The sequence below is a fragment of the Pempheris klunzingeri genome, chromosome 13, assembly GCF_042242105.1.
Source record: "Pempheris klunzingeri isolate RE-2024b chromosome 13, fPemKlu1.hap1, whole genome shotgun sequence".
Taxonomy (NCBI): Eukaryota; Metazoa; Chordata; class Actinopteri; order Acropomatiformes; family Pempheridae; genus Pempheris; species Pempheris klunzingeri.
This window is the reverse complement of record NC_092024.1, coordinates 3530266-3818623: the sequence shown is the minus strand read 5'-3', so window position 1 is coordinate 3818623 and position 288358 is coordinate 3530266. Positions and strand designations below refer to the sequence as shown.

At 42.4% G+C, this 288358-nt stretch overlaps 13 protein-coding genes across 19 annotated transcripts in view; 3 read left to right on the top strand and 10 right to left on the bottom strand.

The window, feature by feature from the left end:
• Window positions 1–2175, bottom strand: part of rab3gap2 (RAB3 GTPase activating protein subunit 2 (non-catalytic)) — a 15903-nt gene extending 13728 nt beyond the window's left edge. For all 3 annotated transcript variants that reach the window (XM_070841753.1, XM_070841755.1, XM_070841754.1), the window contains exons 1-4: window positions 1795–2175; window positions 520–605; window positions 119–236; window positions 1–18 (exon numbers count right to left, since the gene is read on the bottom strand). The exon at window positions 1–18 is cut by the window's left edge and continues 64 nt beyond it. In XM_070841753.1, coding sequence (XP_070697854.1) covers window positions 1–18; window positions 119–236; window positions 520–605; window positions 1795–1903 — 331 coding nt within the window. In that variant the 5' untranslated portion in view covers window positions 1904–2175. The remainder of the gene's footprint in view (window positions 19–118; window positions 237–519; window positions 606–1794) is intronic.
• A 4978-nt stretch (window positions 2176–7153) lies between these two features.
• Window positions 7154–18481, bottom strand: kcnk5a (potassium channel, subfamily K, member 5a). The gene is made up of 6 exons (XM_070842943.1): window positions 18112–18481; window positions 11209–11320; window positions 10868–11034; window positions 10584–10752; window positions 8642–10323; window positions 7154–8577 (listed from the first exon to the last, which is right to left on the bottom strand). The coding sequence occupies exons 1-5, from the start codon at window positions 18295–18297 to the stop codon at window positions 9371–9373; spliced, it is 1587 nt and encodes a 528-aa protein (XP_070699044.1). The 5' UTR covers window positions 18298–18481; the 3' UTR covers window positions 7154–8577; window positions 8642–9370.
• Window positions 18482–35169: 16688 nt separating this feature from the next.
• Window positions 35170–38579, bottom strand: kcnk17 (potassium channel, subfamily K, member 17). The gene is made up of 5 exons (XM_070842717.1): window positions 38364–38579; window positions 37059–37173; window positions 35790–35956; window positions 35504–35672; window positions 35170–35420 (listed from the first exon to the last, which is right to left on the bottom strand). Exons 1-5 carry the CDS (start codon window positions 38577–38579, stop codon window positions 35170–35172), a joined length of 918 nt encoding a protein of 305 aa, XP_070698818.1.
• Window positions 38580–41850: 3271 nt separating this feature from the next.
• Window positions 41851–43917, bottom strand: LOC139212222 (potassium channel, subfamily K, member 16-like). The gene is made up of 5 exons (XM_070842716.1): window positions 43559–43917; window positions 42933–43047; window positions 42690–42856; window positions 42319–42487; window positions 41851–42135 (listed from the first exon to the last, which is right to left on the bottom strand). The coding sequence occupies exons 1-5, from the start codon at window positions 43769–43771 to the stop codon at window positions 41927–41929; spliced, it is 873 nt and encodes a 290-aa protein (XP_070698817.1). The 5' UTR covers window positions 43772–43917; the 3' UTR covers window positions 41851–41926.
• A 2897-nt stretch (window positions 43918–46814) lies between these two features.
• kif6 (kinesin family member 6) lies at window positions 46815–96585 on the bottom strand. The gene is made up of 23 exons (XM_070842812.1): window positions 96526–96585; window positions 94946–95055; window positions 92992–93066; window positions 88628–88775; window positions 88278–88387; window positions 86415–86544; window positions 82785–82991; window positions 82250–82393; window positions 81742–81828; window positions 77364–77467; window positions 75633–75738; window positions 73241–73388; window positions 67493–67687; window positions 60417–60519; window positions 59857–59912; window positions 52922–52972; window positions 52032–52119; window positions 51751–51886; window positions 50339–50427; window positions 48998–49087; window positions 48813–48917; window positions 47753–47868; window positions 46815–46844 (listed from the first exon to the last, which is right to left on the bottom strand). The coding sequence occupies exons 1-23, from the start codon at window positions 96583–96585 to the stop codon at window positions 46831–46833; spliced, it is 2472 nt and encodes an 823-aa protein (XP_070698913.1). The 3' UTR covers window positions 46815–46830.
• A 16672-nt stretch (window positions 96586–113257) lies between these two features.
• Window positions 113258–205052, top strand: daam2 (dishevelled associated activator of morphogenesis 2). 2 transcript variants are annotated; one of them, XM_070842200.1, is made up of 26 exons: window positions 113258–113384; window positions 146702–146987; window positions 155330–155419; window positions 163795–163869; window positions 167191–167285; window positions 176579–176912; window positions 177625–177735; window positions 177874–177977; window positions 178724–178790; window positions 178928–179045; window positions 179255–179393; window positions 182074–182132; window positions 182318–182502; window positions 182613–182915; window positions 183136–183243; window positions 184797–184826; window positions 186765–186871; window positions 188012–188096; window positions 188474–188580; window positions 189725–189813; window positions 192000–192168; window positions 193074–193181; window positions 193449–193509; window positions 193910–194041; window positions 200339–200509; window positions 200609–205052. In XM_070842200.1, the coding sequence occupies exons 2-26, from the start codon at window positions 146820–146822 to the stop codon at window positions 200819–200821; spliced, it is 3228 nt and encodes a 1075-aa protein (XP_070698301.1). In that variant the 5' UTR covers window positions 113258–113384; window positions 146702–146819; the 3' UTR covers window positions 200822–205052. The 2 variants fall into 2 exon arrangements, with proteins under 2 accessions (XP_070698301.1, XP_070698302.1); XM_070842201.1 differs by lacking the exon at window positions 184797–184826.
• Window positions 205053–206401: 1349 nt separating this feature from the next.
• Window positions 206402–209113, bottom strand: LOC139212464 (interferon-inducible GTPase 5-like). Its single transcript, XM_070843011.1, has 3 exons — window positions 208958–209113; window positions 207951–208517; window positions 206402–207430 (listed from the first exon to the last, which is right to left on the bottom strand). Exons 2-3 carry the CDS (start codon window positions 208498–208500, stop codon window positions 206796–206798), a joined length of 1185 nt encoding a protein of 394 aa, XP_070699112.1. The 5' UTR covers window positions 208501–208517; window positions 208958–209113; the 3' UTR covers window positions 206402–206795.
• A 4662-nt stretch (window positions 209114–213775) lies between these two features.
• On the bottom strand, window positions 213776–218278 carry LOC139211900 (cilia- and flagella-associated protein 100-like). The gene is made up of 14 exons (XM_070842321.1): window positions 218260–218278; window positions 218007–218098; window positions 217789–217921; window positions 217604–217668; window positions 216662–216825; window positions 216494–216574; window positions 216190–216341; window positions 216076–216112; window positions 215925–215967; window positions 215697–215842; window positions 215381–215510; window positions 214956–215158; window positions 214230–214323; window positions 213776–213941 (listed from the first exon to the last, which is right to left on the bottom strand). The coding sequence occupies exons 1-14, from the start codon at window positions 218276–218278 to the stop codon at window positions 213816–213818; spliced, it is 1485 nt and encodes a 494-aa protein (XP_070698422.1). The 3' UTR covers window positions 213776–213815.
• A 714-nt stretch (window positions 218279–218992) lies between these two features.
• Window positions 218993–229440, bottom strand: mocs1 (molybdenum cofactor synthesis 1). 4 transcript variants are annotated; one of them, XM_070842723.1, is made up of 11 exons: window positions 229231–229440; window positions 227888–227999; window positions 226549–226716; window positions 225242–225406; window positions 224195–224256; window positions 222855–222966; window positions 222405–222517; window positions 221862–221972; window positions 221571–221691; window positions 221409–221456; window positions 218993–221200 (listed from the first exon to the last, which is right to left on the bottom strand). In XM_070842723.1, exons 1-11 carry the CDS (start codon window positions 229435–229437, stop codon window positions 220029–220031), a joined length of 2391 nt encoding a protein of 796 aa, XP_070698824.1. In that variant the 5' UTR covers window positions 229438–229440; the 3' UTR covers window positions 218993–220028. The 4 variants fall into 4 exon arrangements, with proteins under 4 accessions (XP_070698824.1, XP_070698825.1, XP_070698827.1 ...); XM_070842724.1 differs by having other exon boundaries at window positions 218993–221197; XM_070842726.1 differs by having other exon boundaries at window positions 221105–221197; window positions 221394–221456.
• A 20573-nt stretch (window positions 229441–250013) lies between these two features.
• On the bottom strand, window positions 250014–251333 carry kcnf1b (potassium voltage-gated channel, subfamily F, member 1b). Its single transcript, XM_070842978.1, has one exon. The coding sequence runs from the start codon at window positions 251331–251333 to the stop codon at window positions 250014–250016; it is 1320 nt and encodes a 439-aa protein (XP_070699079.1).
• A 2137-nt stretch (window positions 251334–253470) lies between these two features.
• atp6v1c2 (ATPase H+ transporting V1 subunit C2) lies at window positions 253471–260184 on the bottom strand. The gene is made up of 12 exons (XM_070842936.1): window positions 260038–260184; window positions 259450–259517; window positions 258882–258967; window positions 258189–258283; window positions 257641–257732; window positions 256400–256495; window positions 256185–256253; window positions 255217–255309; window positions 255034–255121; window positions 254844–254941; window positions 254633–254762; window positions 253471–253560 (listed from the first exon to the last, which is right to left on the bottom strand). The coding sequence occupies exons 1-12, from the start codon at window positions 260164–260166 to the stop codon at window positions 253471–253473; spliced, it is 1134 nt and encodes a 377-aa protein (XP_070699037.1). The 5' UTR covers window positions 260167–260184.
• Window positions 260185–261151: 967 nt separating this feature from the next.
• Window positions 261152–273157, top strand: nol10 (nucleolar protein 10). The gene is made up of 21 exons (XM_070842092.1): window positions 261152–261291; window positions 261563–261608; window positions 261718–261816; window positions 261913–261990; window positions 262076–262113; window positions 263263–263399; window positions 263529–263594; window positions 263693–263753; window positions 264443–264528; window positions 264777–264855; window positions 265312–265461; window positions 265709–265775; window positions 266444–266496; window positions 269373–269499; window positions 270408–270487; window positions 270659–270757; window positions 270966–271058; window positions 271254–271430; window positions 271755–272068; window positions 272341–272443; window positions 272583–273157. The coding sequence occupies exons 1-21, from the start codon at window positions 261226–261228 to the stop codon at window positions 272742–272744; spliced, it is 2181 nt and encodes a 726-aa protein (XP_070698193.1). The 5' UTR covers window positions 261152–261225; the 3' UTR covers window positions 272745–273157.
• Window positions 273158–282544: 9387 nt separating this feature from the next.
• On the top strand, window positions 282545–287895 carry odc1 (ornithine decarboxylase 1). Its single transcript, XM_070842580.1, has 11 exons — window positions 282545–282657; window positions 283490–283637; window positions 283855–283992; window positions 284317–284490; window positions 284606–284778; window positions 284891–285107; window positions 285195–285278; window positions 285468–285624; window positions 285746–285861; window positions 285972–286186; window positions 286339–287895. The coding sequence occupies exons 3-11, from the start codon at window positions 283891–283893 to the stop codon at window positions 286475–286477; spliced, it is 1377 nt and encodes a 458-aa protein (XP_070698681.1). The 5' UTR covers window positions 282545–282657; window positions 283490–283637; window positions 283855–283890; the 3' UTR covers window positions 286478–287895.
• The last annotated feature ends 463 nt before the right edge of the window (window positions 287896–288358 follow it).

The following is a 288358-nucleotide window of genomic DNA, read 5'->3' as shown; positions in this document are numbered from 1 at the left end:
CATCTGAACGCCACTTAGCTGTAAAAATCAACATCAACATTAACAGCAATGTTTGTATAACTCTTCTGTGTACTCAGAGATGAGTGTGTGTGTGTGTGTGTGTGTTTGAATATCTGACCTGAGAGAAACACAGCCTTGTGTTCACGGGCCACTACCAGCAGGTCAGAGCAGGGTGACAGGGACACTATACAGTCCTGCAGCCAGGGTCCACTCTGACCTGTGGCCTCCTCCTCCACCTGTGGGACAAAGGGGAGATGTTGTTGTTTTGTTTTTTCCAAATGTATTTAGGGAATTTTCTCAAAATTACCCCAAATTTTAAATGTCCCCCTAAACTCGTGTTTAGTGTCACTTATTTTCCCTTCAAAACCATAATACGTCAATAATAATATGGCAAGTCAAAAACTCTACTATCTTTTGTTAGCAACTGAAGCAATGCTGCAACATCAGAGTCGCCTGTTGCTAAATATTGTTGGGAAAAAGGTAATGTGAGTATAGAGACTGAAAAACAAAAAGACAGACCGTTGTGGCAGAAGTGGCCTCTTCTTTGTTGTCACCACTATCCCATGCCGACTCCCAGTCAGAGGTGTCCCAAGACAGCTCATTCTCTGTTAGGGAAAAGGGAAACATGGATATCCACTTAGAACTGGTTAGAATTTGTGAAATCATGCTGACAGATCAGGCTGTGCAGAATCTGGAACTTCCTAAGTGAAATCCTCCTTTGCCCAAGTCCTGGTTTCCTGAAGATCACATCATTGTATGAAGTCAATAAGTCTGTTATAGGGGTGTGGAACTGCAGGTCACAGCAGGTGTGAGGATGGATGTCTTAAAGCCATCTGCTAAAATATTCACTAGATGCATACACGCTAATATTACCCTGCCCAACCATTAAAAAATGGCATGAGAGAGGCTCAGGGGGGAAGGACTGACGAAGGTTGTGCTACAGGGAAATAATCTAAAAATATTCGAGTGGGTGGGAGACAAAGTGACAGAGCAAGTAGCAAAATCCAGGATGAGATCTTGTTGCCATGGACATTTACAATGCATTATGCATTGGTGCAGTGTGTGTGTGTGGGGGTCGGCGTCACTCTGCTACAACACTGAGGTGACAACACACTTTGTATGTCCGAACACATCGTTGTGACATGAAGACATGAGGCAACGGAGTGTGTCCTCTCCGGGTGGATGTGTGCATGTCGGTTCCCCTTTGCTGAGCCGCCTGCAGTGATGTGTTCAGGTGCCTCATGTGGGATGACTCATAGCTAAAAGGGCAGGCACATTTCTCATCCTCTCCTCTCGGTCCCCTGCTGGTGTTGCAGAGCACAGATGAAGCTCAGTCCCAAAGCCTTACCATGAAATGACTTGCCCTCATTGCACCAGTCAGGCCAACAGAAACAGATGATTCATTATTCCATCAATAACACATATAACATAGAAGATTTCTGTGCATCTCAGGCGCACAGAGTAAAGATCCTGCTATGCATCATGGGAAGGTTCGCTGATGTCGCTCAAGATAATTCAATTTCTCCAACAACTAAAAATTCAGGAGTGGCTAATTCCCCACAAACCGCCCCCCCCCCCTCAGTCTAACAACATTTCCCCACCTTGCCATAACACGTAGCTACAGGTGTAGTCACTAAGATATATGGTAATGTCTCTGTGTAACTTTGTGCTATGACTAGCAGGTTAGCTCAGGACTGCTGTCACTTCAGTTGATAGTCGCACTGAGCGCTGGAAGTTAGCATGCTACAGGCTCTGCTGCTGCCCAGTCTGTGTAGCTGCGGTAACTCAACCTACCTGTTTGATTCGTCTCCTCCACTCGCTCGCTTTTCTGCCTCTGGAATAAGTAGTCCCTGACCGTTTTGAGCTCTTGGAGCCGACAAAACTCCAACAAGCTGCAGGACATCTCTCCCCCGTCCCGTCAGGACCCAAGCAGACAGGGAGTCAGCCACTTACGTTAGCCTGTTTGCTAATAGTCCAGTGGTGGAAGATCAACGTAGCTTAGCAGTTTGAGTCCGTCTGCAAGTCCCGCTGTCGCAGAAATTAATGACAGCCTGTTCAGATATACACGACTTCTTACTCGTGTTCAACCGCCCCCTAAAGAAATATTCATACGAAGCTAGTGCTGTTATTTTTCCTCACATTTGCAGTTGCCACCCTCGTCCTGCTGTGTTGATGACACACCGTTAGCATAATAACATTAGTGGACTTCCGGGTTAGAGCTGAGTCTCAATTTTCAAAATAAAAGCATAGACAGATGTTTTTTTTTTTTTTTTCCAATGAGAACTCAAATCGTGCTGCAGAATAACACAGTTTTAAAGTCTGTATGTAATTAAAAATCTAAGTCTTACTATGTGATCTATTGGTATTTGAAAACGTGTAGTTGTAAAGTTTTTCCACCAGAGGGCGGTAGATGAACATTTATCAGGTGGTCTACTGGATCTTGTGCTTCTTCCTCCCAGATCTCTCCCACGTGTATTTTCTGTGGTTCACTGTACTCAGAGCACGGTGGTATATCTGTCCATTGTAGTCTTTCAGAGTCAAGCCAAGTCTAACTCAAGAAACAAGTCGCATTGATACAACTACTCTGGATTCTCCTTGGTCAATATTTGGAGAAAATGTGATCAAACTTTGTGATTAAATCTTAACTGTACACATTGTCTGTGTTGCTATATGGCTACTGTACGGCTACACAGCATGCATGCATTATGTCAGTGCAGGTTCATGAGGTATGCTGAAATCAGCTGAGCTACTGATTACACAATTACAGCATATATGCCAGCACTGCTTAGACAGAGGGTTACACAACCAACCTGGTATTCCACATGGAATCTTCTCATTGTTTCGTTTGTGTAATGCTGTGACTGGTTTGTGCTTTGCTTTTGGTTTTTCTTTTACTTTTACATTTACTTTTCATTCTTCTTAAATGTGACTGTGAAACATCAGGTAAAAAAAATTGCAGCTCTGGAGAAAATGCACGTGCCTTTTAATTCTAGGAAGCAGACAGTGTTTAAAGGAAGATTTTTTTTTTTTTTAAATGATTGTGCACACTTGCCTACTTACTGACGAACTGGTTACATTAAACAGGCAATAGCCTATTTACATCATCTTGGTGCTCTACATAAGTGATGTATTACTGTTCTTTATGAAGTAAAGTCCACTGTGAAAGGCCAAAACACTATGGACTTTTTTTGGACTCTCTCGACCCCACACAGAGTTTCATACTGGAAGAGTCTTGAGGGGTGAGAGGTCAAGGTTACTACTTTCTGTCCTCTGTGAACAGACTGTAACGCCTGTGGTCAACAGGAGCAGCTGTTAGTGGCATTGTTCAGCACTGCTCAGTGCCCCATCCTTTCCTACGCTCTTTAAAAAGCAGTGGGCAATTTGCCAGTGTACTTCCCGCATCTTCACTAACAGTCCCACCGTACTCTCACATTCAAAACACAGACACAGACACAGACACAGACACACACACACACACACACACACACACAAACTCACAGCACAGTGCATGCACACATAAACATATGAATACAAGCTCACCTCTGGGGGGTGCCCAAAAGTTTCCGGTCCGGAAAGCCGGACACAGAAACTCAGGAAACAATTGGGTGTCAGAAAGGTCCTTGGGCCCGTCTCACTCACATTTTCCCGTCCTGTGCCATTGCTTATTGAGCTGTTGTTGTGTCGGCTGTTTTACAGTTGACAGAAACAACTCTCCATCTGGTTCCCCCTCTTCCTTTGTTGACAAGGAAGTGAGCTGGCATCATTCTGTCCCAGGGTAGACGTATTGCGGATACACAAAGAGAGGTGGCATTGATTTATTCAGACACACTGAGCATAAGACGTTGGGCTTAAGACGTTTTAGAATTGCCTTATGCTGCTTGTTTCTTGATAGCTATCTAAAGAAACAATTGAGCGTTGTGCACATGTGGTACCATTGAGATTTATATGTTATCATAAATCGAATTCATTCATTTTATTGGCATATAAGTCTCAATGACGACCTGTGTGTTCTGACTTTCAGCGTGTGTGCCAGCCAGACCTGAACGCTGCCTTGCTGTAATCTCTTCACAAGCCCACTCTACATCTGGGAAACACAAACTTTGAAGGAAGCAGTGCAGTGTGAAAGACGGAGGCCTGGCTGCTTTCAGGACTGCTTACATAATCTGACTATTCAAATGAATAGAACACAGACCCACAGCCACGCAGTCGGGAAAGTCCACAGCTCACTGGGAGTACAATATTAGTAATATTTGCGTCTATTAATTCATATGAGGAAGAGATTAGATGTTTGGGGGCGATCATGTTCGAATCATATAAAGGAACATGTCAAAGCCAAATGTCAAAGCAGGTTTGACTATTTTCATATAATATGGCAGGATAATGTGTTAGTTTTGGCCCAAGGTGTCTGGCTGTGTTGTGCCATTCAACATGTCTGTGTAAAATTACAGCAGCGCATCGCACCAAGGTTTCATTTTCTGCTTTTTTCATCTAGTGGAAATCATCGTCCGTTAGCATTCCTACATGTAGATATTGTTGATGCATCCTACTGTGTTATATTAATACCAGACCTCCTTACTATAATATCTATATTATAAAATATTCATGTCTGTATATATGGAGACAGAGAGAGAGAGAGAGAGAGAGAGAGACAGATGTCTGTGTATATGTATTAGCATATCCAGAATGTTTGAAATGTATTACAGCTCTATTTAAGCTAATGAATAGCTTTAAGACAGTTAAGACAGCAACATATGTCTTAACTGTAACTATGGATGGTTAACAGTGCTGCATACTAGAAAACTAAATTGAGGTTGAAAGGGAACTATATATATATATATATATATATATATATATATATAAAACCTAAGCTCTAAGACAGTTAAGACTATAATATGCGACAAAGGTCAGTCATGTGGTAACTCTTTTATTACAAATGAAATTTGTTCCCTGATCTCTGCAGCTGAAGTTTCTGGGTGTTCAATAACAATATATAGTCAGTTAATGTTTCTGCTAAATGATACTGAAATGTGTCCATTGCGGTTTCACGTGCTGACAGACTGAGACAGTAACATCATATAAGTATTTCAGAGGGTGATCAAAAGATCACATGCGTTGCTAAATGCATGAAAAATGATAATGTTGACAGCTAAATTATACTGTGGTGTGAGGTTTTGATGCAAGTTTCTTCAGGGTCTCTCAGTACAGTAGAAGTCAACAAACTGAAAGGAGGCATGTTGTCTGAGAAGACTAGACGTCTCCTGATCTCTTAACCTCATATCATCCCGCTCATAAAAGCCCCCGACCACGCAAAATCATCACTGCTGAACGCTGTGGTAACATGTGCAAACTGCAGACTGAAGACACGAGACTCTCTGGTCCTCCTTCACCTGTGGTTGCTGCAAAATGAGCATGAGGGCATTTACAACCATGGAAGAAGTATAGATACTGCGGATCCCCTTCTGAGCAGACAAACAAACAACACTGGCTCTGAATCATCCCTTTGAGTTCTGTCAGGCGGAGGGACTGTGACTAGTCACAGACTATATGCCAATTTTCAATACCCTGTGGCAGCTCCTAAATTGCACTTATGTTGTTTAAGACATTCATACAGTGATGAGACTTACTTGCCCCCCTTGTCCATATTGCACCTTATATTAGTCATGCTACTAATCCTTGCAGGATGAGCATAATATAACATTTTTCTTACACTGCTGGCACTATAGTGATTTATTTCATTTGACCGGCTTTCTGTGGCTTCAAAGTGAGTCTAGATGTTATTTGAAACACATTTTGCACTTCCAAAGGAATATCATATTGCCTATGGTCAAATGAAATGCTTACAAATGAAGTACTACGAAGTAAAGTCGCAATAAGGAATGGAATACTTTGCTGCCCGCAGCTTTTGAATTCTGTTATCCTGATAGAAGCCCTGAAAATCTACTTTCTCAGTCGTAGTTTTAACTGAAAAGTTGTTTCGTTGTCTTTGTTTCTTCTCACTGGTTAGAAGTGGGTTCTGCAAAGTGTCTGATGTCTCACACTCTCATGTACCCGTCATCAGCATTTCACAGCATTCAAATAAGAATCTGATGACAGTTGGTGGTTTATTTCTGTTGCTGGGCTTCCGTCAGTCAAATCTGATCAAACTAAAGGCCATACTATCTTGATGAGTTAGAGGTTCTGAGTGTTGAAACTTCCCCTTGATTGCTGCTTATTTAGCTGTGAATATTTAAACCTGCAATAACTGAGTTCTTGGCTACTTCCAACAATTAAACAACAGTAGCTTCAGAATACATAGTTATCTATCCGTACATACTGGATGACACTTTGGAGTGAGGAACTAGAAGACATAGCACGGGGTTGATTTATGTCGTGCAAGGAATCCCACAGTAACAGGAGACATTCTGGTTTTCCACCAGGCTCAGCACATTTGCTCACAGCGAGTGCTCTCTTCAGTTTGGTTCAGTAACCCTCATCAGTTGAGTTAAGGGCAAAGTGTTTTTATTTTAACATCACCCCTTCAATTGATGGCAGAAATGCTGCGAAATATGTTCCCATCGCTGCTTCACGTGCCGTCAGAAAGAGGCAATAACATCATATAGATATTTCAGAGTTATCACAATATCATGTGTTGCTAAATGCACATAAGATGTTAATGCTGACTCCAAGGTGAATTCTTCCCTTATAGTGGAACCAGGGAAAGTTATTCTGGTGAATCCACTCAGGCAGTGGCAGTTCATTTTCAGCCTGTGCCAACAACATCTGACTGTTATGCACACGCTAATCTCATGTCTTTTTGGCAGATCAGGATATGTCAACAGCATGGCTCCATTGGCTCCACGCTTAGTAAAAATTCACCCACATTCCAGTCATTAACTGATACTTTAACATTAACTTTCAAAACAGACACAGATAACGGACAGGAATTCACCCTGCTTGTGTAGAATATTGTTTTTATGGTTTGGTTTGCAGACTGGCTTCACTTGTCCGACAGCGTGGCCTTGAAGTGTGTGCGCATAATGAGCAATGGCAGGTGTGATGATGATAAGAAGTTAATACATCAGGCACATTTTGGCATGTGTAAAATCAGAATGTTGATTTAATTCCCTGTGATAAAAAAAAAAAAAAAAGCACTCAAGTTTTATTAAATGTTTATTTACATGAAATGTACAGTTTTGTCTGGAAATCATATACAAACATTTACAAACACAAATAATTTAATCATAAAAAAAACACTATAAACAACTATGCTGGAGTTTTATACAATGGAGCAACATTAAGAGGAAAACCTTGGACAATGGGCTAAACCAGCCTAACCTGTTCTTAGTTGATCTAGAAACATGCTTGAAATTCAGTCCAGACAAGTACCATGGCTGCATAACAATACATGCACAACAATACAATGCAAACTAGCACATCAAGAACAACCACTGAAAACTAAAGAAAGGGGAACGTTTACAGACAACTGGGGTGTTCCTGTGACAAAATCCGAGGCAAGGAGAGTGGAAAAAATAAAAGCACCCAGTGTGAAAGCTTTCATGTTTTCAATTCATCATTAGAAGTACATTCATTGGATGGCACATGTACTGTGTAATCTCCTGTTTTGCAGTGAATTTAAGGCAATTTCACATTTTAGCAGTCATCTGTAAGGCAGAGTTAGGATGGGGTGTTCCACTTGTTCACAAAAAATAAAAAGAACTACAAATACTCGTCTGTGTTACATTATATTGTCCAACTGGCGTGAATGAGGGGACTGGTTCTAAATTCAAAGTAGCCTTGTGTGCCACTCCAAATACTGCCATATTAGTATTTAAAGTAACACTGTTTCCAAGTTTGTGTGCAAGTTAGCGCGTGCAAAAGGCAGTGTGTGATCGGGATAACCAAGGACCCTTTCAAAAAGGGAGACAGTGAAAAGCAATGGACATTATCTTGTGGTCGCTCAGTTTACGGTTCTGTGTTCTCATGAAACAAGGGGGAATACTATTACAGTAATCATGAGCACCAATACTGCTGACTTCTTTGCTGACTATGTCACATGAATAAAATACGTCAAGAGGGTATTGATCTGTTCCCAGTTAACCTTGGTTGCCTGCCATAAGCGGCACTTCAGTCATTCATGGCAGTGCGAGCCCCCGAAGGCAAACATGAACAGCAAGGCCATGGTCTGAGCAAGCCGTGTTTGTGACTACTGATTTGCTTTGAGCCAATATTTACATGGCAAATATAACGAAGTGAAAGGGTGCTAAATAGACAAAAAGTGAGAAAATTGTTGCTGTAAAAGTTTGGCTGCATTATGCACTGCCATGGTGGAGGACCCAGGAGCCGCAGACACAACATTTGACATGATGTTAGCAGCAAAACAAAATACAACACGATGTGTTCACTAAACGGGGAGGGTCATTTGTGACACAGAAGTTTTTGCAGCGGTCAAAAAAAAAAAAAAAAAAATGCTAGGAACAGAAGTGTTAAAAAAAAAAAAAAAAAAATACGAGGCAAATCTTTGTTTAGGAGTATCTCTCTTGCAGGATGTTCAGATATTTTGCCACAAATGTTTCTCTGTTTGTAAGATGAATGATTTTCCTCTCTAAGTTTACTGGCAGTTGGTTGTAGACTAACAGATGTTGCCTTTAGGATCATTGATGACATCTAGTGCAGTCACAGTTCTATTGCTTACAGTCAAAAGAAACAGCAAGTTATCAAGGAATCCTCAAAAGAAACAAATGAAATACCAAAGAAAAAAAAAACAAAAGACCCTTAACCCCCCTTCTTACAGGACAAATGTTTGGCTCAGGTTTTAAGATGACAGTCTACACTAAAATGGACTTTGAACTGTTCTCATCTGGTGGAATTGTGCAATGAGAGACATATAAACCCATGTAGCCATTGAATAGAAGCTACCATGTCCTTCATGTTAATAAATACTATAAAAACACCAATATGGTGAATATACATAGAAGAAACTATGGGGAATTAAGACATATTTCCCGACATAATTTCTTAGGAGCCTATGAGTAGAAAATATAAAACACTCATGGAAATTAGTTATTGGTTTTGGACATTACAACACATGTGGCTTATAGTTTTTCAAACTGTATAAAAAGACATAAATAGAGCAGATGGTAAATACTCATGGGGTTGCATGTCACACTGTGGTCCACATTATTCAAGATGTAGGACATATTTGTTCAAGAGTTTATAGGAAGCTCAACTTCAATGGCAGTTTTCATCTCTCAGATAAGAACAGAACATTCACCTGAAATGTGATCTTGGCTTTGCATTCATTATCAGCCCCTCCAAAAGTGCATTGGGACTTCTGATATTCTTTCAAATCATTCATATTAAAATACATACACTTCAATACCGAAACAGAAGATCAAGATTCAGTATTTTCCTCCTTTGCATATTCCTCTACAAGTTTCTCATAGGAGTGGCTGTGCTCTGAACAGTCACTAGTGAACACAGATCCTTCAGATTCAGAACTCTGCTCCTCCTTAGAGTTTGTTTCAATATTTTCATCACATGTAGTAATGGACAGTTTTGCTTTAGAATCATCATCATCATCATCCTCATCTTCCTCCTCCTCTAGGTTATTGCTAAGGAAGTTCTCCTCGTCTATAAAAGTAATGTTCGCATTTTGGAACGTGAGGGGATGGTACTCTTTGGAGTCCCACGTCCTTCGACCACCTGCTCCACAATCTCCCGCCCCTCCATTCTCTAGATCTACATCCTTGTCAAGCTGGTTCTCGTACATTTGGTCCTGGTCAAGTTCTAGATCACCCTCTACATGGTCCTCCGTTAGCAGCAATCCATTATCCGAGCCCAGGAGGTAGTTCTTGGACTTTGAGAACACCACAGTGACACGGTCGCTGAAACTATAGCGTCTCTTTTGGCGCGGTGACCGGTCCAGGCTGAGGATGGTGTGACCATTAAACATGGGAGCATCATTGCAACTCTTGGAACGGCCGATGTCTTTGGGCTTATTGATGGCGAGGGCACTGGCGCTGGCGCTTCTGCCATCTTTCTTGGTTCCAATCTGCTTTATCAAGTCATTGTAGCCTTCCTGCTTCTTGGACAGGAAGCTGAAGATGTTGACATCATTAGGAGTGGGAGGCAAACGAAGGGCCGCCTTGTGAGACTCTTTGTAGTGCCGTAGCTCATCAAGAGACAGCTTGCGCAGTTTGCGCCGTTTCTTCAGTGCCTTGTGGGCCTCAATCACCATCCTCACTTTCCAGTTGAAGAACAAAGACAGCCAGGCCAACCCCAGATAAATCCACACTTCCACAAAGTAGCGGTAGAGAGTTGGGTATTCCTTATTTGGCTCCACACCTGCAAGGACAAACAGAATAGTCAAAGGTCATTTGACATCATAGTTGTGACTTGGTTTAATTTGATTGGTTCAATCCAAAGAATTGTCTAATAGACAGAGCATAATGCCCCTGTTATCTGAGTACAACTTGGATGTGATTAAACAGTGGATTTAACCATCTTTGTGTGATCGCGGTGATCGAGGGATGTCTTTTTAATGATTGTCACTACTGGTTTTGTGGCTCAAGTTAATTAACTAAAATACTTATTTTTCTGCTTACCTGCTACCAAGTCCCCAAATCCAATTGTGGTCAACGTGACAAATGAGAAGTACAAGCCTTCAACATACGACCAGCCCTCTTGGGACATAAATACAAAAGGTGGAAGGAGTAAATGGACCAGCACACCCCAGAGGAGGAAAATGGCTGTGCAGGTAAATTGAGCCTTTCTCTGAAAAAGAAAAAAACAGAAAGGAAGAAAATCGCTTCAGGTCAAGGTTTTGTGACACCACAGAGAGATGCGAGTACTTTCCCCAGAAGTGGGAAATAAGCTCATATCAACTTACCAGTGAAAATCCTTTCTTGGTTAGATACTGGCCCAGGTGCTTGGCTCTGCCACCGAAGAACTTTCCCAGCTCACTGATCCAGGTAAGACACAGCGGCACACCAAACAGCCCATAGAAGATGCAAAACACACGGCCTGCTGAAGTTTTGGGGGCAATGTTCCCATATCCTGAAAACAAAGCGGTTAGAGTCAGGTTGTTTCTTTTCATTTCCTCGGTGTTGTCCGTTAATCTGATTTATGCACATTGTGGCAAAACATCCAACAGTTGAGCTTTTGCCTACAATCCCCTTTGTAGTAAAGTTTGGTAAAAAAAAAAAAAAAAAGGAAATCACACATACTTACCAATAGTAGTGATAACTGTGGCAGCAAAGATTACAGCATTTGGCCAGTTCCAGTTGTTGAAGGTCTTGCTGCCGGTTATGGTGACCCCCTGGCCTGCAGCATCAGACACCACCTGAGGACAAAGAATATATTTAAGACCACAAATGTCTACAAGCTTTAATTCACCTTTAAGAGAAATAAATGGATGCAAAACAAATGGCTGCTCTCAACCGGAAGTTATACAAGAGTCAGACCTGACTAAGCTAAAAGGAAGACAGGAAGTTTGTCGAGTTGAAGCTGCAGTTATTCTACCACATCCTTCCTGTGATGTGTTGATGGTATCTCCAGTGGTACTGATGAGCTGAAAACGACACTCTGGCACCCTGGAGAATTGCCGTTAACCTGAGGGCTTTAAAGTCCCAACCACTGCTTACATTGGTAGGGAAACAGGAAGGCGAGCACAGCATCCCTAAACAGCTATTTCATGATCACGTGATGATGGATGGATTAAAACAAAAACACCAGGTGATTCTTCAGTGGTTGCTTTTTCTTTTTGAAGAAATTGTTCTTGTATAAATCGAAAACATGGGATACATCAGCTCACTCTAACAAGAGGTTTCAGTGTTAACATCCAAAAGGAGCCAGAAAATGCTTAATCCATCATTCTCTTGAACAGCCACAACGCACACTGAATTGCCCCATTTGGGAACACAAGGCCTTGTGTGGTGGGACAATGACACCCCCCCCCCCCCCCCCCCCCCCCACAAAAAAAGTTCTTTCTCCAAATGTGCTTGAAGGGGGAATGTGCAGGGGTTAGCAAAATTCATATAAGCCCTTAAGTATTGGAAGTTGCTTGTTTTTTTTAATAATAACAGGTCTGTGACAGTTCTGCTCTGTAATTACCAGCACAAGGGGAGGCCATTCTTTTGTCTGTTGAAACAACACGGTTCCACCATTGGGCTTTGGGGCGACAGCAGTGATGACCAAGTTTATGTTCAAACCATGACTAGAAATTAAAGAGGAAAAACCTCAGTGGTGCAGAAAACTGCTTACGCACTTTCACATTTGACAGTCCTGACAGTCCACAGCAGCTGTATCTGCTGGTTACATGGATATGCATGGGGTAACCTTGTTATTGGCCATGTTCAGGTTAAAATCTCTTTTGGCTTGAGCTGCTTACAGGAACCTTTGATACTCCACTATTGCATATGACTGTTGACCTGTTGAACCACTTAGCACTACAGTTGTGTTGATTTAACAATCTCCAAAAAGAAAGAAAGAGATCGTTGGGTTCCATCTGCTCAACTACCGTGTAGAGTTGGCTAAATCTAATACTCAAAGAAAATAGTAATCTATGCAATGTTATTAGTAAAATGTTCCAGTAGTATAATTTTTTGCACAAATAGTGAAAACACCAAGGAAGCACGAAGCAACACCGCAGCAAACTGTATCAAACCAAAAGCAGATTACTTTGGTAACTTGATAAAGAACACGTGTGTTCACTCCTCAAATCTGCCCACAGAAAGAGGGAAGAGGGCATCACATGGACTGACTGTTTCCAGCACTGTGGCTTGAGCTAATGGAAAGTGATAAGGCGTTTACAATAACACAGCTGCACAAGTTTACAAAATGAAAGTAGATCTCAAATTCAAATGACAGACTGCTTCTGGAAAACCCCCCAAACGATCACTGATTCATTCATTCCTTTTTTGCGGCCAATATGAAATCTTACCCCGCAAGCAGGGAGTGTAACAGTTTGGCGGGTTTCAGGTTTGTTGAAAAAAAAGTGACAATGTTATGTTTGTGCGTCATGTCTGTGGTCTGTGTGTGTGTTCAGCTGTGCACCGTATGCTAACCTAATGGGGCCGATTTGAACATGTTCACAGTCTGTCTGCCAGATAAAAGTGCTGAAGTTTGAAACATGCAAAATGCTGATTCATAGGAATACAATGAGGGCAGAGTGCAAGCAAAATCATGGGAGTGAGCATCGTGCAGTCAATGTCACTCAAATAGCGGTTAAGGAACATAACCTTTAAAACTAAGCTTTAAATGTCCTGTATTGCTACCATGAACAGGTTAGGAAGGAGAACTAGTTTTTGCCTGGGTCCACAAAGCACTAACCAGTGAAAAGATGCTCATACGTGACTGAACAGGCTTGCACAATGCACAAGGTCCTTAAAAAGGTTAAGAGGTCAGCCACTGGTCAACTCATGGTTGCTTCAAGTCACAGATGACCCTGAGAACAAGGCAAAAAGCAGAAGCACTGGGGGTGAAAAGACACTTTGTGTCACAATGAGCCCAAACCAGCATAAGAGGAAGCCGTTAAACTGGCTTCCCTGCAAGTCTAACCAGTGGGGACCTGGATATCAGACCAAGGCTACCAACATGCTTATACTCTTGCTAAATCTATGCAAATCTAGGAAAAATAGATTTGACGAAATAATGTGATAAATAGCAGCTAATTAGACCCCAACTACCATGACTTTAGAAGACGTTTCTCTAAAACTGCTTTTCTTCGGTGGGTGTCAAACGTTCTGGAAAACAAAAAAGGAAAAACAAACTAATCCAAAAACGGAACTTTGCCAAGTAGCACAACTGGTGCGCGGCCAATGGAATAAGGAAGGAAAACACCTGAAACAGTTGTTTTGAATAAAATGAAACGGCAGACACAAAGACTGTCTCGACTGGGTGAACTTAATACCGACTCAGTCTAGGTTGGTATACTGGCAATACTGAATTAGCAGAGCATTGATAGAGCAGCAAGATATCCTTGATTTTACAAGTTAACACATTCAGTTGTGGTCGACTCATCGCTGCCCAGAATGGCCCCTTGAAAGATCCAAACATGTCAATGAAACTCCCAGGCTACGCTGAGCTACCTCTCCAAACAGTTCCTGCAAACATGACCAGAGCTGAAACAATTAGTCGATGAATTGAGAAAAACAGACAAAGTATCACTTTAAGCTGTGACCGATGAAGAAAAATAACAGAATGCTAGGGGGGCTTTTAAAATGGTGGCTATACTGAAACATAAAGTTATAAAACAATCTTTGCCATTTTAAGTTAGTCACCCACAATCTAAGTAATGCAAGTAGTCAAAAAAAGGGCACTATGAAACGCATCATGTTGGACTTAAATTCACAATGTGGTGCCATAAACTGCAGAACACAGCAGCATGACATAACAGTCTGCCACTGCTACACTGATAACCCAAGAACAATAAAAACCACAATGACAAACTCCAACTGTTATCAGGACAGCTGGCGGCCCAGCATACCACTTCAGCTCCTAGGTATTTTTCCACTTCCATTCTAGGAGCACTACAGCTGCTTGTGGGCAGGATTGACTGACTTACAAACAATGAAGTCCTTCAAGCTCTTCTGGGTCATTATGTATCGATTTCTGATACTGTGGGTGTCAAACAATGCAGCGAGGGATGTACAGTGTGATGCAATGGAGTGTTTTAAAAAAAAAAAAAAAAAAGTGGGTGATTTATTCCAGTGCACAAAACAATCAGACCTTCACAAAAACCATTAAGAGGACGCTGATGCTGATCACAAAGTACAGACAACAAGCGTCTATTTTACAACTTTCTCTAGCGTTGGTAAAAAACACCATAAAAGTCCCAGTGAAAGGATTCTTCCATCTGTTAAGCAGAGCATATTACACCATTAACACATTTGTGAGTGGTTGTTTTCAACTAGACTGTTAACACGACATGAGACTCACTTCATTAACGTCACATGTGGTATTTTTTTTTTCCTTTTTTCTCTGTTCACGTTGTTGAGCTGATGAACATTTAAGTAAATTACACTTTATTAAATCTTGGTTTGAGCTTATTGCAGGATCATTGCTTAACTGGGTTAACCTCCAACAGTGTAAATTGGTTGCCATTGGTATGCCAGACTTAATCTCACATTGTGCTGACAAGGTGCAGTACGTGCTGCCACCAGGGTCCGAGGTAAAATCAAATTAGCCACAAGGCAATAAAGACATTTCTGTTGCTTAAACATAAACTCATTACACTGAGATACATTGATACCTTCCATGACTTCAGCTCAATACAGGAGGAAAGACTTGGCTATTTTAAAGCCAGCAGCAGTCAGACAGCACCCTAGGCACATGACATAGCAAGTTATCCCGGAAAAACAGAGCGCTACTTCATTTACTTGTGCCTTCTCATTGTTACCAGGGGCCATGTTTCACTTCACACATGCACTCGCAGTGTAATGAGAAGTGTTTGCAAACTTCTGATTGGGCAACCCAAGCGTGATCTTTAAGTCATGTGCGATAGGACCATCTGAAAAAAGCCAAATCAAATTAGCCAATGCTCCACCAGCTACAACTCATTTTCAAATATCGTAACAATTGCTGCTTTGTTCCTTTATCAGAAATCTAGAACACAGAGCCATTGAGCTCCCTTTATAGAATTTGACCTGAATATTTCCTGAACCACCATATTCACTGGCTAGGCTAACTATTCTATTATCATTCGTTCCGCTATGAATTTATTGAGTTTTACAGCTCAGACGGATGCCGATGAATCGATACGGGAAACTGCTCACATTTAATGTTATTTGATGTTTTACATTTCAATATTAAATTACTTTGGCTTAATATTGGAGCTTACAATGAGTAGCTGAGAGTAATAATCAGCAACCAGGCAATTGAATATCTTTGGGCTGTGGATGGTGGCTCAAGACAAGAAAAAAAAAAAAACATTGAAGCCATCCGGTGGACGTTAAAGAAACTTTTATCGACAAAACAATGAGAAAAAATAATTAATCAATAGTCAAAATAGTTACAGCCCTACTTTATTAGGATTAAATGACCATTTACATGCTAATACCTCCCTACAAAAACAATGGCATGTTTTGTGTGGGGCGTGAAAGGGTCTTCCTCTTGGCTCAACCCCGACTGTTCAGAAACTAAACCTACAGCTTCATCTTTGCAAACGCTCTTCCAGAAGAACGCACACAATTTGAGATACCTGCTTTTACTAATAAGTATGGACAACTGCTAAACTAAAAGTTTGGGGGCTGCAATGCTGCAAACGTCAAAGACGGAAAAGCCTTTTCTCAAAAACTCTGAGGGAGCTGCGAAAGCACACAGTATAGTGGAGAGGAGTCTGCGCCGGGCTGTAAACTTTATAACCCCCCTGCTGCTGACAGTGCTTCTGGGCAGCACTGAAACACACTGCTCACACTTCATGCCCTGACCTGGACACTGTGTGTGTTGCACTCTTATTTACAGTAGAGATAATGCGCAGCCACCTCCCCCCGCCCCCCCCCGCCCCTGCGCTCCCTGAACTTTTATAACAGCTTCTCAAGGGCCAACATTGATGGGCCATAAAATCCAATCTGTAAACTGTGACCACTTCAAGGCTCCTATAGTTAATAGTAAACTCCTTGTTAATAAAACAGAAAAGACAAACTTTTACAAGAGCGTCGCCTTCTCAAGTTAAACCTGCTTATATATTTAAATTGTTAACAAGCCGAGCAAAGTTTCCACAATGGAAACCTAATAGAATCTCTGCTCCGAACACAAATAAAGTTGATAAAGACAGATCTTAGTGCTTCTGTGCAGCAGGTGTCTTGGAAAACAGCAACAGAGGAGAAATAGTACAGCACGACTGACTGCAACTGTGGAAAGGGTTAAGAAGTTAGACATGTGATTTTGATATGGTATTATGAAAGTGCCTTTAGACCCCCCCCCCAGATGGCATTATGTGGTCTTTGTCCCTCAGAGAGCACACAGGAGCGGGAATGTTTTAGCTTCAGATGAGCGGCCAAAATCGCAGCTCTTTCAGCCAAAGGGAAATTTCCAAAAGCGGTCATATTCCAGACTACACTGTGAAGCAGATTTGGCTACTGTGGGGATTTGGCCGTTACAGAGATGCCACGAATGGGGGGAGGTTCATGAGCATATCCCTTTCAGTCCCCCCCAAACAAAAAAAAGGGGAGGCAGAAGGAAGCTGAAGGGGGTGGGGGGATAATAAATCTCCCTAATACTGATGTGGGCCCACAGAGGGGCACATGTAGAGACATGTTTCTGGTCATGCTTGCATGTGGAAAAACACAAACAAAGAAACAGAAGAGAAACAAACAACTGTCAGTCATGAGTGCAGAAAAGGATTCCTTTAAAAAAAAAAAAAAAAAAGGCATGCTGGACTCAGGGCTGCAGTCGCATGAGTCGGCTCTTCTTTACTCTTCCCTGGTGAAGGAAGGATTTACCCCTTTAGATCAGTTTGTCACATTCAAACATCTCATCAAGAATCAAGGTCGCAAAGCCTCCACATTTCAAGGCAGAACAAACATGCCTTGGGGCAAACACCTGTGAAATCACAGGAGTGTTGACTGACTGTGCTCACGGTAAACCACAGGGGTCAATGCCACCAGCGTCGCTCCTGGTTAAGGAATTGCCATTTTGAGGACCATTGGCAATGGAACACCATGTACTGCAGATTTCAAGGGCCGAGATTACAGATAGGCCCTCCACCCCCAGTATCATGGACGGTGCAGCCACAGACGGTCTACTCAGATTAACTGCACTAGGTAATAAAATCATTAGCATCACCATTAGGCCATGGACACAAGCATTTTAATGCTGATGGAAGGACAAGGCTCATAAACTCATAAAAGTGTGTGTGTGTGTGTGTGTGTGTGTGTGTGTGCCCACAGAGATGAACCATCTCATTCCTCAGGACTTTCGTTAGTGTTTGGTGAAAGCTCACATACCAGCTGAGGCTCATTCAGCCCTCATGTGTCAGCGCTCTCAAGTCAGAGAAAAGTGCAGCAGCACAACATTGGAACACAGATTGGCTGAGTAACTTTGAAATCATCTTCATGGTGATTGAAATAAACGTGCAGCAGTTAATTCCAAAATCAAAAGGGAGAGTGTTCAGTTTAAAAAAAAAGACCATACCTCTAATATTCTGTCCAAATCATCTTTCGTCAGACAGGGATAGTCCTCAAGTATCTTATCCTTCTGAGCACTATACTGCTTTGCAGCCTGCTTCCAATTGGGCTCCTCCAGGACTTGGAAAATTGCTGCCCCAATGGACAGGTAAAAAATAATGGCAGAAGTCAACAAGGGGCCTTTATCTACCATACTTATGTACAAGGACAGAGCTTGGAGAGCGCGGGACAGGGGAGACACAGAGAGGAGGGGTGGATGACAACAATGCCCGAAGTTATGCAGGACTCATTCTCAGCAAAGACCTTAGGTTCACAAAATGCTTCTTCTTCCGCGCGAGGGCTGTGAAAAAAACGGGTGCAGCGTGCCTCCGCAGACCACATCGGGCTCCAGACATTACAGGATAGACGCAGCGGGGAAACGGAGCAGAGCGCGCGGTGCCGCGGTGGTAACGTCTCCACGTGCGCAGCCGGAGACGCGGTGGCTGCAGAAGTAGTGAACCCAGGGCAGGGGTGTGCACACCCCAGAGAGGATCCGCCCACAGACACGGCCAGGGGGGGTGGTGGAGGTTGTTCCTTTTTTCTTTTTTTTTGACTACAGGTGCAGCTGCAGAGACTCTGTGGCACTCTGAAGTAAGTTTACCTCAAACTTATAAATGGAGCCACACTAAAGAAATAAAAGTGCTGTCTGTGGAAACTAATGCCATTTAGTGTTGGACTTTTTTTTTTAGGTATTTGTGTTTTACTTTATTCTCATTTTCTTCTACTCACCAACATTTCAGTGGGAAATATTGTACTTTTTACTCCGCTGTGTTTATTAGATCATTGTCATTTCTTTCCAGGTTCAGATTTTTAATGCAAAATGTAAATCAGCCATTAAATCATGCTGCGTATTGTGGATTAAGTATCTGAAGTACTTGAAATGAGCTCCACCTTTAACAACAGTAATACATCACTCATTATAACTGGGCATATGTATGATATTTCTCTGCACAGTGACACTTTCACTTTAGATACTTTAAGTACATTTTAATTTTCGAGTTCAGGACTTTGACTTGTTCACACTGTGGTATTTCTACTTTTACCGAAGTAGAACAGACTATAGCCTTCAGCAAACTTTATATAATTTGATCAAGTTGATATATTGTTCACCTTTTTGCAATGTACTTACAGGAATTTTCTATAAAAAAAATCTACATGAACAAAACAACATATTTAACATAATGTTGTTTAGGCTTAACGTCACACTTTTAGCACACTGACAGCCTCCAGAATAGGACTTAATCAGCAAAGGGCATACATCAACAGACAGAGGTTTACATCTGAGACAAGAGAAGAGAACACAAAATTATACAAAGTAAACTAGAATTGAATCTATCTACTTTTTTTTATTGTCTGTGACCATCTTTGATGCTGTTATTCCTTTTGTCCAGTTTCTTTTTGGGTCGATCACTTTTTGACTTTTTTTTCTCAGGAGCTTTGGCCACTGACACTTCAGAAGATGCGGTTTGTGGCAAGTTCCATATTGGGTCGATTGCAGATTTCAGATTTTTGTGACACGAACTGCCAGTGATTGCATTGATTTCCAGCCCTCAGTATTCCAGCCAGCTTAACGTTTTTCTTGATGTTCTTTATTGCTATCAACTGGAGGGGCTTGAAAAATGATGAGATAAAACACTGACTTAAGCAGTGCAACTGTATCTGAAAACATACAGTATATTCATATGAATTCATCTGCCTGCAGTCATGATGAGAGGCGCCGTGAGCTGTTATGCACCGCAGAGACTAAAACACTGTTATATATACTCTAAATATATTAGTGGCTTCTCATGAAATGCCACACACCTAAGAACCTGTTTGACGTGTTGGGAACCAGGTGTGGCCTAAATATCTTTTCCAGATGTTTGATGAGATAGTGTGTAGTGTGTCAGTTTGCAGAAATCTTGCATAAGAAGAAGTGGAGTTAAAAGACCGTGATTAGACATAGAAGGACGTGCACCTAAACATCTGGCTAAGATTGAAATGAACCTACTTGCGTCAACGTCCGGAATTTAACTGCTCAAATGTTAACTCAAGTGATGCGATCTGTTTTCTTTGTCGATACCGTGAGGAGCAAAGATCAAACAAAGGAACAAATATATTGATTAGTGTTTAGTAGAGGCAAAGATCCTTAGACAGACAGAGATTTTTCTTTATCACGTGCGTCATTTGAATGACAGTGCTGGACACTCTGTGAAATGTGTCTTAGTTTGCATCAGAAAGAGAAAATGAAAATATTGATCTGCGCTCCAAAAATCACTGTTGTCATCTGACCTCAATGTACTTGTGGTCTAGCAGTGGAAACTGGTGGCTATGTGAGAATTCGTGGCATGCAAAACAACAAGACGTTGCATCATGATAACTAGTGTACTACTCAGCCCAAGGCTGTTTTTCTCAGTGTGTGTGTGTGTGTGTGTGTGTGTGTTTTGTTTTCTGGTCCAGTGAGTAAAAGTTAAGTATAAACTCAAGAGGCTAATTTTTAGACAATTGCACTCCCACATAAACTGTAGTGCTTTACTTCCTCTAGTAAAAGAAGTGAAACTGATTTTAAGCTTTTACAGTATGTCAAGGGAAACTTCATAAGCATGGGTATGCCTTTTTTTTTTTTCACACAGCAGTATTAAATCAAAGGGAAATGTTCCAAATGTATGTGGCCCTGTATAGAGGATAGAATTATATTTGACGGGTGAAACTAAGCTGACAGTAGAGTTACAGCAAGTGTTAACCTGTTCTTTTAACAAACCAGTGGAATGAACGATGTTGAAACATTGTGAAGAGTTGATTTTGTTGGATACCCCTCGACAATGACTCCTTTATCATGTCACAAAACACCTGAGATATTTTATTATTTTGAGGAGTCAGAGGTAGACTAGATTAACGTGCCAGTTACACAGAAGATCTTCCTTCGTTAAAGTATTATTAGTTTAGACTCAGAACAGTAATTGTGAGTGTTCATGACAAGATCCTCCTCTCATGTCTGCAGACTCTGACCGCTCCATCTCAAAAGTGATACTGTCAGTCATAATCTGGTATGAAATATAAGCTCATCACAAAGACTGAGGCTGGAACTCACTGACAACTGGCATTTTTAATGACACGATGATGCCTGCTCCTCCCCCTGCCCCTTCAGACCCATTTACAGTAGGTTTGCAGGCTTCATTGAAAAAGCATTGTTTTATTTTTTGCCTATTTACTTTGATGTTTTATGAAATTCATTTCAACGTTAGCCACGTGGAAAAAAGATCAAATTACATCAGATAACAATTTTACAGGTTTATTAAACAATTGTTTAATAGAATAGTGTGACCTGTTGGGGAATATGCTTATTCTATTTCTTGTGGAGAGCCGGATTAGAAAGTTGACACCACCGTCATGTCTGTATGCTAAATACACTACTCACAAAAAGTTAGGGATATTCGTCTTTCAGGTGAAATATATGGAAAATGTAAAAAGTTAATGCTACAGTGATATTATATCATGAAAGTAGGGCATTTAAGTAGAAGCATGCAATGGTGATTTCTTCATCTCAAACAATTTATTGAAAGAAAATCTAACAACAGTGGTGGGTATACCACAACAAAAAATCTTCAGTGCCTCAATAAATTGGGATGTGGCCAAAGGACGTCCACTCCTCTCCTTTCTGTGACTCTTCCAGTCTCTGTATCACTGTTCCAACCTCCTGATGACACTCTGTGACCCTCTAAGCTCAGTGAACACCTCCGTCTGAGGACTTCCTGTTTGAAGCCTCCAGTGTTGAGGTGCTGCTGATCAACTGTTAGGTGTCGTCTTGGTCTCATGATGCCAGAATGTGAACAGCACGATGAGGAGGACTGTTTAAATACCAATTCTGACTGAAGCAGGAAATGTATTGGTGGATTCATGGATCAAACCTGTTGTGAATGTTGCTGTTAAGCTTCTTGTTAGAGAACAGCAACTTGTGCAAAAAGTACTGAGACACTGAACAGTTGGACAAGTTTAGAGAAGGTCACATTAAGTTCACCTGGAAAGGTTAGAATGCATTTTAGGTTCATCCTGAGATTTCACCTGAAAGCAGAATATCCCTAACTTTTTGTGAGTAGTGTATGTAGATGGATGCACAAGCGCTTATTGTTGCTGCGTGAAAGACTGCTCCTGCTCCGATTGGCTGTTTTCATTCATGACATTGGGAGCACTTAGAGGAGCCGAAGGAAGCTGATTTCTTTCACAGATGTCTTGTGCATTCCCGTCAGGATATAGTGACAGTTTCAGCAGATATAACAAAAGGATATTTTTTAAAAATGTCACCTACTGCTGCTTTAAACGATAATTCATGCAATAGAGGGTTGTAAGCTTGTAAGCGTTTTTTTAATAAAGTCAGATATACATGTTTTGTATGTTTTACTCTTGTGGGATAAAAACGTACAAAATACACAAATAAACAAAAAATGAAACAGCTGGTGGTATCTCATCGTCATGACAATGCCTGGCCATCTGTAGCCTATATCTGTTGTAATAATACACGATCCTACATGATCACTATGCAGGCTGCAGACTCTATTTACACTGGTGAACTGTAACTGTAGTAAAGGTTAACATCTCTCATAAACACTGAATCTCCTCAGAAATCATTCTTGACCACCGTCTATCTTAAACAGATCATGGGTTAATGTTCTCATAGAGTTTTGCCAAATGCACTTTTTAAATCAGCTGACTCAGCTGTGTGCTGGGTTCAGGAGCACGTGAGACCAGGTTGGGCAGGTGTGTTTACAGTCGGGACAGAGATGAGAGATGAGACAGCTCAGCATGTTAAACAATACACACATCTTTACATAACACTCATTCCTCCTTTGGAGCATCAACACCCAAAGGAAAACTTGACCTTCCACCTTCTGTAAAGGGTAAATTCACAACATGTCAGTTTTAACTAAATGCAGCCTGGACAAAAACTTAAAACAATTCTGTAACTTTTCAAAGTCATTCATATTTTGGAGGATTTTACATTCTGCTTTTCAAACAGGAGATCAGAAACAACAACCAGCAGCACTCACATGATGTTATGGAGTCTTTGCCATGTGAATCAGATGTGCATCCTGTGGCTGTGTTCACGAGTACACAAAGAGTTTTATGTTTTCACACAGACAGACAGAACACAGCTCACTGATTTCTACGTCCACACCGTTCGTCCATAAGTGGAACGAGATGTATCTTTAATAACTGTCCAGTCGGTCCCTTTGGCCTGTCAGCATGCGCAGTCTGAGACCAAACATCCGCAGATGGTCGGAGATACCGCTTACTGTGCTGTAGAGCTGGTTTGGGCCGTCATGGTGGTCTGGTGAATGACCCTTTGGGATACAAGGGGACTTCCGGAGTTTCGGGGCAGGCCAGATAAGACAACCGGACGAGCCACATCAGATAACACAGCATCACTGTGGACGCATTAACGCATGTTTCATTTGGTGACCGAAAGTCTCGAGAGAGGACAGAATCTTTTCAGAGATCTTGAAAATCGCAAGTAGGGACATTTGAAGAGCTGCGTATCAATGTCACCTAGAAAACTGATTAATCGCCTCTTTCATATCATTTGGTTAGATTACACGTGAATGTTGATGTGAAGGTGTTTTAGTGAATAGAGAAACTAAATCAGTCTTTGTTGACATCAGCGGAGAGATGGTCATCTTTGTCAAATGGACTATTTGTCAATCACGTCACTCTTTCGTTCAACATGACCACAAGCATCCGCCCTCCTCAGTGTGTGTTTAGGAAAGGCGGCTGAGGTAGCGGCACACTGCAGCTGGGGCTCCTGACCGATCGCATTATGATGAAGAATAATCAAATAAAACAGAAGCCCCCCGATGCTGCTGGGTTTTCTCTCAATCGTAAATGTTTACAGTATGTGTTTCCTGTTTGTTTCGCAATATTGTATGCCATCTCTTTGTAATGGATTATTTTTAGCGTGTGTAGGTGTGTTCCGTGATTTGACCATGTGAAATGTCTGAAGAACCGCTTCCTAGTTCCATTGTTTAAAGTTTTGTGTTGCGGCCTTTTTTCCAAGCTTCTCTGTGGGAAGGAAACCTGCACAATCAGCCGGCTAATTTGCCCCTGGTTGGTATGCGCTTCTTTGAGCGTGCATCTTTACATCGTGTGTTCCAGAACACATAAAAATCTAGATGACCAGACCAGACAGATTCACATTCGTGATAAGCGCTTTAAGTGCCCCGTGCTCTCTGTCAAAAACACATTTACTATGTTTATTTGAGCACACCGGTTCAACAAGAAAGTCAACTCTTAATGAATAACAGTAACACTTTGTTTTGTGTGCACAGTCTGGCTTCAAAGTACATTATGCACTGAAAAAGAAGACAGCGGAAACCGAGTTGTTTGAATAGTTCATTCAGAGTCACATTCATTACGTCAAGGTCTTCAAACAGCTACTAATTTAGCAGAGAATGTGAATTATTTATACTTTATTTAGTCTTTTTTTACTGGTTTTTAAAATATATATAATCCAGTAGATAACTAACAGTTACTGTGTAACTGAAAGCACGCGTTATCACTGAATAGGTGTATTCTATAAACTGCTACAGGGCAGGTCAGGATATAGCAAGTGCACTGATCAAATGCAAATTACAGCTAGCCTTCAGGCAAGGTGCACTACTGATTTCTTTATGAGTTGCTCAGAGTGCAGAACCTGTTAGTTCACCATGCAAATCCTAAATCCTGTAAAAGATCCTTTGCTGAATGCAAGAGTTTTTATTTAAACCTACTAATAGATTACGCTAGCGGACTTTTGCAAGCTAACTTTTGAGGCTGCAGTTCGTTGCAACCAACCGTTTGATGTTGCAGGAATAGGAAAAACCATTTGAGTACTTTGCACAGATTTTTATCTTTGTGTGTAACGAGCAAACTGTCTCTACCTTTTTGCCGCCTGGCTCCGCTTTTGTACCATGAAACACTATCCCACTGCCATGTAGTGAGAGCTTTTAGCATGACAAAGAGGAGGATTTGGGTTCAGTTTCAGCTGGTAGTGTGGATGGACAGTAATGAGACAAACAGACAAAAGAGAAATGCATTGTGGCTGAATCATGTGGCCTCACAGAGAGATGTTTTACATGGGGCTTTGTTTTTCCAAGACCTGCTTTCTGGTAATGCACTGAAAACAATGGCATGATCAGCATGAAAGTACTATGTGGTTGCATAGGAGGAGAGAGGAGCGGAGCCGGGAGCATGAGGCCTATAGATATTCATGTTCTCCTAGTCTAAATGCTTTGTAAGAGACCTTAAAGGAGCAGTAACCTGTCATGTGACGTGCTAATCAGCCTGTAGAAACTTTGAACGTGTATTTCGTAGCTCTGTGGGGAGGTTTGCAAGAAAATCTGGGTTATCTAGGTCTGGTCTTGTAGACTACAAATCTAATGGATGGCCTGTGTTACAAAGTGGGGGAGTGGAAATTGAACGACACAATGATTTACCAGGCATAGAGAGCATAACCTTGGGATGCCATGAAGTTGCGTCATGGGGAGCAATTTCCTCGACTTTTCTCGTAACAAAGTGAAGCAATGAAGGAAGAATTGATAACTGATTAAGAAATGAGGAAAGTCCAGTTTTAGTTCATTTTGATAACTTCCTGGCTTTGAAATTCTCGGTGCCTATCTGTATAGTATGGACGCCATGATGAAACCTACTAATATTCATTTTCTTTTTCACCTCGATTTTTTTTTTTCCCAAAGGAGAACACAGGATTTGCAGAGCAGGGATGGGAGCTGTAGCAGACAAATTAAAAAACCATTTCATTCGCTTAATGTGGTTAAAGCAGGAATGTCACTAACTCGGTCTGCATTAACCTAAGAATTAGAATCAGTGAGCCATCGGAAGGCAGCAGGACAGACATGCTGATTGATGTGCAGCATCTGATCCAGAGCACAGCGCCATGTTCTACACGGCCGTCCGCTGAGCTTACTTTGTAAAAACACATGCAAATGACATCAGGCTGCTTGAAAACAGACACACCTCTACAGACAGCAGACAGGTCCGCTGTGACTGCCTTCTTCGGCCTTTTTCCTGCAGGAGAGATCAAGATGGCTGGAGTTTATTATCCTGTACGGCACAGCCTCCTTTCCCGAAGGAGAAGGAGAAGAACATTCACCATGTTTTATTCATGACATCACATCACATAGCCAATGCCGCTGTGTCACATTTTAAGACGTGATGTAACCATCCGCGACATGCGACATGCAACACGCGGCTGTTTGAGGGTGATGAGACCAGTGACGTGATTGGCGGAGAAAACAATAATTATTCAACACACCCTCCACCCTCACAACCCTTCACTCAGCCCTTTCACACGCAGACACGAACCAAAACAGCAGGTGCACTCGGAGACGCTCCCACAGTGCACTGCTTCAAGTTTGCAGTAAACACAGGGCCCCACAACTTTCACTTATTCGTCATTCTTCTGTGTTCGAGGAAATTTGGTGAATTTAGATTTTTCAATGAAACTGATGGATTGAATGTACATGTATGGGTTGATAAAATTCTCCTGCTTAAATAATACCATTTACAACCTAATGGGATTATCTGGAAAAAAAAACACAGGAACCTTTTTGTGTATCTCATGAACAGCTAGTGGTTTGGAAATATGTGGTTTTTGCTTTGTAGAGCGCAATAAGTTGGGAATGTGGGACGTCTATGAATCATCAGAATTTTGTTTCATCACTGACACTTTACCGGGTAAAATCGTCGCACGGCTCTGATTTCTGCAGCTATCAGATGTTACACTGTGCTTTGTTAGCTTTCTTGATCCATTAGATAAATGCCACTCTCAGAATTGGGACATGGTGGAAGATACAACAAATGTGTGGGAAAGAGGAGCTGATGTCAGACACGGTCCATATACATATACACCATATACCTTTTTATATATTTATATTCCCCCCCCCACACACACACATGCATTGTGACAATGTGCAAGAGTCATTGATGGTTAATACATTTCTGTTGAAATAAGTTATAAGACTGAAAGAGACACAAGACCGTTAGCTTCTGTCTAATGTAGGAGTGGCTTTCGTAAGAAGTGCTGATGATGAGCAGTTCACGAGTTCATGAGGTTAAAAAGCGTGACAACAAAACCTGGTCTCCCCTATAGCACATGTTAAAGGTCCCGTGAATCCAGATTCACGCCCTTGAATTCTGGTCAGTTGAAGGACAAGTGGTGCGATTACACAAAACAAATGAAAAGGTCAGCGTATGAAGCATTTACCAGAACAGCAGCAGGCTATGTGGTGGAAAAATCAAGTCATTTCACGAAAAGCGCCCTCTAGGATAATCTGATAAGGATAAGGTGCTGGACTTCAAACATCAATATTGACCCATTTAAGAAAAATTCTGATTATCACAAGGTCTCCTGTGACAAGTTTCATCAAGTTCCTTCATACCCATTTTGTGCATTACTGGATTCAGTGCCTACAGTTTGGAGCGTTCCCTCCAAATGGCTGGCTGGGGAAGGCTAAAACAAGCAAGCAGATCTGCTGAGTAAACGCCACGGGCCTCTTCTCATGTACAGGCCTGCCTGAGCTGCAGAGAGAGTAAGCCAGATAGGAAATGCTGTGGAATGAGCAGGGGCATGCCATTGGTTGCTGGTATAATCTCTAACTCTCCAACATGGTTCACAGCATCAGTGACTCAGAACAAGTGTTCCTGAAACAAAGATTAGTTTTTCCGATGAACGAGAAGCACGGAAATCCCGGAACAAACTGGGAAAATCAAAACACACTTCATGTCATATCGGAGTTCAAAGTTTACCTTTCATTATCAGCAAACTTTATTACTGGGCTCCGCATCGTGTGTATCACTTAAGAGCAAGATTATTTACTCTGCAAATAAATATGACCCTGTCAACTAAACCCCGTCTGCAACTGTGTGAAGGGGTTTATATTCTTCTCTCTATAATGCTAAAAACCCATTTTCCATGCATTAACAATGCCTGTTTTAGAATTCTTGAAAAGATGATTTAATCCAGCAGTGACTGTGGGCGTAATCACAACAACAAGCATTTAATCACAAGCTCATATGATATCAGTCACAAGTTTACAGGCTTAAGAACAATTACTGTCATTCAGCATATAGCCATCTTTGCAAACCTTTGATCTTTACTCGGTAATAGGCGCCATGGAAGCCAGCAGCCGGAGGAACACACCCTCTGAATACATTCTCCATCTCATCTTTCTATCTTAAGCACGTTAGTCACACTTCATCATTTGATGGGTAGACTGGTTTTTAAAAAGAAGACGTATCTGGGAGATGAAAGAGCTGTGTGACGTTAGCTTCAGTGAGGGCGAGATGTCAGTGGATCTTCTGTAAACTATTAGCTGCTCTCTTGTTCGCTCGGTTACTTTAACATTTACCAGCAGGCTCAATAAAAGAGTCTGCAAATGTGTAAAACAATAAAGTCTCACTAATAAAACCTTTTAATCAATCATACGGGTTTTTGATTGTTTCTGGTAACCAGGGTGGGGGGATATAACCTCATTCTTCTTCTGTCAGCTGGTGTGAAGTGGCTCTGTGATGCAGGCGCCTGTACAGGGACTTTGCACTACCACAAGGTCACTGCTTCCTTGTCCTATTCTGCCCTTCAAACGTATCCTTATTTAATAATCCCAGTGCAACACTCTGCCTGTACTGCACCGTGTGTTTTGCACTCTGGTGAGTTGCAGCATTGGCTCAGTGTGGCACACGGTTGAGGTACATCTTTTTGAAAACCGAACCCCCTCCTCTTGTGATTTTCGGTTTCAGGGGATGTTACGTAAACACAAATCTCTACTTTTAACAGAACAACATGTTTAGACTCATCAGCTGCGTGGACGGCCCGACAAGAATACGCCCACTTGTGTGCCACTCGGTTAACAGAAAGCTGCAGAAAGACACTTCAGATTATTCCAATTTCAGCCTGAAAATGGGATTGAACTCTTTATGAAATGCAATATTTCTATGTTTTTGTGCGCTTGTGTCTCATGGTGGTTATATCATGGTCTGCGCTTCAGGTTATCACTAACCTGTAATCTGCTGTGCACTCTATAGTGAGTCAAACACAGACATGCAAATATGCTCATGTTTCATCTAGACAAACTCAGACAGACAACCGAAGCACAAAGGCTCAGACAGGTGTCCTTCCAGGTGACACTGAATCTTTATAGCTGTCTGGCTTGTCAGGGAGTGTGTAAGCAGGCCACTGTTTCCGCCCAGTTAACCTAAAAAATGTTAAAATGTGTGCTTGTTGTTGCCCAGTAGGTCGAGTCAGGGTCATTTTTTATGCTCCGCAATCTACAAATTATGCCTGTTGTGCCACAACATGTTTCTGCTCTGTAATCTTCTGTTAAAGGGTGGAGAGGTAGAGCAGTTCTGTTCAGTCACTGAGGTTTAGTAAACACTGATTACATTGCAGTGCAAGGACACCCAGACTAATATAGATTTATTTCTCTCTCAAGGTGCAAACGAATCATAGCATGGAACAGAGGCCCTTTGTGACTCAACGCAGTCTCTCCGTCCATTACTTCCGCCATTTATTGATGAATCGAAAGTGAGAAACACACCTGTCACAAAGTTATTCAGTTTATTCCCGATATAAGACAAAAAGAAAAGATATTCCCCACAGTTAGTGCTGGAATCACCAACTGTTTGGCATTTTTGCTTGAAAAACTTGCATGAGGCGTGTTCCTTACAGCAGAGTTAGTGATGTACTGCTGCTGAATGTACTTTAGCCACCTAAAAAAGTCAGTTTACGTTTAAGCTATGCATATTTCCACCTCTTTATGTTGCCATGAGAGCGCTCTTCGCGATGGGGAACTGAAGCCTGATCTTTCTCTCTCTCTTCACTCACTTCAAAGCCAGCACAGATTCCATTGACAACAACGGTAATTCTACCTCGCAGAGCACAGGAGTTGCTTTTCTACCGCTGCCTCGATAAATTAGTTAGTTTGCATTATTGTGAGACTTTGGTGTTTCAAATGGTTTGTCGGGATCCTGACTGACGTGCTAGTTTGTTGACAGAGGCAGCGACAGTACAGACAGTCCTGTGTACGCGAAAAATAAAATGACCGTTTTTGTCAATGGCGTCTGGTGGGTTTGAGGAGAGTAGAGGTCGATGCAGTTGTCTGATGGCAATGTAGAAAATATACACTAACTAATGGATCAAGCAACTCCACTTCAAATAATCGGAACTATCCCTTTAAACGACTACTTGATTACCGAAATAGTTGTTGATTAATTCAAGTACTCGATTCATTGTTTCAGCTCTAGTCCGATACTTTGATTTATACCAAATTTCGAATATATCCTTGTCTGACGTAAAGAGGGGTGGTGATGCTCACGTGTCGATGACCTTCCCCAGACAAACACTCAGTACACAAACACATGTGTTTTTACAGTGTTTATTCTGCCTCCTCACAACCTCTAGACATTCACCTATGGGTCGTGCCTGCAGTGCCTTGACAGAAGATGGCGGAGAGGTGTGGAACTAGTGTGGTGGAGTAAGTTGGGATGATGCAAGTGAAAGAAATGCTGGACGATTTGACTTTTCCCCCCTAGTTTGCCTTGTTGAAAAGCCATCTGTTCCGTTTGGCCGTCAGATTATCTGCCCTCCCTGGCTACATCTTTGCGTTCCACTTTGTGACAGCGCTTCCTCACCGTCAGCTCAGCACACGCCTATCTGCCCGCTCACCTGATCACGGTATTTGTTGGGATTTGTGTGAAGCGCAGTTGACTTGTAATGGAAGGTAAACAAGGACGGTTCAAAAAGGCAAGTCAGTCAGGTTCAAAAGGGGACACAAGCACGGGAGTCAAGCTGTGAGGCAGGGATGGGGGAGGCTAAGGAGGGGGCTGGTTTAGAGCCTTAACTGTGTCACAGCTGGGTTAGGGAGGAGAAAATAATGCACACAGGACTTTAGAGGCAGGATGAGTATGTTGTCCTCCCATTGGCTCAGAACGGGGAGTTCAGGTCCAATGAGTGGGATGGAGAGGGACACGCATAAGGCAAACATATCAGTTGACTAATACTAGAGCCAAAAGTGAAAGTCAGAAAAATTGATTCAAATAATAAAAGAGAGCAGAGCAAAGAACACATACAGTGAGGTTATAGATGAGTTTTGCCCTCAAGATAATTGAACATCATTCTATCTGGCCGTGCCTTTAGTAATAAGACCAGTAACTTCTCTCTATATCAATGTTAGTTTTATACCCCCAACATAAAGCATTATTGCTTTACAGCAGTAATATTTTTAATTGCTGTCCCAGTTTACGTTAATCCTCTGCAGCTATCTCCGTATTTCTCTTATTGCTGTTTTCCCAGTGTGGTCAGAGCAGATGCTTTTGCTTGTCAATGATTAATAACACAGATGTTGTGATGAAAGTGAGCTGCTGCTGACCAGGAGTTAATATGGGTCAGACCGAATATTTCAATTAGGAGCATGTCTCTTCAACGTTCGCTCATCTCCTCGTCATTCCTTCCCAACGTCAAAGCCAGCAGGTAAGACGGAGAATATTTGAAAACTAATTCACAACTGTCAAAAGCACCTTTTTTTTTTTTTTAGGTTTGTTTCATCAACAAAAAATGCCACATACAGATTCAATGCTACTCCCATATGACAGTAGTTTATCATTACATGAGGCCTTGATGTCACCGGTTGCACTTTCAAGTCTGCACAGTGTTTTAGCTGTATGTTTCCTGTTTAAACAAGGTTTGCCAAAAGTCTTACCAGAAAAAAAAAAAAAAGAAAAAAAAATGCTGGAATTTGATCTGTGTCCTTAAAACACAACATGCCTCAATGTTGTGTTTGTGAGCTCGGGAAGGACAGATACAGTGTAGTGCAGTACAGGCACAAGACCTTTATAGCACATCCACATGATAAATAGGTCAACTGAAATGCATTTCACCTGTGACCTGTCTGCTGTCCCTTCGTGCACATGAGATAAGGCACAGACACAGGCCTTTGTGTGTGTGTGTGTGTATACGTGTGTGTGTGTGTGTGTGCGTGTGTGCATTTAGGAATTTGTGTTGTTTCCAGAGCGCCTGCCGAGCTAAAATTAAAACCATGAATTTTTCTGCATGTTTTGGGTGAATGCGTGTGTGTGTGAGTGTGTGTGTGTGTGTGAGTGTGTGTGCTTGTACACATTTGGACAACTGTACGTCGTCTGCAAAAGAAACGATGTAACACGCTCTGTTGCAGCTGCACAGTGTGCATGCACACAGTTACATGGAACCCACACAAGCAGACACACCTACATATTTTCCTAGATTTTGCAGAGTGCGTTACATGTGATGTGTTATGTAAGTAGAAAACCACATGTTGATGACACTTACATATAATGTAAATCGATGCTTTGCGTTTTTTTGCTGGTTCTTCCTTTGTGCCACGTAAAGAGCATCTGTTACGGATGAACCGGATGAAAAGAAAAGACTCGCAGTTTGAAATTAGAAAGTAACCTGCCAAAGACTAAGAATACAGCTTTTTTTCTTCAACAAATCCGATGAAAGACCAAAACCAATATTGCTTCAGTCTTTCTCTCTGTGACTTTTTAACCTGTCTGTAGCACATATCCTCAAGCCTGTATATTACTAGTGAACACATAAATCTGTGAAAACAGGCCCCGAACATACAGTTTCATTTTCCAAAAGTTGTCAGTAATTTCCTGAAACATCTGGGCACTGTAGGCTTTATCAAATGTTACTCAAATAGGAGGAAACTGTGCATTTTGGAAGGACTATTTTCATCTGTGGATTAATACACATTGCATGCGCTGGTGAGAACTTGCAGTGCAGGATGATGTACAGTTTGTACGGCTGACACACACAATAAACTACAGTGTGTGTGTGTGTGTTCGCAGCTTATCGTACGGCTCATCAGTGTTCACTGTTGGTTTTCACCATTTCATGGGATTTGTTCACCACAAGAAGAATATAGAACATTGTAGATTTTATGTTTTAAGGTTAAAACCGTGTAGTCAAGGTTAGGAAAAGATCGTGATCAGGGTTAACTAATGTCAGACTTCCACTGTGTCATTTACAGCAGCTCAGCATAAATGGTGATTTATAATATCTGCAGTTTGTACTATGTCTGCAATGGTGCTTGGAGACAGTGTTCCAAGAGGAAATCCAATAAAGGCAGATGAAGATAGATGATGGTGGCACATGATGAGGAGGAGGACTGTGGCGATTGGGCCGTAATCTAAATCACGCTCGGTCACCTCAGTGTCTGGGCTTTGTCTCAGCGTGGACAGTATGCAGGCTAAACAACTAGTCGATTAAACAGAGCAAGTGAGAGGCACCAGTCCTCTCACACATACTGAGTCCTCATTGAACCGTGGCCAAACAGGTATGTGGCGTTTTGTTTTACAACGGTCACAGTTCTGTCACTCTCACTCCATTTCCCCTCCGTACCTCCCACCATCCAGAGAAAAAGCAGAGGAAAAAAAGGCAAAAAATCCCTTCGCTGCCTTGAGTTTTGTGCCTTCCTTTGCATATCTCCCTTTTATGCACCAACTTCACCTTCTTGCAGTTCTATCCATCTGCAGCACTCTCTCATTTTCCATTCTCTTGGCCCTTGCTGCTCGCCGCCTGTCTTTGTCATTCACTCCTCCTCACTGTTGCCTGACTTGCTCTGTGATAAATGAGCCTCAAGAGGCATTTTTGCCTTTGAGTGCTACTATGTGCTGCATTGTTCTATTTTTGTGCGAGGCATAGCGAGAGGAAGTACGCAACAACAACAAAGAAATACGTAATGAAGTCACGATCGTACACATTTATTTGATGTTGCAAAAAGGACAAGAAATTACATTTGATGGAAATAACTTTGGGGTTTGTTTGGCTGGGACGTGATATTCTAAGTTCTCTGAAGAGTAGGCACATGTTGAGTGTGAGCATGTGATCAATAGAATTAATTTCTATGATTACAACACCACACAAAACAATGCATAGCGCAGCATGTATGTGTCTGATTTGAACATTCATTTCTCCGGTGTTGGTACAGTAGTGGTATAGCAACACCACCTAGTGGATACAAAGCTGATCTCAGCACAGGTACGTGGCACAGATGTGCTGCTGTGAGCCTTCCCAAGTGCTCTACATAGGACAAAAAAAAAAAAAAAAAGAAATAAAAAAGGTAAAAATTAAGAGTATATTGGTCTAAATATACTGGAGACACTCAAGATTGTGACATTTAAAAAAAAAAGAAGTTATATATTATATTAAAAGCAAGCAGGGAAATATTTACTGTATTCTGATGAATTCTCTGGTGTCTTTTTAAAATTTCAGTCAAGTGTATTTCAATAGATCATTTAGCTAACACTAAAAAAGTCATCGATAAATAAACTTGGATTAGAGTTCTTCAAAAACTTCAAATATGTTAATGAAGAAATCACTGATTCTCGTGTTTTGAATGCACATTCATGGTCAGCCAGAGAGTCTGTAAAGGCCTTAGTGCCTTTGATGACGGCAATAGAACAACTCGTGTTATGCAAAACGGATTATTTACATGGATTTTTTTTACCGACTCTGGTTTTGATTGTAGACACCTACAGTCTTTCACAATTACCCGGCGCGTGGGCCATTGTCACCCTCAGACAGTCAGCAGCAAAACGCCATTGAGATGGCAAATGACTCGGCTTTGTGGTCGGATGGGTGCGAAACAGCACCGACCCATAGACGGATACACGGGGCAAAGTGAGAGTTGACCCAGTATTCTTCCCAAGACTTTAATCTCAAAGGACTGCTTTGTGACTTCCTAACAGACTGAGCAGCACGTGGATGTTGCATGCTGTCAAACAAACAAACCTGACTCAACAAAAATGAGTCAATATTTGAGTGGCAGTTAAGGGGAAAGGGGTTTAACCTGACAAACCACCGCACATCTTAAGTCATCGTCATGTATTCTCAACATTTTCACTTATAACACACACACAGACCTCCTGCCGTAGCTTAGCCATATGTCCCCAAATCCTGATCTACTGTATTCTACAACTATTTCAGCTCACTGAAATCTTTGCTGTATTTTTTTTTTTTAGATTACTGCGTTATTGGAGGTGTCTTGATCTCATCCTCCTCCTCCACCTGCGTCTCTGGGTTGCCACCCTCTGCGCTGCCGCACTCTTCCTCCTGCTTCTGTCCGGCCCACCGCTGTTTGAAGTGGGTGTTGAGACGCTCCAGGATGTCCATGCTGTGGTTGATGAGCAGGGCGAGCCAGGCCAGGCCGAAGAAGATCCATGAGGCCATGAGGACGCTGTACCACTCTGGGTATACTTTGTCTGGATTACTGTCTGTAAAGCAAGTAACGCAAAGAAAAGTATGATGGGTTGATGGGAAATTAAATCGAAATAAAAGATGGGTTCCTGTGCTGTACCTGCCACAAAATCTCCAAAGCCGATGGTGCTGAGGGTGATGAAGCAGTAGTAGATGGCCTGGGAGTAGGTCCAGCCCTCGTGCTGCTGGAACACGAGCATGGGCACAACGAAGAAGAGAACTGTTCCTGACAGATAGGACACCAGGTGGACAAAAAAGCGGGTACACCTCTGCAAGATGGAGACGTGAACCGTGGATGTAAATAAATCATTTTCCCGCTTGAATGTCAAGACGAGACAAAGATTTCTGAGAGTGCTCTTAGACGAGGTGATTAAAGAAGTCCTCACCCTGCGCCTGGTCTTCCCCTGGACGAAGTCAGAGATGTTCCTCTCTATAACGAGCATGTACTTGCCCACCCTGTTGAGCACCACCATGTTGAGCGGGATACCAAATAGAGCAAAGAAAACACAGAAGATCTGGCCAGCAGTGGAGCTGGGACTCATGTTCCCATAACCTGCAAAACTGTAAGCTGTTAGTATCTCATCTCAGTGTGGTGGAAGAGCTGATTCTCATTTAATTGATTATTTAAAGGGCCAGTGTGTAGGATTTAGCGGCATCAGGTGGTAAGATTACAGTTTATAAATCAACTGAATGCCCCTCTCTTTCCAAAACAGTAGGAGAACCTGCTGGTAGGTACTTCCAAAGTGATGTCCTGGTGCATGACATCATCGTGTCTGACCGCATCAAGTAGCCATAATATGTGTAATAAGTGATGATTCCGTAGCCAGCACCGCTTATTTCTCTGTTTTCATTCATGAATGAGCTACTGTAGAAACATGGCAGTTCAACACAGTGGCTGCAGTGGAAGATAACCAGCTATGTACTACACTAGCCCTTCATAGCTATGGAGCTATGAGAGGTCCAGTAAATCCCCCTGAATCCTTCACACTGGTCCTTAAATGTATAAAGTGTTTCATTTATTTAGGTACACATTTACCTAAAAGAACTGACTGAATTCATGAACAGAATAAATGCAACTTAATTATAGAAGTAAATGAATTAATGATGAATGATTGCCTGTCTGTCATCCAGACAACTTTTGAGGTCTAAAATTGGTCAGTAGTCTATCCTGCTTATCCTGAAGGGATGGAGACAATCCCAGCTGACTTTGGGCAAGAGGTGGGGTACACCCTGGCCTGGTTAGGGTTAGAGTCAATCACAGAGACACATAGAGACAGACAACCATTCATTATAGGCAATTTAGAGACACCAATTAACCTGCATGTCTTTGGACTGTGGGAGAAAACCCACACAAGCACGGGGAGAACATACAAACTCCACACAGAAAGACCTCAGGGTCAAACCACACACCAATTTGAACTTGGAACCCTCTTGCCGTGAGGCAACAGTGCTAACCACTAATATTCAAATGCAATACTTCAATGCAAATCCTGTGTCAGATATTCCAAAATGAAATTAAAACTTATGTCATATGGGTCATAATGGTTGTTGACTGGGTTCAAAGCCTGATACCATCAGATCATTGGTGTTTAGGTTGCAAGAGAACGACATGGACATGATTAAAATCTCTTGGGTTTCATCCCATGATGTTTAACCTATAGTTGTGACAACAGTGGCAGCAAATACAGCTGAGCTGGTGAATTTCCAGAAGCCGTCGGTGGTGTAGTTGCCTTTCAAACTTAGGCCGACCTTGGATGCATCTTGAACAACCTGCAACACAGATAAACATTGCTCAAACTCAGTCGAAACACTGCCGTGCTCCATGGACGTATTGATCTGACGTATCTAACGTATTGAAAACTCATTTGGACACGGTGAGGCCTATTAGGTCAACAGCCCTCTCAGCACTGTGTCAGTCAGAGCAGATGTGTTGACACAGTCTGTTGCATAATCGCCTCTAGTCCAGCACCAGTGTGGGAAATTACTCCAAAGAAATACATAACTGTCTGAGACCTGTGGCTTGATTATCTACGTTTCTCAGTTATGATGCAATGCTTCATAGGCCCAAACACGTGCGCTACTGTGGTGCAGAAAACAGGCAGGAAATCAACGCCTCGATGTTTTCTGTTTGAACACAATGCAAATATGCAAAGAGATTTCAAGTCAAACTCTTGCTGGCAGAAATATCTATAAGCAGCTGTTATCTTACTCCGCAAACAGTGCGCAACACACCGTGCTTTTCTTCAGAATTATTTTCAAGGTCTAAAATAATCTTATCCAGGGAGAAGGAGAAGATTACAAAAGTTTTCTGCTGCGTAAATCAGGTCAGGGTGAGACACGTAGGCAGAGTCGAATGTGCAGTCCTGAAAGGCTGAAAGGATGGAGAGGCTGCAGAGGCTGGAGAAGCTGGAGAGACTGGAGAGGCTGAAGAAGCTGCAGAGGCTGGAGAAGCTGGTATTTGCATGAACAAAGTTGCCCCTTTGTCAGATAAACACGGGCCATGATTTCACATAAGACTCTTTGTTTTCTGATCATAATCTGTATATTTTTCTCTTTTCGTTATGGATCTAAAAGTCATTGCAAATGGCCATCCATTGCTTGGAACTGTTGGCAGATGAGGTCGTTGTATTGTTGTGTTGTTCTTGTTTCAAGGCCCAGTAATGGTGCCACTACTGTTGAACTTTCATCTTGGTTACTTGAGTGATTTATTGGCAGTGAAGATAAAAACATACCAAGCACGTAACTGTTAAGTATGAGCCTGACAAACGCAAAAGGAGGAGGTCTTTGGTCCAGATGTAAAGCCACAGGTTGACACATTGACATGTACAACACAACTATACAGATATAGGCACTGGTTTATAATCTAAGATATTAGATACTCTACTGCTGTGTTTATTCTCCATGTCCCCTCCTCACTCCGGCATTAACTGGCATGATGTCCCCCCGTTTCTTTGCCTCACCTGAGCCACTTCCTCCAGGCCGTCTTGGTTCAGGCAGGTGTACGTCGTAAGAAGCCTCTTTTTGTTCACTACTAAACGGCTTATGTCCTTTTCTCCAAGATCGCCCTCCAGCTTCCAGAAAACCACCCCGCCAATCAGCACGTAGACCACGTAAACCAAGCCCAGCATGAGGATGGAGGGCACCCACGCCAGGTTCAGCATTTCTTTTATTCCCATTTTGGCTCCCTGGTAGAAGGTTTGGGATCCAGCAAAGCTCAGAGTGTTAACCTCTGCAGGCGGGGAGAGCAGGGAGTGAGGGTTTACCTGCTTGGCTTCTCGTCTTTCCATGCATTGCAGGCAAATGAACCTCCACCTGCGCTACTATTCCAATAACTCCAATGACCTGCCATGCAAATCTGGCGGAACAAAATGAGAAGGGACGCTAGCAGAGTCAGCTGCACATGATGACTGTGGGTCACATTCAGGAGGTTCTGGCTGTCGTCTTTAAGATGATGGAGTTCAGTCTAGTTATTAGTATTTTATTAGGATAAGTATTTGACAAGGATCCTCATCAGATACCAACATACCAACAGATGAAAGCGTGACAACAGATAAGACGCTTACAGACAAACAAAATAGATTCTATTCAAATCTGAAAAGTATAACTTTCTTTCAATAATTCTACTATACATATTCTTATTCATACCCACTTATGTATGATGCTACACACTAAATTACTGAATATACATGCAATTTTACATTGTATTCCTGTACATATTGAGAATCCTAAACATAGAAAATACCTAAAACATGGTTACAGGATTAGGGCTATCAGGTGTTGCATCACTTGTTTTTTCAAAGCTCGCTTCATTTCGTGCTTCAGCATTCTGAGCTGGAAGTGAGTTCCATGCAGGCAGGACTCGATATAATATTGTGCATTGACTCAATAGTGTTCTAGCTGTAGGAACCGTGTGGGGGTGTGTGGGTGGGTGGGTCTGTGAGTTGGTTATAGAAACAATTAGGATTTTTTTAATAACAAGATGATTTACATGCCTTGTCCACAACAGCTTACAATCTAAAATAATAACAGGCTACAACAGTCACAGCATTCAGCTGGAGTCTAGAGCTCAAAGAACACTTGTACCAAATACAATACTTAGTCTGTAGATGTGTGAAGGGCTACTGATCCAAATGAGTTGAGTGAGAGATGCAGTGATTTCAGTAACTGTAGGTGAATGCATGTATGTTGTTGTATCGTCAACATACATGCAGGCTTTCTAAGAGCAAGTGGAAGATGTGTAGTCAAATAAAAACAGGAAAAAGTGGAATGATTTTAGCTTCTCTCCAGATTTGGGGACAAACATTATTCTCAGGTCTCAAATTAAAGATTTGGCTTCTTGTCTTTCATTATTTGGTCTTTTATACACATACATGAGAGCTGATATGTTAGCTAACCCCAATAAAAAGAGCATTGAAATAATTGGCAATCTCTTTGGGTTTAATAATAACAGACCTATGATGGAGTTAAGTTACTCTCTCTCTCCCCATGATATTTAATGTGCTCCAGAGCTTTTACCCATCATGCTTTACATTATCCATCTTAGTGTCGTAAAACATTTACTTCTTCATTCTGTCCAGTTTAGTCTCTTTGTTCCTTGTCCAGTCTTATTTGCCAATATTGTTAACATCAGCATTCAGCAGCCATGACCACTGGGAACAGCTCCCACTTTGGGGCAAAGCTCTCCGGCGTCAGTGTAAATGGGACCGATGCACATGATGAGATTATTCCTGTGCTGTTAGAAACCCTCTGGTATAGTAGTTTATATGACCTGAACCACAATACAAGCATTTGTAATAGTGAGAATGTTCTTTTTCAGCTGACAGCTCGATGAAAGAAAGTGTATGTTCACGTAAATCAACCTCTCTATTCTCATCACATACTCTATCAAGCATTTGACACAGAATTTGGTGGCCTGTAACGCAGCAAAGGCTTTAAACGAGGCAGACGAAGCTGCGTTGCAGCAGGTTACAGAAGGTTGGTGTATTCTCTAAAGGTTCTGCAGGGTGCCTAGGACTGGAACTACTGCCCTCCACTAGCCCCCAACACAAGGAGCCTCTACATTATATCTCAGACTGTTTCCACTATGTTTGCATTTCATTCTTCAGGAAATCAGATCTCATACTGACTGGAGTGAGACAGGAAGTGATAGTTGTTGATCTGCCAACAGTTCTGGCCAGTTTGAGTGAACACATTAAAAAAGCGAGACAGGCAAAAACCACCCTCTTGTTTTCCAGCTGCCGCTCTGGGATCAGCCCTCGGTGCCCTCAGGTCACCTCACATCACCGGCCTGATTAATGGGTTTGTTTAAGATAGTCCTCCGTGCTCAATTCAGCAGAATTTATCATCAGTACACAAACACAGATGTGGACTCACGTGATCACACACACACACACACACACACACACACACACACACGCACATAAAACATACACATATACACGTTTCCGTTTCACACTCACAATAACACAACTGGATAGCATACAATGAAGTGTTGTCTGAGGATGTAAAAACATTACAGGAGTCCTACCTGAGGCAACATTTAGCAAAACACACTGAGATTTGAGACGTATTGAGACTCTGGGCCCGTATTTATCAAAAAGTGGACTGGAAGATTAACCTAGAAATCCTTCACTCTCACTCACAGACTTAAACACAAGAGAAGAATAAAAGCAGTTTCTCAAATGTCTTAAAAAGGCAGAGTGGAGCACACACACATTCAAAATGTCACCGATCACTAAATGGTCTGTTTACTGCGGTGCAACACTTCGATAGGATGCTACACCGCTCGTCTTATTATCTTTGATAGCAAACAAGAATCTTGGTGGTATCGTGTCAGTTTGCACTCACTATCACAGCATCTTCATGGTCTGCTCTTGTCATTGTGGTTCTACGTTCTCCTCACTCTATGTTCTCTCTCATGTACTTCCACAATGCTGCTCCTGCTCCACTTTGATTTTCTTTTCACTTCCAGTTCAGTCAATATTATATTATTTACTCCCTGTTCATCTGTTACAAAAATTGGATTTCACATGTTAATTGGTAGTGGAAAGATTTTACATTTAAAAAAAAAACAACCTCAAATCACGTTTTTTCTGAATAGTAAAATGGAATGTAGGTCACATCCTCGTCTCTAATTGGCTATTCCTACCCAGGGCATGCATGTGATTAGCCACGTGATCACTTGTGAGTGAGTGAGCTCTCACAGAGAATTCTTAAGTGGTTTGAGAAACACGGGCCCCGATCGACTGTACTGATTCTTTGGCTAAACTGAGGTAGAACTGTCAAACAAAAACCTGTAATGTTTTTTCAACCGACTGTACAATATGTCAAACCAGTTCCTCACAAGGTGAAACATGATTATGAAGTAAAGCATTTAACGGAGGGACGAATGTCTTATAAAACAGCTCTTGCTGACAGATAAATAATTGCTACATCTGTTTTCTCACTGTATCAGAATATGTACAGAACACAATCACACTAAATCTACACATGTGGATGCTGTAGTCCCATTTACAGTCCACAGTCAGATCTTTGACATGTCCTCTAGTTTACTGGATGGCACGTCCTCTTCCTCCTCTTGCTTCTTGAAGCCCGGATGAGTCAGGACGATCACATGCTCCATTATTCTGGCTCCCATGTTGAGGATGAGAGCGAGCCAAGCCAAGGCAAAGATGATCCAAATACCTGCGAGGCTACGGTACAGAGAGATGTAGTCCTTGCCTGGGTCGGTCCCTACGAGAGTTCACATCAACTTGTTAGAATTTTCTTTGCTTTCTTCCTTAATCCATTAGCTATTGACATTTACAACACGGTAAAAGCAGCAATTGTCTCAAAGCATTAAAAGGCATTTTTATCTAACAGAGGTGAACATTGTGGTCTTTCCACCACATTAGTGCTTGTTTGCTCTCTACTCACCCACCACATAATCTCCAAAACCAATGGTACTGAGGGTAATGAAGGAGAAATAGAAGCCCTCGCCAAATGTCCAGCCTTCCACGTAACTGAACAGCAGAGGAGGAATGACCAAAAACAGCAGGCTGCCTGTGATGAAGAACAAGCTCACTGCCAGAGCCTCCACTGCTTGCTAGGAATTGAAACAACAGCAAAACTAGATTAAGAAAGGTTCCTAAGCATCGGTTTGACATGGCAAAGTGGCAAAGTGCCTTTTTTCTTGGCATATCTCACAGGTTTTATCACTACATTAATGCTCTAGAAACCATATGTCAGATGTTTTGGCAGCAAATACTAATCAGAACTCATCACGTCTGTGGTTATAGCGGCAGTACCTTGTGCGGAACAACTGAGACCATTCCCCTCTCCAGCCGACCCAGGTGGATGGTCAGGCACTTCCCCAGCTGTTTGAGGAAGGCCAGGTTCAGTGGGATCCCACAGAGTGCGTAAAACACACAAAACACCTGACCAGACACAGTGCTCGGGGACAGGTTGCCATAGCCTGCACACAAGGTGATGATTTGTCAGCGTATCATCTAATCACACGGTCGACGCGCTGAATATGTGAAGATGCTTACCTATGGTTGTGACTACTGTGCCTGCAAAAAAGAAGGAGCTAGAGAAATCCCAGTTACTAGGGTTTGTTGAGTTGCCTGAGGGATTCACCCCCTTTTCCCAGGCATCCAAAATCACCTGTAAACACACACAAAGGTGTATTAATATCTCATAATGAAGTCACAAAGGAAACGGATCTATTAGCCTCATTAATGCTGACCATATTCTCCACTAATGGCTTTGGTACATATTTTGGATCATGACACACTTACTGATTTCTCAGGTCAGGTTACTGTAATACCATTTATTGCTGTGTGTCCGACCTCACCATAAAATTGATCTTCCATTTTCTGTCACTCAGAAATCGATCAGCCCTTTTCATCATTATATTTACTCAGTGATTGGGCAGACAGAGTTGTATACAATACGGGCCTTTTGTCAACCATCTCCGCTTTGATGAAGACAGGCCATGAACTGCAGCATTGCTACCAGTGTGACAAGAAGCTGACAATTTTGGTCCAATTTCACAAAATCCAAATTATTTGTGCATTACAAACTACGATCATTCTACTGTTACACTTCATCGACTCTCCCTTGCACTTATGAAACATGAAGTCCTTAAAGACCAGTGACGAAGGTGAAGGAGAACCTGAACAAACTTCTCCAAGGCTGGTCCGTCCAGGCAGGTGTAATTCGCCAAGAAGTTCAGCTTCTCCAGTTGGAAGTGGTTTCGATTGTTGCTCTCAGCCTCTCGCTCCAGGATCTGGAAGATGGTGGCCCCAACCAGCAGGTAAGTGAAGTGGGCCAGAGTCAAAAGTGCTGTCCAGTTCACTTTGACACGGACCAACTGAAACCTCGCCATCAACCTCGTCCAGCACCAGAATGGACACAAGCGCTGATCCTCAAACTCAGAAAAGAGGCTCACCTCAGAAAGGTCTAACTATCAAGGTGCTGATGAAATGTGCAGATGTCATGAGTAGTTCCCCAGAGGCAGCTTCCATTACTGCAGATTGGGGCATTCCTCTCCAAAAGAGGGAACAGTAAATCAAGTCAGACAAAAAAAAAAGTATGTAAAGTAAATGACAGACAGCAGCTAGAGTGCTCTTCAAGTCCGTTTGAAATCACCACAGAGAAAGGTTGATGTTTGGTAAAGCTCTATCTCGGGGTGACAGCTCTAACTGGATAATACCTCAAGTATCTCCACTCTCCCTCTGATTGGTCAGAGCACAAAAGTTGTTGGGTGTTGATTTATGGGTTGCTGGGGTAACGATGAAACCCCTCCCCTCCATTAGCGCGACATCTGGACACGCACATACACTTTTAACTGTTTCCACTAATAAGGAAGCGGCGACAGCATCTCGTCAGCAGAACAAAAGTTAATGTTTTACCTGACTGCTGTTGGAGCCTTTCACTAGGATTCTGCATTGTGGGGACTAATTTAACAGGAAAATGGATTTCTGAGTTGACATACTTTGCAGAAATCGCTCAGGGAATAATTAAAATTGGTGTCACAACTTGAGTGACGTCAAGGGAGAAGAATTTTAAGCATGGAGACAAAAATCTAGTCTAAAAAGCTCTTTTCAAAGTCTGCTGGTGCAATCATAAAACATTTTCCCTACATTCAGGAGCCAGGCGTGTTTATGGTCAGATGGCGAGGAGGGAGATGACATTTTGGAGAGGTGTAGAGAGCGCTTCTTGATTGTGGGCCATAAACCAAAGAGATGAAACAAGTCTCATGAGAGAGCCTAATGGAGTTCTGTGACTGCAGCGTTTTTTAATGCTGGCATGTTAAAAATGTAAGGGTGTAAGAAAAGCATTAGCTGCAGAGGAGATGCCAACATCTACAGCTACAATGATCAGAGAACCGCTCCGTCCTGCTCTGGTAGGTTGGCGTCTCAAACTTACTGCTTGCCTGCCTGGAAAAATCCAAACACCCATTTGGGCAAAACAGTGTAGCCAGACATGGCAGAGTGATATGCAGCTATCACAGAAACAAAACTGTCCTCTAATAATATATTTATAATCGTTATAATTATAATACTGATTATGACAAAAGATCTATACATTTGAATGGGTGTCTCAGTCAGGTAAAGACAATTTGTAGGTTGCTAAACGAATGCAAAATGAACCACAATCAAACTGGATTCCATTTAACAACAGTCTGATATACTGTATATGCTATTTTGTCTGAGGTGCAAATGTTCATGTCATTTTTCTGTATTTTGGTGCCAGTTTTGTCAATTAAAAAGGCACAAAGAAGAAATAACAGACACCATGACTTGATGAAAGAAGGCTCTTCCTCCAAGACAACTCTGCCTGGATGCAAATTGTGCAGCTGCTTGTCATCCATCAAACAAATCAACGCAAAGCCATGCAAACAGGTGGTTTCCATGGACACAGGCTGTCTTCTCTTCGGGTAGGTGTGTAGCAATGGCTGCGAGATGACTGATGAGAAGATTTGGATTACTGGCGGACACTGACGGATACAGTGAATGTCAAGAGCGCTGGGACAGTCAGTTAATTTGTATTCAGGTTGTGAGACGCGAGCACATTTAGTACAGAGCAGTATGCGATTCATACTGGTGGTCATACAGGTAACTGTGCACACATGAAGTTAGAAAGACAGAAGTACATTTTCACTCTGCTTGTTGTAGGTCGCTCCAAAACTAAAGTGTGAATTGCCCAACATCTTTAAATGATCATTCACTTCAGTGCTATAATGCAATAATTCATATTGCGTTCAAAGAAATGTTTGTAACCATATTTGAATTTCAAATACTGTATCTTAAGGAAGCCTTGTACAGACTGCAGGCCTGCAGGGTGTTTCTCTCCCTGCTGCCCAGTGCATGCTGGGATAGGCTCCACCGCCCTGTGTCCCTGAAAAACACTGAGCATAGATGAATTTTATAAGGAATAGATGATCATGAGCAGGATCTTTTTTTTTTCAAAGCCAATGATGCAACCAAATGCCTTAGTTGTCTTTTTACCCTTCATGCCTGAAGATTGTGAAGGGAAGTTCATTTTCCAGTTGGATTCAATAGGAAAATCAGCCATAGAAACCCTCCTTCCTATAGCTCTTCCTTTATAAGGTAGGAGCTATAGGAAGGAGATTTAGTCAGTGATAAAAGAGAACACCACCTGTGACCTGCTATTTCATAGATCAGGATGTTGAATGGGTGTAAATCACATGGTAACACCTTCCCTCAGAATACAGGACACACAGACTGACTACACTTGTCAGTACACGGGCAAAGTAACTACAAAGAACTGTGTAGTACTACAGGGAATCACTACGGCATCGTGCAATGCTTTGGTCCTTGACATTTTGTCATTATGCAGCTTTATTTCTGATTTAAGTTCTTTTTTACAGAATGTTAGAAATAATCAAGTAAACTACTGTACAAATATTACATACTTACAATATTTGACACAAAATGTGGTGCACTGAGAGGAAAATGAAAGCAGTCATATGAAATGCATTTGTCATTGTGCATGCGGAAACATCCTATGACCATTTAAAAAGTCATGAATCATTACTTGTTTAAACACACACTGGAGCCAACTGGTTTCCTATTCCCGCTCCTTCCTCTGATATCTTGAGACAACATTTGTTCAGATCAAATGGCCGCTGCAGGCTGTGATTTATACTGCTGCCCATTATATCACTGGCAGAATCTCCAACAAGTGTGTGTATGCATGTAAGGATGCAGGATGAGTGGCTTGTGTTTGGCAGAGGGTGTTTTATGAGACATCTAATGTGTTTTGGACCCAGCTGAGGTCCTTTATTCTTCATTATTATCTGCATTGTCAGTCCATCTGTACACATTCTACGTCTAATACACGTTTTTAGGCTCATTCTGTCACCTGATAGTTGTGGAGGCTGGACAGGCACACAGAAAACTTCATCGAGACTTCATGTTATTACTGTGGTGGGCCTGAAATACATAAAAAAAAAAAAACACAAGGCAGGTTAGACATCCAGCTGAAAGTATATCAAGAAAATGTCCAAAATTTACTTTGAGATTAACATTCACTGAAATGAAACACCAGTGAAACACTCCCTAAACTACGACCTCAGCTACAGCAACCTCCTAGTGGTGCTGTGTGTTTCTGCCAGGTTCCTTACACTTCCCAGCATGCACTAGTGGCTTAAAGGACGCTTTGATAGGAGGGATGGCACCGTACAGGGGTTACCAAACAACCAAAGAGAGGGGCTATCCTCTCAAAGCACAGTTGCTATCCAGCTTAGTAGAGCCGAGGCAAAGAGGCATGAAATGAGCCGTCCTTGCCTAAAGTGGGAAAGAAAGAAAGAAAGAAAGAAAGAAAGAAAGGAAGGAAGAAAGAAAAGATAGATTTTGGATGGCATAATCCTGTTTTGCTGTCTAGTGTCTACTCATCTGGCCATCGTTCTGTCTGTTCACATGACCTCAGCTGTTCTGGATATCTAGTAGCAAACCACATGCCAGCCAAGTCCACTTTACTGTCTGCCAATGTAAGCAGCTACACAAGCGTCAAAGCAAAGGAGAAAAACTGTGTGTAGCAGAGAGCAGAGCGATGGAAGAGCAGAAGATGAGAAGTGATGCTGCTGATGGGGGTGTGGGTGCTTTGTGAAAAACAATGAGTGAATTATGGAACCTCAAGTGTTATGTCTTACCGGTAGCAATAATATAAATCATGTAGAACGTGATGAATACAAATGAAACACAACCCTAAAAAGCTCAAAACAGGACATTTACAGTCATGGAAGCTTTGCTGTGAGGTGAAGTGCTGTGAGGCATCACACCACCAGAGGGCAGTGTTGAATGTGAAGTGCAAATTGTGTAGATGTTATTTCTTGCTTTACCTGTCCTGCTAAGGAGGCTTTGCCTGGCTCTGACAAAGGCCTGGATGTCAGCATCAGCCTGTTGGTCTCCGGTCAGGGGAATAGAGGAGGAAGAGAGCTTGGCGGTGGAAAGAGCCCTGAAATGTACATCCGTTTACTGAAGTGTGCTAATATCAGCTTATATTCTTCTGTAATTGGTCTGTAACACAGATAAGGACTTTACAACGTCTGGCTTATAGCAAATCATTTGTTGTGTGTGTGTGTGTAAAATGTATTAACTGCTCTTGGTCCAAAAGCTGAAAGAGCACGAGCTAAAGCCTTTAACAGGTAACAGCTCCTCATATCGTGAGGCCTCTGTATGGAACAATAGTATCTCTGTGCTACAAGTGGTAGCTGAGGACAGACAAAAGCATATATGTTATGCATATGTTTTATTATAGGTGTTTTATTGTGGCTGTAAAAAGGTAGTTTCAGCAGCAGCGTTGAAGTGAGACCTCAGGTCTTTGATTTGTTAATACAGTTTGGAGACATTACTTCACAAAGAAATAAAACTTAATAGCCATGTTCATGAGCGGAGAGAAAACAGTGCACAGCTATAAAATCTACAGGTCCGGTCTGTATGTATAGACTTAAGAGCCACTGCAAACATCTGGGATTTGCTACTGTATCGTTTGCATTTGTGCAAACACTTGAAAAATTGTAAACCTACTAGTGAATATACACAGTTCTAAAATTATTCCAAAATCAAATCAGCTGTGTCACTTATCAAGATGAAAATAAAGCAGCGAAAGATGAAAATAAAGCTTCCAGCTCTATCTGGTACAATAAGTGTATTGTGTAACTGCAATATTGTGAAGAAAGAAATGACACAGATAAAAATGTTTTCAGAGGCCTCATCTAATGATAAGAGACACTAATGATTTAGTCTTAATCACGGGGTTTTCCTCAGCACGTTGACTGTGCTGAATGTTGGACACAGAAAGGCGTCGAGGCCAAAACGTGATGAATGTGGATGCTTTCTTTTCATGAAAAATGAAATCTACCAGTTCATTTCCAACATGCCATGCCAAGCCTCCCTCACCTCCACTCAGATGAGGGAGTGAAGTCAGTCCCCGTCCCATCCAGGGACTTATCACGGCATGCTGGAACAGCTGTCACAGGTGGCACACTTTTGGGGAAGAAGCTTCTGAAATTGACAGAAATGTACTAATCAGTGTAATCCAGTTATTCCAGTAACGCACAATGATTAAGTGAAGCTAGGCTGACCTGAGATCTTGAACAGAAGCGGCAGAACAGTCTGGATTTGGGTCTGGGTCTGCTGGAGAGTCCCCCACAGTACTGCTCAGGCCAGGTGCATGTTCAACACATTAGGAGAACATTTTACAGTTTGTTACACCCACAGATTATCTGTATATTGTCCATAAATGTAATACAGCATAATGTCCACTCAGTATCATCACATATACAGTATGTGGTTGTTTTAACCACAAGAGGGAGCAATAAAGTGACTGCACTCATTTTTTCTATTGTATCACATTTTTCAGTTCCTACATATATCCTGATATCACAGTTCATTAAATTAATGCAACCTGGATGCAGATAGGAGGCAAAGAAATTGATGAATTAATAAAAAATTCATTCAAGTTAGTCAAAAAGTGACATCTGTCTATTATGAGATGGCGAGCTTCCCAGCTACTGTGGTTAGCAGTAGGGACAGTGTTTGTCTGCTGTCGGTTTACAGGTCTGATGGTGTTGACTCAAACTCCACAGAAAAGGATTAAACAGTCTCCTGCATGAGCAATCCACTGTCAGAGCAATCCAACAGTTCACGTGGATGTCAGGATGTCTCCTGACTGCCCACAACTGGATACAAAAACATTTTCTCACCAACATTACTGTTTACTGCAGGGAGCAGAAAATACTGACATTCAAATTTCAACTTAAACTTTCAACAATAAAACATTTCAGCAATAACTTCTAAAGCTCGCTTTATGAGGACACTGTATTTTTTAAGACTTTTCAAGACTGCAGATTCCCCTGACGCAGTCTGAGTAGTGAAGATGGCCAATATCTGCGCATTACCTGGACAAATATTGTAGTCATTGTGTCTGTGAATGTGACACAGCATCTGCGTCATCATAGCCCTTGTCATGGTAGACTTGCGGCAGACATGGGATGTCAAATACCATCTGTATCGCTGCAAAATGGCTAATTATGGTGTTCCCCCTCTAATGGTTGGTGAAACAAACAAATACAACGTCATTACCGTTCAACATTTGTTCAGTATTTGTTCTGTGGAAACAAGCACTGAGGAGCTGCAGGTTGTTGGCCATTAATCAAGTGGTATTCAGGCCCAGATGGTGAGAGGGTAAAAATAACATGAATGAATTGAGTGGAAATGAGCCAGTGACGGGAAGGTCTTTTCTCCTTGTGACTTGGCTGGCTTCTGTATGTAAGGATGATCTGTATGATTCAGTGTAGACTTAAAATGAATGCTTAAGGACATGACCACTACATCTAAAATGAATCAACTACACTTTGACTTGTACGTAGTGTAATGTAAATGTGGATGTACATTTACTTCTGCTTATACCAAATGCGTCTCACCAAAGTCCTGGAGTGCTGGGTGAAGGTGGCTGCAAGGTTTCACTCTGCGACCCCGTGTGACTTCTGGCTGTAGTCTCTGACTCACATGCCTGGTAACAATGATTAAGAAATGATTGAAAAACGTCTGGAACACGTCTCAGCAGAAACACAACCTGATGCTGATGATGCTGACGACATACACATGATGTGGCCATATGTAAGGAACAGCTGGAGGGAGGGGCAGACCTCAGGTGTTTTGCGTCCTCTAGCTCCATCATACCTCTGAACTCCAAGTCAATTACATGTGTATCATTTTCCAAATACAGAACAAGAAATGGTCGGACAAAGCTGTAGTATACAAGTATATTGGCAAGGAAAGCAGCCTGCTTCCTGTGAGGCCTGTCTGTCCAACTTCCTCTTCTTTCCATTTGTCATTCAGTAATAAATTCCCAAACCTTGCTCAGATGTGAGTGAGATATTGTTCCATTGATAAGATCAAAACCAAAGAGAAGAAGGCCAGCGATGTCTGCTGGACAGATGTTCTGCTTAACATCTTCTTTGCAGTTGGTTTCCGAAATGTGCGCAACAGCCTTCAAGGCCGAGCAAAAGTGTGTGAGTGTGAGAGCAGAGACTTAGATCTCACAGCATCTTTCTCTCCATTGTCTTTCACTAAAGTGGAGGGACACACGTTTTTTGCTTTAACTTGTCATTATGAAGGAAATGTTGAGTGTAATGGCTATAGATTAATGACACCTTCAGTGTTTAGACTGATCACCATGAGCCTCACTTTCACTGTGCAAATCTGTCTGCCGCTGGGTACAGTCTGCTGGGAAAATGAAGGCTCGATGTTGTGGCACACTTCCTACTTCCTCTTTAAGTTTTTACACACAAACACAAAATTATTAGGACTGAAATAAACACTGAGTCACTTCTCATCCCCTACTGTTTGCAGAAACCTTATGAACATGCTGTTCTTGTTAAGACTCCAACTGCTGAGTCTGTGTATCAATGCTGTTGCTATTTTGCCTCCAAGCTGCTCTCAAGGCCCTTGTTTGGGTCACATGGAATTCTGTAAAAATGTGTATCTGTGTATTTCCCTCCTACACATCCACCCACTAGGGCCCATTCAGCATGATGCAGAACAGAGGCTGCAAGGATCACACTGGTGCCATAAAAGCCTCCGAAGTCAGACACACATGCTTATGCACGCACACACACACACACACACACACAAATATGTCCACAGAGGCCAATATTCAGAAAACACGCAAAAGAAGCATCCATAAATATAGAGAGGAAAGTGAACAGACAAGCTCTCCTGTCTGTTGTCACAAACATGTCTTTGACACACTAGCCTTGCCATTATGTCATGCTCACAGAAGCTTTATGTGGTGTTGTCACATGGATTGGTAGAGAAGAGTAAGGTCAGTCACCTGCTCACTAGAAGCCTCCTGGCTCCACCATTTATGGAAGTCCTTCTGGAGCTTGATCTTTGCCCTCTCCAACAACAGCTGCAGGTGCTCAATCTCTGTCCTCAATGCTTTTAGACGGCCAATGGTGCTCTTGTAACTGACGGGAGATATTAGCATCACCAAATTCATCTTTTGTCCACATTACACAACATCTGCTGTGTCTAATCAATCTCAGCAGGGTCTTGAGAGAAACTATGAAAACATTTGGTACGGTAATACATTAAAATGCACTTTACACTCACGCCTTTTTTTCTTGCTCAATGCCTTTGCAGAGGTTTTCTTCCACCGGATCAACCTCCTCCTCGGCCTCTGTGTGATTCCCCATTATGCCTATGGACAGAATGGGACAGGCAGAAGGCATGACAAATGTTTTTAAAGACAGATAACATGTGGACATAGTGAGGATAAAATTACAAATGCAGTCCTAATGGTTCTTGTTTTTGTCTTGTCTAAAAGCTAGTCAGCATGTTTTGTGTACATGTGAGCGCATTTCCTTTAAAGCAAGTGTTTTCAATATTGGCCCCGGATAATAAAAGCCAGGCTGCTGAGAATTGTTCTCTGATGCTGGACTCAAAATAACAAGAAAAGCTCTTGCTGTCTGAACTGGAAGGAGATGTTTGTGTCTTTTACAACCAGATTTTCTCATCAAAGCATTTATGTCACTGATCAAAACAGTCAGGAAAGAGTAAATGAAGGAGTGGTAGAGCTGTGACGCCCAGCCTTTGGTCACTAAGCTTTCAGTCAGCGAGGCCTAGCGAGGGCTTTGAAGTGGGCACTGCCGCACATCCAGCACAAGAGCACCCACAATGTATACTACCCCATTCTGAAAGGGGTTCAATATCAAAAAAGATGGTAAACAGAACTTCCATTTGTGACAGCTTTGTTCCTCCTTTCAGTTAATGTTTGAGGAGCCAACTGTCTAAATTTGAGTGCAAACCAGGATTGTCAGTTATTCTATGGCTAACAAAATGCACAACAACAAATGTTGCATATGATTATCATCTAGTTGCTTCCAGTGTCCATGCATTGTTTAGCTGCTGGTGTGGGCAGATGGAGTTGGATGTTATATTGCTCTTGTATAGACGCAAAGGTATAAACGCTATGTGAATATCACATTGTCAGTGGATCTTACCATGAGCTGCCCTCTGTCTCCTCTGCATCTCTAACTGCTTCTTCAACTCATCTGAGAAAGACAGAAGGAAGAAAAAACACTTTACCTCCTTTTCTACAATCAAGTTCACCTTTTTAAAATTAAGATACACATCTTCTGTTAGAGATTTAATACTCCACCACTGCCCTGAATCCACATGAAACTATCCAATCCCTTTTTTAATAATTAGACTCAACCAACTCCTCGACTGTATTCTCCTGCGTAGACACTGTGATCTTCTAAAATCCTTGAAAATGATTCTTACAAAGTATTATTCTGAAGAGATATACATCATACAGAATAGACTGTTCCTGAAGGTGCTGCACAAGAATTCAGTGGGGATGCAACGAATCATGCTGGTTTAATGCCATAACATAAGCCTCAGCAAAGTGAGTTCAATCAAAGAACAATTACCTTTTTTTTTTTTCCTGTTCATCTACCTTTCATGTGTGACCAAAGATGTAAGAGCAGGAAGTTAGTCAAGTCAAATTTGACTTATATAGCCCAAAATCCCAATCACAATTTACCTCAGGGGGCTTTACAACCTGCACAACATACAACACTCTCTGTCCTTAGACCCCCTTTGGATGAGGACACAGTTCCCAAAAAACCCTTTCAATGATAACAAACATTTCTGTAGCTACATGCAGAATATAAAATAAACTGTAAATTGATATTTCCATCTAAGTATATAACAACACAGCTGGATGGTCCAAGTTTGTTCAGAATCTACTACTTGCTCTAATCATTGTCATATTATTATAATGTTCAGGAATAAAAAATCAACTCGTCATTACTTTCTGGCCAAATGCGTAATGGCGACACTGGCTGACACACAGTATACACCGATACACTGCACTCAAAATGATTCAGCCCCCATTGCAAATTAGGTGTATTGGCAATATTTGAAAACCTTTAGCTGTGTTCAATGAACAATTCAAACAAGAGCAATTGAAATCGCTCAACACGACTAATGCCACAGGTGGTTTCTCCAAATTCAACACAAAATGCCACTTTTAATGACTACTGCAGTCTTAGCTTTATAATTGGTGCACCAGGTCTATTTCTCTGAGTCCAGTACACATCCAGTACAGAGCTACTGCAGCGAAAGCAGCCTTAGTCATCTTGGTTTGGAGATGTTTGAAGTAAGCCGCTTCCCTGTCACCAGCAATGACATGTTTTGCAGTGCTGTTGAGTGTTGGAGAGATGAAAGGCTGCACTGACTGACCTTGGTCAAGATGTCTGTGTCTACTCTACACTAAAGGAGTATTCCACTGGAACACACTGGATCATACAATTTCAAAAATGCATCTCATTAGTGTCTTTCAAATGCCCTCATCATTCAAAGCCTTGTGTTTGTAACACAGGCTTTCTGTTAAAAATGTCCGGTCTCCAGGCCAAAGCTGAGATAACCCTGATCATCAGGGTTATTTTTTCAAACTTCAGAAATCTCCCTCCAGAGCCACAGAAGGCATCACACAACTGCACTGACAGTGGACTTCACGTGTGAAATTGGTGGAGTGTACCTTTACTGTAGCAACTTGTAGCCATAGATGAGGTCTCAGTACAAAGATCGTTACACTAAATACGTCTATTTTCTGTGAATTGCCAATTTGAGTCCAAATAATTGATACGTTTTGCACTTGGGAACTTGTGATTGAGTTTCTTGCAGAAGATCATCTTAAATCAAGACAGAACATGTCACACTTCCACAGTCCTCTGAAAGAACCCTTGTGACTCCAGTGAAGCCACGAAGAAACACGGGGAGGCAGTAATACTGGATGAACATATGGGTAAGTCATTTGTGTTTGCTCCTCTGTTTTCACTGTCTCTCTTCCCCTAATTGAAAAAGTTAATTGCCCTATTGAAGATATTGAATTTATGATGAAATGCTTCAGTGGAAAAGGACAACTGTAAAGTAAATGGACTAAAACATATTGTATATGCCATATTCATGCCTGTTTCTATCTACATTGAATGACCACACTCAGGGATACATTTACTACAAGACAACAAAAGGAGATCGTTTCACAAAGAGATCATAGTGATGGTGAGTCAAGTGAATAGGCAGGGAAATTATGGGGCAGACTAAAAGATAAAAGATACATTGAATGGCAGTATCTTCTGTGATGAGTTTCCATTACAATCCCTCAGGTCTTATACACATGTAGACAGTCCCATGCTGTAGCTCTTTCTGTAATATGACCGTGTTGCCAATCTAAAAGCTGTGGGCCAAACGCCAAAAATGAGAAATCCAGATGACGTATCGTTTTGCCAAAAAAAAAAAAAAGTACCTTTTCATGTAACACCTCTCATGGTGCCATGAAAGAGCTGGATTAAAACGCTCTCTTAGTCAAAGAGAAGATGATGACACTGAAAGCTTTTTAGACAAACATTTGTCCTGCTGAAGTGACGCTGAGTAAAGAGTGTCCTCTAGATGTCCTGGGATAAATGAAGTATAACATCATTATCACAGAGTTCAGGCTGAGTTTTACATCAAATCTCAGTATTCTGCTGATATATGCTTTAAAACTGTTGCAACATACAGACCAGCTCCTCTTTCAAACTCTTTACAAACACCTTTTTAATGGAGACCACTATTAGGGGTTTCAGCAGACAGTGGAGATGTGAATGGATGATGTGAAATGTTACAAATGACACACAGGGAGATGCTCATGATGACGCTGTTTTTCCTAATGCCTGTGGAGTATGGGCGTCAGTAGCTAGGGTAGCCGACGATGTAAATGAACTCAGATGCCCTGTGGCTTTACATTGCGGTCAGCTGGGCAGCCCGAGTCTTCCAACAGACACAACTTTCTCCAACATGACCCACAACTCATGGCTGTATGGTCACCTTCTTTCACAGTAACACAAATGGATTGAGAAATATTTATGCTGTGAGTGCGCCATGTTGACAGGGTGAAGAAGTGCAGGGAGCACGTAACGGCAACATGAAGAGCGCATGGGGCCAACACAACCCGTGTGGCTTACATCAGTCATGGCATGTACTGAACCCCGAGGCCAAGCAGTTACATATGATGGCTATCTATATTTGTCAGGGTTGTGGTATAACAGTTGGATGTGCTTTATGCCTGAGTGACGCTCTCCTAATCCAAGATTACAATGCAGATGCACAGTACGTGTGCAATATGTACAGTATTGTGCAATATTCTCGTCAAGCAATATGGAGTGTGGTGTTAGAATATCTGAATAATATAAATATACACTGTTGCCCATAAAGTTGGAATAAAATGTTTTTTTACCTCTTCTCATGAAATGATTGTGACAATGTGATTTATTCTTGATAAATAAAGTGGATATCTTCTCAACTTTATTGATCAAACTCTTCCAAACATATCACAGTGAAACTTAACAATTAACCTTTGCAAACTGTGTATTCAGGCTTTAACAAAATTGGGGGTATTGAACAATTATTCCAACTTTATGGGCAACAGTGTAGATATGTATATATATATATATATGTCAGTGATGACTGAGGAGTCAGACATTACAGACTACTCTGTCAAAACTGACAGCAATTTCAACAGTATTTCTGAACTTCAATGACAAGAAAAATTCCATAGAAGATTAATTTGTATACGTGTCAAGTAATACTGGTGTGCGGTGTGCTGCAATACTTCATTTCACTTGAGTGCTCCTATAACCCTTCCAGGACAAGACTGTGGGCTCAACCCCACAACCTCTTCCAAACCACGCAGGGTTTCCCCCCACATCGTCAGCAGACGTACCGTCGTGTTAAAGGAACGGTTTCAAGCTACAAGCCTCAATAAATATTTGGTGATTTTTGTGGCCTGGAGGTTAAATGTGATATTCTGCACAAATACCGCAGCAAGCTCAAGATCCAAGGATCAGACATACTATCCAGCTTCTCAGTAACTCGGTGGGTGTTCATTCAAATGTATCTGATAGAAATTGAGTGATAAAATATCTCCACAAGAGTTGCATATATAAAAGGAAATATATAAGGTTGTTAATACTAAACTGAGAGTTGAGCGTAGCATTCTGTGTTGAACACAGTGTTGTCTAAGGTCAAAACCTAAACCAAGAACATTACATAAACCACTCTAATAAAGCAGCTGATAACATTATAATTTCAAGTAAATCATAGCAACAGTCATGTAAAATCTAGTGGCCGCATGCAACGTAGACATCAAGTTACATTCTTTCTGCAACATGCCTTCGTCAGTGCTTTGGAACAATTTTGGTGATGACATGCACTTAAGACTCTGACAGACTGTCCTTGCGATATATCCTCGGCCTTTGTGTTACTTCAGCAAAGGTGAGCAGAGGATGAAAGTGGGATACAAAAGCAGTTACCAGATGCTCCATCTAGGACTGTACTGCATAAATCCCCCCCACATCTGGCAGAGAAATCAAGAGATGCTGCTCATTTCCAGCTGCCCTACACTTTTCATAATGTAGAAGATGTGCATCGCTGATCCCTCTGAATAAATATATATCCTTGCACTTTTTGGACCCAAGGGCTTGGAACGTATGCTTCTCTGGTGGGATTAGATTCCAGAGCCATATGCTGTGGCCAAGAACAATACTGTAAACCAGGGAAATGTTTAGACACTGATGTCTCCACGGGCTACCACCTCTCCCTTTCTCCCCTGCTACTGACCCTCACACCGAGTACATCCATCAGGGAAAGCAGCACAGCGCTTTTGTCTATATTATGCTAAATGTTTCCATGTTCTACATTAGCCATGAGACACAGGTATTGTAAAATTTCCAAGCAGGGCTTCCAAGATGGCAAGGAAACACATAGCTAAATATTATGGTACTACTTTCCATCCAGAAGAGGCAACCACGTTCCACTAAAAACACTGTCTCTCATCTAGGAAGAATGCAGCTCCATGCACCTAACAATGTAATAATATCTGACTGCATCAAGATTTGAGATGAAGAATAAGACGAAGAAACGTTAAAAAACTATATTCATTTGGTAAATTAAAGTTCTCGATACTAAACCAACGCAGTGCTTATGTCTGCAGGACACATTTGAAGAGTAAATATTCTGCATGATGTCATAGCTGATTTCTGCGTGATGTGTGACATGTCTGACACATGGCTGTGTCAGCATCTCAGGGACTGAAAGCTGAAAAAAAAAAAAAAAAAGACATTCCAAGGGTGATAAGTGTATGCTGGCATGTATGAGGGTAATAGCCGAATGCTACCAAACCACCAAGTGTGATCTGAGGCAGCAATGATGCCAGGCACTGGGGTGAGGCAAACCTATCCATTTCAAAGGCATGTGAAGTGAGCCACAAACACACACAGTCCAGGGAAATTCATAAATGTAGCTTGCAATAGTAAATGCAAACCAGATCAAGCCCTAATAACACATTTTTAACTGCTTTCGGTTTACTGGAAAATTCAACCAAAGTGCAGTGAAATCATTTTAATGTCCTGCTACTGGTGACAGGACTTGAAAGCAACTCATTATGATACATTAGTGAATCAAGTTACTTGTATTGTGACTTCAAACCAGTATGTATTCATTTCTAACTGTGATGATGCATTTTATTTAACGCTTAATGCTGGGACTAGCTAAAATGCTCACAGTGGATCCTCAGCTGACTTAGGAACTTTTACCTTTAGTGAGGTGCAAACAACCTTCCTACTGTTTTTGATAATCGCTGCCGTTGGTCCCAAACACTCTTTCAACTCAGCATGCTTGAAATCTATTTGAGGAACGCAGCAGGACAGCAGGAGGTTGAGTGGACTGATTATACTGAGCTCTCAGATAGATGAGTACAACATCAAACTGACTGACAGTAACTCTCTCCAGGGGACAATGTCTGTGCAGGTTCTCTTTTTGCGTTTGTGTTTGAGTTTATATTGTTTTCTTCTTGGTTTAGATTTATTCTGCTGTGGCACGTTATTTCTTTTTTGTAGCTTATTAAAGCTTCTTCCACACTCCACTGTGTCCATACACCTTTTTACTTATTATCTGTTTGTCAGATTGTCTTAGTTTGTCCTCTTTCCTGATCAGTTGTAGTAATTCTACGCTGAGGAAGGCAGCTGCATATTTCTAACTGATAATCAGTTGTACACACAGGCTGTAAAGTGCCCATCTTAAACAGGTAATTTATCATTGGTTTGGGAAAACACTAACGTTTATGTACATCCATTATCATTAATGCACTTTATTTTGGAGCCTAATGTAACATTCAAACATTTTCCCATTTTAATAATGTAATGTAGTAACATGTACTCAACATTTCAACTGACTTTACTTTTGTTTTTTATATTTCAATCATTTCACTTACGTAACATTACTTTTAGCTCAGTAGTCCCTCCATCCCTGCTGATGGACTATCCATGGTGTCAAAGTGTTGACACACAGTAGTACACAACAGAGAAACTGCGGACAAAAGCCAAGTGAAGTCTTTGCGAGGTAAACTTCACAACCACTCAGTTTTGACTGAAACTAGGGTTCATGCAAGGGCTCATTTTGGCATCATAAGGCTACCTGTCAGGGACAGTGCCCAGAAGAGCATATGGGTGTGCTTATAGACTGATCATAAAACAGCCTGAGCCAGGCTAGTAAAAAGCACAGGTTGGAGGCCTAGGTGGGTGGAAATCTGAACGCGTCTTGGACCTGGAAAAGTTCAGGAATGTGCAGAAGAACAGTTCTACACTCCAGGGTAACGGATCCCCGACAGTGATGTGTTCATTAACGTTTTCCAGGCAGGTAGGCAGGTAGGCAGGCTGGTGTCTTTTGGGACTCAGAGAACAACAAAAATTATCAGCACTCTTGCACCACAGCCTTTGGCTGAGAACACCATACTGAAGATGACAACAATGAAATCCAGCATTTAATTTAATTTAATTTAGTTTTCACAGCTCTTATATGTATTATGATTTCTTACAGCTATGGGACAACTTACTGATTCTGTTTCTGCCTTCATTCAGTTGCTCCCCAAGTCTTCTGGCCTGAGTTGACCTATTCAAAAAAATGTAGGTGTTCAGGGCAATGCAGCAAAAAAAAGACATTTAATAATTAAAAATAAAAAAATAAGCATGCCAAATGCAAGACAATCTTTTTCATTTAGCGTGAAACATGTATTACATTCCATATTTCTGTCAGTATGACACTCAAAAAACGTAAACAACCGCTGATCAAATAAAGGTTGTCAAAGGTTTTTGCAAACCAACACATTTTTAAAATCTAGCAGCCTCTGCAGTTGCTATTAATCCTCACGTAATTAAAACATGTCGTACTGTAAATTCTTCTCAGTGGCCAAGGCACAGCACTTTCATGCTTGACTGACAGGTCTCACAGAAATAGAGTGTTTTTGAAAAACGCTTAGCGAGTCATTCCCATTGAGGTTCCACACACAAACATATAGTATGTTTGTGTGTGTTTTATCCTTGGCTTTAAGACAACCTGTCGCGTGTTCCCTGTGTGAGTTATGAGGATGTGAATTTTTCAAAACATGTCATTAACCTCTGTTTGAGCAGATTCTTATTGTCTTCAATGGCCAGATGGTCCTCGTGGTCCCTGATGAAGATCTCAAAAGCCTCTTGCTTCCCCTTTGACAGCAGTGGACCTGAGAGAAAAAGACCCAACACTAAGTCATAAGCTTTATTCTAATAAGAGCTACTGTTCATATCACCACATCGATACTAAGCAAAGGTATTGCTAAATTAAACATCCCATACAAATAACCACCCTAATAAGACTGCATGTTTGTCATACTACTGAAATGAAACTACTAACTATGAGAAGTTGTGTCAGATCCTGCGGTGCAGATTTGAACAGTGAGACCTGAGCTATGCAAGTTCCCACATTCACAGGTTCTCAGCTCCAATCTGGCAGCCAGATGCTAGCTAGAGAGCCCCACTGATATAGCTGACCTCCCAAATATTACCAGTCACAAAACTGAAGGACTATTAGCCTTCCATTTACTGCTGTGAAGACAACATAAACACAAATATAAACAGGGATTCTTAACATGTCATTATTACTTGGCAGATGCTCGCCGAACTCTGGCAACTTGCCACATGTAAGGAAACATCATTTTGGACATAACATCCTGCTGATTTTTTTTTATGGGCTTGTGACATTATATGGTGAGCATTTTTCTTAAAACGCTTTACATCTGCTTCAAGTACTAAGAAATAAACCAAAGCACAACAATTCACGCTGACGCAGTGCTTTGTTTTTGTTTACCTGTACCATTCTAATTAAATTGAAAATGAAGACCTACCATTAAAAAGGGAAGAGAAAAAGAAGACATTGTTGCCTTCTGGAAGGCAATAGTGGACTGATCTGCTACGGAGAGGTGGTGTCAATACTTTGCAGGTTGTAACATATTTAAAAGGACATTTCATACTATGAAATACAATGCTAAATACATTTTTAAAAAATGACTTTTTCAGAGCATATACTTGCTGTGGCATGCCACAGCAGTGAGAGTACAATTGCTTGTTTCCATTCTAGCGAGCCAGCATGCAAAACACCAGGGCCTTAGAAGTGGATCAGCAACAGTAAATGGAGGGTGGTCGTTATTAATGTAACTCATTATCATTAATTACACAGGCTTTTCCTTCAATGTCAAATTGCTTGCTGTTAAAAAGAAGACAAAAGGAGACATTGATGTTGACAAGTAATTATTCAGAATTGCTCCATATAGCATAATCAGTCTGTGTTGTCGCTATCATCACTTTTCACATACTCATAAAACACGCCTGCAAGTTGCCTTGTGCATTCTCGTCATTAAGAGAAGCAACCACATGGTTCCTGTATCAACTTGACACGTCAAATTTCCAGCAAAACAAGTTCTGTGCTTCCAACAAACCAACATGCTTTTTCTTGAATGCAAGACTGTACTGGATTATGTATGACCTGATTTTATGATAGGATACAAACCACCATTATTTTGCAAGATTTCTGTGGAAAACCCAAAGCTTCACAATGATTTCCAATAAATTCCAGCCTTGTTAAAACGTGTGGATTTTTGTGACAAAGCTGTTCTAACAAAAGACATACGCAGGACAGTAACTCATGTGAGATTAATTGCAGGACAGTTAGGAATTTTGTTTCTTTATTTTTGGAAAGTCTTGATTGAAACCAGCAGGCATCTCACAGGCATACAGTATGTTGCAAGAGCCAACCTCAACAAATCAGTTTCAGGGGTTTCTTGAGGGAAACGCACTGCATTCGACTCGTGTAAAAAGCAACATTCCAGGAATATCTCAGAGTGATATGACATCATATTATGTTGTACTAACATAATTTGTGGGGTAATGAGATCGCATGGTTCGTAGGCCAACTTTCCTAATTCTTCTTTTCCGCGCTTCAAGTGCTGACAAACCACAGAGGTTTTACACAGGAGGAATGTGTCGTGACTATTGTTGCTGTTTCAACAAATTTTCAAACTGAAATACCAGGAAAGTATGACCGTACTTTTCCATCAATTTATGAGAAGAAAAATGTCTGACACCAAATGTTAACTGTTTGCAGAAAAAGTTAGAACTTGTCTGCTTGATAGAAAAATAATAATATTTCAAGTAGATTGTATGTTCCCACTGTGGCCTCCTGCGGGGACAGTAGTATTTGACTTACTGAGGTGTCCTTATTGTGTTAGGCTTCTGGTTGGATCACAGAACCATGTGGAGGGCCTGGTGGAATCATCAGTGTCTCATTACATGCTAGCAGGATTTGCAGTGAGATCTAACGCTCCCTGTAAATCTCCTTTGAATTTCTGTGAGCTTAATACAAGACATCACCAGCCTGAATTACAACAGGAATTTGTTTTTACACTATGAAAGCAATCTTAAGAATGTAAAAAGGAGACACTGTACATCTGCGCCTGTGAAAGAAGACAATAAATCAACCTCAGTGAAGCTCACAGCCGCAACTCAGACTCAGAATAGTCCCATTTGAAATTTACAGTGCACAAAGTAGGAATAGAAATCCAGTTCTACGAGGAACTCAAAACGTCGTCATGTGCGCCTCCACAGGGATAGTGGCCTTCCTCTAAAGAAAGAAAAATACTCTCTGATGTTCTGTGCTGGCAAATCTAAGAGCCCAGTACCGAAGGATGTATTACGGAAAAAGTAGAGTCGATTATACGCCATTCAATCAGCATGAATGGTTTCCATGGAAAGGTCATCATCATTACATTTACAGTTAATCTTCAAGGGACAGCAATTACCCTCATTGTAACCATAGAGGCTGCTGGCTACAGCACCAGAACCCTCAGATTAAACCTAAATTAAAACATATATAAACATTCAGTGACCCATCGAACACGGGGAAAGGATAAGTGAAGTGCATTTGTTTTGAATTAGGACAGAGTAAAGAATAATGATCTAATGTGCATATCGTTTGGTTATGAGTCTCCAAGTGGGTCATGGAAAATAGGCACTCCAGATGTGAAACATATGATACATAACGCAGAGCACTGTATAAAACAACTGTGTCAATTGTGCGTTCCTAATATTTTGCACATTCTGTGTATTTAAGAGGAATTCAATATGTAACTGAAAGTAATAGGCCTCTTGCAAAACCTTTGACACTACAGTGTTAACTGGCGCTTTAAAAAAAATCCCCAACACCACGTGTGTGCCAGGATTGGAAGTGGAGACGTGTCTTCTCTGATACTCATGGAACTGCTCAATGTGTTCTTAAAAGCTTTTGCTTCCCAAAGTGCAAGATCTTTCTGGACAACATCTAGCTTTTCCCCACTGGTTAACAGCTGATGGAGTTGGAAGTGTGTTCTGCTCACAGTGTTGGTTGCAAACAGACCAGAAAGAGACAGAAATTTCTCCTTAAGTGTGAGAAAAGGTCGAACATTCCAGAGTGGACATGTAACTGCGAGCAAGGGATTGCAGGATCTGGGAATTAGGAGCAACCTTTTTTCACAGCAAAACGGACAATCCCATAGAAGAAGTACCTAATTTAGTCATTGCATAGTCTGCCATACCAATGATATAATCAGCTAACAGCATCCGCGTTCGTGACTTAGCAACAAAATCCAGGCCAGTCAAATTTGGGGTATTTTCCCATGTAGCCTTCTCATCTGTACAAGCAGCCCCAACACAAACAATTTCAATGTAATTGCTTTACATTTTTTTGTAGGTGGGAAAGAGAAATAGTTAAACACTTAAAGTAGCCATGGCAAATGTGAGCACCCTTGAGTGATTTACTCAGTTTGCGGTCAGTGAGTCAGGATAGGATTTAGCACTAGCTACACGAGAGAGATCCACTTCAGTACAAGCCTGTATATAGACCAACAGGAAGGAAGGAGCTCTTAATTACTGTAGATAGTAATGTGGACACAATTTATGAGTTACAGAAATGTAAACTGATGACACTCCAGACTATGGCAATGCCACTGAGAATGATACTTTTTCATCTAATAAATTTCAGTATCTTGAACTTTAATAATAATAATATTAATAATAATAATATTAATAATAAGGGTTGTGTTTAGTTTCTTTTACCCTCTTTGGACAAAGTTGTTGAAAACATTTATGAATGCATTATCTATGCATGATGTGGTGATACAACTCAAAACATTACACCATGTCCACTGGGCCAAGTCTCACCAAGTCTCACTCATAGTTAAAATCTGACACCACAAGCTAGCACCTGCTACAGTAACCCATGATCTGAAGGATTGACCCACACTGGATGTATGCCATACAATACTGGCAGGGAGATAAAATAAATGAATCAACAAACACCCTTGTTTTCTTCTCATATGTTCCTGTATACACCCACTTGAAAACTATCTTGTCCAGTGAGTGCTGGGGGCCAGCCCGGTGAAGATACCCCAGTATCGCTCAAACTAGTACGTGACAATTCCTGAAACTTGAGAAAAAGCAAGATTTCAAATTGGCATTACAGCCATTGGTTTGATAGAAGAAAGAAGAAAAACCCTGAGATTTATAACATGATATCTATTGGAATCATATGCGTTGCAGCTCTTCACTGGAGGTAACTGCAAGGTAAAAATGAGGCTGAGTTGGTGGTCATTCATATAAATGCCTGAGGGCAACACAAACAGGGTCTGTGAATCATGACGTAGACTTAGCAGTTATCATCCCCATGTTAAGATCATCTAAGGGCCTATTTTCCACAAAGTCAACATTTTTTTACTTGTGTGTCATTAAAGTAATAACTTATCACTCAATACGAGGGAAAACAGCCATGAAAATATCATTTGAAGGCGGTATTGCAGACGTTTTGGGTGCCGTGGCCAAAAGTAACTCAAGTATTATGGTCAGAGCCGAGAAGATTCCTCACAAAGACTTGTGTTTGTGAGTCTGAGAGAAATGACCCATGTGATCTCTCATTTAATTATGAAACAGCTTAGATGTAATATTTCAATATTTATATGTAGTATGGCTTTGTGGAGTGCATTCAGGAAATCAACCCAGACACACTGTAGGTCATGTAGGTTTTGATGTTTCTGGTCATAAGGGCCACCAGATACTCAGTGTACGGTAAATATAACTTTTCTCTCAAGATCATATACTGGCATCTATAAGAGCACACTGACAGCATTATCAAGCAGTCGTCATCACTGTCCAATTGTGTGGCGTGTCGTGCTGTGCAGCCACAGGTCAACCAAATGGAAGTGGAATCCACAGAAGTCATCCTGTCCCGTGAAAGCAGGGAGGAAAAACAGAGGACTTGTGGGGCCAGGTGAAAACAAATACTCTGGTGAGATGATCATGCTTGCTCCATATTAGATCACATATCACTCTGAGAGACTAATACATACGGCACATCATTTATCAGTGGTTCTGGAAACCACAGCTTTACAGCCATCCATCACAGTGCTCCTCATTGTCCCATCGATGAATGACTGATTCGCTCACTAATTCTGATTGGACCAAGTTCAAACATGTGTTTGTTTTTTAATGGGATCACTCTCTCAGAGACCCTGTTTGCAATTATCCCTTTGCTGGCCTTATTACCGCACTGGGCACCATTACACAAAAATGTCGAAGCTGTGGTTAGCACAGACAGGAGCGCAGGCCCGGTTTGATGAGTTGCTGGCTCAAACCCCTGTGCCCGATGGCTATGACCAAGCTCGTTATAAGGGCTCAGGTTCATCATCACACTTAAGGCTCCACTTAACCAAAATTAAACAGGAAAAGCCAAATAAATGCTGCTGCTGGCTGGGCAGCATATCTCAAAGCTTGACTGCTGAACTTTCAGCAATCTCCATATTCCTGTTACATTTAAACCAAGTTCATTTTGAAAAAGTTACAAGTAGACTAACGTGGTAACAATTTGAACAAGAATGTGGTAACAATTTGAACAATGCCTCTTCATTTGGATACACAGCCTCTAAATGGACATTTTCTCAAATGTATAGATCCAGGTTTGTTAACAAGGTCATGTCTAACCAGTGTCTCTCGTGTTTATATTGCAGCATTCTTGGCCCTTGGGCTCTACTTCATGTTCCACTAAGTATTAAAGGTTTTTAAACACATCAGCTTTTCATCAGCACCAAATTACAGGTTTAATACACTGTACTGTCTAATGTTGCTTTGCTGTAACGATAACACTGGGCCACATGAGTGACCTCTGAAAGGAAACTCCTAAATATATGTAATCCCACTGATGACATTGCAGGGAGCTCTGGGAGATCAGACTCTTTGCCATGCTGTAAAAAATCCAGAAATCAGGGATTTGTCATGCCCCACAGGGAACTTCAACGGACCCTAAAAATCAGCATGACCACAGAGAACTGCCCACATTCCAATTGAGAAAGATCACCTGTCTGTGCTCTTAGCACCTAATGCATCACAAAGTCATTGCTTCTTTCGGGTCGAAAGATTGATGGAGTCAACATCTGTGAAAATGTTGTTTAATGTATACAGTATTTCATTAGTCCCCATGGGAATCATTTGACTCAGTCTTACTTTTTAGTGGCAGTGAGCAGCCACAGGCTTGGTTTACCCAAATTACAAACAACGAACAAAACATGAGATTAAGCTCATTATCTAACCATGGAGATTGTTTCGGTTTTATGTGCTAAGTTTTGTGATGTCTGTCTTTGAGAATTCTGCGACCGCACATATACAATAAAGGTGGATGCAATGTTGTTTGTAGAGCTTTCAGCAAGGAAAAAAATACATCCAAAAAAAAAAATTCAACAGCAACATCTGTTGCCAAAGATCATGTTCCTGTTCCTTTGGATAGTCCACATTGCAGTGGACAGGCTTCATTACATCTACTTTCTAATGAAAGCTCCAATTATTTTGGGGTGGAGGCAACTAAAACCATGACTTTCTACGTGGCTAAAACCATTAGTTGTAAGTTTAAAGAAACACTGTATATTTTCTGTAATTTATTGGCCCAAACCTTTAATGTTGTGCCCTCTTTAAATGCATTTCAATTACTAAGCCAAAAGTGCTACCAGGAAAGGTCTTGAGTAACAGAACCACAAAGATGGGAATGGAAGCTGCAGGCTTTAAAAAGTACTTTAAAATTCAAATAGTTTGTAAAAACTGATTCATAAAGACAAGCAATAAAAAGAATCAAGATTTTTAAAGTACCTCTTTTCATGTACTGTATAGCTCGCCCTCCGTGGTCTGCAGAGGGAGTGTCCGTGCTTCCATCCAACAGTTGTGTTGTGGACAACTTCAGGGCACTCTGGGAGGCCAGACTCTGGCCACTGGTGATGTTAGCAAGCTGACTAGAAGCATCATAGGCCCTTTTTTTCTCCTTCTTCAACATCTTTATTAGGATACATGTAGACACAGAGTTAAGGATTCTATTTGGCTTTGACTGAGACAAATTACTGGAAGGAAAACAGTTCTTTCACCTAATTGCACATACATATCAAGGCAGCAGGCATCATGGTGGGCTTTCTTATTAATGGCAGGGTATTGACATGTGCTCAGCGTTGGACCTTATGGGCTCAGGATGATAACATGGTCTGGAGTGAGTCAGTGGAGAGAAGAGGAGCCGGGGAGGCTGAAGAGACTCATGATTCCACAAAATCCTCTCCCACGGGCAGGTTGTACCTATGTTGTTTGTCTTCTACTGTAGATGTTTCTGTAAGGCTACATGAAAGGCAAGACTGCATAGATCCTGTTCACACTTTTGTTGCCATGACATGTTTCCTTTCTCCATATGCAATGTGTCTGTGCAGTACAACACTTTTCTATAATCGTTTCCTCAGTTTCATGCACTTTACTCTGCTTCCAACTCTACAGTGCTATATATTCGATCAACTGCCTCAAATTGCTTTCATCTGGCTTCACATATTCTTTAATAATAACACATGCAGCAGAATATGAAGTATATAGGTTATAGTAGAGAGATTCGTTCAGAACTTTCAAATTTGATTATGAAACTGACATCTTTTACTGTATAACACACTGCTGTTTCCACCGCAGAGAACAGAGAGGACTGTGCTAGCATGGGCAATTTTTTGTAATCAGACCTGCTGACAGATGAAAAAAGTGCAATTGTATGAACTAGAAATACACGAGAAACCGTATGAGAAAAACACGACATAAGACCTTTAACAGAAAGTTGCCAAGATTGCTTTTAAGATGTCAACAGAGGTCAAGAAATCAAATCGCAGGTTAGCAGGTAACGGGGCAAAAGCTTAGTTTAAGTTATTCCCTTTGAAGCTCGTGAAAAGTCCTGTCTAACCTTTAGTTTTGATGTTCATATACATTACCTGCATGAATAAAACATTACAGTCTCATAAGATATTCATTCACCCCCTGACTTGTGTGCCTGTTTTTCCACTATAAACGTGTGTTTGATGGCCTAATCACAACCCATAATTTGGAGGCAACACATTAGTTTGCTCTTCAAGCATGTTCCTATCATGAGATTAGCAGACATCTAGTTGTGGGCAGACAGAAACTGTGGTGGTCAGCAGATAATTTAGGATGGTCAAAAAAAAAAAAAGCCTGAATGTCATTATTTTGGATGATGAATGGACGTAGTTTTGAAGGAGAACGAGATGTTAATTTATATTCCTGTCAGCCAATACAAAGGGGATGTCAGTGGGAACAATAACACGAAGGAACCACATCTCCAATTACAGTTTCCAATGAAACCAACCATGCAGTCCTCTCAAAACTGCCAACATCTAAAACCGACTCAATTCCAAATGACCTATAGAAGCCAACTTTTACAGAGAAATATGGCTGTTTTGTGGGTCCTATGTCATTGTCTCATACAAGTCATTACCTCAGACTGTTGTTCACCAGGTTTTTCCATTATTGAGATCTCTGGCATCTGATATCTTCATTTATGCTGAACACTACCATACTCCTCTAGTATATGGAAATTTATCTTAGGGGTTGCACGTTAGATCTGTGGGGTGGCTCACATGCCAGGCACTCTGACAACTGCGGTCAAACTCATGATTCGCATTCAATCTCTCCTTCTCATCTTTCTTGTCACTCTCTATTATAGTGTCCTATAAAGCAGGCATCACAGGAAATAAAGAAAATGCTTTTCAGTGGTGCCACAAATTGCTCCAATTTCAATGTTCCATACAATATAAGGAATGAAAAAATAAGGAATATAGTTTGTCCTCCCCTTAAGATGCTAGATTACAGTCACAATATTAGAAGGTTTGAGCATAAGGGATGCCTCAAAAGCTATTATTCACTATTTAGGTGAAAGTAGAAATAGCAAATCCACTTGCTGTTGAGTTAGTGTCCTCTCGTAAAATCCTTGCATCTTCAAAGATGCAATACAGCATCAGCAACAGGATCGTTACAGAAAACATGAAATGTTACTAGAATAGGTGACAGAATGTAATAACGCACAAACTAAAGTGATGAGTGAGGGATGAGAGGTCAATGAAGCTAAAAAAAAACTTTGTATGTCCAATATTATTACCAAAATTGGTTTGGATTTAACACAGATCAGAGTTTCCGGTCAGTTACTCGGACAATGTGCGATGCAGATCTGAAAAACACCAGATTAAAGCCAACTGTCCAAAAGACACCAAAGACATGCCAATGCTAATGTCAAACCGTGCCAACAGAGGAGTTAATGGTGAGTGTATTCTGTATATTCACTAATGTTTGGACAATTGAGCCCTACCATACTTTAAAACATTCAAATAAAAGACCACGTAATTCTAATCAGTTTAATCCAAGACAAGGGAAACATTTAGGGGTGAACGTTTGGGGAACAATTTAGATAATCTCATTCAATCAGCACTCATTTGCATATATGCAGTTTGCAGCTGTTGGCAAACCTAAACTGCAGGCTCCATCAGTGTTGGAAAACTTGAAATTCTGCACATTGCTTAAAGGGTTCAAAGTTCTCACAGAACTCGAGGTGGATGGACAATAAGGCCCTTAGATTTGCATATTCATGACAGCTATGGGAACACTGATGATAATTACATATCCAGCATGTTGAGTCTCTGTCTCAGCAGACCCAGAGGTGAATACACTGTATAATGGTAATACAACTTCCAAACGTTGAGGTTTAAAAGAGATTAAAGGCATTAACGTGCTGAAATGTCCAATCTCAAAAGTGACTAAATCTACTTATATATCAGGAAGCTCTGAAACACAACCAAAAGCAAGGTTCCTGCTATTCCTGTTTTCTCCCAACCAACAAAGCAGAACATATCAGCCTACTGGTGGCACTGAATGAAAGGTCAATGGAGTGTATTGTCTGTACAAACAAATGTCTGTGTCAAAATAAACTCACAATATGAAATCTTGGAAACATACATAAACATGAACATCTTGAGCCCAGCACATAAACTATTACTGATGTGAGACCAAGAGCTAGAGGAGGCTGTAGAGTCTTTAAGCAATACATTTTATGGTATTAATTTGATTTAATGGAATATTGAGGACTAAGAAATCATACTGAACAATGGCCAGACTTGTTAATGGAATCCAGGAAACACTTGCCAATGCAGTAACTACACTGTGAGATAACCTCTGTGTTTTATCACTGCTGGCTTAGTATTAGCCAAGACTTTCTTGGATACATTCAGCAGCACATGTGAGCCAACAGAAAATAAAACTGGCTAATCTGCTAAATGCAAATGGTACATCTCACCTTTTCCGTCTGATAATGTTATCATTTCATGTCTCTGAATCGCTTCCATTATTGGCTCTATTTGGGCTACTCTATGTTCAACATACTGATCTGAATAGTGACTTGCTGTTTACAGAGTAATATGTCACCATTGTGACCTGAAGAAAAAGAAAATGCTCTTTTTCAAGCCACTTTCAAGTCTCATACTTTACTGCCATGACCAGTACTTTAGTATCCAGTGGGCTACCTGGGAGATAGTGGAGGTATGTTGTGTTTAAAAAGTGGTCTGCAGGGGTGAACTGGAAGTGATTTGGAGCATCTGTAATAATGACTAGAATTTTATTTGGGCAAATGTAGTCATATCTAGAAGACCAGGGATATGTTCCCCTATTGTAGCTCCACTACATCATTTTCTGTGGATTGCTAGCACAGGCTTACAAAAAAATATTGCAAGTACAGCTTCAAAACACAGTAACAAAATTTGGAGATTCTAGAAATTCTAATTGCTGCCTGGCACTATGTGGCATTACAAATGCAAGTGAAAAAGTCACTCTTTAAAGTCAGCACTAATTCTAGTACTCCTTGTTGCTCTATCATCATGTTAGTGGTGGATGTGACACAACTCTAGCATAGTCAACCAGACATTACCAGGTGGCCCACTCCCGTGCAGAGTCAACCATTCGTGGGAACACACAGGGCAGTGGGTAGGGATACACCCTTTTGTTTTACAGGGAACTCTCCCATAATTAACCCTGTAAGGAGCCAGCGTCAGTCTGGGAACACTAAACCTGAAGCACAGGAACCAATGGCTCACAGTAACTATTTTAGCAGAGTAGGGGGTATGACAGTTACACAGACATGGAAAGCTTAATGATTAGCTAGTGGATACAAGCTTAATTTGTAGAAACGGTCTGGATCTAGATAGTTATTAGGGCTCTAGCTGGAAATGATGTCACTTCTGCACGGTCAAGGTCATGGTCAGCCCAAACTATAGTGTTACATGCTGCAGACAGACCACCCCAACTGAGGGATTGACAGTTTAGGCTACTGCAACTTTATATACAAAGTTGACAATGAAAGAACATAAAGGCAATGTGGTCAGTAGAGCGTGTGCATAACTGGCTGAAATATGTGCCTTCAAACACGCACAGTACCAATTTTGGCAATTATATTTACATCATGTGAAAACCAGTGTATGACATTTTGAGAGGGAAAATGTACAAAGAGGAGAGGATTTCACATTACACATACTCAGTCCAAGAAATACTACGGTGAAATATCTGCATGATAATATTCTATTTATTTTGGAGAGCTGAGGTTTTTGTGGCTAAACAATCAAGCAGACATCTCAATTTTCCGACTAATGTTCTGTGATCTAATGACGAGCCGCAGCAAGAGTGGCTGAGGGAACAATAATCCCATAAAGCCATTAGAAATATCATATTCAAACACAAATACCATAATTATGATTAATAGTAATTATGATTAACTGCAGTCATTAGATAAAGATCTATCTGAACATACACATTAAAACAACATTTCATGTGTATTTTGGTGATGAATGCTAGACTACTTACATTTCATAATTGATGTGTTTGTAGAAGCACTGTAATCCAACCATGAAATAACACTGGCAGATTTACTTTAAGATAAATACCTGTCTGTTAATGAAGATTTTACTATCAACAGTAGGTTGATTAAACTGTGAGGCTGGATGCAGGTACAAATGTAAAGCGGAGTTGTAATCTACCCGTCTCAATTTATTTTTGCAGATTTTTCTCCATTTTCTATCAATGTGGAATGCAAATTCCTTAAATGGACTGGTACAGACAAAGACTGTGCTTCCATTGTGATAGATGCTGTTTCAAGCTGCCTCTTTAAACCCTTACCCTTCGCTTCCGCTGTACAACGTCCAGGCGCCTCAACCAGCCAATCACAGGTGAAATAAAAAGGACAAGAATCCTTGGCGTCACACTGCAGCAGTTGGAGATTCAACTATCTTATATGCGCAATGATGAAATTAGTATGTCTACGTATGTTTAATGGAATGTAATATACCATCTAGTTTAGGAGAATAGTAACTCTCTCCTCCTGCAACTATTTTTAGCCTGATGTGCAATAACAGACTTTTGTTAGAAGTTATGAACATACAAACAAAGTGTTATTCATGTAAATGATCTCATCATATCCAATTTCAAAAAAATCAATGTCCTAATAGTTTAATCTGAACTAAACTAAGCTGGCCGCACCATGTCAAAGGATACTGATCTCATTATCACGTTGTGTCAGCATTTCTTTTAATTTGGTCACTTCTGCTGGACTGTGGTGGCCGTCTTGAATTACGTCTTCCCTCCACATCGGAGACTCTTGTCCATTACTGTTTCCTCCACTTTGCTTGTCCATGATCATTTTCTGTACAGAAAACAGAAAAGAAAGATTGCTGACTTTTAATGTAAGCAAAGTAAGTAAGTAGAATGGCGTCTTTATCAGTTTATCAGAATTACATCATTTGTTACCTTAAAAGTGATGTAAATGTTCCACAACTCTTCACAATGACAATGACAGTATGTCGGTGGGTTTTCATGTCATCTACAATCATTCTTTTTTAGCTCAATAAACTTCTACAAGAAAAGGCAGCCTGATTTCTACAACTGGGTTTGCTGTCGACAAAAACATTTTCAGTAGAAACAACCATCTAATGCCATGAGTGTAAACAAGCTGGATAATACATTGTGGTATCATCCTGGAAAGTGGTGCTCTTCAGAATTCTGTGATATTCCCTATACAATAATTAAATTCCCCTCTTTTCCCTGTCTGCAATATAACTCTAAAATTTCTCCAGATACTCCAGGTTTAAGGACAGGTGGGAAACATGTTAAAGGATTAGAGTTTTTCCACATGGTAGTAGAAAGGAAAGGTACAGAGGAAGAAGAAGAAGAAGAAGTTTTAGAAGTAGTTGTAGTAGTTTTAGCAGCAGTAGCATCAGTAGTCGTAGTAGTTGTTTGGGCTGATGTTCCCCAGTTTAGAATAACATTCTAATTTCATGCAACCCCTTCAGTGTGACAACAGAGCTGCTGAAGAGCTGCTGCTCTTCAATGCTGAAGAGATAAAATCTATAGATATGCTCTCTGGTGTTTGGACATCATCCCAGAACAAGGACAAGCAGAGAGCTGAGCGTGGAAGAACTAGCTATTACTGAGAAAATAGAAAAAAGAAATTAAATTCAAACCAGATCCAAATTCCTACAGAATCACTGGAGTGTGGCTGAGGTGATGCTTAGAGGAATGTAAACTGAAGAGGAGATAGAGTTTGCGGATCATAACAAACTGAAGGAGAGATAAACAGACATTCAAGTGGGATCTGGAACTGGTTCTGGTGGTTGCTCCAGCTCCAACCAAACGAGAAGGCAGGAACAGAGTGAGCGCCAAAATGTTTTCCCAAAGCTCATCTAGCAGCAGTGGGCCATAGGCTGCTGTTTGAGAAATGTTGAATAAAACTGAAAAAAAATTAAACCAATCTGACTTTCCCCAAAACAGAAAGTTACTACCAGCTTTTTTAAGTTTAAGAATTTTCTAGCAACATTTTCCACAGCAGTCTATGTGACAGACTGTCGGTGCATTGGGCAAAGAGCTGCAACCAAAATGATGTCCAGACTCCACTGTAGTAAAAGACACACATGAAACACAAATTATTTTGAACCAGAAACAGAGACAAGCAGCAAACTCTCACATTTGAAAATCTGGAGGTGGAAAACATTATGCGTGTGGGCTTGATAATTGACTTAAATGATAAACTGATTTTATTGCTGGTGGATTACTAGTGGTTAATTTTCAGTTGATTGATTAACTACTAACCACTGATTTATCTTAGCAGGTGTGCTACACTCACAAATACAAGACAGAGTTGAGACCATTGTGTTGTATGTAGATATGTCTTGGCTGCGTTTTTGAGCTGTGGTGCACATTCTTAAGAGGATCAGGTTTGAACACATGCATTAACGACCGCATGTCACATTACACCCCATCTATAATTAGATGGCAAGTAACTGCAAAACACCAAGCGTCTAGACTTAAGTCAGGCCGTGGGAAAGTCAACAGCACTGGACCAAACTGGGCATCATTGGATATTACAATATTTTCACTTTCTAGTCATCTAGCCTTTAGAATCAGTTAATTGCCACCTTATTCTGTGAAAATAAGATGATAAAAGTCTACCTATTCAATTGTGAGACAGTTACCAGGTACAGAAGTATTAACCACATTAAAATAGGAGAAGCAATTTAATTTAATCTAAAAGTAAGGTCTTTCCCAGAAGAGGACAGTAGAGGGAGCTATTTAGAGGAGGTGATGGGTCAGTTGGTCACGTCTGTGCTGAGGGATGGAGAGAAATGAGCTCTGACACCTCACTGATCAAATATTGCTTCCAGCCATTCACTGTTACAGTGAGGAATAAACTCAACCACTATCTATGAGAAGTCGAACTTTAATGAATTTCATTAGCATGGTGATGGCACAGGGACCTTGTCATAGAAAGGAGAGGGAAAAAAAAGGCATAAGTAATAATGGACTGACAGAGAGAGCAGACACAGATCGAGGATTATGCAGGGCGACATGTATGCATATACTGTACATGGAGAGACTACTGACAATATATTACCTTCAGCAGGGAGAAACAGTGGTGAATTTTTCTCATGTCTGGGCCCAATGACAGTGTCACATCTGGATCAGGGTCATCCAGGAAGGCCTTCACTAACTCTTCCAGCCTAAACACACAGAGACGTACACGCAGAGAGACTAACATGCCAGAGCTTAAACCAATGCAACATTCCATGTTGGTATCCCTCTCCATCACACTCAGCAAGGGCTCAACAGGCACTCAAACAGTTAAGATCTATATTAGAGGAGTGCTTCTAATGTTTAAAATGTGGGTCTGGTCAAAGAAAACTATTTACTTAAACGTGTCTTCCAGCTCCACTGGGACAGCCTGTTGATAAACTATCACTGAATGCTAGTCCAAACATTGGTTCTGCAAGCCACTGGAAAAGACCAGGAGGCACCCATCCAGACGGATCCAATGTGGACCCGACTGTCTTTATTTTCTGCTCTAACGTGTAAGCGTAGAAACACGCTAAGTTTATATGACAAAGGACTTAAAACAAACGTAGCGGTCCTGTTTCAGGGCCCTGCGAGACATCAGTGATTTTGTGATACAAAGTTTGATTCTGGAGAATGCCTTTCAATGCCACGTATAATATTTGGAAGAGAAAACACATCGTCCTTCAAACGCCACAATTGGATCATTTTTCCAAGGTGTGAGGTTGTGTTGGTCCTTGTGTAAATTTAGCAAACAAATGCAATTTTGTTCTTCTTAGTACAACATTATTCAGAAAAACAAAACTTAATTGACTTGTGTGGACATGGATTGATAGTGAATCTGACACAGCGCTGAAGGCAGCACAACAGTCTTCTGGAAAGACAAAAATCTGCATGCTTGAGGATATATGTGCAATTGGAAATGTGACAACAAATAGGCAAGGATATGTGCAATCACCCAGCACTGGGATGAGTCACGGCATTAAAAAGAGAGGAAACAGCAACAAAAAAGTCAGCATGTCCTGCGACTGTGGTCACAACAGACATCATTATAGATTCCCTGTATGAGTCTGACCACAAACAGGGGGGAAATCAAGGATAATCACCCGGGTAGAGAGGAAATAATAAAAAGGCGAACTGAGGGGGCCAAGGCCCAGTAAATACATCAGCACTCAACCGGTGACGTGCCAAGTCCTCGATGGAACCTCTGGGTTGAACTCTGGCCCTGACTGGCTGTGTCCCTCTGCCATTTGAGTATAAGAGCAGAAATAAAGCAGTCCTGGCTCAAACAGAGTCCTGAGGAACTCCATTAGATCTGGTTCAGCCACAGTGAATGAATGAGTGAATTCAACTCAGCACCGATGCGCATACATCAGCGCAAGTTATGCAGGCGCTTTAGGCAAAATCCCTTGTAAATCATGAAACATATTTGTTCAAGAATCTCCAGGTTGTTAGGATTACGAATACAAATAAGAGTCTGAAAAAAGACCATCTGCTCTCATCCCTGTGTCTGAGGAACACTGTAAACATCCTAGAGGGCTGACAGGGCCAGCTCACCACTGTACACGTCTGCACTGTCCTGGGATGACTGGATCACCAAGGTCACATCATTACTTACACATGCACACATACACATTGTACAAGCTCCAGTGGAACATTCTGATCAGGACTTAGGACTCTGAGTGATTTTTTTTTTGCTCCACTCATTTGTTATTTGTAAATCTCAGAATATAACATCTTATGTTGAGGGACTGGATAGAAATGACGAGGAGTCAGGGAACAGGAGGTGACATACTTTTGGATCTCCACCACAGTGAGCTGGTCATCTCTCTGTTCTCCTGTCACCATGGCCAGCTCTTCCTTCAGAGACAGGATCTCCCTCTTCAAACGTGCTATTAGCTAAAGAATACACAGAAAAAGCAGGATTAGAGGTCTGCTGTGTGTGCACATTATGTAAAAAAGCACACTTGATGAGACAGTCCCTTTGAAAATGATCTTGCGGCTTATCTTACTGATGCATTCTGAGGAAAAAATTAAGTGATTCCAGATCACTGCAGTGAGAAAATACAGGAAGCAAAACATAAGTTACCATTAAACAGCTACAGTGATTAAGAAAAAGAACACATAAACCCTCGGCTGCTGTCTGTCCACGCATGTTTGGTTAAAGCCTTACACACTGAGCCAATGGGCTGGTTGGCTGTTTGAGTCTGGTTACTGTATATATAAAAAAGCAAAATGTCTCTCCAAGTCCAGACACAGCTTCTTAAATAAGTACTTGAAAAGCAATCTTTGCAAAAAGAACAAAAACAAAAAAACAGTAGGAGCAAGCGTGTCTGTTAATGTCAAAAATGATGATCAGCGGAGAGACAATGTGACAGGACAAGGATGTGGCTTTATAAGCAGTCTAAAGCAACACTCCGATGATTAATACTGACAACAGGAGTAAGAGGTTAGAGGTGCGCCCACTCGACATGCGCCCTTATTTTGATGCTGAGCACTTACTAGCAGTGTGCCATAACTGAACTTAAGGTGCTATGACTTAATGTGAAAGGGACCAAATATATAACAGAAAATTCAGAGGAACTGATCAGCCTAATAAAACCGACAGCCTCATTTCTCTGCAGCTAGTTGTCTGAGATGTTAACAGGGCATTCATTCATTTGCCAAATCTCTTGAAGAAAGAGAGTCAGTCCAAGAAGAGAATTTGACCTTTTTCTACATTACATCTAAACAGAGACGTGCATTTACATGTTAATGGTAGGGAAAATAGGCCAACACTGAAATCAGTAGATGGTGCAGTCACTGAAAGAGAACCACACCAATTATAATAAATGTAATAAAAATTATGCACAAATCACACCACACACTGAGCCACCTAAAAAAAAACAAGTGGCAATTGTTCTTTAACTCACATGGGCTACTTCTTTCTTCAGTATAAATCCCACTTAACTATCACCACTGAATCTGACCACACCGCAAAATACTAAAGCAGACTGGATGACTGGAACAGTCTCAGCGGCAAAGCACAAATACAAAAGAAAGGGGCGACTGTGTGCCAGAGTCACACAGTGACACTCCCGGCACAAAGTTGCTTGGGAGTGCTAAGTTCTGTGAAATCTGGATCAAGGTCAAAGGTCAGACTGAGTCATCCAGTTTAGCAAAGAAGTGCCACTTTTAGCAAACACATCTTCTAACTGGAAAGTCAAACCCACTCGTGCAGTCAGATATGATCAACTCAAGATGCTCTTGAGAAAAAACAGACCTGCTGTGTGGTTTAGCGTAGGTGCCACTTAGCTAAACAAGAATTTCATCCCTAATCCAGCCCGTCTCATATTTTTTAACATTGAACATCATAGCTGATGGTCCCTCACTAGAGCCGCTCCCTGTATCTCTTTCTTGGAAGCCAAGGTCTGATGTAATTCTCCCAGCTGCATTCTGAAAAGCTGACCGCCAGTTGTTGGTCAGTGGAATCATGCATTCTATTTCAGAGCACCAAGCCCACACTGGTACCACAGCACCACAGCAGGCTTCCATACACTCTGAAAAAAAACTGACTCAGGCCATGTGAGTGATGATGCTAGCATATCCTATGGAAACCCATGTCAGTGACACAATGCATAATGCAGATTGCTTTGCTGATGGAAACAGCAAAACTACATACATGTCCGTGCTGTTTTTTATGTACATGTTAGACACCTAAGGTTGAAACAGTCCTAACATTAAACTACACATCCTGTTCTTGAATGAATACTATCCATCCTGAGTAGAAAACCTCCTACAGTAAACTGTAAGCACTGTAGTGTATGTAGTATGCCACTCACAAACATGCTGCTACTATGGGGTCTCTTTTAATGGAGGAAGAGAAGTCATAGTTTCCCACTGCACCTAAACATGGGCAAGGTGTTTTATCCCACCACAACAAAATGATAACATATGGGCTTTTCCATGCATGGCACCATTCAGGCATTTTAGACTGAGGCTGGGAGCACTTCGCTGCAGCACACCACTACGCTTACAGAATCCCCTCTGTCCTAATGAATGCCAGCCACTTAGATGGGAAAAGATGAGGGACCAAGGGAGAGCAGCCACCCGCAGGAATTTTCACACCCACTTCCTGAACATGTCTCTCTGGTGGGCTATAAGCAGGCCTCTGTTTGACTCACAGGTATGCGCTAATCAGAGCTGCCTTCTAAAGCAAGATGTCATGTGTACCTTTGAGTGATTGGAGAGCCCAGGTCCAGGAGGGTCATCCAGCTTCCTATTACTCTTCTCTTAACAGCATGGTAAGATCGACTGTTTGGACCCTATAAGAATCCCAGAAAGAAGCTGAGTTCAGCTCAACTCAGCCTAAGCACTCCCGCACAAAACGCTCAACTATCTCTTACACACTTGAAATAAATGCTTCAGGGAGGTGGTTGAAGCATCTTGGAGGATCCAATAACTATTGACAATTACCTCTGACTCCAGACCTGGATCAGCCTGGTCTAAATGAAGGAATAAGACTCTCAGAGGAGCCAATAGAGCCAGCCTTATATGGTGTGGTCACTGTGGCTGACTTCATTATGATCACAGGTCACTTTCAACACCTCATTATTTCCCTGTCCACGAGAGAGTTGTTAAATGTTTTGTCTGGTCTGCCTGGTTTCCTGCTGTTCAGGCTTTGAAGAAGTGCTTTTAGTAGCCTGTAGGCTACAGTGTAGGACCACTAAGGCACTGTGTGGTCTGAACGATGTAACAAACACTGACTGCAAAAGCAAACTCCAGGTTTCAAATCAATTACCACAGAAGGCATGTCCAATAGACGGTGTGCCTTTAGACGAGGCAAAAAATGGGAGTCTGAGTGTCACCTCGAACCACGATAAATGACATCATTCTAATCTGCAAACTGCACTGCTGTCTTAACTTTTTTCCCTCCTCAGCAAACCAGGAAGAGAGATAGAGGGAGAGACAGAGAGACGGGAGCAATGAACAAAATGAGAAACACACTAAAAAGCCATAAACTGAGACAAGACATTTGCCCATGAGTTTGGGTTTGCCTTGAGCTGTAACTGTGCCGGACCCAATTGGGAGCAGCCAGACACTGTCACAATTACTGGCCCAGCCGCAGACTCTCTTAAAAATACCTCTGCAGGGTTTGTAAGTGGCCAGCCAAGTCTCAGTAGCAGTAATACAGTAGCAGTTGATCCTAAGGCAGGTCATGGTGGGAGGGGAGGAAGCGGATATAGCTATGATGACTTACCACTGTATTTCCCTTGAGGGGCCTTTACAATAACTACCGGGTCTGCTTCCTGGCACACAACAATAGGTGAAGAGGTGACAAGTATTGTAAAAGGAGAAAGTCAAGGAGGTAAACCATTGTAAAGGGCTAACCTGGCTAAAGTGCTATTTTGCTATTTTCTATTACTAATTATATACTATATAGCAGAATGTAGCAAAAGATATGGATATGGGAGAAGGTCTATGTAAAAATAGTTGAGTGGCCTCTAACCACATACTGTATGTTGCAACAATCCAAGGACTTATTCTCACCAAACCTTTCTCTGCTCTACATGTCCTACCCTGGCCTCTTCTCTAACTTACTAAAATAAGAATGTATTAATAGTGTATAGATGCTAATTATAATGAAAGTGAACAGACTATCCACTCATTTTAAAAAAGATACACTTTGTCTACAACATCTGTGCAGGAATTACTCTGTGGCTCTGTGCATGCAATGTGTATGTTTCCTTGCATGAATGCGTGTAAAAACACATAAATACACAGCAGTTTCCAGCTGGTTGCTTCCTCAAGACGCTGAAGGTATTTGGATAAAATACGCCATAACAGAGAGAGGATGCAAACAGGACCTGTGAGCCACCCAAATAACGCACGCAGACAGGCGTTCACGTGTTGAAGGTAAAAAAAAAACTGCTTTTCTAAGAGTGATTGACATTGGAAAATAATCTGGTATTGGAAAACTAAAGAGGACACTTAAGCACATGGTGTTAGTTACATTCAGAAGCTGGATTCTCACTGCAACTCATTCACTGATCAATTTAAGGTCTGGAAGCTGTGAGGAGGGTCTGGCCATAATGAAACAGCACATTAAGTCATGCTTCTGTGGTGTGACTGGGTGGCTGAGCTATGGTCTCTGTAGTGACTGGTGATGTTCTGTGAGTGCCCGGCTGTCTCACCAGGGCAGGATCCAGTTCTTCATTCAATATTGCCTCATTCTTGATGAGAGCCACGCGCTGAGCAAAGCGGCAAGTAGAGATGGACTCCTGAGAAAAAAGGTTTGAAAATGTGTTTTAATGTATGTTTTGTGCCTGGGGAAAGACTATTACTTCTTAATTTCGCATTCATTTGGTACATTCACTTGAGTGACTGCATGCAAGGACTAAGATGACAAGAAGTTCACAATCTATACTTTCTTCACGATTGACGATTCATTAATTTCTATGAAGCAGAGTATACTGTGCAACAGTCCAAGTAAATTTTAATCTGTGGGTTAAATACCCACAGAATCCAGATGAGGATTCAGGAGAGAAAATCTATATTCACTCCTGGCAGAGGCAGCTAGCAAGGCCAAAGAGCCTATAATAGTATTTAGTATATAACAGTCATTCCAAGACTTTCTCCTCGTTTTTTGACAATCTAACAAATTATTCGGCCTGAACATGGCAATATGCAGACCATCCTTACATCAAGGTTCCTCTTGTCCACTGCTATAGTGGCAATCATGGTAGTCATGCAGTTGCCCCCAAGGCTGTCCCTCAGCACAGAGGTCAACATGGAGTTTCTGTAAGGAATATGGGAGCGGTTCTTCTCTGACAAAGCTATGATCACCTGAAGAAGAGAGCAGTGAAAGGTCTCATATGTTAATGAAGACAGAGATGGAGGAAGCAAATGAAATGCCTGATTGTAACATTATGTCTGACAGAACACGTAGTTAACTCTCTCCAACATTGTGGGTCATTACTGTTCGTACGGTGGCTGCAGCATGGCCATTAATCAAAGCGAAATGTCTGACGTAAAATGAATTGATGAACATCCAGGAGATTGAACAAATGAAGAAGCCAGAGTCAGCAGAATACACTATTCTCATAGGGGAAAGCATTCAACTTGCTGTGTAAATCACACACAATAAAGTGCTTGCTGTGCAAAAATGTATTTCATTATTTACATCAAACATATTGCAAATTATTTGAAATGGAAAATGTGTTTAAGAGGCAACTACCTGCTCCAAGAAGTGGAGGGAGAGGTTGATGTACTTGGCCTCTGTGAGCAGTTGGCCATTCAGGCCAGTCTTGCTAACTCTATCCGATCCAGCCAGGTCCACCAGGTGGAGTTTGGAGCGCCGCAGTGTGGCCGAGCCTGGCTCACGCCTGCACAAGTGCACAGTAAAGACACAGTGGGAACGTGTGGACGCCTGGTTCATTGGAGTCTGGAAAGAAGAAAGGAGAGCGGTGAGAAAACATTTCTGTAATGCTGTAATATTCTTAAGGCTGTGTGAGAGTATTCTGAAACCTCTAAAATTGGTACACATGGTGAATACCAAAAAAAGAAAAGAAAAACAGAACTTTTTTTCTTCATCTGCGGTGCTTTCCATATTCAAACAACAAAAAACATGTTTCCTTTGATTCTTATTTTTCAGTCTCCCGCTGGTATGAGGATCAAAGAAACACACTGTGTAACTGATGAGCAGTAAACACATGGTGGCGGCTTTACAAAAGCTGAAGTTGATTTTCAGATGGTCACTGGAACAGCAGAAGTCAGGTTGAGTGCAGGAGGAGACAGAAATAGAGTTATGAGTCACTCTGCACAAACAAGCTTTATTAAGCAGAGAAGGATGGTTTAATCACGGGGTCCTCAAAGAGAGAATAAACAGAGGAAATGGACATTCGCTGACATAGCGCTGATCATTCTTCTTTTTGAATTGGTTTGTTTGTGCCATGGCATGTAGACAGCTGGGAAACATGGTGGTTACAAGTAAAAGCTTTTGAACCATGGTGGTTTTAAGTAACAGCTTTTAATTAGAATGAAGGGGTTATCCTGATGATTTAGTGCATCTTGACTTGAATTAGCTTCTGATTAAGGCTGGCATTATTTTCCTTCTTAGGAATGGTCATTGATGTAAGACATGAACATGACTTACAGCATGACCCTCTGCTCGAAAACATTGTCACAGACATTCCAGGTTATTCATTGTAAAAAGGTGCTGTGACCCTGACTTGTTGTTGCCGTAAATGTGCCAACACCTGCCTGTTAGGGTCATGACAGCTTGTGACAGATCTTTCACTCTCTTAACCCACCGCTATCATCTCTTTCCTCAGTCCAAATTCCCTTCACTCTGCACACGCCAATGTTTGCTCCTCAGGGTATCCTTTAAAGTAATATGAAGCAGCCCTCAGATGTTGACATATTTAATAGGATTGAGTAAAGGGTCAAAGGTAAGGACAGAGTGTCCATGGTGAAGAATCACTGACAGCTACTTTCCACATCAACCAACACCAATCAAATACTGGTCAAAACTTGATCTGTGGCCTTTGTGTGACATTCCAGACAGCCAGGCTGACAGCCACAGCTAACAACACAGGAAAGGGTGTAAATATTTTTGACAGCTATCACATTAATCTGCACAAGCGTGTATACATTCAAATACATCCTATCTTGTACTATGCTTCAGATACATACATAAATGTGAACACTTCACATTCAGGAGGCACTGTATACAAAGTCATACAGAGAATACAGAGGATTTGCTGGTTATGAATTAAAAGTAAAAATGGTATATTGCCAATGATGGAAAATCACACTATTGTAATACATGCTCCAAGTAAATACACGTAGTTGCCAGTTTATTAGGCACACCTAGCTAAAACTAATGCAGTCTCATACAATGCTTTATTTAACATCCTCTAAAGACATCATAAAGTTTCAACAAAAACTAAACATTAGAACTTCCAGAAAGGACTGTTGTATGAGACTGCATTAGTTTTTAGCTGCTAACTAAATGAGACATATATAATAAGTGCCTGTTAATGCATGCCCAATAGTGGACATTTATACCAGCGATCATGGATTACAGTTAAAAGTATTCTGAAACACTGGCAGCCGGCACAGATAAGAAATGACTGGGGGTTCTTCTCTGAGAGTTGTGTCCTTGCAACGGCCTTTATCAAGACTGAGCACCAGTTGAGTTAAAAGTTCTGACATGCGAGTGCAATTTTGGTATCACCAGGCATTATAGAGAGGTTTCTTTAGCAGTCCAAAAGAGTGCATAGAGTACAGAATGTGTATTTAAATGGTTACAGACTGTGTTTTCATGCCAAGAGGAAACATTGTCCATACAGAGGCATTAAAATATGTCTTAGTTGTGAAAAAACAGCAGGACAATGCAACCTCATTGGAGCCACTTCCTTTATTCTCCTGTGTTGTCAATTGACCACATGTTGATCTTACATGCACTACATGCTGACCACACACAGCGCTGCAGAGGGTCAGCATAAGGGGACAATCTGGTACAACAAACCCTCAAAAAGATGCAGAGACTGCTGATTCAAGAGGTTAAGAGTAACATCCCACTCACCCCCACAGGTTCAGGAGGGAGTTTAGGATGTAGAAGGGGGAGAATATCGAAGCCATGAATCCCCACATGTGAAGAGAAGTGAAACAGGGACGCCAAAAAATACCAGATGGGAGGAAAGGTTTACTTAAGGGTTGAAGAAAGGTCGAGGACTTGAAAAGGTGTATTTTATTTCCCCAGCAATAAAAGTGTGGAGGGGATCGCCAAATCTCTAAGCAAATGAGCTCATTGTCTGCTGAGTGTGGTATGAATGAGCGTGGCATCTTTTAGCCACATGGCTCCGAGCAAGAGAAGAAAGAAAGTGTTACTGTTAACTTTATTGGAAGCCTATGTGGCGCAAGGACTTCTGGGCCGATTTTGGCACTTACAAATTGCCTATGTTGACGGTGCTTTGTTTGTTTGGGGCTCAAGAGAAACCTTCTTGTGAAGACGTTCCAGAGAGGACGAGTTTACAAAAGTCTCTATGTGGGTGGACTGCACCGGGGACTCCCCACTGAACTGTGCAATGCCTCAATAGCCTCTTCAACACACTTATGCAACATCCAAGAATGTGTTTTGAATTAAATATACTCCCAGGTTTTACAGCAATGGACACTGAGGGTGAGTCCTCGAGGTAAACAAATGCATTATTGTTTTTGCAATGGGTTATGTTCAATGGAATATATCTGTTACTTGGTAGACATTTTCTCATACATTACAAAAGTTATGGGACAGGCTACAAGCTACTCAAGTCATTTCAGCGTTCTAATGAAATTCCATCTTTTCCATTGGTTTTGTTTCATGGAGGAATCCCAGCCACATCAAAAACTGGCTTTGAAATACTCGTCAAATACGTAAGGCAAGGCTCTGATTGAAACCTTATTATCCTGTTCACTTTTACTGTCTGTTATTTACTTGCAAACTAGCAGCACGAGTAAACAAGGTGAGATCAGCCCTTTGCTCCCAACCTCAGGTTGCAAAGCAAAAGCTGACCCACCATGTCTCATCAGCGTGGGGAGTCTGGGTGTCTGAGTGTAGAAAAGAACCACCGCAACATAAACAGAAATTACAGAGAGAATGCTTGGTTTACTGGGAAAAATGCGGTAAAAAGAGACCACAGGGGACCAAAATAATATTTTAGAAGGGTCTTAAGGTAGCCTTTAGGGTGAATATTGCATTTGTGGACATATAAATGCATGTTTGCATGCTGTCTTCAATCCTTACTAAGGACACTGCATGTATGGGCTGTAAATTAAGAAGTAGCTAATCCCTGCAGAATGCATATGTTTCCCTCTTTCTTACTTCTGCTATCATACGGTTGGTGTCACCAAGGAAGAGCAGATTCAGAGCCTCCTCCTCATTTGCTGCCTGCTGCAATGACAGGTTCCTGAGATGGATGTTCTGGTCTGGATCCTCCATGATCATTACTTTTCTAGAAAAGGAAAACACAGTTAAAGGAAATTCCAGCATAATAAATTAACTTGAAATTATGAATAAAAAATGACAAAGTGGGAAAAATCCATTCACAACCAAAATAATCCAACACTGAAGCAATTATGAAAAAGTAATTATGTCGGTTATGTCATCCATTTCCCTCCTATCACCTTGGCCTCGCTCAGCTCTAAATCCAAACAGACCACATCTGCAAGTCAGTGTGGGCTGCGACCCAGTTTGACATGTGCTTTATCTATCCGGGGGTTCATAACTTGATAACAGACAGGGCTTGCTTTTAAAAACAAACAGGTGATTGGTTCTTGCCCACATCAAGCAGTCTGAAACACAGTGTGCTTGGACAGATGGGACTGAAATGACTCCTGTGATCCTACCATATCATTTCCATCACACCACCAGGGTCGTGACAGTACGGCAATTGGACTGAGATGTCAAACAGGGTGGAAAGACTGGGGAACACATGTAGATAATTATGCTAACATATGTAGGTAATTGAGGTGGTTTGATAAAAACAGTATTAATCTTAATGTGATTAAAGGCAGCGCCTTGGCAGGGTTATTTTCCAAAGCAGCCCCACCAACCCAAATAGGATGTGATTTTGTATTTTTGCACAAACATAGAAAATGAAACAGATATTGAACATATTTACAGGATACTTTTGGATATTTAAAGGGTGGAACACAGGACTCATCATGGAAATAATGCACAGATGGAGAAAAGAGGTATAACTCGAAAAAAAAGGGAAAGAATGTCAGAAAGGAGAGGAAGGGTAGGCAGAGAAAGACGTGGGCAGACCAACAGTTAAAGAGAGAAATTTGTCAGTGCCGTAGCTTCTCCTTGAATCAGCAAGTGTGGCCACAGCATGGTTAACAACGGGCACTGTCTATTTCCAGAAGACTGTGATTTGTGGGTATCGAAACCTTGAGCTGGATCCTTTGCGAAAGGAGAGAAGAAACTTAAATGGAACTGTTACAAGAAAATATACGACAAACACCAAAATGATGTACCAGGATGATGTCGCGCCTGGAAGCCCAAAGTCTACTTTGAGATGAATAAGTATTGCGTATGAGAAGAAAAAAGGCAAAAACAGAAAAAGATCATCCACAGACAAACCTCCAGACGGATGGAATTTATAATTACACAGAATGATGGATAGAAACAAAGAAAAAAAGAAACGGGGTGAAACAGGATGAACAGTGTTTCAGAGACAGGGCAAGGGTGATATGGGAGGAACAAGGGACAACACAGAATGAGTGAGAGGGAAAGAGGTAGATGGACCCAAAAAGAGTTTCCTCAGACCAGCTGCAGCAGCGACTGGCTATGAAAAACTATTTCTCCACATGAATTTCTTGCTCTCCACTCCAGTGGCAGCGTCTGCCACCAGGTTGACCACATTCATTGCTGTCCCACAGTCTCATTATGTCAGCTGGCAGTTTGTATTGAGGTGGTGAATATCAGAGTCTCCATATTTTACCACACGCTGACTCCAGGCCAGGCTGTTCAGGAATAAGGCTCGGCTGAACCCACAAGTGTCTGGGAGAATAATGCAACCAAGGATGATTGGGCTTTAAAACGAATGTATATAGCACTTACGAGTGCTTGTGTTTAAGGCAAAATATAAACTAGATGACTACATGCTGACATGTTCTTATGTAGCTGGTTGTCTGTAGCATAGGTGTAGTAAAAGTGACAGCGAATAAAAGGAACACTGACGGCAGGTCTTCCAGTCGAGATGCTTCGTGTCGTGAATCCAGAAGGTCATATCCCGTCTCATTGTAGATCTCCAGGTAGGAGATGTGTGTCGTATAAACCATACTGCTGTCCTGTGGAGCAAAACATCTGGCATGTGAAATTGGACTGGATGCATAATGATGGAATTGTAGTTGTTTCTGCTTGTTGGCAAAAGCAAATGTTCAAATATAGGGGCTATGCACCAGGGAAATTAGTGATGGTGGACTAGCAGTAGAAAAACATTTTAATTGTTTTTTGTATGTATTAATGTGTGTGGCCTGTATGTGTCAGTGAAATTGATACAACAAACTCATTGAAAAGGCAGTGCTGACCTGGCTGAAGCATTCAAACAGGTAGGAAAGGGTGCGGGGAATAATACCACGATCACTGTAGCGCTCTGCCCCTCCTGTGATGGTGAAAGTCTTCCCACTGCCCGTCTGGCCATAGGCAAATATGGTGCCATTATAGCCAGCCAGTACACTGTGCAGACACACACACACACACACACACACGTTAGGTATATATTTATAAAACCTTTCAAAGAAGAAGCACTAACCTGAGATCAGGGAAAACAATATCTACTGCATCTTATCGGTAAAGGAGACCTCACGCTGTTAAATATCTATTTGTGGTGTCAAACTTATTCCAAGCTTTGTTTTGTAATGACTTGCAGTTACTTCTCACACTTGCAAGAATGCATCAAACATTATGAGGGATTTGTTATAGTTCTTTGAATGGGCAAATACATAAAGTTAGCCAACTAGCAGCAGCATTAGCTTCCATTTCAGTAACATTACTAATTCTCCTCCACATGTTAGTAGTCCTCATTGGCCAATTGGCCATATGTGGCAGAACAAGCACTTTTACAAGTACAATAGATGTTCTTGGAACAGTGTTTGGGCCATGGAAGATGATCTTATTGGACGGTACAGTAAGCTCATGAGAACATAAGACCAGATGAGAGTAAATGTCAAACAGTTGACAGCTAAATATATGCAACCAAACAACAAAATGGGCCTAGAAATAATTGATTGTTAACAGTGGAAAGTAAAGCTATTTTTCCTTTAAGAGAAACAGCCTCACTGTCATGAACATGATAATAATAATAAGGATAATAAATTAGATTTATATAGCACCTTTCAAGAAACCCAAGGACACAGAATGCATCTGTTTGTCTATAAATGTAACCATATTCTGGCTCATTTGCATCATGTGCCTCCTATGACATCACTGCTGTAATTTGCAAGAGTGCAAGGGACTGTCAAGTATATCCCTAAGCAGACACCAGAAGTCTGTGAAGTGAGTGAATTGAAACTGACACTTATAATCCACAGGAAAAGATGGCAGTGAGCAGAGAACTGCTCTGGCGACAGACATCTGCCGGTGAGGGAGGAATGTCTCAAACTATGAGTGAAGGAAGAGGCCCAAACCCACTCAACTAGGCAGGGCCTGATAAATTTTGGTTTGGCACTGAACTGTCCTTGCGCACGTGCAAAGAGCCATGGAAACCAGTGGTATCTAGTTCTGTTTGAAAGAAATGAACTTCCAATGTGATGGTACTCGTATGAGGTAGGATAAATTATCATAAAGAAATCCTGTTCTTTGGTCTAGGAAATAAACCAGGACGAACCAGTGAACTGACAGAGGGGCCTCTGACACATGAGCTCGAATCAAAGGTGAGGATAAACGCGGTGCTCTCTGACTTGCCAACTGCAAGGAAAAGGATATCTTGATGCTATATTTTTGATGATGAATTATAAACAATCTTAAGCCTCTCACTTATTCTAATGGAATTGCAAACCCAGTATTTGAGCAGTGTGCGGGTTTCCCTCCCTGTGTGCTGTACAATCCCACACCCTGCACGAGAAGGGTAAGGGAAAAAGCTGCATGTCAGCTTATATAAAACACTACGTCCACTCATTAGAATGTTGGTTGGTTGGTCTGACTTGGACGGCCATTGGGCATCCATTTAATCTAGCGTGAGTCACGGCAGTGATTGGCAGTGGGGAGAAAAGACACAGGCTCAGTGTTTGGTTTAATGTCAGTGCTAATGATGCGGCCTGGGCCCTGCCACTGAGGCTTGGGCGTTTCCCAGTGCTTGTTCCTGTTTACACCTCAACTTTCCTGGAGATTGGCAACTCATCATCCAGAAGATCCCTGTTCTTCCTGCTCTGTTCAAGAGAAGCAGCACATCCAAACTTTTGAGGTAGCAGGGTTAAAGACAAAACAGAACGGACCCAATTTTCTCTTTGAACTTGGGCTGCAGGTTTCACAACCTTGTGAAATGGAATTATGTTGCAGATAGAGGGTTTGCCTTGCCAGCTCGACATCATTACATTGGCTCTTCCTCTTCTGGAGCTGTTAATACCGGTTTGTTTTTAAACTACTGTGTTGGGGTTGAAATGACTGGTTTCAGTTACACCACAGCAGAGACAGAGACTAGTGTGCAAGTAAACGAGTTAGAACTTTTGGCTAAACTTGAAGTGTGCCAAGTATGACAGAGTGCCAAATGAAACAGCAACCTGACAGCTGAGAGGATAGGCGTCTACGTGCATGAAGCGGTGACATTGAAACTGCTGCAATTCAAAGTGACTCCTGACCAAACCTGAATAAATGTTTCCTGACTACAGGGGCTTTAGGAAAAACACTCTGTCAGTCCACATTTGATTTCTGCGACCAGACTTGCTTCTGTAACTGGGACCCTGTCAAAATCAACATACGGTAAGCTTCAAAGTTATCAGCACACCGACAGGGGTTTACATATTGTAGCTACATGTCAGTCTCAGCTAAAGCGCCTTTCTTAATCTCTTTCAGTAACCTTTGTAGTGTGGTTATGAGGCCTAGATCTTGGCCTATCCCTGTGATTGTGTTCAAAGGCAACATCTGCCAATAGGAAATGTGGGCTGAACGGGCAGAAAATATGAATTCCATTCACTCTTGTCTTTAGTCACCATGTTGAGACTGGATTTAAAGGTTGAAACTGTGTGAAATTCAGAAAAGGCGGCAAGGAGCAGTGACAGTGGGCTAAGAAATGTCTGATCGCAGAGACAGATCGGTCATGGCTAGACAGGATGACTAGTGTCCTCTAGGTTGGAGACATCATAGTCATATCAAAGACCGTAAGACGCCAAGCTCGAATTGATATAGCAAGACATAACCTAGTTATAACAGAAATTATCAATCTGATGTTAACCATCTGCCACTAGAAAGGGTGAAGTGTTAAAAGGTTGGCAGGGGGAGGCAACTTTATACCCAAGTCAGTGAACCTGTGTGAGTCAGGTCAAAGTAAACACATCCAGGCCCTTAGTCAGCCAATTCAGACGTCTCACAATGCTGTTTATGTGGTTTCTAATAGCAAAGATAAATGCAAAGCACTTGTGGGATTCCACAAATAGCCCCTGTTGTGACTAAGAAGACTGGGGTGGAATGTTGAGGAGATGGCAGGACAACAGAGATTGGTGGGGAGAAAGAGAGGAAGAGCCCTGTTCACATAACAACCAACATTTGATCACAGGAAATTCCAAGTAAATTCCCTCCTCTCTTGGCTTTTCTCTCTTATGGAGGTCAGTCCTAATTCAGACTAAGCCTAGGCATGGGGTGAAGCTCGAACAGACACTGTAAAAGTTTCCCATTGTTGAAATGGAGTGACAATTGTGTGTAGAAGTAACTTAGAGGTACATAAGCAAGAAACTGAACTTTGATTTTGAGACACAATTCTGCTTATCTGCTATATGAAAGTAAATGCAAAACATGTTGTATTGTGCTTATTTATGATGGCGTAATGTCTATAGTAACTACTTTTGTATTAAAACCAGGTGAGATTCATCTCTATAAATCTGGTGGGTGGAGTTGTATATTATAACTTTGACCTAACACACCTGGACCCCTAAAAACTTCACTGTAAACTCCTGATAGGCGCAATGTTTCCAAGTGAAACTATAAAAAGGGAAATCTGACATTTTTATCAGTCATACTCGATCAATCGTCAGCCAAATATTAACTTTATCATTTCAAAAGTGGCTAAAATTGACTGTGGTGTAGTCTAATATATTGATAATGGACGAGAACACAGTCCCACGCTTGTACTTAACAAATCAAACAGGTCTGATATTTTGGGCATAGCAATTTTCAATGTATATTCATATTCATTGACTGAATAGTAGTCATGAATCACTCGTACTGTTGATCTCGAGGGCCAGATCTTTTTACTAGGGAATGACAAGTTAACCGACTCGAGCTTGAATCAATCAGTCAATCTATAATCAATCAATATACTTTATTAATCCCCAAGGGGAAATTCCTTAAAAATGGGTGAGCAACTACAGTATAGCTCTGTGTTGTAGCTTGAAAGCGTTCTCACACTCATGATGGCACAGTGTGCCATCTTGCCTGCCAGCTCAGTCCACTTAGTGGTTGAAGTATGTAAAGCATGCCAAAAATCACTGACACCCTCCATTTCCATCTTAAAGAAAGCTGAGATTTACTGACTTCCTGTCAACAAGGCTGGCTAAAGCCTGTGTGGCCCGACCACACCACGCAGGGATGAGCATCGCTGGGCAAAGGTGGTCAGTGATAACTTCTGAAATTTGTGAATGGTATGATTAAAGGTTGTTAATAAAGGGTTTTAAAGAAATTACATACACTTTCAACATTACTTACTGTCAAATATCCATTTGTAGAGTCAATAAGATTTTACCTGTCTGCAACTGGTTTGACAATGTTTTCAAAGATCTCTTCTTGTTTGACTGCTTGATCAAAGACCTTTTGGAACCTGAACAAGAGTGAGAAGAACAAAGACAGGCCCGAGCATCAATTTATTATCTAATATACTACCATAACATTCAAGATTCAAGATTCAAAGCGTTTATTGTCAAGTGTACAGTGCAGAAACGGGTTTCCCTGTACAATGAAAATCTTACTTTGCCATCCACACTGAAAGAGTAAAAAAAGAAGAGGATAGAATAAAGTATAAAAACATATAAATATAAACTACTATTGCTAAATAAACTGCTATTCAGTAACAATGTGTGTTGCTAATTTCTCTCAAACATCCAAGGCTCCACACAGTCACCCACGGCAGTACTGAATAAGCACAAAGAGGAGTCTAATTGCCCCAGTGGATGAGGAGGAGTTTAGTCATTCTGTTTTCTAAAACAGTCTCAAGCCATCATGTTTTATCCCACAGAAAGATGAGAGTGATGTGAGAGGAATCCGCCCAGGAAGATTGTTAAATGTGGAAATTTTATTTCTATAAGGGCACAAGGGAACTCCACAGGCTATTTTAAGGTTCTGTGGTTTTCAAAGGCTCTCAGTGTCCACTGCTGTCTGACTCCCTAACTGTGAATTTAGGGCTTGGAAGCGTGGCATGGGCCCTGCCCGAAGGGTATATAAGGCTGCAGCGTTCACCACCAGCGTTAAACAGATGTTCTGGCTCTGCAATGACGGAGCTGGTGGATGAATTATTCATGGGAATAGAATTCTTACGCAACCTTAAGTGTGTAAATTCTGGTGGGCAACACACCTTCCTCTTTGTTGCATGTTATCTCTACTCATTCTAGGCCTCTTACAGATTTTAGCTTAAATGTAATTGAAATTAAGAGCCTGAGTGGTCATCTGCAAGATTCTTGCTTTTCCCAATTTTAGCATGAGCAACAAGAGGTCCACATTGTTCAGATGCTCACCTTAATACACTGATATCATAAAGACACTACATGTAGAGTGAATGTAGTTAGATTTCTTATTAAGCCTATTTTCATCTCTTACTACTTACCACTACTGCTGCAACTAACAATTACTTTTATTATCAATTAATCTGCCAATTATTTTCTTTGTTTTGTCCAAACACAAAGATATTTAATTCACATTATATGAAAACAAGTTACTTTATCATGTAGTAAATAGTATCAGATTGCATCTGCACTAGATTTGCATTGCCTGGAATAATTCTGCTTATTTTCTGACCACTTTTTATGTATCAGGTACCTGCTCTCATATGAGAAAGTTTGTATAAAGAAAAATATGTCGAATACCATATACAGTGTCTTCCTTCCATTCCCCTTCACCCCTTTTGGTTTTGTTATAGTGTGCTGCCTTATTAATATTCTTATCTTATTCTTATCTATTGCACATTTTGTATAATGGTGAAAACGATCGATAACAAGTCTTAATAACAAAAAAATACAATTGTGCAACAAAAAACAAGAGAAAAGCAGCAAATCCTCGCATTTAAGGAGTTGGAACCACATCTTTTTTTTGGCATTTCTGCTTGAAAAGTAAGCCAAACTATTATTCAGTTTTCAAAATAGTTGCCAATTAATATTCTGTCAGTCAACTAATCAATGAATCATTTCAGCTCTAAATCCAACTGCTGCTCCCTAAATATAAGACAAAACAGATGGGAGATTGGTCTCACGAAAGGTATTCTAAGGTATTTTGAATGGCAAGTATAAGAACTTTCACGGGCAATAAATTCTATCACTATTTTACAGTGTCAATGATAGAGAGAGGTATAGACAAAAGGATGTAAATTACTATTTTGGACTTCAAAGATTCCATTAGTTGGTTTACTTAGCCCGAATTGGTTGGCTGATTTGGGAAATGAAACAAATGGAAAGTTGTATAGATACAAAGGGATCTACCTGATACTCTACCTGAATTTGTAGCACTCCCTCTTGTTGTTAACAAAGCCGTCAGCCACGTCCCTGGGCACCACAAACTCCAGAGAGGCACCTGTCTGCTCCTCATTGTCCACAGAGTACACCTGGGGGAGCCAGAGACAGCAGCAGAGCCAGTCATACAGTGGATCCAGTGGATCCAGTGGATACATACTGTTTAACATCACAGGACAAGGCAGGGGGCCAATATACCACAAGAGAATATCATTTATTTTATTTACTTGAGGTGTTTCAGAGTCGCTGCATAGGCATTCATCTACTATTTCAAAAGGTTAGTCTACTATTTGTTCAATGATTTATATGCCGTTATGGTATGCGATAGTATACGTGCAACCCAACTTAAATATAAAGAGGACTTGTCGACACCATTTGTTGTGAAATACAAGTTTGGCCACTCGTGGTTTGGCAATCCTGAGCCCAAAATGAAAAGGTAGAGTGCATGAAGTATATACCCTGTGGAAAGCAATAGAACTGAATAGGGAATCATGATCAGCGGACAGTGAAGAAAAGCTCTACAAATTCACCTCCGCTCACCAAAGCCTCAGGGGAGACAAGAAGAACTGTACAACATTAAACCAATGTTTGAGCTCTGGCAGTGGAGGGCATTTAAAGCGAGGCTGGCGGGGTCATTTTAAACACCCCCACCCTCTGCTTTTGAGCTTCCACATGTGTTCTGGCATATGTTTCCAATGGACTCTGATGCAATTACAAGTCCCCAGGGTTTCAGGAATAAAAGATAAGACCTAAATGATTGGACTGGTTTTCACCATCACCCTGCCTGCAGTATCGCCTCCTCGTGACCCGTTGTCTTTGCATGGCCATGTGCACAACCTCAGACAGCTCAGAGGTGGGGGGGGGGGTAGCTGGGTATTGTGCTCAGACAATAAACTAGGCTTTAAAGAGAAGAAAGAGCTGCCAGGGGTGTTTCTCGTGGAAAAGTTTGCGTTTTTTGTTACATGTGTGTCCAATAAAAGGAATCCTTATCTGATGGTAAGTGAACACTAGTGCATGTGTGTATTCACTGTAAAAAAAAAACATTGTTAAGTTGGCTGATATTCTTTTGTAAGCTTGCCAGTGTTTGACACCAGATCTTATGGGGGGTAGGGTTATGAATTTTCATTCTTTGTGCACAAAAAGGAGTCACATGTACACATAATGAACATTAGCACGAAGTAGTAGTTGCTCGCATCTTCAGCACAAAACTTCTGAGGACTAAATATAGTATGGCCACTTTGCTCGTTATGTGCACTAAGAGGCCATCTTGACATGCTAAAGCAAGAAAAGCACTATTGTACTTAATAAATTAATTCATGTACAATGAATACACTCCACTCAGGTGTGCATGTTCCTGTGCCCAGGTACTGTGCTGTAAATCCATAGTCAGTTATGGAAAAGGTTAATATGACAAGTGTTTGTTCGTGATGGGAATATAGACCAACATGCGTCATATCTAGAGGCCTCAACGTCACCATTAGCTAACATCCTGTCTAGCATGCATTAAATAGCCATTGAGCTGTGTTTATCTGGCTTTGAATAAGTTTTAGCAGTCAACTTACCGCCGTAGTTTTCTTAGTGGGTCTAATGCGACCAAATATCTGTATCGTCTGTTTCACCATTTTTTCCCGCTACCAAAGAAAACACACAACATTAGCTGATTAGCTCACTGGCTAATGCTACCGCTAATGCTGTGCTCTGTAGTTTGTTGTAGCTGGTTGCTAGGCGACGGTGGTCACATCCGCTGACAAAGATCGTCTATGTTTCTAAGGATGACTCATCAGGGTGAAACAACGCCTCCATTTTTCTAACTCTCTCTTTCATTTCCCCAAATGCCTGATAGTATGAGTCAGACCCAGTGTGTGTGTGTGTGTGTGTGTGTGAATGACATTAGTTGTTCACACACTGTCAGAAGTAAAAACTGAAACAGGGGTTCACAGCTGTTCTACTTTCCTCTGATGTTTATTAAGCAGGTGTTTTGTATATGGAGACAAAAGGTGACCTCAGGTTCAGTGACTCATTCAGTGGGCATATTGACAGAGGTGTGTTCAGTACTGTGGGCACTCCCCGTGCATGAGGCCAATGGCAATTACTCACGATGCAAATAGGTGCAACCACACCTGACAGTTCATAATATGTTTGAAAAAAGGAAATGGCATGTGGTGATCATGTAGACTAACTGCCTCCTCTTCAGGTACTATAGATGTTGCGTATAAATCTCTAAAAATGGAAACAACCAAAAGTAGCAGAGAATCATAGCATTTAACCAACTTTTTTTTTGATCCACCACAAGCCAACATTCAGGGTTTTGAAAATGAAAGATTAGAAAAACCAGTGTGTTAAAATGAGAAATGAGACAGACCAGACAGAGCGTTTGTGTGTAAGTGTGTGTGTGTGAATATGTGTTTTCCACATGTTGCAGGGCTAAGGGGCAGGGAAATTCAGTATACATTCAGTGGAATGCAGGGAAAGAGTCCTTTAAGCCTGTCATGTGTGTATTTCTGGAGGTGGTACTGTGTGTCCTGTACGTATCAAGAGCTGCATGCTGAAACCCTAATGAGGACTATGAATATCTCTAGTTTTAGTTTCTTCTAGGTTTACTTTAAACACCTTCCTGTTCTCCTCAGGATGAATTGTAATCATATTGGTGATCCCTTCTCTTCACATATAACACCTACATCAGGTTAAAAATTACAGCTCAGTCATCTTTGGTTTGTAACTAATCCTGTGAGCCCCAGCTATTTTTTTAAGTTAAGTTTATTTACACTGTACATTACATTATACCTTATTATACATTAGACCTGTTCCCTCTATCCTCAGGCCTCAGCCACTATTTGGTTATATTCATGGTATGTTATTTCAGAGAAAATGTGTATATTGAGATATGTATTGTATATCATGGCATATTGAGATATCATTTATAAGCCATATCGCCCAGCCTTTGTTCTCATCCATGTACAAGGTTCATCCGGTAACTGCCCAGTTTTTGTTGATACAGTTTTACCTGATCTCCATCAGCTGGTAGAGTTTGGACAGTGACACGGTACATGTTTAATTATCCATTGTGTCTGAGCACCCGTGGGAACTCTCACCTAAAAACTGAGCTTCACTCTTTAAAAAAAAAAGGAACCGAGTTGATTTTTTAACAAAACATTATCAATACTGTAAACATGAAGCTTCTTTATTCTTTTGTTTATTATCAAGAAATCCCCCCAAAAAAGACCACAACCAACACTGTATTGATTTATACCATTATTTTACCTACACAATATATCCAGAGATCCAACAGGACAGAGGCAGAACATGTCACAGAAACTCCTAAGGAACATTAAATTCACTTATCAGCTGATTTGCATGGAAAACCATATGTCTTGTATTTGGGTGGGTGGGAGTGGGTTGGTGGCTTTGACCCTGTCTCCTATTTCAGTGTATGTATGTCATGCTGTGTCTGGTATTTCACCTGAATGCTGTATGTTCTCCCAAATATAACTCCCCAGGAGGCTGGCCCCCAGGCTGCACACCAGACAGCGTACCGGGAAGGTTATGTGGTTTCATGGTGGCATTTGGGAGGATGTATCATGTTTGTTCCAGTGCATTCCTTGGTGCCACAGAACTTGCTTCTTGTGTGGTTGCTTGTTTTTAATAGAGTGGTGTGTGTGTAGACTTGTGTGTGTGATGTCGCTGATGTTGTGCAGTTTGGTTTAAATGTGTAGATAATCATATACCAAGTTTGTTATTGAGAATATGTGACATTATACAAGAGCGTGGCTGCTTCTACAATATTTCTCTCAGACTGTGTGTGTTATAGATTCTGAGTTGGAGGAAAGAAGACCACGAAGCAAAAATGTTATTCAAATGTAGGCCAAAGTAAAAACTAGCCAAGTTAAAAATTCTACATAATCATGAATGTACATATCTCAAATGAACAAATATTCTCCAAATGAAAATCCCCTATTTGTCCCCTAAAACCTGCTTATCTATGTTCCCAAAGCAAACAATTTTAGAACTTAGAAAATTAGGTTAAACGTATTAGGACAACGTAAACAGTTAGTCCACTCACACAGGGAAGAGCATTCATGAGAGGTTCGTGTGAGGATAACCAATTGGACAGGATGTGTTTCACATGGGCTCCAAATGGTCTAACATGCAGCCCCGCATTCCTTCAGGTCAGACCGTGTGTGTTCGGGATATTTTGTGTTATGCAGTGGGCAGGGGCTCTGTGAGAAGAAAGTGCAGCCTTTCAGTGGACATGTTGCTGACATGTTGGTGTGCACCTGTGGCTCAGTGCTGTGTGCTACCATGTCCTCCCAGCAATGGCTGGCTTTTACAGGGTTTTGACATGGCTATCAGGTGGTGTAACACACCCTCTGGCAGCTGTGTTGGAGGTCTGTAGCTTGTGGACAAATTAATAAACTATCACAACAGGCCTCAGTACATTTTTGGTACCAACCATGTTGAAAATTCATCAGATGTGCATACCAGGTTGCACAAAAGCTATTTCTAGATGCATGTTAAGACAAATACACTGTAGGTCATATTGCTAGATTACCCCAAGAGAATAGAACTACAGTAGTAAAAGCCGTCTGTTCAGTTTGTCTTTGGCTGACTTCTCCAACTACAACTGGCAGCAGCTTGTAGCCAAGGGCAAAGGTGGCAAAGACAACAAAGTTTACTGTGCCACATAATCTAAATGTGAGAACAGATGGTTTTTCGGTTTGATTCAATAAGTTAATAAATGTATTCTATGCTTTAGGCATCATTGTTATCAATCAGTCAAGCAACCTTTATTTATATAGCGCCAATTCACAACAAACTTCATCTCTCTATTGATGCTGAGTCGCTGTTGAAGTGTTGCTCAGACACTTGTTGACATGGTGATGTCATTATGGGCTAGAAGCTAACATTGGCTGGCATTGCATCAGCTAGCTAAATAACGCACTTGTGGAAAGAGTGAAAAGGGAGTGGAAATGGTGAAATAAGACCATGTGATTGGTTGCCACTTCATGGCATCATTTGGAGAGATGAAACAGCTGAGGATGACTCAACTTTATTGGAAATAAAGTTAAATAAAGTTTCCATGCAGGCTGTGACAGCCAATATCAGCAGAAATCTTAAATATATGGAATATATCATAGAGGATCCAGTTAAAGCCTTTGCATGCAAAATCCAGTCTATTCAAAAATAATCCATGAGTTCCAAGAAGGAAGCAGCCACGTCCACTTTCTACAAAACAATTATACAGTGTAGTTAAATCTGTTTCCTTGACAGAAAAGCGCATGCAGTAAACACCAACCAAGGGCTGGACAGGGCTTGTTAGGGAGCTGTGAACTCTTTTTTTTAATATCCTGTTTTGGTCCATGAGTTGTCTTTAGCTTTAGTTGACATAGCTGTGGTTTCACCCCAAAAGAGGCGACCAACTGTACTGCACCGAAACGGACTTCAAATCTAGATGAAAGGCATTTTTTACTCCCAGCAAAAGTGACAAACACTCCCTTTTTTATCTTATCATGAGTCTTGCTTGCATACAATCACAGAATTTGACAAAACAATGAAATTTTCCTTCGCTATTTCCTTCGTTCTCACCAATGCTTTCTCATAACTGACACATTTCCCCTCTTTCATCCTTCACATTTCCTGTATTGGGTTCACAGGAAGATCAGGTGACAATAATAAGAATCTACGTGTCACAATGGAATTGCCACTGTGAATGAAGATTACCCATGCTGACATGTGCAAGCATGCGCGCACACACATACACACACACACACCCACACACACATGCTTCATCAACTCTGAAAGGAATGAGGTACAGTAAAGACTGTTGTTTTGATACAGATAAAGGTTGAAGCTACTCAGCCTAGCACATTTCAAAACTTGTAGAACCTTAAAGGCAAAAACAACTTGAGCTCCAGTAGCAAAGAAAAAAACCAGTTTTTTCAGTCATCTTTGCCAGTTCAACACTTTTGTCTTTAAGCGCTGACCTGGCAGTTAATCAAAAAGGTGAACTCAGCTTGGTGTCAGAGGATTTCACCCTGGCTGGGAGTGTATGCTGGTGCACACTGTTGGGTTTGGTTTGTGATTGTGATTTTGCTCGGATGTTTGCAGGATGACTTGGTACCCACTTCAATGCATGTACTATTTACAGCAGGATCAAGTGTGTTTTCGTGCAGTGAGGATCATCTGCACACGACCCAAACGGAAAAGCTGACTGAGGAAGAAACAGTTGTTCCCGCAAATATACGGATGATCTTTAATTAGATGTCGCATATGTTGCCATCACACCACCCAGTCATCCTTGAATAACATCCAACAACCTTTCCTGTTGAAAAGCCCTGCCTTGAACTTGACACCACTGAAACACGCAGAATACACGTTTCCTCTTTTCCGAGAAAGATGCAGAGCTGAATTGTTGTCCTTGTTATAAAATCCAGCCCTATTGGGCAAATGCATAGAAGTGGATCAGACATCAGCAGTACTTGCCACCACTTGCTTACAGCACCAACAGTAGCCTGACAACCAAGAACAGGCAGTACACAAGCAGTTTGTGGGAGTGTTTATGCCTCTCTAAATCTCTGCGTGCGATCATTTACATGCATGCGTGGGTATGAACTGCAAATGTGAACAATATTTGTGAGAGCACACACCCAGTCCACCAAGCTGTAAACACTGTACCCTCCACAGCTCCTGGCTAATCAATCCCTTACGAAGGCATCTTGGCGTTCCTCTCAAACAGAGTGGTTTCCAGTTGGCCAGGCCGTTATTACAGACTAGGGGAAGATGATGCTTCAGTTAAGTAGCTGCCTCTCAGTGGCTTAGCGGTTGAGGTTAGATAGATTCCATAGGATGATATGTTGCTCTGTGTTTGTGCATGTGTGTGTGTTGTCCTAGTTCTGTCTGAGGGTGGCCACAGAGGCTTAGCGGTAGAATGCCAAGATGCTCCTTTAACCAAAGGGACGATTAAAGACAAGCTTCTGCTACCTTGCTTATACTGTAAGCCACTGAGTGTCATCACACACACATTAAAAATGCATACACACATGCTTACATGTGAATGGAAAAACCATGTTTCAAAAACGGGGAACATGGTGACCATGTTTATTGGGAAGACACATCAAAGGTTCCATCAAAAGGATCCAGCCTACACACAATACTGGGTTTTTACTATCTCAATTAGATGGGAGAAGACTTCAGTAACATTTACGTATGCCACATTTACACAGCTTTATTGAGTCAGCCTGGGAAATGGTTGATTCTTAACACCAGTGCATTTACAAAGTGACCGAGCGCCTGAATCAGACAGGGAATGATGCTGAGCCAGTTACATTCAGACTGAATGGTGAGGAGGTCAGCCCATGTACCCATGTGCGTTTGTGTTCCTATTCTTACCATGTCACCACGGGTCTTTAAAATGTTTAACATAGTGGGAGCAATAACTTCTTCACCTCCAGGGCCCACACTTACCAATAAAGTGTGTGGACACACACCAAATGACTTTGTTCATGACCTCATCCAGTCACTCACACAAACGGACTTTCACTCTAAATTGAATTTGTCCTTTTTGCTCGTGTTTTTCACGTCTTGAACTTCATGAACCAGGGGTAGCACTGACTTCACTTTTCTCTTCAATAATGGTATTCGTCGCGACACACACTTCTCAGCAAAAAAAATAAAGTAATGCAATAAATGGTACAAAGGTCAAAGAAAGTAGATTAAGAATCCTAAAACTACCAGAAAACCTTTTTCCGGTTTCTGTGATTAACAACGGGGGATTTCCTGTAATCTATTTGCAAATGAAAAACAAGTTCATTTGCAAGGAGGGGGTGGGGGGGTAAAACCATGAGTGAAGTCATAACACTAACCTACTGATACAGAAATTAAAGTAGAAGAGACATGATAGTATTTTAACTGACTGATTTCTGTACAACAAATGAATGTAACAAGTTTAACAAAGTTGACAATATTGGTTGCGGTTATTATTCTTACCAATGAAAATGTTCAATAAGTTAAATGCATAGATTTTCACATTGATCAAACGACATATCGTACACTGTTGCCCATAAAGTTGGAATAATTGTTCAATACCCCCAATTTTGTTAAAGCCTGAATCCACAGTTTGCAAAGGTTCATTGTGGTTTAAGTTTCACTGTGATAGAAGAAAATCCCCAATAATTTACAGTATAAAATACTTCATAAAGTGTAAGAATGTGGTAAATAGATCTTACAATCTCACTTCAATTATGGCCAGAAGCAGCACTAACCAGAGCACTAAGTGTCTATGTCAGGCAGTCACCGGGAGTTGGAGTCCATGCTATTTCAGTCTGGGGTTGCAGCAGACTCTCCTGCCTTCCCCTGCAGTGCACAGTTTTCTGGTCAGTAGCTGTGTCCAAGGGAATTCTTTAGGGCTTTGGTTATGTGTTATTCTCTGAGGCTTCTGCCCTCTGTTATGCTTGCTAGGCCCAGGCATATCAGACTTCAGTCTGCATTCCTGAAATACTGTATATGAATCTCCAAGACCAGCAATATTGTGGGATGGATTTGGGGATGAGCAAAAAGTCATAGACAGGGTGACATTTAGCATTTTTTGATCTGTCAGTGTGCTTGTTTTTCTATTGGTATGAAGAACGGTCAAAGCATCATGAGACAGAGAAGCATTATGTTTTTGAATGATTTGTTTAGGAATGTTTTGGTCCTGCACTCTAAATGACTTCTTTTTCTTTTGCATAGCTTAAGTTCTTTGACAGCACCTTGCCTGAGGTTTTGCTAAGCAATTGTTTTTCATATCGTGACTTAAAGAGGGATTAAAAACAGAAGAAATGCTTGAGCTTGAACAACAACACATCAAGAGTCACTAATAGTACATTTTAACACAGCATTTCATTCTGACTTTTTACTTTGTGGCATCCCTTTTTGTGAAGCAGTTGCCACTTTTGTCTTACAGCAAGAGGATTCTAGTTTCGGACCTGAGCCCCTTCTGAGTGGAGCTCGAATGTTCTCCTGGGTTCTCCTAAGTTTCCTCTGGGTGCCCCAGCTTCCTCTCACAGCCCAGACAGTTAGGTTAATTTGCGGCTCTAAAAAATTGCCCCGTAGGTGTGAATGGGAGTGTGAAATAGTGTCCGTCTCTATGCGTCAGCACTGCAATTGGCTGGCTTCCTGTCCAGGGTGTACCCTGGATGGATATTTGTTTTGCACTTTCTGGTGATTAACTCAGCATATTCCTTTTTCTCATGGATAATCTTGAGTTATATTTCCTGCTGTCAGTAAATATTATGTCATCACATAACTCTCTTTGTAGGCCTCCTGATAACAGCGTGATAAATATTCATCAAAGTACTTCCCAAGCTATTGCCAGCATGTACAACTGATTCATTTGCCAGGAAAATATGATGCATACCTTCTCCTTTTATAGCAACTCTCGTGCTTGGCATTTTTGCAGAGGGGGAGTTTTTAGGCCATTGTTGCATAATGGACATTTTGTCAAGAGTTTTCATTGATTGCAGCGCAGAAAATCTCTCGTGTCTCTCACTTTAGACACTTGGAATTCATCTTAAGCCATCTGTGTAAAAACCTGCTAAACATTAGTTTCATCTTTGTCAACTCTCCAGACATTTGTATACATTTTTCTGGAAATAGCTTTTGGAAAAGACGTTTCTGAATTTATGCTCATGGAAAAGGCTGCAATGCACTTGGATACAAGTGAGTGAATAACACACACTGTTTTGCCTGTTTGCCTTATAGCTTTTCATGCAGTACATGCTCGTCAAGTGACTCTCCCCGCTCCTCCCTCCTGTCTGCTCCTTCCATCCGCTCCATCTCCCCATCCCAGCTGCATGTGGTCAGGAGGTTGGACAGTGGGTAAGGACACGGCTAGGCGGTCCTGCTGGCCTGGCGGTGCTTGGTGGTGGGGAAAGTGGGTGGATTAGGCCCTCCTTCCAGAAGGCCAGAAGCTCTGAACACAGAGCTAACCGCTCCAACTGCACAGTATAAATAGTACAAACTTGGGTTTGAGAGAGCCCACATCTTCACTTTCCAACTGTCAAGCACATAGGAGAGGCAGGAGCACGAAGGACAGAAAGCAACAGAGAGTATGTGAATAATGAAAACACAAGTAATGTTATTGAGAAGTGGAATATCCTTGTGAACTTTTGTAATTGGGAGCACAGGAATGCAGAGAAAATAAATGGATATGAAATGAGAGAAAGGGTTGAAAGAGCATTAGATGAATATTTGCAGCTGGAATGACAAACATAGTCGCTAAAAGAACTGTAATGTTGGAAATATTGGCAGAATTTCTACAATAAATCCACTTTCTCCACTTTTTCCGAGCGATGACCAGCCAGAGCCAGCAACCTTCTGTCCAAATCCACTTCCCAACACAAGCCAAGTCCAGGTGATGGTTCAGCACACATCCAGCGTTATGTAAGAATTGCGGGAATGCATTCTGTTTAACTGTAACGAGCTGAGTGGGAATTTGACGTGAGAGCCCCTGTAGGTCTGCCGAATTCCTGCTGCAGTGGAGGATTCTAGCGTCCAAATGCCTTTCCTCCGCAATGCGGTAGAGTTACAATGAAATACCTTGCAGTGCTGAACTCTACTGCCTTTGAAGTTCTATTCAGGACTGTGCAGTGGGCTACTGTTGTTGCATGCCTTTCCTCACACAATAAGCTGTGTTATGTCACTGTTACCCCTGGCCAACCCCGTGATGTGTCACACCAGAGGAGGCCAATCCATGCTCACATCGAGTCAGCCAAAAGATCCCTGCTTTTGAATATGTGAGAGTCCGATTGGATGCATGGCAAAAACCACAAAGTGCTCTTCAATGCTTTTACAATGCAGACAATGTGTTTTAATAAAAACATTATTGCTATGCACTGTTGACCACTTGGTTACATAATTCTATAAATGCAAACTGTGCGACTCCAGCAGACATATCTGTGGCACAAATAGGAATGGGGCAGTTCATTGAGGATATTTCCAGAGCAACCATGGGTTTGTTTATTGATTGGTAGCAATGTGTCACTTTCAGTTAGGCCATAGTGAAGAGACAACTGTGTGTGTGTGTGTGTGTGTGTGTGTGTGTGTGTGTGTGTGTGTGACGATGCTGCTTAATTTCGTTTCGTTTTTTTCCCACTGCCCACGGGACAATGCAAATTCCAATTCTTCTCGAGCTGTTGTTGAAAAAATCAATAGTTCTGCCAACATCAGTGTCCATGTAATAGCTTTGCAATGATATTGCTTTTAAGCTCTCACACACACAAGCACATGCACACACACACGGTCTGTGCATTAACCAAGCAGATAATAGCTCCACTGCTCCCCAGCCAAGCCAGAAAGAAAGATGAATGCAGAGATACTTCGGTGACAGCCAGGAAATGAAAGGGAACGAACCACACAAGGCAGAAATAGAACAGAGAGGCATCTTATTGATTCTCAGAATTTGTACTACAGTCATCACAATGCGTGTAGGGAAGAGAGAAGAGATGACTTTGCATTCCTCCAGGGTGAAAGCTAATGTAGAAGTTCTGTTTGAGACGTAACTGAGCTGCACTTTCTCCTTCTTTCACCCTCCATCAGAGAGGTCAACGGCAAGCGCACAGAGTGGATGAGAAAGAGATATACAGGGTTCACAAAAAGTTAGGGATATTCGACTTTCAGGTGAAATTTATGGAAATGTAAAAAGTGAATGCTACAGTGATATTATATCATGAAAGTAGGACATTTAAGTATCAGCATGCAATGGTAGTTTTATTCATCTTAAACAATTTATTGAAAGAAAATCTAACAACAGTGGAGGTTAAACGAGGGTAAACGTAAAATTGGGATGTGGCCAAAGGACGTCCACTCCTCTCCTTTCTGTGACTCTTCCAGTCTCTGTATCACTGTTCCAACCTCCTGATGACACTCTGTGACCCTCTAAGCTCAGTGAACACCTCCGTCTGAGGACTTCCTGTTTGAAGCCTCCAGTGTTGAGGTGCTGCTGATCAATAGTTAGGTGTCGTCTTGGTCTCATGATGTCAGAATGTGAACAGCATGATGACAGCATCATGGAGGACTGTTAAAATACTAATTCTGACTGAAGCAGGAAATGTATTGGTGGTGGTTCATCCTGAAATTTCACCTGAAAGCCGAATATCCCTAACTTTTTGTGAGTAGTGTATATGTAAGTGTGTGTGTGTCTGTGCCTGTGTGTCAAAGGAGAGTGGACAAAAACCAGCAGAGCATGCAGTTTGATGGACAATAGAGGGCCTCTGTGTTGTGTTGGACAGCACAACCAGGTCAGCTGTTCACAGTGAGTCAGATGAGGAGAAACAGGAAGCTCGCAGCGAATGAAGATGACAGTGGTTTCGTGTTATTCCATGTTTTAAATTGTAACCACACATCTCTCCTGTATGATCATGGTAACGTTATGCAGACAGATGCCGTTATTGCAGCTACATGTTTTTATGTATTTGCATGGTTGGGCCATTCTGCTTGTTATGCACGTTTGAGACATTTAAGCACAAATTGGTACAATACAGCATATGACTGCATTCATTTTTGGCGGATTGTGTGAAGGAACTTATCTCACATGCAGCTTTTGCATTTGTCATTGCAGCAAAACATTTCATCCTAAAAGTGTGTGTGTGTGTGTGTGTGTGTGTGTGTGTGTGTGTGTGTGTGTGTGTGTGCGTGTGTGTGTGTTGGCAGGGAAAATAGAGTACATGCCAGTCAGCCATGCCAAGCCATGTGAAATATATGTGTTAACTAGTGTCTCTGCTGTTTCGCCATGCTGATGGTACATGTGCTCTTTTGCTTTATTGACCCACAAGCCATCTGTTCGGTTGGACATAAGGAGCGTGTCGAACTATAACGGTGTGAAGCTATACGCCCGCCCAGCACAAATCAGCCCCATGCTCGTAATATGCTCGACGCTGCCCGAAAAGAAAGGCTCTTGATTAAAAGGTCAGATAAGAAATCAAACACTTGATGGTGGCTTACTGAGTGTGTGCACGTGTATCCTCATGTGCACTTGTATGGCACCTGGAGTGTGAGTTCAAGCATAAGAAGAATCAAAAAGTTGATCTCTATGTGAATCTACACAACAAGCTTACTACATTTTCTAATCCTTGATTGATTTAAAGAAATGAATCTCGTCTCTCTTACAAGGAATGCCTGCTCCAACTCTAACAGTTGTTCATATTCAACGAATGTCCATCTACCTTGTATTTATGTGCATTTTCAAGCTGTGATTTTGCACATTAAAAAGATGATGGAAACGCCAGAAATTAGTCCATAAAGTCGAAACTACCCGTGCTGGGCTGTGGTGGAAAATAATGTGTTGATAAAAGCAAAACGCAACAGACGTATAAATCACGAAGCACATGAAACATGTGACATACACGTCCAGATGAAAACATCGGTAGTGATGATTTTTCCTGCATTTTACCACCACTTCTGTGGGCCACCGATAAGTCGTGCTCCAGCGCCGCCACAGCTGCTGAGCTCCTCAAAACTGTAACTATCTGTTGCTGGAGCTGCGTGGGGACTGCAAGGTGGTCAGGTTATGTTTTCTTCTACAAGTTTCTGATGCTGGTAGAGATTATTGATAATGTAGATAACATGAGGGAAGATAAAAAAGGCTCAGTTTTCTTCTCTTTTTCGCTGTCTTGCATATCCACAGTAAACCTTCTCTCTGCCCAGTGAATGAAGCAGCAGCGGCACAGAGGAGTCTCATATTCAGTAATGAAACGAGGCTGACCTTCCCCGCCGTCACCCTGTACCATCAAGTAAATGAAAGACTGTAAACACAGCGGCTGAGGGGAATGTGATGAAAGCATGCTGACGTATGATAGACCCATTAGTGTTGTGGCGCTGACATCAACAGGAGAAATCCACTGCTGAGCTGTAAATCAAACCTGGGCTGTGGCTATCTTCTATGGGACTGCATTAACCCCGTGTGTCCAGCTTTAGGGACCTAGTGGTGGCCCCACGAGTTGAGGCGGAGGTGAACTACTAGATCAGGAGCCCTTTTGACCTGAGGCCCTGAGTATTGAGGTCAGTATTCAAGAATGCTTCAATATCCAAGAAGTAAGAGTTACGCACTTACTGCACATCAGGTCTTGTCCTTGTTCCTTTTGATGTGTTTTAGTACCATGGGGACTACATTGCGATTCAAAACTCAAATGGATATTTTATAAGCTGTTTTTTGTAGACTCAAAATATTTAAATGTGACTGGTTTTAGGCAGACCAAATAGTAAAATGATAGAAAATAAAGGCTCAAAACTTGAGAGGGGACTTTAAATCCTGGCTCCGGCTCCGGCCAAAACACATTGATGTTTTTAATAGTTTAAGATGTCACCAGTAAAATACAGGCTTGTATAACATTTTGTCTGGAGTGACTTGGATTCATTCTTTTGTGTTTCAAAGCAAAACAAGCTGTTGCTGGTTTTAATTGTGGCTGCTAATCATTCAGAAATGACAAAATAAAAAGTTGTGAGCAGCTTTTACAGTTGCTGGCCAGCACACCGTGACATGTGGCATTTTAACACATTCCATCCTTGAATCTAAAGTGATCTACTCCACATGTGTATCCTTGTGCTCTTATTGTTTTGGTTAAATCCTGAGGTCAAACTTCTAAAGCAAACTGACATGAACATAACCAGGAATAAATATGCTCAGTCAGGAATATCCAGATTTGGATGCAAATTTGTCCACTGGAATTCCTGCAGACACGTCCTTCACAGACACAGCCTTTGATTTTCCATCATCACTCACACAGCTGAATGGACACACTTACCGGAGTAATTGTCGCCACTCGCATTGAAATTTTCAGTCATTTATTCAGCTGGCTTGTTACTCAGGCAATTTGAGCTAAGTGCCCCCACAGTCAAGGGCATCCCTGGAGGTAGACACGACAAGCAATCCTGAATCTTAAGACCCACCATTATACAGTTGCCTGCTTTTGTGCGAATGGAAACACTCCATGAAGGTACCATAAAGCCTGTGAGCCACAGCAACAGCATGTATTTTTACTTCCACATAAATACTATGTACAGAAATGCACACACTCTTAAATTATGGTCAAGGTTAAATAAGCATCGTTTGTTGGTAACTGAGCACGCCAGCTCTTATGAATTATGACTTATTTCATTGAATTCTCTCATTAGATTTGTTGGTCCAGTTCATATATACAGTACATACTAAATATGTGTGCTTCAAGTTTTCTTTTAAATAAAACTTGAGAGCTTCAACTAATGGCTTATAACAGCTGGAAGCCCGACCTGAATATTTTCAGCCTGCTTTACTTGCCATTACTTTGTGATGTGCAGTTCTGAAAGAGGTCCCACTCTTGAAGGGCAGCGAATTAGCACTGTACTTTAATCAAGCTGGGTAACTGATGAGTTACTTAAAAAGAATGCAGTGGCCAAAATGAAAGCAGCAAAGAGAAAAGGCCTGACTTTGAGTCCTTAGTATTGGTTAAAGTCCAAATACACATCATTAAACAACTTTGTGACTGATCTTCATGTGTAAAAATGGTGGAGTTGCCCTTTAAGGTTTTACTGATACAGAATGGGATGCATATAATGTATCTATGACTTCTATTCTGGCTGGTCTTTATCCACTTTTGAGGCTCATAAAAAGATATTTTGATATTTTAGAGCTAATTTAGCTCATGCATTGATCATGTGAGCTTGTCTGCAAGTTTCACTGCTCACACAAGCATGTGTGTGTGTGTGTGTGTGTGTGTGTGTATGTGCATACTAAACGGACATGTGTGAATTCACTTAGCGCCATTTCTGCTCTGCCAGACACCCCTGAGATCCCAAGGTGTCGACTGGACCTTTTCAACGTTGCAGCCTTGTGGAATCAAGACTGTCTACAAACAAGCTGGCTCCAGTCTGACGGACAGGCAGAGAATCCTCCTGTAACTCCATCTGTTAGTCTCGGCTCTCTGCGTCAGACCTGAGCACGGGCATAAAGGCTGTATGCTTTCAGGTTATCTCAATGGTTTGAGGTGAACTTGATTTGTCTGCCTGGACACTCCAGCAGCCTTTCCCGTGCAAGGTCCCGAAGTCCAGCCGCCCTCCTGTCTTCCACACTTTTAAAGAATTCCAAATGCACTCGAGCAGCGACTTTGCCTCGGACTGTTGCCCACTAGTCTCTCTGAGGTCAGTATAAAAGCTGGAGTAACTAACTCCAGTTGGACAGATATTCCCACTCACTGGGATCACTGGAAAAACAATTTGTGGTGGCGTCACTAAACTGTTCACTGTGACTTGGTGGGTTAATTATATAATATTATATGTCATATATTTGTGTTCCAAACAATAGAATGGTTTAGATAAGTCTGAGCTGACTCCTGGCACCATATAAAGTAAAACTTGTGCCATGATGTGTGTGTGTGTGTGTCTGTGTGTGTGTGTGTGTGTGTGTGTGTGTGTGTCGCCAGGTCTAATTCACTGACTGAGTTTTGGGGGTCAGGCTGAAAGGCTCAGGTTAAAGTTACTGACGGGGCGTCATTATCTGACATGAATCTAACTCCCCTATGATATACTATCCACTCTGGATTATAGATTTGACCTCCCCTTGGTTTTGCCAAATTAATCTGACATTAATCGAGCCTGGTTTTCTCCCTGGGGGCTGAATCACTGGCTTCCACTGGATAATGTCATCCTGGCCGCCCAGCTCCTGGACAGTTCTTTCTCCTGCTGACGCTTTAGTCAAAGTGAAGATACATACTGACCGTCGGACAAACTTGACACAGACTCCACATTTACCGTCACATGGTGGAGAATATAACGTCTTTCTAAATGTTAAACAGGTCCATGAGTGAATGTAAAGGTACGTCAGCAACCCTAAGCACCTCACTGTCTAAAAAATGCCCCTAGGAAACAGTTTTGTATCTCAGTAACAGCATGACGGTATTTAAGGAATCCCAAACAATGCAGGTAGCAGCTTTGCTTCTACTTTCATTTTGACACCTTAGAGCCAAATTATTTGCAGCACCGGAGTAAGCTGTCATATTAACATCTACTGCTTTGGTATGGCACTTCTATAATTTGGGGCAACCCCCAAAAGACTGATTTTTAAAACAGAAGGGTCAAAACGGAGGCAGCAGCGGTAGAGATATCCTGGCTGTCAGTCCCTATGGGTCAAGCTCCAGAAAACCCTGAATACTACGATCTTACCTTTTCCAAACTTTAAACCTATTCTGCGAAAAGATCGCTTCTGCCAACTAATGTTGTTGTTTCTTGCTGTCGAGGCAAATGAAGTCATCCTCTTCATACGCCGACGGAAAGCATGACTCCGGCCGTGCCTTGGTGACCTGCGGCGTATTCTTTCATGACCATAACAGGTTTTCCTGACAGCTTTTTATGAGCAGCACCAGTGAGCTGTTGGGTCTCCAGCAGTGTGTCGAGTGGTCTTGCATTTCATGGGCAACAATTAATGTATTGTGAAGAGTTCAGTCGAGGCCACCAAACTCACCTCTCCGACACTCCGTCTTGTTTACTGGCCTTTAGCGAACCAGTTTCTTACTCAGGAATTATCTCACACGCTTTACCCAAAACATCACAGTTGGGGGGTTGTTTCACTCTCAAACACATGAAATTAGTGTTGATGTCGGCGTTTGAGCCCAGGTCAAAGTGTTTGCCCAGAATTTGCAATTAATGAAGGATTACAGGCTGCGAGGAGATCAAAACATAGCCAGTCATACTGTTTCTTCATAGTTCAGAGGATTAAATGCTTAGCAGCTGGGGCGGCAAGACGTTTACTTCATTTTTGGGAAACTTTATTTCACTGGCAAACAGGAAATGTGTAGTACGTTTGAACTGTTCACTCACTTCAGCGGGTTTACAGCCACACTAAAGTATACCTTATGCTTGTGTGTCATTCTTTATGACTGTATTAGATGTGTGTAAATCCTTTCACATGCAGGTTATCTACTTTATTATTCTTCTTTCCAATAACCAATTGCAGAGCCACAGCTGTTTTTCCTACTGGGAGCATTTAACTGCACTGCAGTAACATGTTATTGGCTGCTTGGTTATTTATTGGTACCGATGAACATGATAATATTCATTATTGATCAAATCAAATGGGCTTGAAACATTTGAGTCAGGTACCATCCTCTCACACACACACACACAGGGAGGGAGAGGCAGGCAGACAGACAGACAGGCAGACAGGCAGAGAGGCAGGCAGACAGGCAGACAGACAGAGTGCGGTGGCTTTAAGAGGGGAGGCGTGGTGCTGCTGTTTTGACCGACTTGTCAGTCCCTTCACTCCCCACTATCACTCAGCTGAATGAACAGCCTCGCACAGCCAGCACGGGGCATCGGCTCTCTGTTTATTCCCACTGAATTTGGTCATATTTGCCTGCTGACAGCGTCCAGGGATTATTATCACCGAGCTGCGATTGTTTCTCCGCAACGAAGCTGGAAGGTAAGTTCACAGTTTCGGCGGAGATCAGCCTGAAGTGAGCGGTACCCGGTGATGGTGCTCAGCCCCGGCTCTCCCTCCAGTCATCGGCCGGGAGGCTGCTCAGTGAGGCCGGCAGTAGGTGCGGGAGCCGGGCGCGATGAAGGGAGCTGCGCTGGGTGATTTAGCATTTTCAGATCAGACTGAGGTACCACTCCTACTGGGTGCTGGGGGGTGAAAATGTGCTCTGCCCGGCTGCTGTTTTTCCTGCTCATCATGTCAGTTGAGATCCAGCACCCGGTTTAACGCCAGCATTAAAGGGGAAAAAGATGAATGGATGAACATCACCTGATTTCCCATCAGATGTAACACGTTATTGACCGCCATTAGATGCACATCGGCCCATTTAAAAGCAGTTGTGCGCATGACAGCATGCCTCCACCTAGTATGTCCGTCACACCCGACGATGGAGACACTCTGGGTTATTAATCACCTAATGATGGACCTGGCTTCAGCCCTCTCATGGCGCGCAGTGCGTTTGACCTCGATATGAGGCGGCTGTGCGCACACCGGGCTGCACGGACACACGCTCTCTCCTGCGTCCGTCCACAGAGGGCGCTGCGCCCCCTCAAGCAGGGCCTGCCCCCCCTCCCCACCCCCCCACAGTCACACTGCAAAACTGTCTGTTCACAACAAGGCATCATGTGTAGTGATGAGTCTTTACATCTTGTTCAAATCAAGTGACAGATTGTTGTATCTGAGGGAGCCTCTCTTTTTCCTCTTCATTCTTCATTTTGTCTCGTTTTCTCCAAAAAAAAATGTCATCATGTTGACACAAAGCAGTGAGAATCTGAAGTAGGATGAAGGGAATTATATCACCACTTTGGAAGGTATTTTCCTGTCATGATCACACTGAATATCAGAATGAATGACTTGCCGTGATTGATTCTTCTTGCAGTGGGCAAAAGTTTACAAAAAAATTTTTCTGTTGAGCTACATTTGGCTGCAGCAACTTCTCAGGTTGTGTTTTCCACCCAGACAACAGCACGTCAAAATATTTCTTCTTCCTGTAATAGAAAACGGGCGTCCCTTCTTAACTCCGGTGTCTACATTTCAGGACTGAATGTGGACAGTGCTGGTTGGTGAAGGCTGAGATTCTACAGTCTTCAGATTCAGATTCTTGTCATCCGGAAAAAAAACCAACCCAAAAAACATTATTTTGCATTTGTAATCAGGAAAATGCTTGCACACTTGGCGGCATCCGTACCTCTTTAAGCCAACGCTGCTGGTCAGTTGATAGGATGTGAAGGCATCAAGAGCTATTTAATCTAACCGAACATCTGGCAGTGATGCAGCGTCGGGTCCTCTTGGTCAGCCGTTGAGGGCTTACAAGCGCAGCACCATGCTAAGCACAAAATCACCCCCTGCTCCTCACCCGCACAGCTTTGCTTAAGGAGTACTTAGTATCTGCTGCATTCCTGCCGCTGGATCAACACTGTGCTTGCATGGGAGCGTCAAGTAAGCCACAGTGATCCTTAACTGTTTGGCCGCAGCTCAGAGACAGAAGAAAAGAGAGTAAAAAATAGAAATGATGAACATGGGTGAAAGGATTGGAATGTATTATGACATAGAAATGACATTTTAATCATGCTAACCCATGGGGAGTAAGTGGCTTGCGAGATTTGTCCATGTAAGGCTGCTGAAGGAATTCTGAACAATGTGTAATGCACATACTTTACAGGCATCAATAAGCTGCCCACTGGACCCCACAGACTTGTGTTAATGGACGTCAGCGCTGGATGGATTTATTGAAAAGTCCTGCGCTATAGCCGGCCGTACATTTCTAAGCAGAGCTGCAATCCGCTGAGCTTTTAATACGCTTTTAAGCTATTTCACAGGTTTACCATCAAGCATGTAGAATCATGCATATGAAACAGGAATATTTGTCTGTTTACTCTCAAGTCGGTCTGGAGCAGCTGTTCTAGCAATTTGGCTGGCGTATTTTTAGGTCCACTGTTTTGATTATAGCGCATATCCTAGTCCAGCTACCTGTGTGTTTTTCAGAAAGGAGGGAGGGAAGAAAAATAGGTCCGACGTCCAAGATTAACAAGGGCACTGAGCTGAAGTGTTCTGCTTCTGGCTGTGGCCCCTGCTGAACTGAACGGAGGGTATAGAACTTCTGGTGGAGTGTGTCTGTTTGTGCGGTGGAAGGATGACTGGAAGCCTCGCTCAGCTCAGGGTGGCTGTGTGTGTTAGCAGGTATCACGGCGACCACACATGGCTGTGGTGTGTGTGTGTGTGTGTGTGTGTGTGTGTGTGTGTGTGTGTGTGTGTGTGTGTCCAGCCCGAGCCTCTCTGCCTTCTCTGGAAGGGTGGTCAGCAAGGGAAAGACAGAGCCGTTGTTCCCAGCTAGCCGCTGAGGCAGAGGTTTACTCACGTCCAACCAGGGCCAGATGTTTTAGTTGGAGTGTGCTCCCGCCAGTCGGGGCTGTGAGGTGAGAATATGGTGTGGCATGGGCAGAAGCTGAGGCAGCCTTCATTCAGAACATCTGCAGCCAGTTCATTGATTGTGTTTTATGATTTCTCAGAGGCATTCTAGATTTCGATGTACATTGTATTTAGTCCAAATGTGACTTATGGATACTGATTATCACATCATCTGCAGCGCACCGACACCCCCACGTACAGCACTTGCACCCTTGCAGTTCATCAACAAGCATTCCAAGGCTATGACTCTGTCCCAGTCTCGCCAGTTTGCCAGCAGCAGGCCCCTTCTTTTCCTCCTTCGCCCTGAACTCATCACTTGCACACTGAGCGGCCTTGTGCCAGTCTCTGCTCCAGCCCACTCCTCTCTTTGTGCAGCGGCTAGACAGGCAGCATGCCGGCTTACTGTAACTGCAGAGTTCCTGGCACAGAGTGAAGGAGCCTGGGAGTAATTAACTGGTTAAATGTGCACTCCCCCGCCTTCTTCGCATCCAGGTCCTCAGTCACAAGTGCTTATGACCCCACAAACTTCATCCCTGCTATTACCAGCACCTTCATTTATGAAAACGTGGGGGGAAAAAAGTGAAACTGGTCTGATTCACAGATTTGTTTTTGCAGCAGGGGGGCAACCCTATCTCTATGCACTTACACAGCCAACATATGCAATGCAAAATCTCTGAAGAAAAGGGTTTGAATAGACTTCTTTTTGAACAGTGCAGGTTTTGCTAGCTGTCAGACTCTGACATCTAAAATGAGGGACAAATTGTATATGTGCCTGGAAACCCCCTAAAAACTTTGCGATGATGGTTATGGACAGGTCTAATGCCTGCACACGAATTCTCACAAGAACTTGGATCATAAACCCGATTTATATAACTTATATTGGTTTTTGGAAGATTAGGCAAAGCATGGAAAGATTTACATTTTGGACACTGGACACAAATCTTAAAATCGAACCTCATGTTCCCTTTTAGCCTCATTCTGTCTGGGAAATTCTTAAAGAATATGGATCATCCTAATCTTTTTTTTTTATTAGGGATGCCAGATGACATGCAGATTTGGACACATTTATTTTAGGTTAAAGTATCTCTTAAATTTATATATTTTTAATTTTGTTGAAGAGTGAACAGATGACTACAGATTCTTCAACTTTTATTAGTTGCTGAAGTAACAGCCTGATCTCAGTGATCTAAAGTTTGCAGGACTTCCTGATGGGTGGCTGCAACAGGCTCTGGTTTGTCTGGTTTCTCCCATCAAGTAGTGAGGCTGTGACGAACCTGAGTTGGAGAGAAACGTCAACATGGCAGGACTGTCCCAGTATGCCATCATCGGAATTGTCATCAGAAAAGCACTGGGGTGACCCAACTGTGAAGTGGTGCAATGATGTGATCCTAATTTACACTTGCTGGCTCCTCGCCTCAATAAAATACTTGTTTTTGTGGTGTGTGTGTGCAGATATGCTAGAATTGTGTGGCAAAACCAACGTCCGTGGTCCATGTGTCATACCTCTTCATTGGAGGGGGAAACCACTTGTCCAATGGGACCTATTAAACAAAACAGAGCAGGACACTTTGCATTCTTCCGCCACCCCTCCCTCTCCTTTTTCCTCCTCCCCTATGTCCCAATAGTCTAATTTCCTGTCAGTCTCATCACACACACCCACTCTCTCCAAGTGTAGAAAAAAAAAAAGTTGCACAATAATGTGGTTAATTAAAATATCATAAACCCCAGGTATTTTATTATAGGACACCTCCAGTTCTGTTTTCATAGCTCTGCACAATGTGTCATTGTTAGCCAGGCTTTTGTGCTCTCGCACCACTCAAGTGTTTTTGGAAACAGTAGCTTGCTGCCTTGACTACCTGATTAGACTTGCATGTTTCCACTACTGGTCTAAATTAAAGGCAATTTCAGTCTCGGTTTCACCATGCATTGCTCTGGTTCTGCAGGAGGGAGCTTGTGGCCACAGTAAAGGTGGAATTTTGCACTAAGTGTGCATTATGGCCGGATGATTGGTTCTTCAATCATATCAGAGCTAAACACACAGGGAGCAGGTGCTCATGTAAGATTGCCTCTTTAATGTCTTGAGGAATTATTTCTCCGTCACTGGGAATGATTTAGCACTGGGGGTAATGGAGGTTGAGAATATCCTAATATGTCTTCACTTCCTGACAGCTCCCTGCCCCCCTACCTCTCCCTCGTCATTACCAACCTCGGTCCCCTTTCCCCTCTACCCTCCTTCATCCCCCAGACAACTAACTGAATGCAATGGTTGTTTCGGTCCCCTGTCTCCATGTAGTCACAGCCAATTAGCTCCCGTCAAAATACGCTGCTGGACGGAGGGTTGAGACTCAGGCATCCAAACCCCTTGCTCCTGCCCCTTCGCTTGGCTAATATTACCCTCAGCTACCGGGAAAGGGCCAGATAGGTTTTGTCAGTAGATTGAAGGGAAAGAAGGGAGGGGGGGGTCCACTCGGGACCTGTGCGCGTGCTACCTAACTGAGCACAAAGCAGCTCTTTCACTTGGGATCTGGAGCACATATGGAATCGTTTATCAAACCTCTAGTGCGTCATTCTCTTGTATTCTCTCGACTGCAGGTTTCCCCTCACCTCCAAATCTTCAAATCACTTTGCCTCTTGCCCTTGAAATTGGCTTGAAACGGCAATGCTGTCCCTGAAGATGTTCCGCCATCAGCCGAACTTAAATCCACCGTCACTTTACCTCCTTGAGACCTGCTCACTTAAAGTACCATTATTACTTCTTTCGGTTTCTTTTCTGATCTTGTGGTCTGTTTACACCATCCAGTGGACATAACCTAACACTTTGGCTTTTGGACCACAAATGACCACTTGCATTCACTCACGTAAGGTAGACCGTTGCATAGTGATGCCTGTTTTCACTTTGGTCCAGTTGATATTGCAATTACTTCACAGACACTTTCACCACGGGACATTTGGCAGTAATTGCAGTCTTCACTTTGAACAATTTCAGTTAAGGTTGTGTGACCTTATTTCAAGGTCTGCATTTAGTAGGGGTTGCTTGCCTTTCCTTGAATGAATTAATCTCCATGCAAAAGTATAGGAACACTATTTTAATCGTAAAACAATGCCAGCGTGACATCATCTCTGAGGATTGGCTCTAAAGTGCACAGCTGGGTGTAGATAACGGAGCAGCTTGGATGTTTATTTTTTTCTCTTCTGCATTCCAGCTTCTTATTTATAATGGCTATGATATCCAGCTCGGGGGTTACTTCTATAAAAGGAAGTTTGAAGACGTTTGCCGTTCCACTCTAAAGGAGGCTTCCTTGCCACATTTGCTCAAAATGTAACCTTTAGATTTCCAGGAGAAGGACATCAATCACACGGCAAAAGAATAGTAAGTTTGACTTGGGTCAAAGACACTTGACTGCAAACACAAAGTCAGCTCCCTCAGCCGTATTTTGCTTTTGTATCATCCAGGTGTATCCCCAAAGAATTTAAGGCCCTTACATGTCAAGTTTTTGCTTTTTCTCCTTTTGGAATAGCCAAAACCGCAATAAAGACTCGTGAAAAGAAGCTTTGTGAGTATAATAGATATAGCTCTCAAGTATTAAAAGCCAAATCTTCCACACTCCACATGTAGTTGAAATATAGTGAAAGGTGACCTTTGACATGTGACCTGGTCCAACTGCCCGGCTGGCCCTCTAGGAAATGGATGGTGTTTACAAAGAGCTTGTCATGATGTGCTTTAGATTTAATTATCTTGACATGCCGGGTGCGGTAGCTAATGTCATTCAAAATCTATATGGAGTCACGCGGCTTTGTTTTGCTGAACAACAGAGATCAGCCAGTTTCTCTGTAAGCTGTGTATTTCCTCTGCTTGCAAACTGAGCAGATTTGGTTCCCGTTACCAAACTGATGTCGAAGCATTTGACCAGGATTGGCTTGAGTTTTTATCATGCTTTATTTGTTTCCCAGGATCTAACTCCTTAACACTAACAATCCAGATGTCCTCAGTGGCCTGACACCCCATTTAATACCTAGCAGATGGCATTTGTAGCGGTGGATTGTGCTGAAAACAGATTACCTTAATGAGGTCATTTACCAATGAACTGTGTGGGTTTGGATAAATCATCTGGTAGAGGCCAATTCCAGCCCTCTGAGTTTCTAAAATTTATTTAAGGTTATTTACAGGGTAAACATCCCTGGAAGAATGCTGAGTCCTTCCTTGGACCACTGAACATCCTTCACAGAGCAGTGTTTTCCTGTAGAGTGTATTTACCATGAAGGGCCTCTTCAGAAGAGATACAGCATAGAATGTACTTTTTTGGCCTGTGTTATTGTAACGATCAGATCTTCCTCCTCTTTCCCTCCCGCTCTCCATCTCTTTGGTGGACAAGGGTCCTTTTTGCTGCCCTGTGCAGCTCTGTTTGTGTGTTTGATTGTGGGAAAATTTCTCGACTGTCCGTGGGAGTCCCTTGCTCTCTGGGCTGGCTTTTCCCTTGGGGTCCTCCAGGCTCAAAGAGGCTGAGCCCCACCATTGCTCTGAGGCCCCTCTCCTTCCAGCTACCCCTAGTGGTGGTAGCAGAATTCCCCTGCCCTGTCTTTTTTTTTTTTGAATCCCAAACCACTTGTCTAAGCAGTTTGTGTGATTAGTCCCTTTCCCCAACAGTCAGGCTCAGAGTGACAGAGTTCATCTTTTCAGGAGGGGTAGATTGTTCAGGCTTTTCAGCACAGCGATAAAGAAGCCTGGCAAACAGCACTCCCTACCAATAAATCATTTCAGATGGGGGCCCAAGATGGAGACATGGATATGTGACAAGGAGTTTTGAGAATGGGCCAGGCTGTGGTGGGTTTACTTTGGCTACTCTTGCACAGTATGTCCTGGTTCCAAAGCTGGATATTGAACCTGAAATAGGTAAAGTTTATAGCTTTGAGTTTTCAGTTTTGTTAATGAGACTCCTGGTTCTGGTTCATGTACAGTATATGTCATTTGACTGAAGGAATTACCTCATTAAATGAAGTTTGTGGCTCTGGATTTAGATTGTGAATTCCAGACTTCAGTCAATGCGTTCAGTTGCCACTGGCATTGATGTGACTCCATTTTCACATTTGGATGGTGGTACTTTTTTTTATTTTCACATCTGTTTCATGGGATTCCCCTAAAATACAGAGTTTATGTCATCCTCACCCAGTACAGTAGTGTCACTGGAAGTTCCCCGACCCTAAATTCCACAATGGCTTCCCAGTCTTTGAGTCTACACTGACCAACAAATAACCGGCAATTCCTCACTAAAGATAAGACGGCTGTCAGATAAACAAGCCTCTTAGCTCCATCCTCAATTCAACTACAGCAGCTGTAATCACATCACTGGGAAATGTGTTTAAGCAAAGTGTATCTGGACAAAATTTAAGATGTGGATGCAACCTATTCATCCATTTCCCTCCTACTCCGTCATAATATTCGTAGCCTAACCTCACCTGCAGTGTTTGGTAGTCATACAACCATAAATTGTTTGACCTGAGGAGGAAAAATGGTTTAAACATTCAGTATCAGACAAAAACCTCCCCAGTGATCTCAGTGTCATATTTCTCGCTAAGACATTTGATTTACTAAGTTTGGCTTCTACGTCTTCCCATGCATTTCTTTTCAATCATGTAATGACTTTATGGTGCGGTTCAAAGCTTTTTAAGTAGAAGGCTGTGACAGGCACTTTTACTGTGTTCTACAGGCTCTCTCCCAGCCTGTAATGCATCATCTTAGCTAACTGCCATCTCATTGTGTTTGAGTGTTGAGATGGATGGGTGAATGTAGTTAAGGATCGAGGAATGACAACAAATTGTTCTGTCTTTTTGCTGGAGAGTAACTAAACAGACAAACACCACGTGAACAGTGGACCTGAGCCATAGATCCTTCATCCGTGGCTAGGTCTTTTCAAAAACTCTCTTTCGCCAAGTGACAAACCGTGTGGTTGGCAACAACTAAAGCATTCAGAGGCCGTATGAATAGGGTTCTGTCTCAGGAGAGGCTTGTTGAAATGGGGCCTTTTTGCTTTTATCCCTCCGTAGAGGCAGACTGATCTCGCACAGGTTTTGCACTGGCAGTGCACTTCAAATGCACCGTTGAAAGGCGTTTATTTGTGCTAAGTTAAACACTGTGTGTCCTTTTCCCAGATTTAGCATCTGTGGGTGTTCTCCATCATCCATAAGCATTACCAGGCTATCCCTTTTACCCCTTTACTACTATTATTCTTCCATTCACCTGTAATGCTAAACCTAACTCTCCCTCTTGACCTCGTGTTAGTGTTTTCCTGGTGTATCATAATTCTCAAAGTTCCTCTTCTCACAGGTTCTTATGTAGAGTCTGGGGAGGAAGCCTGTTAAAACAGCTGTCATCCTCCCCTGATATACACTCTACACTCCCTCGTGGCAAATATCACATGTGGACATCAGGTGACCCCCTTGGTGCTGTTTCCTTGGTTACAGGGATACTGCCCCCCCACCCGCCCATCCTCCCTTATCCCCCTCATCCCCCTCCTCTTCCTCCTTTGCATCGTGCAGCAGCTTCTCAGAGCAGTGTGCTGTTTTTCTTCTCCTTCACTTGTATAAACCAGGAGACTATCTGCCATCAGCATTCAGGAAGTGTGGGGGTAAACAAACGGCAGGAGCCAGCAGGGGAAACTCAAAAGACCCAGCCATGTCCTAGCAACCGCGGAGTGCAGGTTATTTTTGGTATGTTCTGTATCTATGTGCATTGTGTTTATAAGGGGTTATTTATATTTGTTTGTGTCAGGGAAAAACCAGTTTGCACGCTTGTGAGATTACATGGGTTGGAAAAATGTGTGGTCCAGCTTCTTTTCCTTCTAAGCATCATCACTGGCTGTGCCAGATGGCATATGATGCAAGTTCTTTCCAGTCCTGCCATTGACTAGTCATTTAGAGTGTATTCACTTCCATGCGTGGGGGTCTTAGCTTCCGTGGTTATGTAGCCCTCTCCTGACTCCTCTCCACTAATGTGCTGTTGGTGGTGGTTGCTGTGGCCAGTTTTGCCATTACCGACGGGTAGTTAAAGGATGAGGGTTTGCTTCTTCGTGGCAATTTTCAAACGGGAGTGTCAATATGAGAGGAATACAGATGTAGAGAGCCAAAAGTGCTGCAAAAATGCGTTTCTGTGTGCATATGTGTGTTGAAAGGCCTATCCTGTCAGCAGTGGAGTGATGGAGAGATAAGCCATTGCTGTGTGTGCCAAAGCCTCTGTTTCAGCCACACAGGAATTGGCCGGTATTAAAGCTACTGGAGGCTGATATATTTTCTCTCTGTCTCCCTTTGTCTCGCTGCCTCTCTTTATATCTCAACAGCTTGGCTGGACTGCCCACTTTCATGCAGCATCAGAGCCTGCAATATTTCTTCAGGCAGTGATCCATCAAGAAAATAGCCTTTTAAAGTCCAGTCTCCCTCCATCACAACAATTCGACACCACCCCCACCCCCCCTCCTCCTTACCCCCTACCTTCGCATTGTCCAGCAGCCTCAGGGATTAGATGTGCCATGTAGCGTGAGGACACCAAGAGATATTGTGGTCATCAGAGAGGGAGAAATGGGTGGAATGGTGGGGTCAGGGCAGCGGTGCTACCGGACTGTAACCATGCTCTTAACTACATTTTCTGGGATTGACGCTAGCTGCGGGGGGTGGATTACAAGTATTAGGCAGACAGACTGGACCTTTAGTGCAGACTTTAATGCTGCTCTATCAACCCACACACTCGCCCACGTCAACCCAGCCCTAACCCCCGTCCTGCTGCGCTGACAAACTAAATCCCTTAAATGCACAATTAAGTGCCAGAGTGATTGGGGCTATCATATCGGAGCAGGCTGCTAGAATATGGAGGGAATTTTTTTTTTTTTTTTACTACTACTGAAAGTTAAGGGATACCAAGAGCCAGAGGAGAGTGACAGTTTGGACAGAGGTTGAGCTGCAAAGATCGACCCAAAGGCCTTGATGAAATATTGCTGGAATAATCACTCAAATCCTATTAGTTTAATTAATGAGAATTAAATAAGATTTTCTGGTGGACTGGAGTGAAGTGGGAGCATGTGCTTTGGACCCCCTGTTAAGTCGATTCAAAGGCAAAGCACTGGCCGAATGAGCAATAAGTTATTGTAAACAGATAAAAGATTTCAGCAGGAGGACATTTAATAAATGTAATATATTTCAAAGGATCATCAAACTTCATTTAAGGGAAAAAAAAAAACAAGTTTTTGAGAATTGCTCTAAGACTCTTTCTAAAACTGCCTTGCCTCCTTCCCTCTCTCACTCTTTTCCTTCCTTGGATCACCACCACTCTTTTGCTGGGCCCTGATTCACCGCCAGGTTGCCTTGACAACGGGCCACAGTACATAGACAAGGCGATGTTTGGGGAACGCAGCGCCGCGAGGCAGGAAGTCTTGTGCATTCTTTATCTCTCACCCCTTGGATGTTGCTCCCGCGGTCCTCAGTAGGGAGCAGGAGCCACATAAGCAAATGGAAGCCTTATTTTTCTAGCCGGTCCTTTTCCCACTTTTTAAGCCAGAGATAAACAAATTTTTGAGGGCAATGAACGCCCTCCTCTCAGGAATTATTAGTATTGGGAGGAAAAAGAAGCAGCAATGCTATGGATAACTCTCAGAAATATGATACGTTTCAAGTAATTTTCTTGAAGATGGTTTAACTTTCCATTCATCACCTGCAGAAATCAGACGTCTAGCATCACAGGAAGAGATTGGCTGCAGAATGAGAACACATCCCCAGCCTCCACTAAACATAAACAGGCATACACTTACACAAAGCACACGCAAATGAACCCACTCTCACACATCCTATCCGTCGTTACCTTGCCTTCCTGACATTCCATCCAAGAGCTTGAGGAAGAGGAAAGGGATCTGCTGATCGGAGGAGGCCTGCTGGCCTGGCCCGTGAAACAGAATGGAGGGAAGGAGCCCTGCTGTGATTCATTTTTGTGTCGCGCACATTTGAACAGACACACGTACACACAAACTCACTTAGATCGCAGTTGACAAAGTATTAAACCAGACGCTGAACATAAATCTGTCCTGCTTTTGGCTACTGCTCAGTGGTGTGCAGTACATTTCCCAGACTTATCTTCTCTTTCATTTTTTCAATTCAATACTTCTACTTAAAAAATGTAACAGTACTTTTACTGTAGTGTATTTTTAGCTGTTGTATTTAACCTTGGTCGGGCAGTTGCAGACACCTCTCCAGCTTGGTTTGGCTTCCTTTTTCACAGTTGTCTCCGGTAAAACTAGAACACTAGGCCAATGCTGAGTAAGCCATTTTGGCTCCCCTAAGGAACAGTGCCACTCAAACAGAGAGCCGTTGACAGTGGAAGAGCATGAGGTTGCTGTTGAGCACTTTTTCCTGTTCTCTTATTGATCTGCTGCCTCCTTCCCTTCATTCCAATCTCAACAATCAATGCTCATGATTATTGAAATGGCTGCTTTGAGCTGTGTTTAAAACAAAGAGATGCAGTTGTGAAACAAGGTCACCGAGTTCTATTTCATATCACATCCTGCATCTCAGAACTGCCTTCTGAGGCGCGTTAACTGTCTGCGTGCACCACACTGAACGATGTGGTTGTTGTAATGCCAGTTCTCACTACAATCCTACTGTCTCGGGAGGGAAAAAAAGAAGGCAGACTTATTGTTCTACGAAGGAAACTAAGATGCAGGGAGAGGAAAAGCTGCGGGGGAAAAATGCTGACCCACATTTTTGTTGCAGCATGCAATGGGACAACGATCCGAGGCCCAACCTGACCATTTAACTTAAATAGCATGTAATCGGAACAATGTGTTGACTGTACGCGGCCAGAGCAGATGTGATTAACCCAGAATTGTACTACGGGGATCAAGGCTTTTTTTTTTTTTTTTTTTTTTTCTGGAGCAGGTTTTTATCCCGTTGGGGCCAGCGAATGAGACAGCTCATCCTGTGACAACTTTTTTCACTCTTAGCTTGCACACATATTTCTGAAGCGATATGCAGTATTGTTGATGCGTGAGTAGGGAAACATCTGCACTACATTTAAATACATACAGTATAGAGTTACTAAATGATGCCTATAGTTTTGGCTTCCCTGAGGATACACTGCTCATTGAGTTTAGTAAAGGTCATGCTCTTGAGTGCATCTGACTGGCAACCGTGGCAGTTATTCACATTTTGGTACTCCTTAAACCTGCAGAAACAGATCTTTTTAGGCCAATTGGTAGCAGCGGAAATACACTGTAAGCACAACATCGACAGCTAGTTGCCTATTTACGCATCCAGCAGATGCAGGGAACCTTCAACATGTATACTAAGTCATGTTTCTGGCCACCTGGCGAATCCAAGTCCAATGTTCACTTTCCCTGTCGCTCAGCTTTAAGCAAAAATCTGTCTCTTTAGCTGCCAAACACTCCATTATGTTCACTAGCTAGTCACTAACTTTGTTTGTCAGCTGTTGGTGCCCCAGTGGGTTTATTAGAGCTTTTTCGCTAAAAACAGCTGCCTGCCGCATTGAAAGTGAGGCAAAACACTGTGAGGCCGAAAATAAAAAAAAATTTAAAAAAGCGCTGCAAAGTAGAACTGCAGAACTGAGAGAGAATAATTCTCTGTGGGCTTTTCCACTACAAGGGACCTTTTTTCACATACAAGTAGTTGTGTGATTTATTTTTGATATGAAATATCGATTATGGCCACTTCAGAGCCAGGATGTCCTTGAAATGAACTAGTTTGTACCATATATTGTCGGACAACATCAGAAGTGGAAAAGTGATTACAGTTGCTCTCTCATGGCCACAGTCATGTGAAAAGCCTGCTGTCTTGGAGTAGAGGCGCAATGCAGTATGGGAGGAAAGGGTGCTCAGTTTTGTTCAGTTTCTCCTCCAAGGCATTCGTGGTGTTTTGCTCAGTTGTTGCACATGAAAACTTAAAGGAACACGTGTGTAAAGAAATACAAAATTAGAGTTTGATGCTTCAAATTTGGATTATTCGCTGATCGGATGATTCCAACACTGTAAGGAATGGGTAAGAGATTTTCCATAGTTGACGCTGTTTCTTGGCAATCCAACAAGCACTTAGTTTTTTAGTTTAAAGATTTAGTTGCAGGCTCGAATCAATTCAATGTAGCAATACAAACATGATTGTGTTTATCAGAACAAAGTCGTCAAACTCCAGTTGGTGGCCACAAGTGTTGCCTCACCAAGCCTTCATTCTTCTGAGGAGATAGTCTTGTTTGTGAGCATGATTTCACAAGCTGTGTGGGTGTGTGTTTGTGTACACTTTTAGCAGCAGAAAATGAACGAGCATGCAGGGCTGCCTTGTCTGTGTGTGTGTGTGTGTGTGTGTGTGTGTGTCACTGAAAGGCCAGATGGATTCCAGTGGCACGTGGTGCTGGGTGTGTGTCTGCTGCTCCAGGAGTCTGCCCTGGGCTCAGCTGGTTTTAATCAACATCATTTGTCCCTCTTGTGGGTAATCGGTGCACAATGGGCCCCCTCGGCGACGCTCCCGTCCACCTCTGCCCCCCCCGGCACCCCTCCACACAGCATGGTGCCGTATGTATTTGCATTGTCTCTCTCTTGCACACACACACAGCAGTGAGACGACACCGTACACATGTTCTCCCACACTCGCACCAGCTCCGTCACTCATTTATTCGCACTTCCAGTGGACACTTATTCTCACCCCCAGCCTGCACAGCGTATTGCAATTTCACTTCGTATTCAGCTTAAAGGACGATAACTTTTAATTACATCTTGGCCGTATTTTTATAGTTTTGGCCGTAGTTTTCTTTTGGTTATAACAACACTGTACGCAACTGAGATCCCTGCTGAGATCTGGAAATGCAGCAATGTTGCTGGAAGAAGAAATATGAGCTGTCAAATGATTAGAAAGGTCATAAATAAGCCAGCAGTTTAGTCAAATCAACCTGATTATATAAATCATATCATTTGCTTGTAAAAATAAAGATGAATGAACCACATGAGCAACAAATCCTTTTGCACAAACAAACTTCCTGGATGGATCTTGACATCAGACAGTTTGGTTTATAACTGTACAATCCATTTTTATTTTTTCCTCTAAATAAATTCGTCTGATTGTTTGACTGTTCATATTTATTATTGATGGGAAAGATGATCAAAAGTAGTGAAATATTATCCAAGTTGCACTGAACCACAATGATCCTGTATGTGTTCTTAGCCGCTGTGCCACGCTGTCTATCTGTAGGTAGAACATTCAGATATCTCTTTGTGCACTGTGACATAAATGGGAAATGAATTTAAGAGTTTGTTCTTATCGGTTTAGCTTGGGTGTAATCTAATTGGTTGTTTACAGACAGTATATGCTTGATAGCTTCCAGTGCAGCTCAGCGGCGGGGAGGTCCCTGAAAATATGCTTTTCAAGGACCCTTTGCCTCAGTATGTTGCTTTTGACCACTGAAGGAACACGTTGACCCAGCAGACAACAGCCTCGCCCATGTGACAGTCCACTTTAAAGTCGGTGAAGACTCTTCTGACTTTTAGGGAGCTCTCTCTCAGCTGGGGAACAGGATGTGGCGGAGGGCTCCTTAGCTTAGGGGGATAGTAAATCAGTGTAATAACATGTCTGACCCTTCCCACCATATAAGAGGCAGCTGGACAGACAAACTCTCCCTGTGGTTGGATAGAACACGAGGCACGTGTGCTTGAGTGATGCTGGTGGGTTGAAGGTCGACTGTTATTTGGCCTGGCATGTTTCTTGCACAGAAGTGCTGCATGGTTATGAAGGAAATCCTTTAAGTTTGTTACATTTACTTGGGGGGGGTGGTGTTCTCTGAATCTCATGGCGATCTTGTGGTTTTATTCTGAAAGTTATTGTCTTTCCGCTTCAAAGTTGGGAGTGAAACTTGTTTCCTTCAACGCTAAGATGTGATAACCACTGGATTTGTGTTGGAATGGACGGTGGCTCAGGACAGAGTGCTCTGACCTACTGTCAAGAGATAAACAGGAAGTGTGTGTTATTATTTGGTCATTTCTGGAGAGCTCAGGAGACGGTTTCAGTACAGTCCGGTGCAACACCCAGCTAAGCTGTCATTCTAAGCATCACTTCAAGGGAGAGAAAGAGAGGGATTCAGAAAGAATGGCCAAGAAATTGCAGCTTTTCATTTATTTACAACAGCGTCGCTCAGAGTAAACTGGGTTTAGCTGGGCTGGTTGGACTCATTATAGACAAACCAGACCAAAGGGTTTGAGAATAAAATTGGTGGGCTATTTTTAGGTGGTCCACTTCCTCCAGGTTGTGATACAATCTTTTGTGAGGGGAAAGAACAGTTGTTGTTGTTTTTTTGTCACAGTGGTTTCAAAGTTTGGTCAGCTCTTGCTTTTGCTGTCACAGTGTTATGCAAAATCATAATTACAACCATGTTTTGTTTACTTTGCTTATTTCTGCACATAATGGCCTTAGCTAATCAGCGTAGCTCCTTGGGCACTGCCTATCATGAGCTAATTAAAATTTTGGGTGCATGCTTTCTGTCTGTAATTTTGTCAGTGGTAAAGAACAGATATCACTGGCCCTATCACTCTAAAGTGACCTTGGCTGTTCAGACAGGACCGTCTGGGTCCAATGGTGCCACCAGGTTCAAAGCGTTTACCAACCATAACAAGAAGCCAAGGGTCAAGAAAAGAGGGCGCAAGGCCATGGACACGGGCACACACCTGTTCACAGGGGGCCTTCTTTAGCAGAACGGATGACTTCCAGATGTTTTCATCGAGATACTGTGACAGCCGTGACCGTGTGCGGCGTTGCAATATGAAAAAGCGGGCGCACCACCAAATACACTGTTTAGAAGTGGACTAAACTTTACATTACATTTCCCAGATATGTTCCATCACACATGGACACATGCAGTGCTTTTAAAGGAACATAAAAGCCTTGATTTACATTGTTTTGAATGGATTTTAAGAAGGGACATTCTTACACCTGGAAAAGTTCAGACGGAGGACTTAGGCTTGGGTTCAGTCTGTGGTCTGCAAAAGAAGGAACTCATTCTGAAAAGATTGGTACTTTTGAGTGTTTCCTTTTGAGTGGCGGGATAAGAAACAGTGATAAATTGTAATGTCATTCCTACAGCTGAAGTTGCACTCTGTGGAGAGAGAGGTCCCCATGTAGCCAATATAATAGCAACTGGAATATATAAACCTCGCTTTTGAATGGAAGCATCTGGAAAACGAGCAAGGCCTTTCCTTTTAGTTTTACCATCCACCTTTTTTTTCCCCACTGGTATTCTGTGTCAGTCTCTACAAGTCACACACCTGGATTCATTGTGGTCACAAAAGGAGCCGTGAGAAGTGATGTATTAGCACAAAAGTATGTAGTATACTTTGTAGTAAGTACACTTTGCATTGCATTTGTTTTAAACCTGATGTTGTCGGTATTCATAGAAAAACTGGGCATCACCGCTTTTCAAAACAGTCGCATTGTGACGTGATATTTTTCAGACATAATTCAAAGTCTAATAGTGATGACTTTCGCTCTCAAAGATCAAGGCATTACATCATTTGTTAACATGATGAAGCTGTCACGAGTCAGACGGCGGAAAGCTGGACCATTGTCCAAACATGACAGCATGTAGCTGGCACATATCCAGTCAGACAGCAAGAGGTACTGTGGAGCAGGCAGTTGGATGACCTCTGACCCTGCCCAGTCTGCCTCTAGGACAAAAGAGCCTTTGAGATGCCCAATACTTTTGCAAAACATCCAAAAGCTCTCGGCGCAAATGACTGATGATGATCTGATGATCTCAGCTGAGATTGCAGGTGGATTATCATATATTTGTGATGGAAGAGAAGAAAGAGTTAATCTAGAAGTGCATGATAGTTGTAGAAAGTATGAATTTATACATGAAGGGTGTAAATAATAAAGACAGAAAAGAATGTCACCACAAGAAGATAGTGACTACAATTAGATTTATGGTTTATGGCTTTTCTGTCATTAGGTTGCTTTTCTGTGGAGGCTTTTGAAAGGCGGATAGTATAGCGCTCCCCCACTATCATGATTTATAGCTAGCATACAATTAGACCATGTATAAAAATGTGCTCTCATGTTTATGCTGTCAAGAGTTCAGGCTTTGTGCAGTGGCGGTACTTTTCTCGCTGGCAATTTATCTCTGTGCGGGCGTGAAAGAAATGCTTGTGTGCAAAGTGCTGTCACAAGGAATTCCTTCCCTTTAAACAAAACAAACTTAAATGAGAGCTGCCTGGTCAAGAGAAACCCGAAATAATACATTAAGAAACAACACGTCGTAAAACATGACTGTTTGCCATGTTTGCTCTGGCAGCTGCCGATTTGGAGGAGGGCTCTTGCCACTTCTCTTCAGTGACAACCGTGGAAAGACTGATTCGGATGCCAATAGCTGCAGTTTGTGAACTCTTCTTCGCAGTCTCTCCTCCAGCTGTTCCATCGCCCCTTATCAGGTTGTGAGAGAGCTGAAGGAGAAGAGCGGTCTTGTCCAATATTCCGTTCACCTTTTGTCCGACTCCACACAAAGTGCCAAATTCATTCTTACCGCTCCCCCTGAATAAATGTAGCACTTGTTAGCCAGACACTGATTGTTCCTGCACTGTAGGGGTTCTTCGGTCTAGGTTTGTTTATGAACGATTGTGTTTCACCTAGTAGCTCTAGTTGAGACAGCAGCCCCGGCAAGCTTCGCTCGGCTGACTGACGAGTGACTGACAGGTAGTCTTGAGCTACATGCCATTCCACCACACACAGATCTGCAAAAGAGGAAAGCACCCTACCTGAAGTGTCAGTCCACCTCGACATACTCTGGCAACTGTCATGATCGATAAACTAGCTGCATTCAGTGTGGTTCGCTGCGGGTAAATACCAGCCTCGCTTGTGTTTAAAGGAATTACCCAGGGGGCAGTGCAAGTTCACCAAAACCAATTTTGCAGAGGCCACAATTTGCGGTCATCTCCGTGGTACTCAGAGTGACAATGTGGACTTGCAGATGAGAGCGTGTAACCTCTTATTTTCTTTCTCTCTGCAAAATGCATGCCGTCCAAGACAAGTGAAAACAAACACATCCTCAAAAAAGAAAAGGAGAACAGACGGACCTATCGGTTGGATTCCACTCTCGCTTTTTTTTTGAAGGGGGCATGCTGTTTATTGCAAGCGTGCCTAGCCTACCCCATTTGCATCACTTAGCCGATGTAATTTACCAAGCTATGATGGATGATGCAGGTATATCGGCGGTGCACTTAGCTAGACTGGAGCATGTGTGTAGCCTATTCCTCAGGGTTTCTTCCATTGTTTATGGGATGGAAACTGTACCCTGGAGAGAGTAGAAGTGATGCAAACCTCACTTTGATACTGCACAAATGTGAAAGAAAGAGGTAAAGTGGCAGTGGGAAGTGGAGGTCATGGAGATAAGCTGGTTCTGTCTAAGAGCTGGGCTAATGGATGCATCCCCAGGGCTCGCTCAGGAATGCACCCAGGCATCACCCCCAGCAACTTGGTGTCATCTGTCTTCTGTCCCTAGAGCAAGATGACAAATGGTATTATGACCCCCCCCCCACCACCACCACCTTTTTGGCATATCAGTGACTCCAGTTTGTACATGTGACAGTGTGCCATAAGTTTCCCCAAGAGTGGTTGGTGGTTATTATATGCATTTGGGTCTAGCTTTACCTCAGGGGTTTTGCCTGTTAGGTCACAATGCTTAGTCTTAATCTAGTCAGCAGTTCGTTATCTATATGCACTATATGCACATTATATAAGGAAGGCTGGAATCAATAGTCTAGCATTGATCAGAAATCACCACCAGACAAGCTGTCACCTCGCCAAGTTGTGCAACAGACAAAGAGTCGAGAGGAAGATAAGATCACTCAGTATGAAATCAATTCACTTTTGACCCTTGGCTTTAAATCGTTCGACGGTAAAGGAAAACCGCACCACATATAAAAATGTCAGAGGGTTTGTATTGATTAGTCAGTTTTGGGTCAAGAGGCTGTCAGTGTCTTGCTGATTGATGTGTAGATGTTTTTTCCAGACAAACTTGAAATCTTTGGAGATTAGCTCAATATTTTGCATTTAAATGTTTTTCACTTTACTGATATCCTGAGCTGGTCGGTGTTATGCGGGGTCAGGGCTTGTGTTTGTGTCCTGCAGTGTAATGGGAGACTTGAGTTTTTGATGTTTGTGCAGGCTGACACCTCATATTATCACAATAACATATTGAACTCTACTTCACAGAGCCGTTTGTGGTGAGGCCCTCCCGCTGCCCCCATGCCCTCCCCCAAAAAATTACTCTACACATTACATTTGGCTGAGCTCATGGTGTGAACTTGACAAGGCTCACAGAGCTTTTTACAATCAAGCATCCCGTCTCACCTTCTTCTCAATGAGCACTGATTGGAGGTCAGGGAAAGCCTTTTCCTGTGTGTGTCATAGGGGTAATTCCTTATGGAGAATCCCATACTTGGCATGTCTTCGTGTGTGCGTGTGCTCATGTGGGCGTGTGTGCTTTTATGCATCTGCTGGCGATGAGAAGACGCGACAGGAAAAGGAGTTTCCTTTGGGCGTTGTGCATGATATCCCCCCTTCCACCTTTTTTTTTTTTTGTTTTTGTCTGCTCAGTGACGGCTTTGCATTGGGTGGAGTTGGGATATTGGGCAGTGGTGGGAAGCACAAGCCACAAGGGTCATTTCCTTTCATCTTGCCCTTTTCCTTGGCCTCACACAGCAGGCACATCCACACATGCATACTGTACATAAATGCATTTATATTCGCAGAAAATCCATCACTTTCTCACCGACATACACATGAACGCTGTCACAGAGTGGAGCTGGAATCCAGAATGGGAGGGGAAGGGGGACGAGTGATCTAAAGACGGAGAGGGAGAGAGAGCAAGAGAGGGAGGGGGGAGAGAGTGCGGGGACAATGTCAACAGCTCAGCTCCCAGCACAGTCAGCTGAAATCCAGAGCTCAGCTCAGAAGCTCAGAGAAGCAGACAAAAAGCAGCAGCTTCGGCCGGGAAACATCGTCGGCCTCAGCAGAGGCATGGAATTTGACGACGAAACACCGACTCCAAATGGCAATAAAAGGGATCTAAAGTCAGAGGCTGCAGGAATGCTGTAAAATTTTCTTGTAACCTTGCTTTGTTGAAAAGCTCTTTATTTTCCATTTCAAGTGACACTGGGACAATACATCTCTCGGCACAGCCCTTCTGAAGTGGGTAAGTAGAAGATACTTGATCTTGACACTGATACCCATAACCCTCGCTGGTCATTGTGAGTAATAGCTACACCGTAGTGCTGTTCACCCAGTAGGAGATTGTATACACGAAAGGCCACAGATGTTTAAGTGTAAACCCAGTTTATCCATGCGCTGCATGCCACTACTCAATCCAGCCAGGAAAACACACAGTACTGCAACCAATAAAATAAACTTTAGTCAGTGGGCTCGGTAGAAAGCTAAGCAAGAAAGAAGCTGGTGGGCAACAAGGGCTTCTAATCCCACTAAGATGATAAAGTTTCCACATGTTTGTGTTGTTGGGATTGGAGGGAAAGGCAGCATTTTACTGTACTTTTTTTTTTTTTTTTTTTTTTTTACTACAGTGGCTTTATAGGTCATAAACAGCGGCAAACATTGGGTTGTGAGATGTGTGTGGACTTTATGTTTGGGCTCTCCCTCCAGGGGTGTTGAGAGCAAGTCTTGCTTCTTCCCTAGATGTGCTGGTGCATTATATGGCCAGGGCTTCTGGTAAATTGGTGGTGGTCTTGGATTCAGTTTTAGCTGAGATTGTTCAGAGTCAAATGTTTTGGAAGATGTATTGTTTCACAGATGGATGGGGGGGTTCAGCATTTTTTTGAGTGCTATTGAAAAGTGAGTTTAAAGAGGCTGACATCTGTGTTTGGTTTCAACAAAACAGTTGTCGTGTAATGTCTACGTTGTAGCATAAAGTTCAAGGAAGTGTTTGGCATTTCAGGAATTGAGGGAGGATGGGACAGTGTCATATGTAATGGGTACAGCCTATTTTGGGTCTTGGACGTGGGCTGATCAACATGTTCATCAATCACGCAGTCAGCCCTTTGGTGTGTAGTAGTGGCCTGGCAGCCAGGCATTCCATATATGCTGTACATCTCCTCCCAGCAACAACGCAGGGGGGCAGACTTCCATTTACCTCTAAATGCAGTAATTTGCATGGGATTCCTTTTTTTTTAATTATTATTATAAAAGACTATCCTTCCACCGTTCCCTCAGGGGAAGCAAACACTCCATGGCAGCTCAGACCAACATACTGTAAGCACACTGTCCTATTCTCCCAGGGTTCCTCATTCAAAGACTTTCAGAAGCATTTCCTATCCCACTTTAGAGGCTGTCATCTTAGCTGTACATCCTTTGCAGGTGTCAAAAGTACAGTGATGTAAGTTCATGCACCAGACCTCCAAATTTCTTCCTGTGAAATTGGTTTGTGATGCTTACTTCTGGTTTACCTAAGTCCAGTTGCCTGGTTCCAAACAGATACCTGAGCTGTTGAACATCCTACCAGAGTCCGGGCTTTTAGATAAGTGATCTGAGATATAATAACACTATGAAAAAGGAGAAGGTAAACAATATTCCTTTTAACATTCAATGGAAGTCATTCCTTTTGTGCTTGAAGGTTGATGCACCTCGAATGCCAAACTCATTTGTACAGTCACAGGGCCGTGCGTGTTTTCTTTGATGTCTTTTTGCATTGTGAACAAGATAGTATCCATTTCCACCACATTAAAGGCTTACTCTTCAGTCTGCTGGAAACCTCCTACACTCACGTGCACATGGGGGGCAAGCAGAGTGACTTGGCTAAAAGATTCAGGGCTCGCATGTAGCATGCATACACACCCTCTGCTGCCGTCAGCACTCTCGGAGCTTTTCATATTTTATCGACCATTACGGATGCATGAACTGCTCTCTCAGGATTAGAGGGAGTGCGAGGGGAGAGTTTGTGAGCGACGGTCGGCCTTTTATCGCTTCAGCCCTGCAGCTGACTGACAGCTCAACAGCCTCCTCATTAGGATGGGGACGGAGAGAGAAAGAGATGGGGTTTTATAAAGCTGCTTAAATTCAACTATCTGACCTTTTGGGTGGGATTATCATCATGTTGTATTCACAGCAGAGTGGTAACAGTGGCTACGGGACAAAACTCAGGAAGATATTAAGAGTAAGGCATCTGTTTCTCTCTCCTTCACTGGAAGTCCCCACGCTGAGTGTGTGTCAAATGGCACTATTGTATTTGTGCCAGTGACACACTTTCTGGGGTTTATGATGTGTAAGCATATCTCCTCTTTACAGTGCCTCAATTCAGTGCAGTATTACTGCAGGCTATTTTAAAAAATGCTGGTCACTTCAGAGGGCTGTCCCTATCTGTGCTGCTATTACTATCCCAGAAGAGCATTCCAGACATTACCCAGAAGCCCTGTGTCCTTTATGCTGCAGCTGGTGACCTCTCACCCAGGCAAGATTAATAGCTTAACAATGCAGAATATAGAGTGCCTCAGTCCACTCGCTGGCATTGATAGACATATTCAACCCCTGGCATTAATACATGTCTGTTGAGCACTGCTGAGCTAACCAGTGACCTCTTTCACCACCCAGAAGAGTTGGATCATCTCAAGCATCTGTGTGATGCGGAGAGCACCGCGCTGATAGAAATGGCTCATTCCCTCAAAAAGACGAGACTCTGGGGTGTTTGAAGAACACGGAGTCTGTGGGAAGTGCAGGATCCCTTCTCTCCTGAGACTGTTGGTGACCAGCTCTGGGACTGTATTCATGCCAGCTTTTTTTCTAAATATATAGTAACATGTCTCAAGTTAGACTGGGAGCTCGTGACTCTGGCGTTCCTCCCATATGAAATAAGAAAATGATTTGACACGGCAGGGTAGCGCTTTGGGGTTCGAGGGAAAGGGATGCCAAGCATTGGATTTCATCCCTAACCCTGTTAATATGTGGGAATGCTGGGCCTGTAGAATGTGGCATAGCTAACTTTATTCTCATTCCCAGTATTAATAGCATAGTTATCCCAGTGATCCGCTCTGTATGATGAGCAGAGATGTGACTCGTGGGGATGTGCCTGTTGGCCAGCAAAGAAGTGGGTCAACAGTGGGTCTGTGCTTCTGATGTAAGTCTCCCCCCTCGATACGACCTGTTTCCTGAGCCAACATTAACATCTGTATTGTTACAGTCCCATGCAGCAACTGGTTGGCTTTCCTTGAGCAACATGTGGATGACCTTCTGACTACAGTTACTAACACACAAGCTGAAGCCTTAAGAGAAAAAGATGTGAAATAAAGTGGAACAAAAATGCTCTTTTGAATAAAGGATTGGTAAGATGTCTCTTTCTAGCCTGTCAGGCCTCCAAAATGTGTGACTGCAAACTCGGGCTGATTCGTTGTTGATTTAAACCAAGTTGTCTGCTGTACAGGTTCTCATTTCAACTTTTGTTCATGCAATTCATGTCTGTGGTCCGTGGCTTCTAGGAAGGGATTTAACATGTTTATTATAATTTGCTTCAAACTGCAACCGTGCATGGTTGGGCACTCGTGGCCCCACCACTGCTGACTGGAGCCTCTGCTTTTGTTTTGATCAAAGCAAAAAAAAAACCTAAGTTGTAACAGCCCCCTGGCATTATGAATATCCCTCACATCAGGAAGTGTCTTTTTTATTAATGAATTAAGCTAAATGAAATTGGTATTTATGGCCTCCCTGGAGGTTTAGAAACACCCCCCCCCACCCCTCCTATTTTTCCAGTGGTTTAGTTTAGGCATTTCCTCTTTATGGGTGAGATCGGTTACTGTGCCTCATGGCCCTGTTAAAATCAACAGTACTTATATGTTTGAATGCGGCTAGAAGCCAATAAGACCTCTGAGAATTCAAAAATGTTGGGTGTGAAAGAGTTGAGTTGAGAAAGAGTTTATGATGTGATATTTAAAGCCTGCCATGTATGGACGGTGGAGATCTGAAAATGGATTGATGGGTAAGAAATGACACAGTAGGGTCACAGTGGACGGTTTAAACATCTTGTCCAGAATAACAGTTGAATAACAGTTGAGCCCTCATTGATGGGATATCAACTGATGGTGGCCGGATGACTTTAACAACCATTGCCACTTTTCCTGAACAAGACAAGCTGTGTGCTTCGTGTACGAGATCAGTAAGCGCTGTGCAGACCTGGGCCGACTGCATATAATTACACTGTCCTTGCATTGGCTGCCTGACAGGAGCTGTTTGTAAACAAAAGAAAATGAAAAATGTCTCTCTGTCCAAATGTGATTGCATTTTCCTTGGAGACAGTCTGGAAATATTTAAGCAACAGTATTAACCACAAGCTATTAAAGTAATTAATAATAATTGTGATTGTGGTCAATTTAAATAGAGGTACTTTGACTCATTCATTTCTTCCTTATGCTATGCACAGTGCTGGCTCTATGCTTTATGACAGCCGCATGGAACTGACCCAACCACACCTCCTCAACATTGTTCTGTTGCTATTGTTAAAGCTTGTTATATACAGTGACTAGAAATCTGAGGAGCTTTTGAAACTCCTTGTGCTTAAAGTCCACTGTCATGTTATGCCAGTATTATAATTTCACTCTGATGTTACCCACTTGTGCCCCAGACTGTGTCCTAGCGACACCATCTGAAGGCATGGCTCCCAGCTGATTGGTTTTCCAGCTGTCCCATCCTTGTCGCTTCCCCTATCTGATCGCAGGGCAGAGAGGAAGTGACTGAGGGAGAACGTATGCGGAGGAATGAGGGAGGTTTTGGAGAAATGGTTAAAAAAAAAAAAAAAAAAAAAGTGGGGGTAAAGGGAAGGGTGGGTTTCTGATCTTCTGATTCTAGGCTCTTTTCCTTGAAGATGCACGTACGCATAAAGGCACAGACGGCCCTTATCAGTAGGCGCCCTAAGCCCCTTGGAGAGTCTGTGTGGATGTAGTAGGCTGAGCATGGTGCCCATGAATATGATTTCAGTAACGGCTTATCTCAATTACTTCAACGCAACTTATAGCCAAACATTTACTTTGTATCATGTTGCTCTCAGAAATTATATCGCTAAATTCATTCTCTGTCTGCTCATTTAATTTGTTTGCTGTACCAATCCGAGAGGCTGAGAATGTTATGGAGAGAAACCATGCTGTCATGGCTAAGAATAACTGTCACCTTGAAGATCAAATGCACATGGGCTCCAAAGCTAGGGGCGGAACTTAAATGTTGCACAGGCCGAAAGAAGTGTCCCTGCCTGCATTAGCTTACCCTGTCAGGCCCCAGCAGAATTGTCCAAACCAAATCCTCTGGCTCATTGTCCAGGACCACATGGGAAAGCCACTCGTTGTACAGACTCTTATGAAAGCGTTGGCCCTCTGTGTGCTTTCAGAATGAGCGCAGGAATGCATCGCATGCAAATGTACCGTGAAATAATGGCAGTTCCTCCACTGTCAACTCTGGACATTAGTTAGTTGAGGCTGTAACTCGCTGCTGACCATGGAGACCCGCACTGGAATAGATCGGTGATGTCACTCCTCAGGAATGCAAGTAGCAATGTGTGCGGCTGCGTGTTTTCTAATATACGGTGCATTTGTCACATTTCCATTATACATTTCATCATGGATAGATCTCATGCTAGCTGTTACTGCTCAGATCAATTCCACAATTTATGTATATAAATCTTAGAATGTGACCACCCTTGCCACTAAAGCCCATGTAATTAAGGAAGTGATGCATCAGTAAAATCTCTTTAATTGGTGTGAGACAGAACAAACAGAAATGTGTGTGTTTTCTATGTGTGTGTGTGTGCTTGCCTTCATGTTGCACTAATGTGGCCTCTGACCCAAACGGGGTAAGATGTATGATGTGTACACGGCTTCCCCAAGGCCATAAGCGAGACGGTGGGTGGGCCACGGATCCAATGGGGTCCATGGGAGAGTGAGTTTCCAGTGTCCCAGGTGATTTGGCTCGGAGCCAGTGTTTTTGGAGAGTGGAGAAAAGAATTAAAGGGTAGGCCCCATTAGTCATTGAACAGACAGGCAGACATTAGAAAGGGAGGTTAGGGCATGTTGAAGAGGGCATGTCTGGGGCAACAGCATCCAAAGGGTGGCATAGTTCCAATGTGTCCAATGGCTGGGTTGAATAGATACTTCATGTCAAATTAATGAGTGTGAGTGGTTCACTTCCACATCAAAGCACACATTCAATTTTTTACATACCAGTACACAACCATGACTACCTACAAATATGGACACATGCACACATATGCCAACACAATTGAGAGATTTTTTTGTCGTCGGTGACTCTCAGTATTGGCATCCTGTATCGGGGCATCAGAAATAGTTTGTGGTTCAAAAGGCAGTTAGTATTTTAAACATGAATTGTGTCAAATTGATGCGGGTGCTTTAACCAGTCTGAGGAGAAAGCTACACAACCTCAGTTAGAAATGATTAACTGAACTGAAAAATGGATTATTCCATTAAAATTCTAATCCTTGGTGATATGGCTGTAATTTTTTATATCAATTACTATTATTTGATAGTTTTCATTGTTACAGATGGAGTCTGCCTTTGCTGTGCTGGATTCGCATACCTACACGACATGAAACATTGCATTGTGAGCTCTGCTTTACCATTTTGGACGACCGTCTTCTTAATGTGCTCATTGTGAACTGATAAATTCCCAAAGTTCCCAGCTTCCTTGGCAGTGCACACAGTAAACAAATCCACAAGTTGCTCATTTTCCTGACAAAGAAGTTGCTTGTTGCTGTCCCACAGCGGTTGAAACTGGCGCCATTTTGAATGGAACTCTCCAAACTATATCATTAAAATGCACTAGGGATTCCACAAAAAGCATAGGTGTCACCAAATCAACCAGGATTGAACTCTTAGGGATTAGCGTTGCCTGGTGCATTTTCACTTCACATCACTGGTGTTGCTCAGTCAGATGTCTGCTCCTCGCCAGCTGCATGCCTCCAGTTTGCCACAACAGTGCCAGTCCCTTAATCTGGACTGTATTTGGCATCTTGCTCCTGCCTGTGCCAGCGTGGCACTGCTCCCCCATCTCTGGCGGGTGCTTACGTAAGCCTGACTGTACCCTCCTCCGTGGCCCAGCACCCCAGAGGAATGGTCCTCATTTGTAGTACCCAGAAACAATGTGTGTGCAAAAAATGCATGCTCCAGGCTTGCTTCTGATCTTTTATTCATTGCCTCTTAATAATCTTGCACTTTCTTCTATGCGTTTGCCTATTCTACTTATTTGTGTTGAGTTTTACTCCTGCTTCTTGTTTTGTTTTTTTTCCACCTGCATTACTCTTCCCTCGCTTTCTTTTCCTCTCTGTCTCTGGCTGGAATTCACTGTGTGAAAGGAGCTGTATTTGTAGTACATGCATTGATGAATGGATTCTAAGAAATTGACAACGTAAGTAAGGAGCAGGTAGAAGTGCTGCGTTATGGAGCAGGAAGGAAAAGGCAGGAATATATGAAGGGAGGTGACTAAGATGCATTTTAATGCCGTATCTGTAGTTTTAGAAGGAAGGAGGGGAATGAGCAGAGTAAAAAAAGAGAGACAATGATGCAACTTTATTAGTCCAAGTGTGTCTACTCAGGAGGGATGGAAAAAATAAGAGTTTGACTTGTATCCGATTCTGTACTTGGTACCAAATGTATTGTGTTGTCTGACAGATGTTGGGGAAAGAATTGAAATCATGCAGGCGCAGATGTTTGAAAGACTGATCTCTGCATTAGATGCACCTCTTCTTCTGTCTCTCGCCTGCACACACACACACACACACCCACACACACACACACACGCCCACTCATAATCATACACCAGCAGCAGCAGCAGCCCGTCTCTCCTCACTGCCGCCCCCTCCTCCTCCTCCTCCTCTTCCTCCTCCTCCTCCACTGACCTACTTCCCGGCGCTGGGGATGAGGCGATGAGGTAGTGGGCTGAATGAGAAGTGGCAGCAGTATCTCCCTTTATCCCTCCCTCTCCTCCTTCATCTCTCTGTTTCTCTCTCTCTCTCTCTCTCTCTCTCTCTCTCTCTCTCTCTCTCTCTCTGCTCGGCTGCTCTCCAAACTCGTCAAACACACAGCAGCCAGCAGGCTCTTCTCTCTGCTTCGGGGCTCTTGGTGTGTGAGTATGCAAATATTGCACATGTGTACGTGCTTACGTCTGAATCTTGAGTGGGTGTGTCTCACTCTTGAAACCCGTGAACATGTGACTGGGAACACACCATGCAGCGTGTTAGTTGCAGTAGCACACAAGCAGGGAATTTGTCAAAATGTGTGTATTTTCACACTTTCTGTTGGCGTGCGTGCATGTTTGAGCAGAAATTCTTGTCTACCATGACAAGCTGTTAGCGGCGACAATTCACCATGTGTCTCATCCTGCATCTCCGATTTTGTCACACACAGATGGTTTTAATTAGCACGAGCCAATAGAGATCCACAGGCTTTCGCTCTTCCAGTGATTAGCTTCCTTTTCCTGTGACTTCTAAAAGGCCGCACGTACATCTGTTTCCCAGTGATGAGCAGGGAAAGTGAGGAAGTCTGAGTGCAGTTTTCCATGTCACAAGCATCGGATATGGGACAACTCACTGACGTGCAAAGGACCAGAGAGGGAAGGTCGGAGAGAAAAGAGCAAGCATGAAAACAAAGAGCTAAATGAAAGAAAGTGACACACAGAGAAAAATAGGAACGTGGTTTGCGTAGCTTAGTGTAAAGACTGGAAGCATTGGGAAGTAGATAGCTTGGCTCTGTTTAAAAGAAGATGCTTACCAACCTCTAAAGCTGTCTCATTTACACAATGTATTTTATTTCTTTTACCTGTTCTGATAACCACAAGGTATCATTTCTACATTTCTGTTTGTTTTCCTGTCAAATAAAGAGCATCCATGTTGATCAGCCAGCTTTAGAGTTGTTGGTGACGGAGAGAAATAAGCAAAGTGAATTTCCTAAAATACGTTTCCAAAAGAGACATAAAACAGTCTCTCGAGCAAAGATAGCGTGAGCATAGATAAGGAAGGAACAGTAGGAAGAGTAGAAATTGGGGAATGAAGCTGATGTGTGAAAAGCGGCAAGGAAAGATGACAGATGTTACTGTCAGAGGGGGGTCGATGGAGGGAAATGTCACTCCATTCACCCTGAAAGAGAGGAATAATGGGAGATGACAGCAAATCAGAGGGGGAGGGAGAGAGAGGGAGGGATGAAACGCTGGTAGATAAGAGGGGCTCTCAGGGCACATATGGCAGTGGATATGGTCAGTTTGAATCGCGTTTGTGTGGTGACTCCACTATACAGAGAACGATGGAGGTTATACACACACAGTGTTTCCTTATATTTCCCTGTATAAACAGTATATACTGTATTTGTGTGTGTATATGCTCCATTTGTCTGTTTGGATTCCTTGGCCTACTTTCCCTGGGCACGGGCTGGAAGACGGCCAGCAGAACTAGTGTTGAGTGAGGACTGGCCGCACGTGGGGCTCTGTGGGAGAGTGAAGATAGAAACACACAGACAGACACACGCACACACTGCTGGACAGGAGGTTTAGGTTGTGTTTTTTTGCTGAATGGCTTTAAAACCCCTGTAGAGTGGCCTCTTTTCCATTAGGCTCCGCCAGCTGTCCACAGCAACAATAACTAACCCACCACCATAAAGATTTGGCAGTGGCTCATACTTTATCTTATAGTAATAAACGATGAAAAGCTGTCACTGTTAATAGTTCGAGGCAGAGCCTTTTCAAGTGTAAATGTATGGGTCAAAAATTGATTTACCTCCCTGAAGTGGGCTTTTTAAAAAAAAAAAAAAAAAAATTTACCACCATCTCACAAGTGCTGTACTGTTCTTTAGTCTACTGTACATCCATGTAAGTGTGCTCATCATGCCATGCTGAGACACATCTGGTTTGATACATGATAATGGGCTGCAGCATCTCTGCTACTGGTTGCATGTAATACCCCATGCACAAGTGACTTAGCACTGTCTTTGTTAAGGAAAAAATTTGATACTAGCTTGGCCTAAACTGTGACTTTGCAGCAATTTCAAGATTCACTGCTGTAAGTTGTTTTTGTATGAATGGAGATCCTGACAGACGAGGCCTATTTACCTGGGGGAAAAATGGGTGGACAGTCGCCCTGAGACAGAGCACAGGTGACCTCACAGGTACCATGTTCGAAACAATAATCATCACAATAATCATCCAAAGAATGTAGGACCTCAACATTAAAACAAACCTGGACATCATCATATCACAAAAAAAACATGCCAGTAAGAAGTGCAAACTTGCTTGGTAAGAAATACCACGAGAGCACAACATGCATTTAGATTCTTAAGGGGCCGTAAAGGATAGATGTCTGAAAACATCACTCACATGCCTGCATGTGCATTGAAACTGCTTTTGGACACTGTCGTCGTTCCCCAACCGTCTTACATTTCAGTGTTAGCGATGTGGAACATAATCTACACTACTTGCTCTGAGTAAAAAATGCATTCCTCTTTAAAGCCAGAGTTAATATGAGGGTTTTCAGCAGCATGACTCGGCCAACTCAATCAGGAATTTTTAAGGTTAAAGTTATTTTAGAGCAAAATTCTTTGTCCAAGGAAACCACTACTAAAAATGGGCATATGGACATGCGAGTAGAAGAGTTAAGACAAGCCTTTCAGGTAGTTTTTGGTAATCTTGCAGCCCTCTCTTGTAGAGAGGGTCCCCGTGTTAAAATGTAGTTTGTATTACACGTACTAACTGACAGCTTCTGGGGCTCTGCATGGGTAAAATATAATGGAGATTCCATTTGTAATCTGCCGTGTCCATTGAGCCGAAGGGGACTTGCTGAAAAGGCAACAGGATACATACTGTACTCTATGCAAAGGCAGTGGGACAAACAGGGGTCAGTCGGTGCTCACAGGGAATTTATTTTCGTGGAACCCCATAGCAGGCTAATCCTGCGTTCATGGGGGTGTTCTAGGATTGCCACCTTGGCTATCATAACAAAGTGCATTTGATACTGCTGGTGCAGTATCAAATGTACCTCACACACAGGCACACATATGCAAGATGCCACACTTGCTATAACTGACATCGAGCACACTGATGCAATGTCTGTGAAACAGCTCGCAAATCCGAAGGTGACTGTACCGAAGAATTTAAGATACAGTACTAGTCGTCAAAGTAAACCCACCGATCCCCCGCGATGCAGCTTCGTGTTCAACAAGCCAGAGAATAACTTTGGTTGCTTTTTCGTTTAAAATAGCCTCCAGTTCATTTGTAGCAGTGCACAGCTCTGCTTCTTCTGCCTTAAGAGGGATGGCACATTCAAGGAGGCGGAAAAAGCAAATGAGCAAAAGACGAAAGGGCAAAATGGAAATGTGGTGTTTTTCTCTTTTCATTTTTTCCCCTCTAAGCTCCTGTCGAGGGCCCAGCGCATTCATAAAGAATTTACCATCCGGCTATTTTTAGACGGCGCAGTGAGAACTCCTAGGCTGAACAAATGTGTGAGGGAGTGATGGCGGAGAGTCGTGCTCAGTCAAGATGTAGTAGATTGTGGCTTCTTGTGGAAACTCAAGTCATAAACTTTCACTGCCATATTAAACAGATGGGTGCAATACTCCAGCCATTACTTAATGCTTGTTTGGTTATGTACAAAATCTCAATAAAGGCGTAACATTTGGAGTGGAATAGAAGCATTTGCTTCTTAAATCTTGTTTTGTTGGTTTTGGCTCTGTGATCTCGATAGCAACGTCATGGATGTTTTTTATTGTATTTCATAGAAATAGATTTTTTTTTTTTTTTTTTTTGGTCAAATGCTTTTGCTGGATTTGCACGTTTGTCGTATTTGCATAACAGACTTCAAGTCCATTCATTCACAAATGCAGTAAACTGTTGCATAAAAAGGAGCTTTGGCAACTGTGTGAGCCCGTGTGGCTGTAAGCTCACATTGTGTATGTAAGTATGTGGTTGATAGGACGTAATATGGTGTAAAGAGTGTATTATTCATACAGTGAAGACCACCCATATCCTTTTCAGAGCATTGAGGAAATCCTCCGGGGTGTCTCGGCCTTTTCAGTCCCCTCCTCCTGTTGTAATGGGTGTCATTCACCACTGTCCATACATACACATGCACACAGTGTACGCTCCATTGAAGGAGTGAGGGCACTGCTGTGGCAGCTCTTAGTGAAAGTCTGGACAAACACACACACACACACACACACACACTGCACAGGCACCATTGTACCTCAGGGACAAGGGGTTTCTTTGTCGAAACATAAGAGCAACCGATGTCAAGACAAGGATATGATGGCAGCTCCTGCAGCCTCTGTGCCCTTTTGCCACACAACAAGAGCAGCTTGGCACAAGGACACAGTGAAGAAGTAAAGAAGATTTGGAAAGAGAATAGATGAAATGAATGGTTGTTAACAGTTTCTGGCCTGCTACCTTCTTGTTGATGTTGCTGTTATCTGTGGTGTTAGGCTCTAAAGCTTTTCCAGGCATCATTCTTAATCAGGCTTTGTTCCCCTTTGTTTAGCTGTGGAGTGGTTGTCGCTGCTTGTGTATCTTCCTGTATTTACTCCCAACAAACTGGGCCTTGCTTAATGCTTAATTTCCTGTGCAAATGCTTATGGCGCAATGAGGTCCTCATGAGCTGAGCACAGGCTGAATCTTTGAAAATAAGATTAATTATTTATTGTACATAGAAAGGTCATGCATTATGACAGGTTAAACACGCACGTCTAAATGTGTTGGATGTCATTGAAAGTAATTCCTACTGACGCCGGGGAAACTGAAGATAAGCAAGCGTGCGTCGTCAATGCCTCTGTAACCTTTTCCCCCCTTTCTTCTTTCTCTTCCAGATCATGCCCCCTAGATAGCAGCCTCGTCCCCCTCTCCACTCCCCCTCCCTGCCCCTGGCCCTTTCCTCTACCTTCCTGGTCCAGCACCATCACCGCCACCTGTGTCGCCGCAGCCACCATGCCCCCCAGGAAGAGGACGCGGCCGGGCCTGGGCTTCCTGTGCTGTTTCGGCAGCAGCGAGCCCCCGGAGATCAACCTGAAGGACAGCGTGCCCTTGCAGCTGCTAGAGTTCAGCGCCCCCATGCCGCCCGCTGAGGAGCTGCATGCACGTTTCTCCGAACTGGTGGTGAGTAAAGACGGAGGGATCTTAAGAGTTGAGCAGGCTAGTTGAAAGGACTTGTGGTAAGGCAGAGGTTTGGATTCTTAGTGGAGCAGAGAGACACTAAATGACCAACTGGGTCTTTTGTTTATTGACACAACTGCAATAAGACCCAAGTGGTTTTAAAGGCTACACAATACATGACTCAGTCTTACAGTATTTTCACCTATGAACTGATTTCCTGCTTGCTTGCAGTTGCTGAGAAATGACTTAAACAGTATATAAAGAACATTGCTGGATAATGCTTCATGATTGTGTTGGATCGGAACTCACAGCAGCACATTTTCGGGGTAGGATGGAAACAGTAGCTTGATAATCTGGATCTGCGAACCTGTTGCCATCCACTCCTTCAGTTTAATTAGCCTGCTCAGCCGGAATGTAATGCATTTCTGTGATTTTTAAAGATGCTGCACTAAAGACCCATTTCACCCACACCATACAGAAATGCTGCCCATACAGCGAAACACACAAGCGGAGCACATGAAGCTGGCTCACAACAATACTTTGGTACAAAACCCTGGAATTTTCTTTTTCCTAATGTCGAGCAATCCAATTATTTTCATTTTCCTTCTTTTGTGCGTCGTTCATTATCCTGAACTAACATGATTAGAGACATGTATTGGAACGGATCGGATCTTGTGGAGGGCGTCTTGATGGTTGGATGAGGCCAATGCCTTAACCCCCCCCCCTCTCCACAGATTCAGAAGCTCATCCTTTCCACTACACGCAGCCCACCCTTGTGCGACAGTTCCCATCTCTTGAACAGATCGTGCTTGTTGGCAGGGGCTGCTGGGCTGTAAAGAGAGCCAGACTGACACGGCTGTATTGGCATGTGCCCATGGTGTGGAGAGGGATCAGGGCACAGCTGTCAAAATGGAGAAGTGTGCTGCGGGTTTCGGCTTCCATGCAAGCTGGATCTGGCTTTGCTGGAAGAGCAGGGCTTTGCTGTTTCTGTTTCCTTGTTTGCTCAGTTCCCGTCTCTTTGGTCTGTTTTGGTCCTGTCTGTCTCCATCTCAGCTCCTCTGTCATTCTCCCTCAACCTCAGATTTCCATCTTCTGTCTCCATCTCCCTCTCTCAACAATGTGCTGTAGCGTGGCTACAGTACTCCTTCTGGCGCTGTCAAGTCTTAGTCGTGCGGAATGCTAAACTTCACTGCCTGCAGGATATATCACTCCTCCAACTGTCAAAATTAATTCAGAAGATTAAGTGAAATTCCATTTATGATAGGAAATTATTCACTGTTATCAAGGCAGATGTTTTCCCGATGGTGAGCCTTTCTCCTGCTAATTGACCTGATTTGACCCTGAGTTTTACTGTCTAGGCTCCTTTACAATCACTGGTAATGCAAAAGCCATTAAACCCCAGTAGCTGCAGTACATTTATTGACTTGATTAGAGAAAGAATTAAAAGTTTGGACTGCAGCAATCAAGAAACCGATTGCCTCAATCAGTATCACCAGACTGGAATGACCTAATGCCTTTTCAGCTTTGTGATAACTAAAGCTTTGTTCGGAGGGACCAACAGGTTGTTGTTTGACATGATTGCCTACAATGGCCTGAAGGAAAATGCATACATGCATTACAATGCATTAATCAGGCTTTTACAAGGACAAAAATGTTCTGCTGGGATGAAATAGATAACATGCCTGTAAGATAGGGAGCACTTCACAGCTCCGATTGAAAAGGCAAAATGACCCACACCTTATTTTGGGGTTAACTTTTCATTAAAACTGACTCAGATGCATCAGTTTAAGAAGAGGCAGAGAAAACAGATCCATCTCCCATTTGACTCGCCGTTTTTTCGACCCAGGAGAGAAAGAGCATTTGGCACTTTCTCCTTGGAACTGAGCCCTTCCACATGTTGTGAATAGATTATTCTTAAGATTGTTGTTGGACGGTTACTTTAGATGTTTTGTCTTTGAATTGTACCCGTTAGGGTTTGAAATCAACATTCACCAAGCACAAGTGCAGATAGCTAATTAGCTGTTAGGCTGTCGCACATTAAACAGCATGTAAACTGATGATCTGTGCTTTTCACTACCCTTTTTTATTTCTTTTTGATTATAAAAAAAATGTTAACAATACATTCAAAAAATACTTTGAAATGACTTTTGACAACAAAAAGGGATAACTAAATGTGATTTCAGTTGGAATTTAACATCTCACGCTAGAATGTTTGAAAAGGAAAAATGATGTTCCAGTTAGATGATCACTCAACCTGTGTCAGTTTGATTCATGTCTGCTTTGATTGGATGACCAATGCACTAGCTAACGATGGTTGTCTGGCCAAGCCATCGGTCCCACACATCTGTTTTACTGATCCTGCAGCCGACAAGCTGACACTTTTGACCAGTCGTCCAAAAATCTGTACAACCGGCCCTCGAGCAGTCACTCAGTCTGGACACAGCGCATGTTACACTGACATAGTGAGCCGATGCAGGGAGGCAAAGAGCTGTGCTCCGGGGGAGGAAATAAAGAAAAATGGAGAATAACATAACATAGCGCGTTTCTATGGCAACAGGAGATGGGGATTATTGTTATGAAAGCCTTCCCTGAGGAGGAGAATGAGACTCAATGGAGCCACTGGAGTGGGAGCGACAGATCTGGGCCAAATGGAGGAGTAAACCACCTCCACGTGTCTTCACGTCCATAACAGGGTCTTCCACTGTGTGGAGAGACTGCACAGTGCACTCTCAGCTTACTCTGTTAGTGGAAGAAAGGACTTTGGATGACTTCTCTAAGAAATATTGTTTGAAAAATTCCCCGCCAGAGTAGCCTTAGCTGTAACTTGCCCATTATGCCATGGTTGTTACTTGGAATATGAAATGGAATACGTGATATGATGTGTCTGTCCCTTGTGCTTTTTTTGGAAGATCACCTTCCAAAAATGAATAAACAGACACATTACTATGGTGATAAAGATATTTCAGCCTTTGTCACCACCCAGAGACACACCAGCAAGTTCAGGTGTCTCAGAGCAACACTTTCCACTGCTATTGTCAACTTTCTGCTAAGTTACACCTAAACATTGAATGGAAAGATTGGAAGAGTTCTCAAATGTGTAACTTTTAAGTAACCTCTGCTAACCTCTCTGCTACTTCATGAGAAATGCAGGTGTACAGAATAAGTAATGCAGCAAAGGAGATGAGTTATTGTCCTTTAGATGAAGCATACAAAACTAATATTGCAGAACAAGCATGTCTGTTATCCATCCTCGGTTCCCTCGTGTAAACACTCACTCCCCTCTGCCAAATGTGCAACAACTTACCCCAGAGAAAGTCTGAAGAATAAACCTGCTTCGACATCAGCCGCAAACCCATACGAAGGCATCCTGTGCCAATAACGACCTGGATAAACCCGTGCAAATGAACCTGGAAGCAATCGCCACTGATTTGGACACAATGAACAAAGACCACATCAGAGGAGCTAATGGATCGCATCAATTAAACTCCACATTTGCAGCTGGCTGCAGATTTTCCTGATAACAAATGTGCCGCAGTTCTGGGTTCTGTTTTTTTGGGTCTGGGTGCATTTTAAACAGTTTGTTTCCACCAGTGTTTCAGGGCTCGCACGCATAGTTGATATATTGGCCATGTGTGAAGTTTGGCAGTGCTTCATGAACAATGACAGCTTTATTTTTGTTTATCAAGGCAATTTACTGCTAATAACATTTTATCATTAAATGTGAAATTGCTCTCAAATTTTAGGCAATTGGGAATGGCTCTGTCATTTTGGTACTAACCAAATGCAATTTTTGCTTCTTCAAAAAGAAGCCGACGTGTGAGGTTGTTTGGGGACATCTAGGCAGCCGTTTACAAGCTTCAGCTGACGGCAGTGAGCGCACTGCATTCACTGTGGAAAGGTTGGCATATGGTCACAATATGTCGACACATTTGCGAGGGCCTGAACCCATTTACTCAGTGCCACTGATTCACTGCGGACTAAAATGTTTTTAAAAGAGAAAAGCAAACACAGGAGGTACAGGATTGAATGCACCGGCTCACTTCTGGTCAGACAGGGAGATGCTAAGTCTGACTCACAATCCGTATGGTGGTGTTCTTTTGGAATGCTTTTTCCCGTTTATAAGTGAAACTGGTTCTTTAATCATTAAAAAAGAAGACCCAGTCTTTCAGCCATCTGCATTGAGTTGTATGTTGGGAAGAGAGAGGATAAAGTGCACAGTATATCTAGCCAAGCTGAACTGAACTGAATCAGGTCTGCTAGGCCAACATCTGGCAAGTACGGTTCTGGCAGATTAGTACGTGTTCCTTCTGCCTTTCTCTCTGCCCTCTTTTTCTATCTGCTTTGTATGTCTGTCTCTTTCTCTATGTGGGAGCTTCATTCTTTCTTTCTCTGTCTCGTAATTTGGGCCAGTTTTAATCCAACCTCTCTGGGCGGCGATCCAGCTGCCAGTGTCAGACACCGCATCTGTGTGCCACAACCTTTCAACAGGGTCCACCCTGTGTGACTCCCAATCACTCATTTTTGGCTGCGCATCCATTTTTTGTTTTAAAAGCAGCGATGCTAAAATTCATTTGAAACCTTCACTTGTTATTCCAGGAGAACCGGACTCTTGAAACATAAATCCCCCTCCTAATGTTCCCTCAAGTGTGACTTCTGAGCCGGATGCGACTCAGAAATGTGTTGCATAACAAGAGGGAATGGAAATGTTCTCCGCCCTCTGAGCTATTGGGAGTGAGTTTCCTCCACAGTGCACGCCCCGGGATGCACCATCTTTCCTTTCGCTTTCCCTCCCTCCGTCGTCCCTTGCGCTTGTCTAACTCGCACCCCATTTCTAATGCTCTCTTCCCACCTCTGTTCTAAAGCCAGCTCTTGCTGTCCTGAGCCAACCTTATCATGGAAGTGGTCAAGTTTGGACGAGGGGAGAGGCTAGCAACAGCTGCTGGCTGACTCGTCAAAGAGAGGATACTATGACTCATCTGAATGTTGCAAAGTGTGTGTGTGTGTGATGTGGTGATTTGTAAAGGGCAACGAGTGGTTAAATCCACCATATCATAAGAATAAGAAGTCGTTTCTTGGTTGTGGTAAATAAATCAGAGCCTCGTGTGAAGAACTCCAGGACTAGTTGTGAGGCTAGGCCTGGTGTAACACACACATACGCACACACACAATAAACCTTGTTTGGGTCAATAATGGCAGCTACAGCTTCCTGTGTGGCCCCTGGAGGCCTCATATGACTTCCTGCCATCTTGCCTGTCTTTCCTCTGCCTTCCTGTCTCGCCCAGAGACTGCTGCGGGACACATATACAGTGTGTGTGTGTGTGTGTGTGTGTGTGTGTGTGTGTGTGTGTCAGCACTACGCCAGACAAACCCTCTCGGCGAGTACTGTAAGACTTCACATGAGGTAAAGACATTCATATTGACTGTGGAAATGCCACTTCATAGACCCACATGCATGTGAAAGGATGTCATTCTTGAACCACACACATTTCCCATTTAGGCGAAGCCTCACACATTCTCAATCAGTTGTCACAGAGACACACCCCCTCCCACTCCCATGCCAGTCACTCACACCTACTCACTCACTCACCCTCTATATTTTGTTTCTCTCAAATGTCTGTGTTAGTGTGCCTTTCTTCCATCTTTGTCTCAAATGCACATAGCAATTCTCACACTTTTCCACCTCTCCACTCTCCCTACTCCCCCCCCCCAGTCCTGTGCTTCATCCCTGTCACCATGCACTTAACCTGGAGTGGACATTTAGTCTAAACAGCAATATGCGGGTATTTAGAGTTTCCCACACTTCTTTGACTTTACTCCCATGTGTCATTGCGACTCATCCCTCTCCCTCTCTGTCCACTCGTTCCATATGGTATTTTAAACCTCCCACAGACATGTTGTATCATCTGACATCTGTGATGTCATGTAAATGAATTTATATAAGACATGATTAGTGGCAAAAGTAAATTGTCTTCTGTATTACATCAGTCTCGAGAACAGGTCGGTCGATCGGTAGCTGGCATGACGGGCAAATCTCACAACTGTCACGTTTTAAATTTGTAACATTATTCAATTGGCAGTTCTGGACAATATACAAAAGAACAGGTTCAGAGGCCTCGGCTGTGTATTTTTTTTCCCCCCTTTTAGACAGCAGGTGTAACAATATTAGCTTTAGTTTATGTGAATTCCCAAGTGGAGGGTGCTGGCGGAGGAAGACGGGGCACATCAAGGGAAGGTTTTACACAACAAAGCGGAGAGTGGTTCAGTTTTGTTTTGGAAGCTTGAAAGAGGGTGTTTTTTGGGTGTTGCTATGGTCATGACAAGAGGCCGTGTCATGCGGATGTGGTATTGGAGCAGGTTGTGATGGCGTGGAGGCTGGAGGTGGAAGAAAACGGTGGAATATTGAATATCTGGAAAGGAAAAAGTCCTCTGGCTGGCATGAAATGAACATTCCTCCACCTACCCAATGTCCTCTTTCTTGACTTAATCTCTTTCTCTTTTCTCTGATTCAAATGCAGTCTGGTACCTCTTCTATCTGACAATAATTTCATGAAACATGCAGTCTACATTCAAAATCTCATGATACATTAGCCCCTAGCCCCACCTGCCACTCCTTTTCCTGTTTTCCTGGTCTTACTGCCACACTTGACTTTGCCATGATCCTATTCATGCACCTGAACTCTTATGTAAAAGCCTTATGTAATCAATGTATTTCTAAATGGAATTAAAAAAAACTTCCCGGGGTAGCTTACCTGCTCTCCTAAACTGCTGAAACTGTGTCTCAGACACTAAATCCTTATTTTCATTGCTGACGTATATGCTGCTCTCATGTAACTCCCGTCTATGTAAGACCTTAATTGGAAAGCCCTGGTGAAAAGCTGCGAGAGAGAGAGAGAGAGAGAGAGAGAGTGATAGCAAGAAGGAGCACAGAGATCGGCTGCCTGGCTCCGCTCCCATCTGGTTCAAATCCAGGGGTCTCATTCTCACTGATTTCCCCACCAGCAGACAGTATCAGCTCCTCAGAACAGCAGCAGATTGGTCAGCAGGGTTTTGACCCGGTGACCGGGCGACAGGCCCGACAAGAGCTCGCTCCTCGGCCTCAGTATCTAAGCTTGGGGATGTAGAGGGCGGATCATTGTCCAACCCAAAGCCAAAGGCTGTAGAGACTCTTAGATGTGCAGCCGCCACAAGATGCTGCTTAACACTGAAGAGCGTGATAACAGCAGCGTGCATTTATTGTAGCTGGTTATGTGGATGATCAGCTCTGGGTGTGAGTCACAATTAATCATCGAATTCATGCTGCTGAGATGAAAAACACTTTGACCAAAGATTCTAAAGCTTCTTTGTGGTTTTCATCTTTATCAGACCCCCTTGAAGTTCACACCCTTCAGATTTTTCCTTTTTTTTTTGCCAAAGCCACAATAATGCTGTTGCTGGTTTCCACATTGAAAGGACTGGGTGAGAGATGATGTCATTCTTCATAGTGGCGGATACTTGGAATGTGGGCCACCTCAGCCCACCCCGGCCCAGCTGAATGGATGAAAACAAACCCTGTGAATCCACTGGCCGGCTTTCAGGGGCCCCACCTCTGGCATCGGTAGCCATCTTCCCTCTGGGGGGCCCGGGAGGCCCGGCACTTCTGGCTGACGTCATGGTAGCAAAACCATTATGATGAGATTAGTTTGAGCTTGAGCACAAAGCCCTTGCGCTATAGCATCTCATCCTCTCCTCTACTTTTTTTTTTTTGTGCTTCATCCATTTCCAGAGCCTCATAGCCCCTTTTCTCTGTCTTTCCATCAATGCATCCCTCTTTCTGTCTCCTCCCTCCATCTCTCTCCTTCTCCCCTTAGCCCTGATTTATCCATCTCTCTTTTCCAAGACTTTACTTTTTCCTCCCTGGCACACAGAGACTCATTTCCTGGTCTCATATGCATTTCAAAAGGTGCAGGAGGCTCCTTGTACTAAGCTGAAGAATTGAGCGGAACAGCAGGGTGAATATTAAAACACTCCTCTGTTGTCTGTAGAGACCGGCTCTCAGTCAGACAGTGGGAAGGTTGGACAATCAAATATCACTGTGTAAACTCAGCTCACCCAGTAATCTGCAGTCACTGTGAAGATAGTTTTCTCTGTTTTGTTTTCGAGATAACAAAACAACAGGGATTGTGGGATTGTGTCCTGAGGGATGGGGTGATTATATTCTTTTTTATCTCCCAGCCATTACTTAAAATGGTGCTTGGCTATTATGTTTGTTTGTCATGGTTTTTCTTAATCATTGCTGTCCTGATTCTTGACGTGCTATTATGTGAGTCATTTAGAAATGGGTTAAACGGCCTCCCTTCTTGTTGCAGGATGAACTGGACCTGACGGATAAGAACAGAGAGGCCATGTTCGCTCTGCCCGATGAGAAGAAATGGCAGATCTACTGCAGCAAGAAGAAGGTGAGTTCGTCTCTACTTTACTTTACTGTACATGTGCTCGTATCTCTGGCTGGCCCTCGGCTTGACTGGCTGCCTGAACTCACAGTCGGGCTCTCACTCAGCTCTCAGCAGTGAATGTTATTGAAGGGCAGCGTATTACCAGAGCCCATTTTCAGTCAGCTCAGCCACACAGCCAGCACCGTTTTCCAGCCTCTCATTTCTGCTTCGAAGTAAACATATGCACATATCACGCTGGCCACATATTGCACAACATTGTTAGCATGCAACATAGTACGCACGCACACACACACACACACACACACACACGCACACAAATGCACCCCCAGACCCTCGATCTCGAAATCTCCCTCCCCACGTTGGAGCGAGCAATTTCCTTGAGAATTGTCAACATACCATGGAAGCACTAGAACATTCTGGTTAGCCCTCTCTTTCACCCCTTTCCCCTCGCCAAAACATCTCTCGCTCTCCTCATACCCCTCAGCGTGTCTCTCCACAACAACTCTGGTCTCACTTTGTGGTCAGATACCCTCCAAGGAATCATGACATTGTGCTTCGAGAAAAAAGGGGAATTCAGCCCCCCCCCCTCCTCTCATTCAATAGCAAATTGAGTAAATAGTCACAAACCCTCCCCTGTGTCTCTTTGTTAATTTTGTTTTTTGGTTGAGGTTTTGTGCTGGAAGCAGGGTGAGGATCGGACCCCTCCTTCCTCTTTCCAAGGCAGCTTAGCTGATATGATTGGCTCTGACAACCTTTCTAGAAAGGAGTAAACACACACCGCATTGTGTGTGTGTGTGTGTGTGTGTGTGTGCATATGCTTGTGTGTGTGCACCTGCGAGTGTAGAAGTTTGTAGTTGTGTTCAGGCCAGTGTTGAGTTACTAGGAAAAAGAAGAGCAGTGGAATTGCGGTGTGTTTAGAGGGATGTCAAGGCGAGGGTGGGAGCTGGAGCACCACACCGGTTTACAATGAAATGCAATACTGTTAAAAATACAAGAGGAGGATATGATCTTTCTTTTAATACATTATGATAACCATAGGACTTGCATTCGACTTTGCCCTTTGAATACATTGCATAGTACCAAAGGGGATTGAATTGTTGGCAAAATGTGCATTTGCATATGCGAACCCACATGAAAGCCGCAAGTTCAATAATAACTCCAATATCAGTTATTGAATGTCTCACCGAAGCAACCACAGACATTTATGGGGACTCTTTGTACTGTTGTTGAAGGTAGCGGAAACAAAATTTTTGGCAACAGCCTGGATATATTGGAACCGAAATGGTTTGCAATGCGCGCTTAAGCCGGCTGCAGAGGTAGGATATATTAGTTTGTCGTTCCTCCCCCATCTCTTCCAGTCAGAAATCATTTCCTCTGTGAGGCTAAGGTGAAAAAAACCAGCCGTGCGTCCAGGCCAAGAAGCGGAGAGCAAAACCGGGGTAACAGTGCACAGCGGAAAGCCGGAGGAAAAACCAAACAAACCCTTCATTCATGGATAGAGGCGTCGTAATGGAGAACGAGGGGGGAAAAAAACAACTGCCGTGCAATATCGGATAATAATCTGCATGTCTGTGTGTGAATATGCAGGCAGGAAGGCATGAAGGCTGTCCCCACGTGCACGCACCCACTCACACATGAACAACCATATACGCAGGAAAATGTGCGCTTGCAGGTTATTCAGACATAACCCACACACACGTACGCCGCACAGTAGTGCCTTGTGTTCTTGAGAATTACAGCATGACAGTGATTTGAATGGAGAGCAGAGGACAGCAGAATTTCCCTCAGCCGTTCCTGTCAGCGGCCAACACTGGTTCCCTTGTTTCCTGCGGCCAAGCGACGGCTCCAGTTGTGTTGGTTAGATAACTCTTGGAAGGAGCCGCTGAGGCCATGACAAAGGGACAAACTAACTTTGTTCACCTGCAAAACAAACCAGCCAACACATTTACTCCAAACCATTCAAGCTGTGCCACTTCCATGTCTCCGCTGTCCAGTGACAACCACACGTTTTCACATAAACTGAAAAAACTGAATGTTGTCTTTGTGGGCTGAGACATTTCTGCTACTTCTCAAGGTAATAAAACCACTTAAAACCCCTATTTCTCTAACAGCGGACATTTCCGATACAGAGTTTTCACCAGAACTGCAAACACACGTGACTTGGTCGTCCCCTTCGTATGAGCTTAGAAAATGTCACAGCACCATAATTCCATTTTTAGCCATTAGGGGGCAGAAAAACCTGAGATAAAAGTGATTTGACAGCCTCACAACACAGTGTTCTAACAAAATTGCAATTAATATCAGGTTATTTTGCTTGCTACTTGTAGCATTTGTTCTCTAGCTGCTGTCTGTCTGCTGTCAACTGTTTGTTGCTGTGCAGGTAGTGAAAACTCGTTTTATCAGAGCCGGGTTGTTGAAAGTGGCACTCTGCTTTAATTGCATGATTTACACCCAACATCGAGATTTATTTTTTTCAAAATAGCACTTTTAGTGTGTTTATCTGACACCGGTCCTTGTGCAGTGTCAGCGGTGATGTAAGGGAATTAGCGTAAATATGGTCTCAGTGTACTGTACCATGACTAACTGGAACATCTTTTCGAGGGCTTTGGGCTTTATATAAGCCAACCATATCTGCATCTCTGATCTCAACCACCCAGTCAGCCGTGGCCCCGGGTGTTGGGTGTCTATGTGTGTGTGTGAGAGAGAGTGGACTTCATTCTTGGTAAGCGTGAGAATGAAGGGGATGGCTTGTGTACATGTTTAGTGCACAAGTGAAACAGAGATGGCATGAGTAAATCACTGTATGAGTGTATTACATTCCTGTCTGTGAGTGAGTGTGTGTGTGTGTGTGTGCGTGTGTGTGTGGACTTGTTTTTGCAAGCATGACTCGTGTCCAGCAGCCCCCAGGTAGAGAACACGCTGTAACATCTAACAGCTCCTGATAATCGTTCAGTGCTGGGAGCCAAACAGGGTCTCCTGACTTCTATTAGTAGTGCTGCACTGGCACACACACACACACACACACACACACACACACACACACACAAACGCGCATGCACACACACTGTGTTTTCAGCCCATTATCACATATCATAGCCCTTTAATCAGTGTCAAAACTACAAACTGTCCTAAATTCCCTTTATAAAGAGTTTTCACATCAGTTTTGCTGTAGAAAATCATCCAACTCCACGTAGTTCTCATCTCAGACACTGTGAATGGAATGCCATAGCTTAACACAAGCAGGCTGATGGTACCATGTGCACCCAGACATTGTCCTCTGCTAACGTGGCAGCAGCTTCTGTATTCAATTATTAGCCATGTGTGCTTTATCCCCATCACTTAAACTAAAGCGACCTCAGGCACGGATTTCTGCTGGAGCGTGTGCTAAAATGCGCGTAATGTTAGCTACCTGTAACAGGCTGCAAGTGTTACATAACGTTCCAGAATTCAATATCCTGTCCATTTCCTGCCTCTCTAGGTGAGACTTTATATCCCGGCTTCCATAGATAAATATTCCCCTGTGGAGAGTTTGGCTCTTTGGAATGTCGGACAATCCCCCTGGATGTTGTGGTGACAGCTGGAGAAGAGAGTATGGAAAAAAAATATTGACTTATATATACTTAAATGACAGCTAACGCATTCCGATATCTTGCTGTAACAAAGTGCTATTGTAGTTACTGGATAGTCCATGTGCTGCCCATTTTACTGGACCATAAAGGGATTCCGATGTAATGAATTTGTTGCATGTAGTCGGTATATTTCAGTGCAGTTAGGCCTTTAGGTTTTGGGTAAATCACACCTGCTTTACCACATAGTCAAATAGACACATGTTACCTTCTTGATTGAACTTTTGCTCATTGGAGATTGCCAAGGAGATCATTTTAGTCTCTATGTTAGAGCATTTTGTCATCTGTATCAGGTGTTTGCTCAGACATTGTTGGCAGAGTATATAACTGGGAATGAAAAGGACCCTGGACCAGTACTTGATTCGATCTGCCATTTAACAGCTATATGATATCCAAGCATCAACTACACTAGCATCAATTTTTGCAGACTTTCTTATTTCCTGCCAAATACAATGTCTGCTAACTTTATTCTTTGTAAATGCAGTCTGTTGCAGTTCCCTCCTTTTTGTTTTATGAAGTGGTACTTGAATGCATGGCATTTCTTTCAGTATTGTGCTGCTTGCTGGTGCTGTCATGGGTTTGGATTGCTCACGAGAGCTGCCACATTACATCCAGGGTCCCCCCGGACCTCTCTGAGCACATGGGAACAGAGTGCACCAGACGAGCACTCCGATTGCCAGAAAAACTCGAGCCTGGAAACATGTTAGCGCGTCAGTGACGGCCAATGCAGAGACTCTGGCCTGTCAGAGCAGTTGAGCTGCACTCGAAGGAGGGACTGTTGTCTGATCTTTGTTGTGCACAACACGTTAATATGGGTGTGAATGTGTGCAACAGGGTAAATATCAAGCACATAGCAGGGACTGTAGTATGGCATTATTTCTCTTTGCCTTCTTCCCATGCTCTTTCTCGTCATTTACAAGTGAGTGTGTGTTCCGGAGTCGAGCAAACAGTAGCAGCATCCCATATGACACCTCAGTGTGCTTTGGGTGTAACAGTGGCCAAGTGAGTGGTTGGTCTGTTGTGGAAAGATGAGAGGTTGTTGAAGGATTATGGAGGCCGACACAGAGACACTCGGGAGACTCGGATGGCTTACGTTGTAGTAATATTTACTAATGATCAGGAGAAGTGACGCCAGCGGAGCTGCAGTTCATGCAAGCGGTGCCAGCATCAATTCTGAGGATCCTCTTCCCGTTAGGTATACACTACTCACAAAAAGTTAGGGATATTCGACTTTCAGGTGAAATATATGGAAAATGTAAAAAGTTAATGCTACAGTGATATTATATCATGAAAGTAGGGCATTTAAGTAGAAGCATGCGATGGTGATTTCTTCATTTTAAACAATTTATTGAAAGAAAATCTAACAACAGTGGTAGGTATACCACAACAAAACATGTTCAGTGTCTCAATAAATTGGGATGTTTCCAAAGGACGTCCACTCCTCTCCTTTCTGTGACTCTTCCAGTCTCTGTATCACTGTTCCAACCTCCTGATGACACTCTGTGACCCTCTAAGCTCAGTGAACACCTCCGTCTGAGGACTTCCTGTTTGAAGCCTCCAGTGTTGAGGTGCTGCTGATCAACTGTTAGGTGTCGTCTTGGTCTCATGATGTCAGAATGTGAACAGCATGATGAGGAGGACTGTTTAAATACCAATTCTAACTGAAGCAGGAAATGTATTGGTGGATTCATGGATCAAACCTGTTGTGAATGTTGCTGTTAAGCTTCTTGTTAGAGAACAGCAACTTGTGAAAAAGTACTGAAACACTGAACAGTTGGACATGTGCATTCAAAGGTTTAGAGAAGGTCACATTAAGTTCACCTGGAAAGGTTAGAATGCATTTTAGGTTCATCCTGAAATTTCACCTGAAAGCCGAATATCCCTAACTTTTAGTGAGTAGTGTATATTGTCCAGATTACAGACCAATACGGAGACAGCTGGTTTGCTCAGTATTGTTAGCAATATTCTTAGCACAGAGAGTTCTAGCATATCTTGCAGCGCCTGTCTGTCGGAGAGCCATATTAGGGCAAGATAAGGCCTTAACATGGAGACAGGACTCAGACCTGCAGAGGTTAAAGTGACCTACTCTAACCTATAGCATAATCTGGGATGCCGTCAGCTAACAGCTGAAAGGGTCATTTCTCCCTCCTGGACTTATGATGCATATCTGTGTAGGTTTCTTACAACCTGTGAGCTCAATTATCATTGTCAGCGAAGCCTTTAAGGAGGTTTGAAATCTTTTAAATGGCATGAAATATGTATTTCCATCTAGTCTGTAAACTTCAGGTGCAAATGCAATGGCCTGCCAAACACACGGGGATATATTCTTGAATTCTGTCTGTAGTCGGTGCTTGGGTCTTCAGAGAAACTATATATCCCTCAGACGTATGGTTGTAACAAGAGGAACACCTTACAGAAATATACCTGATACACTGCTGGGGATTCCTGTCCTCCTTTGCAGTAACTTGCATGGTAAATCATCTTTAATGTCACCAGACATGAGGAATGTACAGTGTAGTGTAAGTGTGTAATTGCTGTAATAGAATGGTTGGATTGACCTTAAACTGTCGCAGCGGAGCACGCGACTGGAATGTTTTTCTCCCCGAAGAGGACCATAACCAGAACAGCAGTATAGCAGTAGAGTATAAACTGTATACATGTAAAATGTGTGTTCAGTGCTGTCATACAAATGTGCACACAACCCAACTGCCTCCACTCATATCAAAAGCCTGCTGTTTGCAGTTTTCATTTGTAACGGGCTCCAGCTTTTTGGAGTCTGGCCTCTTATCGTGAGATTTTAATACCAGTCATCAACTGTTATTTACTTCCCAAAATGGTTTGATCAAGAAAACGGCACACAAGAACAAGCATGCCATAGCCTCACCCTTTCCATTAAATTCCATTAAAAGGGTAACTATTCAGGAAGTCTATGGGCTGATATGAGTGGGACCCCCAAAACAAAACTCATGTTGTAATCATTTTTTATTCGTCCCAAAACAAGACGAAAATTACAGTACTTTACTCCGGCTCGTGAAACTGCCAGAGTAAATGTTGCATTGGACTCAACATGTTATTGAGGGCACGTCGGCGGGGGTAATTCAGCTGAAGGGCCAGTGAGAGGCAGTTAAGTTGTTAATCTCAGCGTCAGGATCTGTCTGGCATTGCGTCCTGAGCATGTCAGCAGCGTAGTGGAAACGATGGCCAGCTTGAAAACACAAGCTGAACAGTACAGTGAGTTCTATTGTTTTTGTTTTAGCGCAGGTCTTTAGCCTGAGCCCAAACGCTGGCACGCAGCGCTGTAGATCAGAAATGGTTGTCATTATGATAATTGAAATCCACGTTGACCAACCTTATACTTCAACCCCCAAAAAGCTGCTGTGGAGCTGCACGACTGTTTTCGATTCATAAATCAGCGGATTTACTGTTTCTGCAGTTCATTTTTATGTCCAAGCTTGAAGTTCACTGGGTTACTGGAGATAATAAGAGGATTTTATGTCTGGGGACAATCAATTCAGGCTGGTCCCAGAATAGTTTCTCCGCCTTAATCAACAGAAAAGGACATTTGCTGTCACCATGCAAATATTAAAGTGACATTTTAGAAATAAAGGGATTGGGTGGCGTAAAATATTGATTTTATATTCACAAGGAACACGGGCAATTGATGGGCTCTCGCTGCAGCATGAATGCCTTTGAAGTAAATGAAGTTGTTAACATACTTGAAGAGAGAGAGCTTAGTTTGCCCCTGATAGCCCCTGCAACAGTTTAACTTAACAATCACACAAATAATCTGCTGGAAAAGAAACTTTATAATATGCCAGTCATTCTAAGCAGATCTCCCACCGTGTAATGTTTTGTTTCTTTTCTTATGGTCTCACATAGTCTGAGGTTGCTTGATCCATCAATTGAAATGTCTGTCTGCTCCTGCGCTTCCATGCAGGTTTTTAGCAGCTTTGTGCAGGAAGGGGATCTGAACATGTCAAATGTCAGAAGTGTCTGTATAAATAAAGACATGTCCCTGCCTTGACCGCCACATTTATTAAAAGAAAGTTCTGACGTATGTAGAGATTTAGCATACACTTAAAGTACTCGCAAACTATTTTTCCTCTTTATTCTTATCCTACAAAACTATCCAATTTTGCAGCCATATAACATAGTGTAATTTTCCAGCTCTTGTTGACGTGCACACAGTAACAAGAACAACAACATCGCTCTACCAGTGCTCTAAGCCCGGCCTAAACAAGACCAGATGTGAAACATGGTCTCTGTTTTCCCCTGTGTCTTGGTTGCTCGTGCCATCACGCTTCCTCTGATTGGCCTGGACAAATTGATCTCAGACAGAGCTATTTGAAAACTATTGCGGAGCGCATTTCATTCCTCAAGGCAGTTCTTCGGACTCTTTCTTGTTCTCCGATAAAAGCTAAGACAAGACGATGCTCTGGGATGCTGTGACCCAGTTAGTGCGGACTGAACTGCCTGATCCATTCAGTCTTCATGTGGACACTGTAGTGTGCAGCTGTTGTACAGAATGGAAGGATGATACTGCAAGAGTGAAATGGTATTGAAATAATGTATAGAATGCAGCGCTGCTTTGGGCTTTATTGAGTTTGACATTTCTTACACGTAATATTTTCCCTCTGATGTCATGCTAATGTCTGCCCCTGGTCAGGATTGAAAAGCTGAGTTACAGTGCACTGTTTACATGTTTAAAGTGATTTATAAAGAGACTCAACCTGTCTTTGTGTCCGTCCACAGGAGCAAGAGGACCCCAACAAGCTGGCCACCAGCTGGCCCGACTACTACATTGACCGCATCAACTCCATGGCTGCTGTAAGTCAAACACATTGTCAGAACAGCTTCTCCCCTGTGTCTGCCAACTTTAATTTTACTGTTAATTCACTTACTTCGAGCGTCTGACCACCACTCCTGCACTCAGTCCTTCTTTCTCAGATTTCTCTCTTGACTCCCTTTTTATCACCTCCCCACTGACTGCTTGTTACATTCGCAGGGCCGCATTCCTTCGCTCGTGACCCCGGCGTTCATACACACTGCGATGACAAACAGGCCGTTTAGACACTCAGCAGTTCAAGTCAGCGGGAATGACTGACTGTCAAAGACATGGAGCAAAGCCAGGATGACAATATTCATTATTTCTAGCCAGCGTGGCCCCCAATAAAAACAGCATGACTGCCTTCTATCATGATCTTGGTATTAGTTTTAACATTACTGCTGTTGTGAGAGTTGTGTTATTTGATTAAACATTCGGGCACTGACCAGTTTGTGTCAGAACCTGAGTCCCCATGTGGACGACAAGTCGGCTCCCAAATGTTTGGAAATCATAAAACTCTTGGAGCTCTTGGAGGAGACTAACAAGTCACGTGCGACTCTATCGAGAAGATCTCACATCTGTGCTCTTATCAGTACATATCATGGATTTTCATGAACATTCCACTAGGTTTTTTCTCCATCCAGCCAATGAGACCAACACTTCATACATTTACAAGTATTTCCAGGCCATGGATCAGAAACTGTTCAACCATAACTTACACAGACCGCCATAAAAACAGAGCCAAAATGTAATGGCATTAAATATGTGTTTATTAGCGTGTTGTTTGTTTCTCTGGCAAACACGCCTGTAGCAACGACCCATGTTGAAGGTTGCTATTTTTTTTACAACTGTTTTTGTTTGCTAGCTCCACTCAGAGTGAGCTGCTTCAGAACGGTGCACCGGTACCTGAGCTTCAACGTTGAAGTCTGGAGAAACAATTTTACAGCCATTCTTTTAAAGGCTCAGACAGCGAGAGCACACACACACACACACACGCAGTCATAAACAGCATTTTAAGTATAGTCAAGAGAAAGTGCTGATTTGTGAGTTGCCAAGAACTTGAAATCCACCAGGGCTGCCGCGGTGCCTCTGTGCTATTAGGTGTCAGACACGCTGTCAGAGTTATGTTTCAGCCTTTCTTTTCCTTTCTTACTATATCTACTGCAAAACAACCGGAGTCTGTAAGTCATTTGTATATTGTCAGCAGTATACGCTCCTTCAAGTCTGTCTGCCAATGTGATGAGCTGTTTTCACTTTGTTCCAATGGTTTCACTTGTTCCAGACATTTTCTAGGAAGTATCACAAAACTTTTTTTTTTTTTTTTCAATAAAACAATCGGAATGTTTTTTTTATATTGTAAGAAATTTAAGTCGTATTACATTAACGCTAGAATTGTTTTTGCTTGCATTAAGTATAAAAGTTCATGACTCTAATAGATTGAATCACTTTTATACTTGTCTCTATTTTCCCCCTTTTGCACAAGCATAACTCAACCACTCCCCCCCCCCCCCCTTCCTCAATCACGTTCTCGCTCCCACTATCAGACATTTTAAACTTTGGAGGTGCTCTTCTCGTCCATGACTTCATGTCTTGGCTCCCAGGCGAGCTCACCAGAGGCAGCCCTTCCACAGTAGCTGAGTTATTGGATGAGCTCATTTTCGCTCTGCCGCCCGGAGAGATTACTTACAACCAGCGTCCTGACGTTTCATTCATAAAACTATGTCAGAACTCTGAGGTTGTTCGCTGGCCGCAGAGTGGTAAATCAGCCATCGTCAAGAGTCTCTATAGCTAGCTTTGCTCTGTCCCACCTGGACAGGGCTTTCTGTAGATAGAGTGCTTCTTAGCTATTGCATTTGCGCAGCTTCTCCACCACAAAATAAGGACTCACATCACATCATTCCACTGAAATTTAGATGTTAGCTTCTCCCCATTTTGGTAACCTAATTACGTTTTAGTGACTCTGACTTTGCATGACTATTTTAGTTCAAATTATACTGCTTGCCTTTTATTTATAATGAGCAAATACTTATTTTGCTTGATGCATCCATGACCCACATGGTCCAAATTAAGGTCGTGATGAGCTGCACTCATCACTCAGTCAGTTAACGACGCACTGTTGACCAGCTTGAAGGCATAGTTCTGGCTTTGGGGGGCACTTCCCATAATAAGGATTTAGGGAAGTACCCTCTGCTGGTTTACCAATTGGCTTTAATAGCATCCTTATGTGCATGTTGGCCACAGGTTAGAATGAGCTTACAAATAGCAGATGTAGGAAGGAGCCATTCGGCCAGACTCATTGACACGCTGAACTGGCTCGCAGCACGACCAAATCATTCACTCTCCCCAACACTTGTTGTGTCCAACTTCCCATTGACTATGAACATATTCATTTAGAGAACCAGGAGCCAGAGCCTTTACTTCTTGGCACAGAGTCTATGAACCATCTGGACTTGAGGCTAAGTCGATACGATGGATGTTTTGACTACATTGTTTCTAGATTAGACTCTCTTGCACGCTGGACAGACCAGAGCTGAAGTCTGGTAGTCAAACATGGGGTCCGGCTTCAGTCAGGTGATGCTAATGTAGGTGCTGCTGGTCCAAAAGGTCTTGCTTTGGAATACTTGCACCCAATTTTGGCCTTTATGCCTTTTGAGGGTTTAAGAATTGGAAAAATGTCACATTTAAGCAAATATTTTTTCCAGGCAAATTAATGGGCAGTCACCGTGACTAGCTTACTCCGCTGCTGAAACACACAATGTTTGACCCTTAGTACTTGGCAGTGAGCTTCCATGGAAAAAGTCTGGAGAGGCTAAACAGCAGCCCTGTGGCCCTGACTAATGGGAGCACGCCAGCTCTTTGATGTTGCTGAGGGGGGGCTTTAAGTGATGCAGAAATGCATTAACACCACCGCTGCTCTAAGTGTTTTTTTATCATTTGTTCTAAACTTGATTGGAGCTAATTGCCAGCATGACTTATTTTGACTCATTTTACTGTTTCAAACAGGGAAAATTACATTTGAAGGAAGAGGGAAGGGGGTGGGGGGTCTGAAACATTAGCCCGCTAATGAGGCTCTGATTATCTGTGATGCTAAGACTAATTGAAACAAACACATTTACTTGTAAAGAGTGGGAAACATGGACTGTTTTGCTGCTGTATTGCTGCCAAATTAAGAGTAACATTCTTATGTTGACCAAGTAGAAACCATGAAAGGCTTTTGATTAAAAGACACAGAATTCTTGCCAGCAGGTAGCTTGCCTGGTGACACCTGTTATAAAGCCCAAATTCCTGCAATATTAATCAGCTGTCTTTCCACTCCATTGCAGATGCAGACCCTGTTCGCCTTTGATGAGGAGGAAATGGAAATGAGGAACAAGGTGGTGGAAGATCTGAAGACGGCACTTCGGACTCAGCCAATGAGGTAAGTGAAGCTCTCCGTCCAACTAAACTGTGACCTCTGCATTGCTCACTTATCCTTAAAGTCACGGATTCCTGTTATTTGACTTGTTCCCCACATGTGAAATCTCGTCTACAGTCTACAGTACTCAGGACTACAGTAAAAAAAAAAAAAAAGCCAGTCTAATTACTTCCAATTTAAATACACTCAATTAATATTATTATAAGATCTGCACTCTTATTTTCTTCTCCCCCCCCCCGACATGGTCATGAACAGCTGTTAAACCTCACTCATCACCACAAAGAAACATTCAAGGACATTGGACAGCCCACTAATACAAACCGCCTCCCTCTCCCCGTCAGCAGCTCCTTTAAAGCCGTCCGTCAGCCCGTGCCAGCTCTATGATGCAGTGGTCTGGACCAAAGTGGGGGTGTTGAGTTTTCTCAAGGGGAGCTATGTAGTGACAGACCTAATGTGCAGAGTGACGAAAACCCTAGGCAGCCTTAGTGTCTGGGTCACGTCTGGGTTGTGTGTGTGTGTGTGTGTGTTTGTAGGCCAAGTGTGTGTGTATGCATAGTTGTTTGTATCTGGGGATCCAAACCACTATAAAAGGGGCTTTTAGTGAGTCCAGACACATGGCTGCTTCTGCCCTTCAAAGTTCTTAAATATGTATTCATAATAAGATATTGCTAGTGACGCTGATGTTGTCTAAACATCTTAGATGTACCGTGTAAGTGGATAACATTTGGGTTATTGTCTTGGATGTATGGATCTGATCATTTGAAGAAAACTGAGCGTATGCACTCTCTCTCAGCTTACACACTCACTCAGCCGTCTGATTTGGACAAGAATGCTCCTAAAGCGAGGATATAATGATAATATTCTCGAGGAAACTGAGAATGTGAGGAGAGAGCAAGAGGGATAACACGCAACAAATGCCCCCCAGTGCACCAAATGGTCTGAATAAAATAAGGAATTCAGATTCAGTTAAAAGATATTATCCTGTCCCTAAGAGTAATAAAAGAGTTACCCACTTGTTCCAGGAAACCCCTTGAGTTGTATTTAAATTGGGGAGAAAAATGGGAATACACTCATTAAATCTGATTTATTTCTTAACCCTGCTCTAATGCTTCTCTCACCCGGCCCAGATGGGGAGTACAAATGCGGTAAAGAGTCCAGTGTCACTATGAATATACTTCCTTTGTATATGATTTATGATCAAAAAATAGTTCTGACAGCATGTGCTCAGGTTAAAATTGATCTGTCCTTTTTTGCTCTATTTTGATAGTTTGCAAGGTTTTAGCCACTCAGTGTTTCTCTCTCTCATCTCATCCACTAACTCCTAGTATTATACTCAAGTGCACTTAATCTACCTCATCGAAAGTAGCTGTTAAGACTCAATCAGCGCTCCTCAGTAATGCACCTGCTCCCATGCTGTTCACAGAGTGAGTTATTGCTCATTAGCACACAGATGTTTTTAAGTCCTGTAACAGTGATGTGGGGAGCAGGTGTGTCCCACAGAATATGGGTGTTCAGGGGAAGCCTGGGTAGTGTGTTAATGTCCCGCCAAGTCTCGCCAATGTGACAAATGGGTGGCTAAAGCGGAAAAGATCCGTTTGTGATTGGCAGCCTAGATGTCTGGGGGTACTGTGTGGTTTAATGTGGCCATCAGCTTCACCTAAACATCCCCTTTATGCGTCACCTCTGCGTCCCTGTGTGTCTGTGTGTGTACTGTATGCCTTTATGGCAACCCTTTGTGAGACATGGCAGTGTCTGCACACAGTCTGCTTTGATTCATGCCTGCCTTTGGATGACTTCCTGAAACGGCTTGCCCCCCTCCCTCCCTCCCTCCCTCCTGGCATTTCAGAGAGGCAGCTGGGCCCGGTTGTGAAGAAGTGCCCTTGTGCCCTCAGCCGGCTCTGCGGGGCCACAAGACCCTAACACATGGCGTGCCTGCAGGGTGCCAGGCAGCGCGCTCAAAAGCGGCACATTGTCAGCAAGCCACCCACTGTTGTCACTTTCACTCACAGGCTGATTGTAAGCCAGTCAAATGGCAAGGTGACATGTTCAGGTCATATGCTCTGTTGTGTCTCGCTCTATATGAAATGTGATATTAACACTGGAAAAAAAAAAAAAGAAGTTATTTAAAGGCATATTTTTTTTTCTTGAGCTCACCAAACTTAGCATGATCCCTTAAATTGAAAATCTCTGCTTTTGGGTTTTGCTATTTCAAACGGAGGTTAGTGGTGAAAGTAAGTGGTATGCAACCATTTTGGTTTGTGATCCCTTAAAATAAACAAAGGCCCACTTATGACCCTCATCACATTCTATGGGCGTGGTGTGGACATGAGTTTCAAGCAGGTCAACCAGTTTCAGACGTGCACCGGATCAATTAAAAATGCATTTTACATGATAGAAATCTGTGATTCTGCCACAAGTTACTTTCATTAAGACTTCAGACAGGTTTCTGAAGACAAAACACAGAAAAATCTTTTCTTTGGAATTCCTTTAAAGTGACTCTGATAAATATTTTCATAATTGAGTCTAATGACAATGTGAAAACAATGTGAAAGAGGGCTGCTAGTAATGATGAACAGAGGATTATTACCTGAATTATTACCTGAATTGTGAGTTTCAGCTCATTCTGTATCTTGTTGACTGTTTTGGTTCACTCTCGCTGATCTCATAACAGCATTTTGTGCTGCAGCAGGAAGCAGTTTTAGGCAGAAAAGCAGTAAAAGAAAAAAAGCTAACCTTCTAAAACTACTTGCTCAGCAGTAAACAACAGACAGTCACAGTTTGTGACTAGCTGGTGAGCTCAGTGGAGCCTGTAGTAACTAAATTAGAAACATATTGCCCTCAGCAGTTGGTAGAGACCCAAAACTGAGCTAAAGAAGTGTGAATGTTGGATTTGCATTTATCATGTGGACTTGGTGGTACCTTGGTGTACCTTTTGTGTATTTTCACATTTTCAGTGCAGCTCTTACTTCAGCTTCTTGTAGTTCAACTTCAGCAGTAAGCATCAGATGGTATCATTTCATAGTTTGGATTCTAGACAGCTATGGGTATTTATTTTGAGGTAGCAGACTATAATCACAGACATTTTTCTTCAACTGCTTGGTTAAACAATTTGAATGATGAGTCTGGTAAATAGCTGCTGTATTATCTTCAGTATTCGTGTCTCTTTCAGGTAAATATAGTCATGCTCAAGCCGACCGTTACACTAAGTGTGTGGAGACGTGCTGTATTTCTGCAGTCTCTGGTGAAAATTCTTTGCCATAGGTTTTGCTGGCTGTATTATAATGCTTTCCCCTTTGGCATGTAAAACCCAACAGCTTGATGCAAGCACATCAGACCCCGTTGTCTTTAAGAAGTCAAAAGCATTGTGGGTAATGTAGGAAATGTGAACCGAAGTCGGCAGGATGACAACAAGGCTGGTACGACAAAAATTAGATCACAATATTTCATTAGATAACAGCTGGAGTGCATCAAACATGGCTTCCAACAGTGACAGGAGACAGCAGGCAGGTGCTTTCACCGTTTACCAGAATTGCTGAACCAATTTAACGGCCCAGATGTCTTATTTCAAATATAAATTTGATTAATTATAAACATCCATAAAATGGAGACATGTTGAAAATTGCCCAAATTTCTCTCATGCAAATTTTCAGCGTATCTCATTTTCTCTGCCAGCAGTTATTACTTTGTTTACCAGCTGTCAAATGAAGCCTGAACCGTCACGGTGGGGTTGTGTGTTTACTCACATAAAGCTGTATCTCAACTTCAGTGGGCATGTGCTGGCCAATATTCAGACAGGCACGGAGTCAAATCAGATTTGCCCAGTATTTCAATATAGCTTCCAACTATTTAAATATTTAGACTCTCCTGTGGTGTTTTAAGTGTATTTACATGAGCATCGTTGATCTGTTGACTCATCTGCACTTCTGTACTGATGTTTACGTGCGTGCTGATGAGCATGCTGTGTGTGCATTCTTGTATCTAAGACGTGATGCTCCTCACTCACTGTCATTTCCGTGTTGAAATGACCGGAGCAGGACAGGAAATGAAGCTTTCCTGGAGGTCACTGAGGCCACGCTGGCCCAGAATGCACCGCAGTGTCAGGCTCATGTCAGTAGAGCATCACCGTGCTTCCCAAGGCAGCTCTCCGGACATTGTTTCTGCAAATCTTTTCCAGCAAGAATATTGACTTGAGTTGACTGCAGCTGTTCCCCCTGCTCCTGTGTCAATAGCCCTTTGGATGATTCGCTACCACCACATGTAAATATTATCCTTCAAAACATTTTGCCGCCAGATCTCTCAAAGGTTCCGCTTAACAGAGAGTGAACTTTATATCTGTTTTCACATATTACCAAATACATTAGTGGGGGAGCGGAGTATCACACCTTTACAGAGACTTGGATGGAGCAATGTTTTTGCTTCTCTCAGAGCGCAGATTTCTCATCCCATGGTACTTTGCATTCAGGGGGGGAAATGGAGGGAAGTGAGGGCCAGGCGGGTAGGTACAGGCAGGTTCAAAGAGACTGAGCCTACCAGGGAGGTTTGTGTTGGAATGGCAATAAACTGTTGGAGAGAGGGGGAAAGGTGGTGCAAGGAAGGGAGGCTGTATTCCGATCCCCGATACATTTGGCTTTTCATGTAATTATTTACATCCTGCATAAACCACATACAAAGAACAAAGAAAAGTTTCTGTTTCATTTGGTTGTTTTTCCAAATCATGCCTCCTAAGTGCAGGGATAGAGTGTACTAGAATATTTTACACAAGGGAAAATGAAATTACTTGTGTAAAGATGCACTTGGGTGAAAGTAAAAAGTCAGTTCAGGTGTATTTGGGGTAAATGTTACATTTTTAAGAGTTGAGGTAATGAAATAATGTATGCTAGGCCTATCAAATTAAAGAATAAAACTAAAAAATAAATATATTAACGTGTCGGTGTGTACACTAGCCTAACATTATGCCAACAAAAATGACATAAGCACACAAATATACAACACAGTGGTTGCTGATGTTGGTCTGGAGTCAGTTACAACCTCTTAACAAATACCAGAATCATTTCAGAATGCCAAATACAGAATAGCATTTCAAGTCCTCCTCAGTCTGCCCAAGGTTCAAATTCTCTGCTTGCTAATTCTCAAAGCATAATATGACCTCTTGTCTCTGCCGCTCTGTCCTTGGAAAACAGCAGGAAGGGAATGCACACCTCACTCAAGGTAGAAGTTTCTGAGTGAATGTCACTGCTGGATAATCCATCATGAGCCTTCCCAGCATGCACCTGTTGGTCTCATAACATTGTAGTTGTCTTTAATTTGGGTCGCTTGGCGTGCTTGCCAGGTGGTGCATCAAAGCTGTGATTAGTTCAGGCAGGTACGACCTTTTTAGAACATATACGATCTGCATATTGTCAGCCAACCAGCAGCTTCGTCTCTGCTGCAGCTGCTGATTTGGATGCTTTCTATTAAACACTTCCCACAAAGGTCATCATCAGTTTTGTTTTTACTTGTAACAGATGTGACTTGAAATGCAGCAAAGTAATACTTTAAATAAAAAAAGATACTAAAAAAATCACAAGTCATAATGTTTTAAAAATATATCTTGGTCTATTAAGTGTGTGTGTGTGTGTGTGTGTGTGGCTTAATGAACAAATCACAGGAGGTGTTGTGGAAAAGTGGCCCACTTCAGTCTATGACACACACACAGACTTCTCTCTATAGTTTTAACAGTAAACCTGGTGCCATGCCATGATATACTAAGCACATCACAGATGTGCACCTTGGCCAGGGGTTTTATTGTGACCTGTATATATATATATATGTGTGTGTGTGTGTGTGTGTGTTAGTTTTACGTGCGTTGCCCTTTGTTCAGCTCTTATTTTATCACAGTTATATGCTCGGCCTCACATCAAGTTGAATTTATTTGAGTGAGAGCCGTGGTGATATCGTATGACTTCTCTTCCGAGTGCTGCAGACACCTCGGTCAAATAGTTTAGAGCAGAACCTCAGAAGAACCTCCTGGGCTCTTGTCCACATTCTGGCCCTTTTTATAGTAGAACAAGGCACGAGTGTGTGTGTGTGTGTGTGTGTGTGTGTGTGTGTGTCCTGCCTGAAGGTAGCTGAGTGGGTGTTGGAAAGAGATGCTGAGTGTGTGCGAACGTGGTGATTAAATGAAGGGCGGAAGAGAAGCGGAAAGCACATGATTGCTCGAGTGTGTGTGTGTGTATGGAATTGCTGCACATTGATGAGTTTGTATGGTTAGGCATTGAGGCAAGAACGAACTCTGGACCAACTGTCTGCCACACGTGGGTCATCCGCAGTTCAGAAAGGCAACATTTTTTTGCCTGCACAGCTAAAAACGTGAAAAAGTGGGCTGGAATGAATTTCTACATCTAAATTTTACCATCTGGATCAGTTGTCTACGCTCATTGAGAACATTGTCTGCCTCTGGTTGAGGGGTGTTACTTTTTAGATCAGTGGAAATGGCATGACCCTAATGTTTTTTAAAAACTGACTAACATTGAAAATCATTTGAAAATCTAAAATAAAACCCGCAGGGATCTTAGGGTTTTGCTTAGAAACCCAGTGCTACCTTTGACCACCCTTGGCCTCGACTCAACACACGCTGTCACTTTTGTTTAGTCTCGTCCAATTCCAAGTTATGTTCCTCGCTTCTTTCTTTTGTCTGTCTGAAGAACTTAATGTGTGTGTTTGTGTGGTTGGCCCGGCCTCGGTATTGTTCAGCTCTGCCTGAGCTCATATTGTATGCAGCAGTTGTCGAGCTCTCGCTGTCTTGAACGCAACCCCAGCGGCTTTTCAAGTATGCAGTGGTTGTTCCAAAACAGAAAAAAAGAAAAAAGCCTGCACGCTACTCGGCTGAGTGTGAATGTCAGCGGATAGGAGAAGACAAGAGGAGACTCCAAAGGCCGAGGAGATGGGATCCATTGATTCAAGTGCTCACTGGAGAGAAAATGAAAGACGAGGGGAGTAGGAGAGAGAGAGAATAGTTGGATGTCAGCTTACTAGAAGGTTTTGTTAACAGCACAGCGGATTAGTCTTTGTTGAACGCCCTTGCATGTGTCTGTGTGTGAAATTTTTGCATACGCATGCATCCTATCCACCTACCTCCCCTGCACGAGCACAAGCACGCGCACTCACATAAGATTATTGTGCATAGGTTGTGTGCACGTGTTCCTGGCGAGCTGTCGGCAAACCAGCAGAGCGAAGCGAAGCAGGCAGCGAGCGAAGCCTTGAATCCCGTCCACCCTTTTGAACCCAGCCTCCAAGAACAACATCTCTCACCCTCTGCTTTCCATGCATTAATCACAGGGATGTACAGCTTAATTTCTCCTCCAGTATGAAACCTCTGTCTCCGAGGTGGCCCCACGATTCACGGACAGGCGTATGGCTATTGCTCCTTTCTCTCCTGGCCAAAGAGTTGTCACTGATATAAGATGTGTAACTTTAACAGTTGGATCAGTTCCGCCTCGCTCTGGTTCCAGTGTCTGTGTAACATCTGAATCAAGTCATATCCAATGTATTGGATTTAGTTTTCGCCACCGTGGTGTTGAGTGGAGGCCGAGACGGCGTCTGTGCTCAAACAAGAAGCACATTGTCTGCTGAAAGGTTGTGTGTGTTCTCTATGATTTCAGTGCATTGTCAAGCAAGGTTGACTGCATGCATGCATGCATGTAGTATGACCTTCTTGATCTCTCCAGGCGCTGCTGGAGATCAGAGGATTATGTGTCTTTGAGAGATTTACTGGTCATGTCAGGTAAAGTGTGTGTGCGCTTATGTATCCATCTGCTGGAAATCTGAGAGCGATCTTGTGTGCGCGGGAGAAGAGCCATGGCCTCAATGTACAGGATAATAATTGGATGATTTACATTTTTTGCGTTGTTTTTTCCACGCCTGCCCGAGCCAAGACGGCAGTGGGACGGGGATGGAGCTCCTAACATCAAAACAATGTATCTCTTACAATGAGTGGCAATAAATCTCAACCCTCAGCCCCTCTCCCCCTTTCCTCACGCTCCTCTCCACCCTTCTTTTCCCTTCCCCTGTTTGTCCTCGTCTCTTCCCCCTCCTCTCCCTCACTCTCCCCTTATACAAACCCTCGTTTGTTGGAGATAATTTATGAGGCCTATCAGGAATCTTAGCGAGTGGGAAGGTCATTTACAGCACAGCCCACAGTGTGCTCACTAGATGTGACATCCCTCGATGTTTACGCGTCCTGCCTGTCACTCAGGAGGTTAATGAGTGGCTGGTTTCTCATTAGTTCAGCTAATGAGGGTGGTCAGTAGGCGACTGGATGAGCTTGGGTTGTGACGGTGTGAAAGTGTGACGTATAAAGAAGCTGTTTCTGTTTGTCCTCTTGTCTGTAGATGTGTGTACATACTGTATATGTTTACTTATTATTTCACTCAGTTCAAAATAAGTAAATGTCTGAATCAGTGCTGAAATGATTAGATCATGGATGAGGAGTACCTCATGATGTCATCAGGGGTGCCTTTTCTTGGCCCCCATCACAAATCGAATGTTTGAAGTATGACAGATGTAGGAGGGAGGCTATTGTTTGCATTATGATATTGCACTATTGTATAGGATGCAGGGTTTTTGGTGCTACCGACTGAAAGTCAGGATATCAATGTAGATTCTGACCATTTGTTTTTTTTAATCCGCTTGTGTTGTGAGTTCTTTGTGAGAACTTTATAGCAGAGCAACACTAAATCAGTGTACCTCTTCAACCAATTAGTCATTTGACTGATATTAATCGAACACATTTGATGATTTGATTTGATTTACTGACTTTTATCAGCTTTTTTTATTGTTGTCAACTTTTGGTTGTTTGTGGGACAAAACAACAGCTACAGCTCTGGGATGATTCTTTGTTGTTTTATGGACAGAATGATTAATCTGAAAACAAAGAAACAACATCGGATGTTCTGACAGTTCAAATAATGAATTGTTGCAACATTAAGTTATGTATGTTTTTAATTTGAGTTGAGTTTACATGAGTTCTTATATTGGAGCAGCAAATGTCTTTTTTTAATCATATTTTGAGCATTTCATCCCTTTATTCAATAGCATAAGCAGAGAGATGCAGCATATCCTTTTTATAAATACTAAAACCATACAATAAAGAATATTGTAAATAATAAAGTAATATACTGTATATTGTAAATAATATAGCAGAATGTAAAGACCCTTTAAGGTTCACGATTTGCCCTGCACAGTCCTCACTAACTGTAGCAATGCTTGTCCTTGTGCTTTACTTAACTCTGAATCTGTTTCCCTCCCACCTCCTCCAGGTTCGTCACGCGCTTCATCGAGCTGGACGGCCTCACCTGCCTCCTCAACTTCCTGCGCAGCATGGACTACGAGACGTCAGAGAGCCGGGTCCACACCTCCGTCATCGGCTGCATCAAGGCCCTGATGAACAACTCGCAGGGCCGTGCGCACGTCCTGGCCCACCCACAGAGCATCAACACCATCTCACAGAGCCTGCGGACGGAGAACATCAAGACCAAAGTGGCGGTGCTGGAGATTCTTGGGGCGGTGTGTCTGGTGCCTGACGGACACAAGAAGGTGCTGCAGGCCATGGCGCACTACCAGAAATACGCTGCAGAGAGGACTCGCTTTCAGGTGAGGCAAACCGAATCGATCTTAAGCAGAAATGTTAGAGGAGCAAACGGCTGTCATGTTACTGGAACAGTGGGTCATGTCTCATGGTACACACATCCTTAGGGAGCCTTTGCTGGAGACATGGGCAGACAAGAATTATGGGACAAAACATTTCAGAGTAATGCTTAAATAAATCAAGCTGTGGTCGTTTTGATAATTTGGAGACTCGTGCTGCAGCGCCTCAGACAGTTGGCCTCTGGTTAAGTCAACACTCCAGCCATATTAAAGGTAGGTGAGTACATCCAGAGTTATGGAGGTCAGGGAATGTGTGGTGCTTTGGTTACTAGCAGGACTGAGTCAACAAAGCCACATCTCAAGTCCCCCAGGGTGTGTGGTAAATCATGCCACCTCAGGCTAAGCTAACACCACAAGAGCAAAGTGATTCAGACCTTATGAGGCCCTTTTAATGTTGGCTGGAGTTATTATTAAGCTGCGAAAGTACGTCGGGGGGTCAGTGTAAGAGGGAACAAAATGTGTGAGAAGTGAGAACAGTGACTCAGACTGCGCTCTCTTCACTGTTGTGTTAGAATGACGTAGTTTCGATACATCAAGAGTTCCTTGTCAGTTCAGGAACACGTACCTATTGTCTCCCAGGCGCTCTCTGATGATTCAGCATTCAAATATATTTTAGATTCAGCACAACTTAACTCTCTCGTCCGTCCTGACCATGTAGACGCTGCTGAATGAGCTGGACAAGAGCACAGGCCGCTACAGAGACGAGGTCAACTTAAAGACCGCCATCATGTCCTTCATCAACGCTGTGCTCAACGCTGGAGCTGGAGAGGTCAGCTTAAACACCCATACGCCTTTTAGATGAGACCCTATGAAATATAGGAAGAAGAAATCATCAATCAGATACCATTAACATGCTACATTTTTAATTACCCAGGCACCTATTTACTGTTTGGTCTTTTATTTTCAGGACAACCTCGAGTTCCGCCTCCACCTAAGGTACGAGTTCTTGATGTTGGGCATCCAGCCGGTCATCGACAAGCTCAGAGAGCACGAGAACGCCACTCTGGACAGGTGAGAGGGAGACTAAGGATTGATCAGTTAATAAATGAGCATCCTCCTCTGTAATAATTCTGCTGTGCAGACCAGTAAGATATATTTGTAATGAAATCACCCATTTTTTCCCGTAAATATTGTATTCTTTTCTTCGGATCTCATTAAAATCTGATATGTAGAAGTGAGTATTGAAGTGGTAACTCTTCTCTTTGACACAAACTGGGCTTACACATTAGAGGAAGCTGACACAATGCTGGCATGACCATACAGCATTGTTATTACACCAGATCAAGAAATATTTTGTGTTTTATAAGTTACATGTGTTATGAATGAACAAATATGGATTCATTTTGTCAGCCAGGAAGTGATTCACAGATGAACAGTTCGTGTATGCTGCGTTATCCTATGTGGTGAAGTTACTTCTAGGTGTGACTGGCTGATGAACTGTACTAAAACATCAGTAAAAGAAATCTAAGTGGACTTATTTGGGATTTGCTGAATGGAGAACCCTTAATAGCAAACACAGACATAGAGCATACTAACTGTATGTAAAACCAGTGTATTTAACCAGGTTCACAGCTGGAGTGTCTGAGCCCAACAAGAATAATTAGAGTAATGTGTTATTTCTGCTGCTTCCTTCTTAAACCATGTTTATGGTTAAGGTTTATGATTCTGAGCTGTCCAAGAGGGCCCCAAACACAACATTAGGGTTAAATGAAGGTGCAGTAAATGCTTCAGTCTGACTGTTACCTCTCTCTGTCCAGGCATTTGGACTTCTTTGAGATGGTACGGAATGAGGACGACTCTGAGCTGGCCAAAAGATTTGATATGGTGAGTAACCCAGAAAAACCCTTAAGCTGATGTCGGTGCCTGCACGTCTTTGGCTGCAGGGCTTGAATGATCCAAAGTGGAGCAAAGCAATGGTCAGGCTTGGCTGGTGATTCAAGACTGGATCTTTTTCCTAATAGACCCATGTAGATACTAAGAGTGCCGGTGCCATGTTTGAGCTGATCAAGAAGAAGCTGAGCCACACAGACGCCTACCCCAACCTCCTCTCCATCCTCCAGCACTGCCTGCAGATGCCCTGTGAGTAGCTACACCACATAGCTGCAGTTTTACCTTGTCAATTAGGCTCAAATTTGCAAATGTGTGTTATTTACAGACAATACCATTATCGTGAATAAATCAAAGCTGCATACAGTTTTTTTTTTTTTTTTTTTTTTTTTTCACGTACATCGCCAGATATATCAGCACTTGTTTACCCCCCCTGGTTCTGTCTGTGACTCCACACCCAGATAAACGTGGCGGTGGCAGCCTGCATCACTGGCAGCTCTTAGATAGGATCCTTCAGCAGATAGTCCTACAGGACGACAAGGGAGAGGACCCCGACATGGCCCCTCTGGACAACTTCAGTGTTAAGAACATCATTCGCATGTAAGTGGAATCTCATTATCCTGTAACAAAGCAGATATGTGACACAAGAACACACGACCTTTGCCCTCTGGCAGATGCCACACTGTATATTTCCTGTTCTTTCACATTAACATAACACACGAACACTGTCTACATCAGATGCTTATACACCAACATAGGATGTTACTCAAAGTGATGATTCAGGCCAAACATTATACTGTAATTTATACTGTTATATGAGAGAGTTGCTGTAAGTGCCCTGTACTTCCCATGAATGCTCCAGGCCTTTTTAAAAGCTTCTCTTTATCCTCCGGAGCTGTAAACACCCTCTCATTTCTGGAAAAATCTTGTGGGTAATCAGCATCACTTCTAGCTTAGATCAGTCTAATATCAGCATAATGCACTTTTATGTCTGAGTGTTTGAGGCATGGCTAGGAGGCACTGGGATGTCATGAGCTTTAGTGTAAGGAAGCCTGTACAGTGAGCCAGTGTTCGCTGGTGTAATAAGACCGGTTTTAATGCTCTGGGCCTGGCTTTTTTTATTTTTTTTTGTTTTGGAGCTGTTGTGCCGGTGGTGAGAGCGGAGAATGTGATTGCACAGGAAGGTGAGGTGAAGTGAAGATGGCAGCAGGGGGTCATGAGTAGAGTCAGAGGAAGAGTGTGAATTGGCATGAAAGCGGAAGCCGGAGATCAAAAGGAAATTGCTCTAATCGCATTAAGCGGGCAGGACGGCCAAGTCAGCCATGTTGAGGTGCGGCGAAGCAGTCACTCGGCTTCACGCAGAGGACAACGGGGAGAAAAAATCATTTTCTAAAGGAAAACCTCGGAAGGTTTTTAGGCCTTGGAAGTAGAGTTAGTAGTAGTGGTAGTGTTTTCTGTATGTCATCGTGAGCACAGTCTACACTGTCGCTCAAAGAGATCCATCTCACGTTTGCTGTTTTTTTTGTTTTTTTTTTGTGGTCTGGGTTTCACTGACTTCTGAAACTAATCTGGACTTATGTTCAGGAGCCAAAGACCGACGTGTGTGCTTAGTGTACGCAGTGTTAAAAGATGGCCTTCTGGGCTTTGTCCATCCAGTACATTTGGTGTGCATTTCTCCCACCAGTTAACTTCAGTTTCTCTTTCTGACATGTTGTCATTCTTCTCTTTCACCATCTTTCTTCCCTTCCACTCTCCACTTTATTGTTATTTCTAAAGCAAGCTTCAGATCAGTGATGAATGTGTTTAGTCTCAGCGGTGAAAGCACCATAAAACCTGTAGTGTGGTAAACCTTGGCCCCTGCTAGTTCCTACTTTTATTCACTAATGCAGCTACTACTGTTTGTGCAATCAGCTCACTTGAGCGTAATTCTTTCCAGTAGCGTACAGAAAGCGAACTTGGATGCTGCGTCCAAGCCCGGATGTCCATTACTGTCCACTGCAGATCCATCACAGCGGTCAAAACCCCTCGCTTTACATTATTGCCAAAGCCTTGTTGTGTTTTTCCATAAACTCTCTTTGAGTAAATTATGCCTGGATAGAGGGTGCAGAAAGTGAGATTTCCTCATTGTCTTGGCTGCATGCCGGAGGCCCCGATGGTTAACGGGTGAAAATGTACAGTATGTCTCGTGCCGCTCAGACGGGGAGGAGGGGGGACGTTAAAACAACTGTTAAAACAACTGGGAGACAAACTCATTCATCATCTGCGGTCACCATGACGACGGCTGTGACTACTCACACGTGTGCCTGACCCAAAATTAGCGCTCTTGTACAAATCACATTTTTCCACAGCTTTGTGAAGGTATTTATTTGACTAGTCAACAATAAAGTGAGTGTCTTTTTGTGTTAATGAGTTGGATCGATGGAGCATTGCTGCTGTAATTAAGGCAGCACTGACTCTGTAATCAGGTTCAGACAGTCCTCTTACTAACACAAGCATTTAGAGGACCTAAATCTGATTAATGACCAATTTGCTTTTAAATTGCCTTGTGGATTTCCTCGTGTGAATTGATCACAAGCAAGCAAGTGTGAATCATTACCAGAGTGAAGTTACTTTATCCTTATTGGCAGTCATACCTCAGCACTTTCCCTCTTTTCTTTTCTCGGGTTCTTTCTTCTTCACTGTTTGTTTTATACTCCGTGCTTAGTGACACTGAAGCATGTCTATTCTCTCAACTGTAGACACGGCTTGCCTGGATGCTCAAGGTTACACTTTCCAATCTTTCTTCATCTGAATCAATTTCTCAAAACACTCCATTTGATCATTTTTTTTCATTTCTCTCTTGTTCAGTTTTTAACTGTTACCTACTATTTTTAACTTACACCCATGTGCAGTCTCCCTGATTGCATCATTATCAGGAACATCAGCGTAACCCTTTTTAACCTCAAGCCTCAAGCTGAACTAAGTGTCAACATTTATAACTCTGGATATAATTGATTTCAGCCCTGCAGGATTTATTTTAGCACTAATGTTGCGTCATGCGGCTTCAAAGAGTAAACTGCATCAAACCAGTCAGTGCCAGTAGGAAGTCTAAAATCCCTCTCCCAAAAAGGTAGTCAAGAATTGTCTGTCTGTGATCAATGATTGAATTTCCTCAAAATGTTCTGGCCTGACTTGGTTGGACTGCAGTTGACCCCTACGCACAAGCATTTTGTGCAAGTCTGTGTTGAGCTTGTCCGTCTGCTTTTGTGCCTGTGCTTATTTTTGTCTGCCTGCTTCACAGGTTGGTCAATGAGAATGAGGTGAAACAATGGCGAGACCAGGCAGAGAAGTTCAGGAAAGGTGAGACTTGTTTGACACACTGCACTCTGCAGGTTGAAAGAGAAAATACATCATCAAATGCATCATTCATTTTTATCCGCATCAGTGTATATTTTTTAATATATTTGCCCACAAATCTGCTTTTCCTGCATTTTGCTGTCACGATCTACATAATATGAACAAAATTCTGCCCCGTTTCCTTTCAGATCATGTCGAGCTGCTAGCTAAACTAGAGAGGAAGGAGCGGGAGTGTGAAACCAAGACCCAGGAAAAAGACGACATGATGAAGACTTTGAACAAGATGAAGGACAAACTCCAGCGTGAGGGTGTGGAGCTGCGCTCGGCCAGGGAACAAGTCCTGGACCTGTCCACACGGATCAGTGACATAGCTGTGAGCACTGCTGCTCTTAGTTGGTTACAATATGGCAGACCTGCTGTGTGAATCTGTAATGTGATGTCATTAAAATATATGACTTTATTTTTCATGTTTTCCTTCAACAGGGCGGCACTGTGTCCTTCCCGCCTCCTCCTCCCCCTCCCGGCGGCCCCATGGCTCCACCCCCGCCACCTATGACAGGTGGTTTCCCCCCGCCCCCACCTCCACTGCCATTCAGCTGTCCGCCTCCTCCACCCCCTCCTCCTCCCCCCGGAGCACCACCTCCTCCACCAGGAGCCCCTCCGATTTTTGGAGCCCCGCCTCCTCCTATCCCGTCTTCATTCAACTCAGCGACCACCCTGCGCTCCAAGTCCATCCCTCAGCCTTCTCACCCCCTGAAGTCCTTCAACTGGTCTAAACTAGGAGAGGTGAGAGAGCATCGAGAACATCGGCTTCAAAGCGCCATTAAAAATGTCAACATATTTTACATCAGAGTATTAAAGCCAAACTGATGATGTGATATGACAGTAAGACCGCGGTTATTCTGCTTTCTGTTGAGTGTGTAACAGAACAACAATTGGAAGTCGTGCCTTCAGTGTTAATCAGTGTTTAAATGTTCATCCCTCACGTCCCTCTGCCCCTTTTCAGAATGTCATCAATGGCACCATCTGGAACGAGATCGACGACCTGAAAGCTTTCAAGATTCTTGACCTCAAGGACATAGAGAAGATGTTTTCAGCCTATCAGAGACAACAGGTTTGGATATGTTAGCAACTGGGATATTCTGGAGTGCAGTTTGATGACTTGCAGTGTGTGAATGTTTGTTTCGGTTAGCAATAACACACAGACACGGAAATCCTTTATATGCCTGTGGTGTTAACTGTTAGAGTTGAAGTTTTGTCTTGATTCTGTATCATATGTATGTATTGGTGAGAGTGTGTGTGTGTGTGTGTGTGTGTGTGTGTGTGTGTGCGAGCGGTGCGATGTTGTAAGGGAGGACTCATGAGCGTTCCAAGGGTCCAGCTCCAGGCTAACATGAGCAGCTGTTCACTGCTGAATGCCTTATTGTAGAGATGCCACAGTGCTCAAGCTTTGCCCTAGTGTTTGCAGAGCATTTGTGTGGGAACTGACTGGGTCTTCAAGGGCTCGTGAACCAGGTCAACACAGAGGAAACGCTCAACACCACTCAAGTCACGAGGAGTCACGATACAGGAAACTTTGTGCTGAAGCAAACACACTGAAATAAAGAGCCAATTGACTAAACCATGTTGAACCACGGACTAACTAATAGGATAATTGCAATATGCACGCCTTTGGGGCGATACCATACAGTACGTGGCAATTACTTCCCTCTGTGCTCCAAAGTAATTACACACCACTTGTCATGTGATAATAGTGTGTGCAGTTGCATAAATTGATATATTTTACTGCCTCAAATGGGTTTAAGAGGAATGTTAATGTGCGCTAATGAGTTTCTAGTAATCACAGTTTAAAGCAAGGCTCAATAGAAGAGCAGTATAACCTCTATGGAGGCATTAACTCCGTTCAAATCCCTTATGATGCATTTTACTGCCATTCTTAAAAGCTGTCGGACAGCTGAAAGCACAACTTCTCCTTTCAGGCTTTTATTAAGGAGTAATGGATCATTGGAGGTTGTTGCTGACGGTGATTTACTGTGAGTATTTATTTATACAGAGCAGGTTTTTATTGGCACCGACCAACAGTTAAATGCAGATCTCTATGGATACAGCCACATAAAAACCCAAGATCTTCCTGGCTTTGACAACTCGGTTCCATTTGGCAAGAGCGAGATTCAGTTCAAGTGGACAATATTGCAATGTTTATACACGGCATAATTGCTTTTTTAAGCTTGTCGCTGGTCTGTCTTTCAAAATGGGCTTTTGTTTACATTCGCCCTCTGCAGGATTAGTTTCCACACTCATTTTTCATGCTCTTGTTTTTCCATGTCAAGGCAGATGTAGATGCAATCAAAAGAATACATTTTAACAATCAGGACCTCTTTCGGAACACAGAAACCAAAATAAAACAGAGTGTAAAAGCTTTTTCGTTCACCAAGGCAGCACGGAGATATTTCAGACTCTGAATACTGATTTCATGAGCCCTTGATGACTTGGACGGTAGATTATTATTGTTTATTCCCACAGAGGGCTTCTCAGCTTCAGCTTGTAGTGTGCGTAGATGTAGTTCTTTGCTCTAGCCACCACCTTTTTTTTCTGCTTGAAGTGCTAATCTTTGCATGTGTTTTCCAATTTTTTGTGTCTCTCTGCACACTCCGACTGCCTGGGCAGGACCTGCTCACTAACCAATCCTTCAAACAGGTGAGTTCAAGCTCTTCCGGCATCTTCATCTCATTGTTACCTACCTTCACTGCTCTTCACCCACCCTTCACCCACTCCTCTGTGATGCAGCGGCTTCCAGAGAAGCCAGTTACTATTGTGATGGATGTGTTATTAATGCGTCTGTTGGTATACATAGTGTTTACCTGTGTTACCTGTTGTTTTTTGGGATGTATGAACCTTCATCTTACATATTTTAGTGTTACAGCAGCTCCCGTCCATAATGTCATGCTAACAATTGGACGAGATTCATGAAATCTTTCAGCTCTCTAGTGTGTAACTTTGGTTCTCCATACTGTCACTCAAAAAAACCACCTGCTAGCACCAAACAGCAGATAGTGATCAACTAGCTGGTGGCCCCAGTGAAGCATTTAGCAGCTAAAAGGCCTGATGTTTCCCTCAGCAGAGACTAAAACCTGAGCAAAAAGGAGAGTAAAATATTTGCATTTGTCATGCCACCAGGAAAATGACTCCAAATAAATGCTAATGTTGTCTGCTGTACGTGTAAACGGACAACACATTCACTGTGTCATCTTTATAAGGTGATTTGTGTCAAAGTTGAATTTGCAGCTTCTTGTGCTGTAAGAATATATTACTTTGGGTTTAAAGGCACGCTTTTCACCACTGGACTAAATATTGGTGTGGAGTGAAAGAAGGTGCATGGCTGTTGGGCTGTAGACTTGGACTATTTCCCTTAGTGGAGGTTCAGAAAACCCTAATTGCATTAATCTTCATCATCATTGCCTTATTTTTCATTATCAACCCCATTTTCATCTTAGTTATTGTGTTGATTACAGTTATTACCATCATCATCTTTCATTGCCTTAATTGTCATAATTCATCATCTCGAAGTGAGCAGGATAAGCCTGAATTTAAATGCAGCCATTTGCATGTTAAAATAACCTTCACAACCATGTCGCCTCGCTTAAGAGAGAAAAATCAGTTGATCGCGCCTCTTAATAACTGTTATAAAAGATGAGGAGGCTCCTGTTACATTGGGTTGAGTGCACATGCTATTCACAACCTGGCAACGTTGCCTCTAGCCCGTGGGGGGAGGCTATGGCGGACCCAGTGAATGGGAGTTGCCCCCCTAACCCAGTGCCAACCTCAATCTGCTGCCAGGCACCGTGGGTCAAAGCAGGCATGGAAAATGCCACTTTTTTTTACAAGCCGCATCTGTTTTACATACGTCATAGCCAGCAACCTCAAAAAGGACATTTTCTGGCAAGCAGGAAACCAGCTCGGCCCATAAATAGAATGTGTTTAACATGCAGCCTCGACCAGTTTTCTCAGACATGTATTCTTTCCCCTTGTGGATTTTTAATACTACATTTGTGTGAGGCTTACAAAAATATCTGACTGGGCTGAACCCAGTTTTGAACAGTGTTTCCTGTGCCTCTCAGAGGGTTATATTGCCTGCATTGTGTTTGCAGTGGTGACTCACCAATAAAATCTCCTCTCACAGGACTTGCTTGTACCGGCATGAATTTGTGACCTCTCATTATTATTATTATTATTATTATTATTAGTTTTTTATAGGTTTTTTTTTTTTCATTCATCCATGTTTTTGACGTTTTCATACATCTTCCACTGTTAAGTCCAGCATTTCTAATTATAATAATGAAACTTGCATTATGGCCTCTGACAAATGCACAAAGCACACGAAGCAGGTCAGGGAAAGTGACTAGAAGCCGATTAAAGTATTTAGCTGGAGTGCTACTTTTTAGTCTGTGCTTGATAGTTGTAGTGCAAACAGAAAGCAGATACCTATCTACCTATGATGGTGCAAACTGCAACAACCGACCACGGCTCCCTCTTTTAAAGTCAGACAGATGTGAGGAGGAGTTTCATTGTCCAGGTTTTGCATTTTATATGAGCACTCTCAAGTTAATGTGGTTCTTTGTCCTTGTGTTTCTGCAGAAAGAGACGGGCTCCATGGATGACATATACGTCAGCACACGGAAGGTCAAAGAGCTGTCAGTCATCGACGGCAGACGTGCGCAGAACTGTGTCATCCTGCTTTCAAAGTACGGGTCCCAGTCGGAATTATGAATTATGCTACATTGTACCATTGATTAACAACTAGGTGTTTTCTGTGAATCCGATTATGCTTCTGGAGAGATGCCCTTAGCACAAGCGAGCCTCAGGGTCAGGGGTTAGAGCTGTAACTCAGCGTGGAGCTGCTTGGAAATGTGTTTTTAATGGACACACGATGACATCTGTCAGTGTGATTAAGTTGCTGTCCATGCACCGAAGCATTGTCCAGGTGAGGACGCATCTTTCCTCTGTGTAGTGCACAGATTTTTTGTGTGTATCTTTTAACATTCAAGTTCCACAGTGAGTGTCCAGGTTTATTTAAATCTTATTTAACAAAGTTAATAGCACGAAACTGATGCCGCACAGTGAGTTTATAACTATTGCTAGTTTTCATCTTCTTTCCCGTTTCCATTTCCAGTGTAAAATACACACTATAGATATGGAAGTACAGTAAAACACACATACTACAATACACCTGTTTTAATTTAGAGTGGAATTGGCTAAGGTTCAGCTCTGGTTTGCCTTTATCCAGCATGTAAACTTTAAATAAAGACAGATTAACCCCCACCTCGCCACCCCTATCCCGAGGGGCTTTGAGTCGCACTAAATCTGAACCAGAATCAGCTGTCATCATTACAGATCCATCCAACAATATGGTCACCATTTGTATGTCTACTAACAGCAACGATCCAAAGCCCTTCAGAGAATTTGAGGTCCCTCCTCCTCCTTTACAGATCAATAAACAGGCTTCCTGAAACCTTTCTCTGTCTGTCCAAACTGCAGTGCGGCCCCTGAACTCGCTCTCGTGTCAATAGCAAATGTCCTGAGGGTACAAACCAGACCCAAATGGGGTCAGCAGTTGGTCAATAAGGCTTTGGTGCACAGACTAACAAAGCTGTTATTGATCACAGCCCGGCACACTTAACACTTAACACTGATCAGATGCACTGCACACAGCTGGCAGTGCTCCCGGGGCTGACACTGGTCCAGACCAGGATAATCAGTGTCACTATCAGCCAACTCACAGCTGTCTGTATTTTCTATTTTATATGTAATGTGACAACTCATTACATCTAATAAAAGAAGAATGTGATTAGAGCAACTTTCACTGAGCTTTTCCTCCCTTGCAGGTTAAAAATGAGCAATGAGGAGATCAAGAGGGCGATCCTAGAGATGGATGAGAGAGAAGAGCTGGCCAAAGATATGTTGGAGCAGGTACAGTTCAGTGTTTGATGAATCATCAGCAGCATTGTGTTTGAGTAGGTAAAAACAGCATGTGCATGGATTTTATTGGCAGTGAGAGAAAACTGATGATCTATTGTTCTTCAAAGAGGTTTGATGTCCATAGTCTAAAGTGATATTACAGATCTCTGACAGGGAAGCAGAAAGCAAACATCCTGATCTGTAAGGGGCCTGAAACTTTTCAATGTATTTTTAGAGGAATAAACAAATGTTACAGCTAAAGTAATGAAGCTAATCAACATTTTTCTTAAAATTCTTATACAGAATTTCCTGAAAAACAGTTGACACATCTGACTTTGCTCCACAGCCAGCTTTTAGCATTAGGATTAACGTTCTGTGCGTCTTTGCAGCTGCTGAAGTTTGTCCCAGAGAAAAGTGACATTGATCTCCTGGAGGAGCACAAACATGAGCTGGAGCGGATGGCCCGGGCTGATCGCTTCCTCTTTGAGATGAGCAGGTACACAGGGCTACATTACTTACCCCCAACAACCCCCAGATACAGAGGTATCTGGTTTCTGTTGTCTGCTACACCATCAGAAAAGCACTGCAGTGCACAGATCTGCTATTTCCAGGGCTTGACTACATTATATAAGTTGTTAGAATGTCACAGATGGTGATGATGGAATATATCATGTCACACAAAAATCAGTGTGCTAAAACAGATGTGATATGTTTGCATCATGTAGTGTCTGACACTCTGTGGCAGGGGTGTCAAACATACGGCCCACGGGCCAAAAACGGCCAAAAAGACACATTTCAGGTCGTTCATAATGTTTGTAAAAAGACAAAGTAAATGTGAACATTTTCGGAATGTACTTGTGCTTTTTTGCACTAAAACAAAGGGACAAATTTGGAGTTGTTGTTATTTCTAGGTTGTTATACTGTGATTTTACTGGTCCGGCCCACTTGAGATCAATTTGGGCTTCATGTGGCCCCTGAACTAAAGTGAGTTTGACACCCCTGCTCTATGGCGTACAGATTTTGTGCAGAATCGAGAGTAAAAATCCATCCGAAAATATTGCAAATCATAATGTCTGGTCAAAAAGAATGAGAAGCAGCATGGGAGGGCTGGGATACAAGAACAAACCTCAAATCTCAAGGTGATTCATCATTTAGCCGAGAAGAGAAGTCATGGCTGCCCTTTGAGGACTCCCGTCACATCACAGAGCGGGGACGTTTCAAATCGGCGCTTTTTTTTTTCTGCGTTCCATCCTTTCTCAGATTCTGCACTGTTTGTACAAGATAATTAAACCTTTTCATTTCCTTTCGTGAAATATTACCCCGTCCACCTTCTTTGCTTTTGACCACATCTCCTTTGGTCTGACGAATACGTCTGGGATTTAGTTATTTCCTTTTTTTGCCATTTGATATCTATGGTCCCTCTTTGAAATTCCCACTCCCTCCCCCTTGTCAACTCTCCAACAAGGTGGGAGCCTATTAGATGATAAAAGGCCTGTGAAAACTGAGAGAGGGAGTTTTTTTTTACGATTGGGTGATCGCTCGCTTTGAATTTACACCCCCATGGAGACAAATGTAACTCACTTCCCTTTATGCTCTTTTCCATTTCCTCCTCTTTTCTACCTTTCTCTTTGCCTCACCAGAATTGACCACTACCAGCAGAGGCTGCAGGCTCTGTTCTTCAAGAAGAAGTTTGCAGAGCGGCTAGCTGAAACCAAGCCCAAGGTTGAAGGTAAGGACAAAGACCTTGGAGGCCACTAAAAGACATGGAGCCTAACTCTCAGTGTTCATGCTGGCAATATAAACCTGAGATCTTAAAAACTACATAAGAGCCACAGTGTTACACTGGGCGACATGTTCCTTCATTACCATGAACACACACAGCTACACACACAACGTTTAGTTTGACTCAATCCCACATACATCGTCCTGCTGCCTCAAATACTCACTGGAGCACCAAATATGGATTAATCCGCCACTGTAAATAGTCCCCAATTCTCCTATTTGGCCAGTGCTCATTAAAAACTACTTTACTGAGCCTTTTTAAAAAAATATAATTCAGGAAGGAACAAAGGGATTTGACTTTAGGTTAGGGAAGTATTGAGAAACTCATGCACTAACATTTTGGTATTCTGATCCTCAGTGTCCACGTCACCAAACTCAGTCTGATGAATGTCACCTGCTGACAAGATCATTAGCATAGCCAGCAGACAGGAGGTCTGTTTCACTCCTTGTGTGAGAAACTTAGCTCATAATAAAGAAGTAATGTTCGAGAACCACTTTGATGTTTGTTGTAAATGATTCCATTAGCAGTGCAGCTGCCAGCGATGTGTCGTCCGCTTCGCTTCTTGCAATGAGGCCCGTTGTTGGTTTTGTTCTTTTCATGGGATGTGTTGACTGGTGAAGAAAAAGACAGGATAACAGAATCTTTGTCGGGAATATTAGTCGACGTTCTTCTTCTGCACACTCTTCACATGGTTTAAAATTTTCACCGTCACACACAAGTGAAACAGAAGATTGTATTTGAAAGAACATGCTTTTAGAGCACACCACATTCAGCTGATTGGACACGCTTACAGTACATGCCAAGGGGTAAAAGATTGTTTCAGGCACTAAAAATGTCATCAGCTTTTGAAGACTCTGACCAGGGCTTTTCACAATGAGTGTGCAAGTGCGGGTGCACGGTGAGAGCGGGTGGCCAACTGTATATTGGCCCTGTGTAGTTTTTCCCTTCCAGCCAGCTTCCAGGTTACCAAGGAGGCTGTTTTGGAAAGCTGGCCCACGTTGAGAGGGGAGAGCCTCTCGTAAACACTGCAGCTCACTTCAAAGACTCGGTGAAAAGGCTTCCAATGAGGTCCATAGACATGTGTGTGTGTGTGTGTGTCCACATGGGTGTGTCATGGCTGAGCTGTCATAGGTCTGAACCAGAGTTACTTGAAAGAAACTCCTTCGCTGGTCTAAATGACTTTCTCTGCTTTGATGAGCATGTTACACTGTTTGTGCCAGCACTGTTTTATTTGCTGCGAGTGCTGACTGACAGTTTAGCCCCGTGTGTGCTGTAGCTCTTTTGTCAGACAGTCTATCCCTTCTAGTTTGAGATCAAATAATATGCGTTTTCTGACACACATTACTGGCTACCGTGAATGGAAAGAAAGTACGAGCGGAGGAATAATCCTCTGAGTTTGAGGACAGATTCAGGCCTCCAGAATCTTTCTTGTTGGATCCCAGAACCGTTCCCAGACCACACTGTTCATCAGTGCCCATAATAAAGTTCTCATCCCCTTTTATTATTCATGTTACTTTGTCATAGACTCTAGATGAGACTATATTTTCCTGGACCACCCAGCATGTTCAGGAGAAACATTTCAGAAGAAATCTGCATCCAGCAGAACACCGTCAGCAGAGCCAGAGGAATAGTTCACATGCTGTATCTCAGCAGAAAGAACTGCAACAATAACAACAGTTTGTTAATGATTTTCACATTCACACTGAGGTTTCCTCTGCAGAGAGGGGGAACCACCTGCATTGTGCCAGACGAGTCTGTTCTCAGGGGGAAAGAAGCAGACAGCATGGGCTTGTGTTTGGAATATTCCCCTCTCCCTGCTGTTTTATGGATGGATGGAAGGACTTGATGGGTTTCCCCACTGAGCTGCCCACTTGTTGTGGGGAATATTGATCAATCATTATGAATGATGGTAAAAATGAAGGGAGGGATGGGAACCGTTGGACCACGTACACCTGAGGCTTTAGTTTGCATGTGTGTCCATGGGGGCTGAGTAGAGAAACAGATTGGAAGGGAATGGAAAAAGGCCAGTTCCTTATGTAACATAAAAGGTGACGCTCGAAGCAAAGTGCACCCGAATCAATCACCGACTATATGATCTCTCCAGCTGCTTCCTTCTCTCCATTTTCCACCAGCCATCCTGAATGCATCCAAGGAGGTGGTCCGGAGCAAGAGGCTGACTCAGATACTGGAGGTGGTGCTGGCCTTCGGCAACTTCATGAACAAGGGCCAGAGAGGCAACGCCTACGGCTTCAAGGTCTCCAGTCTCAACAAGATCGCTGACACCAAGTCCAGCATAGACAGGTGGGATGTCAGATGTGGCCGTAGCATCTTAAAGATGGAAGCATCCTGTATAAATGCTGTTCATCTCGGTGTCATAATTTAGCCAACTAGGAATTTGCAGATGTTATACATGTACTGCTGGAATCAGTGCAACTTATTCCAGCAGTACAAGTTTCCAGTGCTACCTTCTCAGTTTCTCCCATGTGCACACATTTGCTCTTAACTCATACTCACATTTAGAATTCACTATCAAAGTTATTGCAGTTGGTTGATTTCCTGTAGTTTTACTACATTTTATGGTGAAACGGGACAAAGTGCAGCTCATGCAGTATGACTTTCCATGGCTTTAAAGTGTCAACAGTATTGGGCGAAGGCAAACTACACTGCAATGTTACGTCTTCTCTTTTTATTCTATTCTATTTCACTCAAAGCATGATGGGAATTGTAGTGCCAAAACTAAAAAAAAGAAAATGCCAAAAGAAAGCTTATAATAACAGTAGATTTGTTGACATTATTAAGGCTAAAAATGTCTCATCATGATCCTTCTATGCCCTGATTCTTCTCCGTCAGTCTGTGTATAGGACCTGTGTCCTGTATTGTTGTGTTTTGGGTTTTTTTTAATGGAGGCAGAAAACCTAAGCAAAATCAAAACACATTTTTGATTAAAGAAAAGGGTTGTTGGAACATTCATAGTACCACCAACATGCCAAATGGTGGTATATCTACAGCAGCTTCCCCTGATATTAACAATATGTGGGATTTCCAGTGAAAACATGTAAAGTAATAATAAAGAGATGAAACAGAGCAGAACAGCAGAGGATTCAAGTATTAAAGACAATCCTTTTAATAAGCAGCTCTGCAAGAAGCAGTGTTTCCTAGTCTACTTTTGTTAAAAGAAACTTTTGTCTACACTTGTGCTTCAACAGGAGCATCACCATGTTGCACTACCTGATCATGATCTTTGAGAAGAACTACCCTGACACACTGCACATCCAGCAGGACCTCAGCAGTGTACCGGAGGCTGCCAAAGTCAAGTGAGTGCAAAACATTTCCGGGAAAAACGCTTCCACCAGAGCGGAGCACGCTGTCAGCCCTATGTGCATGTGGTTTTAAGTATTGCAAAACCAACAGATGATACTTGGGTAAAAAAAAAAAAAGATGTGAAGTAGGTTATTTTAATTCTGATGTTGAAGTTCTTTTGCACAGCAGATTCTGAGACTTCAGGACACAAATTGCACCCTAAACAAGAGAACAGACAAAGACAGTCTCCATAGCTGCTTTTTTTTCTGTCCTCTCACTAGTTTGGCAGAGCTGGAAAAAGAGGTGCACAATATCAAAAGTGGACTGAAGGCTCTGGAGGCGGTGAGTTGTTATGCGTTTGTGTCACGTTCCCTCCCACTGGTTCTTCTCCTGTCTGTAATTATGCTTTCGTGCAGATGGACAGCAGGGTGAGGTGTTTAAACGCTGGTAACGCTCCCCGCTGACATGGAGCGGCAAATGTCACATTTGTGGCCACACACAGAAACGAGGGCTGATGTGCACGCACATATGAAGCCACGGATACATGTTACACTTCACAGAGACCTGCTGCTTCGTCATGGTTTTCTGTAACTGAGGAACTTTCACATCATCACCTTTAATCAATGTTCCTCCCTTAGCTTAAAGGAAAAATGACTGATTCCTCTGTCCTCTGTTTTATTTGAAGTATGTGAAACTACTATTCTTGTTTTGAAAATCACACTTCTCTTGTCTGTTCCTCCAGGAGCTGCACTACCAGCAGAGCAGGACGAGGGAACGTGGGGATAAGTTTGTGGCTGTGATCGGTGACTTCATCACCGTGGCTGGCTTCAGCTTCTCTGAACTGGAGGACCAGCTGAGTGAAGCCAAGGACAAGGTAGCTAATGGCTTAACCACTCAGTTGCACAGTGAACAGTCAATGTGAGGGATCATACTGCCAGTTCATATGTCCATGTGGGTGGCTTTAGTACATCCTCTGCTAGCTGTCCTCCCTGCCAAACCTTCATGTCAGGCAGAAGAGGAGAGAGGAAACGAGACAGACAGAAGGGAGAATCCATGAAGCCTCTGTACATCCCTCTTAGTCCAGTGTGATGACTTCAGCAGCGCTGGGGGAAACCCAGCATTGAAAGATTACCGTGGATTCCCCCCTCATCCTCTCTTTGTGTGCGTCTCTTTGAGTTAGTGTTTTAAATCCACACTCTCCCTTTTTGTACCACTGGGACAAATGGCCTTTTGAACCCTGCTGGCTCATGTACTGATGGATGATAGGAAGTATGTAAGCTGAAGTTATCAGTGGGGCTGTGGGAATCCCACACTGAGGCCGTGTTGAAAAGATTTATGTGAACATGTTATTTAATTTGCAGACCTTCAGTTCTCTTTTGGACATGCACCATCCTTTTGCTGACACATTTAAATCTTGCAGACTGCGTTCAGTGGTCACATTAGCTCAGATTACATTCTACTTTATTACAAGGCTTGTCTTTTCCCAAAACAATTGACGTAATGATGCTAAATGTCCAAATGGCTTAAATTCTCGCTTAAAAAAAGAGCCAACAGATTGGGGAGGGAGAGAGAGAGAGAAAGAATGGAGGAAGCGCCTTTGGGTTTCATTCAGAGCCTCCCCTCTACTTAATTATTTGTTCAAGGAGGAGGTCGGGAAGAAGTTGGAGGGAAAACTGGCCAGTTGGGACGTCATGGGAAAAGAACGGGAGGAGCAGGGCACCGGTTACTGCTGTAAAACAAAAGAACCTGTGTTCACCGGCCCAGACTGTAAACACACACTTTTCCTAACACGACTCTGTGTGTGTGTGTGTGTGTGTGTGTGTGTGTGTGTGTGTGTGTGTGTGTGTGTGTGTGTGTGTGTGTGTGTGTGTGTGTGTGTGTGTGTGTGGTTGGTAAACGGGGAGTCTGACGTATTAACTCAGTGCCTGTCAAGGCTCTCTGACGCTCCGTTAGGTTTCCAGTGGAATACAAATATGGGAGTGTGGGCCTGCGCTCTGCTTTTCACTTAAGAGCTGAACAGAGCAGGCAGTCCGGTGAGGTTCGTATAGCTCCATAGCAGCAAACATGTGTGTATGCATATCTGTGAGAGAGGAGAGAGACAGACAGACGCACACACACCCTTGACAGACACTACTACATACATTACAAAGGATTACAGTTGTCCAAGGTCATTGGGTTATTGGGACAGAGGTTTCCAGAGAGAAGGGATTTTCCTCTTATCCAGAGAGATTGGTTGGGTTTATCCTCAGCAACACATCCACACACCCACACTTTCGACATGTTCACAGACATGTTCGCAGACAATGCAAGATTCAGTCTCACTCCAAGAATAAAAGAGAAAAACAGCTGAGCAGGGAGTGCTGGAAGACACGCCATCGCCACCTGTGCCGTTGGAAGGGAACATATGAAGATAAAAGGCAGAATAAGTACAATGGTAAATGTGGCCTAAAGAAGTCCAGCTTGTGAATTTGGCTAATAAAATACTTTTTAGGAGAAAGGTTGGAACAATGAAAACAGCACTAATGTATCAGTCTGCCTGATGCAAACCGGTGTGTCTGAATATTTGAAGCCATTTCATTTGAATTATGTAAAACTTGTCATTGCTGCCAAATATTTTTCAAGCGGACCTCAATGATTTCATAAATGTTATTCCCATCTTGCAGGCAGCCATCGTAGTTTCACTTCTTTTCAGTACAGCCTGACAGTTAACCTGTGGAGACTGGTGCCTGAACTGGCTAATCTAAGATTGCATGCGTCATGTCTGCTTCTGTTATTGTCTAAGTTATTTTTTTATCATAGCAGGATCATGCAGTTATAACTGCCATAATCTTTCACCTAGCTGCTAACATGTGGATGCTAACATGCTCACAACACCAATGCTGACACGTTGGAAATGAGCAGGTTTAGTGTTGCTGCGTTCACCATCCGCTCAGTGGCCCTAATCACGGAGTACAGCTGAGGCTGATGGGAACGTCTTTTCATTGCCACATGTCCGCTGGTTAGTGAGATATTTCAATCTGGACTAAAGTGTCGCTGCACTGAACAACCAACTGACCAGTGTTGCCTCCCCAAGAGCAAGAGCCTTGGCCCTGCTGTGTGGGGAAAATGAGAATGGTTTACTCCAGTGAATAGTTAATGGAAGTAACAAGTATGTGTTATTTGCAGTAAATTGACAAAAACTTGCAAAAAAACCCCGAATATCTCATTTTAAAAGTTAAATGTTTGATTTTCACCCCAATGGACCATCTGACCATCTGTGCTGCACCATTTAAAATATTGATCCTTTTCCACAGTTGCCTCTGAGCAAAGCTCTGCAGCTCTGCATATTTTTCTTTCTAAGCTCAGTGCCAGTTTCCAAAACGTATTTCCCACCTGCCCGCTTTCATTACACCTACCATCCCATGGCTGCTAATCCATACTAGTATTAGTGTCCATGGAGGGTGAGGCGTCAGATAAAAACAGAAGTAACCATAAGGGCACACTGATTCTCTGAGGACATCCCTGACCCCCCTGCACAAGGTCTTTGTGCTGGATGACAAGAAATTACGTCCTTCATGTTGTTTCTAAATAGAGGCGGTTTAGTTACACACGTGGACAAAATTGTTGGTACCCCTCTGTTAATGAAAGAAAAACCCACAATGGTCACTGAAATCACTTGAAACTTACAAAAGTAACAATAAATAAAAATTTATTGAAAATTAAACAATCAAAATCAGCCATTACTTTTGAATTGTTGTTCAACAGAATTATTTAAAAAAACAAACTAATGAAACAGGCCTGGACAAAAATGATGGTACCCATAACTTAATATTTTGTTGCACAACCTTTTGAGGCAATCACTGCAATCAAACGATTTCTGTAACTGTCAATGAGACTTCTGCACCTGTCAACAGGTATTTTGGCCCACTCCTCGTGAGCAAACTGCTCCAGTTGTCTCAGGTTTGAAGGGTGTCTTCTCCAGATGGCATGTTTCAGCTCCTTCCACAGATGTTCAATGGGATTTAGATCTGGGCTCATAGAAGGCCACTTCAGAATAGTCCAATGCTTTTCTCTTAGCCATTCTTGGGTGTTTTTGGCTGTGTGTTTTGGGTCGTTATCCTGTTGGAAGACCCATGACCTATGACTGAGACCAAGCTTTCTGACACTAGGCAGCACATTTCTCTCCAGAATGCCTTGATAGTCTTGAGATTTCATTGTACCTTGCACAGATTCAAGACACCCTGTGCCAGATGCAGCAAAGCAGCCCCAGAACATAACCGAGCCTCCTCCATGTTTCACAGTAGGGACAGTGTTCTTTTCTTGGTATGCTTCATTTTTGCGTCTATGAACATAGAGTTGATGTGCCTTACCAAAAAGCTCCAGTTTTGTCTCATCTGTCCAAAGGACATTCTCCCAGAAGCTTTGTGGCTTGTCAATATGCATTTTCGCGAATTCCAGTCTCGCTTTTTTATGATTTGCTTTCAACAGTGGTGTCCTCCTTGGTCGTCTCCCATGAAGTCCACTTTGACTCAAACAACGACGAATGGTGCGATCTGACACTGATGTACCTTGGCCTTGGAGTTCACCTTTAATTTCTTTGGAGGTTGTTCTGGGCTCTTTGGATACCATTCGAACTATCCGTCTCTTCAATTTCTCATCAATTTTCCTCTTGCGGCCACGTCCAGGGAGGTTGGCTACAGTCCCATGGATCTTAAACTTCTGAATAACATGTGCCACTGTTGTCACAGGAACATCAAGCTGCTTGGAGATGGTCTTATAGCCTTTACCTTTAACATGCTTGTCTATAATTTTCTTTCTAATCTCCTGAGACAACTCTCTCCTTCGCTTTCTGTGGTCCATGTTCAGTGTGGTACACACCATGTCACCAAACAGCACAGTGACTATTTGTCACCCTTTAAATAGGCAGACTGACTGATTATGAGTTTGAAGACACCTGTGATGCCAATTAAAGGACACACCTGAGTTAAACATGTCCCTCTGGTCAAATTATTTTCAATCTTTTATAGAGGTACCATCATTTTTGTCCAGGCCTGTTTCATTAGTTTGTTTTTTTAAATATTTCTGTTGAACCACAATTCAAAAGTAATGGCTGATTTTCAATGGTTAATTTCCAGTAAATTTTCATTTATTGTTACTTTTGTAAGTTTCAAGTGATTTCAGTGACCATTGTGGGTTTTTCTTTCATTAACAGAGGGGTACCAACAATTTTGTCCACGTGTGTAATTGGCTAGTTCTCACACACAGCATTCACAATACTTCTGCATAATTGGCAGGATTTAAACAGTGGGGTTTTTTTTTCTAGAAAGTCCCAAGCAAGACCAGTTCCGCGATGTGTTAACCAGAGCCGTTCTGAAACCGTCAGGGGGTTTTAACAACTTTAATCAAAGTGCTCGACATTGTCTCCAGTCAGCATCCATGGTACTTTGAACACAAACAGCAGGGGCAGATTAGATACTCAGGAGCACAAAAAGATAATTAACCTCTGACAGAGTGCGGCAGTGTTTGTGTGTCTGTGCGAGATGAGCTAAATCTGTGTGACTTCGCATTCTCCATTTCTGCGTATGCGCGTGAGTGCATGCGTGTGTGCGTGCATGTTTATTCACTTAAATCAAACCCGAGGGGACAAGAGGAAACAGATTTGACCAGACACATAATTACAGGAGGGAGAGAGATGATGGTGGGGGTTGCCATGGTGACCAGCCCATAATGACAGGATGATTTTGTGTCCTCAGAAAAGAGCAAGCGACAGCTCCTTCAAATCACAACACTTGAGCCACACACAGTATGCTGGCCTCCTATAAACTACAGTGATGCGATGTTTTCTGTGACTTTCCTCCAACATCTGATAAGAATAGAGCAGAGTAGTACAGTACAGAAGGGACCGGAGGCATGTTTCATCTTGAGACTGACTGCAGGGTGACGCAGCCAGATGCTAGCACAGTTATTTACTTCTGAACATACAGTATATTATATTATAATAGATGTACAGTATTATTATTATTATCGCAATTAATTGAATAATGTGCTTGCTATGCTTTTAAATCCACTGAAAGCTCCACTCTGCCCATTTTAAGGATCATTTTTACACATGTACAGACAGCATTGGTGGAAAAGACAAAGAATGTTCATTAGCAGCCATATTTTCATTTTCATGTTCTTTCATTCAGTGGTGCAGCGGTCATGCTCTCATGTACCAAACAGTTTACATGTTTATCCAAATCTTAGATATGTATTCACTAAGAAAAAAAGCAATGAAAAAATGTATTCTTTATATATTTTATTTCCTTGGGGCACTAATGACAAAAATGTTTCTTTTATGAGCAGACCCCACATTTTTTTAAATATTAGCCTCTACCAAACGGTTGAGATGTTGTAAGTAAAACATGTTTTCAATACGATATAGTGAGTCAAAATGTTAAGGGTTAAAGGGTTAAATGCTGCGTAGGCCTTGTTGTTTAAACATTCCAAAACAGAAAGGGGAAGAAAACCCTCTGATAGCAGCCGATCTGCACTGTAAGTGCTTCTAATTTAAAGCTGCTCTGATCAGTATTTTTCTGCAGAGACAATCACCCACCTCTGTCCTGGTGTCCAGGCCCACTAACTCTACTCTCATCAGCCTTGTTTTCAGCTGAAGCCAGCAGTAAAAAAAAAAAAAAAAAAAAAGCTTTAGCTGAGCTCCCCAGTGGAACATTTAGGGGCCGAGGAGCTCCACGCACGGTCATGATGCTGTCCTGATGTTCAGCTGAAGCCTTTTAGTGAGACACTGAGTCGATTTGGTCTTTAGAAACACCTGACTCTGACCTTTATGTAGCAATGATATTGTACTCTGGCATCACATTATATTGGCTGGGCCTTGCAACTGTGTGTGTGTGTGTGGGAATTTAGAGCAGGTTTAGCTGCAGGCTCTGCTGGCACAGAGCACTGGACAGCTTGGACTGAACAGGGTGGACATACGGTGGTCAAATCATGCAGTCCTTCTCCTACTGTGTGTGTGTGTGTGTGTGTGTGTGTGCTCTTACAGTTTTTGAGAACATCAAGCATGCATACTAGCAGATGTATTCGAGCAAATGCTCACATGTGCCTTCCACCACAAGAGGAAGTTATAAGCAGTCTGGCCCATAGCGGAGTTCAGTCAGTACAATTAAAGTTAAATGTGTTTTACTCTGTGCAGTTTACCAAATCTCTGAAGCACTTTGGGGAGGAAGAAAGGAGGATGCAGCCTGATGAGTTCTTCGGTATCTTCGACACCTTCCTGCAGTCTTTCAGCGAAGCACGGCAAGACCTGGAGAACATGCAGCGGCGTAAAGATGAGGAGGAGAGGAGGGCACGAATGGAGGCCATGGTGAGGCGCACGTTCAGAGGAAAAAAGACAGAATAACCGACAAATAACTTCTGATTTATTTGTGTCTGTGTTCTATAACATCCTGCCTTCATTTTCCAGCTCAAGGAGCAGAGGGAGCGGGAGCGGCGGGCCAAGAAAAGCGGGGCCTCAGATGAGGTCGGCGGGGAGTTTGACGACCTGGTGTCGGCACTGCGTTCCGGTGAGGTCTTCGACAAGGACCTGAACAAATTCAAGCGCAACCGCAAGCGCTCCGTCAACCAGCTGGTGGAGGGAGGGGGCCGCGAACGAGCTGTCACCAAGGTCAACTACTAGGTCGGGGAAAAAAGGAAGGAAAAACAAACACTAGACACCTAAATTCTGCCGTGGTGTGGATCTCTGAACACCTTTAGTCCAGGTCGTCAAACAGTGACCACTGACATTGGAGGGGGTGTTAATAACGGCTGAAGTGGACATGTAGCGACATGTGTGGACAGCCACGCCGTTCTGAAGGAAGCACCTCTCTCCTCTGGTCTTGTAAAGCTATTTCCTACCCGTTTGTCCTGGGCGTTGTGTGGTCTCCTGAGCTGGAAGAAGAACAGTTGGGATGGATGGACGGACGGACAGACAGACCACTGTGACACATTATCCCATATCTTTTGGCCATATCCTTTTAACACTGTGCCCACGCTTCCAGCTCACTATCACCCCTTGTTTTTCACTGCTCTTTTTTTCCTCACAAACCTTTCGCAGTTCCTCAACAAGCTCCCCAGTGCAGGCGCAGCCCTTTCTTTTCTTTTTTTTTTGCTCAAAAACACACAGGACACTGGGATCAGCCAGTCACACTGTACATACACAGGCACGAGGCCAAGAGAAAGGATTGGAAAAAGGACTTCAGGCAGATTTTTAGAAAAACAAAAGAAAGAAAAAAAAAAAAAAAGAAAAAGAAGATGGGAAGGGGGAACTAAGCCATAACCTCCATAGTCATGGTTGCTTCAAGTGTCCCCCAGAAAAGAGATGTTTCAGCCACAGAATAGATGGATTTTCATGATCTTCCTTCGCTGCACCAGAATGCTTTGCGGGCTTCTGCGAGAGTGAGGAAGGGCACTCGACGGGAGGGTTATCGCTTCAAAGCAGAGGATTCATCCCGCTGGCCTCCAGCACACAGCATTCCCAGGAAGGACGTGCGTGCACCCCCGAGCTGCAGCTTCAGTGGGTGCAACTCTTCTCAAGGAAAGAACGACCTGATCCGCCTGACAAAAAGATGACTGTGCCACAAGGGTCGAGCCTCACCTACCCTCCTCAATGCTTTCAACATTGTTCTGGCATTAATCAGTGCCAAAGCAAAGAGAAAACAAATGTAAATGTATTAATACAAAACATACTGCAATTAGGCGTTGATATATATTTATATTTAGATGCAGACAAGCTAATTGCAAAGATGTAGAGGTTTTTTTTTTTATGTTTTCATGACATTTTGGGGGTTTTGTACACGCAATGCATTATTTGTTGGTGTTGCAAGTTCACATTGCTGTTGAAGTGAATTTCTATACATTTTGCGCTTTATGTAAAAAAGACAGTTGCTTGTCCTTTTCACACCCGTATGTCTTGTTTGCACTGTAGCTTTTCTGACAAACCTTACACTCCATTGTCTTCGAGCTGGTCCACAGTGTCCTCTGGAAAAAAGCCCTCTCTGTACTTCAATTACCTTTATCTATAAAAGATAATGAAGGAATGGAATATAGACATTGAAACTTAAAGGCACAATCGGCATTTAATGGCCAGTGCTGTCCCTGCTCTGAACGTGCAGTCTGCTCCATCGGCTGCACCTAAATTGCAGGCCATGTGCACCCACAGTAGGAGCCAAAAGGGTGCTGTGCAGCAGTTCTCGTTGGGCCTTGAATGACTCTCATCCATAGTGTCTGTAGGATCTGTTCCACTGGTGCTAACATGTGGTCGCTGGACAGACAGTTCAGAGGAGGATTTCAAGTTAAACTAGCGCTTGATAAGCACTCATGGCTCATCATACAGTATTTCTGTGTGTTTTCATTTCTGTTGACGTTGTGATCTCAGACCACACCATGTGATGAGTCTGTTATTGCAGGAAGGCTTTCATAGGGTGCAGATATTCTCAGAGGGCTCGATTTAATGGTGCACACTGACGGGAGGACAGCAGCCTCAGAGAGCATCATAGGACACCATCCTCACCTCCATCTTTCCTTCCACCTTCTCCCACACCTTTGTTTTCTCATGGCTAGGGCCTGTTACTATGGGCAACCTGTCGCCAACCAGAGTCAGATGCCATCCTAGGTCAAATAATTTTAATCCTAAAGCTTCAGCAGGGGACAAAGGCTGCAGGGGAGGGAGCCACTCCTGGTCAATCCTTAGAGGGAATGAGGAGATTAAAAGAACTATCCTGGTATCGTTGTCTTTGTAATCATCTGTTTTGTTCTTCGATGACCCGTTTAAGGCATTCCATCTGCATGAGTGGTGACTGTAGTACCATATAGAGCCAGAAGTGAGGTGTCCAGGGGGAGTGGGAAGACTGAACTTCAGACTACATTGGAAAAAAAAGATGTGCACATAATTTCTGCATGTTCTCTAATAATCCAGAATTAGAAGAGGGAAACAAACAGCTTTATGTTTTGAAATGGATCCTTATTACGTAGCGTAAATCTGCTCCTGAGCTTGACTCAATAAGCACTTGGTGTATTTACAGTGTTCTTACAAAACCAAGAAGGAGACATTTCCACTGTTGGATTATTGGATTATTATCAGTTTGTTTTTTTATTTACAGTGTTTCCGATCAAATTATAGACCTATCACTGAACACCCATGATCATGAAGATCTCTACGGTAGTAATGGATATGCCAGTTTGTCTGGACATTTTCATTTTCACCTTTAAGTGCCTCTGACCCTGTTTTCTCACATGTACCATTCCCATTATTGTGTTTTGTGCTTGTGGCTTTCCACTGTTCAGTGTTTGCAAGTGAAACACAGCTGACGGCTGGAATCAGGCTAATTGGCGCCACCTTGTGGTTGCAGATACTTTGTGTTCCAGCTCAGATCACGTGGCACTCGACCCCAGCAGCTCCAGGCACAATAACTCACCAAAGTTTCCTTTTTAAAACAGCATTAAACGTTAAATATAACAGTAAAAGTTTCCAGGGGATAATTCCTTTAATGTTTCCTCTAAAATGAAGCAGAGAGAAGCTGATGTGAGGTCGAAACGATGTGAGTGCAGAGAGGATCTTTGAGTTCCCACACTTTAGAGATTAGCCAGAAAACCAAATAGATTCAAACTTTCAGACACTTTGAAAAATCAGAAAAGTCTATGAAGTCCTGAGGGGAAACTGACATATGATTGCTTATTCTTTAACCAGCATCTCATGTACATTTGAGCTATTCTATTTCCTAACCTCTGCTCCTTTGTCTTTCAAGTTAATCAGAGTTAGTACATTAGACTTTGGCAGCCCCTTTAAACTCTTACTCCAGAGCTTTAACCCGTATTGTAGTGCAGACTATTTACTGAGGGGTTTTGCAACATTGTCAGTATTATTACATGTTTATGTTGTTACATGTTTGGATGTTTATTTGGCCATTGACTGGCTGATTTTGGAGTGTACAGATGGAAATCAGAGGAATGAAATGAGTAGCTTGTTCAATGCACTTTTATTATGGGACATTTCCATTTGCAGCACCATTCTGAGGGCTTAGGTCCCTCTAGAAATGAAAAGGGTGCAACGAAAGAGTGGTGCAAAAAAAAAAAAGCATGGTGTGAAGAAGAGTGAAAAAAGGGCAAGTGAGGCTGGGGTCTCCAGCCGGGCCGCTGGAAACACATTAACTGTTGGGATTTGTGGGGACGCCGACACAAAGAGGTGAAACTCGTACGTTAATAGGAGGGTATAGAGTTTGAAATCCTCACCTGCCCGTGTCGCCTGCTTTGGTGTGTAAAAGAAAAAAAAAAGAAAAAGGGGGAATGTTTTCTGACTCCGCCACGTTTCTGTCAAATCACGCACTTCGTCGACCTGCATGCCTAAAGGAGGGTGCACAAAGTGTGACGTGTTGACTTTAACCTTTCTTAGAAAATTGCTTGCAATATGGAACACACCTGTTACACGACAATTTGTACTGCCTGAGAAAAGTTGCACCCAGTTTTAGAGGTTGTATAATTGTGAGGAGTCAGTATTTTTATGGTTGGAAAGAAAAGTATCCTCCACCGAAAGATGTACAGTTGGAAAAAAAAAAAGCATTTTGTACACCGTTGTTGATGTTTGAGATAAGATTAAAAAAAAAGATTAAAACATTGAGGAATGTTCCATTTTCCTGTAAATTGTACCTCTATTTATTTGCCTTATTTAGTTTACTATATTTTGTATGTACACACAGCATTACAACAAAATGTTATATTAAAAATATGAATAATTAAACTGTGGTCCGTGTATGATGGATAGTGTTGAGACTTGTATAAGAATGAGAATCTTTTTTTTTTTTCATTTCTATAATTTTATTTTTGTTTTGTATTTTTTCTCACCCTGTGTCTTTTGTAGGGTTACAATAAACTTTTGTCCCTGACAACTGACTCTTTATTCTTTTCCTCACAATCATTTATTAAGGTGAATGTTAGGGTGTGTTGCTAAATAAAGATAACAGTTGACATCATCTCTCCACTAGTTTCCGATGTTTTATAGAGCGCAGTGTTACCTGCTTAAAAAGGACACATGAAGCTGCAGCTGCAGCTTTAGTCTGTAGTCCAGGGGTGTCCAAACTATGGTCCGCGGGCCAACTGCGGCCCGTGGTCCAATTTTCATTGGCCCGCAGGAAATTCTAAAAATGTATTGGAACACGGCCCACACATGGAACCTGCACTGGACTGTATTGTACTTCTTAGTCTCACCACTAGGTGGAGTAACGGTCTTGAACGAGGGAAGCCTCTCTATAAAATGAATAATAGAAGAAGAAATGTGCTACAGGTAACCCAAAATGGTGGAATTAAAGAAACATAAGAGAGAAAGTGAGTGTAGAAAGTTTCAGACGCGGTGTGCGATGAGAGCACAGCTAATAACTAATGAAGATCACTTTTACATTACGGAGGAGCTGCTTCATGTTAGCAGTCTAAAGAGCACCACGACGGGGGAGGATGTTTCTGAAGCTCTGCCAGGTGCAGTTGGCATGATGGGACTTAAATGGGACAAGCTTTGAGGCTGCGGCTGTGGAGGTACGACGGCTCCAGCTGGGAGCGCAAAGGAATCTATGGTGTCCGCCGAGGGGCAAGAAAGTGGAGGTAAGGCTGTTTGATTCGAGCACCAGGGCTCTAGCACAGACTATTTCAAGCTTCCCTCTCTGATGCTGGTGCTGCTGCTAGTGAGCAGCCCTTTGTATGTTTTTCTGTATGTGGCCCTCAGTGAAAAAAGTTTGGACACTCCTGCTGTAGTCTATTTAATCTGTTTAGATTTGCACAAACAGAAGAAAGACTATATGGATACAGGCGTCATTCCACTGATATTTCAAACACATGGAGAAATGTAGCAGAGACATTAAAGTGATTCAATTTCAACATTAATAGTAGGTAAGTTCAGACTGACAGCAGATGGTCAGAGTCTCATTCTAATACAGCCAGTGAAGACTTTCTGAATAAAAGAGTGGAGCTTCTAGTGTTCTGCCCACCACACATTCAAATGGAGGTGGATGAAATGTTTGTGTTACGTCCTCTGAAGAATGTGGAGGTGTGGAGGTAGCTGACCTTGTGTTGGAATGTGTTGTATGGTGCAGTGGCTGTTGTGTTGTAGTTCCTCACTGTGACCACTGGAGGTCAGCAGACACTCATCACAACCGTTTACAGGCACCAACAAGACACAACAGTATTCCTCACTGTTGGTCTAGAACTCTGAAATAAAACAGAGAAGAAGAAAAAGAAGAAATCGTGTTTCTTTTATTCTGTCCTTCTCTCATGACATGATAGAGAACCTGAAACTGTTGTAACTATGAATTTATTAAGGATACAGAAACTCTTCATGACTAATTCACCATAAAACACAAACAGCCAATTTCAGCTCATTCTAATGAGGATTTTTAGTGAAAGATTAATTCATTGATTGATTGAACAATTTCTTAATGATTGATTAATTTCAACACAATTATAATATCTAAATAGAAACCCAACAATGACTTATTTGTCCAAAGTATTGAAAAGTGTAGCCAGATTACCAAGATGTCTTTCTGCAGCACTTGAAAATTACAAATGCGTCAAAAACATAAATCCAAACCTCTTTTGTACACTGCAGTTAAAAGTGTGCCATTAAATGTCATTCACTGTACAGTATCACACTGAGTGCTCAGGGCCTTTTTAAATATTCTGTGTGCATCCTCAGCAAGCATGTCGAGGAAACTACTGAGAGCTCTGTTGGTCGTGGTAAAAGAGAGAGCTATTGCTGCTGGGATTCCAATTATTGGAATGAATCTGGATCCTTCCTCTGCTACCATTAATGCAGCTATACTTGCACATTGACAAAGAAGCTTCATGACAAGATCAGGGGTAATTTTTTTTGCAGTCAGTGGTGAAATGATGACATCAATCAGATCCTTCAGTGGCACCTGTGAATTATCAGCAAGTCTCTGTAGTGACTTGACATCAAGACCAAAGCCAATTACGTAATGTGTAAGAGCACCAACCAGCAAGGCTAAGTCCACACTAATAGACAACCCAGGGATTGGTACTGCTGCTCCAACTGCAGATGTAGTGGCGTAGTATTTTATTTGGGCCTGGAAAACCTCTTTCTTCTTGTTGATGATCTCCAGGCTGGTGTTGGGCATGGCAAACAGCAGAGCGTTCCTCTTGTGTGAAGGAAGCTGTTTCTCCAGTGTCTCATGTAAGAGAGAGAAGTCGTACAGTTTGAGATCGAAGCTGGACATCAGGAAGACTTGTGGAGAGTCACCATGAAGACCTGAAGGAATAAATGATATGACCATTAGTTATATATTATTAAAGCAATTCAATGTTTTGAATTTATAAAGTAATGTGCACTTTTATATTACGCAAAATCCACTTTTTAATGTCTTTTCAACATAAATGTGTGTCCCTGCTGTGCCTCCAGACTGTCCTTTCTCTGTTTCTCCTGCTCCATCTTTCAGTAAATGTGTGTGAAAACACTCCATTTAGATTTGGCTCCCCTTATGATGTCATAAGCAGATCTGTTGAGCATGTGACCTCCTGCAGCCCTTCACTAGGCCGACCGTTCCTCCCTCACTGAAAATATCCTGAATCAACTATTGGTTTTTCCTCATTCACACCAACTCCTGGTAACACAAAGACGCTAAAGGCAACAGTGAAGCACACAAGCTGTTCTGTTCTTCAGACTGCAAACTGAGCACAGCAGACTAAGAGTCTGGTCAGTTTTCAATAATGGAAATCCAGTTATTACTATTATCGTCCCATTATTATGAATTATTCCATAAGTTACTTACCTTCAAAGCAGTTTTCCCTGATCTCTGTAAGAGTCTTCTCTTCATTGAAGCCCTTCTTCCTCCTTTCAGCTCGTAAATCATTGTCTATCTTTGAGCGAACAAAGTAGAACTTTTTCCCCATCTTCTGAATCTCCTGAGCAAGTTTCGTATCATTTTCTTTGAAGCGACTAGCTGAGATGATGATGAAGAAGTCAAACTTTTCAAATCCCACATGCTCCAGGTACTTGTCAGCTGGAAACTTATCAGTGCCCATACCAGGAAGATCCCACAGTGTAACATTGGGATAGTTTGGGTGGGGGTATGGTGTGACCTCCATGGTGGTTTCTACACAACCAGTGGGGGCAGCTCCCTCATCACTGTCGTCGACGCCTCTAAAGGCATTAACAAAGGTGGATTTACCAGAGCCAGACTCTCCTGTGATGGCAATATTCAGTGGAATATTGTTCTGCTCATCCAAGTACTCCTGGATCTTTGCAACAGCTAAGGCTTGATCACTGTTTTGTAAAGCTTCTTTAACTTCATTATTTAGGGAGTCATATTGATTATCCATGGTGATCCTTGGATGATCTGGGTTAAAAGAGAAGTAGAAGTAGCACTTTGAGTCATTTTTTTGCGTACTAAGACGTACAAACCATTGCTTGAATAGCATTGCAAAGCTAAACTTTTCCAAAAATACTAAAAAAGGTCACCGCAGGTTCTCTATAAATCTAAAGGAGATTTATAATAATAATAAGAGGAAGAAGAAGAAGAAGAATGTTGTTCCTTGTATAGAAATCATTTATATAAAAAAAATGCTTATAAAAACAATTTGCTTAAAATTTCCAATTTCTTGCTCAGAATTGAGGCAAAGATATGATTTAATTGGTGTGAAAAACAAAAGCAACATTGAACAAAACAGTGGTGATAAACACAGGATGGAAAAACGACCTCACTCTCGTGCTTCAGAGTCGGCTATCACAAGGACAACATGACGTTTTTGGAATCTTTAAATATCAGAAGCTACTTACACAGAACTCTTCCTGATGTTGAAACAGATGAGATTTGTTGTAAATATACGATTTCTCTCTTTGAGTCTCAATAAATGTTGATATTTAGCTCCAAGACAAGCTCACTGTACATTCTGTCTCTAGTCAGCTCATTATAAACACCATGAAGAAGTATAACCAGTTCGTCCAGTTTATTATCCTTCAGATTGTGGCCAATGAAAATGAAAGTTGCTTTGTTCATTTCTGCCAATCCCAGCAGACATTGGGTGAGAGGCGGGGTCACCCTGGACTGGTCACCAGTCAGTCACAGGGCCAACACATAGGGACAGACAAACACTCACCCTCACACTCACACCTGCGGGCAATTTAGAGTCACCAATTAACCTAACGTGCATGTCTTTGGATTGTGGGAGGAAGCTGGGGAACCCGGAGAGAACCCACGCTAGCTTGGGGAGAACAAGCAAACTCCATACAGTTCAAACCTGGATTCAAACAACAGGCAACAGTGCAGACCACCACACCACCATGCTGTCCTAATTTCTGTAATTCTAGATAGATAGATAGATATTTATTTATTGATCCCTCAGTGGGGAAACTTTGCTGTTACAGCAGCTCAAAGGGACAGATAGAAAAATAAAAGCACACAGTTAAGAATTAGAAAAATTAAATAGCAGAATATAATATAATATATAATATAATTCTCTCAAGAAATGTGCATTTGAGTAGACTTAGCTTCTGTTCTGTCAAATAATTCTGTTTGTGGAGTTAAGCTGTGCCACCACCACTGCTTCAGTCATGTCTTAAGAAATGAGTCAGTCACTGTGTGGATCATGGCGTACACGCCTATATTCAGGCAGGTCTGGAGGAGATAAAGCATTGGTTCAGAGAAAAAGATAAGCTCCTGCACACTACCAACACTTATGGTGACTTTATTCAACAGCTACATTTCAGCCGAGCGACCTTCATCTGGTGTTTGTGATGGCTTAGGACGGTCTTCTTGTTGGTCAGTGGTCAGTTCCCAAGTCCCTTCAGAGACACTGTGAAGTAATCATCAGATAGTGATCTTCTCTGTCCTCCTCCTGGCACTTCATTTAGCTCACTGACCTCGTCTGCTGGTTCCGTTCAGGTCAAAGATTGTGTTTGTTTTGTTTGATGGTTTGTGGCTGATGAATTGTAGAGCAGACTTGCTTCTGCATACTTGTTCCACCCATGAGAAAATTATAGGCTCATCTTCTTTGCATCACCGGTTTATCCAGGAAAGGAATGCAGAAACGGATCATGTACACACACACCTACTAAATGCTTGTGTAATGACTATGAATGAGAACATAGATCAAGTCAACAAGGTTTCCTAATTCAGCTTCTCTTGGTTAAGATCACAAAACTGAAGATATCTCCACCCCCCTAACCCTGACTTTCAAAGAAGGAATTTGTTTTTTGTCTGTTACACTTTCAGTTTTACAACCTGTCTGTTCACTTCCCACTGCCTGTGCTCTGAATATCTGTGGTTCACATGAAACTGACCAACATTAAAAGTGTTGCAGTGTAATGGTAAATAAAATCTGACATCCAGCATGTTCCATGTAGAAAAAGTGAAAAAAAAAACTTTTCGACGAGACGACACCTAACAATTGATCAGCAGCACCTCAACACTGGAGGCTTCAAACAGGAAGTCCTCAGACGGAGGTGTTCACTGAGCTTAGAGGGTCACAGAGTGTCATCAGGAGGTTGTAACAGTGATACAGAGACTGGAAGAGTCACAGAAAGGAGAGGAGTGGACGTCCTTTGGCCACATCCCAATTTATTGAGACACTGAAATGTTTTGTTGTGGTATACCTACCACTGTTGTTAGCTTTTCTTTCAATAAATTGTTTAAGATGAAGAAATGACCTACTTAAATACCCTACTTTCATGATATAATATCACTGTAGCATTCACTTTTTACATTTTCCATAAATTTCACCTGAAAGTCGAATATCCCTAACTTTTTGTGAGTAGTGTATGAACTCCCACTGCTATGGGCAAACTAAATGAATATTTTGGCTGGGATAAGAGGAAGTTCAGGTCAAAGATTGTGTTTGTTTTGTTTGGTGTTTTGTTGCTGATGAACTGGGGAACAAACTACTTCTGCATGCTTGTATAGCCTGTATCGTTCCACCCATGAGAAAAATCCTGCACCACTGGCTGGTTCTGCCAGGAAAGGGACAGCAGAAAGGTTTTGGTGAACAGAGGGAGAACGAATACTGAGACTAAGACCTATGTGTCAAAGGTGATTAAACTGTTGCCTCAAAAACAAATATGGCAAGCATTATGGTCATGGGCGTGGTAGTGGGGGGAAAAGTGGACCTGACTACCCAGGGCCCGAGTAGGGAGAGGGGCCCATGAAAATCCTGATATATTTATATATTTTTTGTGATGTTTTCATTTTGAATGAATTGGGCCCTCCAATTAATTGGTGTCATAATTTATTTAAAATATATTGATAACATCAACTGAGAGAATGAACTTTATGTCAAAGTCCTCCCAACATATTGGACATTCTGGGGGCCCCTTCTTGGAGGCGCAAAATGGTTTAGTCTGCCCGACAGCGACCGGCGACAAGTGTAACGTCAGTGAGCCCAGATTGAATGACCTGGGACATCATGCTGCCCAAGAAGCACAAGTCGGGGTATCAGAAGAGGAAAGAAGGCAGAATGAGGGGAGGCAGTGGCAGCTGTTGACTGCTTTCTTTCCCAAAGATGAACCGAGTTTGCTTGTTGTGCAAAGTCCAATTAACTTACGTTGGTATGTTGGTTTGTGAGGGAGAGAGAGAGAGAGACAGAGAGTAGCGAGAGGGAGACAGAGAGAGAAACCATCACAACACTTGACACATTATAAATCAATATCTGATTTTTGTATTTTTAGATTATTTTTTCTCTTTATCTTTAGTTGTCATAGTAATAGGCTCCACTGCGATGGGGCCCACTGACACTGAGAGTGTACAGGGCCCAGAATTTGGTGCTACGCCCCTGATTATGGTATGTACCCACAGCCATGCAGCAATTTTATCATTTTATGTCTAAAATGAACACATACTCCGTTGCATGGTGGTGATATTTAGCTGAAGACGTTGGGAAATTAATGCCTCAACATGTTGTCCCTGTTAAAATGAGCTTGATAAGCAAATGTACTGTTCTCTGATCTGATTCTCTTCATCAGTTGGGAGGGTTTAGGTCACTATTTTAAATAACAGGATCAGGTGGTGTTCCTCACAGGCCCCTCCTGTACTACAACTGGTATAGGTACATTTTAATGTACTTTTATACTGTAAGGTATAAGGTAAGATAAGTCAATGCTGATATTTCCATTCATAACAATAAATCATACCTGCATATATGAGGACTGTTCAAAACAAGACTAAAAATCAGACACAAACCGTGTCTGGATGTTGCTGTGCATTAAAACTACTAGAATTTCTTTCAACTATAACAAATGGTGAATGTCAGGTTTGAATCAGGCTTTTTATTTGCACAGTTTGTCACTTAGGTGCGAGGACAGTCAATGCCGAATGAGTTCATGAATCCAAATATTTAATGCACATTTTCAAAAAGTGTACATTTTAGTGTACATTTTCAAAACCTAATAATGTAATGGCAGCCTATGTCCCCTAGATGACAGTGAAATGTCTGGTATCTGACATGAAGACAAGCATTTTGTTTGATCTGACAACAGCCCTCATTTGATTCAGATGTAAAAACAGTATTTAGACAGCAAACATCACATTCCTGATTTGCTCTAAGTCTTTGGTTGAAATGTGCAATTAGATGAAAAAACTTGATTTCCATTTAGCACTTTTACTACTGTGGAATTACAAGACTCTCTCAAAAATAATACAGAAGCTCCGCTGCATTGTTGAAATATGGCACATTTAAAGCTGGTTAGTCAACAGTGAGGTGTTTAAACCCAGGGCCCTCTGCAGGACCTGCAGAAAGCTCTTTGCTTTTCTCTGCTGCAACCACTGGTGATGTCATCACTGCTCCAAGATCATTCAAAGACACAAGGACACCACAAGCCAGATTCTCCAGTGACTGCTTATCAAGACTTGGTACATTTTGACGGTATCAGCCAGGAGGGTTAGATCAGTGGCAACAGAGCTGCCATGAACATAGCTGCACCAGAAGTACCCTATTATCCTACTAGAGCACTGCACAGCCAGAATTCAGGCCTACTTGAGGTTCTTTAAGTCCTCAGAAGTAGTGTGGGAGGCAGAGCTTCAGCCTCCTCTCCAGTGGAACCTTCTTCCAGCCTGGGCCTAGGAGGGACACCCTCTGTATTTTTAAGAGCAGGCTTAACACTGTCCTTTCTGGTAAAGCTTACAGTTTAGGACTGGCTCACCTGCCTTACACCAGCCCCTAGTTATGCTGCTATGGACTTAGACTGCAAGGGGACTTCCCATGATGCACTGGGCTCCTCTCTCCTCTCCTCCCTCTTCATCTGTATGCTTCACGTCCCTTTAATGGGTGTTACTAACTTGATATCTGCTGTGGGCCTGTGCCACCCCCACTGCTACTATTAGTATTATTAGTCATTATCGATTATTAGTCCACTAGTAATTGAATTCTTGAATCGCTGGGTCACAACACAACACAGCACAGCACAAAGAGACTGCAGGCAGCAGGTAGAATCCTACACTGGTACTGATACTGCCTGACCCCGGTGTAGAGCTGTGAAACCCAAAAGAAAAATGAGACCATATTGCTTTCATGGAGGCAAATTTCAGATGGTTATGTGTTTTATAATATGTGTTAATGTAAGTTCCATTTTGAAGTGGCCATGTGGTGAAGAATACATCATGGCTTATTTGGGACTGGATCCCAAAGTGAAAGACTTTGTTTCTTTTCTACTCTGCGTCCTCAGTGGTGAAGAGGTAGTCGTGGAGTTCATCCTTGGCAGGAAGCTCTTCCTCATCGCTGACTTTGATCTTCTGCTTCACTGGGATGGATCTAGGCATGAGCTTTCTTTCACGCTAACAGAAAAACAGGATGAAGCTTTAGCCTTTTAGCCTTTTGATCAGTTCAAAATCTCTTTTGATTTGTGCAGCTGATGTCCGTGTTGAGCTGCCATGTATTTCAGCTGATGTCTCAGTGCAACACATTTTACAGGCAGTGTAGGATGTCAGTCAAATGAATGTGGTTATGATCCACTGATCATTTTTGATCGGTGAAATGTTTAATTGTAGAAAACCTAAAAGAAATATTGACATTTAAAGAATAGAATGTTGTTTGTATCCATCGTTAAGTGGAAGAAGACTCACTATTATCTTGGAGTCACCCAGGGATCTTTGCATGCACTTCTTCATCCTTTCTTTCTGTTTCTCCCTCTCCAGTTGCAGCTTCTCTTCTCGCAGCCTGGAAAGTGACACAACGTTGCAGGAAGGGTTTTCATGTAGCATGCTCTATGGGGAAACATCTCTGTTCAGGCTTCCTTACATTATCATGAGCATACACTGTATATTGTAATTGCATTGATACAATGAAGACAGAGAAGCCGGTCTGAACCGTCTATCCACACCAGGACTCCCACAACCTGCAGTGAAGTGCAGGTTGACTAAACACTGCCGCCCCTCATGCGGAACATTCCATTATAAAATTACCATTAGCAGTATAAACATGCTGCTGATAAACGATTATTTTGAGGGACTGACTGGCTGATCCGCAGCACAACAATTATCTCAATCAGCTCATGTATATTGTGCACCTGTCTAAGTTTAAATTGTATAATTGGGCGTCAATGGAAAAAGAGATTAAAACGAAATTAACTGTTTGAAGAAATGATTCAATAAAAGTAAATGAGCAAGTAAGTAATTTTTTGCTGGAAACACAAGCAAAATATGCCACAAGAGTCCTGGTTTAGAAATTGTAAAAAGAAAAAGAATCAAAATGAACCTGATACTACTGAATCTACTACTGAAACAATATACTATGGGACATATACTATAATATGAGAGTCTACGGCCATCAGACCCGTCAGTGAGACACACCTGCTCCTCCTCTCACCGTCCTTGATCTGCCTCAGTGTCTCCAAGCTTTCTTCAGGGATGTTCTCGATGAGGTCCAGCAGGAATAACATACGGTACTCGACACTGGACAGCTTCTCCAAGGTGCTGAGGTGGGTCAGCCGCTTATCCATGCAACAGCGATGCACCTCAGCCACCTTTGTGGTCAGAGCGTCCATCAAAACATCCTGTGAGCAAAGAGAGCGAGTGGAACAGATGAAGGCGATGGAGAGGATTAGGAGGAGGAGAGGGAAAAAAACATCTGGTCAAACTCAGAATGCTGCGTAACAGTTTATATGATGCCGACTTAAATGATTTCTGGGTGCTGATATCCGTTGGATCCATTTTAATTTGCCAAGTGCAGCTTTTGGTTTTGTAACCATACAGTACAGTACATTCTGCCCCCTTACCTGGTCCTCTGCTTTTAATATGTCATGCAGCTGAACCTTCCTTTTGAGCGCAGCAGCTCTCTCCGTGTCTTTGCTGATCCTGTCCTGCATGTCATTTACCTGCTGTGTCAGCTTCTCTTCATCCTCCTTCCTACAGACAGAGAGGAGTTAGCACTGGATGGGATTACTGTCACAAGTTACTTTTATTTTCTTGCTAATACTTTTATACAGCTGGCTTTTGTTTAGGCTGTATCCTCTTATACTGCATGTCCCTTAGTGTTACACAAACCACAAACTGCATGTTCACTTGAGCCCTTTGGCTAAATATGACGCTTACATTTTCTTCTGTGAGGTATCGATGATCTGCTGGAGCTCCTCCAGAGTCCCATCCACCCTGGTGGAGGTCTGAATCAGGGACAGGCTCTGCTCGGTCAGCTCTGACACCACATCCAGTAGCTGCTGGGGATCAGAGAAGTATAGCTCCTGCAGGGCCGGGAGAGCGACAGCACGGTGAGGGCAAATAAGCACTCAAGATGAAAAGATGTAGCGCTTCGGGAAAACTGACCTCATGTTCTGTGCTGTTGATTCCCAGTTCACAATCTGTGACCCTGAAATGCCAAAGAACAAGAAAAAGACAGTTAACGAAACAAACGCTGGACATGCAGCAGAATGCTCATCAGTCTCGTTGCGGATGTGATGTGTTGAGGTCCCCTTACGTTGAGTCGTTGGTAGCTGAGGACAGCGTCTCCAGACCTGTGTGCACGTTATCACAAGCTCAGATCGGGTTTGAGATCAATATCAAGTGAATAAATTAGAATCTTAACACTTACCCTGTCTACTTTCTGACTCCTGAGGCCCGCTGTGAGACGGGACGGTAGATTCCAAAGCTTTTGCCTCCTGCCACTCCAGAGGTGACAGCTTGAACAAAATGTTCTTGTATCCCTTATATTTATTTAAGGTTTCCTCAATCTTGGCAATTTCACTATAAAGAAAGGACACACTAAGTTCAGATCCACATACACATCAGTGTGTCCCAGTGCTCACTTTGATTTATAGTTCCTCTCCTTATCACTTAATGCACATAACACATGGGGGATGTGCACAGATTGATGTATGATATTATCATAGTGCTACCTTTTTAAGGTAACTGATACGTCACTTAAGTTCTCAATCATAGCGTTGTTCTCCTGTTTGGACTTGCTCTCATTTTTAAAACTGACAACAGAGACAACATTACAGTTATTATATAACAAAATATTTACTTTAATCTTGTGTCACAATGACAAATGATGCACAACTTACAGTATTCTGGCATCCTCAGGTTTTATCTCAATCCCACTGAGGATCCCGAGAAATTTGTTATTCTCGCTTCTAATGTTTTCTTGTAGCTCCTCCAGAAGTCGGTTCTGTGCTGCAGTGGTCTTGTCCAAATTCTCAACCTCTTCCCTGCTCCTAATCAGACATTCCTGAAGACAGAGGGAAGGAAGGAAGGAAGAACTTACTTTATTAAAAATAGGAAGGTGGTAAAGCCAGACATGAATTGGCAGAGGGAAAAAAAACACTATCTATCACTATCTAATTAACATATGTAAGGCTTCAAAGTGGTTGATGTTTTTATTTGAAGAGAACAGTTTATTATTTCAGGTAATATTCTTATTTGCTGTCTTGTTGAGCGTCAGATGAGAGGACCGACACGGTCCTTCAGTGATTCTGAAGAGAGAATACTGTAGCAATAGAATATCATGTAAATTGTTCCTTTCTGTGTATATTTCTGCCAGATTGTATATGTATTTTGATAAAAGTAAGTAAGTAAAAGGTTCAAGACAGTAAAAAACGATTTTCACTTTCATTTTTACTGCACTTTTTGGCAATTTATTTAATTAGTAAAGGCATGAATCTATACATATTATTAAAATTTAGGATGTAAGGGTTGTATTGATGTATAGTAAATTAAAATACTCCAAAAAATGGGACTACAGTATGTAAAAATGTAAAAAAAAAAAAAAAAAATGCTCTGGCGGATTTATGGTCGAACATAAAGGGACCTGCATAAGAAAAACTAAAACAGCAACATCAGTAAAACGGCCGATACTGATCTATAAATACATCAATATGGGTGATTCTTATCGAGTCTGATATCTGTAGCTCCTTTATACTCTATGGGAACCCTCTCTTGCAGTGAACTAAATCCCTGCAGCCATCTGACACATCCACACTTAAAACAGACCCCTTGAAGTTGTTTACCTCCTGCAGTGCTCTACGCCGTTCAGTGGAGAGCAGGTTGTGTTTTATCTCTGCCTCAATAGTCACTAGAGACAGAGGACAGGTGTTTCTTAACACTAAAGTAAAGCATCACAATCTTTTCAGGTCAGAAGTATTACTTTCACTACATTTCACGTGCTCTGACTCTCTGCTCTGTATCCACCTACTTCGCTGAACCATGGTCATCCTCGGCTCAGGGATGTCTTTTGTTTGTTTAAGGGGGATTTTGGTATTCCACAGTTGTCCTGCTACCATGTCGTCCGTCAGCTCATCACGTAAGGCCAACAGTTTATGCAGCACCTGACCATGGAGGAGAAGAGCGGTTTGTCTGGTCATGGCAGTGGATGTAAAGCTGGTTATGCTGTGTTTAAACACACACACCGACCTCTTTTCGGTGCCCTTTTTCCTCCTCAGTCATTGCAGGCATGCTGTGTGGCACTTTGAACTGGCTCCGTCCCGGCCTCCTCCCTCTCACTTCTACACACAGAACACAGGAGGAAAATGACTCTGTGTTAAACAACAAAAGTATGTGGTCCTCTTGTTGAAATGATAATGTTAACACTACCAGAAAGCATTGAAAACGACTGCAGTCACCGTGTTTCTCCTGTGTGAAGCCTGCCATAGTAGCACATACTCACCTGGCTCTGGTGCTGACATCTCCGAGGATGTTTCTGGCTCTGTCCTGTCAGCGGCTGCAGGTTGCAGAGAGCACACAAATTGAAACCTAAAATCTGAGACTGACAAACAGCTGTTTCTCCATGAACTCTACATTAACCGCATCACATAAAACACTGACTCTACCTCTAGTGTTACTAAGCCAGCCTTACATGCGTTTGGAAAAATGCAACATTCCTGGAAATTTAAATGTTGCTCACAAAAGTTGTGGCTTTGCAATATGAGGCTCCGGTTTAGCATCAACACTTGGTCCTGGCAGCACTGTTAGCTTGACAAAACTAGTTACAGGTTAGTGCTGAAGCAAACTGATAGTTCAGTTAGATATTAATGGTGATTGATTAGCCAGTACCAACCTGACATCTTTATCACAGCAGACACAAACCTTGAATTTCCATCGATGTTGTTTTGGTGTCTTTGAAAGTGGGAGTTGCCATGGTGACCCCTGCAGCAGCTCTATCATTGGTGGAGGCAGAAAAACTGCTAAACCATTGGATGGATGGATGGATGGATGGATGGATGGAGATAGATAGATAGATAGATAGATTTTGGACAAACCTCTGCAGTTTTTCTGTTTTCTTTCATTTCCAGATAAAACAGCAGGAAACACATTGTAGCTGTAAGTGACAGAAACCACTTTGTGGGATCAGACATTAAGACACAGGACACAGGACTCTGCACAACATTTTAGATTTTAATAAGGGAAAAGTGAAGTGAGATGGATGCAGAGTGAATAAAATCAGCTATCTGCTAGAACAAGTCAGAAGTGCTGGTGTGTGGTGCAGACCAGAGAGGATCATAGCTACAGTAACACTGACAAAATTAATATGACATGTAGTGAACGGAGGCAGCATCAGCTGCCATTTCACCAGGCAGTCATTCCAGTTGGTTCTGGAAGCACAGAGAGGGAAGAAACAATCGAACAACAACAACAAAACTTAGTCGAGTATTTGTGTTATCAGCCTTTATATGACACACCACACCACAGAGGTAGAAGAATACCACTGACTAAATGATGAAAGCAACATCTCTGAGTTGCTTTTCTTAGAACAGAATTCACCCCAAAACTCCCCTGTAAAACATTCATGGAACTGTTAATTATAACAATTCAGAGCAGGTAAGTAGAGGAACATAGTATGAGTGAGATTTCAGTCAGACTTGAGAAAAGCCTGAAATGTAGTGAAACGTTCACTCCTCTGCTCTCACTGCTCTGGTGTTGTTCCCCTCTGTGGCAGCTTTCAGGTCAGGCATTCATCTGAATGGAATAATCTTCAGAGTTCGTAAAAGACGCATTCAATGTGTGAATAGTGCTGAGGCCCTCCTCAGTTTGTTCCTTGCTTGAAGATTTCCGCAGAGGCTTGTGAATGTAATATTTCAGTGCCCTCTAGAGACTAAAAGATACACTGCTGCCCTGCATCCACTCTACACTCTTCACACGTTCCACATGTCAGATATGTAGTACGGGAAAAATCTGATGTATGACACTGAAATTATTTGCAAAGCACAGCGAAATTTAAGTTAACACAAACACTGTCGAGAGAACATTATTCAGATCAGTAATCAAACTCTGGAAAATGTCAGTGGCTTGAACACTTGACTAAGCTAGTGATGGCGGTAGCCCCGTACTACACACTTGGTGTAGTATTTCTGTATCTAATTACATCCTTCAAATTTATTCTGAAGACATATGTTTTAGTTTGTAGAAAAATATGACAACTGGTAGATTTCATGTTGGTTACAGGTCATTCATACTTTGCTGAGTTGGATTAATGGCGGGGGGAGGAGGTCGTGGATCACGAAGATAGTCCCTCTTTCCGCCCGTCTTACTGACCAGTTTAACATCTGTGATGATGATGTCGTGGCTCACTGCCTTGCACATGTCATAAACGGTCAGTGCTGCCACAGAGACAGCTGTCAAAGCCTCCATCTCCACTCCTGTCCTGCCCGTGGTGCGACACGTCGCTGTGATGACCGCAGCCTTCTGCGGCTCGTCAAGGTCAAAGGTGATGGAGGCGTGGTCTAAGGGGAGCGGGTGGCACAGAGGGATGAGGGCTGACGTCTGCTTGGAGGCCATGATGCCAGCCACCTGCGCCACAGCCAAGGCGTCGCCCTTCGCCAGCTGGTTATCTCGAAGCAGCCGGAAGGCAGTGGGGCCCAAGATGACGGTGGCGCGGGCTGTGGCTGCTCGACACGTGGGAACCTTTCCCCCAACGTCCACCATGGTGGCTCGCCCCTGGGCGTCTGTATGTGTCAGCTGGGCTTCTGTTGTTTCATCCAGTTGAGTGTTGGAGACATTTGTGCCCAACTTCCTCTGATCACTCACAAACTGTGTGAGTTTGACACTTGGGTCCCCGCTGGAACTCTGACTGTGGCACAGTCTAACACTGTGTTGTTTCAGATTTATTTTGTCATTCATAAGTAGTGTGGTAGTAGGTGTTCCTGAGGTCCTGGGTAAGTGGCTCTTCAATGCATTCGGACCCCAGGTTTGTGCGTACCTGAGACCGTCTTCATTCATGACACTTGTGCGTGTAGGAAAACTTGCAGTCTTAGTATGCAAACTGGTGAAAGCGAGACTGTTGCCAAACTCAAAGGAGTGAAGGGGTGCTACATCAGAGAGGCTGTCCATGGCATTAAGTTTTTCTTTGTTAATGTGTGCCCTAACATGGGTACTCTCACTCATCAAGATTCTAGAGCAGCAAACACGAGCTGCCTGCACTGAGGCAGTACAGTCTGGAAGGCACAAAAACCCCTCTCTATTCAGGACTCTCCTGCTGCCTGAATGGCACGTGTGTGGAGCTGCTGTTGGACAGAGGGATGTGATGTTTGCAAGCTGGGAAACAATGGGGAAAGCCCTCAGGCTGTCTTGCGCCTTTGGCAGAGAGAAAGGCTTTTGGGATGTGTTGTCTACTGGAAAAAAGGAGAACATCACAAAAACATTCATATTTACATCGAGATGGATCATTAAAAAGTTTAGAATTAGTTATTAGCTCAAATGTAAAAGCATCTTGAAGCTACATACACAATCCGCAACCATAATAACCCAAATAAATCACGACTGAGCAGTGATAGAACAAAGTGAGTGTCAGAGATTTGTACGTACAGCCACGTCACCCACCAATGAGGATCATCGGCCTGTTCTTCATCTGGGAAATACTGAACATGCCTGGAGAGACAAACAGGAAAAGATTAGATTGCGACAGAACTTGAAACTCTGTGAGAATCCCCCCCCCCTGTGAAAACGCTGTGTTGCATAAAAGCTGAGTGTAAACAAATCCACCTGCATGTTGTTTCTTCTTCCTGCCCACGGCAGCTCCAATGACTTGCAGTAACTCTTCATCTGATGACCCGGAGCGCAAGACGTCTCTCAGGGACACCTCGGTGTTCCCAAACAAACACACCTGAGAGAACACACAGGAAGAAGGAGGAGGTGTGACTATTAAGACAGATTAATAGACGCTTCCAAAACCAAACAAGGGGTGAGATTATTACATATGTATCATTGCATTCATACGAAACAGACTCCATTACTGGCTCCTTGAAGCACATCAAAGAACAGCTGTAGTTTTACCTTGAGGCTGCCGTCTGCAGTGATGCGTAAGCGGTTGCAGGAGCCGCAGAAATGGTCCGACATGGAGGTGATGAAGCCCACCTGACCTTTGAAGCCTGGCACTTTAAATGTCTGTTATAAGGCAGATAGAGCGCTAAACAGTTATTTGTGTGAGAGATTTGTTGAAAACAGTTTCAAGCATTCAAACACTTCATCTGATTTTCTCAAATTTGGCCATGAATAGCATTTGTCTGTCAAGACTGGGAATGTTGAGATCAGTTTTCTGCTGGCTAACCAATGAACTTAATAATTCCAGCACAACAAATGTGCATCAGCTGATAAGATACCACAGTGTGTTGTGAAAACACTGACAGCTCTGTCAAGCAACATTCCTCAGAGATATTCTGAATAATTCACATTTAACAGGAATGAATAGTGCTGGCATCATCCTGATTTATTCCTCAGGATAGGCTGCTAAATAAATCAGCTTTCTTTTCCAGTGTTCCAGCTTCTGATGGGTACAAATCAATACTTGAGAAATGTAGTACATTTGGAGACAGTGACCTTGGCGGTGTCCGTGTGTCCGGTTTGAAGCGGTTCCAGGTCGGGCCACTGCTGCCTGATGTGGTCCAGCATCTCCTGGTAACTCACCATCTTCTTAAAGTTCCACCTATTGCCTGCAGAGGGGAGAAAAGGCAGTGTGGGTCAGTGCAGGCTTTAGCATAGATGCTACAGCATCTTTCAGCTTATGCACAATTCAACAACCAGTCGTGTGTGTGTGTGTGTGTGTGTGTGTGTGTGTGTGTGTGTGTGTGTGTGTGTGTAGCACATCAGGAACATATTTCTGCAAACAAAACTGAACAGATCACCTTCTCTTCAGAGGGAAAGGGACATGTTAAAAGATTACAGTTGTCTCAGTGATCAAACATGTCATACCACTATAAAAACATAGGCGTTACTTTATTCTTTCATCAAGACGTGTGTAATAAGTCATTGTGGGAAGTGAGCTCTCACCGTCGAAGGGCATGTACTCGATGAAGCGCACCTCCAGAGGCTTCTTCTCTGTCAGCGCCACAAAATCTAGCAGCTCATCCTCGTTGAGGCCTCGCATGACCACACAGTTAACCTACCGAGGGCAGCACACAACAATAGGCCTCTGATTAGTAAGCTGAAGCTTCATCTCCTCAGAGGCCTGTGATGTCTCAGCTGTGAGGAAGAACTGCAAAAACCACAGCGTAGCTCTACGTGGCAGTGACAACAGGCATCTGCACAAATAAAACGGCTTACTGGAGATGAATGCATCAGTATTTCATTGTATAACATAGCCTACAGACCTTGTAAGACTTTGCTGAAATACAGCTGAAAGATTATTGTTCATTACTAGTTGCTGAAGTTACTCAGGGGAATAACGTTTAGTACACAAAAGTTATTGTGATTTGCTGTCTCGTTATTTTAGGACTTGATAAAAAATGTGACAGTTTAAAACTGCAGCAGTAATCTTACAATTGACTTTTCCTCCACATATGAACTGCCCCTTTATCAGTCTCTTTTACTTTTACTCTTTACTTTACTCTTTTACAGCTTCTACTTCCTACAATGGAGTAAGCACAGCAAACTACAGTCAGTTGCATCAAGCTTAGCGATTTAACATCTTAGCAAACATGCTGCCACCCCTTAGCGGTCAGAAGAACTCTTTCCAAGAATAAAACAATTGTCATGGTATCTTTTTATGGTATCCTTGCATTCCTCCAGCGACACAGCAGGAGAAAACCTCTTCCTGTATTATTAGGTCTCAGGAGGGGAGTCAGGTGTTGGTATTAGCCTGTTCCTGTGGTAGGCAGCAATTCATCACATACAGAAAATCAGGAAGCAGCACACCGATTTTTTTAGCTTTTGTAGGCAAAATGTTCAGCACATGGATGAAATATTATCATCAGCAATGCAGTTACACCGTCCTCTCACAGCAATTTGACATTAAGAGGAAGTAGCAGCCAAAGTGTCACCTCACTCTAATAATAAATACTTTTATCAATAGATATTTTTTAAAATTCAACACCAGAGTTCAGTTTACTCAGAGAGCCTCAGCACTGTTGGTTCTAACATCCAGTCTTACAGTCACAAGTACAATGAGGGGAACGTTTCACTGAAGATAGTTATTGGTCACATTTTAGAGCATCAGACTATATGTTTTCCTTCCTTCCTTTTTCATTCCATGTTTTGTAGTCAAAATCGTCCATACTAAATATCTGTATATATTATTTAAAATATCAACTAAAGAGTCATAGTGAGAAATAAACCAAAAAGTGCACAACACAGAGTGAATGTTTCTCTTTTTGATAAGATGAACAAAGTACCTTGACAGGGTTGTAGCCCATTTCGATAGCCTTATCAATGCCCTCCATGACCTTGTGGAACCCTGCAAAAAACAGAGACAAAGACTGATGATGTTTTAAGTTCAAAATTTTGCAATAAATGCATTAATCATACTTTAGTACATTTGCATTCTGTGCTACCAACTCAAATACAGGGTGGAAAGGCTTGTGATTGGGGGGGGAGGCTTTAGGGGTAAAAATGCACTGAGCTATACAACAGACACGAGACAACCTGGAGATCAGAGCTGAACAGAAAAAGTTGCGCTTTCGCTGACTAAACTCACGATTTGCCACAAACCACTAACATGGAAACATCTACAACTAATCCCTCAGCAGCTGGCAGAGCTTTTCAAACTACCAAGGTCAGACTCATCGTTTATCAGGACAAAACCCACAAATCCAGGCAGACTTAAGCTTCTCTGAAGGAGGTGAGGCTCATGTAACTCATTAAAATTCCCATAATCACAATTAAATGCCACATGTTATACTTAAACTTAAAGCTTACTGAAGGCTAAAGGACAAGATTTCTTTCGGGTTATACCTACAGACGTATAGGCTGCTAAACCTTTCCCTGAAAAAGCCAGCTCTGCAATTGCTCCTTCTTCTTTTTATCATTTCCTGATCTCAGGCGGTCCATCTGTGCCCACCTTCCATACGCCAACCTCCCACAGCTCTGCCAGGCTGTCATCTCCACGCCATGTGTGCCAACAGGCCCCTTCAGTAACCTCATGGGACTGACCCACAATAGCCACAGATATTGATTTAGGCTGTCAACTTTTCACAGACAAAGACAACTGGAACAGCAGAACAGCCTTATGTGGTCGCAAAGACACTGAAGACTTAACAACACTGGTGTCTTGGAGTGTGATGACTGCAACAACAACAACAACAAGCAACTTCAAATTCATTGGTGTTCTTGATTCACCACAAGCCAAAGCTGCAGTTAAGCACACTGATGCTGCAGTATCAGTCATCTAACCCTCCTTTAAGTCTTGCAGCTGACATTATGGGTAAAATACTTTTTCATACCTTTCCGCCTCACAATGAACTCAAATTTGGCAGGGACCAGTGAATCCAGGCTGATGTTAATCAAGTCAAGGCCAGCCTCTTTCAGCTTGGGCAGAAGCCTGGCCAAGTTCATGCCGTTGGTTGTCACTGCAATGGTTTTCAGGCCCTCCAACTTCCTAAGTTCGGCTGCAAAGGAAGAGCAAACATGGGAACAGGGGAGAGAAAGAAAGGAAAACAGTGAGAGATTGAGAGAAAAACGTGCTATCACAATTTAAACCCAGTATCTGCCATATGAGACTGTTGCAAAACAAAACTTAAGGTGGCTTGCTTATAAATGACCTCCTGAGATTGAAAAATAAAAGTGGTAATGTGAAAGCGGTCGCATATCTCACCAGACAAATCCTGTTTAATAATCATGTAAACTGGGATGACTTTGAAAGAGTAGTCCACCAATTCAGCCTTGCATTCCTTTAATGTCGTTTATTCGTTACAAAGTTACAAAGAGTTGTGTTAATAATGTCAGACTAAATGATGATGATGTTGATCAGAAAGCTTCACACAACACGCATCCTGTTGCTAATCCCTGAAACAAACCATCACATTTAAAAAGAGCCTAATCTGCTCATTTCCCCTATTGTCAGACAACAACAACACACTCAGTAGATCAAAAGTCTGCTTTCTGTTTCCACTTGATGCAAATTATTCACTCAAGTATATTTTAATGAGGGTCATGGGAGGTCACAGTGGTGTCTTGTCACATGACACAGTGGTAATTGCTGATCTTTATGGGGCTGTTGGCAGCCTATGGTCCTCTTTCTACAAAGACATTACCCATTGGTCACACCGCATTACTCTGTTCATTCAAGTCATGCTTTAATGTTGCTCCCACAGGCACTGTTCTCAGAACGTGACCCTCAGTGGCCGAGGCTGAACGGTTAATCTAAAAGTCAGGCTGTGAAATTAAAATGATTTCAATATGTCATTAGACTGAACACATAGCTGTGGTGTAACAAATCATTTTTCCTTCCACACTCGTGTCTTGACCTGAAGGCATGCGTGGCAAATCAGTCCTCCTTTTCTCTCCTCATGACACTTAGAAAAGTTCTAGTTGAGTCAACAAGGTTAGCACATGAATGACTGACAGCCTTGGATAGCACACGCTGAATCACTGCTCTGAAAAGACTGTCACCACATCCATAAGGTAAACCGCACAAAGCAGGTTGTGTTCATCATGACTTGGTTACTAGTGTTCATGCATCAATGATGGGGGTGACAGCCTGGCACTAGCTGAAATGCTACTGCTACTATCAACTCAGCTAGCTCCTTACCGATGATATCCAGCACATCAGGTCTGATGAGGGGTTCTCCTCCAGTCAGGCGGATTTTCTCCACCCCCTCCCGGACAAAGAGGCGAGCCAGGGTCAGCACCTCCGCGGTGGACAGCAGCTGGCCCCGCGGCGTGAGCTTCACCCCCTCCTCTGGCATGCAGTACTGACCTGAATATGAGAAGAAAGTAAAATGCTGACAAGATACCAAGAATGTAATAAGCCTCTCAACAGATGCTCCTCTCACACAGTATCAATAAAAACATTACACTAGAGAGGTAAATGTTTGTGTATCCTTATTTGTTAGATGAGTTTAGCCTGTTCATCTACCTGGAAGCAATGAATCCAAAAACAGACACACTTTTAATAAAATATTTAATCATATACGATCAATTTTGTATTGTAAGTATGACTTGCACAAAAACCCATATACATAGTTATTCATTTATTATCTATTAACTTATAATACGTGGACGTTTGAGCTTTTCTCTAAGTAAAGTCTGCATTAGCTGTGTGATGGGATTTATCAGTTAAAGGTGTGAGGAATTAACTACCACACGAAAGTTGTTCTGAGTTAAAAACAGGATGCAATGTTTATATAAATAGTGTGGGAAATTAGACAGAGGTGACCGCGGCTGTTCTTGTGTTATTGGTAGACGTGGAGAACACAGCTTTACGAAGGGAGAGAGTTTTTAGGGAATCTGAGGCAGGTGCCGTCAATTTAAAGTGAATTTGAGATTTATAGACCCAGATATAGGAGCACACCATCGGAAATGATCTTAAAACTAAGGCTTTTCTTCCTGGCATGTTATCAGTGTGTTCCTCACTCTGAAGATTACAGGGCCACGAGTGATGAACAGGTTAATCTGTCTCAATCTGCACCCATCTGACGCAGCATGATGGAGAAACCCAGATATATCATTTTAGACATTTAAAAAAGAACAAAGGTTGCCTTGAGAAAGAAAAACAAAAAGAGCAATTATCATCTTTGGGTAAAAATCATTCCCTTAAGAAAAACTATGTCTGAAACATCTCCTAACATGTTTGAATGACTGTTCTATAATCAGATGATAAAGGTTCTTTGCCTCCTCAGCAAACATCTCACTGCTGAAGCATCTGTGACTCCCTGCCAGCTCCAGGTGCTTTCTACAGCTTACCCTGACCTGAAAACTGTATTCCAGCGAGGATCAGTGACTTTACATTGCATTACAAATTTACATTATCATCAGTAAGAGATGTGTCACTGGTGGTGGTAAGAGTAACAGCAATGGAACCATTGTTGCTGATTTCGAGTAGTTGGATAAAGACACTTTAATATGGGACAGTGAGAACATCCACTCACAGCGCAGGTTGCATTTTTCAGTCAGGGAGATGCGCAGGTAGCTGTGCCTCCGGCCAAAGTTGTCAGTCAGGAACGCTGAAAAGGGTAGTATGCTGTCGTCTCTTAGCCTCTCCTGGGGATAAAGACAACAGGGCTATTGCACTTTGAAACTGATCTGATGCATAACAGCACTGCTGTGTCTTGTTTTGTACCAAAACACAAGATTTCTTCTGTTAATCTATCAGCACTTTTTTTATACCTATTCATGTCTTGTCAGAGAATACTGTTACGTCAGTCTGAGACTGGATCTGTGTCCCTAACCGGGAAAACAGTTCAACTATTTATAGTTTGAGCAAGATTGGAAACACCCATACTCTGGGAAAAACACAGGGACATGTGATTAACCTGAATTACGCATCAAAAGGCTTCACCAAGTCAGTCACATTGAGGGACTTGCACATGGTTTTGTAAATGGCCTTTGACTGTCAACAGTGGGCCACTCTTCCCGTTTGTCAGAAGTTATTAACACAAAGGCAAGCATGATTAAACACACTATAATTCATTATAAGACCCGGCCAGATACTGAATAGTTTGGTAGCCCTGTTTATTTCTGTATAAAAGGCCGGTAACAGTAATCTGAGGCTAAAAGTTTAAATCCATTGGTCCTCTGGATGTGACTGACAAAATAATAAAACAACAGCAGTCTTCACTTCTCAGAAACGAGCCTCAGAGACATGTTTTCTCAGTTCATTCACCCTGTCACTGATAGTACAGGTGACACAATGAACTGTTATCTTCCACAATGTACATTCATCCTGTGGTTTGACTAAAATCATGCCATAGAATAAAGATGTATCTAGTTTCAGGGATAAAGCTAAAGGCAAAAAAAATAGTGTTTAATAAGGAAATCTAGTGGCTGAAGTATTGGATAAGTAAAAAGTGCCACAGGACCGTCCACATTGACAAACCACTGACTTAGGTACAGGTTCAGGGTTGAACTGGTGACAGCAGTGAAGGTAATTAGGCCTGTAGCATTCATTCAAACAGCACTTGTTTACACATGAGGATTATTTAAGGCCTTGGTAATAAATCAGCTATATTTCAGTGGTGTAAAATACAGTTCTCAGGTGTCCATGCTGCACCACTGGTTTAATGTTTAGCCCTGTCCAGAGTTAGCTAGTTCAGCCTGTGTTGGGCTAAAGGGGACAGAGGCTTTAGCTTCGGTACAAAGTGACACAACTTGTCCCACAACAAGCCTCCGGTCATTAACCAACGTTAGCTAATGACTACAGCATTTCACCTGCGGTTGGACTCTGACTGCGGAGGGCAGGACTGGATTTTCAGAGCCCGACAGTCAGCATTACCTGTCTCGACCTGGTTTTCAGAGATGCGGCGAAGTTAGGAGCAGATAAAGTCGAGTCTCCAAGTTCAAGTTCATTTTCCCTGTGCGTAGCACTGGAGTACAGCCGGTGAACGCTCCCGTTTCCGCTCTGCCGAAAGAGTTTTCTGAAATGTGTCGGACCGTTGTGTCTATCAAACAGGCGGCAGCACATGCTAGCCCGAGCGGCCATAGCTGTGTCTTCTGACGGCTCCGGAGTCCTCTGAGGCTCTTCACAGAGCTCCAGGAAAGAGCTCATCCGCAGTGTCTCATGTCAGTGGACCCGGACAGGACCAGCAGGGGCGGGATTACGTCAGCCAATCATATAACGTACGCCTGTGCTGGTGCACGCTGGGTAGTGTAGTCCCAGATGGCTTCCACATTTTTGACAGAAGCCCTCCCCGAGTATTAAAGTAGGACTCACTCTTTCTTTTATTTCAGTTGTGCTTAAATTATGTATATTTCCTATTCATTTGCATTCAACTAATTCACTCATAGTGAATCAATGGCTGCCAGGTTTGGTAAGAAATGATTGGAATTTCTTATGTGTATCTGTATGGACCTGTGTGTGCTGACACATTCATTTAATTTCCACTTTGTCTTTGTTTTCACATTAAAAAAAAAAAGAGAGCTGAAGCAGTAGATATTATCCTTTCAAAGGCTTTGTGAGAGACTGTTATGGAGCACGATGTAGAGGGTATATCCCACATACATGAGTGGTTCCCACAAACATGTAGTTTGTGCAGGGACCAGGCACCACAGTTGACCTGACAGGGGCTCTGCCAAGACAGCCTGGCTTTACTGTCTCTGAATAATATAAAAAAGAAATTTGCTTTCCATTTAAAGGATAGGGTGGGGGGGCTGGAGCAAATCCCAGCTGGCATTGGTAAGAGGCAGGGTACACCCTGGACTGGTCACCAGTCAATCACAGAGACACCTAGAGACAGACAACCATTCTGGTTACGGGCAATTTAGTGTCACCTATTAAGCTAACTTGCATGTCTTTGGACTGTGGGAGGAACTCGGAGAAAACCCACACAAGCACAGGGAGAACATGCAAACTCCACACAGAAAGGCCCCAGGTTGAAAACCACAAAACAGTAACAGTGCTAAGCACCGTATCACCGTGCTGCCCGTGAGAAAGGCCATTGAGGGTAATACCCAGAATGTTTAGAAATCACATGTGTTAAGACATACAGTTACACTGATTGATATGTCCATATATGCACAGTGCACCCAATCACAGTTACAGATAGATGACCACATTCAGAATGCATCATTAAAACATAGAGCTATTGTTGGGTTAGTGGTCACAGAGCACAGTGGAAATATAATTCTTCTAGGTGTGTCAGTGCAGGGCAGGGCAGGGCAGGGAAATGATTCATCTACTGATACTGAAGGTTTCCAATTCACTCATAGACCTTCACATATATTCCATGTGCTTAAATCCACAGCCCACTTTGCACCCTGTACCATTTGCCCAGAGGCAAACATTGGATGATGTGATCCTGATATCACATAACTACATAACAATAATTTCATAACATGACTAAGCAAAGCCTATTTACTGATGAAGGCCAAGAGATATGTTTGAAAGCTGTCGAAAAATTCCTGCAAGTGGACTTTGAGCTGAGAATTTTTTTTATTGAAGCTCCAAGCTCAATGTGATTCCACATGAACGCTATATATGCTCAAATATACGACAAAAGCATATTCACATGTATGATTTGGCTCATTTTTGACACTCATTAACTGACAAAGACAAAAAAATCATATTTTGAAAGTACAGACAGAATAATCCATTTCACTCTCCCAATGCATTCCAGCAAAACTATTCAGCGAAGAGAATGGATGACTTATTATTATGAGGCAATTCGCCCATGAACATTCATGTAAGAGGCCCTCTCTCCTACATACCATAATAACCCACCCACACACTCCACATTAAGGGATCCGGATTAAAAGCATGATGGGGACAACCCTACCTTTGACTGAGCCCTGAGAAGGAGAATGCTTAACATTCACTTCAAACAGAGGTTCTTGCTTGTTCATTAATGGCAGGTTGTACACCAGCAGACATCGCGGCATCAGTGTGTTCATACTATCAAAATAGTCCATAATCACTTCTAGTTCAGTTCTGATCAAGGCAGTTGTTTAATCAAACATTATGTGTCTCCCTGTGTAGATTTAGGATAAGATTATATATATATATATATATATATATATATATATATATATATATATATATAAGATATAATAATGTATTTAGAACAGCAAAATAACATCAAATCTCAGATACTATAATAACATATAAAACAGTTTAGTATAGTACCAAGAAAACATATAAGTGTTTTAGCAAGTGGGCTTCCCTGTATATGCTGTACTGTGTTATGCTAATCACCCCTGTCCGGTTATGGAGAGGATACTGTTTGCAAAGTGTCATGTGTCCACTAGATGGCAGTACAATCCAGAATTAGTTTTTTTTTTGGCACTTGCATATTTTAGAGGAGTAATATACAGTATATCTTATCAGCTAAATAGAATCATAAAGAACATGGTGTGATTGTAGTAATCCTTTGGAGGAAGTCTCAACATAATTTACATATCTCATACGTATGATGATAGAAAAATGATTGACCGTCGCTATGTAAAACACACATTAAATGGAGGAGGGTATCACATCGAATGTTCTAGGAGTAAAACCCCTACTACAGTAATTTTGTTTCTGTGCTCCTGGACAACCCAGTCCATGTTTGTGAAAAGCAGCAACTCTCTCCCAAAGCTATAAATAGGAGAACCAACTGTTGGATTGGCAGTGTTGCTGTTTCCTGATTAGGGGTGCTGTAGTCTAATCAACACACCTCATTTAGACTAAAAGACAGTTTGTCTGTAGTATGTATTTTTGCACTGGCCCTGCTAAGTTCAGCCCTGCCAGCGAGCATCTCCATTATAACAACATGTACCTTGTGTAAATCTGTCCTGAGCTCGTACCGTGCTGTACCATGCAAGGATAACCTACAAAATCACAAATGCACACCGACACACAGATAAATGATCTCCAGAGTCCTCTTCTGTTTAAATCACATGCAGAAAGATCAGATGGGCTCACGAGTAACGTATTTATCTGGTGTTCACAAAGTCGTACAAATGATTTTCCTGTATCTCAACAGTGAGGTCACTCCTATTTTAACTGACTCAGTGCACATGGCAATGAACCCGTAGAGGTGACTGTAATGTCTTGGGTCAGCACACAGGCCAAAGAAGTCCAGCAGTCAGTGGCAGAAGACCTTCACAGGTCACACAGCTCCATCGGTGCTGAACAATGAACCAGCAGGTTATTCCATCCGTTACATTACACCAGATTTTGCATTTCAATTCAAATTGATTGATTGACACTGCAAACATACCCTTACTTTGTAATCAATCCTTTTTTCCCTTCTTTATTTAATTCATCTTTTACGGAAATTTTTTGAATAATCAGTTCTTTTGTCCAACAAGTGCATAAAAATGCTGATATTATTCAAACAATGCAGAAGTTTAAAAGAAAGCTCATGTGACAAAGGCAAAAAACATAGATAAGAAATGGACAATAGGAAGAGGGACAGGCTAAAGTGCTGAGCTATGTGAGCTCAGAGGCAGTTTATGATGCATTATCATCAGAGCTCCTCCACTCTGTCTGGACAAACCATGCAGCACGTTTGATCTGTCGTATCTAATTTTAGGAAACCACATCTCCGACCAGAGGGGAGAAGGTCGGACTCTATGAGGAGAGGGTTTACCATGTGGCTTTCCTCGTGAAAGACGGATGCTGCTCACCGTTGTTTCCACTCTCCATTTTGACATTTTTTTACCCAGTTGATTTGTGTTTTGCACATTAAAATTCCTGCATCAGTAAATCAGTGAGGAGATCGGGACTGACTCAGTCATGGAGCTGCAAAATAACACCAGCAAACACATCAACGTTGAACAATAAAAACATCTAATTCATGCAGAAAATAATAGTCCTAGCTGGCCCTTGTTGCATGTTGCTGAGATGCTTTCTCTTTCTGTATGATGGATTCTATTCACTACAGCATTAGTGTATCAATACACTGAAGGCAAATAGACCTGGATACTGACTTACCAGGAGTCACTCAATAAATAAATAACACACAAAGCTAAAATGTGGTCTTTCATCCCAGGAGGAACTGATTAGGCAATGAGGCAGATGTTAGTTAATGAAATATGGTCAAACTTTAGATTGCTTTTGTATTCTCAAGGCTACTTTGTGACAAAAAAAGTATAGCATGTTGCATCCTTTGTGTAGGTGTGCACCTTATTGATCATAAAGCTTACCGACTAGTTATCGACCAGCTTTTGTTTTCACACTGCTCCCAATGCCCTCTCTATCAATGATGGCTTATGGAAGTTCCTATTGCCTTTCACCGCTCGTCTCTTAGCACCCGAAATGCATTCAGCTCCACGGGCCGCTTCAGCTGAGCAGAAGAGCATGAAATCACAGCCGGCAAAGAATTCTGTCACACATGCTGATTTCTTCAATCCATGTCAATCTGACAACAATAGACCTTGCCGTCCCTTTTTCCTTCAATTTTTTTTTAGCTCTTTCTCCACCAAACTGTGCATCCTGCATGCTTTAACTCACTGCTTTTTGTTTAGTCTCTGCGTTTTAGTGGATGTTTCAGCCATGTGAAAACAGCGCTCCAGACAGCTGATGTTGATATGAGCTCAAGCAAAGTGTCACCATGCCTAAGAGATCGCATTTAAAATTCAGGTTTTACACACTGCATTTAAAATGTGTGGAGAGGATTTCAACAAAGCCCCGTGACAACTGCCTCGGTGTACTTAGAAGAGACACCACAACTCAAAAGAATTGAGTTTGAATTACTTTTTTGCGAGCAGTTATTGACATCATTTTACAACGATGGCTACTGTCACACAAAAGTTGTGAAGTGTCCCCTCAGAGATGAACAGGAGTGTTGTAATCTAAATGCAATCGTTGCCGGTGTGCATTTGAACCTCGGTGAAGCCGTTGCACGTCTGACACATGGCCGGTGTTGCTGTGTGAGGTGTGAGGAGTACATTAGCACAAGCGAACAAGTGCCAACCAGAGCTGGAGTCAAAGAGCTTTGAAGCAGCACATCGCTCGCTCTCTTCTCACATTCATTTCATTTTACCATCATTTTGCAGGCGACCACAATTATCTGTAGAACCAGGCCAACAGGGAAAAAGTGTTAAATAGTCTGCGGGCCTGTTTGTCCCCTTGAATGGTTAGAATGACGGTGGTAATTATCCTGTCATGACACAGCAATTAAACCGAGGTATTTAAAGCCAGCAGCGATCGTGAAAGAGATTCCTCAAATGATAGGCTCACTTCCCACTCTTGTCCAGCAGTATTGTCTCCTATTCTGTGTGGGCGTGATTTACTATTGATATAGAGGGAACATGAATTTGCATATGGCTAACACCAAGTGGTGTCACACTGTAAGGGCTAATTCCTTCGCCGTTGTTTTCCTGAGCACTGTGTAATGGAAGGATTAAATATGTTCATCTCATCCCTAAATTTAATGGAGAACTGAATGAGAAAGAACCATCTCACGTCAATTTGCTGAAATTTGAAAATGTATCATCCTTCATTTTCATAGAAATCCTCTTTTATCAACATGCCCATACAGATATCGTGTATAACCATCGGTGAGTAAGGTGGGAGAGATTTTAAGTCGAGCATATAAAATCAAGCCTTTTTCTTCTGGCTGCTGTGAAATAAGATCAAGATGAGAGCATCTTAGATTTGAGTCATAAATAATATGAGCACATATTTGGGTCACTCCAAATAATGCTCTCACTTAATTAACTCATTTTCTCAGTGTTCAGGGTGTGTGTGGTTTTCTTTAAACCTGTGTCAAGGTGAGCATGGATCGAAACGTTAAAGTTACAGGCCGTAAAATAATAATGATAATAATAATAATAAAACAATGAGCCAAAAGACATTAAACCACTGTTTCAGAGTCAGTTTGCTCTGAATGTAGTTGGTGAAATCAGCACGAACCATCTGGGGGAATATGACCCATAACGTGAAAATCAAATAATTGACTCACTTTTTTATTATTACAGATGAAACTCTTTGTAAATTTGCTGCTTTCCGTTGTCTACCAGTTAAAATCATTTCTGCCGTCGTACAGGAGCTCACTGTGGTGTTGGCATCAGTGAGCCTTGCTCGGTAAGCAGGTGGTGCAGGTCTATGAGGCTATTAAGTCATTAGTCATCAGCTTTTGTCATGCCAATTGAGATGCATTGAGCCTCCATGTATTTGCTTATATGGTAAGTTGGGCCTCCTCCTCCTGATCCCTACTCAACGAAACCTGCTGGCAGCTTTGTAGTTTTCATGCATTTATAACACTGAAGATGTGGAGAATGAGTTATATAAAGGTGCAAACAGCAAATACTGATGATGATAATGATGATGACGATATTCTTATTCTTTCAGCACTTTAAAAGACACGACAGTAGCAGTAGTTGTCCTTTTAGTCAAAGAACGGAGCTCTTTCACTCACTCATGTCAAACATGCAGCAATCACATGCTTTTAGGTACCCAAGGCGAGCATACCATCATATTCCTGTCATGCTTCTCAGTTCAAATGCATCAAAAAGTATCCCTGTCATATCTTTGTCTTTGCATTGAACTTTGGCAAACTTTATCTGAGGAATTCTTACAAGCTACACACTCCAGGTTCACTTACTGTAATAACCTCAATCACTTTAATAAGAGATTAATTTTGTGGGAAGCTGCGCATTTAGATTATTCAAATGTCCAAAGCTCCAGTTAACTCTAATCAAATTTCTGGCATCTATAGCGACAGCTGAGACACAACATAATGGATTTGTTTGACTGACATCTGCAGAGAACACCTGCCGAATTCCCCACAGAGTAAAAAGAGATGGAGGATGAATTTGCAGCAATCTGTCTGAAGTATAGAAGACACAAGAAAAGAAGAGAGTTCAGACTGAGATTGAGAGACAATTTGACATAAAGTGTCCTGAATGTGTTGTTTTTTAGCAGTGATGGCAGAGGACATTCACCATGAGCCAGAAACAGCAGGAGCAACCCCCTGATCTGTACACGCCAAGGTCACTGGGACATCCACTGATAGGGACGCATCAGCAGTGACCACTGAAATATGTAAGGATAGATACCACCCTAATCATGTGTGTAATTACACGATATGAATGCCTGTTTAGAGATTTATTGCCACAGAATGGATAGAAGGTGACTTTCATGTTTCTGCCACTAAGCCACAACGCTGCTCTGAGATAAAACACGTTGAGAGGATAGTTTCTGCATTGCTACAGATCGGATACCAGCCACAGTCTATATGGTATTCCTCTTGTGGTTTTCAGTTTCAGAACAAGCTATCTAACTAGCTATGCTGCCATGTTGATATCATACTGTACACATTCACATTTGTACAAAAACCAAAGTCAGAGACACCTGGAATTTCTGACAGGTATGGTGTCTGACATTGGATGACATAACTACAGAGGTAAGCAAACAGTGCTGCACATCCACCATTACCTTCAGTTACATGTTCATTCAAGTCAAATTCATCACTGACTCCAACACAGTGGATACAGCTGCTTAAAAAGTAACCAGCACAGTTTGATAGTAACTGCTTTCACTAGCAAACAAAACACAGTTGAACACAATGAAAACAGACAAACTGTTAAGTAAGGAATCTTCAGCAGCCAAACGAAGTGACAAAAGTTAATTGAAATGCACAGAAATGAGCACCTTTAAATGAGAGTTCACACAGAGGATGGGAACCGCGAGTCTGAAGCCCAAGCTGAAGCTTTATTTGTGGCCATTCCGTCTACCGACCATCCGGTTTGGCAGAGAATGCTCTTGACCGTTATACTGGACATCGTCGAGTTGCAAGATGGGTCTTTCTTTAGAATGGATCGCTTAATTTCTACTGGCTGGATTGTCACAGCTCACAGTCCACCAGGGACAAACACTAACAATAATCAATATCCTCCAGTGCAGCGGCTCTTCCACATCCAGCTTAATGTGGGGACGAGGCATTGTCCTTTGCTGACTTCATGCCTTAGCTGAGGGCCATGGGGGCTCCCAGCACATGTGGTGCGTCTCTGAAGTTAATCCTCAAGCCTTTATCAATTCTCTGCCAGAGTGGGTGTTTGCCACAAGAGACGGCTCAGAAAACGCAGGGACAAAAAGATGTTGAGAAACGAGAGGACAGCTGCAAAATAACTTTGAACATCAAACGATAAGAGGAACCTCAGTGGTTTGGGACAAAGGATTTTCCTAATGATGCAGCTCTGTGCACGTCGATTATAACCATCGATTCTATAATCACAGTATACGGTTTCCCAGGCAGCGGAGCGGTGCATGTGATCGTGCCAGCCAAGCATTGCGGTCATTAAACTTTTAGTTTGTTTTCACCGCAAAAGTGGAGACATTCCTTCAGCTTTTCAAGACTTGCATCTTGCGTGCTGTAAAGATGGGGGAAATCCAATCCCACAACGTGAATAGGAAATTGCGTTTCCAGAGATGCTTCAAAAGAAAATGTCTTGTAATGTATACTCATAAACATCTTGTTTTCCTTGAATGTTATTTTCATGACTTTTATCAGATATCTGACTGAAGGGTGACAGCAAATATGGGGGCAGACGACAAATCCACATCAGTTTTTCCATATTAGATTAAACACCACAGGAAAAAAGGCTGATCATAAAATGTCATTTCAGTTCTTCTATAGAATTCAGTGATGTTTTACACAACTGATGATTATGAAATGTCATTTTGAAGATCTTGAACTTGACCTCTTATCTTCACTGCAATTACATTAAATGCACAATTACTCTTTGCCTTAAAGCAGAAAACACCACAGTCACCATATACACAGACACTGATCATGTTAGGTAAAGGTTAAGGGTATACTCACTGACTTAAGGTTAAAGGTATATTTACTGACTCAAGGTTAAGGGTATATTTACTGACTTAAGGATAAGGGTATACTCACTGACTTAAGGTTAAGACTGCACTCACTGACTTAAGGTTAAAGGGATACTCACTGACTTAAGGTTAAAAGGATACTCACTGACTTAAGGTTAAGGGTATACTTACTCACTTAAGGTTAAAGGGATACTCACTGACTTAAGGTTAAAGGTATATTTACTGACTTAAGGTTAAGGGTATACTTACTCACTTAAGGTTAAAGGGATACTCACTGACTTAAGGTTAAAAGGATACTCACTGACTTAAGGTTAAGGGTACACTCACTGACTTAAGGTTAAGGGTACACTCACTGACTTAAGGTTAAAGGTATATTTACTGACTTCAGGTTAAAGGGATACTCATTGACTTAAGGTTAAGACTGCACTCACTGACTTAAGGTTAAAGGTATACTCACTGACTTAAGGTTAAAGGTATATTTACTGACTTCAGGTTAAGGGTATACTCACTGACTTAAGGTTAAGGGTATACTTACTCACTTAAGGTTAAAGGGATACTCACTGACTTCAGGTTAAGACTGCACTCACTGACTTAAGGTTAAAGGGATACTCATTTACTTAGAGGTTAAGACTGCACTCACTGACTTAAGGTTAAAGGGATACTCACTGACTTAAGGTTAAGGGTATTTTTACTGACTTAAGGTTAAGACTGCACTCACTGACTTAAGGTTAAGGGTATACTTACTCACTTAAGGTTAAAGGGATACTCACTGACTTAAGGTTAAGGGTATTTTTACTGACTTAAGGTTAAGACTGTACTCACTGACTCTGAGCCTCAGCAGTTTAGAGTCTCTTTCCTCTTTTTGCTTCTTTAAAGGAGCTATTATTAACTCCTGCTGAGGTGAAGCACTTTCTAGTTCTCAGAGATTAATGAAAAGGTAGTCAGCATATGAATAATTTAGGTTTGTCCTCTTCATTCATTGCTGAACTGTATTTGGACAGATACCCACTTAACCCTACAGTTCCCTCTCCCTTCAGCTGAAATCTTTGCGAGAATTTGACTGTGATGGTGAGATTTTCAGGACATGATTGCTCCGTTTGCAGCAGCAGGCTGTTTGTTGCAGAATTATGAAGATATGAATAACTTATGAGTAAAAAGCAGAAATCTCTAATAATGTGAGGGGAATGAAAGTGCTGTGAAAGACAAGAATTTCAAATAGCCAAGCCTCAGCAGCTCGGCATTGCTAATAGCATTTGACATTTGCCTGCCAAATTCCTTCTTCAAACCATATGTTAACAGAGTTTATAGAACTGCTTAGAATGCAATTATGGAAATATTTGTAAGAATTTTCAGCAGTTTCTTCAGCTTTGTATAAATGTTGCATTGAAATGCCACAGTGCATTGGGAGCTAACTTTAGGAGTTCGTCAGAAAGTTTACCGTACAGTCAACAGTTCCCACAGAGTTTTCCCACTGTGACCTGTCACAGCAAATCTGCATGCATCCTCACAAGTGGCACAGAGACTAGTATTAACTCTAATCTAGTCAAAGAACTGTGTGCCACCTGAAATCTGTGGCTTAATTGCAATTTGAGCATTGGCTTGGAATGCTTCTGTAGCCAAACAGTTACATGGCTTGCCCCATGACCACATGCTTGTGACCATCAGCTGTTTGATTCCAGCCAGTGACCTTTGCTACATGTCATACCCATCTCTCTCCCCCATATCCTGTCTGTGTCTACACCATCACTGTCTAATAATGGTGAAACTGGCCAATGGTTCCTTATGTACTAGGTTTAAAACAACTGAATCATTCAACTTTTCAGCTGTGTTCGGTTCAATATCATAAGAATCTGTGAAATTTGATTCACAAAATGGAGAGTGAAAAATATGGTTCTGAGCATTGAATACTCTGAAATGTAATCATAATGCTAAATGTTTTCACAGAAAACCAGCATGGTGGTTTTAAAGACGGTCTAGTTGGATTTTTCAGATTTACTTTTTGCTTCTGACTTTGAATGAAATGTGGATCTCGAAGCAGCAACATTCATTATCTAATTTTAAGAATGGATCAAACGACTATATATGTGAAAGGGGCAACTTGGAGGGATGAACTGACAGTTAATATCCACTGTGCGGCTCCCCCCACCTCTACAGGGCATTTCAGTGTGTTTTAGCAAATTGTTTTGGCTCAGTCCACAGCAGTACATTTCTTAGTCCACGTAAGGACTCCTACCTGCTCCACCACACTAGGGACATGCTGGCCACAATCTACAGTAAGTAATGCACTAACTGTGAATAAGTACCTCATACAACCCCACCTCTGACTAAAATCCGAGTTATCCCTTTAAGATGCTACTAACCTTCCTCAGAGGGGCTCATCGGATGTAATTATATAAAATAAGAACTATAAGGACATGGCTGAAGGACACGTGCTGTAACTTTCACCTTTACATCCTCTTCTGATTTCAGACCACGAACAGTAATGTTGGAGCAAGAATAGGTTCATGTGAAAAATAACTATAAAGCCAGTGCATCTAAAAAAACAAAACCTTTTCTCTTCCTTCAAGCAACGAACAAGCTTCTTTTCTAATCGGTTGTACTTTCACTTGTTTGTCCACTGGCATTCTGAGAGCTGCAAATGCAGCTATGTGCATACTGGATAGCTAAAAGTACACCACAGACTGAAATATTCCCATCCTTGCCTAAAGGAATGATTTTGCATGCTCGCAGCAGCTCCACAGCCGGTGACATTTTAGAGAGCAATTTGCAAGAAATGGATGTGAGTAGGAAGCTAGCTCAACCATATGATTGAGTTTCCCTCATGTCCTCAACGATATTTAGAACGGCCCAGAAGAGTTGAACACATTATCCTCCGTTGGGTCTTCTCAAGAATCACACAAAGTTCTGTATTTGTTATGGCTGAGGGGTACTAATTTACGGGACAATAAACAGTCTTATTTGATTTGTTGAACCACGTTCAACAAAATGCCAAAAGTGATGATAGCTCCTCAGCTTCAAAACTGCTGTAGCATGAATCAGTCTGGGGACATAGTGTGCAAAGGAACAGGGAGGAAAAGCCTTGTGTTGCATCTGGTGTATGCATGGGGGATATACAAATGATCACAGAACGATTGTGCTGCACTGAAGAAGAGGTCAATTTTTAAAGGGGGGTTTGGATCCCTAATGTTCCTATGATTCAGCCTGAGGGTATTGTAAAGGTCAAAAATGTCAGAACAATCCATCCACAGATATTTATCTCTAGACCAAAGTGGTGGACCGACTGACTGACTGCAAGTCATCAGGAGAGATTGTCTGAGATGGCATGAATGTCTATACAAAATGCGTGTGCCAATCTAGTAAATGTTAAACTGGTACACTGGATGAGTGAAAGCTTTGACCTGTGTCAAGGGCTCACCAAAGTATTTTCAATTCATCCTGCGAAGAACGTGAATGTCTATCCATCAGTTTTTGATACATTTCAATAAATGAAAATGTCAACTTCATGGCGACATTACAGGGAAAGTCAGGGAATCGCCAAAGTCAGTAGGAATCATCCTCTGAGGGACATAAATGAAACATTTCATGACTACCCATTAAATCATTTTTTAGATACTTAGGATATTTATTAGGATACATGGTTTGAAAAGCAGTGGAAGTTTTTATGTCACCCATCCGCTATTTGCTATGATATTTCAGGGGATGAAATAAAATAGCAGATGTGTTCAATCATTTACTTCAGTAAAATCATAAAATTGCACTTCTAAATGCGCTATAACATTACTATAAATACAAAACATCTAAAAAAAACATTTAAATCAACTTAATTTTGCTTTATTTTAAATATGTGTTGAGGCAGTTGTGGTTCAAAGAATGACATTAAATGTCCCGGCCAGTGTTTTGCCTTCACTCACACCTCAGGTTTCATGTTCTTTGTTGTGTTGACGTCAACTGTAGGAAGTGTTTCCTTAAGACACACTAACAATTTGACTTTAATAAATTAAGATATTTCAAATACATTCATTGGTTTCTCAGACCTCGAATGGCTACATTTTTAGAGAATCTGCTCAATCAGCTACCCTGGTGGTCTGGTCAGAGTACTGCCTCTCTCACCTTTTGTTACATGTGCCATTAGAGCCTGCACACAGGTCAGCACATGTTCCCACCAAACAGGACAACCTCTTCACCCCCTGCTGGCAGTGGCCTTTGCGGGGAGAACATGCATTATTGACCAAGAAGTGCTTTGTAAAACTAAAAAAAGTGAGACGTAAAAGAGTCTCCAGCGTCTGCACTTGAAAACACATTCTCTGAAAGAGGCGAGCTGCCCTAAAAAACAAGGCGCAGTGACCAGCTGTGAGCGAGCAGGGGCCGAGGAGGAGTGCAAAGCAATCATTGAGCGGGCAAGGCTGAGTGCTCGCTCCGCATCAGTCCGGCACGCTGAAAGAAACGATGTCTGAAAGGTCACTATCCTGCTGCTTTTACAGATTAATTCTCAAGATCAATAATTTAGCTGTCAGAGAGACTGTTGAATCTAAAATAAGGAAACTGAAGTGTTTCTCACTCCATTCATGAAGTGTTTCCGTCTCCCACTTTCCTGTTAAATTGAGACTCAAACTGAAGCATTTGTTGCCAACAGTGAAGTGAAATTCACCCTGATAGAGTGCTGTGCTTTTCAATGAACACTGAGAAAGCTGAGAGGGGTGACACTGAACAGGATGGAGCCATGGGATTCAATTTCAAAGTCAGAAAGTCCACCGCCACAGCGTCCGTACAGCAGGTTAAATTAAGACATTTCTGTGAAATGGTAAACGCGCTGCACTTGTCCAGCACCTTTCTAGTCTTTCAATCTCTCAAAGTGCTCTTGCACATTCACCCATATTCATATTCATTAATGGTAGGGGCAGCCATGCAAGGTAGCCACACACCCTAACACACCTTTAGCCCTTAGGGGCTTCGGTATCTTGCCCAAGGACATTTCTACATGTGGACTGGAGGGATGGAGCTGCTGTGAGCCACAGCCAGTCAGCAAATGAAAAGAAAATGTCCTTTACCCATTTCTGGCCACAAAAAGTAAAACCACCATGATAGTAACATACACAGACACAGCCAGAAATACATTAAGGGCTTGAGTGAGTCTCCCTCTGCTCACATCTAGCCGTCTTCCCTGGCGGCACCAGTGTGATAGCTGTTTTTGGCACCAGATACATAACTTGTTAAGTTTGACTGACACAAAGAAAACTCAGGAGCCTGAATAACAGACATCTCAAATTACTCACAAAATCATAACCTCCTCAAAAAACCTGGCTTTTTAAAAATTTTAGGCATCATTTGGCTCGGATGATTTCTTTATAGATTTAACCACTTCAACTTAAAAGTAGCATGAGGAGTTTTTGACCACTAGTAGCGCATTGAGCAATGTTTTGATGAGTGGGTCCGTGTTGACCTCTACCACTCTATGAGTCAGCGTGTCGAAGTGTCCTTGGACATGACTAGGTGTGGATCAGTGTCTTGTCTCATGGGAGCCGGGGACCGAACCACCGGCCTTACAATTGAGGGATGACCCACGCTACCTCTGAGCCTCAGTGAGCCTCATGAGTGAATGAGTGGTTGAAATGACTAGAAAGGTGCTATACAAATACAGACCATTTACCATTGTATGTTTGCATGTTGTGCACAGGCATCAGGACGTATATCAAGTGCACAGATGAGTCTTGCCAAAGGTTTCACACTATGTCATACAGGCGGAGGTTAAGTGTCAGGTTAAGTAGCAATGTGCCAGAAAATTGCAGGTGAGAAGATGTTTATGCTAGAAAACATGGATGTAAACTGTGCTGGTCCACAGGCTATTTTCAAAGAAATCTTAAAACACCCCTGTGTTAGAAAAATGCAAGGTGCCATGTTGATGGGGGTGTTTCTTCAGGTAGCAGTGAGAATCTCCAGGGACCCCACCAACGTTTCATTTTACTCAGTTAATTTGGTGACAATCATTTCATTCAAATAACTGAGAGAGCTGCGTTCTTTTCACACAGGACTGCAGTTGGTCTGAATGCATTTTAATGCCTCTTTCAGATGTGGCGATTCTACGTGGCCTCATGTGTGAATAAACCTCACTTTTATGTAAAAGTCATGATGGCAATCTTATTAGGATAGACCTACGGCAGGAACACGCCTGGAACGCCTCCAACGCACCAAAGTGTAAAATGATTCTCCAGATGTAAAATCAGTCTCTTGTGACTGAGGCAAAAGAGAAAAAAATGGGCTCAACTAACCAAAGTAACAGTAGAAGACCTGCTTCTTCCTTAATTCAAACTTGCATCCACGCCGAAAGTATGGATTAATATATAACTATCCGGCAAAGCACTTTACATACAGAATACATGCAACAGAAGGGAGTTTAAGAGTCCCAACTTAACATGCAGCTGGACTTAATGAAATAAGCTGCAGATTTTGCAAAATATTTGTTAGAAGACGGCAAAAAAAGTTTTAAAAACCCTCATGATGTAGCCTATGAGGACCCCGAGGACACTCTTTCATCTTGCTTTTAAACACCAACAGTTCTACCACTTATTGTTCCGCACCAGGTGCTAAATACCATCGATGATGTGGCTCCTTCCAGTAATTTCCTGTCATATCAATGAAGCCATGAGGAGTATGAATGACACATCTGACAAGGATCCCTCACTTTAACACATAGATAAAGCCAATAAAAATATGTATTCCACGTCAGAAAAGGGCTGATAAAATTCAACAGATACACGTTTACATGCAAAGCAGAGGAGAAATCCGTCATCACCACCCACCATTCTAGATTCTGTGGCCGCTCAGTAACCATTCAAGCATTGCAGTGAATCAGCAATGAAAATTACTGATGAAAATGTTTAATACAAACATGAAATCTATGCTGTCCTTAATATTTTAGCCTAATTTATCCTCAGTGCGAAGCTGATATGTGGCCAAGAGGATGGGATCTTATTACATGTGACTTGATCAGATTTCAAGTAACACAACTCCTTCCCTCTTTTCATGTCCAACTCAGCAACATCTCAAAATATCTGTAATGATTCATTCTTTTGACGTGCTTAATGTTTGGAGAAAAAAAAACTCTGCTGTTCTATTAAATCTATTACAATGAACTGCGGCATGTATTCAATGTGGGAGTCCAGACTAAAAGCAAAAGGCTTCGTTGAGGCAGAATAATGAGAGCCAGACTGTTATTTAAAGACTGGAGCCATGACAACAGAAGACCACTGCTGGTGAGGAAAATTAGTTGTGCTTTTTTAGAGAGAGGAAGAAAAGGGGAGGGGGACATGTTGCTATAATGTAATGCACGACATCAGTTAAAGCATATACGTAAGGTCTGGTTCTGTGCTGAGAGCGACGGGTTTGACTGACAGATTAGAGGGATATGCTGCGAATCCACAAAATACAGAGGGCTACATGTTCAAATCACATAAGGTGGAAGACACTTTGCTGGCAGAAATAGTTTGTATTCACATACTGGCATGAATATCTGACATCTGTCCACTGGCACGCAGTAGCACTCTTGTGTTCATGTGCTTTTACTTGTCAGAAAACCAAACACAGAACAACAACATGGCCTGACGAGAAATGCTGCTATCATTATTATTATTATCATTATTATTATAATTTCGAGCGAGAGGCGGGGTACACCTAGAGAAAGACAACCACTCACACTCTTACTCACACCTACGGGCAATTTAGAGTCACCAGTTAACCTAACCTGCGTGTCTTTGGACTGTGGGAGGAAGCTGGACGCAAGCACGGGGAGAACATACAAACCTAGATTCAAACCTGGATTCTTTATGTTGTGAGGCAACAGTGCTAACCACCGCACCACCGCGCTGCCCAATTATTATCACATATATACATACATGTTAGGCTAGCCTGATTTTTTTAGGGCCCCATGCAGGAGTTGTTGTTGGACCCCACCAGGTTGTAAGTACCATTCAAGCTTGGTTCAACCTGCATTAGCTGATTTTTTGGTCACTTTGGGGGGCATAACACAACACTGACGAAGCTGCGTTTGCAGGTTTACGGAAGCTCTTTTTGCTAAAAACAGCTTCCTGCTGCAACTACAAACAAGGTTAAAGTGTGAAGCAAAGCACAAAGTGAGCCAAAACAAGGACATAAAATATGTTAAAATGCTTAAAATCTTTGGTTTTATTCTTTCTAATCATTTATTTTGTTCATCTTGTTTGAACGGTTAAAAACAGTTTTTTACGTAACCTCAGAAACATGTTGTAACCTTCACACAGTCAAACCTGAAACTATACAAAAACATAAACCGCTATGGAGGCTTTTTTGAGTTGAAGTATTTTTTGTTGTCAGTGAAGGTTTACATTTTCCTGAGTGCCATCAACCCTAGCTAATGGCTCTATTCTGACCGTGTTCAGTGCATCAACGTGTGCATGTGAATTCATTTTGATGCATCAGTGATGATGAACAATGACGATCACTGATTACAGCTGGGCTTCTGCACACTCGTCATGTCGATTTTTATGCATTCATCTTGGAGACCTTTAGTTGGTCATTGGATTATAACAGTTTGGTAAATGTTTGAATAGCAAACCTGTTTGTGGTGGCCATGAGATCATAAATGTCCTTTGTGACAGCAGGTACCTGATTTAGTCCGTGATGAGACTGATTATCACATAGATTAATAGAGCCTTATTCTTTACTTCACTGATTTACTCAGTGAGTTTTAGGCAGTCGCATTGAATCTTTTTTTTTTTACATATTTGTTTTACACAGACTCTGGAGAATATGAATGGATTTTTGCTTTCCACAGGGTTGTTTCAACTTGACAACGCATCACTGTCTTATGTGTTTGCTGCAATGCTGCTGCATCAGAGTGAGAAACTTCAGCCGCCTAAACACTAACCCGCCTGTGCACTCGCCTACGCCAACCACCTTACGACCACCAGTGGGGACTAATTAGAAATGACAGTATCAGTATTAAACCAATCAAAAGCTATTTACCATCAAATCCTCCTCCACACACGTGCACTCTGGGACTACAGAGATCGTGGGAGACCTCTCCTGTAAAGCATCAAAGCCCGGTGAGGCTATTGGGTATTGACGAGGGGCTTTTTATGTCTTTGATGCGTTTGTTTACAGGTCACCATGGATCACACACTGAAATAACTGAATTGCACATTGGTAACATGGAAGTTCAATACAACAGCTGCACCTTTTGACTGAAGATCAGTTTGTGTCTTCTGCTTTTAATGGTCACTACAGACTGGTCGGCAACATATGAACATATGACTGCAACCTGTGTGCATCTGTCCCATCCTGTAGGAGTTAGGCTGAATCTGTAACATATGAAGTGCTGTATTTGGTTAAAGTCAGTGTCAGTTAATGTCTCAATTTCCCTTCAAAACATTCCATATATTCTTTTTATTTCACCCTCTGTGTGCTACACACTTTCTTTGAACATTTGAAGCTGTAATTGTAAAGTTTTGCACTACACACCCTAAAAATATGACAGCGCCGAGGCTCTGCATGTCACTGTGTCTGATCGCTGCTCCCTCAGCCAGTGAAGCTGACAGATCATCATCTGAGACGGAGGATGAGGAGGTGGAGGCAGGACGAAGGAGTGAGAAGGAGACAGTGAGACACAGCGGGTGGGGTGGTGGTGGAGGAGAGAGGGAGGGGGAGTGTTTTTGAGCGTTCAGTGTGTGTGTGTGTGTGTGTGTGTGTGTGGGTGTGTATAGCCTTACTTTGAAGCGTTTTCCCGCTGGGGACAGCAGTTTCTCACAGGCTGCTGCCTTGGATCGTGTCACACGCGATGCACAAGCATGGATAAACACAGAAACTTATAGGGCCGCATGCAGATCAAGACAAAGTGATGAATGCGTATCTACACACACACACACACACACACACACACATCTCACAGGATCAACAGTGCCATTCACCCATACAGCAAACACTGACCCGTGTCTTGTCTACAATACAACTCCGTCTTAGTGGAATAAAATCTAGTTTTTCAAGCATTTTCTGTCATCATCCCGGTGTCACTTCTGTACAAAATGGCTGCAGGAAGACACACATACAACTCTGGCTGTGGCACCGTGGAGAGGCAGAGATTTATTTCTCACACATGTCACAAAAAATGTAATATTATCTGGCAAATTTAGTTGGAATGTCACTATGTCTACTCAAGTACTGTGCTTTATACATTTTTAGGTATTTGTTTCCAGTTTTATTCTACTTTACACTTTTCCTCCACTACATTTCATAAGGAAAAATCATACTTTTAACTCCACTTATATTCTAGTTATTGTTACAGATTATGGTTTTACACACAAAACACAGGATGATGTTTATGGTGCACTGTGACAAATTAAACTGTTCAACAGTATAGTTCAAATTAACATTAATGCATCAGTAAGAATTTATAAGTAATATAATATGCTATAGTATTGCAGGGGCCAATATTTTAACTTATAATACTTGAATACATTTAGTCAATGATACTTGTTTTTATATGCAGTTTCAATGCAGGACTTTCACTTGCAATGGAGTATTTCTATGTGGCAGCAGTACGTGTTGGACTTGGTGACATATGGTTCTGAATACCTCCTTCACTGTGTTTAACCCTAAAACGATCCCAACACTCACAGTAAAGATGTTTGCATAAGAAAGATTTGATTTGAAAATGCAATGTGTGAGAGTTTGTGGGGGCTTATAGTGGTCACGTGGCTCTTATGGTCGTATGGATCATTGCTACCATGATGTGGATGTAGGCATGCTGGCATGAATGGAAAATTTGAAAGACACACACTTGCATCCACACACACACACACACACACGCTTTACCTTTGGAAGTGAGGAAAAATACAGAGTCCAAATATTTGTAGGTATCTCTGGAAGAGTGGGTGGCATTGTCAGCAGCTGCTCAGCAGTCACCTGGTTAATGTCTCGTTGAGGCAAACAAGGACAAATAAAAGACAGTATCACATGTGTCCTTGTGGCCTCGGATTGTTTAAAAGCTTGATTTTTTCCCCTGTCCAGTGGGCTCAGCCAGTCACAGAGCGCATCATTCTGATAGCTGTCTTAACACAAAATAGTTCTCTACAATCAACTTTAAAGTAATCTGATTAATCACACGTCCTCTCTCTGAAGCCTGCAAGCTATGACTCAGATTTACTCATACTTTAGCTGATCTAATTTCCACTTTAAGGCATTAAAATGCTAAAATGATAGAAGCTATAAATCCACCCGCACTGATCCTATCCACGTCCCCTCCTGATCCATTTGCCACCAAACACTAAAAAACCTGATAATATTACTCGTTAAACTTGATTTGTAATGTTCAGAAAGAAATTCTTTATGTTTTTTTTATCATCATTGCTGATATATAAGTTCCATTTGGTTCCAAGTGTAAGACATTTATGCGTGTATGTAAAGTTTTTTTTGTTTTTTTTTCATGCACAACTTTTAATTCTATAGTAACAGCCGCCACAATAACAAGGGTTTCTGCACCATGGAACAGACAGGGTGTAGCACAGTCAAAGCAGCAACACAAACAACACGGCTTTGTCTGACAACATCTCTGTTATGGCGTTATGTACAGGTGATGCTGCATGGAGCTGTCCCGATGTGTCTGCAGCTCCATAAAAAGTTTATTTTGGTGTATTAGATTTTGGACATGTGACTTTATGATTTTCACATTTACTTCTGCAGTTATTTGCCCCTCTGTCTCAGCCTGGCAGCAGAAAAAAGTCTTAAGAAAAGTCTCAACTTGCTCAGACTGCTACTGCGTCCACAGTCCCATCTTAATTCCTGCTTTTTCTGCGCGCGGCCCTGCCGGACTTCAGCTCCATCAGCTCCACTTCGTGCTTCGCCGCGGTCTCCAACACTTTCTGCTTGTTGTAGAAGACCACAAAGTTATTTATGATAGGGTGGATTGGCAACGCGATGGCTATCACCCCACACAGAAAGCTCACGGCTGCGTTGCACTTGCCGAGCGTGGTTTTCGGGTAGATGTCTCCGTAGCCCACCGTGGTCATGGTGATGATGGCCCACCAGAAAGACTGCGGGATGCTCCTGAAAAGGGTCTCCGGGTGGCTTTGCTCCATGGTGTAAGCCAGGGCTGAAAACACAAAGATCCCCACGCCCATGTACATTAGGAGCAGCCCCAGCTCTTTGAGGCTCCTCTTGAGCGCGTAGGTCAGAGTCTGCAGCCCGGAGGAGTGGCGCGCCAGCTTGAAAATACGCGCGATGCGCATGATGCGGAGCGCCTGGACAGCCTGTTGGACGTTAGCCAGTTCCATCATGGATGTGGTGCCGAGGTAAGTGAGGGACAGCACCACGTAAAAAGGAATGATGGCCATAAAGTCTATGATGTTCATGAAGGAAAGCGCAAAGTGCAGCTTGTTCGGAGAGGAGGCGAGGCGCAATAAGTACTCCGCGGTGAACCATGACATGCAGACGGTCTCAATCGCCTCCAGGATCGGGTGCTCCACCAGCTTCCCCTCGGCATCCTTCACCTGGAGCTCAGGGATGGTCCCCACGCACATCACCACCGCCGAGACCAGGATGGAGAGGAAGGATGCGATGGCAATGATGCGCGCCGGCAAAGAGGAGCCCGGTTTCTCCATCAGTCTCCACAAGAACCTCTGGCACCGCTGGGCGCGCGTAATGCACTGATCCACCTCCAGATCATCCAGAATGAGTTTCACTTTGCTTGCAATCTCTTTCAGCTCTTCCTCCTTCTCGCTCAGGTAACTTTTGCAGCATTCATCTAAAACGCTTTGGTCTATTTTCCAGAACTCCATCTCCTTGATGAAACAGATTGGGCAAATGCCGGGTTTGATGTGGATTTCACCAAAGTAATAAACGTCGATGATGCACTTGAAGGCATCCGGATCTCGGTCGAAGTAAAACTCTTTTCTGCCCGGATCGAAGTCATCACAAAGGGAAGAGATAACTTCGTAATTCTGAGTGGAGCAGTTCAACAACTCTGCCAGTCTGCTCTCCGGATAGCGGTTCAAAACATCCCCGAAAAGCACCACTCGGACTCCGCCAATGTTTACAGCAATCTCCCCCTCTGCGCACAAACCAGCTCTATAATTCGGCTTCGGAATTGTCCACATTGTACTAAATGTTTGACTAAATGATTATTTATCCTGAATGCAACAGTAACGCCTTCTAACCGGAGTTAATGTCCATTACTTCGGCGCGCAAACGTTCCCTCTCAAGACTGTTTGACGCACTGAATGGCACAGCTTGAGCGGCCAGCTTCTCCTAACACTTCCCACCTCTCTCTCTCTCTCTCTCTCTCACACACACACACACACACACACACTTGCAGGTCTTTCTTCTCACGTCTGAGGGATGCAGGCTTGTTGGCTTGCAAAGACAATTCAGTCAATAATTGAAGGAGCACCATTAATCAGCACAGCACCCAATAATAAGGGACCAAATGAAATCATTTCCCACCATGCTAATCGCACTATTTCAAATGTAGAAGGCAGAGGCTACATTGTGAGAGCTATTCATCACTGGAATTAACAGTTACTTAATTAAAAAAGGAAAATCCTTTAACTTTAACTTTAAGCGCATTGATTGATCAAATATAATGTCTGAAAGCAGAGATGATTGCTGTAGAAACGGATGCTGCACAGAGCAGAGATAGTGCACTCTCTGGTGATCATGTACTGTATAACATTCTGTGGTGGAAAGCCACTAGTATATTTAAGAACAAGTACAAATCTGAGGCACGGATACTTTGAGTGTTTGTATTTTATGCTTAATAGTTCTACTCCACTACATTTCACAGGAATATGATACTTCTTATTGGATCTGATTGCTGAAGGATTGCTGAAAATAATAATTTACATAATTATCCTCTCATTGGCTTGTGACCCCTTAAAATACAGCTGTGTAGTTTGGACCTGGAGGGAAATGTACATCAGAAGTTTGAGCCCCCAGATAGGAACACTCACCAAGAGATGAGGAGACGACTACAGAGGTCCGGTCAGCTCACTTCTTTCTAACTACACATGTCCAGAATTCTTTCAACTTGTAGTCTCAAAAGGCGCTGACTCAAGTGACATTTCATCAGATGTCACATAGCTCCGCGTCTAGAGACAAAATAGGTTTATACAACTTTTTCCACATATGCAGAAGTGCTTCCCAGGGACTCCTTTCATGTGTACTTTGATGTGTAAAACATGATGTGCAAAATGAGTGGAGTTCCACCTTGACAAGCTACATGAGTAAAATGCAACTTACACACTGATACATCAAAGTCAATAATTTAATAATTTCACATATGGTAATATATCAGTCACAGGGGCCATTTTGTTCTGCAAAACAAATGTTTTTACTTTCTTCAAGAAGGATTTACGTGATATTTTCGTATTTCTCCTTAAAGTTATAGACCTTAAGATTTCAGTGCTAGTGATATGATGACACCCATCATTACTAGAGGTAACAGCAAATGCTGGAACAGCGCGCCCCACCACTAACGATGAAAACTACTACGTAGACAGAATAGAAATTCAGTGAATGACTATTGTTGGAAAAATCCTGAACATAAATATTGATTTCTGTAGGACTTTTCTTAGAATAAGAATAAGAATATAATCTCACTAATTAACAAATGATCTAATTTCTCCTTTTACCATTGGTAACATTACATTTAACAACATCCCGATCAAATATGAGTTCAAAGAAAAGTGATAAATACAGAGTCATGCTGTGCTTTCGCTACAGAACATACTTTGTAATGAAGCGGAAAATGTACTGAAGTGCTTTGTTGAACAATGTGCAACCATGCATTACTACACTGTGATGGCTTTAAGATTTCTAGGAAGAATGTGATCACTTGAAATGCTTGAAGCTGTACACTGACATGACCACTTACAGTACATATTCTGTCCAAAGAGCTATGAAACATATTTAAATGGTTCCACAGCTTAAATGGTTCTGTGTGCAGCACATCACAAAGTGAAGTCCATGTGCAGCTGATATTGTGGTGGAGAGGAGATCCAAAAACATCCACTGTTCACCCGACAACATTATTCACACTGCTGTCCAGGGGAAGGATGACAGCCATTTGTGGCTCAAGAGCAATGCTGAAAACCAAGATATTCGAGGATATACTGTATTCTTCACTAGATGTGTAGAGAGTCATTAGGTTCCCGGCTCTGACAGGTTTGGAACCATCCACCACATGAGTGATAAGTCCTTGCATGGTCATTGCGTGGGTGCTGTCTTTGCTGACTGCTAGCTGATCTCCAGCACGTTGGTGTTGATATGGAAGCAGATGTAGGAGAAGTACTCTTGCTGACAGAGGCCTGGGATGTCACTGCTTACCTGCTCGGCAGAGGGAGACAGGAAAAGACTTCAGCTTGAACCACGTACAACCAGTCATTGTACTGCTGAGTGGGCTTTTGCATCATTCAAATCAAGTTCTTTTCCCATGCTTTTTTTCTATCATGCAGCACAGTCATCCAAAATTTCGCACATTCAACTCTGCATTCGCCCCAACTCTACAGAGAGTTAAGCTCATTCTTTTAGTTTTGCAGTCCACAACTTTATTGCTTTGGTTCACTCTTAACGCTCTCATCAAACTTGTCTCAGCACTAAGCAGGCAATTTTTTAAAATAATCTCTAATACACACGCTGGAATTTAAATGCATTTCCCCTCTCTGCAACTAACAAATGTGTTGAGTGCATTTGCAATATGTTGAGTTGTAATATGTTTTATTTTTGAAACCATGTGTACTTGCTCACAATCTTCTACGTCCCTGCCACTCACAGACGATCTTGGTGCATTACCACCACCAACTTGTAGATCACTGGAACAGTTTGAAACCAGGATTGTGTATTGCAGCTGTGTGCAAGTGTGTGTCACCGTGGACGGGCCTCACTCATAAAAAAAACTATTACACAGTGCTTCCTAAGGGTCAACAACTCAAAAAAGTGAGTGTATTATCAGCAATAGTATCAAAAGTGAGTACTCACAATGCAGCAGAATGACCCCTGTCAATATTATAGCATTAAATATATCATATTATTGGGTATTTTATATTAAGATGTGGACATTGAAATGGTTTAAGAACAAAATGTAACAAATAAGGACATTTTAACTTGGGTTATGTAAAATTGTTGTGAAGATATACAAGATGTGCTCTCTGCTGGACAGTGTATGTAGTGGTGTCACTGTTTCTAAATGACTTACAGCATATGATATTGCTGAACTGCATTTTTTCCCCCCCATTTCTTATTGGCCGACATTGAGTGGAGATTGTTTTATCACTCATATTGATCGATAGGTCAAGAGTGAACATCCATGTTTCTTCATGCCTTTTCCTCGGTGCTCTAGATGAACCATGACACATCATAAGTGATGATTGAAGCAGTGAAAGTGGGTTTGGCCTCTTACATCTGTCATACTGACAGTGGCAGTGGGGTCCAGATGCACGAACAGCGAGGAGAGCTCTTCTCTCAGTTTCTTTGAACGCTTCCTGTCTGTCTGCAGCAGAAGAGCTTGATAGTTCACCGGTAATCCATACCTGGCAGGAGACATCTTTATGAGCCAACTCAAACATGCCTACGCTGCCGTGTTTCATTAATGTTGAGAGAAATTCACTCACCTGAGGACTGATTCCACAAACACCCTCAGTGCTTTCAAGTGAATCCAGGTAACAAACACCTCACTGAAATTCACCTTCAGCCAACGCACAAAGATTCCCTGTGGAGGAGGCATACATATTTATAATACAACACTCACACTACTCAAATCTAAAAAAAAAACCTAGAGAGCAGGTATGACGTTTAACGCACATATTGTTCCTTCTTGTGGACACTAAGCTGCTTCATCTCCTGCTGCTTCTTCTCCTCCAGATCAAAGCTGTACTCACGCACGGTGAACCTGTGAGGACCATCATAGGCTACACTATGGTAATTGACACACATTAACACAGCTTTGACTTGGTGGTGTATTTTCTGGCAATCCATCCTGCTTACTTGCTCTCCTGGGCTTTGACTTTGAATTCGCACACTGCTCTTTTGAAAAGTGTCACTGCGAACAGGCCTCCCTCTCCATCCTCGTGCAGTTTCCTGATGATCACACACAAAAAAAAGACGGGAAATTAGAGCGGCACGTGGCAATGTGCAGCGACAGGTCAAGCTCAAAGACAAAGAGAAAATAAAGTCAACTATTGTGCCAGTGAAAGTTGAGTGATATTTACGTCCTATAATGACGGTAGACAAGATATCATGCACTGTGAAGTGGTTTGCTATATATAGTTAAATGAAGTACTATCATATTACTATTAATTGCTATTGTGTTTAGTCATGTTCGCTGGCTAAAGATTTGGTACAGACATTAATGTTTATCATCAGGTCAAGGGTTTATAAGCAAACACCTTAAAAACAAATGAAATTTCCATCAGCCTCAGCTGTACCTTAGTTCCAATTAACATCTAAATTACTGCAAAATTTCCCCAGCTTAAGCTAAAACATCAGTGGAGCAGACTCACTTAAAATCATTAATATACAGTAGAAAGAAAATCAGACCCAAAACAACACCCTGTGGAGTTCCACATTCAGTTCACACTGTTTTCATCAACAACAGTTAACCACAATAAGTTCAGTGGGTTTGACAGGGCTTTCTAGTTTGTGCCTACAAAGCAGTTTATTTTTTCATGTAAGGTACACTACTCATACTTCAGGTTCTGGTATGAAAAAGCATTCAAATATTCATTTCAATTGATTGATTTCAATTTTTTTTCTCTGGAAAAAACCATTTCCTTCCCGTGCCATTCATCCAAACCACAGAGACTCTTACTTTCTGTCAGTAATAGAACACCTGTGGTCACTTAGCCTGACCTTAGCCTGCTCAGAACAGGTGCTTGGAGGTATACTGATTCACTTGTAAATGGATCAAGTGGAATGGTTTGGCTTACAGCCATCAGGACATAAAGACAACTCACCTGCTGGACCGGGGAACCACAAACTCTGACAAAGATTCATAGGTCCTCTCCCACTGCAAGTAGCTCCCTCTGTGACCAAAAACATGTCCCAAAACACATTCACACATAAAGAACACATGAATATACCATGCATACCCAAACACTTATTATGGTAGGTTATACCATAAAATAAAAGGTAGAATAACTTGAATTGCTTAGTGGAAAGTGTCACTGACCTGCTCACCAATACCAGTAGAGTGGTGAGGTACTCTGAGACCACCAGGTCTTCCTTCCTCACAATGTCATTCAGACTGCAAGTTTGCAAAGACCCTCTACAGACAGACATTCCAGTTCAACATTTCATAGTTTATATACAGTACTGTGCAAAAGTTTTAGGCAAGTGTGAAGAAGTGCTGTAAAGTAAGAATTCTTTCAAAAATATAGAGTTGTTTATTTTTTATCAATTTGCAAAATGCAAAGTGAGTGAACAGAAGAAAAATCGATCAGAGCTCTGTGGGGGGGGGGGGCCACACCATCACTTCCAGGACTCTGTTCTTCTTTACGCTGAAGATAGTTCCTAATGACATTGGCTGTATGTTTAGGGTCGTTGGCCTGCTGCAGAATAGATTTGGGGCCAATCAGATGCCTCCCTGATGGTACTGTATGATGGATAAGTATCTGTCTGTAACTCCATTTGCAGAAATGCAGCCCCAAACTTGCAGGGAACCTCCAGCAGCTTCACTGTTGCCTGCAGACGCTCATTGTACCTCTCTCCAGCCCTTTAGGGAGCAAACTGCCTTCTGCTGCAGCCAAATATGTCAAAATGTGACTCATCAGTCCAGAACACCTGCTGCCATTTTTCTGCACCCCAGTTCTAATGTTTTCATGCATAGTTTAGTGGCTTGGCCATGTTTCCACGTCAGAGGTTTGGCTTTTTGGTCGCAATTCTTCCATGAAGACAGCTTGTGGCCAGATTTCTCCAGACAGTAGATGGTGTACCTGGGTCCCACTGGTTTCTGCTGGTTCTGGGCTGATGGCCCTGCTGGACATCTTAAGATTTAGAAGGGAAGCAAACTTGCAGTTTCCTTTCTGACCACTGCGTCTATGGTCCTCAACATGGCCCGTTTCTTTGTGCTTCTTCAAAGAGCTTGAACAGCACATGTTGAAACCCCAGTCTGCTCTGAAATCTTTGCCTGGGGGAGACCTTGCTGATGCAGTATAACTACCTTGTGTCTTGTCGCTGTGCTCAGTCTGAACATGATGACCTGTGACATGAAACTGTCTCCCACAGCCTCACCTTGGTATCAGAGTTTGGCTGTTCCTCCCCCAGTTTTGGATTTAGATTTTTCTGCTGTTCGCTCACTTTGAAAATGTGTAAATTGATAAAGACAAATTGAATTCTATATTTTTGAAAGCATTCTTACTTTACAGCATTTCTTCATACATTTTTACTTCATACATAACTGAAGTCACTCACTCTAGTTTGTGCTCAAGGCTTTGCAAGCTGCTTTTCACATTGTTGTACGCCGCGGCTCGGGCTTTTAATTCCGCCTCCATCTGGGAAACTTCCTGCAGGACACACATGCAGGTATTAACAGCACATGTAAACATCAGGAGGACATGCAGTAACGCCAAAACTAGTCTGAGATAAGAACTCATAATGAATACCTTTAAGGTATTTTGGTCTTTTTTTAAAAGACACAGCGAAATGGAGAATACATCAAGTTTAAATGACGTGTCCCTGTGTGTCCCTTAATTGTTCATGTATCTGTTGTTATATGTTAAATATGAAATATCAATCTGAAAAACCGTAGCTTGTACTTCAAATGTGATTTGAGCTGCTAGCCACGCCCACTTATGAGAGGTCCAATCACATTTGAAGGATTTTATTAAAATCCCTCTTGTAACTAAACCGTTTCACTCAGAAACAGGTCAAATACTGAAGCTAAAGACGCTCTAATTTTATTTCACTGGGACTATATTTACATGGCACTCATAATTATCCTGATCTTCATTAGTTTGCACCTTGTTAATGATGTCTGCCAGGCTGGAGAGATGCAGAGCGGTGGGATACTTGGCTTTATCCCACTGAAATTTGGTCACGTAGGTCACCAGGTCGACTGAGAAACACACACAAGGAGTCACAACCTAACTAGAAACCAAAAATTGCTTCAAACTTCAAACTTCAAACTTCAAACTTCGAACACACACACCACCACACAGTGTCTAGTATAGTAGTGTCATTTAGGAAACACAATGACAAAAGCACTATGGAAGAGCACACATATAAGGAGTCACACAGCATTGCACTCAAAAAAAAAAACAAATTGGCAGCATATAAAATACCCCTCAGAGACTTGAGGTAAGCTTTCAGGGGTAACAGGACGGCTCTCTGATGCACGCTGTGGTCTGATGGGGAGAGTGATCAGACACACTGGTTAGCAGCTGCTTGGTGCCGGGCAGCTCACTCCATGCAGGAGGCAAATACAAGGTAAAGGGATCAGTACAGGCTGTCTTATCTCTGAATGTGTGTGTAGGAGGGGATGTGTGTGTGTATACATACATATGGAGCTCAGTTTAAGTAGCTCTTACTCTCATTTGCTATGTGCATGTAGCCTGGGGTGTCTATGCACTTACTTAATGAGTTTCTATACGATGTAATTAACACCCTTAGCGTGTGTGTGTGTGTGTGTGTGTGTGTGTGTGTGTGTGACTCACCTCCATTTGCTGAGACGTTTTCCAGCACTTTGTCAGTGGACTGCTCCATCACCTCCCTCATACACTGATGTGTTTTTTTAATCACACTGACCAGGCAACAGGGAAAATATTATTATCACAGAGGTGCCTGAGCTTTAGTTGACATGCTATTTATTTAGTTAGATTAGTTTAAACTTATTTACTGCCGCTTTCTACAAATTCTCTTCTCTGCAAATTCTTTCATTACACTGTGACCCACAATGAATGAACAATGTGGAACAGACAGATTCAGAAAACAATGGATCAAGCTGAATTAAAACAAGTCAATTGCTGCATTCTGATGTCGTAAAAAGGCTTTCATTCCCACTTGAACCACGTCAGCTCAGATGCACTAACAATGAATTTAAAATCAGGAGGGAAAACTAACCGCCCGCTGCCCCTGACCATCAATTAATCATGGCGCAGACCGCACACAAGCTCAGAGTTACAACTCTTAATTAAGGACAAAGTTGCGCTTTAAGCTACAAACGTGCAATGACCATTAAGACAAACATATTCAGCCTCAGTCATCATGCTTGGACTTCTTTACCTTTCAGTCATTGTGTCGAGCTTGGCGAGTTCATCTGACACGCTGAGTAGACTGTCCAGTATTCCCACCTGAGGTCACAGCATGGACGGCACAGTTAGTGCCACTGTGGCTGATATATGATCGATGAAATCATTAAAGAAAAGCAACAACTCTGCATGTACTATGACTTGGGAACTTGCTGGCTTTTATGATTCAGCACGGAGACATCCACATGTCACATTCAGTACCTTTGGTAAAGAGTTTTTAATGTTTTAACTCTTGACCTAAACCTACTCTTAAAATGGGATTGCTGGCAGCCAGGGTGAACATTGATCACGCTGAGTGAAATGGGTCAGATGGAAATTTTGCCTCAAACTGTAGAGAGCAACCTGAGCCTCGTCCCTTCATGAGAGAAGGACACCAAACACCATCACCCTCCTCAGCTACACTCTACTGTACACAGAACTAACATACAAATACAATTCTTCTTGCTCTTTGTTTTGGACAATGGTCAGGAAGAGAGACTCTTCAGTATCTGGTCCTTATGTGTGTATTTAGCCTGTACACTTTACTTGGCTCTCCACTGGGACAGACGATACACGAGCTCACCTTGAGATCTGGAATGGAGAACTTGCAGCAGGAGGCCAGGTTGGTTTTGGCAATGGTGCGCTTGAGTTTTTCTACACTGGTTAAACTGGTCTTGTCCAGAGGGACAGAAATCAACCACAAGTCTGTCATGACTCCCAGCGCTTCACATGGAGACCTCCAGTTAAAACCCTCCCCTCAAGAACCGGCTTTGGCACCAAATAGACCCAGAGAAAAGAAACATACAGCAAGATGAACTAAAAAGTCACTGAGTGTCCTATGATCATGTTAACTAGTCTACTAAAGGCAACTAAAAGAATAAAAACATGTGATCTTTCAGAGCAGGGTTCTTACCGTCAGGTGATCCTCTTCATGGCCGTCCTGTCAGTGCCTCTGTGCCTGAGTGAAGTGTGAGCTCAGCCCCGCCTGAGGCTGACTGACAGATCTCTGTCTGTCCTCCTCCAGCATCACAAGCAGCTGGAAGCTGCAGCAGTCACCGACACTGCGTCTTCCTCACACTAACATTTCATTAGTAACAGTTTCACATGTTATTTTACATGTTTCTGTACTTGTTCTTGTGTGTAAGCAGTAATGTATGGCAACAATTAAAGAAGCCATGTATTGTAAATAAAATAATGAGTTAACAATTTACAACATGTATATGTAACGTAATAATGCATTATACACTATTAGGCCCTTTCACAGTTGCATAGTTACGTTGCGTTTATCCATATTTGTAATATTCCTTTAGTATGGCAGTTGTGGCCGTGGAAATATAAATTATATAAATAAATATGATTATCGGTGATTTGTTCTAAGTTAATACAATTATGTTATTTTGTCTGACATTTAAAGCAGCTCTAGCTAATTAAATACAGTCTAATTTATACTGTTAATAAACTAAAACTGGAAGTTAGTTAATTTAGCAGTAGCGAACATTAGTTAAACATCAAAATTCTGTTATTTAACAAAAATGTATTGCTTTGCTATTTTTATAGGTAATATAATTTTCTAGAAATGTTTAAAGACAGATAAACTTTGAAGAGGAGGGTGCGGACCGTGTTCAGTCAGCGTTGTTCCTACTCGGACCTATTTCGTGAAACTCACGAGCACTTCCTGTTGTTGCTCTGAAGCAACAACGTGGATTGAGAGCAGGTCGCCGGTGTGTAGTAACAGTGTTATGTGTGGCCGGAGTCCCGTTCGTTCTCCACAATGCAGATATCAAGCGTGAATGATGTGAAGATTTACAATTTAAGCCACGGAAAGTCTCTTCCAGAGGTAAGAAGCTCAGTTACATTTTAGAAGTCATAAACTGACTGCTTTCCTTCACCCTAGCTAGCTGGCTAACACAGTTAGCCGTGGCAAAAGTCGTCCTAACAGCTAATTTCAGTAAATGTTGTACCAGAAATATGAATTGGCCAGAATTAAAATAAACTACATAACGGTCAGAAACGACTCAAAGTAATGAAAACACGGCTACACTAGCATCTATGAAAGAGTTGCTGTAACTTCATACTAAATCCTAATCACCTCTACCCTTTAAATGCAGTGGCTGTCAGATAGGAAGAAGAGGCAGTTACAGAAGAAAGATGTTGGTGAGTTAACTGCCACAGTTTCAACATCACACACTGGTTAATTGTCTTAGAAATGCATGTCATCATCCTGTCTTTTCATTCATTCATTCATTCTCTCATTTCTCCCCAGACATCCAGCGCAGGATTGAGCTCATCCAGGACTTTGAGATGCCCACAGTGTGCAACTCTATCAAAGTGTCGAGGGACGGTCAGTTCATCCTGGCAGCAGGTGAGACTCACCAGGTCACCAGACCTGAGCGATGTCAGAACCAGACCTCCAAGAATGTTCACTTCATCTCTTGTGTGTATTTTCTGTTCACTTCAGGCACTTACAAACCCAGGATTCGCTGCTATGACACCTACCAGTTGTCCCTGAAGTTTGAGCGCTGTCTGGATTCAGATGGTAAGGCAGCAGACACACCTGCCTGCTGAAGAACATCCATGTCTGGCTACGTTTAATCAATTTCTTTTCTCTCTCTCTCTCAAAGTTGTGGCTTTTGATATCCTGTCTGATGACTACTCTAAGGTAAGATTTTTTTTTGTTTGTTTTATTGTTAATTACCTGCATATACACTCCTCACTAAAAGTTAGGGATATTCAGCTTTCAGGTGAAATCTCAGGATGAACCTAAAATGCATTCTAACCTTTCCAGGTGAACTTAATGTGACCTTCTCTAAACCTTTGAATGCACATGTCCAACTGTTCAGTGTCTCAGTACTTTTTGCACAAGTTGCTGTTCTCTAACAAGAAGCTTAACAGCAACATTCACAACAGGTTTGATCCATGAATCCACCAATACATTTCCTGCTTCAGTTAGAATTGGTATTTAAACAGTCCTCCTCATCCTGCTGTTCACATTCTGACATCATGAGACCAAGACGACACCTAACAGTTGATCAGCAGCACCTCAACACTGGAGGCTTCAAACAGGAAGTCCTCAGACGGAGGTGTTCACTGAGCTTAGAGGGTCACAGAGTGTCATCAGGAGGTTGGAACAGTGATACAGAGACTGGAAGAGTCACAGAAAGGAGAGGAGTGGACGTCCTTTGGCCACATCCCAATTTATTGAGACACTGAAAATTTTTTGTTGTGGTATACCTACCACTGTTGTTAGATTTTCTTTCAATAAATTGTTTAAGATGAATAAAATTACCATTGCATGGTTCTACTTAAATGCCCTACTTTCATGATATAATATCACTGTAGCATTAACTTTTTACATTTTCCATAAATTTCACCTGAAAGTCGAATATCCCTAACTTTTTGTGAGTAGTGTATATCAATCTGTACAATTATCCAGCACCAATTACAATTAGCAGAGAAAGCAGTCAAAGCTAGGTTAAAACTGTATTACAAATGTACCAGAATTCATGTCAGCTACTACTGTTTTACACAGAACTGCCACATTTGCCCTCATAGCTTCTACAACTGTTCTGTAGCTGTAGATGTAGTAAAAGTCTCCCTTGGAGGCGACACTTTATTACTACACATGAGGGTGTTTTGGAAGAACGTGTGTAATCTTTGTTGTATCTTAATAAATAACACAGTTGGTTATTGTTTGAATGTATTTATTACTCTAACAAAGGTAATTAAATGTCCTTGTGTGTCAAACAACATTTCCTGGAATGCTCTGCTACTTTCACAACACTTGCTTTTAAATTGTTTGCCTGTGCAGTTGGTGTTTCTGCACTGTGACCGCTTCGTGGAGCTGCACTCGCAGCACGGGCACTACTACAAGACACGTATTCCAAAGTTTGGACGAGACTTTGCTTACCACTACCCCTCCTGTGATCTATACTTTGTGGGGACAAGGTGAGAGTGTGATTGAATGATGCTGCTGAGGCACTTTGTCACGCCGGCACAGTTTTAGATTTGTTCGGTGCGCGTCGCAGGAATAAGCTGTTTGGGAGACGTACGGATTGTTTTTGTCTGTATTTTCAGTTCAGAGGTGTTCAGACTGAATCTGGAACAAGGGCGCTTCCTCAACTCACTTCAGACTGATGCTGTGTAAGTGGAGCCGAGGGTTTTCTCTCACTGTTGATACTTTTTAATGTGTAGTGATACCCCAGTGATAGTAAGCTGTTAACGCCGCTTTTCTCCACCAGGGAGAACAACGTGTGTGACATCAACCCCGTCCATCACTTGTTTGCCACAGGAACCTCTGAGGTAAGTGTCACAGTGTGTGTGTGAAATGAGGCATCAGTTATAAGCAGACACAACTGAAACTGACTGTGTTGTTTGTGTGTGTGGCTGTTCGTTGCTAAATTCATTTTGGATTCTATGAAGGCTCGTAGTTTACTACATCTTAAATGTGTTTATAAAAATAATAATGAATAGATAAATAAGGACCGAACTGTCTTTGGAGAACATATTAGGAGAAATTAGAAGACATATTTTTGGACCATCTCAGGTTTCTTTGCACTACGTGTGAACAGTCACATAATTGGATTCACTCAGCTCAGTTATACTCTTGAAGAGTTTTGCTTTCTTTGGCTGTATTCACTAAGAAATTGGCCGATTTCATCTGTTTTTAAAGAGGTGTGTCCATATTTTGCCGTAAGATGGTCCAGGAATTTGCCGTTTTTGGATCCTCTGATGGTCGATCTTTCTCTTCTCTTATTTCTTTGATATTGTTTGGTATGAGTATCCTCACACACCAGCTGGGCCGATAAAAATAAGTGTGTCACATGATCTCTGAGTGTTAAAGTTCAAGTTTTTCAAAGCGTTACCTCTCACTTACAGTGGGAGCTGCCAATATGACAAGTTGCAGCTTTTCATTGGTCTTTAAAGTCTTGAGGTCATGAGTTATAGTCCTCCGGTGCGTCCACTTGACATCTCCTCTGTTTGATTACCAGGGCAGGGTGGAATGCTGGGATCCTCGCGTTCGGAACAGAGTGGGCATGCTGGACTGCGCCCTGAGCAGCGTCACTGAAGGAACAGAGTACGTACCAAGCTGTCTCTCTGAGGTTTCAAGTGATTTCAGGCTGACGATGCATATGTAGCCACATGGCACATTTCTCCACTGCCTGTTGCTCTGCTGCATGAAAAACAAGCTCCAATCTGTGCATCATTATGGTACAGCCTCCATCTGCCACCGAGCAACAACAGTGCTGACCCTTATTTCATAGTTTGTCGCACTCTTCCTTTTATCCCTCTAACATTCTGGTGATGTTGTGTTTTTGTTGACAGACTTCAGGGTTTGCCATCAGTTAGTGCGCTGAAGTTTAACGGCTCCCTTACCATGGCAGTAGGCACCAGCACAGGACAGGTGAGACAAAACCATCAAGCTTTGCTCTGGGCTAAGAATTCTGAGAATTGCGCACGTAATATTCATGATCATGATGGCAGCCTGCAGCAGCTGGACGTCAATCCTGTCAGCATATGTGTCAGAAAAGTCTACAACACTTCCTCCCTGTTTGCTGTTGTTGGAAACTATCGGTTGCCCACACACTGTGAAATTCTGCCTCTTCCTCCTGAGATTAGTTGACTCACAACAAAGTGACTAATTTCATGTGGTCTCCTAAAATGAGCTTAGTTTTGCCTGAAAAAGTCTGGTGCCCATGTGCTGTCACTTTTTCTTGGCTTAATGTAGCTCTTAGCTGTTAGTGACAGTTGCAGTTAGAAATAGCATAATGTCTCAGATGCATCCTTAGCTTTTTGTGGAGTGAAATAGACGTGTACATTTTAGAGGTGTTATCCACCTTCGCCTCGCTTTGTCTTGAAGGTGCTGCTCTATGACCTGCGCTCCAGCCAGCCGCTGCTGGTAAAAGACCACTTCTACAACCTGCCAATCAAGTCACTCAACTTCCACAAGCAGCTGGACCTGGTTGTGTCTGCCGACTCCAAGATTATAAAAATGTGGAACAAAGACACCGTAAGACTCAGGAGCAGCCTGACGGGGCCTGACCTGTGCTGCACGTGAATGATGATGCATTAGGAGCTGTTATAATAATCACATGTTATTACTTTATATTCAAGCATGCTTCCACTAATATCAACCCATGTAAAATGATGACTCGCCCTCATTGAGTGAATGTTAAGAAATGTTGATGTTAAGCACAACAAAGACCGTCTCACTCTGGTGCCAATTACCTCCTAATTATTCTATCTGTTCCCCACAGGGCAAAGTGTTCTCCTCCATACAGCCTCAAACCAACATCAATGATGTTTGCATCTACCCTAATTCAGGTGAGAACGACGTCTCCAACAAGATCATGAGATCAGATGCACTTTATTTGCCCCCATGCGGGGAAATACAAGCATCACAGCAGCAGAAGTACAGGAAGAGATGAAACACGATGAACATGTGCATACAAACGAAGCTTAAAATAACATGTACACCAACGTGAATAGTAACTTTGAAGTAAAGTTTAAACTGGGAGCTGGGTTTCATGTTAGCAGCTAAACATTTGTCTTCAAAGATTCGTTCATGCAGCTGTCTTTCACCTCCGGGTGGCGCCATCTCACAGTAGAGCTCACACATTGTTGGATTGAGCAGTTTTGTCTTATCTGTCATTGCATGTCAGGACCAGACCTGACAAAGCTCGAGGTGAACTTTCACATTGAGGCCATAAAGGTCCTGAATGAAAGATAATTTATTTTTTTATTTCATTCTTGAAGTTGTTACAGAACCGTGAGTTAAAGACACGTCCGCACGCTATTCAGCTCAGTCTTACCAACAGTTTTCTAATCCCTCCTCATTATTTGGTTGTGCAGATTCGAATCATAACCAGCTGCTTTCACTTTGTCACATATATCACAAATATACACGACTAAATTTAGTGTTTACATCATAGATGAGCTTTATTAATATGTATCCTGTCCTCACATTGTTTCATGGTGTGTCTCATTGACAGGCATGCTCTTCACCGCCAATGAAGATCCCAAGATGAACACGTTCTACATCCCAGTAAGTGCAGAGCATCAGCGTATAAAGAGAACTGGTTTCAAGAACAGCGACCAGCTTTAAAGCTAATTTGACATAGTAGCCAAACCGTGGAATTACAGTATCCGGTTCAGCCGCATGACGCCAGTGGGCCCTAAAAGACTTTCTGTCCCATAGACTTACAATGTGAAAAAGACATCTTTAAATCAGCGGATGGGATTTTGAGGCATACCAGAGCAAACACACAAGTGGTCCTTATTTAAAGTGCTGTAAAGCTCACTAATAGCCAGAGTTATTCTCCTAGGCAGAGTGAAATGTGTGCAAACCTGCGATCCAGCGGTCAGGAGACGAGGTGAACAGAAATGTGTGCGTGCTCTGTGGGTGATACAGACGCAGAAGATCCGGGTAATTCTATACCCGGAAGTCAAACATTTTTTAACTGATGTGCCTCCTGCATCATTCTTAATAATTACCTTTCATAGTGGGGGGGGGGGGGCTGTATCCACTTCCCTTCATACATCCATGGTGCTGATTTTACAACCGGCGTGCAGCACTCACATTCTCATCCCGTTCATTAGGTGCTGAACTGACAGCACAGGTCTGAGATAAATACTTTATGAGGTGTAGGAGAAGTGTGTGAGCTTTTTTATTTTCTCTTTCATCAATCTGCTTCTTACGAGGCCGTCGCATTATGAGTTAAGCTGGTGGAGGCTTGTCATCAACAGGACATTCTCTGATAGTATCTGACAGCGTGTGTTATTCTACAGGAAGTGTGTGTGTGTGTGCGTGTGTGTGTGTGTATAGTAAACTAGACTTTGCTTTGTGTAAATCACTATTTTCCAGTCATGATGGACATGTTGACCTTCGGCCCTTCTGTCCTGCTCTACTGAAGAGGGTTAGGTGAACACATGACTTAGCTGTCAGAATAGTGTTGGCTCTCCAGCTGCAACAGACATTTGGCTAATTGTTTTTACAAGCTAAAATGCCAACATTGTCTAGTTCCAGTTTGTCAGCTTTGATGCTGTGCAGATTTCCGTTGTCTTATATGATAGTAAATCTGATATGTTGCATAGGTTCTGGATTATTAATGAGACAAACTAATTCGAGGGTATTTCCCTGTGCTTTTAAGAGGCACATGTTCATTGGACATTTGCATGAACATGTTTGGAATGTGAGGAACTGACAGTTACGTGGCTGTTGGTTCCACTTAAAGCCATGACGTACATATCATCTGAGAAGCGTACCTGTTGTGTAGCAATAGTGTGACTTCAGACAGCACATTTTGATTTGGCCAAGCACCTCCTGTCCAGACACGTCTCTCCACCCCACGCTCGCCACACAGCTCTTTTCTTCGAAGGGCCGCTTGAGGCTTTATCAGATATAAATCAGTTCAACAGTGACGAAAGTACAGGATGACTGAACAGATTCCACAGAACAGGCAGAAATGCTGAGTTTAGCCATTCATCCATTGAGTCCAACTCAGTGAGATGTCATAGCACGAGCTGACCTTTGATCGGCCTTACTTAAGATAAGTGGCCCCTTACTTAGCCCAGTCTTTGGTTCAGTGTCTTCTATACATGTGCAAGATTTTACCTTTGAGAAACAAAAACCCAAAAGGGTATAACATCCCTAACATTACACACCGAATGTCAGAATTTGTGATCATAATGAAACTGAACATCAGTCCAGGTTTGTCAGCAAATACAACTTTTGCCAGATGTTTCTTTCTCAACCTGCTGCAGTGTTCAGCAATACTGAGATGTGAACGCCATTAACATTACATGAAACAACTGCTGAACAAGAACAAGATGACCTCTCTATTTGTCTGGCTCAGACTACACAAGCAGAATGCATTTTTGCACAGAACAAGGGTTGTGGATCGAGTCCCCCGTCACTTACAGAGCAGTTACTTCACACAGATCTCACTTTACAGCCAGTACGGAGGGGGTGGAGGGGGGCGACAGCTACCAGGCATGTAAATTTCAAGCAGTTTCCTTTGGTGTTAAATGAGCATGTTAACAATTAACGGTTGGTGTTTAAGATTCATGCAACACAGACTGCTTATTTTTCCACCATAGAAGTCTTTTTTGACCATTCACATACTGACATGACAACTTTTCCAACCAGGGAATCTTTCTCCCTTTAACCTCCACAAAGAAACTGGATTTAAACCCAAAACAGGGGAGTATTGCTCAGAGAGCTTGTAAAGGTGCTAACCGCTAATTAATCAATGATTGAATCCCTATCTGCGATCAATAACTAACTCAACTAAGTGATTTTATTTGAACATTTTATAGGGAATCAAGATATGGCAGTATCCAGTAATTTCCAAAAACAAAACAAGTATTAGTCCAAAAAGACATTGGTTTAAGTAGCGGGGGTATGTCTCCTCTGCTTGAAGCTATCCTGTTCACCATGTTGTGACCCCTCAGATTTGCACTGCTCTAAGAGGCTGGTTTTAGTAATAGTTACTTTCATTTTCAATTAATCTTTCTCGATTAAACAATTAACCATTTGGTCCTTAGAATATCAGAAAAAAGTGTGGAATCGCAATTTCCTACAGACAATCTGATGTCATCAAATTACTTGTTGTATCTGAACCAAGAGTCGAAAACACAAAGATATTCAATTTACTGTGACATAGAACAGGGAAAAGCAGCAAACTCTCACAGCAGAAAAGCAGAAATCAGGGACTGTTTAGTATTTTTTGCTTGAAAATTTAGTAACAGTGACTCTTTGGTGATACAGCAAAAGCATCAGCACACCAGTGTCATTGAGATGGGATTGAAATATGGCCCAGGACAGCTGGTCTATCTTGGTTTCAACAAATACATGACAGGTTTCATACTTACTCAACACTTGAAATGTGACCCTGTGTGTGTGTGTGTGTGTGTGTTTAGGCTCTGGGCCCTGCACCCCGGTGGTGCTCCTTCCTTGACAACCTGACAGAGGAGCTAGAGGAGAGCCCGGAGACCACCGTCTATGACGACTACAAGTTTGTCACCCGGAAGGACCTCGAAAATCTGGGTGAGACCCTGCTGCTCACTGCATGTGGAAACACTGGAAACAGCAAATTCCACTGAAAACATTTCACCGAACCAAGCAGCACTTGGTGCATTTACACATTTTTAGTTTGAAAGCACAAAGGGTTTTTAAGAGATCACTGCACAAAGAGGGAAGTTAATCCCAGCCCAGAAAATGACACCCAAATCTATGAGTCAATCTGAGCCACTCTGCCGCCTCGGGTGCCTCGATTACTTAACTAGGAGCCAAGGGAACGATTGAGGGGCTTTAGGTAAGAAAAGTAGTGCGTTGAGGCGGGGTGAGGATGAAGGAGGGTTGGGGGAGTGGAAACCAGAAGGGTTGAATGAACACTGGAATGCAGGCTCAGCAGTAAAGAGATCAAATGACAAGAAGCAGAAAGGCGGTTGGCTGCCGTGGAATAAAAGGAGAGGAGGGGTCAGCCAGGGGAACGGCAGTGTTGATTTACAGGAGCCGCGTAATGTGGACCCATTATGTAACGCTGAGGCACTTACTGAGAAGAGCCCTTACTCCACATTCTGCATGTCCCTCTATCTACACACTCTCACTTTCAGGGAGCCTTTGATGTAACAAATCCGTTTTCTAAGAGTCAACCCAGCCTGTTCATGCTGCTGCTCCCAGTCACACCCTACAGTGAATAATCCCGGGGGGGAGTTTTTTTGTCGTACATTTCAGACTGACTTTGTTCTTTCTTGGAATCACCAACTTGACATTCAGCAGTTAACCATTATACTTCATCCCCTGGGTACCATCAATATCTGCATATCAATGTCCATTCAGCAGTTGTCAAGATATGTCAGTAAAAAACCACCATTTCTGCCTTCTTTTTTTTTTTCATATATTCATTTAGAGACTTTATTGTGTCCTTATTGTGTTTTCCCTGTTCGTGTCAGGCTTGTCTCACCTGGTGGGATCATCTCTCCTGCGAGCCTACATGCACGGCTATTTCATGGACATCAGGCTTTATCACAAGGTAAGGTGTCTAGCCGCTAAGTCAACATTGTGCGTACATGTCTTCATCATTTAGCGGAGTTGTTAAATTCAGACTGCTCATGATATGACAGGCAAAAGCTGCTGTGAATGTGTTGTTGCCGTCAAAGACACACGTTTGATTTGACAGTTTTGCTGTTTGTTTTGGCCACAGGTCAAAAGTTTGGCAAATCCTTTTGCATACGAGGAGTATCGCAAGGATAAGATCCGCCAGAAGATCGAGGAGTCCAGGACCCAAAGAGTGCAGGTTAAGGTGAGACGTCCTGGCACATTGTCCTGTCTTACAGCCTCACCTAGTTTGCAGAGCGTAGCAGTTTAACCAGAGCAAATTATTCAACTAGTTTCTCCACATTCTGTTGCAAAGTTTAAAGAATTCTGTCCACTGCTACTTTTTTTGATGGATCGCATGTCCCATTTTCTGTCTGTGTGATCAAGTGTGCTTTGTGTTCTGACTGAGACAGAAGCTGCCCAAGGTGAACAAGGAGCTGGCTCTCAAGCTGATGGAGGAGGGTGACGATGAAGCAGAGCTTGTTTCTAGGAAAAAGAAGGGCAAGGTAGGAGAGTGCAGATTACAAAGTCTCCATTCGCACTTGGTTGTGAATTCATTTACTTTGAAGATACAGCAATATTCCTTTAAAACTCATCATCTGTCATGAGGTTTTATTTTTGTGTAACAATAAATCAAGTCTGTAATTGAGAATCAGTTTGCTGCACATAACCATCATTTTGCCCCCCCATCACAACCGCAGGCTCTCCCGACCATCCTGGGAGACGACCGTTTCAAGGTGATGTTCGAGAACCCAGACTACCAGGTGGATGAGCAGAGCGAGGAGTTCCGCCTCCTCAACCCCATCGTCTCCAAGGTCGGACAGAAGAGAAAGAAGAAGCTGCGTCTGCTGGCTCAGCAGGCTGCTGCTTCCCAACAGGTAACACTAACACTTTAGGAGCAAAAGTGTGCGATGTGAAGGCCATCAGACTTGAATTTCCCAGTTTTGAGCTGCTACCACATGAGAAAGGAAACAAATTCTTGTGGCGTAACTAAAAAGGTGGTTTTTAACATTCAGTTCTTGTATTGGAAATACTGATATTATCTTGCTGGACTCCATAATCCCTCCAGACACAGACATCTGTTTCCTCCTTGTTCACTGGTCTCTGCCAGCGAGCTGTGTTTGAGCATACGGCCTTCTAAACATTGTTGACCAGTCCTGTCCTCAAATGAATAACTGGGGCTTTCCTACATCTTTGTCCAGGCGGCTGAAGACGAGGAGGAGCCCGAGGGGCAAGCCAGCTCCGAGGAGGAGAGCTCGGACGACGACAAGAGCTGGGTGGAGGAGGTGAGGGAGCAGCGGAGGTTACTGCGACAGGAGGGCCGAGACCGCCGGCGGCAGGAGAGGAAGGAAGCAGACCGCAACACCGTCCTGCTGGAGCGGGAACAGAGCGGAGGAGAGAAAACCCCAAACGCAGCCGAGAGCAAGAAGACAAATCAGCCTCAGTTTTATCAGATCAAAGCCGGGGAGGAGTTCAGAAGTTTTAACGACATGGCCCAGAAGCAGAGACTACAGAAGTATGTCTTTGAAAATGCGTTAAATGGAACTGTCAGAGGAGTGCTGGCTCATTGTGTGGGACTCAGAATATTATTCAGATCGCTTTAGGGTCTGCAGCTGTGAACAGATTTATAAACCCGAATCAATAAATAAGAATAGTAGTTAGAATGATAATGATAATATAAAACTACATCACTGCACTTCAGAGCCAAAACAGTAACTCTACTGTCTGTCTGCACTCCGTGGGTACTGTTGGGTAAACTGTGTCTGAGGAATGTGTGTGTTCTTCCAGGGCTTCTCTGGAGGACCGTCTGAAGTTAGAGGAGCACTCTGGAACCAGCAACATGGCGGACACCGCAGTGGGCAGCAAACAGCTAACCTTCACTCTCAAAAAGGTAAAGTAGAGATAGAAACACTACTCGCATTTCCGCCCTAAGTGTGAGTGTACGGTTCGTTTTGTCCGGAGGGTGTACTGGTGGCGGACATACACAGCTGAACACTGTTGAAAACGCATCATTCTGTCCTCGCGTGCAGTCGGAGCAGCAGAGGAAGCAGCAGCAGGCGGAGCGGGAACACCACGAGGAGAGGAAGAAGCTGAGGCGCTCGGCCGGACACCTGAGCAGCGCCCGTGGGAGAGGATGGGGCGGCGGCAGGGGAAGAGGAGGCGGGAGAGGGAGAGGGAGAGGCCGGTACTGAGGGGGCCAGCATAGTCCTCACCCAAAGCCTGCGTCCTGGATGGACAGCGGAGGCCTCACAGGCACAGTGTCTTCCTTCCTTTAAGCGCTGAAGAATGCAGACATTCTGCACCAGTGGCAGAGACGGACACCGACGAGCCTGCCCCCTGCTCCAGGGGGGGGCTGGGCCATGTGTTTAGCTGCTCTCTGCAAACTCAGAGCATATTAAAAAGAGTGCATATGAGGCTCATGCCATTATCCATAAATGCAATGACTGCTCCTTAGTGGAAGCTCCACTTTGAGTTAATGGAAGGAGAAAAGGTATATGTTGTAAAAAACAAAAAGTAGTATTTTTTAATGCTCTTTGTTATTACTGAATATTGTTAAGCCAACACTGGATTAACACTTGTGCTATATATTATATTTGGTACAACACCTGATTGTCTACATTGTTTTTTTTAGCTGAAAGTCAAACTATCCAAAGTCAAACTAACCAAAATGGTTCAAAATGAGCAAATAGTCAAACTAGAGCTTGCTTCCTTTGCAGCAGCTAGCCTTCGTACGTCAGAAGTAAAGAAGCAGAGGAAAAAATGTGAATGAGGAATTTTTTTTTTCACCCGCCAACAACTGCAGTTCTTGGAAACAGACGGACTGCCTGGGTGTCCTTCCCTTCCCCCAATGTGCTAATGGGGTGAACCCCCCTTCTGCTCTGGCATTGGCCCTTTTCAAATGGAAGGGAGGTGCGTTTAAGCCCTCAGTTTGCCAACACTGGCCCCCCAGGCTAATTTGAACTCATTTGATGTCACTGGACTTTTTCACTATGAACCATCTGCCTACAAAAAAAGCGTGCACAAACTCCAATGCGCCGTTTTTTGGTTGGTGACGTGCCACTGTTTCTTGGCTGGGACCTGTAATTTCCTGTTGTTTTTACACTTTGGATTTGATACAGATTAAACAAATGAGATGTAATGTTATAATTGGTGAGCTTTAGAGGTGCTGGTCGGCAAATTTACCTTTGGCTTCTGTTTCCAGGTTTAATGCCTGGCTAAACTAAGCTAAAGGGCTTATTCCTTTAATTTTGTGCAAGGCTTTCACTTCCCTGTCATTTTGTATATCGCAACATAGATCAGGGTCAGGGTTTAACATACTTAACAACAAAAATTCATTGGCACAAAGTCTTTGGCGTTTTATCCAGGCACTTGTTGAGAGATTACCATCAGTAGAGAGTGGGTTACTGAGGTCAGACAAAGCTCCAGCCTAGTTCGCTCCTTTGTGTTGAGGAACCGGCAACACCGTCCCACTCTAGGACAAATAAACATCATTCAGCAAAGTGTCATTTGGTATAGTCCCTTCAGCTGGGCTCCAGGGGGAAATGCCCCTTTTCCTTTCACAATGCTTGGCCTTCACAATGACAACTGGCAACCAGGACACAAGAAGTGGGTCAACCAAAGCTGCCACAAAAAATAAGGAAACTGAATTTCCACAGAGGGCAGGAAGTGCTATCTGAAAGACCGTACCTTGTATGCCTAACCATTACGTAAACCTGCTGTGTTCCCCCTTGGTTCAAGGTTTCTGAGGAAGCTGTCTGTGTTTTCACCTGTAATGATGATGTGAAGATGTTGCTTACTCCACTCAGTGTAAATCAGAGCTTGATTGCAGAAGGGCAGTCACGAATCGTGGTGTGATTCAGGTTTGATCGTAAAAGCACAAAAGAAGCAAAGAAATCCTTTAATGTGAAAGAATCAACCCACATCTGATCAAGGTTTGTGGATCCATTCCAGTTTCCTTAGGGGGAGGGATGAGGGGGCAGTGTGTCCCTTACTGTGGTCAAACACAGGAGATACTGTCCACAGTTTTCACATTGACTATTGAAAGCGTAGAGTCATTGAGTGAGTCAGTGGTGATGATAATGACAGGGTGCTTCACCTTTTGTCCGTTTTACCTTGGATCTTTATGTGTGCAGTGACTGAATTACCACCTTAATCCCATCAGAGATTCCCTGCTGAAGGAAAGTGACTCATGTCCACACTTACTAACCATGTGGTTGTAGCTGTGAAGCTTCATGGCATCAAATGCAGAGCTTGTGTCAATTGTAGCATCCATCATCCTCATTCATTGGGATATATAGAAACACCAAATGTTCATGTCTGTATCTCCTGTATGAGTATTTAAGGAAAAATGAATACACAGAGATGGAAAATAATAACTATATACTATACTATACTATATTATAACATTGTAGATTGTCTCAGGTTCTCCTGGGTATTTACTCTTTTTTTTTTAATATTATTTATACCAGTTATTTCTGTATTTGTTTATGTCAAGTTCCCTCCATAATGAATTCAAAATTTTAAAAAAAAGATAAACCAGGAAAAGCTTGATCATACAGGAGATGTAAGTTATATGCAGTGGTTTGCTCTTTTGCTTTAACTCTTGTCATCCCAAATTTCGCACAGCAAATCTAATGGTGATAATGGTACAGCCGTGACACCTAGGATGTGAAGCGGCGAGCCCTCTCTTCAGTCCGTGCCCTTTTTCCCCCAAAAGGATCAAAGGAGCGAAATGTGCTGACGCGGCCTGTTCGCCGAGCTCCGGGCCAGCCCTGGAAAGCACAAAAGATGTTCCAGTGAAAATACGATCTTTTTTTTTTTGCCATGGTCTCCACACTGCCAAGTGAAAACCAACTCTGGGGAACTCAACCTTGAAAGAAGAAGAAATGATGAGTCAGCAGGGAGCCAAATTAAACAACTCTCCTCTCACCCGACTCACCGCTCCACACCGAGCTGACAAGTGAGCAAGTGGGGCAGCTGCACGGTCAAAGGCTAATTTCATCACAACGGCTTCGCTTTACTTAATAATTCCATTCCTGTGTTGTTCAGATGATTAGATATGCAAATAGCATTGTATTTGAACATTTTTGTTACATTCAGTTATATAATTAACATTGAGGTATTCCCCTTTCATGTTACCGCTCTTACTCTAAAAACTTTGAGTGCATCTGTTTCCTCTTGACATTCTAGATAACAGCCAGCTCCTCTCGTGTCCGAGAGCCAATAACTCCTGAAATAAGCTCAGGGAGCTGTAAACATTTCCTGCGCCTGTCCGACAGACAGGCATACCTACGAACACACGAAACAAATTTAGGTCAAGATGTGACCCTGATGTGTCGTCACCAGCGCTCCAGTAAAAACACCAACTGTAGAAAACAGAAGAGATGTGAGCTCTTCTTGCTGATACACCACAGTGAGTGAGTAGACGGGCTGAAAGGCCTTGTATCTGAGTCCCAGCCATCTGTGCACCGCGAAAATACATTTGAGGCTCAGTAATGTATCATCTCTGATCTTTTACTTTGTTGAAGAAGTTTGATAAGTACAAGGGCCTGTGACAACCTTCAACATGAGGATGTTGGAAATTTTGAGTCATTCTGACCTTCAAATTCAGGACAAACAATGATAACGCAATGGAGCTCATGATATCTCATCATTATCCCTGCGACATTTTAAAAAGAAGCAGCAGTTTGTCTTGATATGGTGATATTATAACCACCCTACAGAGTTGTAGTCATTTCAGTAAAAAAAATGTTTCCCATTAAAATACAAGTTTATCCAGCGGGAAGTCCCAAAATTAATTCAGATTATGCGGCTATGATGAGTTTGATCTTTCTCTTGCATCCAAAAGATTCTTCTCACTGGCTGACCCAGCATGCACAACACCAGGAAGCTTCAGTCAAAGCATCATGATTTAGTAGTCAGTATAATATCATTAGTTTTGCATGCATTTGATCATAGGTCATAAGCACTGGACAAATTAAAGATTTAAAGAGTACAGTTGATCCAAAGGGGGATTGGTGTTTGTACCAAAATGTAAAGAGCAATCTATCCAATAGTTGTCGAGACACAACTAAAATGTCACGTTCGTGGTGGCGCTAGAGGATAATGAGATATTTCAGTCTGGACCAAAGTGGTGGGCTGTATCCCTACAGCCACGCCGCTAGTGTGGCCAACTTTTTTATAGAGGGACAATCTCTGGTGGTTCTAGGTGGAGGCTGGGGGGGACCAGCGCCCCTGCGAGCCCCCTAAAATGTTTGAAACTGTGAATGGACAAGCCGTTGGAGAGCGAGCCGTGAAGCCAGTCATACTGTGGCCTCCTGAACCAACAATAGAAAGTGAACAGCGTTGTTTAAACGTTACTAATGATAATGACGGCAGCTGCAGTGGTTTTGTAAGACTTTTTAGCCAACAGGGATGGACATCACAGAAACAAGTGCGGCGGGTCATTATGTCACTTGTATTACACAACTCCATTGAGGAGAAGACGGCGGACTTGCGTGTTGAATAACTTGTCACCTGTTGTGTGTATTTCACCTCCTAGCAAGAATGCAGGTTGTTTGCCCAGACCCTGGGGATGTTGTGTTGTTTGCTCTACACAGACCTGGGCCTGCAGCGTTTGAGTACATTTGGAAATCTCCACTAAAACATTCATTTGCATAGTCATCTGCTGACAGTGTGTCAGCCTGTGCAGATGATCCGCCAGTCGCTCATGAGAATGTCTTAGTTCTCGTTTAGTATTTTCTGTTCTGCATAATGAGTAACACCGTAGGCCTTGGGTGGGTGTGCAAGGCATATATTTGTTTCATGCATGAATAGTTTTTCAAATGAAGATAAACCTTTAACTCTGTGAATGTTTTTGGTGTTCAGTCTTAGTTTTCAGTACTAATCTGTACCTGTATCAGAATATATGTATATACATATATATATGAGAGTATCTGTATCAGAGTATGTCTGTGTGAAATGTGGAAACACTACACCACGTTAGAGAAGTGGTTAACTTTGTAGGTAAAGTGACACTTTGTCCTATTCTTTATTTCTTCAGGCTCTCTTTAAAATGACGGACAGATGACGGAGCAGTGCTGTGTAATGAAAAGAGCTTAGTTCAAACGGTGGCTTTTAAAAAAAAAAAAACATTAAGATTTCATTCTGCAACTTCGGTATGTGTGTGGTGCCGAGAGTGACGGCACGCATCTAAATATGAGATTCCAAGATGTGAAGATGGCAGTTGTGTGACGCCAGCCTTGTGAATGAGGTGAGTATGAGATGAGCTCAGTCAGCAGAGACCAAAAAGACCAAACCTTTCATTTACGTTTTTTTTTGTATTGTGGTAACAGGCCAGACACCACAGCATGACCTAAATTACACACCACCCATTGTCTGTGTATTTCATGAAAGTACAGATCTTGACATTTTACCTCCACTCTTTCCCTGGAATGTCTTTGTCACAGTAAGTAGTCTCAGTTCGTATCTAAATTCAGGGATTGCAATTCGGTTACAACAATGCACTTTGTGAGGCTGGTCAGTCATGGGTCAGTGGCTGTGTGCTTCACTGGTTCTAACTCTACCCAGCTGTCTGCGTGGAGGCTGTCATCAGGGCTCACAGTTGATTAAGCTCTCTGTGTCACATGCTGCTGGGGGCTCGACTCTTCAACGTCACTCTGTCTAGTCTGGAATGACAAATGGACCAGAGTCAAACAGGCACGGACACACCACAGGTACCATCTGCTCAGGCGAACCTAGAGCCACGCAGACAACAAAGACTTCCGCTCTCGTAAGTAGCTGAGGCCAGCCGCAGATGCTCAGGTATATTGAGGTCAAGCCTTCATGGATTTTGCCTGTTAAAGTCTAAACACCTCCGGTCCTTGACCTGTGACCCCCTCCCCAGCTACGTGGCTGTTTGAATGAACGAGTCAGTTTAAATGACTGCATGAATCATTTCCTGCTGTTGGCAACAGGTTTATGCTGAGTGATTATATGAAACAACAGGTCAGTTATTATCATGTTAACTACTGGGCACCTTTTATAGGCAGCATTTGCTGTCACGTGATAATACCTATGGAACGCTGGCAATAGCTCAATAAATAGAAACATTTGAAACATAATATTTGACCTAAACATTGCATGAAAGGGAAGCAAAGCGTGACTCCTGTATGTGGGCCAGGACCTGCACAAGATACTGGAATAGGAAAATAAGAACACCAAGTTCAATTACGTTTAATCCTCCTTCATGTAGTCCTTTGTTTTCTGTGAAATACTGTATAGTTATAGATGTTCCTCGATAAAAAGCATTCAAATGAAGGGAGAAGTCAAGTGTTCCAAACTAAAAGACATGGACCCTGTTGCGTTAAGGATTGGAAATGTAAAAAAAAACAAACATGCTTAACCAGTGTGCAAGTTTACACATTGCTTTTTTCAAACCTCTGACAGATTTCAATCATCTGACATCTCGTGAGTGCAAAACACTTCATAACCAAACCCAGCAAGTCCAAGTGGTTTGGAGGTGTTCCATACAGTTTTTGTGAGAACCCAGTGTGATTGTGTGTTTTTTTTTTTTTTACAGGAATGCTCTATGCTGTGTATTATGTGTTCACAGATAATTCTCCTTGATCAACTCCATAAATTAATTCAGGATGGAACAGAATTTAGTATAAATGGTTAAGCATTTATGTAGTACATTTCTAGTCTACACACCACTGCTCATACACACATCCATACACTGATGGCAGAGCCACACACAGGGATGGATGGCACCCTGCTGTACCACAGGATCCACAGCATTATCACACATTTTTCATTGCAGGTGCTTTTCCTCCTTTTTTTTAATTTATTATTTGCACATACAACTATGTCTGATACTTCAGTCTTGAGAAAAGAAGATCCTGCACACTGTTCCTGCTCAGCATCACAATTTACTGAGTATACTAACGTTTCAGTCTCTCTGGACCTTAGCCAAGAATATTTATTGCAGGTACTAGCGAGAATTTGCATAGTATTCACACCAAAAATGCTACAGACATTCTGATGCCACTATGCAAATTATCTTCACACACATACATGCGCTTGGGGGAAGGGCAGGTAAGTCATTTCACTGTAGGCAAACCTCCAAACAGTAAAGTACTGTGGATTTTACATTTGTACCCCATGATGTCCCAAGTTGATCTTTGATATGCGGACACATTGTGCAGGAGATCTCGCTTGAGCAGCGTTATTTGTACCAAGCATCAGCTTTCTTCATCTTGGTACAAATGAGGTAGAGTTACAGTTTATTCTTGTGAAAAATCTCTGAGGGAAACTTTTGGCATTATTATTGTCACAAGACTGAGCTGGATAGAGCACAGACATAAGCTGATGAAACAGTAAAACTGGTTGTGGGATTTCATTGCGCAAGTGTGAACTAACAAAGAGGTGAAGAGAAATACAAAGCCAGATACAGTGATACACGGCACAGAGTCACTGAGGCCCGTACACTGCACTGTATCTTGTGGGTGGCCAATAACAATCATCGTCCTTGTCTTTTGTGAGGCCTTGTAAGTGTGGGGGTTAGGCCACAATGGTCCACAGTAACGATAACAGAAACTCCACACAAGAGCGAGAGATAGACATTACAAGAGGAGGAGAAGGAGAGGAGCGCAGGAGAGGGTAGAAACACAGACAAAATGAAATAACTGGGGTGAAGAGAGAGACACGCTAAAAGGGGTTTGCTATGTAATACGTTTTAAGCGCTTTGTGACCTTGTGATTTTTTAACAAGCTGATAAACATCTGTTGAAAATGGATTAGCCCCCGAGTATGGGCCTGCTTCCTGTCTCACAGGCACGGTTCTGCATGGGAGGTGATCCCTGCAAGACGAAGTTCAGATTCGGGGCAGGGCTACGAGGAAACTGCAATGTAGGAAAATGATCACAGATTACGTCATCATACAAGTTTGTCGTTTAAGCCTCATTTTAGCTTTTTGACCATTTCACGGAGGGCTGTGCTTTTTACATTTTGACAATTAAACTGCTTGGAAAAAATGACTTCATTCACCAACGCTGCAGGAAAATTTGAATGGAAACCCAGTTTCAAAGAGTAGAATGCCATCTTGATTGTGGCCTCAAGACCTGGAAAAGATATTAAGTTAAGACCGCAGATATGTGGTCCTCATGAAGCCCTAAAAGGTTCCTGTTAGTGTCCTGGAACCGATGCCTGTGCAACATTTCCACATGTACTGCTGGGTCACACTAACCAAATTAACCTTAATTTTCCTCCATGTGGTAATGTCTGCTTGCAAACCAAATGCCTGTGAAAGCAACTTTTGGACTGATTAGCCTGTGCAGTAAGGAGTCTGGGGGACAGGCATTTGAGGGGTCTAGGTGAAAAGGCATTTTCGTTGTGTAAGCACCACTGAAGACATTTTAAAAACCCTGCGCACCATTTTCACAGGCTTACAGGCGCATATGTGTGTTTTATTCACGGTAAAAGAATTGCTTTACAAGACTGAATAGAAGTGACATAGAATATATAAATATAGATATAGAAGTGATCAAATTTACCTCAAGCAATACCCACGACTGCTTTAGCTGTATATGTATGAGTTGATGGGACATATGTTCCTGTGTTGACACCTTGCCACCAGAGTCATCTTGTGATCTCCTTTAATCTCATCAGACAGGTCAAGAAATAAGCAGACAAGCCGGGTCACATCAGTGAGACCATGCTGTCAGCCACGTCCAGCAGACTGCTGCAGTCTGCAAGCCTCAGTGAGCATCTAACCCTAACCCTACTGACATAAAGGCGGTGCAGCGTTCTTCCATCACAGCTGACCTGTGATCCTCGTCATTATCATGAAGCCAGGAGGGTTCGAGCACGGAACGTGAATGTTTTCATTATTAATTAATCTCTGAATTATTTTCTTGATCATTTTGTCTATAAAATGGAAATGGACATTATAAATCCTCAGTGCTTGTTTTTTCTTAGCAACAGCCCAAATCCCAAAAATATTGAGAATTTACCACTATATATGACAAAGAGGAGCACCAAATTCAAATTTGAGATTGAGACAGTTTGGCATTTTTGCTTGAAAATCAACTGAAAAAACACTAATAAGACTAGTTTAATCAATTTATCACTTAATGTTCATCACAACACATGTCTCTAAATCCCGACACCTGGCCAGACAGTTCTGGTTCTGGAATGCCTGAGAACACGTTCTTTGGCTTTACACCCACTAAAGTTGAGTCCATAAGTAGCTCTCCTGACTCATCGTTTCCTCTTGAGAAAATGCAAATAAATTGTTTCATGTTAAAATATTGTCACCTGACCTTGTTGACAGAAATATCACTCTAGGAAAACACACACTGGCTACAGCTTAAGATAATATTGATTATCCCAGAGGGGGAACTTTGGATGTTGCTGCAGAACAAGGATAGCATAAGTACTAAAGAATAGAAAAATGATAAATAGGAATAAACAAATAATTAAATAAAATAAATTTATAGTTATTTAAAACTAAGACCAGACCAGGAGTAAAAAAGTTAAGAGAAAATTACAAGGCAAAGTGACAGAGATGTCATTAACAGCAGCAGTCATTAAATCTACAGTATATAAACAGCATAGGCTAATCCACACTAATCCATTCATTGATCCAGTAATGATACTTACTGATGGTATACATGATATACTAAACTGTACAACATAGTAGGCAATGTAATAAAATATAAACCATTACCATAATATAATGTAATTTAGTACCCTATAATGTAGCATAACATATAGTATATGGTGGAATGTACTACAGACTAGAGTCCAGCAGTTAGTTTACCTTCAGTAGTCTGAAGCTGTCTGTCTGTCTGTCTGTCTGTCTGTCTGGCCACCATGTGGATGAGGTGACAGGGCTAAACCGGTTCATACGTGGATGGGAGGCCGGTTTCAGCTGGCTACGTTGCCATAGTAACGCGCCCTCTCTATATATACTGTCGGGGTCTTTTACTGACTTCCACTCCAGCTTTAGCCTCAGCAGACAGGCGGCACTTCTACCAGCGGCTCTCTTTGTGAAGGGGAACCGTATTTTTTTTTTAATCCTAGCATTTGGGTCTAATGGACACACTCTTTGTAAATGCTTTTTAAGGTATGTAAGGACTTTTCGATATCGTTTTACCAACAACGTCACATTTTAGCCAAAATGCTTATCAGCTAGAAAGCGTTAGCAACTGTTAGCTAGCTGGCCGGTTATTGCGGTTCAAAAGGACAATGAAAGGGGACTTATTAGGATATGGTAGTCTTGCTATTTCTTCGTAAATGTAACGCCAGTTTAATTAAAAATGTAATCGCGCTGTTAAGAGTGTTACCTAACATTACTACGTGGCCAGTGTGACAAACGGCTGGTTAGCTAGCTAGCTATAATTATCTTTTTGTGTTCGAGTTAAACTTGCCAACTAACTGGTCTAATGTTTGCCTGAATTAGTAACTTTTCAGGACCATAGACTTCGGTTTGTCGACGTTACGCTGGATTTGAATTGGTTGTGTAAACTTCGATAGACAACGTCAATGGTGACTTAAAATGCTAAATTGCCTCATGGCACGATGAGCTCGTAACGGAACCGGCATATTGATGTGTGCGTCATCTGTTAGTTAATGATTGGTTCATTTTCATGCCATTCTTTTAAAGTGGGGGCGGATCTTCTTTGTAATTGGACTAGATCTAGACTGGGCGGGGTTTAAACACTTGGGCTTTCAATGACTTTTTCTGTGCAGATGGTGTCAAGTTGTCATGCCATAGTTGTAAAATGGAGCGCTACGAAAGACTTGGGACTAGATGTGTGGACGTCTTGTCAGTTTTAAGATATAAACTTTGTGAAATTCTCAACTTACTGTTGTTCATATTTTTTCCTGGCTCAACTTTTTGTCCTCGAGGAAAAGTTCGTTTATATTAAAATATTGTCAACTACTCTTGTTTCCAGAATAATCACTCTAGGAAAACGCACACTGGCTACTCTGCAGGCCCTGGCCTCGAGTCTTATTTGAAGGGATTTAACTTCACTGGTGAACCGCCTTGGCTTCTCTGCACCTGAGTAATTCCCCACTAAATTCCATCTCTTTCGTATTCAAGTAAGTGTGCTGTTTGCATTTTCATCCTACACAGACAATACTGTACCACAATTGTCATGCGGTCAAGTACAATGTTTTTAGAATTACTTATATTTTCACCGCTAGAAGTGTTCCCATGAGTGGGGAATAAATCATACTTTAGCAAACAAGGACACAACAGACACTGTGTTCTCAATGCTGAATGCAATCTAAATATGTCCCCTCCTGCCTCTTCTAGTTTACCAGTGACCAATCAAAAGAGCTTCTTGTGACCATGAACACTGCCACTCCCACTGAGTTTGAATTCTCTTTCCTGGAGGAGGGTTTCTCTGCCCGGGATATTGTTGAGCAGAAGATCAATGAGTCATCCATGACGGTAAGTGTCCTGTGCTGACATTGTTGAAGGGATAAACAGATGGCCCCATTTGTTGGGTAATGGATGTCAACAGGATGCTGCTCAGAGCAAGCTGTTTAACTGACATCCTACACTTAGGTTTCTGGTATTGCATTGTCTGAATTGTATTTCCTTGTACTTAACTCTTTAGGCTTGCAAACAATTGGCATTTTTAATATTACACCCATAGTGTAATTTACAGTGTATCATCTAATAAAGCACTACTGTAACAAAAATGCTCCAAGATACAATATTAAACGTGTATATATTTGTTTGTTTTTTCTTGTTCCATCCTTTATGATACAGGATGACAGGGATGCCTTCTATGTCTGTGACTTGGGAGACGTCCTGAAGAAACAACTACGTTGGATTAGGGCCCTGCCTCGCGTCACTCCTTTCTATGCCGTCAAATGCAACGACAGCCGGGCTGTAGTTATGACACTGGCATCTCTGGGAACTGGCTTTGACTGTGCAAGCAAGGTGCGTGTTGGAAAAATACAATGCTAAGCTGTCTTGATTAGCTGAAATTGCAATGGCAGCTTGTGTTTTTAAATTAGCACTTTTTTTGCTGACTTTTGGCATTGTCCCCCTCTAGACTGAGATTCAGCTGGTTCAGTCTCTGGGAGTGGATCCAAGCAGAATCATCTATGCCAACCCCTGCAAGCAAGTTTCTCAGATCAAATATGCGTCTGCCCATGGGGTCCAGATGATGACCTTTGATAGCGAGGTGGAACTCATGAAGGTGGCCCGCTGTCATGACAATGCCAAGTGAGATATTTTACCATCCATAATATGAAGCCTTCAGTGGCATTTTATTTTTATCTATCTGCCTTCTCTCTATTTTTGTCCTTCCCACTTACTGTTTCTGTTTTGTGCCCAGGCTGGTGCTGCGCATTGCCACGGATGACTCCAAGGCTGTGTGCCGACTGAGTGTGAAGTTTGGGGCCCCACTGAAAGCTTGTCGAGGTCTTCTGGAGCGGGCCAAGGAACTGGGGTTGGATGTGATCGGTGTCAGCTTCCACGTTGGCAGCGGCTGCACTGATCCTGAGACCTACAGCCAGGCCATCGCTGATGCCCGCTGTGTCTTCGATATGGGGGTGAGTTATGACAAAATTGCATATGCAACTGTGATATCTGTAGGTTTTCACCCAGTAAAGTAAACTTTGACACATTTTGTGACCTAGGATGAGCTGGGCTTCAACATGGACCTGTTGGACATCGGAGGTGGTTTCCCTGGTTCAGAAGATGCTGAACTCAAATTTGAAGAGGTGAATTGAATATTTTTGGGTGGTATTTTCATACCCTAAACATTATTTGTCTGTTTTTGACTTGTTAAATAAAATGAGGCAGTAGAGTAATTGTACATTTAGCTGCTGCATCAGTACTAGCAAAAGAGAAGTGCTTTTTTAGTCTGATATTTACCTGTTGACACTTCCCTTGTTTTTTGCCATTGCTAGATCACAGCAGTAATCAACCCAGCCCTGGACAAGTACTTCCCTGCTGACACTGGTATTAAGATCATTGCTGAGCCAGGACGCTTTTATGTGGCATCTGCTTACACACTGGTCGTCAACATCATTGCCAAGAAGGTCATCATTGACGATGAGTCAGACGGTAACGGGCTTAATTTAAAAAATAAAGATAAAAAAAAAAAAAAGTGATTCAGAAATAGTTTATTCTGAAATCAGATTTGTAACATTCCTCAGTAGTAAAATGATTTGTTCTTCCTTCACAGAGGAAGATGAAGGGACCAATGATAGGACTCTGATGTACTATGTCAATGATGGAGTGTACGGGTCCTTCAACTGTATTCTCTATGACCATGCTCACTGTTTGCCAACACTACATAAAGTAAGTGAAATTCAAGGCTTCAGATGGTAACAAAGTTTCTCTTCATGCAAATTGATTAGTGAAAAGTACAACTAACGGTTGATTCCCTCCCACTCTCTTATTACAAATAGAAGCCAAAGCCCGACGAGGTCATGTACCCTTGCAGCATCTGGGGCCCAACATGTGATGGCCTTGATCGCATTGTTGAGCAGTGCAGCCTGCCTGACCTGCAGGTGGGTGACTGGCTGGTCTTTGATAACATGGGTGCGTACACTGTGGCTGCTTCCTCCACCTTCAACGGCTTCCAAAGACCTGACATTCATTACGTCATGTCCCGCCTTGCCTGGTGAGTAAACCACTTTCCACAAATGCTGAACGCAGTACATTAATAATGGAACCCTTTCTGGAGTATATCCGTCCGACCATGAATGTTTGTAGGTGTAAGTGCATCTTGTGTTCCTAGGCAATCAAACTTTTTTTCTGCATTGTGTTCCACAGGCAACATGTGCAGCAGATCTGTTCCCAGGGGATGCCAGCTCCTGCGGAGGAGTCTTGCCAGTTTGAAGTGCCAGCCTGCTGTGGCAGAGAGAGCAGCTTGGAGATGCCCACTAAGCCCTGCCAGGCCCATGTGGTTTAAATGCATACTGTACATCACAGCAATGTTCCCCAGATCCAGCATCTTTTGTTATTAATTATTGGAGAAGTTTCTTTTTCATTTTGTTTTTTTGTTAGTTTTGTTTTGTTTTTCTAACCAATTGTAAGTGAAATTTCAAGGCCAGTTACTTGACAGGAGAACGAGAGGGACGTGTTGCACACATTTCTGTGTTCTGTATGGAAGGAGGGGGTCAATCCTCATTGAAATGGGGCTGAATCACACTCTGAGTGACTGTATGTTCCAGGCAAAGTTCCAGGGCATCTCTGTACTTGAACTCAGTGCTTCAGCCGTCCTGTCCTAATTTAGGGCTCTGGCTGTAAGACGTCGAGTACTGTAGTTGATGAAGAACCTATTTGCTGACCTGGAATAGTGTAGGGAGAGAAATGGTTACTTTGCCAAATAAATCACAACGACTTCACTGAAGGTTTCTCATCACCATAGGACTCACAACACTTGAAACTATAGCAATAGTCCAACAGGTGAAGGGGTATTCCTGCTATTGACTTGATAATATCAAAAAGAATAGTAGCAGATTGCTTCAAGCTTAGGCAAATGCCAGTGATGACTGACCTGCAAAATGTAAAGGAGAGGCTAATTTATTAAACCAGTGATCACTCTAAGCACTGTTAACACCTGAGGTCACATCCCGAGCTAGTAACTTGCAAATAAGTGGTTGGAGGGGTGATTTATTTCCTCAAAAATGGCTGCTATGTTTATATATAGATATTTTCCAATGATCGCTACTTCTGTACAGAACCCTTCAAGTGTTAATCCTCAAGATTTAACATCGAGAAATGCATTTGTTAACATTTTTTAAGATATGTTTTTCTGTGTTCATGATTGAACTATCCAGTGTGTTCTCTAAACGCTTCTTTGCAGAGTAGGGCCCAAGCCACTGTTTCCCATGCAAAATCTGAATATGTATAGGCACCCACCGAAACTCACAGGAAATACATGTATGTGTTGCATTCTCCCAGTCAGAAGTCCATACAGTGTGTGTCTGTTCTGATTATGGCTGCAGCATTAGAAACAGCTTGTCAGGCAGCACTTTAGACACTTGGGTAGATGTTTCATCTGCACATGTCCAGCATGTGATCTCAGATTTGACCTGGTCACCATCCTACAGGTGCCGCCAGAAAGAAATCTTCAAGATTAACACTTGTAACACAGGGACTCAAGAAGCAGACTGCACCTCTCCTCTTCTCCGTATTTTATTTTATCTTTATTTGTTTTGTAGAAGGCAAGATGTCTGTTCATGATATTAATAAGAAGCTGTGTTTAATCATGCATTTGAAATGGATACGAAAGAGATGGGATTGCAAAGTCATAATGCTTTCCTATGGAAACTTTTTGAAGTTTTGTATTTTTTTAATAAATAAAACATTAGGTGCAGAGCCGAACCATGCCGTTGTGTGTTTTGTACATTTGGGGCAACAAGGAAAAAGCCTTTGACGTACTTGTGTGTGTGTGTGTGTGCTGTGGCTAGGTGTTCACAGTGTGTCCCAAGAGCCCCATCTAGTGTCTACAGAAGGAACTGGTTTAAACCTGTCCTACCTGTGATGCTGCCACACATATGCAAGTAAAAGTTCTCAATAAGTGATAAGGATGTGTTTGCCTTCTTTTCACTTTCCACTCACAGCTGTGCTTCAGACACATGCAAGGTCATTGCCACTCAAACAGCAGAGCTGAGACAAAAAACACTTGTCCGTGCCTAGAATGTAAGTTATCCCTCAAGTCAGTCCCGGCCTGTATTCATTTTACGTAATCCCTGGATTGTTTAACAGCCATAAAGTCTCTGAAAGATAACAGACCACCTTTGTTCCAGAGGTTCACTAAATCCATCATTCCACTTGAAGATTTCTC

Bases quoted from the DNA above. Each gene is read 5' to 3' on its own strand.
- kcnk5a (XM_070842943.1), bottom strand. From the start codon at position 18,297: ATGGTAGATAAAGGCCCCTTGTTGACTTCTGCCATTATTTTTTACCTG. The intron at 11,321-18,111 runs GTATGGTCTTTT...CTTTGTCCTCAG, and splicing joins ATTTGGACAGAATATTAGAG to GTGGTGTCTGATGCTGCAGG. The intron at 10,324-10,583 runs GTAAGCAGAAAA...TTGTCCTTGCAG, and splicing joins ATTTGGGGACTTGGTAGCAG to GTGTGGAGCCAAATAAGGAA.
- kcnk17 (XM_070842717.1), bottom strand. From the start codon at position 38,579: ATGGGAATAAAAGAAATGCTGAACCTGGCGTGGGTGCCCTCCATCCTC. The intron at 37,174-38,363 runs GTGAGGCAAAGA...TCTGTGTTGCAG, and splicing joins GCCTGGAGGAAGTGGCTCAG to GTTGTTCAAGATGCATCCAA. The intron at 35,673-35,789 runs GTGAGGACTTCT...TCCATCTTGCAG, and splicing joins AGGGGAAGACCAGGCGCAGG to AGGTGTACCCGCTTTTTTGT.
- LOC139212222 (XM_070842716.1), bottom strand. From the start codon at position 43,771: ATGGCGAGGTTTCAGTTGGTCCGTGTCAAAGTGAACTGGACAGCACTT. The intron at 42,857-42,932 runs GTAAGCATCTTC...CCTTGTGTGCAG, and splicing joins CACAGTAGTCACAACCATAG to GCTATGGCAACCTGTCCCCG. The intron at 42,488-42,689 runs GTACTGCCGCTA...TTCAATTCCTAG, and splicing joins TCTCAGTTGTTCCGCACAAG to CAAGCAGTGGAGGCTCTGGC.
- kif6 (XM_070842812.1), bottom strand. From the start codon at position 96,585: ATGGTGAAACAGACGATACAGATATTTGGTCGCATTAGACCCACTAAG. The intron at 82,992-86,414 runs GTAAGAAAGAGG...TCTTCTTTCCAG, and splicing joins CCAACCGTATGATAGCAGAA to ACTCCAATGAACCAGGCGTC. The intron at 60,520-67,492 runs GTACTTTAAAAA...TTTTTCTCTCAG, and splicing joins TATACAGTACATGAAAAGAG to GTCCACTGCTGTCAAAGGGG.
- daam2 (XM_070842200.1), top strand. From the start codon at position 146,820: ATGCCCCCCAGGAAGAGGACGCGGCCGGGCCTGGGCTTCCTGTGCTGT. The intron at 177,978-178,723 runs GTGAGAGGGAGA...CTCTCTGTCCAG, and splicing joins GAGAACGCCACTCTGGACAG to GCATTTGGACTTCTTTGAGA. The intron at 186,872-188,011 runs GTACGGGTCCCA...CCTCCCTTGCAG, and splicing joins TGTGTCATCCTGCTTTCAAA to GTTAAAAATGAGCAATGAGG.
- LOC139212464 (XM_070843011.1), bottom strand. From the start codon at position 208,500: ATGGATAATCAATATGACTCCCTAAATAATGAAGTTAAAGAAGCTTTA. The intron at 207,431-207,950 runs GTAAGTAACTTA...TTATTCCTTCAG, and splicing joins CAGGGAAAACTGCTTTGAAG to GTCTTCATGGTGACTCTCCA.
- LOC139211900 (XM_070842321.1), bottom strand. The intron at 217,669-217,788 runs GTAGGTGGATAC...CTCTGTCTCTAG, and splicing joins GATGACCATGGTTCAGCGAA to TGACTATTGAGGCAGAGATA. The intron at 216,113-216,189 runs GTAAGTGTTAAG...ACGTGCACACAG, and splicing joins GGAGTCAGAAAGTAGACAGG to GTCTGGAGACGCTGTCCTCA.
- mocs1 (XM_070842723.1), bottom strand. From the start codon at position 229,437: ATGGCCGCTCGGGCTAGCATGTGCTGCCGCCTGTTTGATAGACACAAC. The intron at 222,518-222,854 runs GTGAGAGCTCAC...TCCCCTCTGCAG, and splicing joins CGAGTACATGCCCTTCGACG to GCAATAGGTGGAACTTTAAG. The intron at 221,973-222,404 runs GTCACTGTCTCC...GCCTTATAACAG, and splicing joins GACACACGGACACCGCCAAG to ACATTTAAAGTGCCAGGCTT.
- kcnf1b (XM_070842978.1), bottom strand. From the start codon at position 251,333: ATGTGGACAATTCCGAAGCCGAATTATAGAGCTGGTTTGTGCGCAGAG.
- atp6v1c2 (XM_070842936.1), bottom strand. From the start codon at position 260,166: ATGACAGACTTGTGGTTGATTTCTGTCCCTCTGGACAAGACCAGTTTA. The intron at 258,284-258,881 runs GTGAGTCACACA...TGTGTTTCTCAG, and splicing joins AAACGTCTCAGCAAATGGAG to TCGACCTGGTGACCTACGTG. The intron at 254,763-254,843 runs GTGAGTGAATTT...GTCTCCTGCCAG, and splicing joins TTTGTGGAATCAGTCCTCAG to GTATGGATTACCGGTGAACT.
- nol10 (XM_070842092.1), top strand. From the start codon at position 261,226: ATGCAGATATCAAGCGTGAATGATGTGAAGATTTACAATTTAAGCCAC. The intron at 263,400-263,528 runs GTGAGAGTGTGA...CTGTATTTTCAG, and splicing joins CTATACTTTGTGGGGACAAG to TTCAGAGGTGTTCAGACTGA. The intron at 263,595-263,692 runs GTAAGTGGAGCC...TTTCTCCACCAG, and splicing joins TCACTTCAGACTGATGCTGT to GGAGAACAACGTGTGTGACA.
- odc1 (XM_070842580.1), top strand. From the start codon at position 283,891: ATGAACACTGCCACTCCCACTGAGTTTGAATTCTCTTTCCTGGAGGAG. The intron at 285,108-285,194 runs GTGAGTTATGAC...TTTGTGACCTAG, and splicing joins GCTGTGTCTTCGATATGGGG to GATGAGCTGGGCTTCAACAT. The intron at 286,187-286,338 runs GTGAGTAAACCA...TGTGTTCCACAG, and splicing joins GTCATGTCCCGCCTTGCCTG to GCAACATGTGCAGCAGATCT.